The 229,940-nt window shown below is 39.1% G+C and overlaps 1 protein-coding gene and 1 long non-coding RNA gene across 6 annotated transcripts; one reads left to right on the top strand and one right to left on the bottom strand.

Annotated features, from left to right (window-relative positions):
- Positions 1-88,312: 88,312 nt before the first annotated feature.
- Positions 88,313-126,405, bottom strand: LOC123636863. Of its 3 annotated transcripts, none has more exons than XR_006734688.1 (8): positions 126,185-126,405; positions 116,148-116,276; positions 99,705-99,789; positions 97,320-97,397; positions 97,082-97,191; positions 89,371-89,511; positions 88,869-89,039; positions 88,313-88,353 (listed from the first exon to the last, which is right to left on the bottom strand). It is a non-coding gene; the product is annotated as an uncharacterized LOC123636863 (long non-coding RNA). The 3 variants fall into 3 exon arrangements; XR_006734687.1 differs by having other exon boundaries at positions 126,275-126,405; XR_006734689.1 differs by lacking the exons at positions 88,313-88,353; positions 88,869-89,039; positions 89,371-89,511 and adding an exon at positions 90,239-90,334 and having other exon boundaries at positions 126,275-126,405.
- A 306-nt stretch (positions 126,406-126,711) lies between these two features.
- Positions 126,712-229,627, top strand: LRPPRC (leucine rich pentatricopeptide repeat containing). Of its 3 annotated transcripts, none has more exons than XM_045549502.1 (39): positions 126,717-126,908; positions 140,122-140,321; positions 141,829-141,951; positions 145,617-145,738; positions 145,848-145,906; positions 146,633-146,719; positions 147,302-147,428; positions 147,768-147,912; positions 148,221-148,366; positions 148,979-149,084; positions 149,167-149,274; positions 156,871-156,989; positions 159,326-159,419; positions 162,162-162,228; positions 165,682-165,709; positions 167,429-167,486; positions 168,566-168,672; positions 168,883-168,960; positions 169,304-169,348; positions 169,703-169,816; positions 170,827-170,957; positions 171,645-171,730; positions 173,142-173,349; positions 181,630-181,754; positions 182,223-182,329; positions 192,355-192,423; positions 193,243-193,333; positions 199,201-199,343; positions 199,479-199,590; positions 204,263-204,389; positions 210,851-210,939; positions 215,061-215,265; positions 217,015-217,154; positions 217,290-217,405; positions 219,867-219,941; positions 221,929-222,013; positions 226,927-227,069; positions 227,821-227,882; positions 228,847-229,627. In XM_045549502.1, the coding sequence occupies exons 1-38, from the start codon at positions 126,763-126,765 to the stop codon at positions 227,875-227,877; spliced, it is 4,188 nt and encodes a 1,395-aa protein (XP_045405458.1). In that variant the 5' UTR covers positions 126,717-126,762; the 3' UTR covers positions 227,878-227,882; positions 228,847-229,627. The 3 variants fall into 3 exon arrangements, with proteins under 3 accessions (XP_045405457.1, XP_045405458.1, XP_045405459.1); XM_045549503.1 differs by lacking the exon at positions 228,847-229,627 and adding an exon at positions 228,130-228,140; XM_045549501.1 differs by lacking the exon at positions 228,847-229,627 and having other exon boundaries at positions 126,712-126,908; positions 227,821-227,990.
- Positions 229,628-229,940: the final 313 nt, after the last annotated feature.

The raw sequence follows: 229,940 nt of genomic DNA, 5'->3' as shown, positions 1-229,940 counted from the left end.
AGAAAAGGGGAAGGGAGGAGAGATGAGGGGTAAAATCCTACCCATTGGGTACAATGAACACTATTTGGGTGATGGGCACACTAAATGCCCCAACTTAAGCATTATAAAAGATATCCCTCTAACAAAAACCTTTTTACCCCCTTAATATTTTAGGAAAATAAAAATCAAGAGGAAACTCTACTACTTGGTATCATCCAAGCTTAATTGACCAGACAGGCATTTGTTCTTAGTCACCATTTTCTATGCTTGCTTTCCTATCCACTCATTCTCATTTTATAGAAGGAAAAAATGCTGATGATAGCAATGAAGTATCACTCTATGGGCAAATTTGGGGAGATTATGTATGCATCTGTTTTTGCAATTCTAGTGTAGCTCATTTATATTTGAACAATGTGTACATATTCTAAAGTCTAAATATTGGAAAATTCCATGCTAAAACACTCTTGATGCAAATATATACCACTGCATGTTGTAAGTTAAAACCCCAGAGCAAACTGATAATGATGAAGCTTCGTTGAGCGTAGAAAGTACACATAGAAACTTTGGAAAATGACAATCAACCTAAAACAATATTGATGAAATGCTGATAATAGCACTGTCCTTGAAAATTGTGGGAACTTCTACCAACCATATATGCACATATACCATGTCCTTGGCGTGCATCCAGTCTTCTCAGAGGAACCCTTAATTATTCCTCGCTAAACTCTAACAATTTGCTAATTTTAGTGTGCGAATGTCAGAATCTCATAACCTTTAATAACTCAGTAGGCTTCAAGTAGGTTTTAGTTTTATGTGAAAATTAATGTCATTGGAATTGGCTGAGAGAACTGGGACCACACTATTGAGAATGACTTCAAAGAGGTCATGGCCTGCCTAGATTGGTACAATGTGCACAGTGATCATATGTTCATCTCCCTTATATGTTGGGGCCTGTTGAGGAAGGACCCGGATTAGCTTTTACACGAAGCCTATTTTACTAGTTGCCACTAATTACTATATACCACATTAGTCCAGACCATCATCTCCTCACACCTAAAGAACCTAATACCTACTAACAATAAAAGTTACCAGCCCCTAAATCAGTAACTACGAGCTTAAGATCTCCATACTGCCAATGGTGCTCAAAAATGGAAAAAGGGAAGATGACAGCTATTTTCAATATTTCAAAAAACCTAAAGGAAATCATGCATTTACTTATAATACAGTTGCATTGGTCACATTTCTTACTTTCAGTCTGTAATCAAATCAACTCAGGAACAAATACAGGTTATCCCTAGTGATCTGAAGTTTGGAATAACAGATTTGTGGCTTTGATTTATAAAATATGCTACATTTATTCTCACTTCCACATCTTCACTCATTTTGATCCATTCTAATGTAATTTTTTTCTTCCTATTCAAGTCCTTCCCATTTTTTTTTTTTTTATTTCAGCTCATCATGGGGGTACATAAGTTCAGGTCATATACATTGTCCATGTCCCACCCATCCCCCCGAGTCAGAGTCCCAAGCGCGTCCATTCTCATTCTCCAGACAGTGCGCCTGGCACTCATCATGTAGTCATACCTCCATCCCCTCCCCCCCCCCACCTCCCCGGGTCTGCACCTTCAAGCATGACCATTCCCCAGAGGGTGTGCAATGCACTCATCATGTAGGCATACTCCCATCCCCTCCCCCCACCCCCCATCCCTGTCTGATATCCAATTGGTATCCTTCCCCGATGTACATTTAGGCGATGATCAGGGAAACCAGTTTTCTGGTGAGTACATGTGATGCTTGTTTTTCCATTCTTTGGATACTTCACTTAATATAATGGGTTCCAGCTCTCTCCAGGAGAACCAAAGAGATGTCGTATCATCGTTATTTCTTATAGCTGAGTAGTACTCCATGGTATACATATGCCACAGTTTACTAATCCATTCATGGATTGATGGGCACTTGGGTTGTTTCCACATCTTTGAGATTGTGAATTGTGCTGCTATAAACATTCGGGTACAGGTGTCTTTGTTAAAGAATGACTTTTGTTCTTCTGGGTATATGCCCAATAATGGGATTGCTGGATCAAATGGTAGGTCTACTTGAATCTGTTTAAGGTATCTCCATATTGCTTTCCATAGGGGTTGCACTAGTTTGCATTCCCACCAGCAGTCTATGAGTGTTCCTGTCTCTCCGCATCCACGCCAACATGTGTTGTTTTGGGATTTTTTGATAAAGGCCATTCTCACCGGAGTTAAGTGGTATCTCATTGTGGTTTTGATTTGCATTTCCCTGATGATTAGGGATGTTGAGCATTTTTTCATACGTTTTTTAGCCATTCTTATGTCTTCTTTTGAAAAATTTCTATTCATGTCATTTGCCCATTTTTTGATAGGATTGTTTGATTTTTTCTTGCTGATTTTCCTGAGTTCTAAATAGATTCTTGTTATCAGTCTTTTATCTGATGTGTAGTATGCGAAAATTTTTCCCATTCTGTAGGCTGTCTGTTTATTTTCGTGACTGTTTCTTTGGCTGTGCAGAAGCTTTTTAATTTAATCAGGTCCCATTCGTTTATTTTTGTTGTTGCTGCGATTGCCTTAGGGGTTTTCTTCATAAATTCTTTGCCTAGACCAATGTCTGTAAGAGTCTTTCCTACATTTTTTTCTAGAATTCTAATCGTTTCCCATTTAAGGTTTAAATCTGTTATCCACCGTGATTTGATTTTTGTGAGAGGTGAAATCTGTGGGTCCTGTTTCAGTCTTCTACATGTGGCTATCCAGTTTTCCCAGCACCATTTATTGAATAGGGACTCTTGTCCCCAGAGTATGTTTTTGTCTATTTTGTCAAAGATTAGATGGTTATATGAGGATGGTTTTATATTTGGGTTTTCTGTTCTGTTCCACTGGTCTGTGTCCCTGCCCTTGTGCCAATACCAAGCAGTTTTAAGAACCACAGCTTTGTAGTATAGTTTGAAGTCTGGCAACTCAATACCTCCCATTTTGTTTTTATTGCTTAAGATTGCTTTTGCTATACGGGGCCTTCTCTGATTCCATACAAAGTGTATAATTATTTTTTCTAAATCTGTGAAAAATGATGTTGGTAATTTAATAGGAATTGGCTAACCAAGAGCAGAAAAGAAAAATCTTTAATAACTTCCATCAGGAACATGAAAGGAGAAATCACAACCGAAGCCACAGAGATACATGACATTATCTATGAATATTACAAAAATCTTTATGCATACAAATTGGAAAATGAGGAGGAAATGGACAAATTTTTAGAAACACACAGCCTTCCCAAGCTCAATCAGGAAGAAATAGAATTCCTGAATAGACCAATATCAAGAACTGAAATTGAAACAGCAATAAAAAACCTTCCCAAAAAGAAAAGCCCTGGTCCAGATGGGTTCACACCTGAATTTTACCATACATACAAAGATGAACTGGTGCCCATCCTACATAAACTATTCTTCAATATTGAGAAGGATGGAATTCTCCCCAACACATTCTACCAAGCCAATATAACATTGATACCAAAACCAGGAAAGGATGCAACAAAAAAAGAAAACTACAGACCAATTTCTCTCATGAACGTAGATGCAAAAATTCTCAATAAAATCCTAGCAAATCGTATCCAAGTGCTTATTAAAAAAATAATTCATCACGACCAAGTAGGCTTCATCCCAGAGATGCAGGGGTGGTTCCACATACAAAAATCTATAAATGTAATTAACCACATAAATAGAAGCAAAAATAAAGACCATATGATCCTCTCAATAGATGCAGAAAAAGCATTTGACAAAATTCAACACCCTTTTATGATAAAAACACTTAACAACATAGGCATAAATGGGACCTACCTAAAAATGATACAAGCCATATATGACAAACCCACAGCCAACATCATACTGAATGGGGAAAAATTGAAAGCATTCCCACTCAGAACTGGAACCAGGCAAGGCTGCCCACTGTCCCCATTACTTTTCAACATAGTATTGGAAGTCCTTGCGAGAGCTATCAGACAAGACAGCAGAATCAAGGGTGTCCAAATGGGGACAGAAGAGATCAAACTCTCACTCTTCGCTCATGACATGATGTTGTATCTGGAAAACCCCAAGGACTCAACCAAGAGACTCCTGGAATTAATTAACGAATTCAGTAAAGTCTCAGGTTACAAAGTCAATACACACAAATCAGAGGCATTCATATATGCCAATACCATTCAGTCAGAGAACCAAATTAAGGACTCAATACCTTTCAAAATAGCAACAAAGAAAATAAAATCTCTAGGAATATATTTAACTAAAGAGGTAAAGGACCTCTATAAAGAGAACTATGAAACGCTAAGGAAGGAAATTGCAGAACACGTAAATAAGTGGAAATCCATACCATGCTCATGGATTGGAAGAATTAACATTGTTAAAATGTCTATACTACCCAAAGTCCTTCCCATTTTTAAAGGTTAAGTTCAAGATCCCAATACTACAGCACTCAGGGATCTCCCATTTCTCTTAAATTCCCCAGCACTTGTTGATTCTGTTATTATCCTAATTTCTTAACATGTGCTAATCAAATCCCAAATGGATCCTTAAATTCAACCTCAATTTAAACTCAGCATTGCACAAATACAATGCTTTCAATTTGGTAAATACTCAACAAATGAATGAAACTCACTTTTTGAATGAAGCTGTATTCCTAGGACAGTTGATGAAGCTCCTCTGTCTAATTTACATAATTTAATGTTTTTAAAAAAAACCAAAGTTAAGCAGAAACTTACAGACTAGGTTTTTACCTCCCCAAACTTTTTATTATGAACATTTTAATATGCAGAGAGAAATTCTGTATATTCTCCAGCCAAATCCAACAACTGTCATTATTTTGCCATATTGATTTCATTGCCTTCCAATTACCTATCTACATATATTTTATATTGCTGTAAAACCATTTAAAAATAATAGCAGAAATCATAACACTTCACCCTTAAATACCTAAGCATGCATCTCTAACAATAATGAACTTTTCCTATACAATTATAATGCCATTAGCATACCTAATAAAATTAATAATAGTTCAACAATGTCTTCTACTATCCAGTTATTATTCAACTTCCCCCAATTGTCTCAACAATGTCTCTTGCATTTGCCCTTTTGTCCCCCAACCAGTATTCAATAAAGTTTTATGCATTACTTTTGGTTGCCCTATCTCCTTACACACTTTGAATCTAAAATAGTCCTCCTTCTTTTCTTTATGACATTGACTTTTTAAAGAAATAGGCAGTTACAGAAACAGAGTTTTAATGATGTTAATTAACTCTTTAGGAAAGACATTTTTCAGTTTCCCTTTTTTACAAAAAAAGTTCCTGTTCTGAGATTCTATGAGATTTTTAAGATTAACTTAATCATCAGTTGATATGGTTCCAAATAAAATAGACATTGAAGGGTAAAGAGAAAAGTGTGAATTTAAAGTATAACAAATAGTCTAGCAATGACTAGCTACAACTCTTGAGCAAGTTATTTAGTGGCTATGAGGTTAATTTTCTGTTAGATAAGAAAACCATATCCATTTTGTAGAGTAAGGATTGCTGTGAAACAATTATGTGAATGCCTAGCATAAAGTAGAAGCTTAATAAATGCTGATCTCTCTCCTTTAAGTTCCAATTTTTTTGTGTGGTTTTTTTTTTTTTGTTGTTCGTTTGTTTGTTTTTTGAAACAGGGTCTTGCTCTGTTGCTCAGGATGGAGTGCAATGGCGCAATCATAGCTCACTGCAACATTGTGAACTCTTGGGCTCAAGTGATCCATCCTACTCAGCCCCCTAAGTAGCTAGAACTACAGGCAAGTACCACCATACCAGTCCATTTTTTTTTTTTTTGCAGGGACAGGGGTCTTACTGTGTTGCCCAAGCTGGTCTCCAATTCCTGAGCTCAAGGAGTCCTCCTGCCTCAGCCTCCCAAAGTGCTGGGATTACAGGTGTGAGCCACTGTGCCCAGCCTAAGTCGCAATTTTTTTAACTAAGGATGTGCTACTTTCCAGATTGGTAAACTTCCCAAGTTTCATTCTTTCTTTGAATATTTTGTTGCCAAGACAATTATAAAACATTTTAAACTCCAAACTACAGTTTTGCATTACATTTTACCTTGCTTTGTTTTGGGGTTTTGTCTTGAAAGTAGTATCTGTGCACTTTCATTTTGTTTATTATGTAAAATGATTTCTAAAAAGCACTTCTAAAAATAATTTAAGACAAAATCATTACTATTTTAAGTTAACAACTTAATTGAAATATGTTTTCAGTTTTACTGAAATTATGTTTTTTCCAGTATTATATCTTTAAAATATGACTTTTAAAAATAACAAAAATGCAATTTCAAATTACTTGCCCGAAGGTATGGACACAGTTCTAATAGAACTACTTTTAAAAATTATCCAACCTGAGCAACATAGCAAGACCCCGTCTCTACAAAAAATAGAAAAACATTAGCCGGGCATGGTGGCCCATGCCTGTATTTCCAGCTACTGGGGAGGCTGAAGCATGAAGATCGCTTGAGCCCAGGAGTTTGAGGCTGCAGTGAGCTCTGATGATGCCACTGCACTCTAGTCCAGGCAACAGAGTAAGACCCTGTCTTAAAAACAAAAAATTAAAGAGATATGCTTTGGACAACGTTTACCATCTTGCTGGTTCTCTCATTAATGAATTAAATCTTTGAAATATGTTCATTCTTTAAAAATACTAAACATACATAATACATAAAATTCTAATTTTCTGAAAAAATAATTAAAATAAAAGCTAACCTATTATCTTTGAAGTAGAAAGATCAAACAAGACACTAAAGATTAAAAGAAAAGAAGAATAATGGAGGATTCATCCATTTTAAAAAGGATGCAAAATGGATAGAATAGGTGTGAAAATTCTCTACTTAGATTTCTCTTATATTCATCACTATACTTTTAGGTTAAATTTGACACTGTAAATAGCTATGGGGCAGGGGAAAGAGCCATCTTTTAAAGAAAAGTTTTCATAGTACTATTTTGGATTGCAATTGGCTATCAATAATAAATTGTCAAACTATATCTCAGTCATCATTTATCCAACCATTTTGATGGTTTTGTTAACACTAAATTCATACACTCTATGGCAAGGTAACAGCAAATAAAAGTCATGTTCATAATTACATAGGTCAATTCTAGAACTGCAATAATAATTTCATAATAAGAAGTCATAAAATAATGTATGTATATTTTCATTACTCTTTCATGGTTACTTTTTTTTGTGTACGTTAGATTATATACACAACTGAAATGATTTTCTTTTACTGTAACTTCATAGCCACTACTTTTATTTACTTACCGTGGGGTGATTGTATCATAAAGTTTTAAGTACTTTTGTCAATTTCAATTGCTACATGAATATGAACATGTTTGTTCATATTTGGGCAACTGTATTATGGTTTATTTGCTATCAATCACCATCATGCAGGAAAACATAGAATAACCAACATGAGGTATTAGACGTGATTGTTAATGTTTGTTGCAAAATACTTCATCATCAAGGACAAGTAGCTGATTGGCCCCAGGAAATCTAATGTCCTTATATCAAGCTGCAGTGAGTGAAAGTAGACTGCATAGAAAATGCTATAACATTATAGAGAAAAACAACTTCAATTAAAGCAGTGTGCTTTTATAATTTCCCAACATTACAACACAACTCAACACCAACTAGAAGCTAGTAATCAGAAATAAAAGAACTATTTTTAAGCAAATTTTCTATCAATTAGCATCCTGAACCTTCCTCTCCAGTCCTGCAGGTTTGCTCATTATGGAATCCCTCCCCCTCCTCTCTCATCTCTGCCCATGACAGCCTCAAGGATCTCTCTCTCTCTCTCTCTCTCTCTCTCTCTCTCTCTCTCTCTCTCTCGCTTTCCTCAACTACAGTAGCAATTTAATACTGAATTAGATACTGTTTTGTGCCAGTCTCTAATTGTAGTAGGTATGTTATGTACTCTTTTCCCAGCTAGTCTGTAGTCCCAGAGGCTAGGACTACATCTTACACTTCTGCTATGGCTTTCTATACTAAACACGGTAGGCGTACTCAGTCATGACTTATTGATTATTTATAGGAAAATCCAAAGAGCAATTGGTTTTGTACAACTGCAGCCAGAGCTCAAAGCAAATGACTTCATGTCTGTGTGGGATAGAAAGGACTCTTACTAAGCACTGATGTTTTCAAATTCATTCAGATCCTCTGGTTACAGTGAACGTAAATCTACTTAAGTCAGTTTAGCTAGATAGGCAGCTGTAATAAGCAGACAGGAGGATTTCATGGAACCCAACTGCAGGTTGGTGATTAAGACTGCACAGCTCTGAAACTGGGAATTGGAAGGTCAGAAACCAGCCATGGTCTCTTTTTCTAAAAGCTGGGGTGGTCTCTCTTCCCTCCATTTTTCTATCTAGCTGCTTCTGTCTCACTGTGTAAATGTAGGCCAATTTCTCCCATCTGTACATGTTAGCATGGCTACTCCAGCATCTACTTTCCATGATCTAACAGGTCCAGGACCCATGGGCAACCTATCCAGACTTCACATCCCATTTCCAAATTTCTGGCAGAAATAATATAATCGGACTGTAATGGATTAGATATTAATCCCTGGCTCAATCAGCTGTCACCTGGATCGCAAGGGCCATGTGGTTTGATTCCATTCTCGACAAGGTTGAGGGAATAACTCTCACAGAAGAGAAAAGACACAGAAGGCAGGCCACTTGATTGACGCAAGTATGACAATTAAAATCTATAGGAAATCACAGTAAAAGCTTTTATGGGTGTCTTCCCAGATCATAATCCCCTTCCTCTGAGAATTTTACCCTTTGCCCAGTGGGATGGGCTTCCAACAAGCGCACTGGTACTAAATCACATGGTACCTCTGGTCATTGGACCAGACCAGGATGGTCACTCTTGCCAACCTAGGCCAAATTGTTTCTTTCCTGGGAAATTTGATTTGAGGCCAAGAAAATGCCCATCAGTCTAGGCTGTTCTTTTGAGAGGAAAGGCTGTCAACTCAGAGCTGTTCACTCTTTCCCCATTCTGTGCCCCGGGAAGGAGAGAGACCCCGTCTTTTTGTAAGAGAATGAAGCAGACAGCTTAAAGAAACAGGGCTGAAAGAAGTTAGCCAGCTCTGCCTGGATTCTTTAAGGCTGAGTAGTTTCTGATTCCAGAAGCCTAGCTACTTTACTGTCCTTGAGTTCTGTCAGACATCTCCGCATTCTTTTTTGCTTAAATTAGGTTGAGTTGGTTTCTGTTATTTGCAACCAAAATAGTTATAACTGAGACATCCAGATTAAAAGTAAGAAAGAGCCTTTCCTACACTTGTCCATTGAGACAAGTCAGCCATACTAAGATGCCAATATTTCATTGCCATGAAAAGCTTCTAAATTTATCTGTAGACTCACATATCTGTGTGGCTATACAGTACATCTGTTAGTGACTCATGAGGATTACACAGTATGGGAGGCCTCCATTACCTGATTCCCAGTTGATGATCTCCCATAATAAAAACCCACTCCCATTACAATGGCATGAATCCATTCACAAGAGTAGACCCCTCAGGACCTAACCTCTTCCTGAAGATCCCACCTCCCAACACTGTTACAATGGCAATTAAATTTCAACATGAACTTGAAGGGGATATTCAAACCACAGCACCTGGGTTCATCTGGAAAGGAAATCTTGCCTCCTCACCCATCAAGAGGGGGGGCGGTGTCAAAGAACCACCACAAGCTCAGGTTGAGGGAGTCATCAAAAGCCAACAGCCGGAGAAGTGTTGTCCACATCAGGGAGCTACAGTTAGGGTAGGTGGAGGGAGAGAGGTGACTTCTGAGAAAACACTCTGAGAGAAAGAGTCAGCTTTGGACATTCTCCATACCCTGAGGGCACTGATGCCCGATGACACAGTACCAGACATACAAGACTGTTTGCCTTTTCCTCTAATTCCAGCCCCACCCCTGGCACAGAGTGGGGAGGTCAGAAACAGCAGTGAGCAAGTTGGGGAGGCGGCGTGGAGGAGACGTGTGGCTGACAAGGCCGCCTCCCCCACCTCTGGCTCTGACTCCTGAAGGAAGCAGCCCCGAGCCGGGGAAGCACAGAAGATTTAGCTTTGAACACATTTGGAATTTTGAAATCTCTCTCAATGTGACTGGAGTTATGTGATTATAAGCCTGGACTGGACTCGTCTACAAATTCTCTCCTCAGCTGTTTCTATTCTGAGGCTTAATCCATCTATTGAGTTTTCAACTTCAATGATTAAAATTTCCATCTCTAGAAATTCTGTTTGGCTCTCATATCTGCTTAATCGTTTTGCTAGTTTTTTGTTTCTTGCTCAGATTTTCAAGCACTTTTTATTTCTTTAAGCATTTTAAACACGGTAATTGTATGCTGGGTCTGACGTTTGCAATATCTGAGGTCTTTGCAGATCTGATTCTGCTGTTTTGTTTCTGCTAGTTCCTGCTTTGATGGCCTTATTTTCTTGCGTTGTTAGATTTTTACTGTGAGCTGAATCACTGGCCTTGGCATTTTATTGGTGGGATTTCTTTGAGGTCCCTGTTGAAATTGCAATCCTCTTGCCTGTTGCTTGGAGGAACTACCAAGCTGGGACCACTTCAAGTTATATGATTATTTGAGGTTTTCAAACCTCACAAGGAGCATGCATGCTTTTGGACTGAAAATCCACTTGGAGGCCAGCTTGTGGTAAAAATTCTCAGGGGAGATTTTTCTATCTTATTCTCCTTTCCCAGGGTCAAGTTAAAGATAGGCAAGATTTCTTGCTGTCATCTGAGTGAGAAGATTATTTCTCTTTGGGATTTTTGGGAGTCCCAGGTTTATTGGGAACCTCTAGTAAATTCTCTACTTGGGTATTCCCTAGGTATTATCTCCTGTCCCCCAAACTCTGTTTAGCCACCAAAATGAAAGTAAAAGGTCACCAGAGTTTTTCAGAAACCTTTGGACTAAGACGTCTTTGGCACTCACTTTACCCCTTAGGATTCCTGCTTGCACTTTATTTTGGACCTCAGTAGGTTTCCCATAACATGGCAGTTGGCAAGACCTTTTAAATACTGTTTTTATTCCAGGCCAGGAATAGGGGCTCATGTCTGTAATCCTAGCACTTCGGGAGGCCAAGGGGAGAGGATTGCTTGAGGCCAGGAGTTCGACACCAGCCTGAGCAAGAATGAGACCCTGTCTCTACAAAATATAGAAAAATTAGCCAGGCATGGTGGTGCATGCCTGTAGTCCCAGCTACTTGGGAGGCTTGAGCCCAGGCATTTGGGGTTGCAGTAAGCTGTGATGATGCCACTGCACTCCAGCCTGGGTGACAGAGTGAAACCCTGTCTCAAAAAAAAAAAAAAAAATTTATTCCAGGTCAAACCCTATAGTGGGGATTTACCAAGCCTTTTATAGCCCTTTAGCTGCTCAGCACACCTGTGTCACTGTCCTCTTAGGCACACATACTTTTGGAAATCTGGACTAGATCCCTTCATGTCTGAAAGAGATCAGAGGACTTTTTGTTATCTGGGAGTAACTGGATATAATGTCTGAGTTTTCGCATGGATAGGGACGTTTAAATGAAACTGGTGATGATGCATAGGGCGACTTTCATACTTGCTCATTGCTAAGCTCAACTTCTAAAAACTGATCACACGAGCTTCACAAGGAGGTGAATACCTATAGATGCCTTTGACATTTCTAAAGAAACATTACACAAGTAGGAGTAATGGTTCTAAGTCATTGAAGTAATCCTGCAAAGGAGTGAGTGTGAGGCCACAGTGAGATGTAGCATTCATCAACGTACATTCAATACCAGGAAATGTGTGCAGCAGTGAGGCCGAAGCAGCCAAAGACAGTGGAGAACGTCAGGCTGGGGCGCTGCATGACTGTGACTTCCCTAACATTACAGAATTGCAAGTAGCCCCAGGTGGGGATTTACCAAACCTCTTACAGCCTCTTACAGTGGGAGAGAATGATAGGCTGCTCACCAAAGCCATGTCACTTTGCTCCCAGACCTTATTTTCCAGCCTTCCTTACAGGTGGGGGTAGTTTGGCCAGTGGAATGTAGGCAAAAGGGACAGACAGCACTTTCAGCCTGGCCCATGAGAACCTGGTGAGCTACAGCCATTGGTGAGGTGTACTCACTCCTGCTTCTCTCCAACAGAGCAGTGTGTGTCAGCTTTTTCCATCTCCTGAGCCCCTTTGCTCAACTACAACAGCAGGGAAAGCTGATGTGGTAGAGAGATACAGAACATATGAACACAGAATAGCACAGAATTTGGATGGTTTGCAATTTGGTGACTTGCACCTTAAGAATGGTAACCTACTCTATTCTCTTCCCCCTTTCTTCTTGTTATGTGTTTAACATAGATTTGATAAGGCATGTAATTTGAAAAACAAAAACAAAACCTAGAAAATTCTACATGATCTTTCCCTTCTGTCATTGGAGGCAAAGGATTCCAAGCTTCTAGAATACAGAGATGTTAGAAAGAAACCTGGGAACCTGAATTAACACATGGAAGGCCATTCACCAAATACCAACTGGAATTTGACTGAAAGAAAAGTTAAACTTCTATTATATTAAGCCATGAACATTTTAGAGTTTTTCTATTACTGCAGGTATTACATTAACAAATACCCAAGTGTCTAAGCCCATTCCTGCTGCTACAACAAAATACCTTAGTTTATAAACAACAGAAATGTATTGCTCACAGTTCTGGAGGTTAGGAAGTCCAAGATCAAGGCACTAGCAGATACAATGTCTGATAAGGGCTGCTCTCTGCTTTAAGGATGGTGCCTTCCTCCTACCTCCTCACTTGGTGAAAGGGAGGGACAAGCTCCCTTGGGCTTCCTTTATAAGAGCACTAATCCCATTTGTCAGGATGGAGCACTCATGATCTAATCACCTCCTCCTGAAGGCCTCATCTCTTAATACCATCACATTGGTGATTAAGTTCCAACATATGAATTTTGGGGGGACACCAACATTCAGACCATAGCACTAAGTCATCCTGAAAATTCCTTAATTCGACTGTGAAACCCGCCTCAATTAAAGCAAGCCAAGTTACCTGGATCTAGCAATTAGGATTTGGATGTTTTACACTGTCGCTCATTTCATCTTGCTATACTGTCCATACTGTCCGCAGGGTTATGATAATGACTAAGCATCACAAATGTGTAGTCTGTCTCATTGTACCTAGGTAACAATGACCATTCTGTGGGCATTCATAATCATTTATCTATGAGGCCTAGGATGGAGCCGAGCAAGCCTGGCTACAGTAGAGCCCACCAGTTACACATACTGATTAAAAAAAAAATTTATGTGTAATCAGAATAAATCTGGAAGTCTCAAATGGATGGGCCTTTGCACACTATGCCATAGTCACAAAAAAACAGCATTTTGACCCCAGAAATCCTGAAGATAATGCTGATTTTACCTTAGTTTTCCCTAAAGCAGTGAGGTAGGAATGCTTTCTTGAATTGTAAGTGTCAGGGTGGAAAATAACAGAAGCCAATTCTGGCTAACTTAAATTGCTAGAAGAATATAGCATAGGTTACATACTAAAAAAAAATGCTGGTAAACCCTACTCAGTAAACTAACAAGAACTATAGAAGGCTAGGCTAGATGAGAATTCTAAGACCACAACCTAGGCTAAATACATGGTCTTAAAATATGACCTCATGGATTACATTCCCCCCCAGCTTACTGAAGTATAATTGACAAAGGCATGGGTTACTTATTAACTAAAAAGGAAAAAAAGCTACTTTTACAAAGGAGAGGACTGGCAGACACCGCAATAACTAAGTGATCAAACTTAGTATCACTTAGTAATGGGACAAATTGATATTATGTGCCTCCTGAAGTGATGCAGAAGTGTAGTATATTTGTCAAAGTATTTAACCTGAAACTAAGCAGAAGGGAACAACTGGGCAAATCCAGATTGTGGGACATTCTACAAGAAAATGTACTTGTAATCTTCAGAAATATTAGTTTCATGTGGCCAGGCCCAGTTTCAGGCCTGTAATGCCAGTGCTTTAGGAGGCCAAGGTGGGAGGATCCTTGAGGCCAGGAGTTCAAGACCAGCCTGGGCAGTATAGCAAGATCCCATCTCTAAGAAAAATAGAAAAATTAGCTGGATGTGGTGGTACGTGCCTGTATTCCAGCTACTGGGGAAGCTGAGGAAGGAGGATCACTGGAGCCCAGGAATTTGAGGTTATAGTAACCTCAAATCCAGCCACTGCAATCTGGTCTGGGTGACCAAGTGAGATCCTGTTTCTAAAAAATAATCATCATAATAAAAATTTCATTTAAAAATGCAAAAGACTTTTCTAAATTAAAAGAAATTAGAAAGACATATACCTCAATTAAATCCTAAGTTGGGAGAAAAACTGACTTAAAAGGTATTTGGGGAACAATTTTAAAAATTTGAATACGTATTAAATAATACTACTGTATCAAAGTTAATTTTTTATGTAAGATTACAATATTGTGGTTATATAGCAGAATGTCCTTGTTTTTAGGAGATACATACTAAGTATTTAGGGGTAAAGTTTCATGATCTCTATAACTTACTTTCAAGTGATTTAGCAAAAAAAAAAAAAAAAAAACAAACAAACAAAAAAAGCAGATAGGTAGGTAGATAGAGGCAGACAGATAGAACATGCAAATGTTATAAAACTTAATGGTAGGCCGCCCGGTGGCTCACACCTGTAATCCTAACACTTTGGGAGGCTGAGGCATGAGGATTGCTTGAGGCCAGGCATTTGAGACTAGCCTGGGCAATAGTGAGACACAGTCTCTACAAAAAATAAAAAATTAGCTGGGCGTGGTGGCATGTGCCTGTAGTCCCAGCTATTTGGGAGGCCGAGGAAGGAGGATCTCCTGGAGCCCAGGAGTTTGAGCTTGCTGTGAGCTATGATGATGCCACTGCACTCCAGCCCGGGCAATAGAAGACACTTAGTCTCAAAAAGCACAAACAAAGTTAATAATAGGTGGGTGAGTCTAGGTGAAGGGTATATGAGTACTCATTGTACTATTTTTTTTCCAACTTTTTGAAGGTTTGACATTTTTCAAAATCAAAACTTTGGAAATTAAAAAAAAATCTGTAGTGCTTCTGAATTGTGCCTCAGAGTTTATACTGAAGACACAGGTAATAAATTGCAAAGTGATGGGTCTATGGGCGACCACCATTCTAAATGTTTATGTCAGTCTCTGACAAAACTCAGGTAGTTTTTTTGTAGGTGTGGTACAATTCAATATCACAGTTTTTAAAAAGGGAGAGAGAGAAAGAAAATCCTCCAAATTCACATCACTTACTAGTGGCAGAGATGAGATATAAACCCTCATGCTCACACTCTTTCCCTCTGTGGAGAGGAAAAGAGCCTCGGGCCTGCTATGCTCTGAAATCAAATAACCTACTTCCCAATTTTGCAAAGGGTTGACCTTAAAAGTAAATTCTAAATAATTCTCAAATGCTAAAGATAGTCACCGAATAAAAGGAAAAGAATGCTTTAAAAACACTGCCCTATTGAGCCAAACTTGAGAATATGTTTGGGATTTATAAGAGGATTTGAGGATTTAATAAAACGGTGATTTAAAAACAAGAGAACAAGAGGCTCTTTGACATGGATTTAACAGGAGTTTAGGAAGAGTTAGGAAAGACTCACTTCCAGGTAGTCTAATTAATATGATAGATTCATGGGGGGAAATTAATTGCTAACGTGAAGAAATATTCTGAAAAACAATATGATTTTATAAAAGTCACTGCCTTACACTGACTTACTGACCTCTGCATTTCTCTCTCAGTCTTTCAAAATTCTTCTCTCAGACCTCTTCTCCCCTTGCTCTTTCTCAGCCTCTCATCTGTTCCTCTTTCTTTATCCAATAACTCAATGCCAATGTCATTGTCTCCTAAAATCTATATCTCTGGTTTTAGCCTCTTGCTAGGCTCCGCAAGTATTAATACATTTTCAGCTGCCTCTGGAACTGCACTAAGGTGCATACAGTTAACACCTTAACCTCAAAATAAATTCCTCATTCCCTCTTAAGATTTGGTTCCCCTTTTGACTTCTCTGTTCCTGTTCCTGATGCCATCATCCCCTCAGTTAACTGCTATAAACCTTGGAATGTCTTTTTTTTTTCAATCCCGCCTTCTCCTCTGCCCTATATGTTTTCAAAATTCTGTATTCTACTTCCACGGTGCCACTCAGATTTGCTCCATTCTTTCCCTTCTTCTTATTTATTTTAATTACCTCTAACCCAGGGTGTCTCAAGCAGGACACTATAGACATTTAGGATGGGATAATTCTTTGTTGTGAGGGGCTGTCCCATGCATTACAAGATGTTTAACATCTCTGGGCTCTACTCACTGGTTAGTTCCACTGTCTCAGTTGTGAATATCAAATACATCTCCAGATGTTGCCAAATGTCCTCTGAAGGACAAAAATCACCCCCTTACCAAAATCCCTCAAGCTCCCTCCTAAACAACAGGGCCTTTGCACATGCTGGTTTCACTGGCTGGAACACTCTCTCCCTTTCATTTTTCTAATTAACATTTACGTTATCTTTTAGAACTCAGCTTAGGCATCACTTCATCAGAGAAGCCTCCCTCCATTAAAGCTTTCCTTTGACTAAATACAATCCACAATTCTTACTATGGCCTATGAATTAATTGGGATTTATTTTGCAGATAACTGAAGGCACTTTGCTAGTAAGTGAGAGTAAATGACTAGTAAATAGAGTGGGACATAATAAAAGGAATCAAATGCTTGCAAAAATATTGGCAGAGCTGTTGTGCAGATTCTAGGCTGTGCCTTCAGGAAGGTGTCCGCTATGGTCTGAACGTTAGTGTCCAACCAGAACTAATATATTGGAACCTAATACCCAATGCTATAGTATTAAGAGGTGAGGCCTTTGGGAAGTGATTAAGTCAAGAGGGTTCCAACTCCCATGAATGGGATTCGTGTCCTTATAAATGAGGCTCAAGCAAGCGTCCTTGACTCTTCTATCCTCCTGCCATGGGAGCACACAGTGTTCATCCCTTCAGCCATGTAGGGACACTGAAACAAGGTGCCATCTTTGAAGCACATCAAGAAAAGGAAGCCACATGCACAAAGGTATAGATGTAAGAAATCTCTCTGTTTACCATGTCCCTTGTCTCCTCTTCTCTACCTTCTTTTAATTTCACTCTTTTCCTCTTCTTCACCAGTCTCAGTGAGAAGAATTCAAGGGTCATATCAAGAGTGGAAATTCCTAAGGGGTGCCCCAAATAGGTCCAAGAGGGAAGAGTCAGGAAACCAGAGCTGAGGGTGAGGCAGAATGGGAACCAGAAGCAAAGTCATGGGGATGAGAACAGATCCAGTATCAGATGAGAAAAAGATTCCATAAATAGAGCTAAAGGACAGAAAAACATGAATGCTATTCTCTATAAGGAATCCTACAAATCAGTAAGAAATAGACAAATCATAGGAGAGGTAAAAGCAGAGGATATGAATAAGCATTTCACAGAATAAATACAAATGACCAAAAAAATACTAAAAAATTCTAAATCATGAAGAATCAAAGAATTGCAAACTTAAAAAATTAGGAGAGACTATTGGTTTTCCAATTGGCAACAATTAAACAATATTGAGCACTGGCAATGTTATAAGGGAAACTACCCTGCTCATACACTGTTTGTAGGTTTGCAAATTTGGCAGATGTTTGCAAATGTTCCTCCTTGGAAACTAAAATAAGGAAATGCTCCTCTAATAGCATACAGCACCATGGTTTAAAATAGTTAAAGACTGGAAATAATCTTAATATTTGTCAGTAGGGAATGGTTAAATAAATCAAGGTACATTTGTCTTACTGGATACCATATAGCCATAAAGAAAGAAATTGATCTCTATCATCTGACACAGAAATATATCAATGATATATTGTTAGGTCTTAAAAGTAATTGCTAATAGTATGTATAATATGATCCTGGGGGGAAAACTGAACTTTTATGTCTAGAAGGATACACATCAAACCGTTAATAGTTACCCCTACTACCTGAGGCTAAGAAAAAGATCACTCTGGTTGCTGTTTTAAGAATTAACTACAAATGGGGGAGGACTAAAACATTTGTTTTTATTTCTAATTGGGTCTATGTGGGAGAATTTTTTCTTAGATGAAAGATTACTCCTTTTATGACACTAGTGCTCAGTGTTAAAAATTTAAATTTTAAAAGAATAAATGAAAGTTTAAACACTTTCCTTAGAATAAAAATGTCCTTTTGAGAATAATCTAGTTATATTTCAATTAATATGGATTCTTCTGTCAGACTTTAAATAATAAAATAATAACTAACATGTATTTTTGAGTGTGGTTACTGTGTGTCAGGCACTCTAGCAAACATACATTCACTTTTTACAACAAACCTACACAGTGAGTACTTTTCGTAATTCACCATTTTAGGGATGAGGAAACTGAGACTTAGAAAAGTTGATGAGGAAACTTAGACAGGGGAAAGTTCAATGTCATTTCTAATTGACTGGCACAAGGTTACATTATTGGTGAGTCACAGCCAGGGTTTGAAGGCAACGGTTTTAACTCTAGAGTCCACATTCGTTACTATCATGCTGCACTGATTCTCTATTACTTAAAGAAAACAGAGAGGATTAATGTCATGATTGAAAACTACATGGCATCAATATCACAGCTGCCAGAAAAGATCAGCCCATGTTTGCCCTGAGAAAATATAATTAAAATGAAAATATCCTCCCAACCCAGAAAACCTCCCCACAAAGGTAGAAGAGAAAGAAAACAATTTTATTATTGAATAAGCATTAAACCAGGATGTGATGCACAACACAGGCAACCTGCTAAAGGGTTTGCAAAGACAGAAAGGAATCTGACTCTTTATTTAGCTAAGTGGATACAACCTGTCCTAGTCTGTTTTCTGCTGCTCTAACAGACTACCAGAGAGTGGGTAATTTATAAAGAAAAGAAATTTATTTTTCACAGTTCTAGAGGCTGGGAAGTCCAAGACATGGTGCCTGCATCTCACAAGGTCCTTTATTTTTTATTTTTATTTATTTATTTATTTATTTATTTATTTATTTATTTTTGGGACAGAGTCTCACTCTGCTGCCCGGGCTAGAGTGCTGTGGCATCAGCTAGCTCACAGCAACCTCAAACTCCTGGGCTCAAGCCATCCTCCTGCCTCAGCCTCCCAAGTAGCTGGGACTACAGGCATGTGCCACCATGCCTGGCTAATATTTTCTATATATATTTTCAGTTGTCCATATAATTTCTTTCTATTTTTAGTAGAGACAGGGTCTCGCTCTTGCTCAGGCTGGTCTCGAACTCCTGAGCTCAAACGATCCACCCCCCTCAGCCTTCCAGAGTGCTAGGATTACAGGCGTGAGCCACCACGCCTGGCCACAAGGTCCTTTATGTTGCATCATCCTGTGGTGGAAGATCAAAGATAAGCAAACATGTGCCACAGAGAGGGAATGGGGGCCATACTTCATCCTTTATCAGGAACCCTCTCCTGCAATAACCCCATCAATTCATTTATGAGGCTGGAGCCCTCTTGACCAAACCACCTATTAAAGGTCTCACCTCTTAACGAAATTACAATGGTGATTAAACTTCAACATATGTTTTGAAGGAAATACTCAAACCATAGTACAACTCACACAAAATGTTAGGTAGCTAGGGGTGCAGGGAAACTTGCCCTTTCCCCTGAAAGTTCGCTGAAAGATCAACTTACAATTAAGGCAGAGTAGTAAGAGAAAGGTTTATTTACCATGCCCATAGGGAGAAATCACAGTGTGATTACCCAATATCCCAATGAAGTTCAGATATTTTTATACATGCCTTTAAGAGGGGACTGAGAAGTGAGGAGTTTAGGTAGATAAGGGGTTGCTAGGGAGGATGAATGGATGGGAAACAGATTGACTTGTAAATTAACCTAAGAGACAGGTATTATGTTTTAAATTATTTCGGGCCCAGTCTGTTTGCATTTTTGATCTTCTTTCCTGCAATATATTGAGATAACTGGGAAAGGAAAGGAAGTCAATTGTCCCCTTTGATCTTTCCATCAGGTCAGTCCAGTTATGAAGATAGAGGAAAAGCCTCTTCCAAGGGCCTGTTCATCTCTAAGAGACTTTAATTCAAAATATCCTTTATACCAAAGAGGCATATTTTGGGGTAAAATTTCCAAAGCTCCTTCAGTAGGTTTTGCAATTTGCAGTCAGGTGACAAAGTAGGCAGGCTCATCATCTCCCAGAACACTGGGAGATGGGATAGGATGGATGGAGAGTTACCTTCTTTGATGATTACAATTCAAACAATGGCTCCCAAGTCCTCAAGGAAACATTTGCCGAATTGTGAGAGGCTTGTGTAACCATTAAAAAGATTTACATACTTTTGAAAAGGACAGAGAAGGAAATTCTAAAAGAAAAGGAAGAAGTTTAGGGGGAAGCCTGGGAGGGAGTCTCTTCCCTTATTTTTCAACAGGGAAAAAATGTGTATTTGCCCTTATACTTGATCTAGCGTTAAAGATCAGTCAATATTCTCAGGCTTACTTCATACACTATTTTTTCCCTCTATTTATTTATATTTAATTTTTTTGTTGCTTTGTAAATTTTTGTAAGTCATTTTCTTGGACTGATATAAATTTTCTTTGTATAAACTCATAATTCCTTTGCCAAGAAGAGGGACTCAGAAAATCTTGTGAAATAATTACAGCTTTCAGCTCCAAGAACTTGGGAGCAACTGTGAGGTTTCTAAGGTTCAGTGCATTGACAGCCAGACCAGAGTCAGGCAAGAGCCAGGCTCAGGGGCCCAAAGACAATACCTGAGTCTGCTGAGAACTGAACTCTGACTTTTTTTTTTTTTTTTTTGCCTAAATTCCTTTCCAAGAGGCCTGGTGAGTCAAGCCTACAAATGATAAAATCTCACTTAAGGGCTGGGAGGCCAAAGCAGGAGGATTGCTTGAGATCAGGAGTTTGAGATCACCCTGAGCAAGAGCAAGACCCCATCTCTATCAAAAAATAGAAAAAAAGAAAACTAGCTGGGTGTGCTAGTGCAGGCCTATATTCCCAGCTACTCAGGAGGCTGAGGCAGGAGGATGGCTTGAGGCCAGGAGTTGGAGGTTGTAGTGAGCTATGATGAGGCCACTGCACTCTAGCCCCAACAACAGGGTGAGACACTGTCTCCAGAAAAAAAAAAAAATCTCACTAAATGGATTTTATTAATCTGATTTACTGATTCAGGTTTACTTCCCAACCTGATTCCAGTACGGTGTGAACTAAAATAAAATTTTAAGGTTCACCCCCCCACTGGCTGACTGAATGGACCCCCTCCTGGCCAAAAGGAATATCCTAAAAACTAAATTGCCTGCCAGGAAGAAGGAGGTCAGACATATCTTATCATGTCCCCTCCCGTCTTGGGGACATCCTTTGTAACCAATTAACAGGCCTAAGGGTATGCAAGACAAACCTACAGGTCCTCAATTTACACAACAAATATATGTCTGGGAGGCTTATCTCTGATAAACAGCAACTATGTTAAAACATTCCAAGCCTTTAGACAAAACTTCATGTCTTTAGCCAATTACAAGCCAAAGAATCTTTAAACCCACTTATAACCTGTAAGAACCCCCTCCTCCAGATGGCCCACCTTTTTGGGCCAAACCAATGTATGCCTCCCACCTATTGATTTATGACTTTACCTGTAACCCCTTTCTCCCTGAAATGTATAAAACCAAACTGTAACCCAGCCACAGTGAGTCCACTTGCTCAAGGCTTCTTGGGTGTGGCTCCGGGTCATGATCCTCAAATTTGGCTCAGAGTAAATCTCTTTAAAATTATTTTACAGAGTCTGGCTTTTTTTTTTCATTGACAACAGCATCACAAGAGTGATATAAGACCTCTTTATCTTAACTCAAGCATTCCTTTCCATGACTCCAGGTCTTCAGACAAAGCTTAACTCTTTCATCCAATTGCCAACCAAAGGCCAGGCGGGGTGGCTCATGCCTGTAATCCTAGCACTCTGGGAGGCCGAGGCGGGCAGATTGTTTGAGCTCAGGAGTTTGAGACCAGCCTGAGCAAGAGCAAGACCCCATCTCTACTAAAAATAGAAAGAAATTATATGGACAGCTAAAGACATATATAGAAAAATTAGCCAGGCATGGTGGCGCATGCCTGTAGTCCCAGCTACTCAGGAGGCTGAGGCAGAAGGATTGATTGGCTGAGCTCAGGAGTTTGAGGTTGCTGTGAGCTAGGCTGATGTCAGGGCACTCTAGCCTGGGCAACAGAGTGAGACTCTGTCTCAAAAAAACAAACAAACAAAAAAAACAAAATAAAACCAAACAATTGCCTACCAAAGAATCTCTAAAACCCATGGATGACTTGTAAGCTCCTGCTTGAAGATGTCCCGCCTTTTTGGCCCAAACCAATGTATACCTTCCATATATTGATTTTTGATTTAACCTGTAATCCTTTCCTAGTAAATGTATAAAACCAAACTATAATCTGTCCCCTCAGGCATATTTTCTCAAGATCCCTTGAGAACTTGTCCCCCCAGCCACAGTCACACACATTTGGCTCAGAATAAACCTATTTAAATTATTTTAGAGTTTGAATTTATCCCCTCAACACTGCTCTCTTGGAGGTTATGAACAATCTTGTCCCAAAGGAATATATGAGCAGAGAATATATTCAAGTTAACCTTTTTTTTTTTTTAATTTGAGACAGAGTCTCACTCTGTTGCCCTGAGTAGAGCGCCGTGGCGTCATCATAGCTCATAGCAACCTCAAACTCCTGGGCTCAGGGGATCCTCCTGCCTCAGCCTCCCCAGCAGCTGGGACTACAGGCATGCACCATCACACCCAGCTAATTTTGTCTATTTTTAGTAGAGACTGGGTCTTGTTCTTGCTCAGGCTGGTCTCGAACTCCTGAGTTCAAGCTATCCACCCGCCTCAGCCTCCCAGAGTGCTAGGATTACAGGCATGAGCCACCTCACCAGGCCTCAAATTTACTTTAATACTGGCTCCCAAGCTAGATAGATAAACCTTTAAATAATGCTTAGAAAGTTATCTATTCACCTAATTTTTTTACACTGTGCTCATGGGGCTCAGGACACACCACCTTAAAATGTGATTGTAAGAGACCAGAATATACCACCCCCAAATACTTCTCTTTAGCATGTTAATTATTTTGAACTGGTTATTTTGAGAAACTATACACAGAAATACCTCTGAAAAGTTACCCATTTGTAAGAAAAATTTGCATCTATAAAGGAAATCTCCATTTGTAAGAGTGTCTCCTTCTTTGCAACTTGTAAAGAAGGATGACTAAATTATGAGAGACTCTTGAACAATGCTAAGGCTGGGACTTAAATTTGTATAACAAACTGTACCTTTGTTTAAGGTACTTTTCCTGGTCATCACATCTTAAGTGGGCCTTTTTCCATAGCCTTCTTTCTTTGTTTCAGAAAACAATGATGATATTTAAACCTGAAGTCTAAACTCTTTCTTTGAGTATACTTTAGAGATTTACTCATTTCTCTGGGTATTCTCTCATGTATATATAAGGTTTACTAATTAATAAACTTCTGTTTGTTTTTCTCTTGTTAATCTGTCTTTTGTTACAGAGAGTCTTAGTTAATAATTATCCAGAATAGAGAGAAAATTATCTTTCCTCCTCTACACAGCTCTACTTTTAGGGGAAGTATGAATTCCTTTTTGAAAATGATCTAATTTGAATTAATAATTGACCCAAAAAAATAGTATTCACTCTGAACAAATGAATGAAAAGTCATTTACAAGAGTAACTGCCACACAAGAAAAGAAGTAAAATTAGGGAGAGTGTATATTCAGAGAAACTTGAATCTATGTTCCCAGGAAATAAAAAAAAAATAAAGTAAAATTAGGAGGCCTACGACAGAGAGTTGAGATAATAAGGGTAACCTTATAAGTTAAACTTAGAGGTTTTATTTATTTATTTATTTAGAGACAGGATCTCATTCTGTTGCCCAGGCTAGAATACAGTGGCACCATCATGGTTCACTGTAACCTCAAACTACTGGGCCCAAATGATCCTCCTGTCTCAGCCTTTGGAATAGCTAGGACTACAGGTGCACACCTCCATACCAGGCTAATTTTTTTTTGAGGCAGGAGGATATCTTGAGCTCAGGAGTTGGAAGTGTCAGTGAGCTATGATGGGCACTGCACTTCAGCCTAGGTGACAGAGTGAGACCCTATCTCAAAAACAAACAAACAAAAGAGATAGAGTCTTGCTAGGTTGCCAAGACTGGTCTGGAATTCCCGGGCTCCAGTGATTCTCCTGCTGTGGCCTCCCAAAGTGCTGGAATTATAGGTGTGAGCCATCTCAACCGACTACAGCTTGGTTTTAGATTACAGTTTTAGGGGTCTCACTTGAACAATCTTAAGAGATTGTTGAACACAGTCTCCTGTATTAAAATGCAAATATTTCTAACAGGGAGCTCACTTTAAATCCTTATGGAAAGGTCCCCACCTGACAGGAAGTGGGAGGAGATTGTGGGAAATCCTGCGATTCTTGAGGAAAATAGCCACCCTAGAGGAAAACAGGTTGCCTGTCACAGACGAATTTCACCTACCTCTGTTTTCTTGAAGACCAAACATAAGAGAGGAATGAACTAAACCAGACAGTGTTTCCAAGTTTAGCTCTAGGCCAAATTTTTATGAGAATGAAGTTCCTTTTCTGCCCCTCTCAGGGCCCCTGCATTGATTTTTCCCTTCCTTCAAAGCCTCTAGAGCCCTCAGGCTGCTCCTGGTCCCAGGCCTGCTCACCTGCTGATTCAAGCCGACTCTCCATTGCAAAGCCTTACAAGACCTACATTCTTCCACCTTCCCACTGATAGGGAAGACCCCCATCTATTGCTTGGCACAGCAGCCACCTGGGACCCCCGCCCCTCACGGAGGACCCACATTGGCATGTTACTAACCTAACACCTGGCACGTTAGCATATCATTAACCTAACATCTAGACATCAGCATAACACTAACCTAGCACATCAGCATAACACTAAACCTAATTACCTGGTGCAAAACACTAACCTAACCTGTTGCCTGGCGGGCTTTAGTCACCTGAGACCCCTCCCCTTGGATCACCCCAACTTAATAAAAATTGGAAAAACTGGGTAGACGGGGCTCAGAATTTGGTGGCGAGACCCCTCTGAGCCCGCCGGCGAATAAACCTTGATTCTCCGACTCTCCGTGTGCAGCTGGGTTTGTCCTCAGCACCACTCGCTGTAACACTTGCCGTAAGACCACTTCCCTACTCTTCTTTTCCCTCACATCACAACTTACCTATTTATTTACTCAGGGATCTGATAAATCAGTGGTTAAATGAATCTCTTCAAAGGTCAAGCCCTAATTTTATTTGTCTTTGTATCTTTAGCAGCTAACATCTTATCAATGGAAAAAAAGCCAAACTCAGTAAAATAATTTTTTTTTTTTTCTTTTGAGACAGAGTTTCACTTTGTTGCCCTGGCTAGAGTGCTGTGGCAGCAAGCTCACAGCAACCTCAAACTCCTGGGCTCAAGTGATCCTCCTGCCTCAGCCTCCTGAGTAGCTGGGACTACAGGCATGCGCCACCATGCCCGGCTAATTTTTTCTGTATATATTTTTAGTTGTCTAGATAATTTCTTTCTATTTTTTAGTAGAGACGGGGTCTCGATCTTGCTCAGGCTGGTCTTGAACTCCTGACCTTGAGTGATCCTCCTGCCTCAGCCTCCCAGAGTGTTAGGATTACAGGCATGAGCCACTGCGCCCGGCCTGTAAAATAATTTTAAAGAGATTTACTCTGAGCCAAATTTGAGAACCATGACCCAGAGCCACACCCAAGAAGCCTTGCAAGTAGACTCACTGTGGCTGGGTTACAGTTTGGTTTTATACATTTCAGGGAGACAGGGGTTACAGGTAAAGTCATAAATCAATATGTGGGAGGCATACATTGGTTTGGCCCGAAAAGGTGGGCCATCTCAAAGGGGGGTGGGGCTTCAGGTTATAGGTGGGTTTGAAGATTCTTTGGCTTGTAATTGGTTGAAGACATGAAGCTTTGTCTAAAGGCTTGCAATGTATCAACATAAGGAGCTATTTATCAGATATAAGCCACCTGACATATATTTGTTGTGTAAATTGAGGATCTGCACATTTGTCTTGTATACCCTTGGGTCTGTTAATGGGTTACAAAGGATGTCCTAAGAAGGGAGGGGTACATGATAAGGCATGTCTGACCTCCTTCCTCCTGGCAGGCAATTTAGTTTTAGGATATTCCTTTGGCCATGAGGGGGTCCATTCAGTCAGCCGGTGGCGGAGCTGAGCCTTAAAATTTTTAGTTCACAATATGGTTTCTGTACAAGGTTGATTTTTTAAATGTGTGCTGGTATACTAAGATATTATTGAAAGACACTGGCTTAAAGTGTTTCCCTATTGATAGCCAATAATTTGGAGGGAGTTTTTGGAGGGAGGGCTATTCTTCATGTCTCCTTTCAGGAGAATGACCACCTCCATCTGTGTGTAAGACTATCCCTCATTGTCTAGGGCTCCAGATGACTTTTCTTGGTCACTGCCTGCATGTGGACATAGGGGAGGAAAAACTTCCTCTGTGCTCTAAATTCTTTACTTGGAATAGACAAATTAAACTTATAAGAGCAGATTTAACAGGAGAAAAAACATACAAATTTTATTCTATGTGCAAAGGGATTCACAGGAAAGGAGTGAAAACCCAAAGAGGTGATTAGACATAGGGGCTTATATCCATTTTAACAAAGGGCAATAAATTGTGGAAAACTGACTAGACACAGGAAAGGGATTTGGGCTTTAGGGAAGTAAACTATGAGAAAGTGACTAGGAAATCTACCATGATAACAGTTGCTTAGTAAGGTTTGTTATGCAGACTCAAGTTGTCTCTGTTTCTAAGAGTTGTCTCTGCAGTCATTCTTCTCTTCCTTATATGGGAGAGTGGGGCACTTTTACAAATGAAGAGTTATGCCCTGCTTTTAGCTAGATGGGGGAGGGCAAAAACCTCCTCCTGTTTCTCAGTTGAGTTGATTTCAAAATAATCCTTATACCAAAGTGGTATATTTTGGGGTTGAATATTCTGATCACTGTCATTGGTTTTAAAAAAGAGAGATATATTAAAGCCCCTTTCCCCACTGAGGTTTCCCACATAGCAGGGGAAGTCAGGTAGGAGGCTCGTGAACTAATAAAGCAGGTATTGCTCCAGAAATCAGAGCACAGTCAAGTATTCTCTGTAACCTGATTCCACCATTTACTTGTAATTTAGCCATAATATTACTGTAAATTTATTAAAAGAAACTTAAATCATTATTTTGAATATGTGCTTGCTTATACTTAACCAGAATTTGACCTATAATACTCCCAGTAAAAGGAACTTAAACGGAGATATTGAATATATGCTTACGTCTACTTAATTAAAACTTGACCCATAATACTCTCAGTGTCATTGTATCTCACAGAATGTCCTAGATATCCTGTGATCTTATTTCTAATAGCTAAATAAGCTAATCCCCATAAAGCCACATGAGTACTCCACTGTGATGTAGTACAAGGAAGAATTAGGATGTTCTCAGTAGGCAACTGCAATAAGCTACCTGCTGAGTCACTGAGCTGATCTATTTTTAATCCAATGAGCAAAACTTCTATTTGATGTGACCTTATCTGAATGAAATCTTCTGCAGAGCTTATAAAAACTATACTACTCCAAAAAAATGAGAAAATGTTCATTTCCATTACTCTCTGACAAAATAATTATGCTGCTTATTCAGTTAGACATAAATCTTTTATTTTAACTAGAAAGCAAATAAGTACTACCTTAATAAAGGCAGACAGGGAGCCAAGTTGTAAAAACAAAACAAAATGAAAAAAAAACCTTAGTAAAATTAAATTTCTATTTTCTTTAAGAATTTCTCTTTATAGTAATACTGGAAATGTATTACTCATGGTGAAAATTATATTTTTGTTTTATATATAGTTCCATATCACTACAGTGAAATGAAACAGGCTAAGGTCACTACATGATACTTCTTTTTATAGTGTTAGATTAAATGAACAAATGGCTTTGGTATTGACAGAAATGTCCCAGGAAAATTGTAAGACTCCTGCTGGCTTAACCAGAAAAAAAGAACCAGTAGTGTTTGTAAAACCACAATTAAATAGGAAACAAATCTCATCATTGGGTACTATTTGTTCATGATTTCCTTTTTAATTTCCACAAGAAAAGAAATAATTTGATGATAATTGTTTAAAGAGTTGAGAGAAGTGCTGATGTCCAGTATTTAGTTCATTGTCTCTGGATAAGAAAATCATGCACATAATATTTTTTGATTAGGGACAAAGCCTCATTTAAAATTTTGTAGGATAAAAGGACTTAGTTTTATTAGGTCTGAGTGTTTCTGGCTATGGACATGAGATTCACTAATTGATATTTCAGATTAATTTCCTTTTAAGATTTCAGCACATTAACCTAGTCATGCATCCTCTAGCCAAGACACCCATTTTCCTGTCAATTGTCTTTGGGGTATGGTTCTAGAGACCCCATTTCCAATTTTGGGTCATACCTACTAGTAAAATTTATAGTTTTCCCCACAGATTTCCTAGGGTGAAGGCTATCCTTAGCACTATAGGCAATAATTTCTCAGGAAGTTAGTGGGCCCTAAGGTAGTTAAGACTAACAATGGGAAATTCTATCTTTGGAGTTTCTTTCACCTTCCAAATTCACAGTATGTATTTCTGTAGTCAATACAAAATTCAAAATTGGACATGGAAAATGACAGTCACCTTTTATTACAGATATTGCAAGTTGCCTACCCCATGTGTACTCTACTCTTCTTCCTTTCTAATGGAAACCAAATTTGTTCAGAGTGGCAGTCTTCCTTCTTAGAAAATGCAATCCAGATATAGCTTTGAATGACTTGGTATTTGTTCTACCAGCAGTTGGCTCTTGAAACTTAATAGCATTAGCAAACAGAATTCAAATCTGTTTGTCCATATGATTCCCCAAATGAGAGCATGAAGATTTAAGGCAGTAATCTGAACATCAGAAAGCTACATAGGTGAAACATAAGTAAATTAGTAAATTCAAAGGAACATATTATTCTTGTAATAACTGATACATTTCTTGATTTACTTATTCTTTTACTGTACTTATAATACCAAATGACTCAAATTGTTGAAGTCAAATTGACTAATTCAATTGAATTATTGACTACTGCATTTATCACTATGCATAAAAAAGTTTGAAGCATAAAGAAGTAGAAAATAGTATAGTTTCTGCCCTCAAAGAGTTACAATCTTATTTATTTATTTGTTTGTTTGTTTATTATTTAAGACAGGGTCTCACTCTGTTGCCCAGGCTAGAGTACAGTGGCATCATCATAGCTCACTGCAGGCTCAGACTCCTGGGCTCAAGTGATCCTCCTACCTCAGCTTTCCAGATAGCTGGGACTACAAGGACGGTACCACCATGTCTGGCTAATTTTTTTTTTTTTAGAGACAGGGGTCTTGCTATGTTGCCCACACTGGTCTTAAATTCCGGGCCTCAAACAATCCTCCTGCCTCAGCCTCCCAAAGTGCTGGGATTATAGGCATGAGCCACTACACCCAGCTGAGTTACAATCTTTTGAAAGAGAGAAAACTTCCACAAGTCAAATACTTAAAGATGAATTATAGAAAAGAATAATATAAAAAGATAAATTATAGTTAAAGTGGAATATAAAGAAATACCAAAATATATGCATAGAATTGACTGTTAGGACAGGAAAGGTTTATTGGAGAAGATTTCATAGAGGATGTAAAATTTGTGATGGGTCTTGAGATTTGCCTGATTTATGTCTGTGATATCTATGAAGCATCTCTGATTTAGGGTCAAGACTCCACTTCGTTAACTCTAGGGGAGGCCTACAACTCATAATGAATACCATGAGGATTGCATCATCTTATGTGAATGGTGTGACCCAGAGTTGTGGAAGGGACAGCCCTGTCAATCATTCTCTAGCATACCAGGGCTTGGAGGTGCAGGGTCTGATCTGTCTAAAAGCAGTTTATGGAAATGCAATAAATATAAAGCGGCAATAAACCTGTCATTTCCCTGAGTATCCCAGCTGCACATTCTGTTACTTTGTTCTCTAGTTTTAAATAGTTTCCAAAATTTTATATGCCAGCCACAGGTTTAAGTTCTCTCTGTAGCTATTTATGTCACACTGCTTATGTAAAATAAGCCTCTCATTCATAAAATGAGGATGGTAATAATACCTCGTCCTACTTACCTAAAAATAGTTTCCTATCTGCAAAATGGGGCTAATAATACCTGCCCTATTGATTTCACAAGGCTGTTTTGAGCATCTGATGTGATACTATGGAAAAGCAAGTTGAAACTCAAAGTGTGACACAAATCAGGGGTATTACCATAGTCCTGGCTAGCATCTACTAGCGCTGGAACCAAAGCATTTGTGAGAAAAGCACCATGCTGTCCATTACAATATGTTCGACCATGAATGGGTATGACACATACTAGCTCAGTGGACCTACCAAAATATTTGTACCCTATTTTGTTTACTATTTTTATGAATAGCTATTTTAGAAGGAGTTGGCAAAAGCCTATGCAACTGGTGTGACAACATTTATAAGCCCTCCCATAAATGGGTTAGTGTTTAAAGCAAGAAGGTGAATTCTATTTCTCTACTCTTATTCTGCTCAGCTTTTCTGCAGTTTCTCATTTCTTTCTACAAAGGGAGACATTGTTCAGAGCAGAATTGTAGATAGAGTACTTTTCTTGTAGATACTTTATTTTCACCTCTTAGGCTGACTGCAGTTTGAATGCATTTGGTATGGTCATTGGAATTTTCTCCCCAGAAGTGAAAGGGCCATTGTATTACTGTTCTGGGGGATGAAATACACTCTACTGCAGGAACTAGAAACCTTGGTTCTTGTCCCAGCTTTTTTGTGACTTTAAGTCAGTCCCTTTATCTCTCTGGAGCTCAGTCTCCCCATCTATAAAATGATTTCTCTAAGAAAAATTTTTTGGAGTTAATTTTTTTCTATAATCTAATTGATTTTAACAGCTTTATTGAGATATAATTTACATACCATACAATTCACCCATTTAAAATGTATACTTCCATGTTTTTTATATATTCACAGATATGTGCAACCATCACCACAGTCAATTTTAGAACGTCTTAATCCCCTCAAGAAGAAAACTCTTATCCTTTAGCTATCACATTCCCCCACATTCTCCCATACCACCCCAGCCCCAGCCCTAAGTAAACACTTACCTGCTTTGTGTCTCTATAGATTTCCCTGTTCTGGGCTTTCATAGGAATGGAATCATATATGTGATCTTTTGTGATTGGGTTCTCTCAGGTAGCACAATGTTTTCAAGTTTTACCCCTGTTGTGGCATATATTAGTACCTCATTCCTCTTTGTGGTTCAATAATATAGTCCATTGAATGGATATGCCAAATTTTGTTCATCCATTTGTCTATTGATGGGCATCCAGGTTGTTTTTTTACATTTTGTCTATTACGAATAATGCCACTATAAACATTTATAAACAAGTTTCTGTGTGGACATGTGTTTTCCTTTCTTTTGAGTGTATACCTAGGCGTGGAATTGCTGGATCATATGGTAACTTCATGTTTAGTTGTTTGAGGAACTGCCAGACTGTTTTCCAAAGTAGCTGAACCATTATGCATCCCCACCTGCAGTGCGTGAGGGTTCCAATTTCTCACATCCTCACCAATACTTGTTGCCTTCTGACTTTATGATTTCTAGCCATCCCAGTGGGAGAGAAGTGGTATTTTATTGTGGTTTTGATTTGCATTTCCCTGATGATTAGTGGTGGTGAGCATCTTTTTGTATGCTTATTAGCTATTCATATATCCTTTTTGGAGAAATATCTATTCAGATCCTTTCTCATTAATATTTTTTAGAGAATAAGTAACGAGAGAGAAAGAAAGCAAGCCATCTCACTCATAGATCTTCTAATGCTAAAAACAAAGATAGAAGTAACTAATCTTAAAGTGTTTAAACTTTTGGACCTAAGTTTGTTTTTTAAGCATATTTATTACAAATGCTAAATTAGCTCTAAATCCTTTTGTTTTCTCACATCTGTGATTTTGTAGTAGTTATCCTGGCAAAAGGGCATATATTATAATCAGTGATTTACCCCAGCATTCTATTTCAGATATCAAAGAGTCTTTGTGAGGAAATATGGTTATTTTCTACTAATATGATGGTAGTTCTCAAAGTATAGTCTGCATCTTGCTGGGGGGGTCACCAAAATACTTTCAGGAAATCCATGAAGTCAGAGGTATTCTTGTAATAATACTAAGACATTATTTGCCTTTTCCATTGTGTTGACATTAACACTAACAGTACCAAAGCGATGGTGGGTAAAACTGCTGGTGTCTTAGCACAAATGAAGGCAGTTGTACCAAATTGTAATAATAATCATTACATTATTCACTGCCAAGCACAAGTAGCAAATAAATAAAATTAATTAATTAAATTTAAAATGCCAGTTTCACTTAAAACTGTCCTTGGGGAAGCAGTAAAAATTCTTAGTTTTGTTAAATTTTAATCCTTGAGTACATGTCCTGTTAATATTCTGTGTGACAAAATGGGAAGCACACATCAAGCCCTGGTGCTGCATACTGCAATAGGGGCTTATCTTGAGGAAAAGCACCTGTGGTCTGAGTTGCAAGGTGAGCTAACTATTTTATTCATGGAATACCATTTTGTTTTTTTAAATTCTTATTTTTTGTAGAGGCAGGATCTTGCTATGTTGCCCAGGCTGGTCTTGAACTCCTGGCTTCAAGAGATCCTCCTGCCTTGGCCTCCCAAAGTGCTGGGATTACACATATGAGCCACACCTGGCCTAGAACACCATTTTGACTTAAAACAATGGCTGATAGACAAATTACAGTTATTTATACTTGAGTATTTGGCAGATACTGTCTCAAAAATGAAGAAAGTTGGCCTGTCATTTCAAAGAAAACAGTTGACAGTATTTGTTGCCAGTGATAAAATTTGAGCTAAGTGAAAATCAGAATTTTATAAAACTTGTGTCTGGCCACTGTGAACTTGACAGCTTCCCAGTACTTAAAGACCTTTCCAATGAGATAAGTGGTGATACTAATGAATGTGATTTTTTGGAGTTTTATACAATGAAATGTGTCAACATTGGGAAGATCTGCATAACTCAGTAAACCAATATTTCCTGAATGAACAATGCATGATATTATAAAAGCATGCATGGGTAAAATATTCATTCAAAGCATAAGATAGACAGATTAATTTTAATATAACAGAGTACATAAAGGTCAGATCTCAGATTGCAACTAACCTTTGGGAAACTACAACTTGTCAAGTTTGGTGTAATATCAAAGAAGAATATCCATGATTATCCGAAATGACTACTAAAATCCTCCTTTTCCAACTACCTGTGTGAAGCCAGATTTTCATCATGTATTTCAACTAAACATATCACAACACATTGAATGTAGGAGCAGACAGGAAAGTCCACCTGTCTTCTATTAAGCATAACATTACGACGATTAGCCAAAAACAAAAAAAAAAAGAAGAAGAAGAAAACCAAAGCCACTCTTCTCATCAAATTTTTCTTTTTCAGATTTTTTTTTTTTTTTTTTTAGACAGAGTCTCACTCTGTCACCTGAGCTAGAGTGTCATCGTATCAGCCTAACTCACAGCAACCTCAAACTCCTGGGCTCAAGCAATCCTCCTGCCTCAGTCTCCAGAAGCGCTGGGACTGCAGGCGCATGCAACCATGCCTGGGCTACATTTTCCTATTTTTAGTAGAGACGGGATCTTGCTCTTGCTCAGGGCTCAGGCTGGTCTTGAACTCCTGAGCTCAAGACATCCTCCCATCTTGGCCTCCTAGAGTGCTAGGATTACAGGCATGAACCACCGCACTCAGCCTGGAAATAATTATTTTTCATAAAATATATTATTATTATCATTATCATGTGATGGGTTTATTAATATTTTAAATGTGTGAATATTATTAAATTGTCAGTTTTAATTTCTAAATTCCTCCTTAATAGCTTAGGCTGGGCCCGGTGGCTCATGCCTGTTATCCCAGCTACTGGGGAAGCTGAGGCAGGAGGATTGCCTTGAGGCCAGGAATTCAAGATCAGCTTGGGTCTCACATAGTGAGACCTCCATCTCTAAAAAAATTTTTTAAAGCCAGGTGCAGTGGCTCACGCCTATAATTCCAGCACTTTGGGACACTAAGGCGAGAGGATTGCTTGAGACCAGGAGTTCAAGACCAGCCCGGGCAACATACCAAGACACCCATTTCTACAAAAATTTTAAACATTAGCTGGGTGTGGTGACAAACACCTGTAGTCCCAGCTACTGGGGAAGCTGAGGCAGGAGGATCGCTTGAGCCCAGGAGTTCAAGGCTGTAGTGAGCTATGATCACACCACTGTACTCCAGCCTGGGCAACAGAACAAGACTGTCTGTAAAAACCACCATGGTACTAATCTCTTTTTCTTCACTAATATTCCTGAGGAAAATACCATAAACCCCTCAGTAGTGGTGGCTTGGTGCTATGAGACAAGGAATAGCATCTCTATTATATCCACAGCATACAACAGACAACCTGGCATATAGTAGTTACTCAACAAATACTTAGCTGAATTGAATTGGTTAGAATTAAAGCATTAATCTTCAGCTCATAATGTGTTTACTCATGTTTTGGAATACACCATTTCTCAAGGCAAGAATTTTAACTGGTTTCCAAACCAAAACAGTCATTTTTTCAAAGGCATCAACAAAAACATGACTCAACTATGGCATGCTAGACATAAGGAGAAAAAAGCAAATCACAAAATCCAATCATGCAATTTATAGATTAGAAACATTTTTGCTTGAAATTAGCAAAGGCTATAAGGGCTAACTGCAGAAAGGCTAAAGTCGGGCTGCCTGGGTTCAAATTCTGGCTTTACCATTTGCCATCTGTGTAATCTTGAGCAAGTCTCTAATTCACCTGTGCCTTAGTGTCCTCATCTGTAAAATGGATAATAATAGTACCCAATTTGTGGGGTTATTTTGAGGACATAATGTGTTAGTACATTTATAGTTTTATGTACTATATTAGAACAATGTATTAATATTTATAACAGTGCTTGGCACTGAATTGAGTTCTCAATAAATTTTCTCTGTAGTCCATAAAATGAAGGAAATTCATAAAATAAATACATATTGGCATAATAAAAAGTATTCATAGTGAGTAAAGGTCTTTTTAATCTTTTATAAACCATTGCATGCATAGAAAATAATATCTGTATAGCACAACCAGTAAATAGAAGAGATTGCTCATGACCTGGGTTGAACAGTCCAGAGGCTTCCACTGTCCAGGACCTACTGAGCTCTTCTCAGGATTGGGGGACAATATCATGTCATCTTGTAACTCATTCACAGGTTGTGACATTCTGGTATATATCTTTTTTTTTTTTTGAGACAGAGTCTCACTCTGTTGCCCAGGCTAGAGTGCCGTGGCATCAGCCTGGCCCAGAGCAACCTCAAACTCCTGGGCTCAAGCAATCCTCCTGCCTCAGCCTCCCGAGTAGCTGGGACTACAGGCATGCGCCACCATGCCCAGCTAATTTTTTCTATATATTTTTAGCTGTCCAGCTAATTTCTTTCTATTTTTAGTAGAGATAGGGCCTCGCTCTTGCTCAGGCTGGTCTCAAACTCCTGATCTCGAGCGATCCTCCTGCCTCGGCCTCCCTGAGTGCTAGGATTACAGGCGTGAGCCACCACACTCGGCCATTCTGGTATGTCTCTTTTCCATACACACACACACACAATTCATATATTTAAAACACATCTTGATTCCTATTCGCAGGAAAACTGCATTGGTCAGAATAAGCTATGTCATGCTATGATGACAAAATAAATCCCAAAATCTCAGTGATTGTTACGGACTTAATTGTGTCCTCCCCAAATTTATATGTTGAGGTTTCAATCTCCAGTACCTCAGAATGTAACTACATTTGGAGATAAGGTCTTTAAAAAGGTAAGTTAAAATGAGGCCATTAGCCCCTAATCCAGTATGACTGGTGTCTCTACAAAAAGAGGAAGGGACTCCAGAGATGCACGCGCACCGAGAAAAGGCCATGTGAAAACACAAGGTGGCCATCTGCAAGCCTGAGAGAGGCCTTAAAGAAAACTACACCAGCTGGACACCTTAATCTTGGAATTCTAGCCTAGTAAGAAAATAAATTTCTGTTGTTTAAGCCAACTAGTCTGTGGTATTTTGTTATAGCAGCCTTTGCAAACTAATGCAGTGACTTAACACAACAAAAGTTTATTTCTTAATCACTCAAAGTCCATAGAAGGTTGGCAAAGTTCTCTTTCATTTACTGATTCAAGAATGTAGGCTCCATCTCTGGTGACGTCACCATCTCAGTGTGTAGTCCTGGCACTCAATCTCAGACAAGACGGGGCACACATATCTCACTTCTGCTCCCAGTCCCTTGGCCAGGACTTGTCACATAGCCCTCGCCTGGCAGGAAGCTAGAAAGTACAGGGAGGCATATGGAATATGGGGTGAACATTACTAATTTATTTTAGGATCTGGTTAAAACAAGTAAGTATAGTTCTCCAATTATCCAGATTGCCTCTTAATGAGAATAGTAACAGATTTATTTATCCCTTTGTGGGAAGCAGGATTTTATTAGTATTTAATTAAAAATGAATGGGAATTCTTTCCATTGTTTAAAAGAATACATGCTGATTTCTTCCTTGTGTTACTTTTAGCCCTCTTGAGATTTCTTTTATGGTTTTGCTTTCATCATTGAGCATGTGTTACTTTACGCTTCTGTTAATATAATTTCCAATGAAAATAAACTCTTGACCACCCTGAGGGGAACATTAGAAAAAAGTAAAAAACTTACTGATTGAATTCATATTTATTCCAGAACATTTTTTTGTATTTAATCCCAACTCTTCAGACTACCCCTCCAGACCCTCCCTCACTAATCGTCCCACCCTTCTCAACACACACGCGCGCGCGCGCACACACACACACACACACACACACACACACATACACACACACACATACACGCACTTCTCCAGCTATTATCTTCTCTGAAAATAGAGAGGTTTTTTGTTCCACTGAAACTATTTTTGATTTAAAACAAATTAATAAATATTTATTGGAACACTATGCCATTTGTTTGTAACCACTTGCTAAATTATTAGCAATAATATTATTCCAGATTTTCTGAAACAGTCCTGATTTCCTTATCATCAGATCATAGATTGTCACTTTAGTCACCTTAGCTGTTATTCATGACCCTCTGGCCTGGAAGAGCCTCTTCTCTTGGATAATTAGAGTTTATCTCATCTACTAATAAAAAATTGAAAACAACATCCATTTCTAGTAGTAAGGGAATAGCTAAGCAAGCCATAAAATACTCACTTTATGTAGCTACTGAAAATGCCAGCAAGTGGATGCTATCAACACAGAAATATTAATAGACATAATAACAATATTATGCAGGATCTATTGATTGCTTACTATGTGCATGATGCTAAGTGCTTTTTATATCCATTACCTTATTTAATTCAGGCCATAATCCTATGAAATAGGTAAAATTATTATGCCCGATTTGCAGATGAAGAAACGGGGGCCCAGAGAAGTAACTTGCCTAAATTCAAACAGGCAGAAAGCAGTATTGAACCCGGGACTGGCTGAGTCAAGAGTCATGCTCTTAATCACATTGCTATTGTCTCCTACAGATATAGGAAATGATGCAAAGTTTGTACAACTACATGACTAAAAAAACACTAGATGTGTACAGTGGTTATTACTAATGGAGCTGAAATGTATATCTACTCAAAAAGATTGAAAATACAAATTTTTAACTAAAAAATTGGGGAGAAACAGAGAAATATGAAACTAGAAAAAAATCTACCAATTATTCTATTATCCTAAACCAACAGGTTAATACTCTGGTGTATTTCCTTTCTATGTATCTTTTATGTATTTTTGCATTTACAATGTTGTCTCCTGCATTGTTTTCACTTATCATTATGACATAAGCATTTCTCCATTAAAAACTCAAAGACAATTGAAGTTTTGTAAGTTAGTATGACTTTGTATTAGTTGGGATTATGTTCAGCTGTGAATGATAGCAAGCCCCAAACAACAGTGGATTAAAATTTACTTGTCTCTCAAATAAACACAGGCACTTTATGGCTGACATGATGGCATCGTGGGACCATCAGGGACTAAAGCTCCTTGAGTTTTGCTGCTTACCCATCCTCAGCACATAGCTTCTACACTGTGGCTCCAAATGACTTCCCTAATTCCAATTATCACATCCACAGTCTATCAGCAGAAGGAAGAAAATGGAAGGAGAAGAGCACCCTCTCTTTAAGGACGCTTTCTGGAATTTTCTCACATTATATTCATATTGCATTAGCCAGAGCTAAGACATATAGTCACATGTAACTGTGAGGAAGGCTGGGAAATGTAATCTTTATTCCAGATAGCCATGTACTTGGCTTAAAATTAGGGGTTCCACTACTGTAGAATAAGGAGAGAATGGATTCTGGAGGTCAACTAGCAGTCTCCTTGTAGTTGAGTTCTGTTTTCTACAAAAGTTGATAAAATTAGTTTATTCGTTTGTTTATAATGCCCAATACCTTGTAAGCTCTTTCAAAACACTATCTCTTGAATTAGAAAGTATATATTCTCTCTCACTCTAAATATATATTTGTATATATATACACATGTGTGTTTTTATATATATATATATGTTACATTCCTCTTCCATCATCAATATCCAATAAAATACTTGACATACAACAGAAATTCAGTTCCTTTCTTACTATAAAGGAAAGACAATAAGAATTTTTTCACTACCTGCTATTGTCTTACACAAAATCTATTTTATTACATACCATTTTCCCTCTGTGAGTGCATATATATTTTTTATTGAGATGAGGTCTCACTCTGTTGCCCAGGCTAGAGTGCAGTGACTATTCACAGGTGCAAACATAGTGCCCAGTGGCCTCAAACTCCTGGACTCAAGTGATCTTCCCACCTCAGCCTCCTGAGTAGCTGTGACTACAGGCGTGTGACACCATGCCTGATTATGAGTGCTTATTATTCACTTTGTGCATGTGCAGAAAGTCCTTTCTGACTCACATAATGAGGAAACAGACTCAGAGAAATTTACAAACTTCCTCAAAGTCACACCACTAGTACTTGGCAGAGCTGAGATTTGAACCTAGGACAGTACAACTTCCAGATCATCTGTTTTTCCTGTAGCACAGTACATCAAAACTCAGTTCATCCTCAGGAAGAAATGAGAAGGTCAGAGAAATAGGCATTTTTATCCATAAAACTACAATCTACCAGTGATAGCTACTGGAATCATTGATGCTATGAGTTGCAACCAATGACTCTCTACTAGAGAAAAGCAAAATTCCCTGAATTTAAGAACCCCTTTTAATTTTTTTCCTTTAGTATCAGATTATGTTTTCCTACAAAGATCTGGAAATTGTACATTTTTCATTCACATATTCATACATACTTATTAGGGATCACTACATTCACAGTAGTACTCTGTCAAGCTCTAGGAACAGAGATGAAAGACAGTCTCCATTTGTAAGCATCTTGCCTGGTGGTGCAACAGATAAGTAAACAGCAGCAACAATAACAAGTAGCAATACTCCACAATAAGGGCCATGCAAAGGCTAGTTTTTTAGCCAGCATAGGGGAGTCAGGAAAGACTTGCCATAGGTGACTCTTAGGAAGAATTTAGACTATTCCAGAAGCACAGTCCAAACTTAGCCAGCCAAAGAAGTGAGTGTGTATGTGTGTGTGTGGGGGGGTGTGTGCAAGGCACACAGCGCAAAGAAAGGTATAAGGGGAAAAGTGATATATACATATTTTTTGAGATAAGGTCTTGCTCTGTCATCTAAGCTGGAGTGAAGTTGCATGATCATAAGCTCACTGCAACCTTAAACTCACGGGCTCAAGCGATCCTCCCACCTCAGCCTCCTGAGTAGCTGGGACTACAGCTCATGCCACCATGCCTGGCTAATTTTTTTTTTTGCTTTTCTAGCGATGGAATCTCACTATATTGCACAGGCTGGTCTCAAACTCTTGGCCTCCAGTGATCCTTCTACCCTGGCCTCCCAAATTGTTGGGATTACAGATGTGACCAAGAAGTGATGTCTTTTCCTCACCCACGACAAAGTTCATATCTGAGACCCCTAAAACAAGACAGATTAACAAGAGAAAAGCATACAAACTTATTCAATGTAAGTCTTATGTGACACAGGAGCCTTCGGCAATGAAGACCCAAAGAAACAGGAAAAATTGTGCATTTGTATAGACAGTTGTGCAGAAGTATGATCACAGGACAGAAGGGTATGATCTAATGGTAATACCCTGGGAGGGGGGACTAAGCAAGACCTATTTGTTCAGATTCTTCTTGGCATCTCTGTGTCTTCAAGCATAAGGTCAGATGTTCTATTCCTCTGGGTACAGGGAGGACCCCTCTGGAATGAGGTCTTACAAGCTACTTTCAGGGAAGGTCAGCTGGGTTTTATGGCCCACTTCAGGGGAGAAGGGGCAAGGGGAATTCTTCCTAGTTCCTATGGCCTGCTTCTGCTGTTTCCTCAAATGCCAAGGTGCCCTACTTTGGGGTAGCATATCCTGAGACCCATCAAGGGCAGGGAGAAGAGAGAAGGTGAGACATTGAGGAAGTAGTTCGGATAGGCTCCTGGCAGCTATCAAACTCTGATGTTGCCTGAGAATCATCCCAGACCTTGTTGATGATGCAGATTTCTGGCTCCCACCCCCATGGTTTCTGATTCTGTGGACCTCAGACAGGGACCAAGAATCTGTAATATTAATGGGTGGACTCTCTTGGGGACAGTCCAAGGCCTATACTTTGAGAAAAGCTGAGAAATAAAAGAAGTGGGAGAAAGCAGGAGATAAGTTGGTGAAGTAGGCAAAGGCGCAGCCAGTCTGGCTCAGTACACCCTGATGGCAATGATATGGAAGATTTTAAGCAAGACAGTGAATGACATGACTAGGTTGATGTTTTAGAAGAATCATTTCAGCTCTAGTTTGCAGGGAAGAAATGCCGGGAGATTGGAGACCTTAAGTACGGCAGTGGGGTAAAGATGGAGACATGAGAATGGTTTTGAAAGATATTTTGGAGGTGGAACATCCTGGATCTGTTCAATATGCATTTGAATATGGTGGTTGTAGAGGGGGCTGAGCAGGAGTTGAGGATACTTTCTGAACTGCTGCAAAACTGGAAAAGGAGTGAATAGATTGGTCTAAAAATAAAAGGACAATGAATTGTAGCATATCTGAGGCTGAGGAAATCCAATAAAAATATTGCTAGTAAATTTTTAAAATCTTTTTTAACTGATAAAAATAAAAATTAAAAAAAAAACAACACCACTTTTGATTTTGTGTCTGAAAATGACTAAGTTCAGTCATCACTGCATGACAGTTTCCTAAAACCAGGCATTCTAACCTTGGGTTAAACTTTGGTCCCAAGCAAAACTCTTCTGTTTCAGGGATTATCTGGTTGCTCCTTCTAGCACTGCAGGGGGCCTCCAAAGAGGAGAATTCTTCTGGGAGTAGGCCCTCAGACTCCTTCCAGAACTATGTGAGCACATTGCCAACACTTTATAGAATCAGTCTACAGGTTTATAACATGTACCAGATACTTATAAAAATTTAAGTGATTTGCATTAGTGGCTCATGCATAAAGGTAAATGGATACAATCCACTCATTAGAAACACAGGTGCATTGAAGAGTTTACGCACAATATAGAAGGAATATGGCATCTGGAGGCTGGTAAGACTGTTTTCACATGATCACCTAAGAAAAGAACATTGGAATTCATAAGCCAGGCTTTAATGCCCTGCCATGGTCACAGCCTCAGCAGCACACAGGGACAGGGTGAAACCAGGCTTATGGAGTAATAACTGGCACTAAGAATAAAACAGACTCATACTGGAAGGGTCTCAATTACACCTTTATGAGTCAGACTAGTCATTCTGGTTTGCCCATTATGCAGTGATAGCACCCTGGTCAGGCTGGACTCACAGGAGAGCTTAGCAACTGAATGTTCTCCCACGTTCTTGTTTATTGAGAGAAAATGATAGCCATTTGCTTGTCCTCAAGAACATTTCATCTGGGTTCATTGATAGAAAATTCTTGCACACCACTTCCTCCTATAATCTCACACTCTTATAAGTGAAAACTGTAAAGACTTGATTCTTGCCATCAAGGAGCTGACCATCTAGGGGGATAAAACAAGTTATGTACCCAAAGTGCCAGGCAGTACTTGATATCTGAGTACAGAATGACAAAAACTAAGTCCTATAGGAGCAGAGAGGAGATCACTCTGGGGTGATGAGAAAGGATTTCATGAAAGATTAGAACTTGGCCTTGAATTATACATTCACTGCTTAAATTGAGCTCAGATACCTGTTTGTATTAGTTTTCTATTGCTATATAACAAATCACCACACACTTAGCAGGTCTAACAACATGTATTTATCAGCTCATAGGGAGGCACAACTGGGCTCTCTGCTTAGAGTCTCACAAGGCCAAAATTAAAGTGTTGGCCAGTCTGGGCTCTTATACGGAAGATCTGAGAAAGAATCTGTATCCAACTTAATTCAGATTGTTGGTAGAATCTAGTTCTCTGTGGCTGGGGTCCTATATCTTTGTTGGCTGTCATTTGGAGGCCACTCACATTCCTTTCCACATGGTCTCCTCCCTCTTCAAAGCCAGCAATAGCCCAGTGAGTCCTTCTCACGCTTTGAATGTCTCTGACATCCTCTCTTGCTACCACCCAGAGAAAACTTATGCTTCTAAAGCACTCTTCAAGAAATAAAAAAAAAAGAAAGAAAGAAAGAAAGAAAGAAAATAAATAAGTAAAGGGCTCTCCATATCTTAAGGTCACTAACTTGGAACTGTAATTATCTCTGGAAATTGCTTCATAGCATTGCCTAGATTGTTATTTGATTGAAAAACCAGGAGACAGGAACCTTGGTGATGACCTTTAGAATTCTGCCTACCACACAGTTACTCTGTGAACCTATCTTAAGGTGTTTGTCAGTTTATTAATTAAATAACAATTATTTATTATCCATTTACGAAGTACAACATACTCGTCACAGTCATGCTAAATGGCATCTTATTTTTCATTTGAAAGATGTTTTAGTTGCTTCAAAACTTGAAGTTTACCCTAGGCTAAAAAAATTCTTTCTAAGTCAAATATTTTCAAGAAAAGATTAAAAACAACCTTTAAATTGGTATTTCAAAATGTTTCAATGAAGACACGTACCAAAACTACTTAGGGACCTTTTTAAGCTACGCACACAACTTTTTGTCTCATCCCCACCTAGAGAACAGGTTAACTCCCATTCCCACCACACGGAGTCACTGCTATTCATTGCTTTTTCTTCCCTCTGTCCCTCATGTATGCTTTGTTCTCCTCTGCTTCTGGAAATTTCATACATGTAATGCCTTCCCATCCACTGTGCCTATCAACATTTCACCCATAGTTCAGGACTGCTCAAATCCTCCTTTCTCCACGCCTTCTGACATACCCACATCTTTTCTGTACAATCCATTTGGCAATCAATAGTATCACTGGGTTATCTCACTTCTATTTCAGCCATAAGTGTGTGTGTGTCTGTGTGTCTGTGTGTGTATATCACAGGGTCTTTTATTATATTACCTCAAGGTATTTAGGATAGGAAAGTCATTGAAAAATATTTGTTTATATGATTAAATTGCTCTGATTGGAAAAATCTGATAGTTTCCCATGATTTTTCTGCTGTTAATACTATCTCATTGTTAGATTCCTTAATTAAAAAACTAATCAAGGTTTTAACTAGCAAGCAATATGTAATCACCTGGTTGTGGTACATTTATGGATAGGCTTCTAGCTGAAGCTTTTAAGACGGGTATGGATATTACCAAGCAAATAAGTATGAAATGTTCTGGAGCTGAGAGGCACTTTTTTTTTTTTTTTTTGCCATTCAGGAAGAAGCACTGAAGATGCATTAGTTACTTCTTAGATTTTCTGTGACAATCCATTTTTTCCATTTTCTTTTCTTTTTTCTTTCTTTCCTCTTTTTTTTTTTTTTTTTTTTTTGGAGACAGGGTCACTGCTGACATCCAGGCTGGGGTGCAGTAGTGTTACCATAGCTCACTGAAACCTCAAACTCCCAGGCTCAAGCCATCATCCCTCCTCAACCTCAGTTTACCATTCAAGAAACAGAGTGAGGCCGGGCGCGGTGGCTCATGCCTGTAATCCTAGCACTCTGGGAGGCCGAGGCGGGTGGATTGCTTGAGCTCAGGAGTTCGAGACCAGCCTGAGCAAGAGCGAGACCCCGTCTCTACGAAAAATAGAAACAAATTAACTGGCCAACTAAAAAATATATATAGAAAAAATTAGCCAGGCATGGTGGCGCATGCCCGTAGTCCCAGCTACTCGGGAGGCTGAGGCAGTAGGATCACTTGAGCCCAGGAGTTTGAGGTTGCTCTGAGCTAGGCTGATGCCACGGCACTCACTCTAGCCTGGGCAACAGAGCGAGACTCTGTCTCAAAAAAAAAAAAAAAAAGAAACAAAAGAAACAGGGTGAATATTCCAGGTCAGCAGCAACTCTCTTTCACATGGAGAATCCTGGCCTCAAGCTCCTCCATCTGAGGTTCAGCTTCCCTAAGGCCTTGATGTCTCTCCATGCCCAGTTAGAGGAAGGGGGATGGGGGAAGAAGGTGTGGACACTTTCTTAAAGGGCTGTACTTGAGACAGGTGCACACCTTTCCCCCTCATATTTTGTTGGCAAAAATTAGTCAGATGGCCACAGATGGCTGCAGGGACTGTTGAGAAATTTAGTTCCAGGTTGGGCAATTGCTTCCAGTTATGACTCTATTGCTATGAATGAGGAATATTTTAATGAGCAGCTATTGTCTTCCTCGCATAAACTGAGAGAAAGAAAATGAATATAATTAGCTGGGCATGGTGGCATATGCCTATAGTCCCAGCTACTCTGGATGGAGGCTGAGGCAAGAGGATCACCTGAGACCAGGAGTTTGATGTTGCAGTGAGCTGTGATGACACTGCTGCACTGTAGTCTGGGCGACAAAGCAAGATTCTGTCTCAAAAACAAAAAACAAACAAATGGGTTTGAGCCATTGTACTTTAGAGTCCATTTGCTTTAGCAATTTGGTCTTCCATAACTAGCACGGTTCATTTTTGTATTCTTTCAAGCATCCAATAGATATGTAGCATGGCTCTGACAACATACACTTATTTAAAAGTCATCCAAAGGAAGTGAGATCTAAGTGATCACCGAGGAAAATCCTACCCACCTCTGATTCTGAGGAATAGATGTTTTCATTTCTGTGAGAAGAAATAATTGTAAGAAACTATTCACAGTAATTGAAAGCAGAAATTTGAGTTAGTAATAGCCTTGAGGCAATGTGGTTTGGGTTTGGATCCGTTGTGGCTGAAGGTCGAGGAGACTTGCTGGATGGCCTGTCTCTGCCTCATCAGAAAAAGGAGAAAGAAACTAAATTCTAGTCTACCTAAGGCCAGAACAAGACTACTCAGCTATGTCAGTCTCCTCTAGCTTTGAATTCTCTCAGGTGGTGTCTTCCAGGAAGAGTTTCCTGACCACCACCCTCTCCCCACCAATGGCTGGATGAGATGTCCCTTCTCTAAGTGCCCCAAGAATTCTTTGCAAATCTCTATCATTGTTCTCACTGCACCAACGCTCAGCCTCATGGCCAACCCCACACCTGTTTGTGTGCCGTTTGAGTGCAGGTACACTGTCTTACTCCCCCTGTGGTCCCTCTGCCCAGTATAGTCCCTGGCATACAGTTTATAAATGACGGTTGAATGAATGAATGAATTTAAGGGCTTCACAGGGTGGTGTTTCTCTGTTTAATTCCCATAGGAGAAAACTTCATAACAGTCATGGCTGCCTTCATTTCTAAGCCCCCTTGAAATCTTTTTTTTCTTATTTTTGTTTCCATGCCTCATAATTTTCTACTGGTTGAGACTTCCACTGCCTTTGCTTAGATCAGCCAGACCTACTTGCCTTCCTAAGATATTTCTTTCAAAAAGTCTTTCCTGATTATTAATTTTTAATATTATCAATTGTTTACTACATTAGACACATTATGCCAAGAAATAGGACTAAGGAGTGGAGAGATCCCTGGATCAGAAGTCAAGAAACCTTGAGTCTCTTTATCTCTTAAAGCTTCAGTAAAATCCCACACCAAAAAAGGCCACTATAAAATGATAACGTGTGAATTAGAAAAGAGTAAGCTGTAGAACCATTCTTTAGAAAACATGCTACCTAGAAATAATAATAAATCCTCAAACAGATCAAAGCAGAGCTTGGTGTGGGGCCTCTGAGAAGGAGGGTTTGAAAACCACAAGACTAGATCATCTCAAAAGTCTCTTTCACCTGTAAAAGCCTGTGGTTCTATGTAAATTAATTGCCCCACATTTTTTATCTGCAAGTGACGTGATCTTTGGTACATTCAAATCTGTCTAATGAGCCGGGTGCGGTGGCTCACGCCTGTAATCCTAGCACTCTGGGAGGCCGAGGAGGGCAGATTGTTTGAGCTCAGGAGTTCGAGACCAGCCTGAGCAAGAGCGAGACCCTGTCTCTACTAAAAATAGAAAAGAAATTATATGGACAGCTAAAAACATATATATATACATATACATATATATACATATATATATATATATATATATATATATATATATATATATAACATTAGCCGGGCATGGTGGTACATGCCTGTAGTCCCAGCTACTTGGGAGGCTGAGGCAGGAGGATTGCTCGAGCCCAGGAGTTTGAGGTTGCTGTGAGCTAGGCTGACGCCACGGCACTCTAGCCTGGGCAACAGAGTGAGACTCTGTCTCAAAAAAAAAAAAAAAAACCTGTCTGATGAATAATACTGTGTATTAGCTGTGATTCTAATAAATAAAATTCTTTTGTTGACATAGCCTTTTATAGGGTCATTTACAGAGGCAGTGTGGTATTGTGGTTACTAGCATGGACTTTGGAATAAGACACAATAGGATTCAATCCTGACCCTTCCATGAACTAGTTGTGTGACTTGAGCAAGTTCTTTAGTCTCACTTAGCATCAGTTTCTTCACTGACAGTGGGGAAGCGAATGCCTGCTGTTGGAAGGATGAAATGGGACATGGTGCATAGAGCATTCAGCATGATGTTTGCGTGTGCACATTCCCCATAGAAGTCAACTATAATGAATTTTACATTTAATATTTCACTTAATCCTGACAATATGAGACAATTGCTACTATTATCTTCAGGAAAAAAAAATTGAGACCCAAATAAGTGAAATGACTCGTGAAAGTTTAGCCAGCGAGAGCAGACCAGTGCTCTTCCTGCCACCCCACTCAGAGTTTAAGTGTGAAGGAATGAAGACATAAACTCAGGGAGGGGAGAAGGAAAGGGAAGAGTCCAGGTTGGGAGCCACCGGGGCCAAACAGGGATGACCCCCAGACAAGGTAGTAGGGGGGAAGGAGGATTCTAGAGAAAATTTTTACTGACCTATGATAGCGCGTGAGACTGAAACATTGTCTAAGCATGGCACAGGCCAGGACGTCACGGTGACCTCTCCACCCACGTCATTTCCCAGTGCACAGTGGGGATGGGGCTTCTCCTGATTCGCCAGCTCTGGCTTCTGCACACAGAAGTTTCTCAATGAATATTTGCTAAGTGACCTGGGTAGTGAAGTTTCTTCCTTTATTTTCCCTGCTCTAATAATTTCGAAGACTTCTCCTTGTCCTCAAAACCATGAGGTATAAAAAGGACTTCGCTTCTTCCTTCGTCAAAACAAAGGGAAGAATCCTTCCTAAAGATTCAATTTTTTATGAAGTCATTGATTGTACAGTTACTCCATTTATTGTACTTTAAATGGCAATTCCGGTCTCCTCTCCTCTCTCCTTTTCCTTATCCCAACACTGAAGTCATGGTGCCTAATTTAGGCCACTGTCGTAATTTCTACCCACAGCAAGCTGATACCATCGCAAGCAAGCACATCCCCAGACTCCTCTGAGACAGAGTCAGAGACTCAGGAAAGACAATTAAGGAGTATATTCATGCCTCCTCTGTTCCCCACCCAATCACTTGCTTATTGTCCTAACGTATTGTGGAGTCTGCTCTTTTACAACAATATCTGTGGTTCAGAAGCGCAATACAAATTTCACAGACTCAAATTCTCTTATTTGTACAGTGCATTTTAATATATATCTTTAAAGTACAAGAAGACATGCAGACGTTGGTCTCGTTCCCTTTAACAGATTCTTCCATGTATTAGCTGTTATCATTTAGAGAAAATCACAAAAACAAGGGACCAGAAAGGTTCAATAATCACGGAACGGCCTGTCCTCAATTACTTGTGTGAAACCCCCACTGTATCACAGGGACAGAATGTTAAATCAATAGAGACTTGAGCTGTTAATTTCCAAAAAGGAAGAGATGATTGAACTAAAATAGTCTATGTCACTTCTCTGCCCATGGGGAACGGAAGTCCCTTTAATTTTGGGTCTTTTTACAATTAGGTGAGTTTCAGGAAGATCATGAGTCACTTTATAAAATTTCCTAGTTGGGGGGTGCCGAGGGGGAATGCTTTGTTGACACAAAGCCTTAGTTTTTACGTAAAACTGTTTTTAGTGCAAGGTGGTAAGTAGAATAGGCACGTACATAGGTGTATGTAGGTGACGGGTGACAAGATGGGCACACGTTAAAAGTCAGAAACACATAGATGTCTTGCCTTCTGTTACTTTTTATTTCATATGCTTTCCTTCCCCCGGCTTTGCCTCTACACTGACAGTTTATGGGAGAAGACACCACTTGGACCTTTTTTTTTTCATTTGTATAAATTGAAGGGGTACAAATGCAGTTTTGTTCACTTGCACTTTTTACTGATTCATGGCCACCTTTTTTTATTCTCTTCCAGGCTGGGACTGAGAAAGAGGCTGCTTGAATTGCACAGATTCATGATCAATGACTTTTGATCTTGTTTGCATAATCAAACATTTGGAGCATCTAATGAGGACCAAGGTGATAAAATAAAGGACAGCTTTTACTAAAAGTCACTTCATGATGCCACTTCTTAGTGAATCTATTTCTTGTGAACTTTCCTAGTTGCCTTTTTAAAGAACAAATATACAGATTGTAGAAATCTACAGAGTAGTGAATTAGGCATTTTTAAATTAAAGGTCAGCTGATTCTAATTTTCTAATAAGTCTTCCTCCTTTCCTTTTTTTCTCATTCTTGTTTTATGACCTCTTCAAACTAAGAGTCCATTGGAGCTGGCTGGAAATTCATTTCTTATTTAAAATTTTTTTTTTAAGTTTTTAGAATGGCCTTGAGCTCTAAACTATTATCTCGGAGCTGTTCCCCAGGAGAAGTAAAAGCAGCTTCACACTGGCTTCCTGCCTCTGCCATTGGAGGGAATATTAAGGAAGGGGAGGTGTTCCTCCACCCCATCACCTCACAAAGGACCTGCCACCTCCCAAAGAGCAGCTGGTCCCCTCTGGGGAGGGCTGGAAAGGTAGGCTGGGATTTTGAGATGAGGGAGAATGTGTGTCCCTCCCAGCCTCATTTTTTCCTCCCCTGTCTTTCCTGCTTCCTACCATGTGATCTGTGGATGGGCCAGCCCTGGTGCTAACCTAGGCCTCCCCAGGGCAGGTAAGAGAGCAGCAGCCACCCTCACCATCTATCCCCTCAGTTACAATCAGCTGGAATAGTCTGGGGGCAAACCTTGTACCCACTTGGCCCATGAGGTGTGGCACTTCCTCCCCGCATCTGCACTGGGCTTCCTTCACTCTAGGGTGACAATTCTCAGCCTTCACTGTGTCAGGATTCTCTGGGGAGCCTGTAAAAATGCCCAACCCTGGGTCTACCTTACATTACTTGAAACCAAACCTCTGGAGACAGGGACCAGGCAAGACTGTTCTCCAAAGCTCCAGGGTGAGGATGAGATTGTGCTCCCTGATGCCCAATGCCAGCTTCGAGCACCTGTCAAGTCTGCCCCTTTGAGCTGGGCCACGAGCCCGCAGTCAGGGCCTGTCACAGCCAGATGCTGTCTCACGGAGGCCTCCTGCATTCACTTCCCTTCTTCCTTGTCTTGCTCAGGTCAGCCCTGGTTGCTGCCTGGCCCCTGCTCAGAGTGAGCCTTTCTTCTCTAGACAAAGAATCCAACCGCACCTCCATCCAGCTCTGCCGTCTCTCCACCTTGGTGGGCGAGGCCATGGGGACCCACGCAGGCCTCCCCCATGACTGACCACGAGCCCATGGGCCCGTTTGGAGCTTCTCTTCCCGCCCTTTCTTCATCCAACAATATTGAGCATCCACAGTGTGTCAGGCTCCATGCCGAGTGCTTGGTATTATTACCACATTTAATCCTCACAACAGCTTATGAGGAAAGGTTACTGTTTTACAGTTAATGAGACAGAGACAGAGATCCCGAGCTGATAGCCTTGCTCGGGTGTCTAATCTTGCTCAGGGTGTCTTACTCCAGGTTGGGTTTTCAAACACAGGTCTGGTTGATTCCCAAGCCCATGATCTCCCCGTTGTGGAGCTTTTCCTCAGGGGAAAAAAGCCCTGGTTTCTGCCTAAAAGTGTTCGGAGGCTAGTCAGGAAGACGGACACAGGAGATAAGTATGGGGTTAGGCGGCAGCTCAGGGGCTGTGGGAGCAAGGAGGAGGGCTACCTCCCGAGAGAAGGATTCCTGGGGAAGAAACGAATCGAATCGGATGAGTAAAAGTCACTGAGGCAAAGAGAGTGAGAACCGCAGGTACACAGCTGTGGAACCCTGTGGAGAAAGCAAGGCCTCTTCAGGGACCTGCTGGACAATGACAGGGCTGGACAGTGACGTGGAGGAAGCAGGAAGGGGCAAGAGGTGAGGATGGACAGGCAGGTGGGATAGGTCGTGAGCCTTTAAGTCACACCAATAAGTTTTGTACTTTATGCCAGGGACAATGGCACCAGGGAAGGGGGTGAAGCAAAAGAGAAACCAAATAAAAATTGCACCAAGGAGGAAGGATTGGTAAAGGACATGCATGACTAGAGGCCGGGAGAACAGTTAAGAGGTTGCAGCACAAACTCTGCTGAGAGGTAATGGTGACCGGAAGGAAGACATTGGTAGTGAAATAGCAAGGAGGGAAGAGAATTAGGAGCAATCTGGAAAGCAGATGCAGCTGGATTTGAGGAGACTAAATTTGGTGAGTGAGAAGAAGGAAGAGTCAAGAACGACTCCCTTCCTTAAGACTAAAGAATACAGGGAGGTGAGCAGGTTAGGAACATCTAGTGAGTTTTGCTGGACATGTAAGTGGAGGGGCGCAGTAGGCAGCTGGATGTGAAAGTCTGAAGTCCAGGAAAGAGGCCTACAGTGGAGATCCCAAAAAGGTAGTCATCAAGGTGGTCACTGACTTCAAAGATGTAGTAAGATGCTCAGAGAGTGTGGGCAAGATGAGGAGAGCTGCATCTGCAATGACCACTACAAGTGGCCCAACATTCCCTCCAGAGCTTGAGGTCTACTCTGACCCTCAGCTTACTTATTCAGGGCCCTGATATCCTGCCTTGTTTTTGCTAGTTTCTTTCCCTGAAAAAAAAAAATACTCCTCTCTGTGCCCTCGTCCATTTGCTCATCTACTCCACATGTGTTCAGCAGTTCCTCAACTGCATGTCTGCTGGATCTAATGCTGCCTTATTGCTGCTGCCTGGAATTTCTCCCTGCTATACACCACCACCCAATTAGGACACCCTAATACCACTATTTGTCCAGGCTTTCTTTGCCCTTTGGGTACTGTGTCTTGAATAGACCAAGCACCCCAGTGGGGCCAGCCTCTGGAATTGGGTTAGTCCCTTCCAGGCCAAATCCTATGCCCTAGGTGGGCAGGGTCCTCCCTGTCTACCCGCCCCCCCTTCCCCTTTGGCCCAGGGCTGCGGCCCGGATTCAGCAAGCCTGACTTTGCAGCCCACAGAACAGGATGGTGGGCCTCACGCAGATATAGGGGCTGAGGCAGAGGAGGATGAAACCCTGGGTGGGGGGTGGGCAGCTTCTCTTCTGTCCAGCTGCATGGAGCAGGGGAAGAGGAAACACAGCAGAGGTTGACAGAATGGAAAAGTGGAAACCAGAGTTTGCTCCCAAGGGGCACTGGCTGTGCAATACCTTAAATTAGAAGTCTTAAAAAAATCTGTTCAGGATCCCTGTTGCCTTGGTTGGCTTTGGGTGTGGTTCTTTCAAACACAGGATGATTGGTGGAGTTTTTCCAGCCCTGTAATTCTACTTGTGATGAGGTAGAATTAAAGCTGAAATGTGAGTTCATAAATTGCCTAGTTGGTGAATAATAGAGTTTAAATCTCCACAAAAAAAAAGTTAAACAAGAAATCACATTAAAATTCATAGCCATCTGCCTACAGTGATCTAATTTGAAAATTGAACACAATTAATTTTTAATCCTAGGGCAGCTTTCCCAATGCCACCTGTCCCTCTCCTCACCACCTCCCCCAGCAGACAGTCAGCGTGTGCTCAGAGAACTCGAGACCGTTTTAAATATTAACCTGGGCCACACATCGCTAGGAAGATGAATCCACACATACGCCTTCTCTTCTTCCTCCCATTATTATTAGCATAGTTGCTCATGTATTTCTAAATGTCGTCCTGGCTAAAAATAAATTCTGTAAACTAGGAATGTGGGGTGTGTCTGCCCCCACAAAAATCCCTTCGTTCTCTGTGTTGAGAAGTGAGCAGAGACATAGAAGGAGACAGCCAGGGCTATCGTTGAGGAAAAGACACCACGGCAGCGCGTCAGCAACTGCACGTGCCCCTGGCTTTCTGTTAGAAGTAGGGGACATTGAGTTTGCGGAGAGATCTGGATGCTTCAAGATTTTTAGAGGCTAGACTGTTTGACTTCCTTCTTCAACGGCTCCGTTTTGGATGGCAGGAGATTCCATAAGCAAGGGTACAGGAATAGACACAGGCTTGGCAGGCAAAGGCCAGTTATCACCAGGAAATCGACACGATCAAGCATCCTCCAAAAGCACGCAGAGCAGAGCTAAATCAGCTAAGTCAGGAAGCCGCCATCAGCACCTGGGAGGCCAGCATGCTTCGGGAGAGGAGCCCTTCTCGTGGAGACGCTCTGCTGCAGGAAGCCTTTTGCTCTGGATGAATTGAATTGTGTGTATTTTTAATGAAGTTTGCTCTTCTCAACATTGGAGCTCTCATCTTCTGTGACAGATCCACTCACACTTGGGGGTAGGAATTCCAGCTTGGGGTCCCAGGCACTGGCAATAGCATAGATCCCTGTAGAGCAGACTAGGAATAACGCAATAAATGCTGAAGATGTGACAGGCCCATGCTCAGTGAAAGCAGAAGCCAGAAGAGGGTTGCTGCTTCTTCAACACCATTCTAAACAAAGCCCTGAATTGTTCATAGTCCGGGATTATTTAGGTCCTGGATCCCAAGGGCATCTAACAACAATATAAAGCCAAAAAGGAGAAATCAGAGGTCCTAACAGTGGCCATCTCTGAAAGCTACCCACCAGAGGTTTCTAGAAGCTGCTGGATTTGTGATCACCTGTACTGGAACTAGCATTAACCCTGGACCTTCTGGAGAAACCAATGTTATCTGCTCAATAACAGGTTTAAGATGTGTTACAGGCTAAACTGTAGTGTTGAAGATTCAAGTGTTTACTTTTAAATGGCCCCCAACAAGAAGCCACAGAAGATTAGCTGGAGCTAGGTTTTTTAATGGTAATGGAAATCTCTAACTGAAGAATGATCCATTTTGGGAAAATGAAACTGATCACAGGAAATGGGCTGTGCCTCTAGGTTAAAGTTTCTTTTTAGTGGGTCACAAGGTAGATGGCATTCAGAGGCTGAAAACTCAAAAGGTCAGCTAAATTTGGCCTAGGCAAAGAGAAATTAGGTGACAGGTACGATACTTTTGACAAAAGTGACCGCAAAGGAAGAAATTGAAAGTAGTCACTGATGAAAAAACAACGCAATTATTAACTTCAGGAAAAAAGAAAAGTAACAAGAAATTTAATCATAGTATACTACAACACTCTACTTTGTTTACCTGTGTATGATAATGTAAACACCAAATATTGATTTAACCAAAAATTATAAGATAATTATATAGGGAGGACTGGGGAGGGAAAACAGAAAGAATGGCTGAAAAGAATGCTAACTTCTTAATCTACTATAATAGGAAAATAATACATCTAGATTGTTGAATCAAAAGAGAATAGTACATGAATATTATCTAAAATATGGCAATGTGTAAATGCCAGAAGAAACAAGACTGGGGAGAGTGAGAAGGAATGTGAAAAGAAACTGCTGAATTTCATTAGTCTTTTAATACTATTAACTTTTGAAAATTATGTGCGTGTATTCATTAAAGCAAATTTTAAGTGATCTTTCTCCAAAAGGACAAGACAGAAGAAAAAGTCTTTTCAGTTAAAAGTGTGTTGAAGGCCCGGTGCGGTGGCTCACGCCTGTAATCCTAGCACTCTGGGAGGCCGAGGTGGGTGGATCGCTCGAGGTCAGGAGTTCGAGACCAGCCTGAGCAAGAGCGAGACCCCGTCTCTACTAAAAATAGAAACAAATTAGCTGGCCAACTAAAATATATATAGAAAAAGTTAGCCGGGCATGGTGGCGCATGCCTGTAGTCCCAGCTACTCAGGAGGCTGAGTCAGGAGGATTGCTTGAGTCCAGGAGTTTGAGGTTGCTGTGAGCTAGGCTGACGCCACGGCACTCACTCTAGCCAGGGCAACAAAGTGACACTCTGTCTCAAAAAAAAATAAAATAAAAAATAAAAGTGTGTTGAAAGGAAAATTATTTTCAAGTTCCAAATACATTGGATAATATAGGAAGGAGTTAGAACTAAGAGGAAGGCTTAAGGATTTCTTAGTTGATTTAGGCACAGTTTGATAACCATTAAGTTTAATAACAAGAGTACTTAATTTGTATCTAGGTCTTACATTATTTTAAACCTTGTTGTTGCTTATGTAATATAATATTTATAATGGAAATTAATGAAAACTTCCTTAATAAAGAGGTAATTTGGGGACAGAAACACACTCACTGCAGCGTGTTTTCTGTGCCTACTTCTTTAATTGTCCACATGGGATGAACGCCCAACCAGTGGGCCTGTGCGTCCATAAACAGACATCATTGTTATTCATCAAGTGCCAGCTACCTGAAGAGCAGGCATATTGAGTAGGAAGAATTAATCATCTTCCATAAGACTTGAGACTATAATAGTTGTGTATTCAATCCACTTCTATATTTCTAGCTCTCTTTTAGAAATGGTAAATGCAAAGGAGTTTGCCCAAATATGTCTTTTGGTGGTGAAGGAGCTCAGGGAACTTCACCCCAAAATATGGCTCCTTGGTGTAAAAAGTATTTTGAATTAAACATCAACAGTTGTTAAAAGAGACTTTTCTCTTTTTTTTCTTTTGAGACAGAGTCTCACTCTGTTGCCCAGGCTAGAGTGCCGTGGCGTCAGCCTAGCTCACAGCAACCTCAAACTCCTGGACTCAAGCAATCCTCCTGACTCAGCCTCCTGAGTAGCTGGGATTACAGGCATGTGCCACCATGCCCGGCTAATTTTTTTCTCTCTATATATGTTTTTAGTTGTCCAGATAATTTCTTTCTATTTTTTTAGTAGAGATGGGGTCTTGATCTTGCTCAGGCTGGTCTCAAACTCCTGACCTCGAGCGATCCACCCACCTCGGCCTCCCAGAGTGCTAGGATTACAGGTGTGAGCCACCGTGCCCGGCCTAGGAGAGACTTTTCCACCTAACTACATAAAGGCCTGAGAGACCAACCAAGGAGAACAACTGTTTTCCTCCCTGCTACTCCTCCCCACCTCCCCCCACATCTCTCAGTCCTCTACCTCTCCCAAAGCACAGCCTGAAGTTCCCTTATCTGCCTAATGTTCAGATCTACCAAAGAAGAAAACCATTATCTTTGGTCCCTTTCCTGAGCTTTCATTAACTGAACCCATATTGCAAGAAAGAATACTAAAGCCTATCAATATACCTGGACCAACTTTCATCACAAGCCATTGTTCACTTGTGGGCCTGACAGACTTTGCCCCAGACCATTGTATGTTCTTCAAGCCCATTGAATTCCTCTAAAAATCATTTACTATCCCCCTAAAATCATCCACAGTTCCCCATATCCCTTTTCCCTAAGAAGTAGGATATATTATATAAGCATCTGTACCCTATTGGGATATGGGGCAATCACTCTGTGATTCTCTCGGTGTACTTGCTAGTATTAAGTCTGTACGCCTCTTCTCTTATTAATCTGCCTTTTTGTGAGTTGATTTTTAAGCAACATTTTCAAGGTTTAAAATAATGTAAGACCTAGGTACAAATTAAGTACTCTTGTTAACACCATTTAGGTAATCTGTCACCTTGAATGTATGACTAGTGTTAAGTGGAAAACCTTCACCCTTTAACACAGGGTTTCTCAATCTTGACATTATCAACACTTTGGGTCAGATAATTCTTTGTTCTGGGGGTCTACACTGTGCATTGCAGGATGTTTAGCAGCATCCCTGCCCTTTACACACTAGATGTCCCCTCCCCCCCTTGCGACAACCAAAAATGTCTTCAGACATTGACAAATGTGCCTGGGAAGGGGTGGGGGGGAAGAAACTTTCCTCCAGTTGGGAACCACTCCTTAACACGTCATTTTTCCTGGTGCCCAACTGGTGCTCAAAATGAGTGAATTCTCTCTTGAAAGAGCTGCCTTATATCTGGAGTTCACCTATTCTAGCTCATCAAAGATTTAGGCTTAGTCTATATTATTAATTCTGCAGCAAAGAACATCTAAACAGTGATTAAAATGTATTATACCACTTTGCATCTGATAAGTGAGACATGTTAAGTGAGAAGGTTCTCCCTAAAGTATAATTAGGCTATGTAAATTGCCTAGGTATTTTAAAATCTGAAATAAAATTGAAAATGAGAAGAATCCCATCATGACATCCTGACACACCGGTTAGATATTTCTCCAGGGAGGGGAATCTTGCTCCCAACATCTTTGTAATATCTGCCTCAACTGAGCTTGCTTTAGCTTATAAGAAACCTGGGGCTGAACCCATAAGGGGTTGGAGCAGACAAAAGGCACTCCAGTGAGGATCCCCAGGCCAGAGTGAGGAGGACTGGGGCTGGGACATAAATAGCTGCTTCATCATCAAAGCCTCCTGCCCAAGAGAAGGCTTTCATGAGAACTCAGCTCATTGTGTGAAAATTCAGATGACTGAACTATAATTAGCTCGATTAGTCAACGTTTTAATTCATAGGATTCTGGCTTTGATGTGTTCCTTTCTCACAGAATCAAAGCTAATAATTCTGGAATCGTAATTGGGAGCTGAGTGCCACCTTGAACATGGGGAGCTCCTCACCTCCTTGGCAAGCCCTGCTTCCAAGACTGCAGCTTCCTGGCCATAAATGCTTATGAACCTGGCCCAGGCACCTCGGCCTTGCCCTTTAGCTCTTTGCTTCAGAGAACATTTCCTGGGAACCTCCTCTCTGTGAGTCAAGATCTAGCATTTAGGTTCCAAATTTGAAGTGGTTGACATTAAGCTATGTCAGTGCTTTCAAAGCCTGAGCACATAATAGGTGTTCAATAAATGTTTTTTGGATGTGGCTAAACAAATAGAGCAGATCATTAGTTGATTATTATTTTAGTTAATTTTCTGTTGCTATCACAGAATACCACAGACGGGGTAATTTATAAAGAAAAGAGGTTTATGGCTTACGATTCTGGAGGCTAGAAAGTCCAAGATCAGGCAGCTGCATATGGTCAGCTTCTGGTGACGGTCTTATGCTGTGTCATAACATGGCAGAGAAGCAGAAGAGGAAGGAGGCACGTGCAAAAGGGGAAAAACGCAAGGGACAGCATCACTTTATAATAACCCACTCTCGGGGTAACCAATCCAGTCCCAAGAAAGCAATAACTCACTCACTCTCTCAAGATTTTACTCAGTCCTGTGAGAGTGGCATTAATCCCTCTTAATGACCTAATCACCTCTTAAAGGCCTACCTCCCAATACTGCTCCACCAGGGACCAAATTTCTAGCACCTGAATTCCGAGGGACACACACCAACCAACCACAGTAGTTGCCTATCCAATAATCATTCTCTCTGCCTCATCAATAAAACCTGATTGAAACGACCAACTGCTGTAATCCTATTTCTCTTGGTCAAACAGAAGCACATGAGATAATTCTGGTTAATGAGCTAAGATGGGAAGTCTGCTGGAGGGATTCCCAGAAGGATTTCCTTGCTTAAAAAGGTAGACATAGGAAGAGACAGCCCTCTTCTGCTCTTGGATGGTGTTGTGTTTCCACATGACTCCTTGAACTGAGCCCACCATCTTGAAATCATGAGGAGACTCCCTGGGGACAAAGCAGACAGGTTGAGGATACAGGACAGACAGAAGAATGTGTGGCCTCCATAATATTGTTAAGCTGCAGGTCAGTCAACCCTGAAGCTACCTCTGGATTTCTTACTAAATCAATAGCGCATGTTCCTCATTGTTAAGCCATTCTCAGTTGGATTTTCTGTTTCTTGCCCCTGAAAGCATGCTGATTGATAAAAGTGATTAACCAAATCATTTTTGTATAAGAGGGATTTGAATGAAAGGCCAGCCTAGTGGGAACTTTATTATAATAATTACTGCTTACTGAACACCAACCATGCACTAGGACCTTATAAACATTGGCTTTTTTTTTTTGAGACAGAGTCTCACTGTGTTGCCTGGGCTAGAGTGAGTGCTGTGGCGTCAGCCTAGCTCACAACAACCTCAAACTCCTGGGCTCGAGCAATCCTCCTGCCTCAGCCTCCCGAGTAGCTGGGACTACAGGCATGTACCACCATGCCCGGCTAATTTTTTCCATATATATATATATGTTTTCAGCTGTCCGTATAATTTATTTTCTATTTTTAGTAGAGACAGGGTCTCGCTCTTGCTCAGGCTGGTCTCGAACTCCTGAGCTCAAACAATCCGCCCGCCTCGGCCTCCCAGAGTGCTAGGATTTCAGGCGTGAGCCACCGCACCCGGCCTAAACATTGGCTTTAATCCTCACAATAACTCCACGAAGTGATATTTTTTTTTAGAGATAGGGTCTCACTATGTTGCCCAGGTTGGAGTGCAGTGTCTGCTCACAGACACAATCATAGCACGCTACAGCCTATAACTGGTCTTAAGCGATTCTCCCACCTCAGCCTCCTGAGCAGTTGGGACTTCAGGCACACGCTATTGTGCCTGGCTCCATGAGGTGATTTTTATTATTTGCATTTTACAGATGAGGAAACTGAGGCTCTGAGAGCATAAGCCACGCAGTTATTATGTAGTGCAAGTTAGATTCAAACCCAGATCTAGTCTGCCTCCACGTTTTTCTCTACCTTCTGCCTCTTGTTAGCTTTCCAAAGACACAGGGGAAGAGATGAGGACAAGCATGCCCAGGAAGACCAGTTGGTTTGATGGTATGGGATAGAAGGAATAAAGGAACAGAAAGTGAAACTGAAACAGAAATCCCATCCACTGAAACTGCCTGGATGGGTAATGAAACCACTGTCCTCAAGCCATTACCAGAGGTCATGGATGCTGCTTCTAAACAAGGAGGAGGCATGGGAAACACCCCTAGATGTTTTGATATTGGGGCTCCAGACTGGTCCCACAAACCTTGCCCTGGTATTTGGAATTTGTAAAAGCTAAAGACCAACACTGGCTTCTCTCAAGCATTCTCACTGAAGGAAATCCCATCTCTCATACTTGTAAGACAGTCACTGCAGACAAGATCAAAAAGAGCTCTGTTTCCTGTGTTTGCAGCTCCCTTCCCCATTCCCTACCCAGACACTTCCCCACCAAACACAAAAACATGACACCCAGTAAAGACAGAATAATGGTGCTATGCTCTTGAAACTGAGCTCTGGTCCCATTCTAAGCCTGGATTGCTCAAGAGAGAACTGATTCTGGAAAGGCTTGGAAGGTGTTATACACTATTGTTTTCTGGAGACTTTGTAGGACATGGGTGGGAAAGGATGGCAGTTTCTTCAGTGCCTATCAAGGCACTGCCTCGCCTTGTGTGACCTTGACCAAAGAAATTAACAAATCCCATCCTCTCCCTGCTTCCATTTTCTTCCCCTGTAAAGCAACTACGGCAGTTGACTGTAACAACCCAAAGATGAATGTCGGCATCTGACTGCCATGAGCTGCCAGGGCTGCTGGGTGAGACAGACTAGAGACTATCCCAGCACCACTGCCAGGGGCTCCTCTTGGATCCCTCCCCCTCCCTTCTCCAACTCCTATCAGCTTCATGCATCTAATGGTCACCCCAAGATGGCAGTTTCTTCACATTTCCTGAAATACTGTGAAGAACAAAAGAACTGATAAAGGAGCTAATCTCTGCACATCAAACACCCCAAGAGCTCACTAGCATGACACACTGAGAAACCTGGAACAGTGGGAGGAGATCTAGGCCTCCTGGGTCCATGAGTTCCATGGAAGTCAAAGAGGAAGATCTCACACACACACACACACACACAAACACACACACACACACACACACACAAGGAAACATCTCGACCCCTTCAAATGAGAGGTCGTCTTGATTCACCTGTCACTGATCCTATACAGATGAGAAATGCTGCCCACTAGGGAGGGAGGTCTCTGAGCTGCTGCTTCTCTGACTTCCTATTTATATCAGGCCAGACCTGGGCAGGAAACAGATGGCACACTCAAATTGGGTAATTTGAGGACAGTTGAATAAAGGGGCTATTTACAAAGATGTGGGCAGGATATAGGGAAACCACAGGGGTAGTGTAATAAGTAACAGCTACTTGACCACCCTAGGCTTGAGAGGGTGAAGGGAGGTATGGCCACCAGAACCTGCAGAGTATGTCCTGCATATTTAAGGCCACCTGACAAGAGCTGTGAACATGAGTCAGAGGATGCAGCCAGCCCAGAGGTGATCCCCACGTCTCTCTCCCCCTTCTCCCTCCCTCTGATCTCCTGCCTAGGACACCCACTGGCTAAACCCAACTAGAAGCCAAAGGGTAACTGAGCCCATTGATATAGTTTGTGGCATAGAGCAGAGTGGAGAAGGATCAAGAGTGGATCTAGAAAGACAAACAGTATCTAGCTTACTAACCAACTGACAAGGGTGGTGCGGAAGGCCGGGGCTCTGGAGCCAGGCTACCTGGGTTCCAGCACTAACTCTGCCTCTTACTTGCCATGTGACTCTGGGCAAGTTACTTAAGTTCTCTATGCATCAGCGTCTCATCTGTAAAGTGAAGATAACAATACCAACCTCAGAGCTGTAGTGAGAGTAAATGTTTCATTTATCCCATTTAGAGATAATACAGGTAAAGCACTTAGCATATAGTAGGTGCACAATAAATGTTGGATTCTTTTCTCTCTTCCTTCCCTCTTTACTTACCTTCCTCTCTTCTTTTCCTCTCTTTTTTGCTTACCTCCTTCATATAAACGTGTGGGGATAGGGTCCTACACTTTGCATGACACTATTATATGCACTTGATAAAGATTGTTTGACAGATGGTTGCAGGATCTTCCCACCTAGGAGGCCCCATAATGTCCTATAAGTGATCTACCCAGTCTTGGAGCCTGCAGCAGTGACTACGGTTTAAAAAGTTCTTTCTGGGGTTGTTTGACATGGTTCTATCTCCTTTCATGGATGGTTGCAAGGTTACTGGAATGTTTGCATTACACTTTTTAAAGCTGTATGTGTGTTTTTTACTGCCGTCTGTATTTTTTTATATTTAACAATTTCAAAGTTTTTAAAAAATATTTTTAAATTTCCTATGATCATGGAAAATAGAAGATTTTCATTGTTTGCTTTCTTTCCATTTGCTCTTCCTTGGTGGTTAGGATGGATCTGAATTATCGCCAGGTTCTCAACAAAAGGCCTTGGAAAGGTGATTTTGTTGATGATTAGTGGACCTGGAGCCACTTATTTCTTCCTAGTCACTTATTTCTTTCTATTTGCAGATGGAACAAACTCAAGCTGGTTCTAAGTGCTTTTCCTGAATGTATGCGTGGGACAGTTACAGGGAACGCTCCATTCCCCTGTACTCCCCTTGCAGGGTTCTGTGGTTCTTGCTGACTGGATCCAAATCCCTGCCCTTCAATGTACAGTTTGACCTCTGAGCAAGCGGCTTCCTCCCTCCTCTTTCAGTCTCTCTCAGCCTCCCAAGAGGTCCTGCATGCCTGTAGTGGGGGTTCCTGTTCTCTATCAAGCAGCTCTGCCATTGTTTCCAGGCTGTCCCCAAAGCCACTGTTAAGTAGGTGCCAGAACAAAGTGGCAGAATGCTTTCCCAAACCATTTACCTGGCATCCTCCCTTTCTATTTAACGTCTCTCTCAAGCCTTCTTTCAGTCTATGCTTTACTAAAGGAACACAAGAAACTCCCCATGCCTGTAAGTACAACTAGACTAGTTCTACCGTGGCAGGAATCGTGGCTTTTCATATTTTTATAAGCTACATCGCTTGTCTGAGAAGTGGACACAGAATAGGAGCTCACAAGAACGGGGTCGGGTCGTTGAATTGAACTGAATAGAATTCTCCTTCTCTTCTTCCCTGCATGAAAACCATCTATTTCTTCAGCCTAGCAGGCCCACTCCAGCGGACTGCAAACCACTTGAGGGAGAGGGATTTTGCTCTGTCTGGGAGTTGGTTTTTACATGGCAGCAGCAGCAGCAGCAGCAGCTTGTAAAGGATGAGATGGGAGGAGGACAGGGAGGAACAGGCACTTAAAAAAACTTTTGAGGCTCATTTATTTTTAACATTAAGCTATAGATTTTCTTCTCTTTAGCATAAGATGCTCCTACCCTCTTCTTGTCAAGGATTGCACAGCTGAGGAATTTTGTTTGCTTTTTTTGCTTCTTGAACAGTCTTAGACAAACTTCCAGCTTTTTCCATCCCCCACCCGCCAAAGCTGGCACTGGAAGTGCAGAAAGCCAAGTGCTTTTGATGTTTTTTCTTTTGCTAAAACTAGGCAGGGCCTGGAGAAGAGAGAGTGAGCTAGGCCGTTTAGCTTCTCCGTGCCTCCCCTTTCCTCCTCAGCAGCTGGGGAGCGTGGAAGGAACATATAAGGAATAGTGGGGGTGCTTGTTACTTTGGGGATGAAAAGTTGCAGTGCGTGAGGCGTGTGATTTATGGCTCGGAGACGTTCAGATCCAATTCCTGGGTGAGGGCGTCCAAGGCAGGGGCCTCCTGGCCCCTAAGCTTCAAGGTGCCTCTCCGCAATGAATCAGGACTAAGCTAGACCAAATCAGCTGCTTTCCTTATCCCTGCAAGTTCCAAAGTCCAAATCCTTTCCTGCTGCACAGTAGCCACTTTAGGAGGGGAAGGGGAGTGGAAGGCAAACGCCCTCCGCAGGCTCTCAGCGGGCTCTGGCGATGTCTCCCGGGCGCCGTCGTCGGATCTACGAGCCTCCCTTCTCTGCCCGGTTAACCACTCTCTCTCTCGGGCTCCAACACTCACGTGACCCAAAAAAGCCCACAGCGCGGAGCAACGCCCAGCTTTCCCATCTACAGATGAAACAAACACTCCCCGCAGCAAAAATGTCTTTGTCAAGAAGGACATCACACTTGTCCGGACGCCCACTAGGAGGGACTTTCGCTAAAACGAATGGGAAATCGTTGGCCCAATTAACATCCTGTGATCTTAGATCTAAAAATGACCCGGGGCCGGGTAAACAAGGTGACGTCAGCGCGCTGGGCAGGGGCGGCTCTCTACTGCCCCCTGGAGGAGAGTGTCCGCAACGGCGCCGCGGCTCGGCGCTGCGGGCCCGGGCACCTGGGGCCTTAGGGAAGGGGACTGGGGAAAATGTGTGGGCGCGGGGAAGACGCGGGGAAGGGAAGACACCCCGAGAGGAAAGAGGCTCCTCCGTGACCCCGGCTAGAGGAAAACCAGGTCTGAGTAATCCAGGCCACTGGACGTTATTGCGATGTCCCTGCTGGCTTCCTCCTGGGAACATTCCTTTTATAAAAGGAGTCAGACACTGTGAACTCTCGCCGGAAAAAAATTGGCTACAACTGTGTGGGGGCAGAATCCTCAAGCCTGGGCACGCTTGATGAAAACAATTCCCAGTCTCTGGAGGGAGAAGCAGTGGCACCACTAGGCTAATGGCAAAGGGGCCACCGGTTTTTCGGTTTTGCTTTGGGCTTCGCTGTGACTTCGGCGGGGGAGGGAGTGCGGGAGTGCAATAGTCCTAATTTGCTTTCCTGTCAGGCTAATGTAAGGAGGAGGCGGGGAGCTTTCTGCGTTACACAACCAGCATGCTGGGAGATGCCCCAGAAATGTGCTGGGGTAGGGGAAGGTCAGCTGCACATTATTACTTTTCTGGTAGATGATCCACGAAGGGAAAACAAAGAGTTGATTTGTAACTTGATAAAACCAAAACCAAAACAAAGCCCACTTTACTTTTGGATCAGGCAGTTTTTGCTGCGTCACAGATCACCTCAAAAATCTCAGTGGCTGAGAACAGCAAACCGATTTTTCTATCTAATAGGCCTGCAGGTCAGCCTTGGTCTGGGCTCAGCTGGGCTCAGCTGGGCTGGCTGAGTTGGGCTGGACTCCAGGTTTGGAGCCCCATTCAGATCCGTTCTGTGGTTTCATTTTTGGAGGAACTATGAAGGAACGATGGCTACCTGGGGCATGCTCTTGTCATGGCTGATTGTAGAATGTTCAAGAGGCCAAGTCAGTCCAGGCACACACATTTGAAATTTCTGTTTGTGTCGTATCAGCTACTATTCCATTGGCTAAGTAAGTCACACGGCCAAGTTCAACATCAGTTTTGGGTGGGAGGAGTGGGATAGACTCTGCCTCTCTAATAGAAGCTGTTGCAAAGTCCTACAGCAAAGAGTGTGGATGTATAATTCTATAACAGAGAGGGAGCAAAGAACCCAGAACAACTTTTATTTTTTGTTCAGATAGCAATATAACATCATGAAGGCCATTTTTAAAAAAGAACTTTATTTATAATCCCATTAGTCCAAAATTGCTTCCATTTTTAGCAAGGTGGAGGGAAGGGGCCAGAGGGTGGAAAATTACAGAGGGAAAACATCAGGGGTAAGAAGGGGTGCTGGCTAAACAGACCTGACAGGATTCTTGCTGAAGGTGGGCCAGAGTGATCAGACATCATCTGGGGGATAATGGAGGATGGGGGACCTGATCAGATATTAAGGATGATCAGATATGGGGGCAGGGGGTTCTTTGCTAAAACTGGATTTTACAAGGAAGTGCACAGACGGGCCTAGGAGAAAGTTCAGAAGCCTCACCAGACTTTGGCCGAGCACAGGATCTATGTCAGTTCCCCTGGCCAGGATTAGGTCACATGCCCACGCCCTGGTTGAAGCAAGCAGAGGAGCCAGTATGTGCCATTCACAGCCTGTCTCATGGGAGGAGGTTTCTGCCAGCAAGGAGGGAGGGAGAGGGGAATGGCCTCTTGGAGAGGCAGCCAACAGCGTCATGAGGGTTTGGGTTGATACCATCTGATATGCGTTCTGAAATTCTTCCCCTGGCTGCTGCGTTCTGCACATGCTATTGTCTCTATTGGCTATACCTGCCTCTATCCTTTTCTCCTAATTCCTACTCACCATCCCTCAGGGCTCCGGTTAAGAATCATTTCTTCCTGGAAGCCACTTCTTACTTCCTCCACACTTGGCAGACCATTTTATTTATTTATTAATTTACTTAAAGACAAGGTCTCACTCTGTTGCCTGGGCTAGAGTGCAGTGGTGTCATCATAGCTCACTGCAGCCTCAAACTCCTGGGCTCAAGCGATCCTTCTGTGTCAGCCTCCTGAGTAGCTGGGACTATAGGCACGCACCACCATGCCTGCCTAATTTTTCTATTTTTAGTAGAGATGGGGTCTTGCTCTTGCTCAGGCTGGTCTCAAACTCCTGACCTCAAGTAATCCTCCCACTTGGCCTCTCAGAGTGCTAGGATTACAGGCGTGAGCCACCGCACCTGGCCTATTTATTTATTTTTTGAGAGACAGGTCTTGCTATGTTGCCCAGGCTGGAGTGCAGCAGCTATTCTTGTGCACTATCCTAGCACACTGCAGTCCACCTCACCCTCCCAAGTAGCTGGGACTACCATCTGGCCATTCTTGTTACACGTTTCCATACCGTCCTGCATTTCCCCTATCATAGCTTGAATCATAATTTATGGTAATCACTTGTCTCAACCATAAGCTAACTAGAAGCATCAAGAGTATAAAAACCAGACCCCCACTCACCATTATCTTTTTGCATGTAGTCTAGTGCCTGGCATGTAGCATATACTGAATCAACATTTTCTGAACAAATGAACAATCAATAAAAGCAGTGTGGACATTTCAATCTCATAGGTTTCTGACACTCTTACCCTTTGTACCCAGGGCCACCGGGACAGCAGAGGGCCAGGAATCTCAGGACTCACCCTGTTGTCCTCAGCAAGGGGGTGCATTAAACCCCACGGAAGACTAGACTATTAGCCACAGTCAGTTGTCAGCTAATCCAGATTGGAATTTAACCCATGGGTCATTGTCTCCTCACTGGAGACACCTGCTTCTTGGGGGAGAATTGCAAAGTGAGGATGACACAGATCACTGTGCAGTGTGGGTGGTCTCCAGTGTGACTGCTCTGTCACCTAATACACTCTTAATTTCCTTTTCATTCACTTCCACCACTAGCTCATTCTGTGGCCTGCACCGATTATATTGTGTGTTCAAGGACACAACACCCTTGTTCATGTCTAGTCTACTTTGTGACATTCTGTTTATCTCCGAGCAGAGTTTACTCAAAACGCTCTGTGTCAGAGAGGCAGGAGTCACCTATGCAGGTACCACCTATGGAATGAAAACAACAGGGAGAGATTCTTTGAGGTACTGAGAAGAGATCTAGGCTGGACAATCAAGAAACCTAGTTTTCTAGTCTTGATTCTGTCAGTGTTTGAGTTTGGGAAGGTCAGCAGAGACCAGCAACCAAATTCCTTTAAAGTCTTCCTGAGTAGCTTGGATCTTACCCAGTGCACTGGGGCATGACAGGGTCAGATCAGAGCTTTGGAAAAACCTTTTTGGCAGTAGTGTGGAGGGTGGATTGAAGGAGAAACATTGGATTGGAAGTGAGAAGATGAGTTAGGACAAAGTCCAGCTGAAAGGTGATGGGGGCACAGGGCCAGGAGAGGGGATGAATAAAGAGCCTGCAGAAGCAGAACTGACAGGAACAGACAATTAAATATGAGGAGGAGGGGCAGGGAGAGTCCAGAGTACATCCCACAAATAGGAGTAACTGTTGTTTCACAAACTCATCTTTGTTACAGCTGCATAAATGTATGCATGTATGGGTTGGCAGGCATTATAAAATGTATTTTTTTTCAAGGCTGGTAACAAAAAAAATTCTACAAAATATGTCAATGTTTCCTAAACGTCAATCATTTGCATATCTCCTTCCTAATTGTTGCCATATTCAAATAACACCTGCACCATTAATTACTTAGTATTGTTTTTTAAATGAAGATGCTTTTTTCTTTTTATTTTTTTTTGGAGGAGTGGGGTCTCACTATGTTGCCCCAGCTGGTCTTGTCGAACTACTTGGCTCAAGTGATCCTCTCGCCTCAGCCTCCTGAGTAGCTGGGACTATAGGTGCACACCTGAAATCACTTCTTAACCTAAAAACTTAATGTAGACTCATCCTGAAAAATACCCAAATGTGTGAAATCATGACTTTGTTATGTTTTTATACATATTGAAACAAATACAAGGCCACTAAAATTTAAAATGTATCTATGTGCTATCTAAAATGATTATTTCCCATGCCCTCAGTTGTGTACAGCCCAGATTTAGGGGCCCCCTGACCTGGACAGTGGCGAAAGCCACTAGGATTATACAGATTTTGCTTTCTTTGCCTCCCTCTTGGCTTCCATTCAGATTGCATCAGTGTCCAGCCCTGGACAGCAGGCCAGGTCTTTGCATCCATGGTCAGAAAAGCCTTGCCCTACAGGTAGTGACCTTTAGCAGAGCTGGGCTGGAGGTTGTCATCCAAACAAATGGTGGCTGACCTGGAATGTCTTTTTAACTCAATGTCTGACATCCCGCCTCTGAATCTGCTACAAGAGCAGCTCACGCCAAATGAGCTCACATCTCTTGTGTTCTGCCCCAAACAGGGCCTGGGGAATCTCCATGTTCTTCTCTGGTGTTCTCCCTGGTGCCTTCCAAGGGCCAAGCGTACTGGTTTGAAATCGGAGGGCTGCAACTTGATCTTCTTTTGTTCACATTTGATGTGTAAAGATCTCTACAGTTTTCAAGGTAAAATTGAATTATTTCTGCACTAACTGGTGGTTGTGTGACAAGAGGCACATCACTAAACATCTTTTAGCCTCAGTTTCCTCCTGTGTAAAATGGGGATTAGGCTGGTGATCTCCAAACTGTTTCCAGCTCTAGCATCTTCTTGTGCTGCACATTCCAGGACTGTAGTTTGTTTTATTTTGCTTTGATTTTTGAGAAAAGTCTCACTCTGTCACTGTGGGTTGAGTGCAGTGGCATCATCATAGCTCACTGCAACCTCAAGCAATGATCCTCCCTCCTCAGCCTCCCAAAGTGCTAGGATTACAGGTGTGAGCCATTGCGCCTGCCTAAGGACTAGAGTATTGCTTCTTCTTTGAACTCCTTATTCAAGCCCCCTGCCCATTTATTTATGGGACTGTTTATTCTTACACGTAAACCTTATTATGGTCACTGTATGTAAATGTTCTATGTATATTGTATCATACTCCTTTGTCATAAATATTGCAAATATTTTCCCCAGTGTTAACACAATTTTGTTTCTTATGTCTTTTGCTGAGGAGATATTTTAACTTAAAAAAAATAATACGAGGCTGGGTGCAGTGGCTCACGCCTGTAATCCTAGCACTCTGGGAGGCTGAGGCGGAAGGATGGCTTGAGGTCAGGAGTTCGAGAGCAGCCTGAGCAAGAGCGAGACCCCGTCTCTACTAAAAACAGAAAGAAATGAGCTGGACAACTAAAGATATACAGAAAAAATTAGCCGGGCATGGTGGCACATGCCTACAGTCCCAGCTACTCCGGAGGCTGAGGCAAGAGGATTGTTTGAGCCCAGGAGTTTGAGGTTGCTGTGAGCTAGGCTGATGCCACGGTACTCTAGCCTGGGCGACAGAGTGAGACTCTGTCTCAAAAAAAAATTAAAAATAAAAAAATAAAAATTAAAAAAGCACTGTGTTATATAGTTATAGTAGTAAAAGCTGTTGACAATTAGACTAGGCACATTTTTAATGATTATACTAATGGAATTATTATTTTTATGTATTTATATTTTAAAACCATAGCAACAATATTTACTCCCAACCTCCCTACAACCATTTTAACACACTTTAAACCTTACCATAAATGGTCACTATAATGACTATCAATGTATAAAAGCTTCAGAAAGAACAGACTTCCCTTTTTTATCATGGTAATTAGTAGTGGTAATCATAGCAATTAGTAGAAGTAAAATATGAACTATATTTTAAAGGATTCAGTTTCTGGTGTTTTTTTTTCCCCCCTACTGGCAGGATCAACCAAGTAAGGAACTCAGTTTCTGTGATTTTGAGGCAAGCAGGAGCAGGATGTAGGGAGGTGATTCCTTAGGGCAGGGTCCCTGTGCAAAATTAGAAACTTAGAGACATTTTCTCCCCAGGTTGCCCTCTCCCGACTCCAAATACCTACCGTTCTCTCTCCTTCTCTCTACCTCATTTCATCTCTTAGAATCTATTCGCAGATCTTCATTCACACTGAGGTGTTGATGACTGGTTACTCTTCAACACAGCCATTCTCATTAGAATGTGAAGTATGTGGAAATTAACTTGTTACTAATAATAAAGTGCTGAAGTTTGAAATAATTTACATTTTAATAAATCTGAGTTAACTCAGTGTTGCTCCTGAAATGAATTCACCTGACTATTATTTGCATGCTTCTTCTGTGAGAGATAAAAAGGTGTGCTGGTAATTGCCTGTAACCTCTTTGTTTCCGCCTGTAGGGATGTGATGATTTAGCATTAAAGCCATGGCCATTTCAAGTTGCCATGTGGCCACTCTAAATTGCCTTGTGAGTGAGTTGTGCTTATATGGTTGCTTTTATTTTCTTTTTAATGTTGCCCAAGGATTTTTTTTTTTTTTTTTTTGAGACAGGGTCTCACTCTGTCGCCCAGGCTCGAGTGCAGTGGTGTCATCACATCTCACTGCAACCTCAAACTCCTGGGCTCAAGTGATCCTCCTGCCTTAGCTTCCAAAGTAGCCAGGACTACAGGAACATGCCACCACACCCGGCTAATTTTTGTATTTTTGGTAGAGACAGGTCTTGCCGTATTGCTCAGCCTGGTCTTGAACTTCTGAGCTCAAGTGATCCTCCTGCCTTGTCCTCCCAAAGTGCTAGGATTACAGGTGTGAACCACCATGCCCAGCCCCCAAGGATAAATTTTTGAGAAGCTCACCGAATCTATATTGCAAGTGAGGAAGAATGAGGCTGGAGATTATTTTTTAGTAAAATTACAAAAATTAGGATTAATTCAAAATTACTAAGTGTAAATTTCAAATGTTCTCACCATAAAACATGACAAGTATTTGAGGTGATAGATACGTTAATCATTTGATTTAATTATTCCACATTGTATTCATTATTTTGTACCCCACAAATATATACAATTATGAATTGTCAATTTACAATAAAATAATAAAATGATTTTTTGATGAAAGACAGATAACATGATGACCCAAATGAAATGTATACTCATATTATTTACACTGGGTACCCAATAAATATTTGTTGAATGACTGAATAAATGAATATTTAAAACTTATTAAAATCCATGTTTATGTCATTAATAAATAGTGTTTTCTGAAATATTTAATCACTTTTGATATAATCTGTGGTGTAAAAAACAGTAGTTTCAAGAATATAATACTCTTTTCAAAGTAAACTTCAAAATAAAGTTTAATATTCTTTTAAAAGTTATCTTTATTTATTTTTCATCATAAAATTATCTACTCTTAGGAGAGAACATAAGTTTTAAGAGACAAAATGAGAAACAGACAACAGAGAATAGTATTTGAAAAATATAAAAAGTGGCAACTGATCTCTAAATTTTGCATAGAAAAATTCCTGTGGCCCTCAGGAATTTTACCATGTAAAATGCTTTTATAAATATATACTGGCCTGGCACAGTGGCTCACACCTGTAATCCCAGCATTTTGGGAGGCTGAGGTGGGAGGATCTCTTGAGGCCAGGAATTCAATAACAGTCTGGGCAACATACCAAGACCTCATCTCTACAAATAAACAAAATTAGCTGGGCATGGTGGCACGCACCTGTAGTCCCAGCTACTTGGGAGACTGAGGTGGGAGGATTGCTTGAGCCCAGGAGTTTGAGGTTACAGTAGCTATGGTTGGACCACTTCACTCCAGCTTGGGTGACAGAGCAAGATTCTGTCTCTAAAAATACATACCTACATGTGTACTTTAAAACTATCTTCTGGGGGTGGGGAAATGAAAAAGAAAGAACCTATTTTCAATAGTAATTGCCTTATGCCCACTCACACCCTTGAAGCTATTTTGTTTGTTAAACAAAGTAAAACTGGATTCTCTGATTAGAGACTCTCCTATAATTGTATACCAAGTGAGAAAGAAAAAATTGAAAATTAAGACTCTAAGCTGATGTTCCCAATATCTACCTACCTACCTGCCCCCCACCCCAACACACACCCCACAAACTATTCAGAGCCTAAATCTAGAGGACGGACACTCCCAGAGTAAAATTCAGGCAATAGCCAGTAGGCAGAACTTCTGAAACCACAACTGTAGGCAACCTCCCACCTCTTGTCCACTTGGGACGTCAGCCTCACTGAGCTGCTCTGTGTTTCCGTGTCCCATGTGTCATTTCTAATTGCTGGAAGGAGAGTGGAGTTGGCATCCTTACTGGGAAGCACTGATCGGACGTGCTGCTTTTACCAGTTGAGTGGAATATAGACAATTCCTCCCTCCCCAGCCAGCTCACCCTGGTCCTCCCCCTTCCATCAAAGAAGAGGATAACTGAGGTCTCTCTGGCTTGCAGGAGACATCAAGAATTCACCTCAGGGTCCTTTCCAGGGATCTCATTGATTTGGGATTTCAGTTCCTACTCCCCAAGCACAGTTTTACCAGCAACAAAAGGTTTTCAGTCTTTTTCAATTCATCTAAGGACATACAGAGCAGTCAGGATATAAGCCATGTGAGCAACAAATAACAAAGCACTAATTGCATCTGATGGGCGTAGAGTTTCAGTGACTTCATGTTCGCTAAATATAGGCGAACACTTGGTGTGTTGTGAGCGCCAGGGAGAATCATGATGCAATTATTCCTCCCCCTTGATAGAATAGGGAGGACCAGGGTCAGGAGGCAAGAACGGGATTACCTAATAAATGGTCACTTGTAATGGTCCTTGACTACGCTCCCGTCCAAGGTTTGTGCATGCATGCACACACACAATGCACGACAAAGCAAACATTATTACACGGCTTTAGAACAACATAAATATTCAGCTTCTGATCGTGATTAAAAAGAAATTGCTTTTATTTTTTAAATTTAATTGTTTCAATTTTCTTTTTAATGTTTATTATATAAGAAATTCATATTAACCTTAGAAAGTTTAGAAATCAGAATAACTACTTAGTGACCAGTTAACACGTGCCAGGTCCTGCCTGAGATAGCAGCTTTACATTACCTGTTTTAGCTAGGTTCAATTCATTATCTCTGTTTTACAACTGAAAAAGAACAAGGGGTGGGTTAAGTAACTTGCTCAGGGTCACCTAGTTAGAAAAGTGAAGGCTAAGAGTTAAACTCCAGATTGTCTGATTTCAAATTTCATGTTTTTTTTTTTTTGAGACAGAGTTTCGCTCTGTTGCTCAGGCTAGAGTGCCATGGTGTCAAGCTCACAGCAACCTCAAACTCCTGGGCTTAAGCAATCCTCCTGCCTCAGCCTCCCAAGTAGCTGGGACTACAGACATGTGCCACCATGCCTGGCTAATTTTTTCTCTATATATTTTTAGTTGTCCATATAATTTCTTTCTATTTTTAGTAGAGACAGGGTCTCACTCTCGCTCAGGCTCGTCTCAAACAATCCACCCACCTCAGCCTCCCAGAGTAGTGCCAGGATTAGAGGCGTGAGCCACCATGCCCGGCCTGTTTCTCCCCTCTTGAGAGGGCTCCCTTCCTCCCTCCCAAGATAGTAGCTGGTATAGTAAGGACCAGGCAGAGCCTCCTGGTGCTGTGGGAAGGCCCAGTGATATACACGCCCCCTCCAGCTGAGCTTTCTCATCCTGCTTGTCTCTGGGCATTGCCCTTGGTTCTCTCTGCCTCTGCTGCTGATGCATCATGGCTGGTGTAAAGCACACGGTGTTCCCTTGGCTTGGGAAATGCACAGCCAAATTCCCCCAGGAGCACCGCCACCCCCTCCCTAGTGGTGCGGCTCCACCTCTGCTCAAACTGGTTCTGCAGAGCTTCTGAAGTCAAGCTATAACTCCCAACTGATTGATCACCAGCGTGGACTCCTCTACAGGTTATCTGTACCTCTCTCTCTGGGGTGACCCCCATAGTACACACTGTAATGCACCATCTAGATGCTCCCTTAGATCTGTCAGGAATGTTAGGTGCAGATGGCTTACAGCTGAGTTCTTCCTTAGGCATAGCCCTTGGGCGGAGGGAGTTACCTTGCCCAAGGTTATGCCCCTGGGGGGAGCAGGGATTGCATCTAAAGAGTGGTCAAAGCAGGGGTACAAGGGTCCAGCCCCCTTGCCTCAATTCAGAACAATTCTGAAGGACTATCCCAGCTTCAGAGCCCCCCACAATAATGGAGACCTTCATGGCAGCAGCATCACAGCTCAACTTCTTCTGCCCAATCCTTACTCCCCTGTAGTTACTGTTGCTGAGAACAGCCCCTAGTAACCCCTGTGGGTCAAGTTGCCACCTATAGGCCTCATGCCTCCCCCAGGGGAGTGTCTGAAGTTTCGCTGAAAATCAACTGGCAAAAGCCAGATTTGTGGGAGAAAAGACATACAAATGTATTAACGTGCATGGAGGGACATCACAGAATGGTTATCCGAAAAACCCCAGTGTGGTACAGAAGCTTCTACACTCTGTTTCATAGTGGAGGGGGGAGATGGGGAATGTAGACAATTCTTCAGAGGGACAGCAAATCAATGGGGATAATGAATGGTTGTGGTGCTGGCTCTGGGATGCTACCGACTACATTCTTTGTTGTCAGCTGCTTCCTATAGATTTTGCCAACAGAAACCACTAGCAGGAGATTGAAAGATTGGAAAAGGAAGAAAGTGCTTCCTGCTTGCTTGCTGCTCCTGTATGTCCTAGAGACGGCACTTTGCCAGCACTTGGTTCCAGCTCTCAGCTCTTCTCCACACTCGCAGAACCAGCCTCATTGTGCCTGCTCAGAGGTACAAGCCAATGCCTAGAGGCACCCTCGCCTCAAAGCTCCACAGGGCCCCTCTCTGAGCCTCTAGGTCTAAGAACCAGAACCAATTCCTGTGTTCCTCCAGCTCTAGGGGTGGCAGCTGTCACCTACAGTTACTGTCTGTGTTAACTTCAGTGCTCTGTTTGCTCATTCACTCCCCCAACACCTTGTGAACAAGTCCTCATATTAAATTCCATTTGTGGAACTACACAGTGTGACTTCTGTGTGCCGGACTACAGTCTGACTGATACAGTACTAATACATAAAGGAAATTTTGGAAATTAGAAAAATCCATTTCTTTCCCAACATAACCCGAGTTTCAAGACTATTGCCAACCAGGCAATGTGGTGCACCTGTAGTCCCAGCTACTCAGGAGGCCGAGGCAGGAGAATCCCTTGAGCCCAGTGTAAGGCTGGTGGCCGGCACCCCTCCCTTTTTTAATGAAAAAAGAGGAGGCCCCTCCTGTCCCTCGGTGCCCGCCCCAAAACTGAAACAAAGAAATTCCTTACTCCTGGCGCTGACATCTCCTGGCTGAAGAAGCTCCCATCCCCCAGTCCTAAGAACCTATATAAACCCACTCAGATTTCTGGGGGGGGCGGCTTCTCTAGTCCCACTCGTGGGGCTGTGAGGCTCCCCGAGAGAGGGGAATTGTTACCCTCACCCGGGAGCGCTCCAATAAAGCCTCTTTACTTATCCCTTTCAACTCTACTCATCTTTCTTTCTCTGGCACCACTACTTCAAAGAAACCTTACACCCAGGAGTTCAAGTCCACCCTGGGAAACATAGCAAAAAAAAAAAAAAAAAAAAGACTATTGCCTACAACAGTAGAAGTCCAAATCTGATCATAAACTCTTTGTTTTACAACATTTTAACGACTCTGTGGTTGCTTCTGACTAAACAGAGGGAAGAGTATGTGTAAGGAAATTCAGAAAAGAAATGCACTTTTACACACACACATGCACACAATGTATTTCTATTACTCTAATTACGAAGCTGTGGCAATACTTCAGATAGAACTAGGATTGGGGTAGTAGCAACGTGAATGGAGAGCAAGGGACACACTCGAGATATTTAGGAAGTGAAAGCAACGGAGATGAATGACTGACTGACAGATGTGAGCACAGCAGAGCCGCAGAGCTGTCAGCCAATGTGCCTGCCACTTGCATGTCTGTCTGCCACCTTCCAGTGTGCTATCCACAGCTCCCTGCTCGGGAAACTTCGCCCAGCTGCTCATCACCCAGAAGGGTCATGATCAGACAAGTATTGAAGATCTAAACCAAGGAAGCCCAATCACTTTCTCTCTCAAAATTATAGAATTTGGACACCGAAAGTCTGGGCCATTTAGCTGTGGGAAGTCAATCAAATAGTTATCACTTTTTAAATAAGGAGTTTAAAGAGTGCAATGTTTAATTCAAAGAGTGGGGTTTCTCTATGGATTTTTATAGGATCTTCATAAGTATTCATAAAAATACTTGTATATTGGTAAGCCTTTCCCAGAACTGTTAGGTCTTCTGCTGCTGACCAAGATGGAGCAACAGGAAACAAGTATATGTATATTTGAAACAATGGTTTTCAAGACATTGGATATCAGGTGACCTAGGACAATGATCCTTGAGAGACAGGAAACAAACACGGTTAGCCCTACGACTACCCCAGCTAACCATTAGAAATGGAGAATGGGATTGGAAAAAGAGAGCCTCACAGTTGTTGCCTTCAGGGTATGGTACCTCTAAAATTATTTGAACTTCTGTGCTGCCTGGGACTCCTGCTCTAGCGTGAATGGCTCCCTACCTCAAACTGTGCAGTGCACAGGCTGCACAACTGTACAGTAGCCCTGAACCCAATCATGTAGAAGAGTGTCTGTCTCCCTGTCATCCCACCCTGGTAGGCACCCACTTTCAAGAAGAAAAGAGAAGAAGAATAAAACTCTTCCCACTATATCAGTTTGCTATCCTAGGTTTTACCTCTCCAGTTGGACTATAAACTCCTTGAGGGCAGCCCACCGGTCTTCTTCACCCTACATGAAAACACCTGGCACACAGATGTGCATGCAGCAGGTATACAGCCAAGATTTGTGGATAAACCAATTGATTGAAACATTCAACCCAGGCTTTGTCACTGAGCCTGGTGGTCCCAACACTCCCATATCCCTCTGGAAGGGGCGTTCTCTCCATATTGACCCATGCTTTGCCCTCCAGTGCTGGCTTCAGGGCAGAGAGAGGCAGTGGGCATCGGCACTGCGCTTTGGAATGTTTGTCGTGGCCTCTCCTCTGAACTCCTATTGCACTGTGCTCATTCCCCTACTAAAACCATTATCACTCGCAGTAAATGTTACTATGTATGTGTCTGCCTTCCCTGGGAGAGTGTGAAAACTTGATAACACTAGCACATAGAAGGCAGTCAACAATTTAGGGTAAAAAACAGACATACATAAATATGTTAATGAAAGAGATGCTTTTTGGGCAGGAGGTAGAAGCTGGCAACCAGGGAAATAAAGGGAGACTGAATGGGATACTTCAGAGCAGTGTAGAGCAAGGGGGCAGCAGGGGCCGGGCCAGGGCCCATGTTTTCCTTTTCCTGCATGACAGACCCTCTCTAACACAGCCAGTGCTGGTGCAACCCGCTCCCAGTCTTCCCAGGGGAATGGGCATGTTCTGCTTTCAAATGTACTGGTAACAAACTTTGCCCCAGGAGGCAAAATAAAATTATAGTTCAGCCTGCACATCAGTGAGCCGTCTTGTAATAGAAAACATCAAACGACTCTTTTGCACTTTGGATTTTGATCCAGAATAAAACTTTCCACTAGAAATCAATACTGACTTCTCATCACCTCCAGGTCAATACACCTCAACGAATCTTGATGTAACCTCCTCTTTCTCTACTCCTTTTACTCCACACGGCCCTGCCACATACATGCACATGCATTCACAGTCAGCCCCTGGCTAGCTGATTAACAAGAGCAGTTTCTTCTTGTCCTTTGAAACACAGATAGTGGCACTCGGATGGCAGTCTGGGGGTCATGTTGTTCTTACTGTAATGTCTACTCTTGGCAAGCTATAGGGAGGGGCACTTGGCAGAAACTCTAATGTTGCTTCGGTTCCAGGTAGGTCATGTGCTTTGCTTAAGGCAGCCTCTGCCCACTGAGTGACAGGTGATGGGAAGTCTCTAGGCTTAGACCCTCCAGCCTAGAGAGGGACTGGATAAGCTGCCATGCCCTGATTTCACTCTCCCTCCTCCCACCTTATCACCTAGAAGTGTGCCAAACACTGCGTCCTTTACCTGGGCCATCTTGTCAGTTCATCTGGACAGATCTATGACATGGTACTACTACAGTAGTCCCCATCACTGACAAGAAAGTTAGCCTTGGGGAGGTTAATTGATTTACCCAAATCCACATGGTTAGTAGCTTGCTTAGTGTGACCTGAAACCAGTTCTGTCTGACCTCCAAATCCTTGCACTTAACCTCTGTGGCTTAGGGTCTGTCTACGTTGCTCCCCATGTTAGCTGGATTCTTACTCATCTTTTTTTTTTTTTGTTTTTTGAGACAGAGTCTCACTCTGTTGCCCGGGCTAGAGTGCTGTGGCGTCAGCCTCACTCACAGCAACCTCAGACTCCTGGGCTCAAGCAATCCTCCTGCCTCATCCTCCCGAGTAGCTGGGACAACAGGCATGCACCACTATGCCCAGCTAATTTTTCTATATATATTTTTAGCTGTCCATATAATTTCTTTCTATTTTTAGTAGAGACCAGGTCTCGCTCTTGCTCAGGCTGGTCTTACTCATCTTAAAGCTGAGGAAAACTGAGACTCAGAGAAGGTAACTTATCCAGGTTCATCCAGCTGATAAGAAGTGACTTTAGGGTTTATATTCTGTTCCCACTGACTGCAGGCACTCGCCATGGTTGGCTGGGATTACGTTTTCCGCCCACGCCATTGCTGATGCAGGTTCCACCCCCAACCCAACTTCCTCCTCCTTCTTCTCCCAGCTCTGGCCATCCCTGACTCGCATCTTCTCTGCCCAGGTAAATACTCTCCATCCCACCCTCCTCAAATCCTGTCTCCTCCAGGACTCTCCAGAAGACAGCTCCCAAAGCTCTGCTTGTTTCAGCCATCCATGTGTTGGGCCTCAATGCTGCCATGTGCCACTGTGTGCCACCATGTGCATGTACAGTGGAGGCATCTGCACTCCTGAGCTGGACCATGCAGTCTTTGGTCTTGTATTTCTTTGCACCACTCACCACACACTATGCCTGGCACTCAGGAAGGCCAGTGAGCCTCTGAAATGGTGTCAAGTTCAGCAAGTATTTATTTTGTGTCTACTACGCTCTGTCTGCTGTGGGAGGCCCTTTCAACATGTCCCCTCATTAAGTCATTTAAACTGCTTCCATGTGCTTGCTGGCTGCTCTCTGGACACAACGCACAAAATTATGGCTTCTTCAATCTTATGAGGCAAAAACTGGTCCACTCAATTCTCATGAACATAAGAGCAGGCAGCTACTCATAAGTTGCTGTCTGAAGAGGATTTAGGCAGAATTCCTCACTCCCTAACGTCCGTCCCACAGCCTGTCATTACCCCATTATAAGCACCATTGTCTTGGACAGAATTTTTTATTCCTCCTCTGAGGTCCTTTCTACAATGCAGGCATCCTCCACACTTCCCTGCCTTGTCAGCAGACATCATAACTGGGGATCAGGAGGAATGGGACGCAGGACACGCACATGGGGGTAGGTAGGGAATGCCATCCAACTCTGTAATGTGGCTCCCAACACCCGCCATGCTCTGGGCCCCGCCTGCCTCCCATCCCCAGCTTTATCTCGCCTCAGTAACACTTTGATCCTGTGACACCCAACAGCTTTCATACCCTTCATCACTCCCTGCTCTATTTTGCTTTCTGGCTTTTAAACATGTTGTGCCCATTCCTTTGGCTGCTTCGCTTCTATCCTTCCTTCAGACATCACTTCCTCCAGGAAGCCTTCCCTACTCTTCTCAGTCTGGGTTTGATGTTCCTGCCAGGTAGCCCCATCGCTCCTTTTACTTCCCTCATTGCAGTGCCTAGTGCACCGTGTTTATTACCTGGACCCCCCAGTTAGCTGTGAGCTCCTAGCACATGGGTTCTGCGTTTGACTGTCCCAGCACTGGACACTGCCTGGCACAGTAGTCACTCAATAAATACTGAATCAATCAGTAAACAGGGCCCAAATGGACAGGTGAGTATACTGGGGCAGACTCCACCTCCTTCACGTGTTCTTAAGGACTTGCTGTGCCCGAGCCCCACATAATTTTCCTAAGTCCAAACAAGCCCCTTCTAAAAAGTGTACTGGAGATAACAAAGGACTCCGAGAATATGAATAATTCTGTGCAGCCCATACCCAAGCCTCGATGTATAACTTGGAATACATGTTGTTTTCTTTTGATGGGTATCAAGGTGCCCACAAGGCTATGTGCCCACCTCAGAAGCTCTAGATGTCACGATAGGACGCCAACACATTGTTGGCATGAGTGAGGCTTCCAGGGTCCTGGGGAAAATTCTAAAGGCAATTTTGGAGCCAGTGATCAGATTCCCATTGTACAAGATGGGGAGACAAAGATTATCCTTTAACGTCTGAAACATGAACTTGAGAGAGGCCAAGAACTCTGAGGCAGGAGGGTAATGAGGCCAGGTGCTCTGCGTTGAACTTGACTGCACAGCATAGTCATGCTATGCTGAACGCTTCCAGGGAGAGAGGAAGAGAGGAACTTGAACAAGCAGAGCTACATTGAAAGAGTCAAAAGAGTCAGGCACATTGACGCGCACCTGTAGTCCCAGCTACTCAGGAGGCTGAGGTGGGAGGATCCCTTGAGCTCAGGAGTTGGAGTCCCGCCTGGGAAACATGGTGAGACCCGCCCCCCCCCCCCCCCCCCGTCTTTAAAAACAACAAAAATGGGTCAAAAGAGATATCATATAATCACAAGAAGCCAAGTCTTCCCAGTTTGGCTGTGAGGCTCATCAAGGAATGCTTCTTTCCTTTGGGAAGAATGGCTGTAGCTAGCCATTACTGAGAGCTTCCTGCGTGCCACCCTTGTTCTCGGTGCTTTACATAAACTAACCAAATAATCCTCACCCTGCCTCACGATGAGATAGGTCCTATTATTACCTCCATGTCACACATGAAGATACCGAGGCACAGATATGTTAGGTGACTAACCCAGGACTGCACTAGCAAATGGAGAAGAGGGGATTCGAACCCACACACTCTGGCTTCAGAGCCCACGGCTTAGTTAGCTGAGAAACTTGGCAGGAGCAGAGGGGACTGGTCATCAGGGCAGGTGGCTGGAATGCTGATGCAGGGGGGCTACGGTGGGTCGGTGGTGGTGCCCACACGTGTCCTCCTATGCAGCCTTCATTAAGTGTTTTCTGGGCTGTGTTCGATGCTGACTCAGGTAACTAGAATCTAGTCCCCAGCCCTGCGAGGCTCTCAATCTCAAGTGCAGACAGTCCTCTGGTAAGGCTGTAGTGGCTGAGATGTGACAGCCAAGCTGAGGAAGCCCTGCCCCCTGCCTGGGGAGGATGTATAGAGGCATCACCTGGGTCTGGAAGGAAGAGAGCTGTGATCAGACTTAATCTTCTTATACGTCCCTCTTTTGTCCAGAAAATATCTGAAGGCCAAGGACTATGTTTTACTCATATTTGTGTCCCCAGGGCCAGCTTGATAAATGGCACATAGCAGATGTTCAGTAAATGTGTATGGAATAAATGAATAAGTAAATGGTTTAAACAGAATTGATTGAAGGAACTCTAAATTGGGAGCAGAAGCAGGCAAAACAAACCTTTAGGAGATCCAGGGAGAAATAAAAACCAGACTGAGTGACTCAGAATAGGGAAAAAATCTCCTCTACATCAAACTCTGCTGAGACTGAGCAAGCCTGCTGAAGTCCCTGCTCTCTGTCCCTGGCCCTCTGTGCTGTCGAAGGGCTGAGGGCAGAGAGTGGCCGTTCCCTGTGGGTTCTGATGCTGCTGCCATTGAGTCTGGAACCAGGGCAGGAAGGCTGCTTCCCAGAGAAAGTCAGCAGTGCCTGCAATCAGCACTCATCACTCCAGAAAACCCTCCAGACACCGCACCCTGCACAGTGACTGGCGGTGGCTTCCTGCACCTGCAGCTTCCAGCCAGCTGTGTGGGACCCATGAGATTTTATCACCCATCCCAGGTCACCTTCAGCTCTCCTTAGATTACACTCAAGGTGGTGAGGGAATGATAAGGCCCCAGGGTCAAACTCTCTACTCTAATGTCACTTTTGTCACCAGCACCACCTCAGGGACTACGAAAGACCTCTTTCTAAAAATACCTCATGGATTATCATTATCCTCAAATTTTAAAATCCAGACTAAAAAAAAGAGAAAAACTTAAATATCTAACAAATGAAGATTAGTTAAATGAATTATGATATGCTCATGCAATGAGATATTTAGCAGCCATCATAAATGACAGTGTAGATTTTTAGTGATGTAAAAAGATATTTAAGACATATTAATAGGTGAAAAAATAAATTAGAAAATAGCTTATAGACATATATGTACATGTGGATAGATATATACACAGAAAAGAAAGGGAGGGAAAAAAGCCTGGGAAGAATATACATTAGAATGTTAAATGTTGCTTATTTCCAGGTTGTATCTTCATGGATAATTTTTATTTTTTTCCTCTCTATTCTTAATTTGCCTACAATGAGCAATCAATGAGTAATCATAAAAGGTCTGTCTGAGTGAGTCCCTTGGATGATTTGAAAAGCAAACAGCCTGCCCCTGGGGTTCCATCACCCCCTCCCCAACTTGAAAATAACCCGAAAGGCCCAAAGGTGATCTGCAATGGGTGGTACGACCATGCCAGGTCATGCGTGGCTGACTGGAAGTTGGAGTGGCAGGAAGCTGCCGAATGCAGTAAAATCTGCTGTATTTGGGAGGTTTTTGGGCAAAAAAGTATAGTTCTGATTGCAGGTATTGCTAGTTTTCTCCTTTCTGCCCTAGTTTCCAGAGTCAATGGTGGCCCCATCAGGTGATTTTACCTGGAACCAACTGCTCCGTCCTCAGTTCTTCCAAACAGCAGAGATGGTCCAGGTCAGCTCTGGTACCCCCAACCCCCAACACATGCCAGTGTCATTTCCTCTCCTTCTCAGCCAAGTCTCAACTCAATCAGGGGGAGCCTGGGCTGGGAGCAGATCACTTTACTCACTATTATTTCATCACCTGCATTTACCTCCTGCCCAAGAGTCCAGCTCACTTTTCCACTGTAAATTATTTATATTCAAAAGCTCAGAAAAAAATCCTTGATCTTCTCCTCCCAATTAATTCTTCCAGGGTCTTGTCTCCAGCGTTTTAACTCTCTCCCTCTGTTGTCTCCTGGACATCTTCTCTACCTTCAGGGCCTTCCCATGACAGCTAGAACTGGAGTCTGGGGGAAACGGAGAGCTGAGTAAAAGGTACCAGTTCCTGAGGAACCAGACCCTCAAGCTATTTAGCAAGATCAGGGCTCCTCCCTCTGGCCAGGAGTGGAGTGGCCTCCCTGCTCATGCTGCGCTGCTCCATCAAGAGGACAGGGAGCTCTTTCCACTCAGCCCTTTCCTCAGATACACCTGTGTGCACAGCCACACGCACAGGTACACAGACCGAGCAATGTGCCACACCCAGGAAGAACATGCACACAGTCATGCATGCATGCACGCTCCATGTACACGTCCTAAGACACATGTAGACACAAACCAATATGAGTTCTCTGAGACACCCACACATATAAGTATATACACATAGTTAACACACAGGCGTTCATACAGCCATTCAAACATTGTTATCAACATGCAGACACACACACACACAGACATAACTGCATTCTCACATATGCAGAGGTCAACCCTCGCACGCATATTTAATCACACAGACATGAGCACATATAAATATACTTACTACAGGCAAAGAAGACAGCTGACAGGTAATCTATCCCCAGTATAGACCACTACCACCCACCCTGATGCTGGGATTGCTTTGTTTTGTAGGAAGTTTTTGCAGAAAGTTGCCTGTGCCTTTGACAATAGTTCACCCCTCTTCTGCCTCCTGCTCCCTGGCCAGCTTTCTCCTCCCTGTCCCCTTGTCACCTCATTCTTTCATTCATAGCTGTGCCCGGCCAAGGGGAATGCTAATCACCATGACAGGAACTGTTTCCACCTGTTTACATCCCTGCTCGCTTCCCCCTGATGCCATTTTAGACGCTGCCAAGCAGCCGAGGAGGCCTGCTGCGAGGGCCGTGTGAGAGAGGGGAAGGAATGAGCGAGAGGACAGTTGGAGTGTGAAAAGGACCCGTCGCTAAGTGACTCCCCATTCCAACAGCCACACACAAGATGCACATAATTGCTTTTAGCACAGTGGGATGGATAGAGATACAAAAGGTCAAATCAAGAATCTGTCCCATAATATCTTTGCTAAGCAGCAGCGTCAGACATTGGAAAAGCATATTCATGAATTGAGTTGCGAGAGTGTGGGGCAGGCTTTTCAGAGGCGGCTGTGTGTTCCCTCTTTGAGGTGTGCCTGCCGTGGTGATTGGATTCACATGGAGCAAGTGACTTCTCAATGCTCAACAAAGCTCTGCCTGTGAATTGGACTAAATAGACTACTTGGCAGGCAGCTGAGATAACTATGCTAAGTGAATTTCAGAGTTGCTCCCACTCCCCTTATGCCCAAGCCTACTGGAAAATGCAGGATAAAGCCCAAACTCCCGACTATGGCATTCAAGGACCTCCACCATCTGACCCAAATCTATTAATATCTTTCCAGGCACTTCCCAACATGAATGTCAGATGTCCATGCCATTGGGCCTGTCACTGGTCTCTGAACACATCAGAAGACTTGCTGCCTTGGGGACCTTGCCCGTGGCATTTCCTAGCACGCACTGTTCTCCCTTGTCCACTCGACTCCCACCTGTTATTCAAGGCTTAGCTCAAGTCCTGATTCCACCAATCCTTTCCTTGTCCCCCTACCTAGAGGTGACCATGCCCCTTTTAGAAAAAGGGAAGCAGTGGGATATTAGAAAAAGAGCCCAAAGGAATCCATTTACCATCTGACTTAAATTGTAACAAGCTCACTCTAGCAGGTGTACTGAGAATAGTATTTGCGGTGTGGCTGGGGTTGGAGCAGAATGCAGTTTGGAGGCTGTTGCAATCATCTGGGGGAGGTTGTGAGAGATGTGAACCAGGGTGAGAGCAGTGGAGATGGTGAGCAAAAATTAGATTCTGGTATATTTTGAAGGTAAATCTGGAAGGTATTACTCAAGGATTGGTTGTAGAGTGTGATACTACAAGATTTTTGGCCTGAGCATTAACTGATATGCAAGATGAACAGACTTTTTTTTTTTTTTTTTGAGACAGAGTCTCACTCTGTTGCCCAGGCTAGAGTGCAGTGGCATCATCATAGCTCACTACAGCCTTGAACTCCTGGGCTCAAGCGATCTCCTGTCTCAGCCTCCTGAGTAGCTGGGACTACAGGTGTATGCCACTCAGGTAATTTTTCTAATTTTTGTGGAGATGGAGTCTCACTATGTTGCCCAGGCTGGTCTCAACCTCCTGGCCTCAAGTGATCCCCTTACCTCGGCATCCCCAAGTCCTGGGATTACAGGCATGAGCCACTGTGCCCAGCCCAATATGAACCGATTTGGGTGGTGGATATCAAGAGACTAGTCTGGGACATATTTAAGGGACCTATCAGGCATCCAAGTAGAGACGTCAAGACTAAGAAGGACAAGCAGTCAGGTAGAAGAAAGCCAGGAGAGGGGGCACCCTAGAAGAAAGTATTTCAAGGAGGAAAGCCGGATCTGTTGTGTCGAATGCAGCTAATAGGTCTCGTAAGATAAACACTAAGAACTGACCATTAAATTTCATTACATGGGGGCCTTTGGTGACCTTAGCAGGCATGGTTTTTGTGAAGTGGTAGAGGCCAAAGCTTGAATTGGAGTGTTTTCAAAAAAAGGAGTAGTAAACTTTTGAGAAGTTTTGCAATAAAGTGAAACAGATCAATGAGATAAAGTAGTGAAATCAAAAAAGAATTTTTTAATGGGGGGAAAAATACTGTCTTCAAAACACGTTTGCCCGTGCTGTCTACTCCCTTTCATTCCTCTCACCCAGAGACAGGAACTGTGTCAAGGTTGTATTAAAATAAAGTCCACTGTGGAGCTCTCGGTGGTTGAAGGATTCTCCACCCCAAGTTTGTGTGGAAACCAGGCCAGCTATTCCTTATTTTAAGGCTAGTCATGTGGCTCTGCCAACATCAACCTTTCTCCTTCTCAACATCGTGACTAATTTATCATTCTTCCTTCCAAGTTTCTCTTATTAACCTGTGAAGGAAGCGGGACTTTTTCAGGAGAACCATATATTCTCTAGCAAAGTAGTATCAGCAAATGATTTTTTCCTTATAAGTTAAAAAGGTACAACAAATAATTTTTTAAAAATTTAATTTTCTCCTCCATAGGAAAAAAAAAAATGCCTGGCATATCAACTGCAGATATGTTAAGTGCATTTTCAGTTTTCAGAAAATACATTGTGTGTTGGGTACATAATTTCATTGGCCTATTGTGTGGAGTGAGCTAATGTGAGGGGTCTGTCATGTCTCCATCATTCCCAGCCCCTAGTGGGGCTTAATCACACTCAGGGCTATTTGCAACTATGGTTTCCCATTTCAAATCACACCAGGCTAAAATTAGACCTATAACTTATACTTTGGGATGCAAACATTTTCCATCAGTGGTTAAGTTGCCTTGGAGCAATATAAAGGAAAAATAAAACAAAAATATTAAGAATGAGAACTTGAGAACAACTGATGTGATCGAAGGTTGTCTCCAATGGGGAAATAACCGGAAGGGCCAATCCTCTTTCATCAGCTGTGAGGTTGGAGTTCTGTCAGTCTCATACCAATGTTTGTGAAAAGGTCACTTGCCCCTCTCAAGGCAATGAGTCTTTCTGAATGGCAGTTTGGGGTTGGCTCCCAGGTTCCCCATGGCCCTGCCTTCAGGGAAAGCTGCCAGTTAGAGTAGCATGGGTTGTGAATAATGCTTCCTGGAGTAGTACAGTACACAACATACACAACTATATGCTGCAGCCAGGCTTCAGGGAACATAACTTACGTGGGTAAAAGAGAATAACAGTGCAAACACTTGAAATCTCTTCCCCAGCAATTGCCCTGTCTTTACTGCCACTGAGTCCCTCTCCACTCTGCTCCACTGAAAAGGGCTGAGGGCACTCACGTGCCACCCCATCAACCTGTTCAAAAATATCCTATGTGTGACACCAACTGCTGCATTTGCAACCGTGATGCACCAAGGAAACCACAATACAACTGTGGGCTCCACCAAGCAAAATGGCTCCCACGTCCCTGCACAGAGAGCACCACAACTTCATTGTACCCAGAGCACCCACATCCTGCACACCCCAGCTGAGGCTGAACCGCCAGCTCACACTGCCTAAGCGCTACCTCAAAACGCACACATTTGGTAGCCCCTTCTCTCTCCTCTCCTCCTCCACCATCTCCTTCTCCACCCTCGGCACAGAATGCTGGCTCCATTCAGTTCCTTGTGGTCTGCTAAGGTGATTTGTGGTGCCTCAGAGGGAAACATCTATAAGGTAATAGCCTTTCTCTTGTGAATGTCAGTTATATCTCACCAAAGACACTGTCTTTTCCCAAGAGGAATAAGAAAGAAAACATCTCATCCTATCACACTCTGACCTGGAAAGTTCTTTCTTCTTTGGATCTGAATCTGGCTTCTAGCAGGTTTAGGACCCAGTTTTACCCGGAGGAACAATTATCTGTGACCCCCAGCTCTCCTACCTTTGACCTTCATCTACTGAAGCTCATTATCACGGTTCTCTTCCGCATTTCTCCTGCAGGCTGAATCCCCTCATTCCTCCTCTGTGTGTGCGTATGACCCAGTTTCTGGACCCCTCACCACCACAGTCAGCCCATCGTTTATCTACCACAGTGATGTCCCACATAAAACCCAGATCCCGAGGCCTGGCATGGTGGCTCACGCCTATAATCCTATTACTCTGGGAGGCCGAGGCGGGAGGATCACTTGAGCTCTGGAGTTTGAGGTTGCAGTGAGCTGTGATGACCCCACTGCATTCTAGCTGGGCAACAGAGCAAGACTGCCTCAAAAAAACATAACAATATGAACAAAAACCACCCAGGGGTCAGAAGAAAACATTTACCCAGACATAGTTATATGGGGGCAGACTCCATCTATTTCCATGTGTCTGTTAAGATTTTATTTGACATGAAGTAGTTTATGGGGATAAAGTGCTTCTAGTACCAGCTTTTTGAAAATAGACTGGATTTGAGCTATTACTCTAGGGGACACATTTCCAAATGACCTACACGGCTTTGATATATTTGGTAAAACCTATTAGAAGATGTGATCAGTCCTGTATGACCTTCAGCAGATCCTTCCCCCATTTCGGGTCTCAACAACCTCATCAAGAAAATGAGGGTGTAGCCTAAGCAAGAGCGAGACTCTGTCTCTATAAAAAATTTAAAAATTAGCTGGGTGTGGTGGTGCACACCTGTAATGCCAGCTACTCGGGAGGGAGGCTGAGGCAGGAGAATCGCTTGAGCCCAGGAGTTTGAGGTTCCAGTGAGCTATTATATGATGACACCACTGCAGTCTAGCCCAAGAGACTGAGTGAGACCCTGTCGCAAAAACAAAAAAAAAAAAGGAAAGAAAATGAGGGTGTTAATATGATGATCTCTAAGCTTTTCATGATTTGTTCTTCTTTCTTAGGAGCACAAGTGTTAAGCCAAACAAAAGCGCAACCTCCCAGCTCTGCTACCCACAGACACATGGTTGGAGCTACAAGACCAGGTTTTCCTCCGTCTCGACCCTGAGTGAGAAACAGGTGGGGGGAGCGAGGGGGACCCAGGGAGAAGGGGGTTAATCCTCTGAGCCCAGGACCAAGAGGCCACAGGCACTGAAAGAGGCAGGACCAAGATCCATTTTTAGTTCCTCCATCGAGCCAGTCTAAGTTGGAAACGGGGGGCAGAGAAGAAACGAGTGACAAAGAGGAGATCCTAAATTGCATCCCCTTTTCCCCACTTGCCTTCTTGCACGTCTGTGCCAAGGCGGCAGACACTGCAGATGCTGGTCTCCCTTCCACATGTGCTCCTGTTGGGGAATTTCTCTGTTCTTCCTGATGGTATCTACTTACCAAGGCATTTATGGGAGCAGAGAGATGGTGTCCAGCAGTGTAAGGAAGGGGAGGGCCTGACTGTGTCCCAGAAATGTCACTGTGACCACGTGCCCGGGAGAGCTGAGTCTCTGTTTTAGCTTCCTCCCTCCGTCCGGGTCCCTCCACCTCCAGATGGCCCAGAATTTCCACCTTACGGAGAATAAATTACTTGTAGTCAGTTCTCAAAAGACCGAATCCTATCACTTAAATGTGAGTCAGGAAAGGAGAGAGATATTGCCTTGTTTTTTACAGCTTCCCCCTCGATACGATAATCTGTGACCCCGAGGTGCTGCGTGTTCACTGAGCTGATTTTTGCTTGAGTTTCAGCTTCGCTTTGTCACTCCCTTCGCCAGCCCTGTGCCCTCCCTCCTTCCATCTGGCGTCCTCAATCCCCAGGTTGTGTAGCCTTTACACAGGCTTCTCTGCTCTAATCTAATCTCCAACAAGCAGCCTCTTTCGCTGCCTTTTCTCCCTGACAAACCTGATTTATCTTGATGTGTTGACCTTTGGGCCGCTGAGGCTGCGCTGACCTCTTTGGGGAGCTTGGCTTTTGTAGTGCTCTGTGACCCCTTCTCCTGGGGGTCCTATCAACTTATTCTTCATCACATTTGAGCCTGTTTCTCTAAAAAGAAGAAGAAAAAAAAAAACCTTAGAAGAGAAGCCCACACCGTGACTAAAGCTGTAAACCCCTCTCCTTCCTTAGGAGGTCTTTCTTTCTCCCTCCTCTCCTGCGTGTCTGGCAAGAGGCGGGGGTGGAAACCTCAACTACCATCACACCAGGTAGATAACAGTCCTATAGATACTGGACATGCTGACAAAAGGGGCAAAGCATTCTGTACCATATCATGTTTATCATTTTATAATCATATATATATCATATCATATATTGTATTATATATGTATTAGTTTGCTAGGGCTGCCATAACCACATATCACAGTCTGGGTGGCTTAGACAACAGACATTTATTTGCTCACAGTTCTGGAATCTGGAAGTCCAAGATCAACGTGTCAGCAGGTTTGGTTTCTGTGGAGGCCTCTCTCTGTGGCTTGCCTATGGCCACCTTCTTGCAAATAGCTATGTCCTTACTCAGTCTTTCCTCTGTGTGCATACATTCCTGGTCTCTTTTTGTGTGTTCAAATTTCCTCTTATAAGGACTCCAGGCGGATTGGATTAGGGCCCATCTCAATGGCCTCATTTTAACTAAAGGCCCTATCTCCAAATTTAGTGACATTCTGAGATACTGGGCACACCTCTAATTTCCTATTATGAAATTTTGGGGGACACAATTCAGCCCATGACAATAATATTCCCCAATCCCATCATCAACTTACACTGAAGTCAGAGCAGAAAAGAGACCTGTCTCAAATTGCAGCGTGTGGGATCTCAGCTAGATGTAAGGCAGGATCGGGCACTCCCGAATGCAGATTGTGGGGCGGAATCTCAACTGGGGGAAGGGTAAAGAAGGGTGAAGATGGAAGCAGGCATCCTAGAAAACGTAAGACATTCCCATTCCTCCAGTACCATTTCTAGAAAGCTAAACCTAATGATTTTGGGGTCTCAACATTCATTCATTCATTCAATCACTCACTCATTTAGCAAACATGCACTGAGCCCTCCTGTGCCAGGCATGGGGAATCCAGAAGCAAACAACTGAAGGTTTTCGTCCCCCAAGGAGAACTTATATGTATTGATATCTAAGCCCTGGGTGGGATGGGAGGAGGGCAGGAACACCCAAAAAAAGAAGGGTTAAGAAGTCTATGATGCTTGAACATTAATGAAACCGCAGGCCTCAGCCCCGCGGCCAGCACAGGCTTGGGCATCTCCTTGCTGGCACTCAGCAGTGCCCACACCCAGGGCAGGACCCTCTGATAGAAGCTTGCATACAGCGTAACCTCCCCAGGTTTGGGACATCCTGAAAGACTTTGCACCTTAAGCCAGCCCAAAGGAAGCTGGAGACATTTCTAAGCCCCACACCTGGGGCACGCAGGTGGGAGGAAGGTATGGCTGGCAGCCCAGTGGAGTTACCATAGCCACAAGCCACGAGGTTTGGGATCCAGTGGACCCTGACTCTGACCCTATTGCAACTGCAGAAGACAGGCAGGCTTTCCCTGTTCCCACAGCAGACACCTCTGGGGGCCTCCCCCCAAGGCTTAGTCATACTCTCCCCCCTGGGGCAGCCCACTGGAAGCCCCTAGGAGCTGCTTGGGAGTGTGTGGCGGCTGGAAGCAGAGGCAGGGCTGCCAGTGCCAGATGCTTCCATCTAGAAGGTAAGCCTGCCATCTAGTGTTGGAGCCGGGGCTGTGCAGGGGCAAACAAGCTTCCCTCCGCTGTTGGCGGCACGCAGCCTATGGCATATTCTTTGGCTCCTCCAGACCCTCCAGCCACCCAGACTGAGCCTGACTGAGGGGTGTTGGGGGAGCAAAGGGAGCCCTCCCCAAACCAGCAATGCCAGTCCCTGTAGGTCAGACTCAGTTCCTGAGCAGCCTTGGGTTCCTTGTGTCCTGGGAAAAGGCCCTTCTGCTAACTCCTGGAGCCCCTTTTCCCTGGAGCAAAAAAAGGTAGACAGACCCCTGTCCTAGGATATTTGCTGGCTTCAAAGTTGCCTGAGTGCAAAGGGTCACCAGTTAGAATGAGCCTGGGATTTAGTCCTCACCACTTTGGGGAAGGTGGATTAATCTTTTTTAATTTGGAAGGAGGCCAGGGAAACAGGACCCTCACTTGGCCCCGAGTGCCTGGCAACTCCACTACTCCCTTTGATCAGTAAAATTCGGGAGCTGGAAGAATCCCAGCTAATAAATGCAGAAGGAATAAAAGAATTTTAAAAAATCACTAAGATGCCAAATGAAATAATGGATCTAGGTAATAATCATCAACGGATACTAAAATCATCAGGAGAAAGGTTAATGGAGAACTTAATGGGCTGACACTACCTAAACCCACTGATCCCTCTTAGCGTCATTAAAAGTGAAACAACCAGATAGTATATGGCTCCTAGTAACAATACCCTGGGAAGTATGGGTGCCTAAAAATACTGACCCCGAATCTAAATCAAGGCCCTCGATATAACTACTATTTTACAGAGAGTATGGAGGATAGAGGAATATGTTAACTAACTCCCCAGTGAAGCAACCAGACAGACATAGAACTTAAGACATTGTACAGAACAGATCATCTGGTCCCTTCTGAAATCAGTGGCAAGGGTGGACTGCTTCAGAGTAAGGGAGACTAAAGAGACAATCATATGCAGTATTTGGATTTAAAAAAAACCATAAAAAAGATATCTTTGAGAAAATCAAGTAATTTTTTTAAATTTCAGAATATTATGGGGGGTACAAATGTTTTGGTTACATGAATTACTTTTGTACAGTTTGAGACAAAGTTTTAAGTGTGTCCATCACCCAGATAGGGTGCATTGTACCTGTTAGGTGTGAATTTAACCATCCACACCTCCCCCCAAATATCAGATTATTTTGAATATGGATTGGGTTTAGATGATATTGAGGAATTGTTCATTTTGTTAGGTAAATAACGACATTGTGGAATTTAAAAAAGTGTTATCAGTAAGAGATTCAAACTGAGATGTTTCAAATGAAATGACCAAGCTATCTAATATTTGCTTTAAAATATACTAGCAGGAAAAAAGAGAAGGCAGATGAAGTAAGATTGGCAAAAGGTCGATAATGATTGAAGTGGAGTGATGGATACATGGAGATTCTTTTTATTCTAATTTGGAGTACGTTTAGAAATTTCCATAATAAACACACACACACACACACACACACACACACGCACACTCCATGTGCCCTTGACCTGCATGCAGATCACAGTTCACATCACATTATGTAAAATTCAGCCTCAGTCTGGTGTCTGGGGAGACCTGGTAGAATTATATAGAAGAGGCAAGGAATGCTCCTGGGAAAGTTTGGGAAATTCTCTTCCTTTAAACATTTTGGGAACTGAAAAAACAATTGAAGTGATCTTTAAAAAATACTCTACAGTCTCCAAAATGAACCAGAAGACTCCTATGTGAGAGGAATTGCAAAAGCTATTTCTTGGCAGTGCTGGGGACTGACTACTAACCAAGCCAAAATAACCAGCATCTCCCACAGCTACACATGCAAAGACACTTTGAGGTCACACACCGATGAGCCAGAACACAGAGGAACAAATGCACATATGTGTTGACACGCCCACAGAGGCACACGCAAAATAACACACATATAATTTGACCCTTGCACAGACCCTAGCACGGCCACCAGGACCTGTGAAAATGTCCAAATACCCACAGGGCATGAGAACACACCCACTTCCTAGATAGCGCTGAAATATAAATCCAAATAAAAACAAGTGAATTTAGTAGCACTGAATGTTAATGCCTGGCTAGAGAGAGAGAGAGAGAGAGGAAAAGGCTTTGGAAATAAAAACAAAACTCTCAAACATCATCCTAGTACTCCTAGAACAACTCTATTAATTGAGGATAAAGTTTAATGTCGAGTCTTCCAAAAAAAAAAGTGTCAAAAGAAAAAAGACAGCATGTGAATTTCTTGTCCTTAATTCTTCTCACACCACATTCTCCCTAGGAAATCTCATCTAAACTAAAGACTCACTCAGTACCTACATACTTATCACTCCCAATTCTTTCTCTCGAGCTCATACCTCTCTCCCAAGCTGCAGACTGGTATATCCAACTGCTCACTGCCTATTTCCTCTTGGATGTTTTATTGTAGTTAGGGTACAGGCTAAGCTTATTTCCCTCTTATATAACAATCCAGAGGTAGGTGGCCCAGGGCAAGTTAGATGGTTCTGTCATTTTCAACTTGTGCTTTTCATCTCTGGGCCCAAGGTGGCTGCTTCAGTTCCGATTTATCTTTCAGCCAGTGGAAAGGAGGAAAGAGTCAAGGGAGTTTGTGCCCAGTCCTTCTAAGATCAAAACATGCGTCACTTCTTCTGACATCCCATTGGCCAGAGTTTGGTCACATTGGCCACACTTTCTGCAAGGGAGGCTGGAAAGTAAAGTTTTTAGCTGAGTGGTCACGTGCCAGATAAAACTACACTTACAGAGGAAGGGCAGAAAGGTACTGAGGACACTCAGGAGTCTGCTACATCCCTCAGACACCTCAAACTCCACATAAATAAAAGTAAAATCATCTTCCTGGCCCCCTCCCACCGGCGTATCTATTCCCATCCCCAGCTTGGCCCATGTACCCACTCACTAAAGGAGGGCTGCCAGATTAAATAAGGGATTCCCAGTAAAATTTGAATTTCAGATAAAAAAGGAATAAGGTATTAGTGTCATTATGCCCCAAATATTGCATGTGTTTTCATTTGCTACAATGAAAACACATGCAAATTTGTTGTAGCAATCCTACAACCAAGCCAGGAACCTTGGAGCCATCCTAGATTCTTCCCTCTTTTCCCATTTTCAATTGCCTTCCAAGTCCTGCTGATTCCTTCACATAATATTTCTTAATTTGTCCCCTCCACTCCATTTCCATTGCCCCTTCCCTGGTTTGGGCCATCACCCTCTCTCTCAGACACTCCTGTAACTGCTTCCCTCCTGGCCTTCCTGCTCAGCTTTGCCCCCTTTAACTGACGCTACACACAGCAGGGAAACTAGTCTTTCTAAAAGGCAAATCTGACCACATCACTCCCCTGCTTTAAATCTACTGGCTTTCAGAACAAACCTCAAACTTGTTGGCCAGGTTGCTGAAGCCCTCCAGCCTTTGGCTTCTCTCTCTACCTCTCTGGTGCCATCCCCATGCCCCAGCCTCTCAAGCCTCTGGGAGCTTTGTAAGGGCACCATGCTGTATCCCCCTTTTTTTTTTGGAGATAGAGTCTCGCTCTGTCACCCCAGCTAGAATGCAGTGGCATCATCATAGCTCACTATAACCTCCAACTTCTGGGCTCAAGGGATTCTCCTGCCTCAGCCTCCCGAGTAGCTGAGACTACAAGCACATGCCACCACACCTAGCTAATTTTTCTATTTTTTGTAAAGACTGGGTCTTGCTCTTACTCAGAGCTGGTCTTGAACTCCTGAGCTCAAGCGATCGTCCTGCCTCGGCCTCTCAGAGTGCTAGGATTACAGGTGTGAGCCACTGCACCCAGCCTCTATCCCATTTGATAGTGTGTCTCCTCTATACAGCAAGAGCTTCTCATTCCTACCACCATCCCCACCTTTCTCCTTTGCCTGGCTAAATCCCACTCATTCTGAAAAACCCAGCTTAAATGCCATTTTCTCCAAGAAGCCTTCCTAACTTGCCATTTTTAGCACTTACATTTGTTCCTGCAGCCCTTGACACTGCATTAAGTTGACTTCTCTGTATGTTTTCCCAACTACATTTTAAGTTCTTTCAGGGCCAGGACTATGTCTTATTTTTCTTTATACGTTCAGCAGCAGATATAGTAATCAGCCCTAGTAAACAATTAATAAGTGTTTATTGGATGCATGATGGCTCTGTGGCTTAAAACGTTCATACTCCCAAGCTGAACATGGCCAATCCAGCACATCTCAGCTGGAAGCTTCCCTCCATTTCCAGATGCAGGCCTTTCTGCACCAGTCTTAAGCCTGCTCTATCTTTATCCTCACTGAAATTCTGGGCTCTGATTTCCACGGCTCAGTCATGATAAAAAAGCTTCTTGTCCACTCCATTACGCTCCTACATAACGGATGTTGAAATAAAGAAATGACACCTTACCAATTGAGGCCCTAGCCAGTTCCCCTCCCAAGCTGAGTTTCAGATCATGATTCCAGCTGACATTGGGCAGCTGTTAGATGAGAGTTTTTCGCCTGTATGCCCAACCCCCACGATTTGCCCCCAGCCCTCCTTCATCCTCGGGGGAATGACTTCTCTTTTTTTGTTTTGGGCCACAGCAGTGTTTAGCAGGAGCAGGCAGCCATGCCTTGTTTAAGCTGTGATCTAACACCAGCTGACAGGTGGGTTTCGGGGGCGTCTCTGGGGCCGTGGCCTGTTTAGTGGATTTACCACTCTAAACTCAATTACAGGAGACTTTCACGCTCCATAGGCAACTCCGGTCCCTTTTTGATAAAAACTCCGGTGAGTAAATAAGTCATGATGGTGATAGGGGCCTGCCATTTAATATTCATTGAAGTACACATGTTTGGAAATTGGAAGCAGAGTTTAATCCATTTTCATATTTATATCAACATGCAGCTTTAAAAAGGATCTCTCCTTTTCTCTAGCAATCTAGTCAATTTCTCGTTTGGAAAGATAAAAGTAAAAATGGGCATATATTTTTCAAAAATTAGAAATATCTGAAGTTATAATTAAGAAAGTTTGAGCTTCAGAGCTGTTCATTTTCAGTGAAGAACTAATTCTTTCATTTCATTTGAACTGGGAGAGGTAGGTAACAAGTAAATCAAAGTTATTGCTGTTTCTGGTAGCTACACCTTTTGAATTTAACTTTGCAATGGGAGCTCAGTGAAAAGGACAGGTCACAGAATATGAGGACCTCAGCCCCAAGATCTTACAATTTAGGGGAATGTTTTATAGCTGCCCAAAGTAATGCAAAAGCACTCTTTTTTGAAAAAACGTAATATTCATAATATAACAAATGTTCATGCTCACAAACAAAAGTTACAGCACTGTTCATTGAGGGAGATGAAACCTGGGTGGAAAGAGTTAACACAGTGAAGGGTTTGGGGCACTGGCTGTCTCTCCCCAACCCTCCCACCTTTTTTTTTTTTTTTTTAAATGCAGATGAATGTTTCAGTATGGTGCTATGGTTGAAGGCATCTCTTTTAATAATGCAACACACGGCTTCCTGAGGGGACAGCAGTTGATTTGGAAACAGAATATGGTGCACTCTAAATTCTCGTCCCTGTGGAAGGCTGACTAACTGATAAGTGCCATGAGCTAGCATGGGGACTCATTCTGTCAAATCAACTTGCTGGAAAGGCCCCATGCGGAATCTTCTGCAGTCTCCGGGAGCTAATGTGAGCAGACACTTGTGACATTAGACAGTACAGCAGGCCTGGCATGAAGAAAAAGTTCACCGTCCACCGACAAGGTGGTCTTTAGATGACAAGGATAAAGAAACCAGTGCAAATTTGGTAATGTAACAACTTGGAAAAGTATGCTTTAAAAAAAAAAAGCCACTCTATAGGGAGAGAGGATCAAAAGAAAAGGCAACAATAATATTATACTTGAAAGCTTTCTTGGGGTTTCTGTACCTTTTGGGCCACTGCCTTTTCTCCTGGTCTTTCTTCTAGGTGAGGGTATCTTCTGTTAAATCCATGAGGACCAAATTCGGTCATCCCACAAGTCACTACTTCACCTAAAACTGAATAAACAAAAGGAAAAAAAAGAAAAGTAAGAAAGGGAAAAGCAAAGAACAAAAAAGAAAAGAAAATTCTCATGCCTTTTGCCTTGCTGGAGAAAATATCTTTCCTATTTCAGATGGGTGATCACCTGGTGGTTTCCAGTGAGAATTCTTATCTGTCTGATCTTGATCCATTTGGCCTGGAGGAAAATCAAAGTGATCATTACCTGGGAAGAGATATGATGTTAAGAGGATGTTCCTTCTGTTTCTGATAGGAAATATAAGTAGATGTCTATAACTGGAAGAAATGAAAGTGTTTGAGAATTAAACAACACTATAGTTGTAATTACTAAGATTGGATAAATTTGATCATTTTGAGTGCCTGATTCAGAGAATTGGTTTTGCCAGGTTTTTTTGCCCTTGGTTGGGTCAATGTAATCAAATGGCAATTTGGTGTAACATATTTATTCCAGATTTAAATTAGGAGAAAACATAGCATACCTTCAAGTATGACCTAATCAGCTTTTCCAGGGAAGCTGAGAGAACACAGGCTTTGGAGAGAGACAACCTCAATGCAGGTCTGGCTCTGCCACTTACTAGTTTGTGGTCATGGGACAGTTGCTTAATATCTCATAAGATTCTGCTGCAAATTACCTGCCTCATAAGATTATTGTAATGTGAATGAATACACGTGAAGTTCTGAGAACAGTCTGGGATATAGGATATATATTAAGTGCTAAATAAATTTGGCCATGATTATTATTTAACTGAACCTAAATGGGTTCCCATAGGTTCTTAATGATTATAACTAAAAAGAAGGTTCTGTGATTGAATAAGTTGAGGAATCAAGCTTAACACAATTCGTTTTAACCATAGCACTTCTCAGAGCCTTCACTATGCAAATGTGTACTACGAATAGGCAAGGAAGAATTTACTTTCTAATGTTTTCACAATCAGTGCTGATGCCCAAGTGAAGGGACAGCAGTTTTCCCAACCTCTGGTTTGGAGGTTAAAGAAAATTTTGAGTTATGGTGTCTGAAGCACTAGGACAGTATTTTAAAACATAGTAATTGGTTACCATCTAAACCTCGTATGTCTCACTTAAAACACTCCCTTTTTAAAACAGCATTTTGGGTCAGGCACAGTGGCTCACACCTGTAATCCTGGCACTCTGGAAGGTGGAGGCAGGAGGATCACTGATGTCAGGAGTTGGAGAGCAGTGTGAGCAATAACGAGGCCCTGCCTTTACCAAAAATAGAAAAAATTAGCCGAGTGAGGTGGTGCACACCTATAGTTCCAGCTGCTCAGGAGACTGAGGCAGGAGAATCACTTGGGCCCAGGAGTTTGAGGTTGCAGTGAGTTATTATGACACCAGTGCCCTCTATCCAGAGTGGAACTCTGTCTCAAAAAAACCCCCAAAAATCAAAAACACAGCATTTTGTTAAGTACGACTGACAGGAGGTGGAATAGCATATGGTTAAAACACAGACACCGGAGTCAGACAGACCTGGGTTTGAATCTGTCAAAGCAAGTTATCTAATATCTCTAAGCCTTAGTGTCCTCAGCCATAAAATGGGGGTAATAGTGATATTTACCTCCTAGGCTTGCTGTATGAATTAAATGAGGTTCTGCCTGGTTTTGTTAGCTGTTATTGATAATGTAATCACAACAGCAGGGCTAATGTTTGTCAACAAATAATGAATTACTTATTCTGTTCTCAACCCAGAGCCTTGGTGCCTCTAAGGTTGCTGTTGAAAAAGCACTGGAATGGAAATGAGCATCTGTGGGTTTCAGAGCACACTTGTGCTCGATTGAGCAGTTAGTTGAACACACATGATGTGTTTACCAAGGATACCACATCTCTCTGTGCCCAGTTTTCCCGTTTGAAAACAAAGAACTAAAAACAACGGTAGCACACCTTTCCTACTTGTCTTGGGGTTATTGTGATCATCAGAAATGCCCTTGTACATATGATTTTCTTAAATTATAGAGGCCTATAGTTTTTCAAAAAATAATTTATTGAATGCTTACTATAGTCCAGGTGGTGTATTGGGTCTTACATGCAATGCCTCATTTTAATCCTCATTATAAGGTGGATATCATTATACCTATTTTATAGATGAGGAAACTGAGGCCCAGGGAGGCTAGGCACTGCGAATTTCCCTCAAGGTCTCTTAACTAATAAGTGGTAGAGCCAAGAATAAACTCAAGATCTGTTTGACTCCAAAGCTTTTAGAATCACTTGTGCCTTAAAAAATAATAATATTAAGCCACATTTTAAGCTTGAAATTAGTATTGGACACATAAAATTCATCTCTTTATCAGGTTCTACACACACTTTTTGATGTTAAATGAATGAAGATCAAGCATTGGGTAGAAAATAAAATGGTCCACATGGGATCCAGTGTCTTAATTGGATGATAATTTATGGATACTGGCTGGCTGATTAACTTTCCCTGTGACCTGGGTATATTTGCTACGGTTATTACTATGACTAGCATAGGTTTAACACCACCTGGAGAAAGTCTAGTCACCTGTATTAATTGATCTGCGCCCCTTGATGTTCCTAGATGGCAAATTGTACCGCAAGTGGCTTCATGGACTGAAGTAGAGCAAGGTCTGTCAGGGAGGAAAAAAAATCCATATTAATGATATGCTATAAAACACTTTTTGTTAGTTACATATATTCCTTTACTTTCATTTCCCAAGAATAGCTCAGCTGTCAAAGCATTTCCAAGATTTCCATAGATTCGGCAAATACTGTGCGATCGAATTATTGCTCTGAGAGAAGGTACAATTAAAACACATTAATCATCGTAACAAAAGATCCTTATTGAGGCTGACAAAGATGGTGAAATCTGATGAATAATTAGTCTGGTTAATCTTTTAAAAGTGAATTAAACTGCTAACAAGTTAAATCACTGTGATTTTCAAAATAAGCCTCCAGGGTGAGCAGAGATTGGGGATTATTATCATTGTTGTAAAAAGATATTTTCTTCCTCTTTCTCATCTCTGGGCTCACACTGGGGGCCCTGCGATTAGAACAGTAGGACTTTGAGGACCAGCTGTGAGAATGTGGCCAGTCAAGGTATGACAGCATGTTCTTCGCTTTTCCCCTGATGCTTGCAGAATATGTCTAAGAGAAGAGTTGTCCGGTAGCTGGAAGAGGAACTAGTTATGAACCTTAAATCTGACCCGGAACTAATGTGGCACCTGCCTACCAGCCATTCTCAGGAACCTTAAGTGGATCCATCTTGTGGGTCTGATGTTCTCCCCACTGTAAACCAATCAACTGCAACGATGGGGTCAATCTTGTACCACTGGACAATTTCCCCTTTTTTATAGTCAGATGGTTTATTCTTCCAGATAACACCTCTCCTCTTTGCACTTCAATTACAGTAGAAGATCTGTCATATTCTGAAATAAGACTAGATGAGCAAATATGAACTCATAAATCATGAGAAATGGATGGAAAGGGCTAAACAGCCATTTGCACTAAAATCTTAACTTTGGCTGAGCCTCCACAACTTTGGTGAGTTGGAGTGGATGCTGTGGTCCACCTTTAGGAATGGAGGACATATTCCCCCGGCTGCTGGGAGTATTACTGGATTTGGCCCTCAGCTGTTAGTCCCATAGGGAGATTGCCTTGAGTGGAGAATACTGCCTCTGGTAAGGTCAGACTTCCTTCCAGAGGTAGCTGGCATCAGATTATTGATTAATATGGGGGTACTAAGATCAGCCAACTTGGAACAACTCTGGGTCATCCTGGTGCCAGAAGAGTTCCCTGTAGGGTCACCTGAGGCCTCTGTTGGGATGGTATTACAACTCAACTTCTCCTTCGACCTGAATCTAATTTCTTTTACTTGCATCTGTAGGTACCGATCATGAGAATACTCCCCAATAAATCAACTGACTGCTAGACTTCATCTCAGAATCTGCTTCCTGGTGGTTTCAGTCTATGAGAGGAGAAGTCACACTTTTGAGGTGGAGGTCTCTAATAGCTACTGGTCCCACAAAAGCGGGTGGGAAAAAGCGAGTTCGCCAGGCTCTCAACTCAGCTAGTGGAGAAACTGCTGCTGTGTCCTGGCTCCAAATTGCTCCCGGAGCAAGTGTACACCTGTCAACAGATGCCAGAGGAGACATCGAGCATTATTGAAAAGAGTGAAGTGGGGTTGCGGGGGAGACTGCTATCACAGATGAAAGGCTTATAGCTTTAAAAAGTTGTCTTTGGATTATTCCTACCTTCTTATCCCTGGCATTTGAAGTCAGAGAGACTTTAACACTAGCCATGTATCCTTAAGCCACTTATTAAATTATCCATCTAATATAAAGTTTCCCATTAAAGAAAAGGAAGAAATCAGTGTTCCCCAAACTTCCCTATGGACAAAAATACCCTCAGGAACATATTAAAACACAAATTCCCAGGCCCCTCCTTAAGAAACTATAAGTGGCCGGGCGTGGTGGCTCACGCCTGTAATCCTAGCACTCTGGGAGGCCGAGGCGGGCGGATTGTTTGAGCTCAGGAGTTCGAGACCAGCCTGAGCAAGAGCGAGACCTCGTCTCTACTAAAAATAGAAAAGAAATTATACGGACAGCTGAAAACACATATATATAGAAAAAATTAGCCGGGCATGGTGGTACATGCCTATAGTCCCAGCTACTCGGGAGGCTGAGGCAGGAGGATTGCTCGAGCCCCGGAGTTTGAGGTTGCTCTGAGCTAGGCTGACGCCACGGCACTCACTCTAGCCCGGGCAACAGAGTGAGACTCTGTCTCAAAAAAAAAAAAAAAAAAAAAAGAAACTATAAGTAAGTGAGTCTGCGGTGGGACCCAGGAATACAGATATTTTTAGCAAGCACCCAGTTGATTCTTCTGCTTTGGGGAGTTTGGCAAACACTGGAATAGACCCTGCTGTGGATCTAAACAGACGGGACCACACCACTAGAGACTGGATCCTAACTTTTCTTGAGGACCTGAGAATTTACATTTCTCACAAATTCCTGGAGCCATGGAACTATTAATAAATCTCAATTTACATTTCAGACTCTCTCCTACTAATTCCCTCTATCCCTCTCTCTGCTTTTTCTATCACCATCTGATGTACTATTTGCTTGTTTATTTGTCATTAAAGAGGAATTTTGTTTTGTTCACTGCTATATTGCCATGAGGACTATGGATGGCATTAGTATAATAAATACAGAAAAAACAGTTTTCAAATTAATTAATGTTTCTCCAGTTGGGAGATCTCTTCTGAGATACTGAATTTGTTACCCTCTGCCTAGTAGATACCTCCACTTGGATGCTCATGGGGACTTTAAACTTAGCATATCCAACATTGAGCTCATCATTTCCCCACTTCAGCCCAAACCCTGTCTTCTTTCAGTGTTCCCTGGCTTACAGAATAGACTTACCAACTACCCTGCTGCTCAGGTAGGGGCCATCCTTGAGTCCCCTGCATCTATATCCTGTCAACCACTAAGGCGCATCCACTCTACCTCTCATCCAGCTCTCAAATCTGTCCTCATCTCTCCAGGCCTTAGTTCTATGCATTATTATCTCTTGTATGAATTACCCCAAAAGATTCCTCTAGTCTTAACCTGCTCCCCAATCCATTCTCCTTACATAGGGATTTTTCTAAAATACAAATCTGATAGTCTTCACTTAAAACCTTTCGATTCCACATAGTTTTAAGATGTAGTTTAATTGCCTTAATTTGACTGATGAGGCCCTTGGTGACCAACTTCTGTCATCTACTTCTCCATTTCCTTCGCCGTTTGATCCAGCAAAATGAACTACTCATTCTTCAAACTGACCAGCAGTGGTGGACCAAGAGTGGAATGTGAGAACTGTCTGCAGACTTAGCCTCACTCTAGTCTTCCCCACTATAGATCAGATGTACTGAAATACCAAATCATGGAATTTTCTCCACTTTCTAACAGCATCCAATCCAGAAGAAGTCCCTGCTTTCTTTAGACCCTCCCCCAAATTATCCAACCAAAGCCCAAAGCCAAGCCAAATAAATTCTAACATCCTATTTCTGAGACATCCCATGTATCCCCCTGGTGTGTGTTCTCCCTCAATGCAGCGAGTAATAAATCCAACTTGTTGTTGAACAAGGCGTGTCCCTGATCGTCTTTGCTGGAAAGGCTTTGATTAAAAAAAAAAAAAGAAAATCTTTCAAATGTCTAAGTTCTAAATAATTGCTGCAGTTACTGTTGAGCTTTAATAAAATATATGCAACCTTCAAATTAGTCCAATTTTATTATTTATCCCTTAATAAACATCATATTCTTTGTGAAAGTTAATTTGGAACACTCAATCAATCACGGAGTCATACTGTCCCATGCATATGCACTCAGTTCTATGCATTTCTTTCAAGAGTAAGTTTATAACAGTTTGAAATCATTCTTGCTCTCAGGTTTTCAACTCCTGCCATACCACATATTTTTGTGGATATGTAGTCCACTACATATTCCAGTGGAAGAAAAGATCATCCAAATGTACAAAGTACCAACATCCCTTGACGGTAGACTTGAAATAACAATAACACTACAATGGTTATGAAGTCTAAGAAATATGATTTTAAACACAAAAGCTCCAAATGGAAATGTTTGAAATGTCTCTAGAGTCAGTCCTGAGGGGAAAAAAGACATGAATAGTACTGTAGTTTCTGGAATTTATTATGAAATGAAATTTTTATGAATCTCCACCAAACTTATCCTTGTTTTTAAAACTTTTTCTAATTATTTGCATATTTGTTGCTTCATGTGAGAGAAACTTTTTTCAAAATTAAAATTAATAAAAATGCTCTTTGCTCAACTATGAGTGAACATGGATAAACAAATACAGCTATACTGATTGCCAAATGGGAATATGCAAAGAATAGCAGTTTTGGTAACATCAAATATGCAGAAGTTAAATCTCAAAAACAGAAACTGTAATGTTATTCATTCAGCTACAGACCAATAAGTAGGTGTCAGTATTTTCCCTTTTCGCAAAAAATACATTTATGAATTTATAATGTAATATTGTTTATTTTTCCCTTTTTGTGTTATAATATCTATTTTATTTTAATTAAATTTTTACAGGCAATGTTAAATAAAAGAAATTTTTCACTATCTGCATTTTTTTCTGGCCATTAGTTTATTTTATCTTATGATTATTACTAAATAATTTTGTTGAATAGAGAAGGGGCATTTAAAAGGTTCTGCCCTGAGTATCCAATACGCTACGTAAACCATTGCAGATCAGATTCTCTTAGCCTCAGGACTTTGACCTGGATTGTTCGTACTCCTTCTTGCCAAATAACCTATTTCTTCTGGAAAACTACCTTTAAGCTTTTCCCAGTTAGAGCTCCTTTGGACCTATGCTTCCTTTTTTGTATTGTCAATGCTTGTTCAATTGTTTATTACTATAGCTATCTTGTGAGCAGCATAAGGAAAAGATCTGTATCTATCTTGCTTGCTCAGTAAGTGTGTGTTGAGTGCATTAAATAATAAATCCCCTCCCATGACACCTGAGGAAACAGGAAATAAGTAATTGGCCTGAGCTACACTGCAAGTCTTTAGGTAGAATCCCCAAAGCAAAAAGCTTCTAAGTAGAATTTTTTCTAGAAGGAATTCCCACAGCAATCTTGTGACAATCAATAGAACCCACTTTAATTTTATCTTCTCTCTATTCTTTCAGTCCCTGCCTCTATCTTCTGATGTCACAGAGATGTCCCCGGAAAACTCAATGTAAAGATAAAGAAGGTAAAAATCCACTAAAGATGTCTAAAAACAAATTGAATGTCATAAGGGAATAGGGATTGGGATAAAAGAGAAGAGCACGTATGGGAAATGTTCTTGACCCTAAAATAGACCTATAAGAACTTCCATCAGCCAGGCATGGTGGCTCACGCCTATAATCCTAGCACTCTGGGAGGCCGAGGCGGGCAGACTGTTTGAGCTCAGGAGTTCAAGACTAGCCTGAGCAAGAACGAGACCCAGTCTCTACTAAAAATAGAAAGAAATTATATGGACAACTAAAAATATGTAGAAAAAATTAGCTGGGCATGGTGGCATGTGCCTGTAGTCCCAGCTACTTGGGAGGCTGAGGCAGAAGGATTGTTTGAGCCCAGGAGTTTGAGGTTGCTGTGAGCTAGGCTGATGCCATGGCACTCTAGCCTGGGCAACAGAGTGAGACTCTGTCTCAAAAAAAAAAAAAAAAAAGAACTTCCCTCCTTACTCTCTGACCCTGCAAAGCATAAAGTACTCAGAATTAGGAGCAGTGAAGGGACAATAACTTGGGCCTCCAAAGGTCTAGGAAAACACAGTGGAAAGAAAATGAAAGACTGACTCCTGGAGAGGCGTCTCAGAGAGCCTCCAGTTTTCCTAAGGTTTCACTGCTAGCCCAGGTCAGCAGGTAACAAAAGAAAAGAGGCCAGGCATCCTGTCCAGGAAATGTCTGGAGGTTCCCTTGTCTTTAGCACGTTAACATGAAGATTGTGGGTGAGAAACACTCACAAGTGGCTCACGTTCCTGAGAGCCCTTGGGTTGGGGTCACTTGTGTTCAGGGATGACATCCGATCCATAGGATGGCTTACAGGGGATCCTGAGCAATGCCACAGCCTCAACCACCAGAGTTGCCCCCAGAAGGAAAAATGGTATGATATAAATGTCCAGTGTGGGTAACGAGTTGGCTTCCCCTGCAGAGAAACACCGTAGTCCACATACAGAACTGCTGTACTGATTAAAATGTATGTTTTGAGGCAGAAAAAGATTCCTACACTATGGCAGGACTGAGAACTTGCATGTCAGGCTGAAGCCTGATACAAATTAAACAAATGAGTAACAAACCTTTCCAGAGAGGAGCTTATAATGGAAATACTGACGGGATATAATTATGATCTGGATTTTGATCACTACATTCTATTGAAGACACCTCGGGTATACAGTAGTTATGTAAAATACCTGTACACTGTTGTCAAGTGGCATTTTACAAAAGCATTAGGGTAAAGTTAATTTTAAGAGCCTTAAAAACCACAGTGATGATTAAATGAGGATGCCAACACTGCAGTCTCTTTGCTACAAAGGAATTCAAGAGGGGCGAAAGGAAGGGGGTGACTGGTGGCAATCCCCTCAGGTCCTGTCTGTTTTTATTGCACTTCTAAGAAGTTCTCAGCCTTCACAGTCTGTGTTGAAGGTCTAACTGAAGAACTGGTAGGCAAGCATAGCCTGATACACAAAATTTTCCTAACAGACATACAACGTAAGTCACAATTACTGCTCTCAACGACTTTACAATCTAGTGCAAGAGAGATAATCCAAATGCACAAAGTGCCAACATGCAAAGCCACGCAGTACAGGTGCCTTAAAGCCCCCTATTTAGTTGAAGGTTTAGGAAAAACCTATGAAAACAAAGGGCTTAAAAGGTGGATAAAATCTTCAGGAAGAGACAAAAGTGTGGTGTGCGTAGAGCGTGACAGCCAGAGGGGACAGCAAGAAAGAACTATGGCAGGGAGGTCCGTAAGGTCTGGTTGGCACAAAGCTCTAGATGAAAGAAGTAGAACCTTCCAGGGGGTGTGATGTCAGCTTGGAAGTAAAGACTGGAAGGAGATCCCAGGAATGCCATGCTAAAGACTCAGAACAATAATGCTGCATTATCCATTGAAGATTTATTATCAGAAAGTAGTCCAATCAGAATTGTGTTAATGTTTTCAATTATAGCAGAACTGATAATGCCCTCAGGGACAGAACTGTCCCCCTCCTTCTTTTTAAGGAGATGTGCTGCAAATACCTTTTAGAGACTGTAAATCCCTTTACACTCCTCTTTCCATCCTTTTCTTTTACACCTTTCAGCAAAGAATACTACCTGGCTCCAGCCCCTGAGATGTTATTTACTCCCAACCTCAAGCTAAGCCTGGTCAAGAAGTTTGCAAATGAGACCTAAGAAACCAAACCAAACAAACAAATGAACCCGCCCTCCAAAAACCCTCAACACGTGGGCTTAGAATTAGGCCACCTAGGCTCTGCAGTTTTTGTTGTTGTTGTTGTTGTTTTGCATCTTCAGCCTCAGCGAAGGTAAGCTAGGGGCCTCAGACCAGGGAGAACTGGCTTATCTCAGGATGCTCAACATCATAGCCAACTTAGTTTCACGTATCGGTACTTAGGGAAGACTGAGTACAAAAGGGCAAAATTGCCACTTTAAAATCTCCCTATTTTCTTCATCTAGGATCCTCAGTCTTTGTAAGAAGACTCAGTTTTCATTTTCTGAAAGTTTTGAGTTGTGTGTCTGTGTGCTCATGTATGCATATGTGTATATCTGTACACCAAGTCCCCAGAGAGAGCACATTTAGGGCTCTCCTGTCCCTGGTGGGAATACAAAAAAAAGGAAACCTTGGTAAAAGGATTAACCTTTGAAAGTCACTGCAAGATTCCACTCTATTAGTTTGATATGAAAGATCTACTACCTTACATTAAGTCTAAACTTCTCTGCCTGCAGATGTAGCATGTCACCACTGTATCGCTGTCCATGGTACTGACAAATCACTGTCTGCTAGGTAGACACGTTTGTTTCTCTTAACTCTGGGACACTGGTGATGGTGGATTGAGGGTCCTGTCGAGCACTTATGTCAAAATGGTCATAGTCATATGTCTTTTATTTTCTCTCTGAAGAGTAGCTTGTAATTTTTACTATATTGCAGAACAAAACAAAATTATGATTTACATGTCCCAATGTATGTAGAGGATTTACATACACTGAGAATTCTATCATGTTCAGTTATAATAATTGCAAAATTTTCCCCTTTAGAAGGCACATGTCCTATCCACCTTAGTCAGTTTGGGATGCTATAACAAAGCGCCATAGACTGGTTGGTTTATCAATAGCACAAATGTGTTTTTCACAGTCCTGGAGGCTGGAAGTCTGAGATTAGGCTGAAAGAATGGTTGTATTCTAGAGTTGACTGGTGAGGACCTTCTACTGGATTTCAGACTGCCAACTTCCCATAATATCCTCACATGGTGTAAAGGGGCAAATTAGCTCTCTGGCCTCTTCTTATAAGAGTACTAATCTCATTGTTTTGGGCTCCACATTGCCTCCCAAAGGCCCCACTTCCAAATGCCATCACATTGGAAATTAAATTTCAACATATGACTTTTGGGGAGGACAGAAGCATTCAGTCCATTGCACCACCTTTTCTCCAAATCTCTCTACTTACAACTCTGCCTAGCTTTGAAAGTGCTCTACAATCTGGTCCTAATACCTGCACATCCTTATCTCCTGCTTTCTGAACACACCCTTAGCAGTAGTGGGAGCAATGACCTTTTCACCCCTCACATGCTACTGTAATTCCCCTCTTCTTCTTTTCTCATTCTGGTTCCCAGCCTGTAATTCCCCTCATCCGCTAGGACTCTCCTTCCTGCTCATTCCCAGGTTTTGAGGCCCAGCCCCTATCCTACCTCCTCCATGAAACCTTCCTTGGTAATCCGAACACTTTTAGTTCCTCCTCTTCTCCAAATTCCTTCAGAATTTATCAACACCATTTGGCAAATTTGGCATTTTCTTGGAATGGAATCTCAACTTTAATTTTGTGCCAGTGTAGTATAATGAAAAGGGGGGTAGTATTAGATAGCTCTAGATTTCAATTCTAGCTCCGCCATTCCCTAGCTTGTCTAAGAGTGAGTCACTTAATCTTTCAGAGCCTCCTTTCTTCTCTGACCATGAAGAATAATATTTACTCTATATATTATGAAATTATATATGTAGCTTAAATTATTTGGCACATAATAGACTCTCAATAAATGTGTTTTGGGGCCAGGCATGGGGGCTCATGCCTGTAGCACCCTGGGAGGCTGAGGTGGGAGGATCGCTTGAAGTCAGGAGTTTGAGACCAGCTTGGGCAAAAGCAAGACAACATCTCTACTAAAAATAGAAAAAATTAGCCAGGCATGGTGGCATGCACCTGTAGTCCCACCTACTCGGGAGGCTGAGACAGGAGGATTGTGTGAGTCTAGGAGTTGGAGGTTGCAGTGAGCTATGATGATGCCACTGCATTCCAGCCCTGGCAACAGATTAAAATTCTGTCTCAAAAATTTAAAAATAACAAAATAAAAAATAAATGTGTTTTTGCTCTCTTTCTCTTCTCACTGTAGCCTTCATACCACCTAGCATAATGGTGAACACATACACAGTAAATGTGGCTTCACTAACATACATACAAAATTCAGCTTGCCTACTTCACTTTGCTGGGTGACCCATCTGCAAGGAAAACATCTCTGATCAAACACATTTAGGAAAGAAAAATGTCCACAAAGCCTAACAGCAAATATAACAGAGACCAGCTGAAGACACTGTTGAAATACTTGGCTCTCATAATGGTTTTGTTCATGGTCAAGGTCTGGTGAGTGAGAAAAATACTGTGAAGCCACTCACGGACATGGGCAGTGGCCAAGGACGGACATACACGTGGAAACCTGACTCCCGCACAATCTGTGCCCCAAACCCTCTAAAATTCCAAGTACCGTGCTGGAGGAAATTTCTACTCTTCACAGCATGCCAAATTTTGACATTTTTTCCCCGACATTTCTTATTTTCTATTATCAAAAAGGGCAGAATTTCTTCTGAAAAAGAGAAGAAAAAGAGGATACACAGAATATCGGTTTTAAATGTTATCTTTGTTCTTGAAAAGGCTTCTCATAGACTTTAAAAGAAAGCTTTTTTCCTTCAGAGATTTATTTTGATAGAATTAGCTGAGCCTTGTCAGGGAGAACAAAATTTTTGTGAGCCTCCCATACCCGTAAAATGCCAAATTATATGCTGTAAGTTTTTTGTTTTATTATATCTGGGTCCAGTCAAAAAGAGAAAAGATTTTGAATCCAGAACTATTAGCATTTGGAGACAAAAGGGAACCTTCACGGCAGCTGTTCCCGGGGCTTGTTTTCTGTAGTCCTACAGTGCCCATCACTCAGCAGAAAGATGCTGTATTTTGTTGCACACTTCTGTTCTGGACATCCAAGGAATTTATAAACAGGGTCAATTTCCTCAGCAGCCTCTTTCAAATGCATATAGGTCAGCTTTATAATGAGCACCAGGGCATAAACCCAGCCCCCCATCCTAAAAAAAAAAAAAGGAAATTTTTACTGAGAATATTAAGTCAGCACTGGGGTATCCTGGCTACAAAGAGGTAGCATAATGCAATGGAAAGAGTTGAGACTTTAAAATCACAGACATGTGGATGTGAATTCTAGTTCTACCACTGTTTAGCTTTGCTATTTTAGACAAATTACCCAACCTCTCTGAACCTCGGTTCCCTCATTTGTAAAGAGGAGACAGTAATATCTACACTGCAAGGTCATGCTTAGGATTAAAATTTATATATGTAAAGTACCTGATACACTAGGTTGCACACAATCGGAGCTCAATAAATGGTATGCTGCTACAAATGAAAACTGGGACTATGTCATCTCAGAGACAAACTCCAAGTGTTGGAGCCAGCACAGGAAGTCTACAGTGCATGGAACAGGCACCAACAAGTAGTAAGTTGATGAGACGGCCACATGAGCGGGAGCCACATCATGTAGGACCTCATGCAACCTCGGTAAGGTCTTTTTGTTCTAAGTGTGATAGAGAGGCCATAAAGAGTTTTGATCAGGGGAATAAAATGATTAGATTTATGTTTTTAAACTATGACTTTGGTTGCCATATGGAAATAGACTACAGCTGAGCAGTTAGGAGGCTATTCCAGTAGTCCAGGTCAGAGCTGACGGTGGCGGGAGGTGACGATCAGGTGGTGAGAAGTGTTGTGAAGTGGAATATCCCTTTGTGGTGGAGTTGACAGACTGATGGATTGGATGCATTATGTGGGAGAGAGGGGAGGAAAAAGACGATTTTTAGGAGCAAAACTTTGCTTGGAGCAATTGGGAGAATGGAAGAGCCCTGACGGAGACAGGGAGGACTGCAGGGGAAGCAGTTTGGGTCAGAGAGAGTAGGGATGAAGAGTTCTGCTTTGGACATATGAGACTGAAGGTACCTATTAAACATCCAAGTGGGGATTAAAGACCGAACCTCAGAGGAGAAGTAAGACAGGAATTTCAGTGTCATCATCATAAAGGTGATATATAAAGCCACAGACTAGAGGAGATTGGCAAGGGAGGAATCATAGAAAGAGAAGAAACCCAAGGACCCTAGGGCACTGCAATGTTTAGAGGTTGAAAAAAGGAGGAAATCCAGTATAATAGACTTATCATTCCTGGACTTGGCTACATGAAGGTTATTCATAAGTAGAATGGTAGAGACAAAAGCCTGATTGGAATAAGTTCAAGAGGGAATGGAAACTGATGAAGTGGAGGAGAAACCAATATAGAAAACTCTCTTCAGGACTTTCATTGTAAAGGGGGAAAATAGAGGGAGAAGTAGAGTCGAAAGAGTTTTTTGGTTTTCTTCCCACTTATTTATTTATTTATTTTCTTTAGAGATGGGTCTTGCTACAATACCCAAGCTGGAGTGCAGTGGCTATTCACAGATGTGATCATTTGCACTTCAGCCTGGAACTCTTGACCTCAAACAATGTGATGCATATGCTGCCCTGCCCAGCTAAAGAGTTGTTGGCTTTTTTTAAATAGAAAATGGGAATGCATGCTGATGGGGATCATTTAACAGGGAGGGGGAACTTAATGGTGCAGGAGAAAGAAGAGAGGATTTCAGAAGCAAAGTTAGTCCTTTAGCTGAAAGAGGAAGAGGTGAGATCTGAATGTAAATGGAGGGTTAGCCTCAGACACAATGGATTATATGAGGAAAGAAGGCCAAGTTTAGGGGCACACATGAAAGGAGCTGGTAGAATAACTGTCTTGCATATTCCAGAACAAGGGCTGGGCCAGGGCACATTACTGGAGACTACGCTATATCGGGGAGAGGGGACATTCTATTAGTGTGAGATTTTACAATACAATATAGGGAAAGTTAGTTTTATTTTTCTTCTGGTTTGTTTCCCATCAACCCCTCCTATAGGCTCTGTGGCTTTTCTAACCAGACTACAGCATGGACATTGCATGCTAATGAGACAATACTTGGTCCAATCTCAGGCACTTGTTTCTGAATAATTAATCTGGCATTTTACCAGCACCTACAAGCCCTGGTTTTTCTGATGATTAAAAAAAAAAAAGGCCAAGGCTCTTAACAATCGCCAGCCAGCTCTTCAGTTTGGTTTGGCTTCATGTCATATTAGCACACTGGGGAGTCTGGAAAGATATGATGAAAGGAGAACACCCTCCCCCCTTCTAGTCCCTCACCAACCACAGCTCAGACAGCAGGAGGTTCAGCTCAGTCATTCCAGGAAAATGGAGGAGGAGAGGACGTCCTGACAACTCCCACCCCTCACACCCATTTTCAAGTGTCACCTGGGCCCTCTGGCTTTCCTGAGTCCCTTCCAACCATTCAAGTGCCTTGTTTTTGTTTGCTTTCTCACAATCTCTGTTCTCCCTCCTCTAGTTTGTATTTCTCCCAAATGTGATCAAGATCAGTTTAAGTTCCTCAGACTGCATGACTCAAGGCCTAAATTCAAAATAAAAGAATCTCCTTTCTACTGAGAATTAAAAACAATAACACCAGAGATTTCTCTCAGCTCAAATTTTAAAATGCCAAACAAAAGCCCCACCTTTTAAACAAGCTTCGAGGCTTTTCTAAGGATGACTTTGAAAGATGGAAAAGAAAGATCTGTCAGCAACCAGTTTTTGTGAAGTCCTGCCGGCACTGCAGAACTTCCTGAATTCACAAGGGACATCAAAAGCACTGAGATGGCAGAGATTGTTGTGGCAGAAGCAACTGGAAAATGTCCTGAGACTGAAACACAGACAGATTAACATCACCCTGGTGGACACTAATGACTTGCACTTTGAAATGCCAGAGGCTCATACTGCCAGTTAAGACAAGGAAAAAACACATTTCTAGTCTCCAAAGACCTTAGATCTTTCCAAACTCTGCAGGCAAATGCAGCCGTCATGAATTTCTGCAGCGGTGTTGGGCAGCCCCTTCGTGCTGCTCGGGGAATCATTGCCAGAGTTGCTATGGGCAGCAGTCAGTAAAGCTGAATAAAACAATCACTGAAAACCTCCCAGAGGTTAAGTTAGTAATGATTCAATTTATAATTCAATGCAATCAAGCCTACAGCGGCTCCAAATACCAGGCTTATTTTAGCAGTACTAGGTAAACCACTCTTTCCTCTGAACATTCACAAGCCCAACAAATGGATTTCCAAGCAAGTTTTATGATTTACCATTGACAGATAATTAGAATGTCTTTTCAATCACTGGCATCTGGATAAAGTAATTTTGTCCCAGCATGGGCATTCCTAGGAAGCAAACAAAAGTCAAAGACGAAAGAGCTTGCTGTAAGCTTTCTCAAAAGGAAAATCTTTCAAGAACTGCTTTCCACTGCAGGAAGGGAACATTCTCACACCAATTTGACTGGCAAAATAAATGTGAATTTTGAGTGATGCAAGTCAACAAAAGGATATCTGATGTGACTGGAGGAAGGAAGTATTTAGCTAAACATCTAAAATTGCAAAAGGACAGGAACCTATCACATGTCATGTAAATCTTATGAGTTTAGTCCTAAATGAATCTAAAATTCACAAGTAATGGGTTTCTAAAGCCAATGCAGCACTTCCAAATGTGGTCGACAAATAACAGTGTACTGCACCAGGTGCTATAAGCCAGGGGAAAAGTCAAACTGGACCTGAGTTCTCAGTAAGTTCTGATACAGTTGAGAAGGCAAGACTAACAGAATAAAAAGGAAAATAATTAAATGCTAAATTGGGTGGTACTGATTTTAAGTCGAGTATAAGGAGTTTGGAAATGAGAGAAATCTGGGGTGGAAAAATTCCTCAGAGGAACAATAGCCAAAGACCCCAAAAGAACCCAAATATGTCTTCTACTGGCCCACCTACAGTTGTCATCATCATTGCTGTGCCTTTGCATTAAGGCCATTATTTCCAAGCAGTACTCAGTAGTGGTACTGGCATTTCAACCAGCCCACCTGGGTTTCAAACCTGGCTCAACCACTTAATAGCTGTACGATCTTGAGCAACTTATTCTTTTGTACCTCAGTTTCCTCATTTATAAAATACAGTTAATAATAGAATCCAGTTTATGAAATGCTTATGAATTTATGTAATATGCACAATCAATTTGTAATTTGATATGCAACGGAATCCTCTGGGGAGTGTATATAAAATATGTATGTCATGTATGTCATGAGATCTGTAGAAGTTGAAGAAACTAAGCCCTCTAGAGCACCTAATTATATTTGGGGAGACAGTGGTAGTGGCTGGTATAGAATTTAATTAAGACTTCCACGGTTTTTTTTTTTTTTTTTTTTTTAGACAGAGTCTCACTTTGTTGCTCAGGCTAGAGTGAGTGCCGTGGTGTCGGCCTAGCTCTCAGCAACCTCAATCTCCTGGGCTCAAGCAATCTTCCTGCCTCAGCCTCCCGAGTAGCTGGGACTACAGGCATGCACCACCATGCCCAGCTAATATTTTCTATATATTTTTAGGTGTCCAGCTAATTTTTTTCTATTTTTAGTAGAGACAGGGTCTGGCTCTTGCTCAGGCTGGTCTTGAACTCCTGACCTCAAGCGATCCGCCAGCCTCGGCCTCCCACAGTGCTAGGATTACAGGCGTGAGCCACTGCGCCTGGCATAAGACTTTCATCTTTGAAAGTCTTATTTCCAGGCCACTTGGTCAGCAGGCTGTTTTAACTTTGCTCTAGGGGGTTCCTCTCTCACCTCTTGCATTAGTTTGCTGTGGAATATTTTTGATATGTTAGTTTCAATTTCGATTTTTTAAAAGTTCACTTATTCTTGACTTGTTCCCTCTTTTTGAAACTTTGGAGTATAGCTTGGTTATATTTTAATCTTTCATCATTTTTAGTGCATCATTTAAAAAAAATATAATGAAGGTATAACCAACAAAATGATAAAAAAAAGATGAGAACACAGAAAAGTAATTAAAACACTTAATTAACATAAATAATAAAGAATGAACACTTATTCATGTTTAGAGGAAGCATGCTGTCAAAGAATTAAATCAAAAGCCAGGGAGAATGGTGATCCTATCCAAAACTCAACAGGTATTAAGTCAGGTCTTTTTCTAGGGCAAGCAGCAGAAACCTCTCTCAAATACTAGCTTAAGTACAAAGGTGATTTATGGGCTCATGTAACTGGGAAGTCCAGGGGTACATTTGGCTTCAAGCACAACTGGACATAGAAACCCCAGGAAAGTCATCAGGCCTCTCTCCACTCCTTGGCTCTGCTTCTCTGTGTGTTGTCCTCATTCTCCTACTACACACAGGTTTCTTTGTGGGATTGTGTGCAGTCAGGGAGAGTGGCCATCAGCAATCACTAATTCGCATTTTTATGGCATGTGACTCAAGGATCAGACATCTTTCCTCCTAGCTGTAGTTAGTAAAATCCAATGAATTATTCCAACTGGCTCCTCAAAACAATCCTCTAGCTAAAAGGATGGAATTTGCTCATAGTCTAGGACTTTGTCACATGCCGATTGCTGTGACCAGGGGCGGCGGGCGATACTGGAATCAGTATGTATGCAGGGGAAACATTGTGGAATGAGAACATGCTGAAGCCATCTACCCTTTGACTTCTAACATGCAGCCATAAACACATATTTTTCTCTCTGTAAGTAATTCAAAAGGTGCTTTAGTATAATTCAACTGAACCATACTCAAGCGAAAACATAATACTCACTCTCCAGTGAGTGACAACCCCAAGACAGACACTGTTTCTACATCCTGTTCTGTGTACCACATTTCTGGGTGATTTGCAGGCCTGGATATGGCTCATCTTGATCTAATAACCTATGGCTAACTTACAAGTTTACCTATTCTAATAGAGCCACTACATAGTGGTAGAAAGCAAGCCAGGTGATCACAATAAGAGAAAAGGGGGAAATAATCAACAGTAGTTGTAGTCAGTCCAGAGCACATACCATTTCCTGTTGGGCAGGGCTTATGAAGACTTCCCCTGGAATTGGGGTGATTTTCTTGGTCTGCAACCTGGCTGTAACAATTCTACCTGACGGAATGATTTTCTTGTTCATTATTCACCATGGCTGTATCTGAAATCAATATTAAAGAGAATGCTTATTAGTGTATTCAGAGGGCCTAGGGAGTGCCTAAGGCTTTGAGCAAATTACAGGGTCATAGTTTCTCTGATAGTACATTTCCCTTAAAACTCTAGTCAAGGCTGGGTAGTGGCTCACGCCTATAATCCTAGCACTCTGGGAGGCCGAGGCGGGAGGATCACTTGAGCTCAGGAGTTCGAGACCACACTGAGCAAGAGTGAGATCACGTCTCTACTAAAAAACAAAATAGAAAGAAATTAGCCAGACAACTAGAAATATATAGAAAAAATTAGCCGGGCATGGTGATACATGCCTGGAGTCCCAGTTACTCAGGAGGCTGAGGCAGGAGGATTGCTTGAGCCCAGAAGTTTGAGGTTGCTGTGAACTAGGCTGACACCACTGCACTCTAGTCTGGGCAACAGAGTGAGACCCTGTCTCAAAAAAAAAAAAAAAAATTCTAGTCAACTGACAATCTGATTACTAGGGTTCATAATAGGTAGCAACCAATGTCAAAATCTCATCAAGTCATGGTCCCTGTATCTGTACCCTGTCCTTGCAATTTCTATCTCTTGGTCTCACCTTAACAGCTTTAATACACTTCTCTAAGTCAAGTGACACAACAGAGTGGTGTAGTGGATGCTGTGGTTCACCACCCAGATTTCCCCCTTTAGGACTGAGATACCCATTTGCTCAGGGGCTAGGAGTGTTGGCAGTTGATGGCTCTCAGCTCAAGTTCTTCTTTGGGAACTTCCCTCAGCCTCGCCTGACCCGAGGCCATGCTTCTTCCCTAAGGACAGTCCACAGCCAATGACTGGTCAGTGAGGGGGTATAAAGGCCCAGTTGCCTCAAGTGAAGGCAGAATAAATTAGAATGGTCTTTTCAGATCCAAAGCTTTCTGTAAGATCAAGGCCTCAGTTGCAACTGCATCATGATTCAACTTCTCCCTCTGCCTAATCCTGCGTCCCTCATCCCTCACAGACATTCTTCTCTGGAGTGCCTTCCAGTAGACCTGTGCTCAAATCTGAGTCTCAAAATCTGTGTCCCCAGAACCCAACCTATGAACTGATGACATAATACGGAGCTGTCACTTGTTTCTAAGATGGGTCTTAGAGGATGGTGCTTTACAGAGAAGGAAATGATTGTTTTTATTAGGCAACGGGTACAGAAAATGAGGGGTTTGGGAACAACTTGAATCTTAAGGTTTCCCTCTGTTGTTCCTGACTCCTCTTGGATTCCAGTTATCTTCTCTTGCAATGCCCACTTCCTTGACTTTGTTCACACCAACTGCAAGCAAAGTCAGAGAACCCCGCCTTGGCAATTCTCCAATGCCTTGCTTATATGACTGTCAGTGGTCTGAGATCGAGGGCAACTAGAGAGGGGACTGCTGGACAAGTCTGGATGCCATTCTCCTGCTTTCAGATGGCTCAGCATGGAGTGAAGTTTGTTCCTTTCTTCCAGAATACTAGTGAAGGCCAAAAATAAATAAGTAAATAAATACTCTAACATCCTGACATTTTTTTCTAAGAAATTCCCTAAAACTCTAGCCTTAGTAAGCATATTGTACCACTTTATTTCTTCATGCCAATTTCTACATCAGTCAGGACTCTTTCAGGTGCAAATAACAAAAACCCTCATCAAGTTGGGTTAATGAATTAACAAGAATTTATTAACTCATTTTATTAGGGAATCCAAGAATGGAATTCAGGTCTGGCTGCATCTAGGGAATCAAAGTAGGTCATCATAATCTCTCTCTCCCTCTCTCTCACTCCCCCTTATCAGTATTCTCCTGTATGTTGACCTCATTATCTCCCATTGCAAATGGGCTCTCTACACATGGTAGAGAAGAGGCTATCTGCAGGCAGGTCTTCACATCTTTCAAGATCCAAGATCTAACAAAGCAAAACACCCTCCCTACTAGCTTCTTTAGGGAAAATTTTTGATTAGGCCAGATTGGGTCTCATTTCTGAGATTATTACAGAATCATCACTTTGACCAGGGTGATATATTTATTACTCAAGCCTAGTCATGTGTCCATCTCTGGGTTCAGGGGTCAGGATCTATTAGAAGAAGTAAAAAGAAAGCAAGATGGGCAGCAAGAACAATAGCAATATCAGTGTCTTCCAACTTAATGCTATGGAAAAATCCATACTCTATGTTAGTTCTCCCTCTCCCAATTAAACCGAAATTATCAGAAGGCAAGATGCATAAAAGTGTCTAAGGTAAATAGTTTTTAAACCCTTACAGAGACACAAGCTAAAAGAGAAATTCCACATATCTATTACTCAGAGAAAATAAAAACATTTTCTAGTTTCTTTAAAAAAAAACCATACAAAAAAATCAGTTAACCAGGAAAATTAAGAGACCTATGTCACATTTTAGAAATTCACAATAACTGTTTAATAAAGACTTCCTAAAGTGTATTTTCATCTATTATAAGGATTATAACCATTTTCTGTCTTGAAGGGACTCAGTTGTATAGTGCTTTGAAATGCCAATTATGTTTGACTACTATTCTATATTGATTTATCCAGACACTATCTGCCCTGTGGGAAACACATAAACTTTTCAGCCTTCACACATGGTAACACTGGGAAAATATCAGCAATAACCCCTTGTTGCCAACACTGGTTACTTTGTTATAGTAAATGACCCTGCATCTGTCTTCCTGGTTTGTGTGCTTATGAAAGAATCATTGTTTGACAGAAGCGTTGCTGAAGGGTGTAACAATGACAAATTGAACCTCCACTTGTAATGAGAATCTCTTGGCTATGTGCAAACAAAGGTCTGAGCAAAATATTATTTGAATAACTGGGAATTACATACATGAATAAATTTGGATATGAAAAATGTAGTCACAGATGGGAGAAGCCCTTGATTCATCAGACAAGTTGCCTTAAGAGAAAACATAATCACAGCTAATATTAAATCTTCTGCTTAAAGTACGTTAACGCTTTTGAGCAAAATGGGCTTTTAAACTCAAGGCAATCACTTGATTCTATACTGTTTTGAATGTGTTGTGTGAAACTTGGAGGAGACTCCAAAAGGCCAATAAACAATTATGAATGATCAGTTCTATTTTGATTTTCTGTGACTCATCATAAATTGTTATGAAACAGAAAAAAAGTTAATTGACCTAAGAGAAACAAGATTAATGTCAACTGCCTTGTGAATTTCTCATTCAGGGTGTTGAGTATCACACTTTTAGCTCAGCATTTTGAAAACAAACTTTTCTTTCTTTTTAAACTTCAGTCTTAAATGAAAATCCTTGCCTTACATTACAATGGCTACAATCTCAGATATTTAATATTTTATGTAAAATGATTTAGCAAGAACAGCAAGTTTTGAAGTTTGGGCAACTGTTTATTGGAGAAATCAATTAACCATGTTACCATGAACAGGTCTCCACCTCTCAGAGGTACAGCCTGGTAGATCTGTCTACTTTGCATTTCTATTGACATGATTGAATGCAGTGTTTTTTTTTTTTTTTCTTTTGAGACAGAGTCTCGCTCTGTTGCCCAGGCTAGAGTGAGTGCCGTGGTGCCAGCCTAGCTCACAGCAACCTCAAACTCCTGGGCTTAAGCGATCCTACTGCCTCAGCCTCCCGAGTAGCTGGGACTATAGGCATGCGCCACCATGCCCGGCTAATTTTTGTATATATATTTTTAGTTGGCCAGATAATTTCTTTCTATTTTTAGTAGAGACGGGGGTCTCGCTCTTGCTCAGGCTGGTCTCGAACTCCGGAGCTCCAGCGATCCACCCGCCTCGGCCTCCCAGAGTGCTAGGATTACAGGCGTGAGCCACTGCGCCCGGCCTGAATACAGTGTTTTTCAAACTCCAAGTCAGGCTGCATTAGTGAGCAGTGAAATCAAAATGCAACCAGTATTTAAATTTTTTTCTTTATGAACATTTTAAACACATACAAAGTAGAGAGAATAGTAAAATGAACTCCCATATACCCATCACCCAGATTCCACAATTATTGTCATATTTGCTTCTTCTATCCTTTTCTTTTTTCTTTTACTCTTAAGGGAAGTATTTTAAAGACAACTCCAGACATCATTAAAAAAATTTTTTTTTTCTTTTAAGCGGGAGGAGGGGGCGGGCAGTGAGGAGGGAGGTTCAATTGCCTATTTTTTTTCTTTCTTTTTTTTTTGAGACAGAGTCTCACTCTGTTGCCCTGGGTAGAGAGCCGTGGCATCAGCCTAGCTCACAGCAACCTCAAACTACTGGGCTCAAACGATCCTCCTGCCTCAGCCTCCCAAGTAGCTGGGACTACAGGCACGAGCCACCAGGCCTGGGTAATTTTTCTATTTTTAGCAGACATGGGGTCTTGCTCTTGCTCAGGGTGGTTTCAAACTCCTGAGCTTAAGCAGTCCTCCTGCATCAGCCTCCCACAGTGCTAGGAGTGCTAAAACCGAAACAGGTGTGAGCCAATGTGCCTGGCCCAGACATCATGTTAATTTACTTCTACATATGCCAGTGCCAACATATATCTCTAAAAATGTGTATTTTTTCATATAACCACAAAGCCTTTAAAAATTATAATAGCATTAATTCTTGGTATTATGCAATATACAATCCATAATAAAATTTCCTTGAGTGTCTCAAAAATGTCTTCTTATAGCTGGTTTGTTCAAATTAAGTCAACATTTAAAAAAATAAAATAGAAGAAAACAGATTAGTAAATATCCAAGGGTATCACAGGTAGTAAGGCTAATTATTGTTTCATAAAACTTCTTTTTGTAAGTATATATTTGGGTCATTTGTAAAATACATTTCTTACTATTGGTCACAGTCGCAGAGGCTTGAAAGTCACTGGTTTAGTGGTCCTCTCCTTTACTTGATAAGCTCTAGGCAGACACCTCTGGGAGTTCTGTGTCCAAAAACTTTCTGCAGTTTAATGAAGGATGTGTGGTACAGGGAGGAGAGGTCTATGTCTCTGCTCCTGCTATTCCTTCTGCCTGGAACGCCCCTTGTCACCCTCTACTGTTTTACCTCTTCCCCAGCCTCCAAGGGCTGAAATCTCATTCCCACCATGGCACCTTCTGTTTCCTACCTAGCTGTCACTTGGTTTGTCTCTTCTTTGTTGCACCCATCACACTGCTGTATGTAATGATTATCTGTGTACAATATGTGTTTTAAGCTCATTAAGTATAGTATGTATAACTCTTTGCCCTGAAATGTAATTTTCTCTGTGTTTTGCATACAAACACTTAACTGAATGCCTGAATTAGGAGTTTGAGACACTATCTGTAGGTTATTAGGCAGTGAAGATGTTGGTGTCAAAAATCAGGCCCCAAGGAGAGACTGGAGAAGAACCCAAATTCTTGAGATTTAGACTTGATCATGAAAAGCAACAACAACAGCAATAATAGCTACATTATTTTTCAGAGTTTCCTATGTGCCCGGCAATGTAAGTACTGTATGTATTTTATCTGATGTTCCAAAAATGTCCTGGGAAGAATGTGTAAGTATCACCAGTTTTATACCTAAGGGAATGAAGTACTTAAGTACTTTTGCAAAGTCTGGCTTCTAAGCTGTGCTTCCTAGTAAGATTCTATTCAGGGGCTATTCCACAGATCTCTAGTTTCTAAACAACATTTGGGTCCATTTTATACTTCAGAATAGGCTAAAGGAGAAACAAGGAAGATCAGCCTGGGCTTCTCGTCCACTATATATAGCTTCTGGAGTATGTCTAAAGAAATCCAAGGAGACTCTGGGAACTATGAACTAAAAAACAAGCAAACAAAACTTTCTTTCTCTGTCACACACTTTCTCTTACACACACACACACACACACACACACACACACACACACCACAGATACACACTGTGCATGCACTTTAATGTGTTAGCAACTATTCATCCTTCAGAGCTCAGCCTAAGGATCCCTTCCCTGAGAAGCCTTTCTCACTTCCCAGGTGAGTCATACTCTCTCATGGAAACATGTCTCTTTCCTTCAGAACCTCTATTTCTGTATATAATTCACTTAGTGTAATTATTTGATTAAAATCTACCTTGCCCTCTGGAATATGAGCTCCACAACTGTAACGACCACTGCTTTTGCCCACCATATTATTTCTAGTATTTAACTCACTGCCTGGCAGATTGTAGGTGCTCCATAAATAGTGAATAAATGAATCTCCAGGCAAATTTCACCAGTAGTTGCTCCATACTTCAAGAGGAAGCCTGAGATAGTAACAGAGAGAATGTTGGTTGGGGATTAAGGATTTCAGGGCTAGAAGTAATTAGAAGAGCACATTCATTCATTCACTACCTCTACCAGCTGTATTGCATCCATACTCAAATATCTTCCCTTCCCTTCTGTGACAATGAACAATGACTGGACTTTCTGGACTCTTAACTAAAGCCAACTCCTTCACTTTTGACCTGGATCCCATGCCCTGTTGCCCACTTAATGTATTCTTTCTCTCTCATGCATTATCAATTCTTTACTCTCTACTGCTCTGTCCATAGAATTTTCTATGATGATAGAGATGTCCTATAACTCTGCTGTTCAATGTGGTAGCTATTAGCCACTTGTGGCTATTGAGTTCTTGAAATGTAGCTAATCTAATTGAGGAACTGAATTTTAAAATATTTATCTAATTTTAACTAATCCTAATTAAATAGTCACATGTGGATAATTCCCATTAGCATCAAACTTGCTGTTATTTCTCCCACCTTACAAAAAAAAAACAAACAACAAAACCTTTCTTGACTTCACACCCCCTTCTAGATACCATCCCATTTTTCTGCTCCCTCCTTCAAATATATATGCTACAAAAGGTTTGTCTATACTCCCTGTCACCACTTCCCCTTCTTCTTAAACTCACTTCATTCACTCTTTTAACTTAACACATCATCAAAATGGCTCTGGTTAGGATCACCAGTGACCTCTGAGTTGCCAAATCCTATGGTCAGTGTTGAGTGCTCATTTTACCAAAACTGACAGCATTTTATGTGGTTGATAATTCCTTCCCTGAAGGACTTCCCTCACTCAGTTACTTGGGACCTCACTATTCTTGGTTCTCCTCCTGCCTCTCTGGCTAGTCTTTCTCAGTTTCCTTTGCTGGATTTTCATCTGCACATCTTGTAAATATTAAAATGACACAAGCCTCAGTCTTTGGAGCCCCTCTCTGTATCTGCATTTTCTTCCTAGATGCTTTCATCCATTTCTGAGGCTTCAAATATTAGGTACAGGCTGTAGATTCCTAAATGTTATCTCTAGCCCTGACTTTTCCCCTAAACTCCAGACTTGTATGTCCTATAGCCAACCTGTATTCAAACTTGACATTTGGATGTCTAAAGCTTAATATTCCAGAAGATCATTTTTTATATAACCTTTTAAATCTGCTTCTCTACTTTGGGAGGCTGAGGCAGGAGGATCACTTGAGGCCAGGAGTTCAAGACCAGCCTGGGAAATATAACAAGATCCCGTCTCTACAAAATAATAATAATAATAATACCAGGCCGGCCGCAGTGGCTCACGCCTATAATCCTAGCACTCTGGGAGGCCGAGGCGGGTGGATCGTTTGAGCTCAGGAGTTTGAAACCAGCCTGAGCAAGAGCAAGACACTGTCTCTACTAAAAATAGAAAGAAATTAACTAGCCAACTAAAAACATATAGAAAAAATTAGCCGGGTATGGTGGCACATGCCTGTGGTCCCAGCTACTCAGGAGGCTGAGGCAGGAGGATTGCTTGAGCCCAGGAGTTTGAGGTTGCTGTGAGTTAGGCTGATGCCACGGCACTCTAGCCCGGCCAACAGAGTGAGACTCCGTCTCAAAAAAGAAATTTAAGAAAAAAAAAAATAATAATACCAAAAAGTCTGCTTCTCCCTTAGTCTTCCCCATCTTTCTAGTTGTTCAGGCCAAACACTATGGAGTTATCCTTGATCCACAGCCTATCCATTAGTAAATCCTCTTGGTTCTACTATTTAGAGTGAGAACCCTGAACCTTTCTCATCATCTCACCTCCACCTCCTTGTCTAAGCCACCACCACCTCTAGTCTGGATTATTGCAAGAGCCTCCTCTCTGGTCTCTCTACTTTTATTTACCCTTATTCCTCTAAAATCTCCTCTCCAAGCAGGAGCCAGAGTGACCCTTTAAAAAGGCAAATGGGTCATGCCACAGCAGCACATCAAACTTTCCGATAGTTTCCCACCTCATTCTGAATCAAAGTCAAAGTCCTTACAGCTGCTACAACACCCTGCTTGATATGACCCCCATGACCTCTCTGACCTCCAGGCCCACTCCCCACCCTACCTCCTATCCCTTCCTCTCATCCACAAGGTCCTCCTCCTTACTGTTTTCTCAGTGGGCTACACCTGTTCTTGCCTCAGGGTTTCAGTGTTTGACGTTCTCTAAGCCTGGAGCATTGTGGGTTTTTTTGGGTTTTTTTTTGCAGAAAATCTCCCTGGTTTCCTCCCTTCCTTTTTTCAGGTCTTTGTTCAAACAATAACTCTTTAGAGATGTTTGTTTTTTTCTTTCCCCCCACCCATCCTATCTAAAATAGCAACTCACCTCTCCCTGTTGACACCGTGTCTCTTTACCCTGACTCATTTTGCATCACAGTTCTTATCTGTCTTCCCAAACTAAACTTTGGGGCACTTGCTCAGAGTCCAGACTTGGCCTGTTTTGTTCTCTGCTGTAACCCCAGAATATCAAATAGTGCTTGGCACTGAATATGTGTTCAATAAGTGTTAGATGAGGACTGGATAGGAGGTAGGGTAGGGAGTGGGCCTGGAGGTCACAGAGGTACTTGGGGGTCATATCCAGCAGCATGCTGCAGCAGCTGTAAGAACTTTGATTCAGAATGAGGTGGGAAACCATTGGAAAGTTTGATGTGCTGCTGTGGCATGAGCCATTTGCCTTTTTAAAGGGTCACTCTGGCTACTGCTTGGAGAGGAATAAGGGTAAATAAAAGTAGGGAGACCAGAGAGGAAGCTCTTGCAATAATTATATTACTAATACTCAGTAGCATAACCCAGAGGAAATCATTGAACCTATTCTAGGAGAGGTTTGGTTCCCTCATTTCTCAAAGTGAGCTAGGTAGTCTCAAAATACGTATTAATTCCACAAATATTTAATGCAATCTACTATGTGCCTGACACTGGGAAGGTGTTTCAGTTACAGTAAAGGATCACAATCCCTGATCTCAGGTAGTTTGTTGTCCCGTGGGAAATTACTGTGGGAGGGCTTCCAGAGGAAGGTGATGGATAGGGGGCAGCTAGGTAGAGGGGGAGTGGGAGCCTGTTCCTGGCTTCCCACCTGTGCACAAGGAACCTTTCCAGTCTGTGAGCCCTGCGAAGGCAGGGGCGGGTTTAACTTGCCTGTTTTCTCCCTAGATTTAGCTGCAGACTCTTACTGACATCGTTATCTTACCTGCTTACATGTGCATTTCCTGGAGAGAGAGAATGTGTTCAATTCCAGCTTTAAAACTATAGGACCTGGCCGGGCGCGGTGGCTCACGCCAGTAATCCTAGCACTCTGGGAGGCCGAGGCGGGCAGATTGTTTGAGCTCAGGAGTTCGAGACCAGCCTGAGCAAGAGCGAGACTCCCGTCTCTGCTGGAAATGGAAAGAAATTATATGGACGGCTAAAAAAATACATATGTATAGAAAAACTGGCCGGGCATGGTGGCACATGCCTGTAGTCCCAGCTACTCGGGAGGCTGAGGCAGGAGGATAGCTTGACCCCAGGAGTTTGAGGTTGCTGTGAGCTAGGCTGACGCCACAGCACTGTAGCCTGGGCAACAGAGCGAGACTCTGTCTCAAAAAAAAACAAAAAACTATAGACCTTTCTTAGACTCCAGCTACTTCATCAAGTGAGGCACTGCGTATGCACTTAGGGTTGGGCCTGCGTATTCCTTTACACTGTTCCCGGGTGCCAATAATACAGACCACATTTAACCTTGGAGGCCCACTGCACGGTGCAAAGGTCCTCAACGTTTGCTCTGGCCCACACTTTTGAGAGCTGCGGCACGTTCCTACCCGCGAGCGCCGCAACTTCCGCGCCGAGCAAGGACCGCTGAACGTCAGCGGCGACACTCGGCAAAGAGAACTGTCCCACTCTGGGATCTTCATGGTCGGCTCTTCTCGAGAGTTCTCGGGGGTTCTCACTGGTCGGCCCCCCGCAATGCCCCGCGCCAACCTGGGCGGAGTCGACCTCTGGAGACTCTACCAACTAAACAGTGCGGGGGTGGAGTGACTAAACATGCTGACATGACGTGCCTAAGACGAAAAACGAAACCACTTCGATAAGAAATGAAGAAATACTGTTGATCTAACTATCTATCTCATGGGGCTCCGTTCTTCTCACAGCAATAGGTTTTTCCATCTTCCAACCTAAAACAATTCTTGCCTCCCCCTGTCTGTGGCGCTCCCGGCCTTTGGTCTCTCCCGTGCCGGGCGACCCGGCTGTCACGTGCTCCTCCTGTCCTTCTGGCGGAACGTGCATCCCGCCGTGGGACGGCCGAGCCATGGCAGCCCTGCTGAGACCCGCCCGCTGGCTTCTCCGTGCGGGGTTTGCCCCGCGCCTCCCGCTCTCGCTTCGCCTCTTCGCGGGCGGCCCAGGCCGGCCGCTCGCCGTGCCCTGTCTGCCGGCCGCTCGCGCCGGGCCCGCAGGGTGAGTGTCCAGGCCCTTCCTCCAGCCAGGCTGCAGCGCGGGGGTCGTTGGCTCCGGTGGGGGCCGGGTGTCGCTTGCGACCTCTCCGCGCTCCTCGCTGCCCCAGGACCCAGCATCCCCAGGCTTCGGACTACGCTCCCCATTAGGGGTTTTCGGGTGACAGGGTTAAGCACCTGCCGAAGGTCATGTCATGGCTGCGGGCATGGCTTGCTTCCGGCCTGAATCCTGCCCTTGTTACCTCGGACTGCGTTCTCCTACCCTTGGGCTACCGACGACAAGGAAGCTGAGGGGGGCTTTGGAGGTTGCTGTGGGGGGTCTGGTGGTATTCTTAACGCTTGGCGGGCTTGGGTGGCGTCCCACGTGGGATCATGGGATCACTGTTGGGGGTCAGTAACCGGTCAGTATTTAGATTCTGAGAGCTTTAGGGTTGTTTTGGGAGGGGGGGCGGTTGGGAGTTTCTGGTGACCTAGGGATAGCTTAGAACTGGGCATTTGATTACGACCAGTTTGGGCTTTTGTCTGCATTTTCTTGAATGCAGTTTTCCTTTGATATTTGCTATTTACGCAGGTGTTGTATGAGTTGGGAATTGTCACAGTAGGATCTGTAAGCGTCATTGAATAACTTGGACACATGCAGGGGACTCTTGGGCTCTGGGGATGCAAAGACAAGTTAAACTCTCAGTAGGACGGTTTGCGATTTATCAGGAGGTAGATTTGTTTTTTTGTTGTTTGTTTGTTTTCTTTCGATCCATGTAACCTAGAAAGGAGATGGATTTGGTATAGATTTCTGGGGAGGGGATAAGGAAGGTTGATGAAAGTGTTAATTTGAGAAGTAGTCTGATCATTGGAGAAGAACTGATTTTGAAAGACTAATGCTTATAATTAAAGGTACTTTGGGAGCTAGCATAAGGACTAACAACCAGGGATCCGGAATAAGGTGGAACTGGACTGCGTGGTCCTCAATTTATTTGCATTATGCCATCGAACAAGTTATTTAACATCTTCAGGTCTCAGTTTCCTTGGCTATAAGATGGGAGTGGTGATAGTACTGTTAGGAGTATTGCATGAAATTATCTATATTAAGCACCCAATATAGGGTTTGATACCATAATAGTTACTATAATAGTAATAATAATAGCTATGATCATATGGACCTTCGTAGACCAGCTTGGAAACTTAATCTCTGCCAAAAGTAATGTGGAGGAAATGTTTTACAATTTCCTAACAACTTAGTTACGAATCTTTGGAATATAGCCTACTTGTAATTTGGAGCCTGCCTGTGTTTTATTAGGCCTGTTAATGTTCAGAAATCATGCCTCTGAGCACAGAACCACATCTTTTGGGTTTCAAAGAGTTTCTTTTGAGAAAGTTATGCCAATTACTCTTACTTTTCTAGTCCTTAACATCCCTGTGAAGTTAGATAGAGTAGGGTCAGTGTTATTGTTCATCTTCACTGTTGCATTTGAAGAAAACTGATTAAAGAGTGAACACAGTTTAGTAGAAAGGGTCTTGGTCTGGGTGTTAATCAGACCTGGGTTCCATTTATTTGCTGCATAATCTTAGACATATTACCTAACCTGTCTGATCCTCAGTTTCCTTAGATGTAAAGTAGAGATAACAAGGCCTTTTCCCCCTATCTTTGTAAAGCTGGTTTCTTGTCATTCAGGACTCAAATGTCTCTTGAAAGGAGCCTTATTTCACCTCAATCTGAAAAACGACATTGCCCTATTTCAGTTTTATCCATGGCATGTCTCACTTTTCTCATATTATTACTTACTTATTTTCTCCCTGTTTGTTTCCTTAGTACAGGGGTCCCCAACCTATGGTGAGTTGTATATTTGAATATATATTACAATGTAATAATAATAGAAATAAAGTGCACAATAAATGTAATGCACTTGAATCATCTTGAAACCATCTCCCCCTCCCCATCTGTGGAAAAATTGTGTCTCCCATGAAAATGGTACCTGGTGCCAGAAAGCTTACTTTCTGCTAAGGGAGCAGAAAGTAAGCTACGTGGTAGGAGGAGTTTGTCTTGTTCATCACTATATGCTCAGGTTATAGCTGGCAATAAAGAAGGAATTGTTCCCTCTTTCTCCTGAATTTTGAACACTCTCTCTGTACAGTCTCCTACCCCACAGCCTGTACGCATACCCAGATCTTTCCAACCTGAAAAACGAAACCTTTCCAAGGACTCTATATACTCTAGAATCTTTCCAGTCTTTCTTTCCTGTCCATACTCTCCTGTCTCCTTCATTTCCTCACTTTTCATTCACTCTTTTAGTCACTGTAGTCACACCACTGGCAAAGGTCATTATTGTCTTATTTATTAATTTTTTAATTGTATTTTTAAAAAATTATAAAACTCACATGCCTTGAGGAACAATTGCAAAACCAAGGGGAAAAACAATAAAAATCCCCCCTAATTCTGTCATCCAGAGAGCCTTCGATAGATATCCTTCTAATCACTTATGTATGTGTAAGATGTATGTTTATTTAATTTTTCCAAAGGACCTCTGAATTACCAAATCAACTTTTTAGGCCTTGACCTCTGGCATATTACTGTGTCTTCCATTTACCCCTTCACGAGATCCTTTTCTTGGCATTGATGGTGCTATCGTTCTAGATTGTCTTCTCTTTAGGATTTTTCTCACTCACTCCATTCCTCCTTCCTCTGTTCATCCATTAAATGCTGACGTCCTTGAGAGTTTTACCCTTGGTCCGTTTCTGTTTTCTTATTTTTTCCATTCTTTTGGGTGACCATCTTCAGGGCATTACCTACCTATCTGATGATGGTATTGTTCTCCTCCTAGATACAGACTGTATACTAGACACATCCTACCTGGTTGAACTGTAGGTACTTCAGACTCAACACTTCTGCAGTTAGACTCAAGGATCTTTCTTCCCAAATCTGTTCCTATTGTGTTCCCTGTTTAGTGAAAGTTGCTATTTCTGTCTGCTTTTCAGAAGGAACCTGGGCATCTTCATGCTTGATTTCCCATTCATATCTCACTCCTTCTACCTCCCATTTATTGATTGCACAAATCATTAGTCCTATTAAATCTGCTTCATCTGGAATGACTCCCCTTTTCCTCTGACCCTGATCATCATTCCCTAATCTCCCTGGTAATTTGGTCATGTCATTTGCCTATTTATAATTAAGCACTGTGGTTGCTCCCATTTGGTCCAGGATAAGGTCTAGACCTTTTATTTAGGACATGTGTTTTATGAGCTGGAGACGTCTCTGGAGCCTCACCTCTTAGGAGTTCCTTCCCATCGCATCCTGTATTCCTGCTATACTGAACTACTGCTTTGAAATCTTCTATAGCAGGGCTTCTCAAACTACGATGAGAATGATTCCGCGGGGTTAAAATGCAGATTGAGATTTTGTAGGCCAAGTTAGGGGACTGAGATTCTGCATTTCTAACAAGCCTTTAGATAATAAAGGTGCTGCTGGTCTGTGGATCAGCAAGGCTCTGATGGGCCAAGTTGTACATCTCCTTGCCTTTGGGTGTGATACTGACTCTTGGGATGTGTCTCCCCTCCGCCCCACTCATGTTTCCTCCTCCTCCTCTGTTAAACCTTACCTGACTGCTTCTCCCATTTGACTGCTCCTTTCCTGCTCCTCCTGTTAGACCCTGTGTCACTAAAGCACCCGTTAACACTATTACATGCAACACTCCAGAGCTCGCTGTAAGCTCCTTGCAGCAGGGACTTTGTTTTATTCTTCTTGCTTCCTCTGGTATCTAACTTTGTGGTGTTAGATGTTTGTTGAGTAAATTAACGAAAATCTTAGACATTGAGGAAGGAATATAGTGAGATGCAAAGAAGATTGAGGGGGTACTGAATGCATTCATGTAGTGCAGCGTGTCTCCACAAATTCACCCTGACCTTGATTTCCAGGAATGTCCTATCTGGGAAGCACAGATGAGTATTATTGAATGAAATTATTAGAATTTATTAATCTGTTTTCAAAGCTGAAGCACCAAAAAGTGTGCACTTTTCTTTTGGTATTCTTTAGTTGCTCTTCATTTTCTCATTTTAGCACTTTATTTTTCAAAAACCAGCTCTTACCCTAGTCTCTGTGAAGAGGTAAACACTCTTGCTGTCTCACACACTTTTCTCTCTCATTTCTGGATCAGAAGCTGCTTATATATTTTTTGTGTGAAAGTTTTTAGAATAATACTTGTATACCTCAGGAAAGATAAACTTTGAGCTAAATCTGTTTGGAAGTAGTTCTAGACTAACGATTGACCTGAAGGTGAAAATCGTACATTGCTCTTTGACAGAATGGTGTGACTTATTTCTAAAGTAGGAAGAAAAGAAAACTTCCTTTTGTTTACCTGTCATTTTAGAAAAATCTTCGGAACAAATTTATTAAGAGTCTGTTTGGGTCCTTTGAGGTTTGGACATTGCTGAGATTCAGCTTCTGACCTGCACGTATAAGTTTATCAATCACAGAGGGCCATGACAGGCACATGTGCAGCTATTACACATGCGCTGTCCATAACAGAGGAATATAACACAGTGGTATTTCAGAGAGAGTAGCAATCACATTTGTTTTGCGGTAGGGGGACATTTGAGTTTTAGAGGACACATGGTAATAGATGTTCAGAGTGTTCCAAAAGTGGAGAAGAACATGAAGAAACTTGGTGACCATGCTTTTATTCTGCGTGGCTGTGTGGGATGTGGTAGAAGTTGATACTGCAAAGTCCAATTGATTCCTTGAAGCTGCCAAAATTGGCTAGAAGGTAGGCTGGTTGGTGATTGGAAGCCATTGGAGGATTTTGAGGTAGATTTTGACAAAGTTTGCAGACCGTAGGAGAGATGGAGCCTGGGGATGGACAGACAGGAACAACATTGGTACTCTAGATTAGGAGTAACAGGGCTTCAACTAGATGGTGCAGAACTGAAGGAAAGATACTTCCATCTGGGGAGAAAGAGAAGTTTGGTGAGGGTGTTAACAGAATTAGGAACAGTAGATTTGGAGATTAAACAGTGGTCCCTTTAGTGTAGATCTTTAAGCTTCACTTCTATGTGAAATTTTCTTCATCACATACAGGTGAGAATCAACAAATTGTGTTGGTGAGACTTGTTGCCTGGAATTTGTAGTTAAATCTGGTAGAGGCCTTGGTGATATGTATTTCTTTCTCATCTCCACTGCCCACTTGGGTCTAAGCTTCAATGAGTCCCTCACCTGGTCTACTGTAACAGCTTCCTAAATGGTATCTCTGTTTTAATTCTAGCTGTTGCATTCAGCAGCTAGACTGATTTCTATCAAAGCAGAAGTAGATCGTGCCACAACTCCTGCTTATAAACGTTCAGTAGAGTTCTGATATAGTTCCGCACTTGGAATAACATATGTAGCTAGAATAAAGTCTCTACTCCTTACCTTCAAAATCCTTCGTGGTCTGGCCCAGTCTTTTCTCTCCACCCTCATCCCTGGTGGTGTTGCTCACTTGCTCGGCCTGTTCACTGTTCTGCCTCTGCTTGTTGGAATACTCACATCTGCTATCTGTATGGCTGTTCTTTTTCATCCGTAGTTGAAAAGCTTTAATGTCACCTTCCTTGAACATTTTATTTGAAGTAGAACCCTGCTCTTATTCTTTTATTATAGTCCCCTGTTTATTTTCTTCATAGTACTTACCACAATTGGTATTTTTTAAGTTTAGTTATCAGATTTACTCACTAGATAAGTAGAGATCCTAGAACAGTGCCTCATACATAGAAAGTACTCAATAATTTTTTTTTTTTTTTGAGACAGAGTCTCGCTGTGTTGCCCAGGCTAGAGTGAGTGCCGTGGCGTCAGCCTAGCTCACAGCCACCTCAAACTCCTGGGCTCAAGCAATCCTCCTGCCTCAGCCTCCCGAGTAGCTAGGACTACAGGCATGCACCACCATGCCTGGCTAATTTTTTCTATATATATTTTTAGCTGTCCAAATCATTTCTTTCTATTTTTAGTAGAGAAGGGGTCTCGCTCTTGCTCAGGCTGGTCTCAAACTCCTGACCTTGAGTGATCCTCCCACCTCGGCCCTCCAGAGTGCTAGGATTATAGGGGTGAGCCACCACGCCTGGTGAAAGTACTCAATAAATATTTTTTGAATTAATAAATGAAAGAATTTCAGTTTGTTGTTGCAAAAGTAAAGAATATCTTAAAGGGGGGAATGACACGAGGAAAGATGGTTTAGGGTATGATTGATCTGGCAGTTGCGTGAAGAGAAGCTGAAGTCTGAGAAACTAGTTAGGCATTTCTTGCAAAGCCCTTGGGTTCAACAAGGGCCTCAGAAATAAAAAGACATCTAAGGACTCAACAGATGGGATGTGAAGGGTAAGAGAGATTGAACAATAAAATAATTACCCTAAGATTTTGAGTTAGAGGGAACAATGTGGTAGCGGTATAGTTGGTAGTAATGGAGAGATTTAAAAAAAGTACCAACCACTTTTAGGAGGAGGCATTATCTTTTTGAAATTTTGACATTTTAAAACTCAAGAGATCCAGCAGAGTATATAAAGAATTACATTAGGTCATTAATCATTAGATGTCCAATTTTGAATCAAAAGTGTAGTTTATTATATCTCAAGAAGCAGTACGATTAATCAAACTATGTGCCTAAACTGTCGACAAAGTTTTGCCATCTTCACAGTAGCTTGTTTATGCCAGCAGCGAGTGCCTGGAGAGCGAGTGGCAATGAAATTGTGAAAGGTGTTTTCCACAGCTTGTTGAGAATTGAATATTTTTCCTTGCAAGAAGTGGTCCAAAGCCTGGAAGAGGTGGTAGTCAGTTAGTGCAAGGTCTGGTGAATACAATGGGTGACAGAGAGCTTTCAGAGGCAGCTTCTGTAGTTTGAACAGTGCTGTTTGTCCAACTTGTGGTCGAGCATTTTCTTGCAAGAGGATTGGCCTGTCTCTGTTGACCAATCTTGGCTGCTCAATCACAAGCATCCTCATCATTTTGTCCAATTGGTTGTAGTAGACATCTGTAATCAATTGACCAGGTTTCATGAAGCTGTAGTGGATAATACCAGCACTGGACCACCAAACAGGCACCATTAGATTTTTTGATGAATATTCAGTTTTGGACTGTATTTTGGCACTTCATCTTTATCCATTCATTGTGCCAAATGCTTGCAATTATCAAAAAGAATCCATTTTTCATCACATGTAACAATATGGTGTAGAAATGGTTCGCCTTTATGTCATGACAGTACAGAAAGGCAAGCTTTGAGACAACTTCTCTGCTGACGCTCATTTAATTCACATGGAACTCATCTATCCAGCCTCTTTACCCTGCCGATTTGTTTCAAATGGTCCAATATTGTTGGAATAGTAACATCAAAACTTGCTGCTACTTCATGTGTAGTTTGGGATGGATTCACTTCCACTACAGCTTTCAGCTCATCATTATCTACCTTGGTCTCAGGTCGTCCACGTGGCTCATTTTCAAGATTAAAATCATCAGAACTTCTCGAACCGTAGACTTACTGTGCATTCATTAGTCACATCCTTCCCAAATACTTCCTTGATATTTCGAGCTGTCTGCGCTGCATTGGTTCCACTGTGGAACTCATGTTCGAAAATAACATAAATTTTTTACTTACCTATGGTTTCATAAAAATTGCTGTAAAAAAATTTGAAAGATAATCACAAGGCAAACTGTGCGTTTGAAAGACTGAGGATGTACCTTCACAATAAAAATAAAACAAGAAGTGTCAAAGTGAAATGTCAGAGATTGTCAAATTGTTGATTGTCAAACTTAACACTTAAGGAAATCAGACATTTCTTACTTAATAACCTAATATACTGTGCACAAGTGAGGTTTATTTGAGGTGTGCAAGGCTGGTTCAACATTTGAAAATCAATCCACATGATCCACCGTATCAACAGGCTAAAAAAGCCTCAATTGGAGTAGTTAAAGTAGGGATTGGTGAAAACATAGGTAAATTTGAGATCCCCGTTACCTACAGAATAGTGCAACAAAATAAGCTGACAGAGCAGCTCTATGGCAATCAGTCTGGATTATAAGCATCTGCTATTGGAGACTTGTCATTATCTATTCTCACCCTCCCTGGTCTAGGTTTAATTTTTACCACTTTCCAGTGTGAACCTCCCATTGCAGCCAGATTAGTTTCCTTGATGCCCTTCCTCCACATTGAACTCATTTCAGAATGAAACTGTCTGAGTACAAATCTTGGCACCGTCATTCTGTCATTAACTGTCTTCTACTGTGATGACTTTGGGCAAGTTGCTTCAGTTTTCACATCTTAAAAATTGGGGTTATAGTTATAATTTTCTTGTACCTAGCATGTATTAAACACATGATAAGCATTAGCTATTAATAATACCTCCTATCTTATGTCTGTATCCCCCTTTAAACTCTGATAGCTCCAGAGTGATGCTAAACTGGCTCATAATACCAGTGAAGAAGAGAAAACATGGAGGGAAGAGTTTTAAGAACATGTATGATTAGGTTGGTGTGCATTTGAAGTTGAAGGGCATGAATAACACATTATTAAAAAGTTTACTTGAAAAAATAAATACTGAGACAATCTAAAACATATAAAAGTCCTAAAAATGATAAAACTTATGATCCAATTAAAAAGTGGGCAGAAAATCTGAGCAGATAGCTCACCAAAGAAGTACATGAAAACATACTCAACGTCTTATGTTATTAGGGGATTGTAAATTAAAACAACAATGAGATACCATAGCTCAGAATGACTAAAATCCTAAACACTGAAAACACCAAATGTTGGTGCCGATGTAGGGCAACAGGAACCTCTCATTCATTGCTGATAGGAATGCAAAATGGTATAGCTATTTTGGAAGGTCATTTGGTATTTTCTTACAAAGCTAAATATAGGCTTGCCATTAGGTATTTACCCAAACAAGTGTAAAATTTATGTCCACAGAGAAATCTGCACATAATATAGCCGATTTGTTCATAATTGCCAAAAATTGGAAACAACCAAGATGTCCTTCAGTAGGTAAATGGGTAAACAAATTATGTATATCCATATTATGGAACATTATTTAGGAATAAAAAGAAATGAGCTATCATGCCATGAAAAGATATGGCGGAACCTTAGATGTATATTGCTAGGTGAAAGAAGCCAATCTGAAAAGGCTACATACTTTATAATGCAACTATATGACATTCTGGAAAAGGCAAAACTATAGAGACAAGTAACAAAAATCAGTGGTTACCAGGGGTTCAGAAGGAGAGGGGAAGGGATGAATAAATAGGTAGAGCATAGCGCATTTTTATGGCAGTGAGATCGTTATTTTTTTCAAGACAGGGTCTCACTCTGTTGCCCAGGCTGGGGTACAGTGGCATTATCATAGCTCATTGTAACCTCGAATTCCTGGGCTCAAGTGATCTTGCCTCAGCCTCCTGAGTAGCTGGGAATACAGGCACATGCCACCATGCCTGGCTAATTTTTTAAATTTTTTGTAGGGACAGGGTCTCGCTATGTTGCCCAGACTGATCTCAAACTCCTGGGCTCAAGCAGTCCTCCCACCTGAGCCTCCCAAAGTACTGGGATTATAAACATGAGCCACCATGCCTGGGAGTGAAAGTATTCTGTACGGTACTGTAGAGGTGGATTCATGTCATATATTTGTCATAACCTATAGATATATGCACACAAAGGGTGAACACTAATGTAAATTATGGACCGTAGTTAATAACATGTTAATATTGATTCATCATTTTTAACAAATATATCACACTAGTTTAAGATGTTAGTAGGGGAAACTGTGTGGAGGGGGAAGAAAGTATATGGGAACTCTGCACACTTTTTCTGTAAACCTAAAAATAGTCTTAAAAAATAAAGTATATTAATTTTGGGCTGGGCGCAGTAGCTCATGCCTGTAATCCTAGCACTGGGAGGCTGAGGTGGGTGGATCATTTGAGCTCAGGAGTTCGAGACCAGCCTGAGCAAGAGCGAGACCTCGTCTCTACTAAAAATGGAAAGAAATTATCTGGACAGCTAAAAATATATACAGAAAAAAATTAGCCGGGCATGGTGGCACATGCCTGTAATCCCAGCTACTTGGGAGGCTGAGGCAGGAGGATTGCCTGAGCTCAGGAGTTTGAGGTTGCTCTGAGCTAGGCTGATGTCACGGCACTCTAGCCTGGGCAACAGAGTGAGACTCTGTCTCAAATAAATAAATAAAAATAAAGTACATTAATTTTTTAAAAAATAGTACAGGCTTAAAAAGGAAGTCCTATGTGAGCCTACTTATAATAATCTGGTCCTTATTTTTGTTTTTTTAAGATATGGATGCTCAACTATAAAATCGTTTTGTACTAAAGAGTAAAAGTAAAAACCACTATCACCACCATAATTTTTTTTTTTAACTGAGAAAAATAACTTTTTAAGTGCCAGATTTTACCAGAGAAAATTCATGGCTAGCCTGAATGTTAGTGGTGAGTGCCAGAATCTCGGGAGGGATGAGAGGTTTAACTCAGAAAGTGTAAAGGGTCGGGCATTGTGGCTGATGCCTGTAACCCTGGCACTTTGGGAGGCCAAGGTGGGAGGATCGCTTGAGCCCCAGGGGTTTGAGGTCAGCCTGGGCAACATACTGAGACCCTGCCTCTACAGAAAAAAAAGTTTAAAAATTAGCCAGGCTTGGTGGCACATGCCTGTAGTTTGTACTCCTAGCTATTCAGGAGATTAAGGTGGGAGGATCGCTTGAGCCCAGGAGTTTGAGGCTGCAGTGAGCTATGATTGTGTCCACCTTACACCTGGACTTGTTGTTTTCTTTCTGTCACAACAATACTCATTGCTCCAGGTTGTAAAGTTGTTTCCTTCAGGATGTATTAGAGTGAATTTAAAAAAGATAAATTCTGGGCCATATATATAATGTGGGAAAACACTGGAGAATCCGTTTGAAGAGTGAAGAATTCTTTGGTTAAATATATAATCCTTCCTCCACTCTAATTTATTTTATAGTAGATTCATGTCTCTGCTTATCTACTTAAAACAAAGCATAGTTATGTGAAGGAGACTTGGCTGCATTGAAGACTTCTTTGTAGGAAAAATTAGCTTTAGAATGTTCAGAATTAATGTGATGGTTTGTAAACATCTGCCTTCTCCCCGAATTTTGTGTTTGTCTGCTTTTAAATTTTAAAACTGTATTTTAGCAAAAGTATTTTGTACTCCCTAACAGCTTATCAGATTTGGGTTGTGTAAAAAATTTTGGCTAATATATACTTCACTACAATCTTGATATTTCTATGTTAATCAGCTTTTGTTGTTGAACAACATTATTGCACATTCACTTGAACTTGACACATTGTTCTGGATGATTTAAAATAATGTTACTTTGTGTTTGTCTGACACTAATGATAAGGGCATAATTTAGTAACAACTCACACAGTAACCAGATAAATGGATGTGGAAGCCTTTTGAAAGGGATAAATACTATGTGTATCGTCTGTGGTTTGTAGGTAATAAGCTAGTATTTAATTAATTCAGCTCATTTAACAAACTTTAGTCAGTTAACCATCTACAATATGCTGATCATTGGTTTTGTAATACAAAGGTAAGACATCATCTTATTTAGTTAGTATACTGATTTTTCCATTGTTTTCCTATCTATCTAGGTGGAACCTTTGATTGTCAGAGTGGTTGTGATTTGTCCCAGATCACAGTGGTGGAACTTCTAGTCTATTATCAATTACTGCCTCTGTGTTTTACGTACCCTTGGGGTGAAAACTCTGGTGTAGCGTCCTTTAGTACAATGTCATATAATGTAATCATTCAGTTTGTGACTGATTTCCCAGGTTAATAACAGGATAAGAAAGCAATAGTTTGATTTTTTGTTTATTTTTTTGTTTTATTTTTTGAGACAGAGTTTGGCTCTGTTGCCCACACTGGAGCACAGTGGCACAATCATAGCTCACTGCAGCATCTCAACTACTGGGCTCAAGAGATCCTCCTGCCTCAGCCTCCTGAATAGTTGGGACTACCGGCAGGGTGCTCCCACGCCTGGCTTATAGTTTTATTTTTAAACTTACCATTGTCTGTGATAAAAATGTGCACATGTCAGAAAAATGTGATTATAACACCCTGAAGATATTTCCTGGATGTATTTTTATATTATATTCAGTTATTATACACTTAGTATATAATATTTATACTTATTGGTTGCTATAATTAAGATACTTAGAATAAATATGTAAATCTCTGAGAATTAGAAATCTTATTTTTCAAAAGTGATATTTGAGCAATGAAATTATTTAAATTCAATTTAGATTTATGACAGAGTTTTCTTCACACAGAAGGGTTATTTTTTAAGTCTGATATTTATAAATCAGATATAGCCTGTATTCTTACAGCCTGGAATATCTCAGAGTTCATGTTTGTATTATTAACATATTAAATTGTTTAAAGGATGCTCTTCATAAACATATATATAAATACACATACTATTCTGACCTTACCTAATTTGTAAACATTTTTTCTTTCCCTTCTGACTTCCCTAAAATGAATGATGTTTAACACTAGAAGTCTAGTTTTATTTTTGATGATTGTAGCAGTTCAAAATAATTAGGAAAGGATACCACTAGCATTTTGATAGATGGAAAGCAGATAAGAATTGAGAGCATTATTACTATAAAATGTTTCAAATTTATTTAGATTAGAAATTATTCTGGCCTGAATGATCCTTTTTAAAAAACTGCATAGTTTTAACTTGGACATTGGTCTTCTTTTAAATTCATAATAAGCTATAAGCTTATATCCAGAACACACTTAAAGGTAGCGGTCAGAATTTTAGATATATTTTAGATCTGTTGTGTCAGTTATTGAGGTAAGAAGATCTTTGTAGCGTAAGTTGCTTCGTTTTCCTTCATTAACCTAGTTTTGGTTAAGGGAGATAAAACAACAAAAACCTAAAACATACCATCATAGCATCTTAGTTTGAAATGATTCCATGTTGGAGGTTATCAAGACACTCTCAAATTATTCAGGAGATTTATTGTGCATATAATTTATGTATGTGTTTATATGATTTTACCTAAAATAAAAGTCAAAACTTTCTTTCCTACCAGTTCATACTTCTCAATTTTTGCTGTTGCACTGTAATTTTAGGTATTTAATAACTAGTAAAAAATTTGTATAAGTTTTCTTATACTCAAAAAGATGACCTATATAGATAGCAGTTGGCTTGTTTATTAATTAGCTTATTAATTATGTTTTATTTTATAGAGGACTACTAAGCCCAGCCAGGCTATATGCTATTGCTGCTCAAAACAAGAAAGATATTCAAGAGGAGCCCACTTCTTCTCTTAGAAGGACTGCCAATCAGTTTGATTGGGCTCTAATGAGACTAGATAATTCTGTCCGAAGAACTGGCCGCATTCCAAAGACGCTTCTGCAAAAAGTCTTTGATAACACATGCCATTCAGGTATTTCAAAATTTTTTGTTCAAAAAGTTGAATGTTTAATAAGTACTTGTTTGGGGGCAAGCTCGTTACAGAGTACATTTTTTGATACTTTAAATTTTGTTTGTTATATTCTATTTATCAGAATTTATATTGTATTATTTATATTATGATTGTGATCTCTCTTTCCAACACATCTGGACAAAGTTTGGAGAAACAAACATTTTTAGATGTTTATTTCAAAATCAGCAAATAAAAATTGTCTTCTTGCTTGCCATTGTTTATAGAAAAAGGTCATTTCAATGGTCAATTATCTTGGAAGATACTAGTTTTTCTTACCTTCCATTGATCAGCTTTTCCCTAAGACAATCGCATATGACAGATTTCCATTATTTTTCTTTCATTTTCAGTTAGCTACTAAAATCTATTTGGGTCACTTATGCCCTTAATAACCTAATGGAAGCTGTAGGTCCTTCACAACCCCGCTCCACCCACAAGCCCACATGCAAACAGACGTCATTTTGTATGCAATTTAAGAGGATTCAACAGCTTCCTGAAGACCGTTCAAGGATTTCCAGCACATTAAGAAGCATAGCTATAAAATCTGATGATGAGGGCTATCAAAGAAGTATTAATTATAATTATATGCATTTAAAGACTTTGATTATTTTCTGTCTGGATTTTTTTTTTCTTTTTTTGAGACAGAGTCTCATTTTTTCACCTGGGCTAAAGTGTAGTGGTGCGATCATAGTTCACTGCAACCTCAAACTCCTGGGCTCGGGCAGCCCTCCTGTCTCAGCCTCCCGAGTAGCTGGGAATACAGGCACGTGCTCTCTGGTTTATTTGGTTATTCAACCATCACCACAGTCAAATTTTAGAACATTTTCATCACCTCAAAAAGAAAGTCCTGTACTGTCTAGCTATCAGCCTCGGAAAAATCCCTTCCAGCCCTAGACAACTACTAGTGTAATTTTTTGTCCCTGAAGATTTGCCTATTTTAGATAGTTCACATAAATGCAATCATACAATAAGTGGTTTATTTTTGTTTAAAGTCAGCTTTCAGGGACATGTTGATAAAGATTATGCATACAGGGAAAAGGAAGTTTATATTATTTTGTAAGTGATTGTAAACCTAAATTTGATATTATGGGTGTTAATTATACTGCTTTGTACTATTTTTATGAGATACTGAGAAGCTTAGACTTTGAATTGCAGCAAACTGCTTATAAATTAGATTCTTTGTATTTTTGTATTCGATAGGGTCTTGCAAATTACATAGATTTCATAACTTAATATAGATTTCATTAATAAAGAAGTCAACTTAAGAAACCAGACTAATATAAAAAATTTAACTTGTAACTTTTAGTAACTGTGCATTAGGATAGCCTTTTTCTAATTTATGGATACTGTCAATATTATCTTTGGTGAGCCAGAAGAATTTTGAATATTTCTAGATTTCAGTTCAAATTTTGATGTTAAATAATATTGGTATTATGTTAAATGTTCTCCCTTAACCTTTTTTCTTCCATAGGTATCCCAGGTGGTAACCAAGCCTTGCTTTTACTACGTAGCTGTGGCTCTCTCTTGCCCGAACTAAAGCTCACAGAGAGAACAGAATTTGCTCATAGGATATGGGACAAACTTCAGGAATTGGGTATGATTGTTTGAATATATGTTGTATATAAAAGATATAGATATTTTTTTCTTTGTAAAAAATTGTCACTTTACATAAATGCTTTACATAAAATGTAAATTTTTAGAAGGGCCACTTGATTCATAATTTTTTGGTAATATGACTTATTTGGTGAGTTACAGTGACACCTAGAGGTATTAACAGTAAAATAATTTTTCATAACAAGTATTATATACTTACAAATGTGGTAAGTTAAAAAGAAGAACAAAATAGAAAAGTTCCATGTGTTAGAATTGAGATACAGAAATACTCACATACGCAAAAGAATATTCTTCATTGTAACTTGTTTATGATAGTAAGAAATTGGAACCAGCTCAAATGTCTCTCACTAGGGGATTAGATAAATAAATTATGGAGTGCTCATAAAATAGAATGCTGTGCAACTGTTAAAAAAATGAAGGCGCTCCTCATAGGCTGATGGGGGTTGTTCTTCAAAATATAAATAAAAATTAAGGTGTAGAACAATGTGTATAGTATGCTACCATGGTGAAGAAAAGTGTTTATGTGCATGTGTATCCCATATTAAAATATTTCTGGAAGGATGATAAACACTAGATACAGTTTTTACTGTGTATGCCTTTATACTTTACCAATTTTGAGCCAAATGATCATAGTGCATATTTAAAAAGTAAGGTAATTTAAGTTCAGGTGCTGTGGCTCATACCTGTAATCCTAGCACTCTGTGAGGCCAAGGTGGGAGTACTGCTTGAGTTCGGGAGTTCAGGGCCAACCTGAACAACTGTGAAGACCCTGTCTATATTAAAAATAGAAAAATTAGCTGGGCATGGTGGTGCACCCCTGTAGTCTCGGCTACTCCAGAGGCTGAGGCAAGAGGATCACTTGAGCCCAGGAGTTTGAAGTTGCAGTGAACTACGATGATACCACTGCACTCTAGCCAGGGTGACAGGGTGAGACTCTGTCTCACAAAAACAAACAAAAAAAGTAATTTAAAAGATCATTTGATAAAAATTCAGTGTTCATTCCTGATTTTTAAAACTCTAAATAAAGAATAGAAGGATACTTTCTTAACATGTTAAAATTTAAAACCAACAACTATCAGATATAATGGAATGAAATAAGATGTGAAACAATACTAGAAATTGTTGTTTTTTAGGTGATGTGATTGTTTATCTGTAAAATCCCAGAAAATCACCTTACAGTTATTAGCTGGACATAGTAAATGTTTGTGAATCTATAACTTTTCTAGTTATAAAATAAAGTGGATAAAAGAATCCAATTGCCAGGCACGGTGGCTCATGACTGTAGTCCTAGTTACGCGGGAGGCTGAGGCAGGAGGATCGCTTGAGCCCAGGAATTTGAGGCTGCAGTGAGTTATGATGATGCCACTGCACTTTGGCCCCAGCAGCAAAGTAAGACTGTCTCAAAAATAAATAAAAAATAAATCTGTTTTTGCTCTATTGAATCTTTTGGATTTTGAACCATGTTAGTATGTTTACTATTTAATGAAGTAAAATTCAAAGAAAAAAAATTCAAGTTAAATTTGCCTCACCATTTTCTACAAATTCAACTAATACAAACAGAAGTATAAGATAAATAAAAATGGATGATAATTTGAAAAATTATAACATGAGATTGAACAAGAACATAATATCAAAACATTAAAAGTAATAGAAGAGCCAGAGTGGTGAGATATTATTACAATTAAGGACATGTGGTAAGATATACAAAGCAATACACCATGTAGCTTTTGGTTATTAAGGATGTTTGAGGTATGTCCCTTACCTTTGAGTGTTTAATTTAAATTTTAAATTGCTCTACATTTTCTTAATTCATACTAGAAAAGATGTAATTTTTACAAAAAATTTCTCTATAATCTTTTTCAAGAAATGACCTTGCAATTAACTAGACACAATAAGTAAATATAGGGATACAAATTATACTGAAGTTCACAGAAACATTTTTGTCATCCATAGAACCATGCCTTATGCCAATGTGGCAGGAAAAAAAACCTGATAGAGTTGTGTTGAACACTGATCTTGACTAAAATTGATATGAAAAGCCAGAGTAAATGTTAATTACCTGGGTTTTGAGCAGTTTCTTCAGCTTCTCTAACAAAACCGAGTGAATCCCATCAAGATTATAGAATATAATTTCTTGCAGTCTTAGAGCTATGGCCAACTATTATTACAAAGTTCAGTTTGAGCTGATGATTTTTTAAAATAAATTTTTGGACATTCTATTGTGACCTTGTTTGTTGCATCATCATGCTGCAGATCTTGACTTGGACATGGTTCCCTGTAACACCCTGTATAAAGTTTTACAATGGTTAGGAGATTGGGCTGTCAGGGCTCACCTTGGTTCAAATCTGTGGGCACTTTCAAGTTGTGTGGTCTTGAACAAGTGGAGGAGTCAGTTTTCCTTTTCTATAAAATGGGGTGATAATAGTACCTGCTTCAAAGCTGTTGTGACGATTAACTGAGCCTCTATATGTAAAGCACTCAGCATAGTGTCTGAAGCATAGTATGAAAGAAACTTGTCTGTTAAGATATAAACAAGATTTTTGTTGTCGTTTTTGTTTTTTTGAGACAGAGTCTTGCTCTCTCACCAGGGCTAGAGTGCAGTGGCATCTTCATAGTTCACTGCAACCTCAAACTCCTGGGCTCAAGCAATCCTCCTGCTTCAGCCTCTCAGCCTCCCAAATAACTGGGACTACAGGCATGCACCACCACACCTGGTTAATTTTTCTTTTTTTAATAGAGACTGGGTCTCACTAATGCTCAGGCTGATCTTGAACTCTTGGCGTCAAGTGATCCTCCCACCTTGGCCTCCCAAAGTGTTAGGATTAGAGCTACCATACCCAGCCAGGATATAAACAAGTATTAATTTAATGGAACAGGTTTCTGCTGCCTGGAATCTCATAATCTGACACCAGATACTGACCATAGGGCCATGTGGCCACAGGCATTTAAATAAAGGTATGAAATTTAATTCCTGAAAATTTACCGAAACATGTTACCACTAAATTGATATGATGACCATGATGTCATGAATGGGCAGGTAGATTAAGGCTGAATGGTAACCTTAATTGATGTGGCCCTAGGCAGTATGGACACAGATAATAAAGGGCATTGGCATATAGATAATTAATGAAAGCACACTATAAATGATGTTCCACGACTAACAATCGAATGGGTCCTTCAAACAAAGGCTTTGAATGGCCTGGTAAGTAAATAAGCAAAATTGCCAACACAGTCCTACCTGTCTAAGAGATCTATAGTCACAGTCCATCCATCACAGGGTCTGTAACATGGTGAGGACTGCTTTACATAGAAAAATCTTTCAGTCACTTTTAAATGTAAGGGTATTGTCAGCATTTTCTAATAGGAAGAGAATATTATGCTCCATAAGTAAGAGATCTTTTAATATCTGAATAGGCAGTTACAGTTGTGACTTTACAGCAATTCAGTAATTACCGTCATATATGCATGGCTTGCTCTGTCCTGACAGGATATCTATATAGATGGATCTAAGTGTTAAGGTAAATGCTGAAGTGATAATTTTACTCTTTTTTTGTTTGTCAAATTTAGTTACATATGATTTCAATTGGGGTAAAAGATATGATTTTAAATGCTTTCCTAAAAATTTGATTTAAATTTCATTTGTAGGTACTGTGTATGATGTGAGTCACTACAATGCTTTACTTAAAGTCTATCTTCAAAATGAATATAAATTCTCACCAACTGATTTCCTGGCGAAAATGGAGGAAGCAAACATTCAACCAAATCGAGTGGGTAGTTGGCTATTGTGAATATTTGTTGATTATATTTACTGTGGTTTTTTTTAAACCCAGAAAGAAATACTTTAAAAAAATATTAACTAGCCCATTTTATTGACAGGTGACATACCAGAGGTTGATTGCTGCTTATTGTAATGTAGGAGATATTGAAGGTGCCAGGTATGGATCTGTATTAATATAGGTTTAAGCAAACTAATTTATAAATTCTGTAAATTTAGAATCACTTCACTCTAGTATTTCTAAGTTTCGTCTTAATAAGGGAAATGTTTCAGAAGTATTTTAATCTAGCAAATTTCGTAATATGACTTAGATAAAATATAAAATTATTATATAAGGGGGAAAAGATAAGTAAAAATTGCTGTTTTAATTAAAAATTTGATTTATTGGAGCAAAGGTATAAAATTGTTGAGGTATAAAGCTGGCTTTACTTTTTATTTTATTAATATTTCCTATGGAAAATGTTAGCCATTTAAACTGTTCATTTATAAAAACTGGGAATATTCCCTTTATCCCACTGATTCATATAAAATCAATGGCAACATTTTGCTGCTTATGTAAAATTTATTGCCACTTTTGGGAAACAAGGGATAAAATTGAATAACTAAATTAATCATATTAAACTTTATGCTTTTAAAAGTTTAGTAGTGTAGGAAAATGAGGTTTTTAAAAATTACGTTATATTTTTAACAAGAGCACTTAAAGACTATTGATGCTTCAGGGAGTGGGATTTTGTGGGAAGGGGATAAATTTTCACTTTGTAGTTTTTAAAATAAGCATGTCTTACTACTTTATCTTAAAAACAGGCCTTATTCTATGCATGTTATAAATATAAAGTGTTTTTGGTAAATACTTCCAAAGAGTATCTTCATTTCTCTTTTATTGCAGCAAGATTCTTGGATTTATGAAAACTAAGGATCTTCCAGTCACAGAGACAGTATTCAATGGCCTTATTACAGGGCATGCAAGAGCTGGGTAATGTTAAACCTAAGGTTTTGGTTCTTAAGCAAGATTTAAATTAGATAAAATTATTGTAGAAAATTTCTAAAATATGTTTACCTTTTCAAAAAAATGTGGAGTATATGAGCTAGAACATATTAATATTTTTATAACTTGCTCTTAAATTTGTTTCATAAAACTTTTATTTGCAATTATTTAATTTAAAAAACTGAGCTTGATCTGAAGTAACCAAACTTGTCATTTATTAACTGCTCTGGAAAATATTATTTTTGAAGAATAATTTACTAAATGTTATTCTTTAAAAGTTAAATGTGAGTCATAGCTTACTTAACATACTTAATGTAAGAGGGTACATTATTTAATGTCCATGTAATCATTATGTAATTTGGTGTTTAGGGGTATCAGGTGTCTATGATCTTTTATTATTTCAGAAACATATTACCAGTTTAATATGTATTTGTCCTTTTCTGACATCATAATCCAAATGGTACTTAACATTTTTTATTTTAATAAGCATAGGTAATATAGTTTAGTTTGAATAATTATATTACATTTGGCAATAGTGTAGTAATCTGTTTTCTTTGAATTAACTTATAGAGATATGGAAAATGCAGAAAATATTCTCACGGTGATGAAAGAGGCTGGAATTGAACCTGGTCCAGACACATACCTGGCGTTATTGAATGCATATGCTGAGAAGGGTGACATTGACCATGTTAAGCAGGTATGACTTATGTCATTGTAAATAAACATACTTCGAAATTTTTATAAATTTATATTTCACATGAAGCAGAAAAGTATAGTTTATACCTGTTTGTAAAGATGTCTCCTTGTAGAGAACAGTATTTAAGGAGAATTCTTATGACAGTTTGGTATCCTGGTGCAGACATGTAGCAGTTACTGTTGAAGTGGAATATTTCCTGTTTAATAAAAGAAGTCCTAAACCTTTAGATGGCATTTTTTTCCTAATTTTTGAATCTTTGTATTTTGATTTATTTAGCTTTAATACTTAAATAAAAGCACTGGTTTCTAACTTACTCTAATTTCTGGAACTGTCTTATAGACACTGGAGAAGGTAGAGAAGTCTGAGCTTTACCTTATGGACCGTGATTTATTGCAACTTATCTTCAGCTTCAGTAAAGCTGGGTATCCTCAATATGCCTCAGAAATTTTGGAAAAAATAACATATGAAAGAAGATACATTCCAGGTAGTTTTTAAAAATTTATTTATGCGATTTTTAAAAAAGTTTTTGAATTGCTATTATATGATGGAAAGGGCATTCTCTAACAATAGGGAATTGTGGTAGGTGAACATAGGACTCTTAAAGTCAGCTTAACAAGCTAAAAAATATGAGTTAATGAATATATGGGGACATTTTGATTTGCAAGTGTTTTTTTATTGTTATTTAGGCAGACATACCCCTTTGGTGTTTTCCAATTTCTGTCTTTAGTATTGGTTGCAGGGTAAAAATATTGTCCAATTCAATAACAAAAGATGTCTTTGTTTTCTTCCCAGATGCAATGAATCTCATTTTGCTTTTAGTCACTGAAAAGTTGGAAGATACAGCATTGCAAATTTTACTAGCATGTCCTGTATCAAAGGAAGATGGTCTGAGTGACTTTGGCAGTTTCTTTTTACAACATTGTGTGACTATGAATACGGTATTCTGACCATTTTTATTTTGTCAATAGCATAATTGGCAAATAAATAAGATTCTTTAAAATATAAGAAAATTTCAAGCCAGATACGGTGGCTCACGCCTGTAACCCTAGCACTTGGCAGGCCAAGGCGGGTGGATCGTTTTAGCTCAGGAGTTCGAAACCAGCATGAGCAAGAGCAAGACCCTATCTCTACTAAAAAAAAATAGAAAGAAATTAGCTGGACAACTAAAAATATATAGAAGAAATTAGCTGGCATAGTGGCGCATGCCTGAAGTCCCAGCTACTTGGGAGGCTAAGGCAGAAGGATTGCTTGAGCCTAGGAGTTTGAGATTGCTGTGAGCTAGGCCGACGCCATGGCACTCTAGCCAGGGTGACAGAGCGGGACTCTGCCTCAAAAAAAAAATAACATAAAATAAAAATATATAAGAAAATGTCTGAGATTAGACCAGATGTAAACATTTTAAAAACCTTGTTTTTGTGCTGCAAGATTGGGGGAAGAAAGAGGATGAGAGATTTAAAGTTTTCATCCCCAAAGTGGTATATAATATTTGCAGCAGGTCAAATGGTGGGATATTTGCCAATCCAGCTGATGTTGTGACTTTTTTCCCGTAGCCTGCAGAGAAGCTGCTGGACTACTGTAGGAAGTTAAAGGAAGCCCAGATGCACTCATCTCCTTTGCAGTTCACCCTCCAGTGTGCTCTACTACAGAATAAAGCTGGTACTATATTCTTACAGTTAAAACCAACATAAGTTAACTTTTGCTGAGATAGCTTTGTGATATTTTATGGTATCTCTTTCAGATTTGGCAAAAGCTCTAATGAAGGCTATGAAGGAAGAAGGTTTTCCTGTCAGAACTCACTATTTCTGGCCATTGCTAGTTGAACATCAGAAGAAGAAAAATGTTCAAGGTTAGATTTTGCCTTTTGCCAATTTACAGTGGTTCAGAGAGCCACTGTAACGGTTTGTACACATATCTAATGGAATTCTTTGGGAAAGCACACTTATTCCTGAGTATTAGATATTGTGAGAAAATGGAATAATTTTAAGTTGTAGTAAAGTATTATGTAAGCATTTTAAAAAACAAAACATGGATTTCTTTCATCTTAATTTCATTAATTTCATTTCTTAATTCATCTCTGATCTTGATATTCAAACTTTGAGTGTAGTTTTAAACAGTTCATTATTTTTAAGTTCTTAAAAAAATTCTTTAGTTCTTGATATTACATGTAGTGTTTGAAATTAGTTTGTCTAGCCTTAATACAGATAAAGTTATATATATAATCAGATTCATGAAAACAAAGAATGTGGCCATTTTCTTTGTAGACCAATCTATTTTTTAACTGAGCTTAGTTACAATAATAGGAAAGGCAGGAAAACTTTTATTGCAAAATGAGTACTCGTGACCTGACAGCCTGCTGATTGAAGGACAGAAATGTTCAATCTTTCAGGTTCTTAAGTACGTTTAAGCATTTAGCATACTTTTCCCTTGTACACATGGGATGTCTATAGGACGTGAATAAGAATTGAACAAATATTAAATTTTAGAGTACAGTATCTAATTCTTTGGTTTGCATTATTGGTAATTCAGAAAGAGTAGTCTCATAAAAAGATGCTTTTAACAGAAGTACTTTCCCCTTGGGGAAACAAAAAATGGTCTTTTTCATTTTATCTCGCAGTATAATGTGCTTTGGAATGAGATGCAGAGTTGTTAGTATGACACTGGGTGACAAACAAAATGCACAAACAACAAAAAAAGTGCTTTTAGCAGACTTTCATATTGCAATTTTATTTTAAATATATAGCCGTCTTCTAGTTTAAAGGAAATAGTGAAACAAGTATTCCCTAATTGTTTCTGGCTATAAAAGTCTCTAAATCCTTTTTAGAAAAATCTTTGTGAAAACAATATGCTAGTCGATTAACTCTTTGTATATCTTCCAGTTCTGAAAGCTCCAAAAGGTAACCTTTAACCCAGTATTTTTGAACCACAGAAAGTTTATCATTCCATCAAACTCTTTGGGCATGGTAGTATTGTTCACCTTTACACAGGTATGCAAATACTTTTGGTACTCTGTTGAAATGTTTGTTTGTTCATCAAGTCAATTTGCTTTCCTCAACCATATCACCATAGACTTGAATTGGATTCTACTTAGTAAACATGAAAGAATTTAGGTAATTTCTTTCTGTAGTTGTAGTAGTAAAACTAACAGAAAATGGGCTTTATCTTGACCCCATCTTAGCATCTCAGAATTTCAACAAGGTACCAAAGGTACGTTACGTTAATGAAAGAACTGAGAGCTGCGGGGGAGTTTCAGTGACTGACCTTAGGTTCCACATCTAGCTGTCAGTAATACTGGGATTAGAACAGAAGATTTCTGTCCTCCTATTTAAATAATATTTTTATACCATAGCACCTTCATATTAGACTTTTGTAAATATTGCACGGTATTTATTTTATAAAAATTCTTAGCCATTGTTTAAAATTAGGTACCAATTTTTACATTAAGGACATTTCAAAAAGGTTACCACATTTTTTAATCAATGAAGGCTTTATCTGGAAAACTATAAAATTTTATGCTTTATTGAGAAAAATGACTGGAAGAGTGCAAGAGATTGTCTGTTTTACAGTTTTTAAAAACTGTTCTTTTAAAAAATGTTCTCCTTTGCCAGGAGGTCCTGAAAGATAGTAAAATATATATTCCATAATCTTTATGTAACAGGGGGGTGGTTCTATGTAGTCTGTACGGTTTCTTTAGTGTAAGGTAAGAAAGTGACATTCTTAATTCGTGCAGTTATGGTGTTCATTGTCCAGTGAAAGTCCTACATAAACCAGTGGAAATAACAGAAGAAAATAATGGCTGCAATGATGGAAGATGTACAGGAGTGTTTCATGATTAATAAATAAAACCCTACAGGACATCAGAGAAAGATACTTGAAGGTCAGATAAAACTGAACCAAAAGTTTTCAAGAGTAGGATAATCAAATTTCTATTGAATTTTTCTGGCTGCAAGTTTAGCGATCACCAACCTCTAAGAAAGATTTTTATAATGACTTCCTCATGGTTCATCTTACTAGTATTTTTCTCTGTGGCACAAGTAGAAAAGTCACCACTTAGAATAATACATTTCTAGACTCAGACTTAGTAGGGATCTATATTCCTTGGTATATTTAGAAAACCAAAAAATAAGAATGTCAAAGGAGTATAATTAATAAAGAAGGGCTGATCTGAAAGCCTAAATGCCAGTTGTGGGTGAAGTGGTTGAATAGAGGAAACATTTTTCGAAGAGTGATAAATAGCCCCCTAATAAAAGTGAGTGCCCAGGGTAGAGCAGAAAGTCATCTGGAGCAAAACAGTCATAGTTGCTGAAAGTTGTTCAAGTAAGTCATGTATCTCTCCCAATAGTTTATTTTAATTCAGATAAAACTTTTTAAGCTGAGACTTTCCTCTAGATTTATAGACTTTCTCGTGGCTACATTGAAATATTTTTATTGGATTGTTTATTTAGTCTTAGTTTTGATTTCCTAAGTTTATAGAGGTTGGGAAATCCATTTATATCTAAGATAATAATATAAGATTATTTTAATCTTTTTTATTTTAAAAAGAAATGTGAGTTGTATTTTTTATGAGAATATATGTAGGTATATGAGATCAATCACCTTTTTCCTTCTTATTGGTAAGTGCGTCCCTCCTCCCCTCTGACTGCAGTTATTGAAGTGAGTATCTTTGTATGCTTCCCTAGGATGCCTGAGGGAGTGACTCAACTTCACCTGAGCAGAAGGCTTGATCCCAGATTTTCTTAAGCCTGCTTTAGTTTCAGTTAGAAAGATAATGTTAAGATGGCCGGGCACGGTGGCTTAGGCCTGTGTAATCCTAGCACTCTGGGATGCCAAGGTGGGAGGATTGCTTGAGGTCAGGAATTTGAGACCAGCCTGAGCAAGAGCGAGACCCCATCTCTACTAAAAATAGAAAAGTCAGCTGGGTGTGGTGGTGCACACCTGTAGTCCAGCTACTCGGGAGGCTGAGGCAGAAGGATTGTTTGAGCCCAGGAATTTGAGGCTGTAGTGAGCTATGATGATGCCACTGCACTCCAGCACCAGCAACAGAGCAAGGCTTTGTCTCAAAAAAAAAAAAAAGTAAGGCAAAAATGCCAACGACACAGATCATCTAAATGAGCAGAATGCACTTCTCCCCCTGATAAAACAGTACTGGAACTATGAAGAATTAAGAGAATGAAAGGTATTTGAGGCATAGAAGATGGGGTGAAGTGTTTTGTATAGGCATAAGAACCTTCTATCTGCAATCAATTTTTTGGCCTGTTTTCAAACATTAAAAAATCTATCATCTGAAAAACTTAAAAATTACTGATTAGAGTATTTGGATACAGTTAACAAAATTGTCATTATTGCTACTGTAAACATTCATTTCGTAGTTTTAGGATTAAACACATGTTTTTCCATTTAATTTTAGTGACTGCCCTGAGAGGTAAATAAGGAGCTTTATTATCATCATTCCTATGTTACAGACAGGGAACCACTGACAGTCACCTTTTGGTGGAAGAACAAGAACTTGATCCCACTTCCTTCTGATTCCAGGAAAAAGTGTATGTTTTAGCATTTTTGTAGTGTTCCAAGCACCTGCCAGCAATTAGGGGTCTTGGTTTCTCATTCAAGTTCTGCATGTGGTCTTGGGGAAATCACTTTGCACTTTTGTTAAAATGAAGATTAATTGATTTCCCTCCTCCTTTTTTTTCTTCATTTTTTTAATTGAAAACAGTTATATATATTCAACATATACAATGTGATGCTTTGATATATGGATACGTTGTATACTGGTTATCATAGTCAAATTAACACATCCATCACCACCCATAGTTAGTTACCATTTGTGTGTGTGTGGAGGAGGGTGAGGACACTTAAAATCTGTTCTCTTCTTAAATTTCAAGTAAATAACACAGTATTTTTGTTTGTTTGCTTATTTGTTTTTGAGACAGGGTCTTGCTCTGTCACCTGGGCTAGAGTGCAGTGGTGTCATCAGAGCTCATTGCAACCTTAAACTTCCAGGCTTAAACTCGGGCAATTCTCCTGCCTCAGCCTCCTAAGTAGCTGGGACTACAGGTGTACACCATGACACCTGGCTAATTAAAAAAAATTTTTTTTGTAGAGATGGGGTCTCACTTTCTTGTCCACACCGGTCTTGAGCACCTGGCTTCAAGTAATCCTCCTACCTCGCCTCCCAAAGTGCTAGGATTACAGGCATGAGCCACACACCGGCCAACAATACAGTATTATTAAGTATAGTCACCATGCTGTACAATAGATTCCTGGAATTTAATTGGCTTATAACAGAAAGTTTGTACCTTTGACCAACATTTTGCTATTTCCCCCAGCCTCACCCTAGTTCCTGGCTGTCCTCCTTTTTGCTTCTGTGAGCTTACCTGTTTTTTAGATTCCTCATATAAGTGAGATCATACAGTATTGTCTTTCTGTGTCTGGCTTATTTCACTTGATTAATTGACTTCTAAAGGCATCTCCAGCTTTATTTACATAGAGAAGCACCCCTGCTCCCACCCTCAATAGAGTTGAAAGCCTTGTTAATATAGTTTGCTATACTGATCTAAGCTAAGTTGTAATATTGATATTCTTTGTGTTCAGAGTGTTATAGTTCTGTTACTCTGTTGTCTTCAATCTTCACCTAGGCCTAGATCACAAGAATTTCTTATGTACCTGCAGATATTTCAGTTCTTGGAACTTTGCTTCCATCCGTTCAATAGATACGAACTCAGAAAATTGTTCTGTTCCTTGAGTGCTTTGACCCATATTGCCTTGTGTAGTCTATGGATGGTAGTTAAAAAGATTAAGCCAAGCAATGTGTGTAAAGGTGTCTAGAAGACACAATTCATGGCATTTTGCCATTCCTTATATGTAAGCTAAGAAATTATGGTTCAAAAACGTGAAGTTACTTGCTCAGATTTACACTGCCATTATGTGACAGAACCAGGGAGGAAAGCTTGGTAGCCTGTTTTTTTGTCACTTAACCAGAGTACCTCACCAGAAACTTAGCTGTTTTGCTTTAAGTCATAGTCATGAAAACAATGATTACTGGTCAGAAAGGACACTGAGGACATTAGATTACCACAATAGTGTTATTAGTCATTAAAAAGCAATTTATGGCCAGGCATGGTGGCTCAGGCCTGTAATCCCAGCGCTTTGAGAGCCTGAGGCAGGAGGATCCCTTGAGCCCAAGAGTTCAAGGGTACAGTGAGTTATGATTGCACCACTGCACTCCAGTCAGGGTGACAGAGTGAGATCCTTTCTCAAAAACAAAAGAAAAAAGAAAATCCTGTCACTTGTGACAACATGGTTGAACCTGAAGGACGTTATGCTTAAGTGAAATAAGCCAGACACAGAAAGACAAATAAATACTGCATGATCTTACTTATACGTGGAATCTTAGATAAGTTGAACTCTTAGCAACAAAGAGTAGAATGGTGGTTACCCGGGACTGGGGGCTGAGGGGAAGGAGATGTTGGTCAGTGGGTGTAAACTTTCAGTTATTAGATGAATAAACTCTGAAGACTTAATGTACAGCATGGTGACCATAGCTAATAGTAATGTATACTTGAAATATGCTGAGAGAGTAGGTCTCAGGTGTTCTCACCACACGCAAAAAATAGTAACTAGCTGAGGTAATGGATATGTTAGCTTGATTGTGGTGATCATTTCATAATGTATACATATGTCAAAACACCATGTTTATCTTAAAATGTATACAATTTTTGTAATCCATGTCAATAAAGCTGGCTGAGGGAAATAATTAACCTAATCTCTTCAAACTTTAGAGGTTTAAATGTATTTTTCAAGATGCAAAAAAAATAATACAGAAAACAACAGCCCCAAAATTAAAGCAAGTTTCAGGTTTAAGTCTTCAATCCATTTTGAGTTAATTTTTGTATATGGAATAAGATAAGGGTCTAATTTCATTCTTTGCATATGGATATCTAGTTTTCCCAGCACCATTTCTTTTTTTCTTTGTTTTATTTTTTTTCAAATGGGATCTTGCTATGTTGCCCAGGCTGGACTGGAACTCCTGGGCTTAAGTGAATCTCCCACCTCAACCTCCCCAGTAGCTGGGACTATGGGTGCATGCCACCGGTAGTACCTGGTTCCAACACCATTTCTTGAAGAGACTATTCATCCCTTAATATGTATTTGCCATGCCTTTGTCAAAAATTAGTTGACTGTATGTGCATGGATTTATTTCTAAGTTCTATATTCTGTCCAATTGGTCTATGTGTCTGTTTTTAGGACAGTTTCAGGTAATTTTATATATAATGAACTTTCTAAAGTTCAAATATTATGATCCATGATCTAAATTTTATCTATTGCTCCTTGGCCTTTTGGCTAAGATCAAGTGCATAATCTAAATTTTATCTAGAAGAAATATGCAAAAATTCATAATATAGTTAGACTTACCTGTGTCTTTCTGTACTCAGTGGGAATTTATGACCAACCATTTGTGCTAGAATTCATTATATATCAAATTTATAGAAATATAATTTTTCTTTGGGGGTATCATAGGGCAGAAACAGATTTTTAGGGGGAGTTTTAATAATTTAAAGGTAATGAAGCCAAAGAAGTAAATTTTAAAAAGGAAACAATTATTTCCTTTCTTTTTATTAAACTGTGGCCTCTGTCAAGTTAGGTGACACCTGAGCAGTTTGACAGTTGGCTAGAATTAATTGGATCTGATATAAACAAATCAGTTTGTACTGTTTGAAGCTAGCGGTAGCTTTGGAAAACATGGAATGACTTAATAGTTTTTAAGAAGTTATTAAAAGATATTTTTGTGAGTAGGGGATGAGATAGAACAAACAACTTATTATATTTTTAAGTTAGTTTTAAATACATTGAGAGACTAATTCATTAGAATCAATTGTTCTCTTAATTTTTCATTCTTATAAAACATGAAGTCAGCAGTTAGTAACAGAGAATTTTTTATATAAGTTCTTGATTAAAAACACATTTTGAAACTCCTTTTGTCTTTGACAGAGCCCCTCACCCCATTCCTCCTCCAGTCCCTTCCCTTGTTAGCATTTATTCTCATCAAGTTTTATTGTGTAAGTCCATCATTGCTTTATCATAGCAGTGATGTTTATAATGTAATGTAGTATAATATAAAATAGTACTGTTCAGTTGGGGTGCCAGAAATGTTGGACACATTGCTTAATTGTGTTAAATTCCATTATGGTCAAAATTTCAAGGATGCTTTCTTGGCACTCACTACTGAATTAATAAAGGAATATGAAGAAATCTTGGAGGGATTTTTAAAAAAATTTATTATCATATCTCCCTGTTCTGTTGCTTTTCTGCTTTCACTTTTAGACAAACAGTGTGCTGAGTAATTTTCCTACATTATGATTCAGAAAGTGATTGAACTCAACTTTCTGATCTTTTGTTAATTTATTTCAGGTTCTTCATCTCTGTGCTTCTAAATTTTATCTTACAGGTATAATTGATGTCCTCAAAGGAATGCAGGAATTGGGAGTAGATCCTGATCAGGAGACATACGTAAATTACGTGTTTCCATCCTTTGAGAGTGTGAAGTCAGTCCATACTGTTTTGCAGGTGAGTAAAGTGTGGTTTTAGTTTCATAATTGAAGAGAATATCTTTCTTTCCTAAAATTTAGTGGTCACCAAAAATTCACTGAGCTGAGGACTAAAAATGGTCAAATCTGTATACAATTTTCTAAAGCTTTGTAAAAATATTAGTTGGTATAACATTTTTAGTGGTTAAGCTTTAAAATTTACAAAGGCAAAGTAACATTTTTATTTATTTATTTATTTTTTTGAGACAGTCTCACTCTGTTGCCCGGGCTAGAGTGAGTGCCGTGGCGTCAGCCTAGCTCACAGCAACCTCAAACTCTTGGGCTCAAGCAATCCTCCTGCCTCAGCCTCCCGAGTACCTGGGACTACAGGCATGCGCCACCATGCCCGGCTAATTTTTTCTATACATATATTTTTAGTTGGCCAGATAATTTCTTTCTATTTTTAGTAGAGATGGGGTCTCGCTCTTGCTCAGGCTGGTCTCGAACTCCTGAGCTCGAGCGATCCACCAGCCTCGGCCTCCCAGAGTGCTAGGATTACAGGCATGAGCCACCGCGCCCGGCCTAACGTTTTTCTTGCGTGTTGAAAAGACAGTATGCCAGTATCAGAAAAAATTAAAACAATATTCACTGTTTAATCCCACCCTAAAGTGCAACTGCAATTTTCATTTTTGCAATATTGGTTTTCACTTCCATATGAATTTTTATAAATGCACTAATAGTATATTTACTAATCTCTATTCTTCAGCTTTTTAAAATAATCTTTTATTTGACTTAAAAGCTTTATTTTCCTGTCAAATAGTTTTTGTCCCTGCAAGAATAGGCAAGATGTTGATAGAGGCATATGAAGAAGTTGATTTGGACAGTGCATTGGATCAGCGAGGGTTGTATTTTCCACTTTCAAAACACAGTGTTGTATAATTAGGAACAACATGACAGAGCACTGAATAAGGAATATTTTGTTTGAAAGATTTGTTTCCTAGGCAGTTATTCTCATAATATCTTGATTTTTCTAATAATGTTAGAGTGTTCCTTTCCTTCCTTAATATAATTACATAATTAAAACCTTTTTAAAGTTCATGTCTCAGGTATTTTTACCTCTCTCCCTAAGTTCTTAGTGCAGTATTTTATGCCTGTGCTGTACATATTTTAGTATTTAAAAAATTTTTTACGAAGTGATTTTCTCACATATTCTTATTTTCCCAAATGTTTTCTTTCTTTGCAGAAATATAGCCCAGGATTTTAATGTCTTCTTCATTACTACTTGTACTTTCTCACCAGTGACTAGGGGGAACCAGATGTAATTTGGGAACTTATCCTAACTTTGGTTACATTTATTCTCATTTCAACTATTTTTTGCCTCTATTGTTGGAATTTCAGTAGTATTAAGTATTGTTGGCTCAAAAACAATTACTCTGTTAAGTGCTTAATCAAATCCACAGTATTGATATGCTTTTTGTCTTAATCTATACAATAAAAATTACATTTTTCATCTGTTTTAAAAGACTGCATAATAGGTTGATAAAATAGAAAACACAAGTAACTCAAACTACACAACTCATCCACAGTTCCTTGAGATAGCTGTTATTGCTTGGCATGTATATTATTTCAGATGTGAGTATGTTTAAGAAATCTGTTTTAGCAAAGAGTAGATTATACGATTCTCATATTACCTGACAACCTACATTTTTTTATTTGGCACCTTTCTGTAACAGTATATAATTCCTCAAATTATTTTTTATGCTTGTATGCTATTTTATTATATTGATATGTCATAATTTATTTTTATACATTGTTTATTATTGGTTATCTGGGTGGTTTTTAATATTATGCTCTTATAAAATGATTTAGTAAATATATTTGAACTAAATAAAATTGGTTTGTATACTTAAATCATTAAAAAAATGATGTTTGGACAAGTGATGAACTACTTGAAGTTAAATTAAGTTTGATCTTTACCTCACTACATGCCCCAAAATACTGTTTTAGATCCATGCGTTGAATTTTTATTTTGTCTTGGAGAGAGAGTTGTTCTAGTGTCTTTAGTAGTAAACTCTTCTGGAAGGAAGGCCCTCTAAGGGTAACAGATTATCTGTATTTGAAGATAAGCATTTAATTTGGAATGTTGGAGCTACATCTCAAAACTTAGACTAAAATTCAGTTGTTTAGCTTATTATATGTTGTCCTAGAAAATTTTTTTTTATTTTTTATTTATTTTTATTTTTAAAATTATTTTTTTAAATGATAGCTTATTAGAGAATATGGTGATAAAAAGAAATAGGAAAGCAGAAAATTTGAGTGGTATCAAAATATTATTTAGCTGAGGCATATTATCATTGATATATGCTTTATCCCTAGGAAAATGGATGTCTTCCTAAAAGTAATACGTTTTCTCAAGCTGAATTCAGAAGTGAAGCAGTAAATGGGAACTTGGACTATATTTTATCATTTTGTAAGTATGCAACATTATCAGTAAACTCGACCGACAAGTGTTAGTTTCTGTACTATGGAGGGCATGCTGGGTACTTCATGCAGTGAATACAAGGAAGTTGTAATATGTTTTGTTAAAACCAGACTGATAAGACAGTTTATGAGTTGAACCTGTGGATAATGTGAAAGTAATTTTAAAGTTGGAAGGACTTTGGATATAATATGATGTTGGAGTGGAGGTTGGACTGGGGACCCTGAAGACTTAGGTCTCTTTATAATTCAGCCACTGATTATGTGACCTGGAACAAGTCTTTTAACCTCTCTTTGCTTCAATTTTGTTAAGTGGGTATAGTACCTATCTACCTTGTGGGGGTTGTTGTGAAATCAGATAAGATAACTGTTTCTGAAAGTATTTTCTGAAGTAACATCTAGATTATTGTGACATCCAGATTATTGTCACGTAAATCACATGAAGCCATCTCCTAGTCTTCATTAACAAAAAATACCACATATGTTTACTAAACATTTAAAACTGTTGGAGTGCTTTACAATTCTCATCACTTGGTAATTCAGTTACCTCTATTGATAGATGAAGAAAGGCATAGAGAGTTAAATGATTTGCACAAGATTAGCAACTTGAGCCAGAAGCAAGATCTTCTGACTTTATTTTTTTCACCACACCACATTTTATTTTTAATAAATACGTAAGATGTTGCCAGTTTTCAGAGCCTGTGAAAAATGCGCCATTTAAAAATATAACATGGAAACATCAGGTTTTAGCTCCCTAAAATGTTAAAAGTTAAGCTCTGGTTAATGTATAATCAAATTTTACAGGTGGAAGCTTTGTAAAAACCAGGTTATTGATATACATTACCTGTGTATATGTCATTTAAAATAGTGCATTGTAATATTGTAAGGGAAAGGCAAAGTGTCCAGTATGGAAAATGGTACTGTTACAGGTATAATTGTTTGAGTCGAAAGTTGGATATTAATGCTGGCTGCTATCTGAGTGTATTGATTTTGCCTTCCACTCTGTATAATGTGTAGATTTTCCATACTGACAAGATGAAAACAGAGAAGCATTAGCAGAGGAATCTGGGCTCGAAAGGTGCATGCATGAGAGCTGCCTTTTCCTTTTATCATACCATCCATTTCACTTCATTGTCAACCTCTTGATTTTTCAGACTTGTTTGTTGCTAAGGAAACTAGATGCTTTTTGTCAGCAGCCTTCCAGCTTACTGAGATGTTTCTGGTCACCTTTTTCATGAATAAAACCTGACAGTGTTCTGTGAAATGATATTTTTGAATAGTATAAAAATAAATTTTTAAGAGGTTGTTTATTAAATTTGAAAAAGAAAAACAATTCCAGGAACTTTAAAGAATATTTGCGCTTACTCTGTCAGTACCTTCCCCTCCCCCTTGATTTACAGGTCTGTGAAGAGCAGTTAGTTCTGTAATTGCTGGTGTTTGCTTTAGGCGGCTCTGGGGTCTGCAGTACTGTTACTATTAATACATCACAAGCCATGCCAGGTCACAGAGAAGAGAAAATGGATTACCTTGATTAAGTTTTGGGGTAGTAGGAAACATTTTCCCCTTGTGTTTGTAGGTACGGAAAATTAATTTGACCAGGCAAAACTAAAGCTGCTGAGAGGCCTGTGGTTGTGTCCACTTTGAAATTCCTGGAGTGACTAAGTGCAGGTCCTTTTTTGAATGATTTTTAGATTTTCAAAAGCTGTAAAACCACTGAGGAACTCACATTCTTTGTTCAAGGGATATAGTAGCTGATCTGAAACAATTCTTGTGTGGGTTGGTTAATTTTTTATTTATATCTAGGGGAGTTGCACAGATCTTAAAAATGACTCTGACTTCTCCTATGAGTTTTTAAAAAAATTAAACCAGGTATCTTAATCTTCATCTAAACTGTATTTATTGTCTTAAGAATTTGCCTCTATGAATTCATCTCTTATTCCACCTATCTTGTACCATTTTGAAACAGTTGCAGGGAAAAACAGATTTAGGAGATGCCTACTGTGATTCCATTGGTAGTTATGGCAAAGGTTATGTGAAGAATCAGTGTAAGGCCTGATTCTTACACTGAGGCATATCAGGTTTATAATGTCAGCATGGAAACATGCAAAGTTGTAGACTGTTAAATGCCAAAAGGAGTAGTAGAGCAAATAAATGCTCAGAAAAATGAAAGACCAATATAAGTCAATTCCATAACAGAAGTAAAGACCTATTTTGTTATGACTTTTTGTCATTCTTGTGTGACTGCTGGTCATTGATCGGAGTGGAAAATGAAATGAAAAAGTGTGAATGGTTTCAACAGAACCCAATACTTCTCTCAGAAAAGAACATTTCCCTTCATCTATTGTCTTTAAAGGACAAAAGTACTATGGGGCATTACAGTCTATGTCTTCATAGTGCCGCAGTGTCCAATAACTTACAGCCTCCGTATGTGTATCAGGCAGACTCTGAGTATGCCAGAATTTTATTAATAGTGATTACTGTTTATATGAAATAGTATTTATAAATTTATTAGTTGTATGTATTTATGAAAGTGAAGTAAGTATGCACTAAAAGGATAGCTTATATTGCAAATACATATTACTGTATTATCAAATTAATTTTCTATGAAAACATTTTCATTCTTTAAATACAATTTCCAAAATGAAAGCTAAAAGATATAAGTTGATAATGTAGGGTTTTTTGGTTTGTTTGCTTATTTGGTCTGAGATTTAATGATGGTCATTTTCTTTTGCAGTGAAATCAAATACATTGCCTTTCTCATTTAATTCTTTTAGAGGCAGCCTAATTCTAGCCTTTAGGAGGTAAGTTGATCAACTTAAATGTTTTTGCTTAAATATGGACTGATTTATCCTGTCCTTTTGACCTATTGCATGAGCAAAGATATACATATTCTTATTTTCCAATAACTTCTAGTATATCTGAAATAAGCTTACCTGTTCTATTCTTCCTTCTAAGTACTTGAATTGAGTTTAGGCAGCCTTTTGTGTCACCGTTTTCCAAGAAGTACACACAGATTTGATAAACCTGTTTCTACGATGAAAGTGCTGTTTGAGTTAGAGACAAATTTGCATGTTCAGGTTATTCTTTGAGAATTTAATTACAAGTTGCCTTTTTTTTTGAGAGAGTGTCTCACTCTGTTGCCCAGGCTAGAGTGCCATGGCGTCAGCCTAGCTCACAGCAACCTCCAATTCCTCGGCTCCACCGATTAGTGTGATAAGACTTTTTCTTTCCTCCTTGATATAGCATCAGCCGAACAAAGTTCAAATGAGAAAGAGGGCAGTATGCATTTTATATACTACTGAAAACTCCACCACTAGAAATATTGAGTCCCTTCTAAGAGACAAAGTGGCACTGAAGCTAGGTCAGAGCGGGCTGGGAGTATAACATATCTAAAAGAGAAATGTTTCAGAATTGGCTTCAAAGCATATGAGTCTTTGTAGTACATGGAAAAACAGTTCAGTGGTATAAGGAGGGATTTTCTAACCCAGTTGGAGCAGTTTGCACTTGGCAAGTAGGGGTCTGTACTGTTAAAGTGGTGCTGCTTTCCACATATTGGGGAAAAAAAACCACATTTTTAATCCTAAAACTCATAGGACCAGCCATTAGCCCTGTTGAAGTCACCAAGTTTAATGTAAGATTTTAAGGTCTTTTCAGTCAGCTAGTGAGGTTCCTTCCCACTGATGACATCCTGGCCTCTCCAGAATTGAGTGATGAAATGATGTGTTTGCTCTTAATTGCCCACTAATCATTTTTGAAAAGGAGCCAGAGGCTCAGACAAAAGAAGTAATGAGGAAGTCATTAATTACTGACTTTTATATATCTATGTCTTATGTATCCAATCGTTGTTTTCTCTTGGTCAACAGAAAGTCTCTGGCTCTGTGATTTTAATCCCATTTCTGCCCTCACATATGTAAGCTGAACTCCATGCCAGATAGCCACAGGCATGCAATGTGGTTATTTTTGTTGCCTGACATCATATTCTTTTTTTGTTGTTTATTTTAGAGATGGGGTCTTGCTGTGTTGCCCAGGCTTGTCATGAACTCCTGGGCTCAAGCAATCCGATCCAATCCTCCCCTCAGCCTTCTTAATAGCTAAGACTACAGGCACACACCACTGCTCCCAGTGCTTGACACTACATTTTTTTTTTTTTTTTTTTTTTTTTTTGAGACAGAGTCTCACTCTGTTGCCTGGGTTAGAGTGCCATGGCGTCAGCCTAGCTCACAGCAACCTCAAACTCCTGGGCTCAAGCAGTCCTCCTGCCTCAGCCTCCCGAGTAGCTGGGACTACAGGCATGCGTCAACATGCCCGGCTAATTTTTTCTGTATATTTTTAGTTGTCCATATAATTTCTTTCTATTTTTTTTAGTAGAGATGGGGTCTCGCTCTTGCGCAGGCTGGTCTCAAACTCCTGAGCTCAAACAACCCGCCTGCCTCTGCCTCCCAGAGTGCTAGGATTACAGGCGTGAGCCACTGCGCCCGGCCTGACACCACATTCCTGATGTGATTGTTTTACATTGGAGGGGAGAAAGTTGAATATGTCTTATTTAACTTTGTCTTAAATATTATGTGAAATAAAATACTTTGTGATTTTTTTTTTTTTAAACCATAGTTTCATAGGCAATGGAAGTTGAATACCTATGTGTATGAGCTCTTAGAGATAATGCAGAAATGTCACACAAAGAGAAGAAAATTTGGGGGAAGGGTTGAAAGGGACTGGGAAGAATATACATACATACATAAGGCAAGTTGAAGAATGTGTGTTAATAAAGGTTAAAATGGTTAAGACAGTAAACCTTTAGATGGAACTCATTTGAGTCGGGGTTCTACATTTTATTTGTGTTTTACATGCTGTGTGATCATGGCAAGTTAATATTTCACTGTTTCCATTTTCTAATATGTACAATGGAAGTGGCTATGATGCTTTGTCAATGCTATAATATAAAAAATGTCTTTTGGTAGCAGGCCCTATGTCTGTCTCTAAAGGAGCTTTAAAAAGTTTTGAAAGGATTATTGCAAATATTTTCATTTCCAGACTGCTCATGGGCTGTTAACATTGCTATATGAAATGTATAAGAATACTGGTTGAGTTGTCCAGGTTTTGTAGACTCTTCCATCTACAATAGGGGTAGAATGTTAATATTCCTTCATGATTTGGCAGCATTTTTCTTTCAAATTCTGTTATCCCACTAGAGTAACCTCCCTTAAAAGCTGAAAACAGCCCTCAACATAGATGGTGTTAACATTTTCTTCAAACCTGTTATTCAAACAGAAAGAAAGGTGTAAATGGCGTTAGGTGTAGAGAAAACAATTATCTTCTCAAGTCTGCTTCCTCAAAAACTTCTTTTGGTTATGGGCAGAGAAGGCGGCAAAAATTAGTTTAATTTATCCAAGGCTTGTAGCCAAACTGCCCAGGTTCAAAATGGCTCCACTGTTTTGTTAGTGGTGAGAAGTTGGAAATTTTATTTCTACTTTTTTATTGTGAACTGTATTGTATATTCAGAGGAGTATCTAAAACTTAAATGTACTATATAAAAAAGAAAACAAATACCTGTTACCTACCACTGAGATTAAGAAGTAGAAGGTCAGTGGTACCTTAAAAGGCTTTTTGTCCTTTTTAGCATTTCTCCCTCTTGTATTCAGAATCCAGATCATGAATAGACTTTGGTTGTCATTTCTCTTGAATTGTCTCTAATCTGGAATAGTTATTCAGCTTTGTCTTTTATGACATTAACATTTTTGGAGTCTACTGGCCAGTTATTTTTGAGAGTATTCTTCATGATGGCTCCCCTTGATTAGCTTCAGGTTATACACCCCAAGCTGGAATACCACATGAGTGACAGTCTGTTTTCTTAGGAAATTATATCCTAAAGGCATATTAATTTTGATCGCCCAGTCAGAGTGTTCAATTTCTCCATTACATAGTTACTATTTTTCCCATTACAAGTAACAGGCAGCCTGTGGGCAGTCACTTTGAGACCATGCTAATATCCTGTTCCATCAAATTTGAATTCCAGGACTTAGGGGTGGTTCTTTAATTATTCTTGCCCAAATTGGTTTTTATTTTGAAGATTCAAAATAGGTCAACTATTCTTAATAACCTTGTCCTGAAAATTCAGCTTGATTTTGCAAACATTTATATACTTATTTATTTTAAGACTTTGATCTGTATACATTACATAAAATAATAATGCATTTTAACTTAAAGTGTTTTGTGAATTGCTGGGTTTATTTTCAATCCTTTGCTGCCCTCTGCAGGTCTATGAATATAGATCTTTGGAGCAAGGTAAGTACTGCTAATATTGCAGATCATAAGGTGATATATAAAAAGCTAAGAGCAAAAGGTTTAATAGCTTCATACATTTATGATGTACTGTCATAAATTAATGAATTTAGAATCTTGAAATTGGTAGTTTTAAAATAGCATGAAATTTCTTATTGAAATAGTCTTTGACTTAGTCCTGAATTCTTAATAAGGTTTTCAACTTTTCCAAATGAAAACTGTTAAACTTATTACAGTGACATTTGACCATATAGATTTAATAATTTTCTTAATGTATATGTATGTGTGTATGTTTCTATATATGAATGATACAGAGATCAACTTTATACTGCTACCTTTTTAAGAAATTAACTGATGTTATGCAGGAAGTACAATTATAGTGAATTGTAAGAAACATTTTTAGCTTAATAAAATCAGAATGCATGTTATTAACTGGAATTTCCGATTTCAGTAATTTTTAAAATGTAAATTTAATTCTATTTCTTGTATTATTCGAACTGCCATTCGAACTATATAGTCAATTCTAATATGTAGTTGGGATATTTATATCTAGAAATAATTCTTTTTTGATTGGAGATTTTTCATTATTCATTAAATGTATCTTTGTTCAAAATTTGGTATTAAATATGATTGTCTTACATCTAATGCACAGCTACAATTTCTGGTAGAATTTATTGTCTTCTATGTGTGTATTTTTTAAAAAACAGTTTGTAGGTGAGTATTGGTTTTTTTGCTTTGCTTTTGAACAACTCTTTAGCTGCCTTTTGAATTACCATTAACTGAAGCATGATGTTCCTGGTGGCATATGATCAATTCTGCCTAATTTTTCATAGTAGCAAATAAATAGTAGTAGAAGTTACTGCAGTTTAAGTTGTTAACACTTACACCAGGCACTGTTTGAAGAGCAAATAAACGCAATTGTAGAATACACATAAAATAGTTCAGAATTCCTAACCCCTATCACTTTGGACAACTACCATATGTTTCTGTTCTTATTATATGCAGCCTAAGGATATACAGTCAAATAAAGTTCCAAGTCAATATTATAAGTTGTATAATAATTTTTATTATAAGATAAATACAGATTTTTAAGTTAAAATTTTGCTGATTTAACATTGAAAAATAAGTGTTGTGTATGTCTTTTAGTGTTTGTAAATTCAATTGATAATAATCCATGAGAACAAACATGTTAGGTCTTTTGACTCCTTTTGTTTTACAGCCATGTTTTACAGCCATTAAAATGAATGGAAAATTGTCATTGGGTGACTAAAAAATACGTTATTTAGTGGGTCAGGATATTTGACTTATTTCAGTAAAACTTTATTTAAAAGGAAGAAACTGGCCCAATTTCAACAAGACCAAAAACAATATGATGGGAAATAGTATTGGTTCATAATTCCTGTCAGCTATTTTCTATTTATAACAATTCATTTAAAGTGATGTTTATATATCACTTTATAAATCAGTTTAGGAGCTTTTCTTTGTGCCATTTCATGAAACATTGCAGTTTTCCTTCAACATGGGTTTGTTTTCGTTTTTAAAAGACAAACCTATTATTTAAAAACAAAACAATCTCCTTGGTGGGTGGGGGTGGTGTTGAATTACTGTGATATAGAATACCTTACTGGGGAGAGGCGTTATTATTTCAAGAATTCAATTTCAGATTGTATTTGTTCTTGTTTGCTTCTCTTGCTGCAATGCACGAATTTTCTGTCTTACCAGATAACAGAATTGCTGTATAAGGATGGACGTTATTGCCAGGAGCCTCCAGGACCAACGGGTAGCGTTTCAATTTCGATGATTGTAACTTATCCACAAATCCATTCTTCTGTGTAATGATGGTCTAGAAGGATTACAGCAGTAAACACTTTATTTTTGAAAGTGAAATTTGAAAACATTTGGTTATAAATCTTTATATTGATAACCTCAACATTTTGAGATCTGAGATATTTGGTTGTATTATTATTTTTCCAAGACAGGGTTGGGAGGCTTTTTCTTTTCAAATATTGAGGAAATGTTTCTTATAGCACCTATGGAAATAGGCTTCAAGATCAGTGATTCTTAGTATTTATGTGGTTTTAATGTTTTGGAGATGTAGTTAATTTTAAACACACCAAGAGGAAAAAGGTCTTATAGATTTTTTTCCACTTAAATATGATTTATTACCCAAAATGCTTTATTTTGACATTTGGTGATTTTCATTTTTCATATAATGAAGCTTAGAATATGTAGTTTTCTGTAAGAAGGTACCCTTCTTGAAAGTTCAAATTTCCTATCCTAGGTATTAACATGTGGTCCTATACATTTTATGCTTGAATGCATAGAAAAATTACTGTTGTTACAAAACATCTTTGTTAATCTAGGTTTTTCATTGGCTAATAGGCAGCTCTCCACAGGATTACTGTATCTGCTTATTAAAATTATTTAACTTTCTATACTCAACCTTTAAAAATCCTTTCTAACCTTATGTGCTTCCTAAATATTGTCCACAAAAAATTAGTAGAGAAATGTGTACAAGACATTTATTTATTCTTACTACTTGTGATTTGGACAGGAGAGGGGTAAGGCCTTGGGCAGGACCACTTCTGTCACAGAGTGGTAGAAAAAAATACATTGAAGTAAGATTCAGTACTGAAAAGCTGTCACTCGGTCTGAAAATAATTAATATTCCTTTCACTCACCAGTTAGATATGTGCTCCCAAACCACATAATCTCTATGCCTCAGTGATCATTGTTGCCATTTCAGAGCCTCTCATCAGGGTGACATCTCACACCAAAATGATTTCTTATAAATTAATCTTGATAACATGACAGTCTCGGTAATTTTAGTGGAATGCTTTCTCTTGTTTTTTTCCACAGAAGCTGTTGGCTATTTTCTTTATAACTTGATTGACAGCATGAGTGACTCAGAGGTACAGGCCAAGGAGGAGCGTTTGAGACAATACTTCCATCAGCTGAAGGAGATGGTACCATTTCATTTTTTGCTATATAATGCCTGTCCTGGCTGACATGTATCTATTAGATTTGAAATTGCTGCTTTTAAGTACAACCAGACCACTTCTCAATGACATGCAAGAGTTGGAGACTTAAATTATGTCTGAGATAATTTCTGTTAGACAAATTTCAGTTTAGTTGTCTAAAACTCAGGGGTCTTTCCCGCCCTTTCCTTCTCACAGAATGTGAAAATTCCTGAAAATATCTGCAAAGGCATTCGTAATCTACTGGATAGCTACCATGTTCCTGAATTAATTAAGGTGTGTGAAACAGTAATCAACTTTATAAAATGCTTAATTTATATATAAAATCATGTTAAAATTTTGTTTAAATATGATGCTTTTGGCCAAAAAAATTTTATTTCAGTGACAACCATTAAAACAAAGCTTCTCATTGATTGTTAGTAATACTATTTATCTATTGAAGAATATATTTAAAACAATAATAATGATTAATAAAGTATGAGCAAAATTTATGCAAAATTTTTGAAAGATGGAAAAGTAGCAGTAAAATGAGATGAGCCTTCCAAAATTTGCTTTTGAAATTTGCTAATATATTTTCCCATGTTTTCTAATTGTGTGCTAATTTAAATCCCAATTTTAGGATGTTTATGTGTTGGTTGACAAAGAGAAGATAGACTCTCGAAAAGTAAGTAGACTTTTGAGTGGATTCTTCATGCTAAAATAACCATATTTAATGAGAATTCTAGATTGTGTCCTTATAAAAGCAGTGGTTCCTAACATTTTTAATCATCTTTATGCTTCTAATAAGTTGGTAAAACCCATCTCAAAAAAATCAACACATCTAGCAAGTTTGCATATAATCTCAGGAGGTTCATAAACCCCTGGAGTTCACTCATGGATCCCCAACTAATATGCATGATAGCATTTGTGACATTTAGGAAAGTAGAAGGTAAAATCAGTTTAAAGGAAAGAGTGAAAAGGCATGCATTTTCTTTTTTCAGTAAACTTTTTTCTTCTTTTTTTCTTTCCATTTCTACAGACTGTGCAATTTGCGTCATCTGATTTGGAGTCTACACTTGAAAGACTAAAAGCTGAAAATCAACCTATAGGAGATATCCTAAAGCAACTCATATTAGCGCTTTGTTCAGAAGAGGTAACATTTGTTTAAATATTTTAAATATGTTATTAAGGTAAAAATTTCTTTACAGGTAACAGTAAGCAAAATCAAAGATAGTATTTATGATTTTTACAATTGATTATTTTACATCATGCTTAGAAAGAATGCAATTAAATGAAAGGTTAACTAATTTCAGCTACACCTTGAATGGCATGTTTTGGGGTTGCTGTAGTTTGTTTACGATAATCTGCAAAGTGAATGATAGTAACAACCGTGATAGGTTTATCATACATGCCAAATGTCCTTTCAAGCCATGGCTCCGGTCTCTTATATCTAGATTGTCAAGCAACTGATACATGCAGTAGTCATTTGCAAGTCAAATATTACTAGGTTGTTAATGCAGGGATTGAAATTCCATTTTCCTGCTGGAAAAAAGCTCTTTCTGAGATAAAGGGTCTCTTGCCTTTTTTCAGCAGCCGTCCAGCTGTACTTTGTGTTCATTTTAGTGTGTGTCTGCAATTTGTGGGATATCACTAGACTTTTTTTCAGTTTCTAGTTCAATATGATTTGGTCATAAGCCTGTGGTTTTAGGGAAAAAATATCGTAACTATCTTTAAGATTATAAAACATGGTACTGTTAAATTCTAAAATATTTTTTCACATTACTTGGTTGCTAAACTGAGGAACTTTTCAAAGATACATATTTCTATGTTTGGAAATTGGACTGTGAGTAGGGGTTGATTTGGGAATTAATCTGGAAGTCTTTTTTTTTTTAATAATACCACACACAAAGCTAAAACAGCAAACTTGGTATAGATAATGCTTTCTTTTATATTACGAATAACACATCTTTTAACCCCTGTGCATATATTTGATTTATCTGCATTTTAAAAGGTGAATAAAAATACCAAAGGATAGGGTCAAGTTCATAACAAGAAACCATTTATTTTAAAGGTAGTATTAACTTTTTCTGAACATTAAAAATCTGAGATTTTTACCTTTACATTGGTCACGTCTTTCTTTTTTACTTCTATCCTTTATTTTAGAATATGCAAAAAGCCCTTGAAGTAAAAGCAAAGTATGAATCAGACATGGTTGTTGGTGGCTATGCAGCTTTAATAAATTTGTGCTGTCGACATGATAATGCAGAAGAAGCATTGAATTTGAAACAAGAATTGTGAGTATCCTGCCACTGAAACAAGTCAACATTTTTTCTGATATACAGCCCTTTGGTAGATCACCTAGATTGCATATTATTCTCTTACATAATATAATTTTTAAAAATTCTTTTGTTAGTGTTTTTGAAATTTTATAGTATAAGGCTCTTTGATTAATTGTGGCTTGTTTCAGCAAGGTGTCTGTTTAAATATGATAAGACCTTCTAGTCTTTAAAGCTGAAGTTTTTTTCCATTAATTATACATCTACATATCACAACAGTGGTGATGGTAACTGTTTTATAAGGCTTCATAACATTTTCTATATTATAGTGTAAATAAAATTCTGTCCATTTCTCAGGTATCTTTGGTTTCCCATCCTGATGCATTTATCAGATAAAATTTGTCTTTTTGGGTATTTCAGTGTTAGTGATGAAGGTTAGACTCACATAAAGCCATAGAGTTTCTTCATTAGTGTCCTTTGCAGATGGAGTGGTGCAATAGATGTATAGTGTTAGATTTTTTACTTCTCTAGTCACTTTGAATATAATTACGTGTGCATTTGTATATGGCTTCAAAAAGAAATCTTAAGTGTAGAGGCCAATGTTAATAACACTCCAGACCTTCTGATGAGCTTTTGAAAAGTGATCAAATGGATGTTGCAGTTCTTTTTGCAGTTAATTGACTTTAACATAATATTAATTTTTAGTGACCGTTTATATTCATCTGCTGTCCTGGACACTGGGAAGTATGTAGGCCTTGTAAAAGTATTGGGAAAGCATGGCAAACTCCAAGGTAAGCCTCAGTACATAAAGGAATTATGTGATGCAGGTATCTTGCCACTGGAATAACATGTGAATTGATATTAATGGTATATCATGTCATGCAAAGTGCTTGAACACTTTGCATACAAATTTGCATGTGAATCCAACCAGAGCTGCATGGACAGTGCAGGCCATTAGTTTTAATGGATTGGCAAGCTTGTCATTTACATTTGCACAGCTCATTGCTTTTTGCATTTCTGCAGCTAGTTTTTATTAGCATTGCTGTTTGGATTGAGTTTGAAGATCATGACTTATGGCACAATTTGCTTATGTGCCTGCACTAATGGTTTTGTTTTTCCTTAAGAAGGTCTGAAGGCTGAACATAAAACTTATAAACATAACCTCATATTAATAGATACAAATCTGATTTTTGTGGTAGTCTTTGTCTTAATTTTTAATAACGTTAACAAAATGTATACTTTAATTAAAGTATTTAGTAGTTTATGGGAAAAGCATAGCTGATTATATAGCTGATTTTCATACTCCGATTTTCTCATTGTTGAGATAATACTAAGCCTAATATAATTAATCACACTTGATAATATATTCTTACTATTTGCTTGTTTCTTAACTTTCTGATCTGGCTGTATTTTGCAACTTTCTTTTTAGCCTTCCTCTCTTTTATTTCTAGAAAAGACTGTTTTAATTTTATTATAGGGAAAGATGTATGGAGAAAATACTTGATTTGAACATTTTATTTTTCCTAGGAAGCCTTTCTAACTCTTTATAAGGATTAGCCTGTTTTTTTAAAATCACTTTTTGTAAAGTGGTCAAAACATTTTGTCTGTGTAATAATTAAGAACAACATTATAAAAATGCACTTATTCCATATTCTAAAATGTTTGTTTCTGCCTTCCTAATGAAGCTTAATGAATCTAATGTATTAACATGCAGTCTTTTGGAAAGCTTTCATTGGCTCTGCTTGGCTAATTAGTATCGACATAGCAAACAGGCCCTATCGGTATCAGACCATTAGTCTGGCTGTATATACAGTGTAAACACATCTTTATTATCTGGCCTCCTGACAAGCCATCTGCTGAAGAAACAATGGTGTGATTTAGCAGATGTTAGCTCTGAACGATAAAAGCATCCATTTAGGAGGATCTTACAGCTATAGGGCAGACCGTACAGGGTTATGTGGTGCAGAGTGGGCACACAGTCCCTATCTATAATTTGTAGTCAAAGTTGCAGGGAAATGATAAAACCATGCTATTGTGGATTTATAATTGTAGTCTCGTTTAGAAATGCAAGTAGTAATTAACTTGAAATCGGCATTATACACTAGAATTTACATTCCTGCTGGGCTTGAAATGCTGTTTTAATAGCAGTTTGTTTTCCCTACATGAAATTACCTAAGGGTCTTTTGTGTTACTTCATTGTAGATGCTATTAACATTCTAAAGGAGATGAAAGAGAAGGATGTTCTTATCAAAGATGCAACAGTCTTGTCCTTTTTCCACATCCTAAATGGTGCAGCTTTGAGAGGTGAAATTGAAACAGTAAAACAATTGTATGAAGCCATCGTGACTCTGGGGTTAACAAAACCATCCACCAACCTAAGTTCCCCATTGGTCACTGTATACCTGGAAAAGTAAGTTAATTGAATTTTGAATTTTAAATGTTGGCATTAAAAGAATGAGTCTAATCATTTTGGGATTATACTTTGTAAATATTCTGGTGATGGGGAAGCCTTGGAGGTCATTTACCATAGAATAAAAGGTCTAATATGGACTAGGTGACCTTTAAAATCACGGGCAGCCCTTTGGTTCTGTGGCTTGTTTCTCAGTGGAATGGTCTCTGGTGCTTTTTTGTAGGAGCATGTGATAATATTACATGAAACTTAATCTAGTTTTTCCCAGTTTTGAGCCGTATGTATTAATAAATATAAGAAAGAAGGATCCTCTGGGACTTTTGATTATGTGTCGTGACTGTTATTCAGGTAACAAATGTACAAGCATCTCTTCAGTGTTCCTTTTTTCCATATTGTATTTTAATTTCATATACCAATACAGTAATTCTAGCTTTGATAAATGTTGTAGAAGACGTCTCTGTCTTGTGGGAAGAATAATTTTGTTGATAGGGCAAGATCTACTGAGTTTGAAAATTTTTCCATTTGAAATGCTCTTATTGGTACCCAATTTAAGGCATTATTTGCAATGCAAATCATAAAATCACTGCACTCTTTTGTAATGAGTGAAACCTTTTCCTAAGATGATTAAGCATCCTTTATTATCTTCTTTTCCTTTTGAATTTGTTTTTGTTTTCTGATTTGCTTTTTTAATTTCCTAGATCTTATCTCTTTGTCATCTTTTCCATGGCTTAATGCAGTTTGTAATCTGCTTATTTTGTGATTGGGATTTTCTCATTTTAGTGTGGACGTTGCCCTCTCAATGCCAGGAGAAAAAGAAAATATTAATATATATTTTAATAGATCTCATATTTCTCCCAAATATCTGGTAGTTTGCCTTTATTTACTAAGGGACATAATTAATTGGATATAATGAGTGATTTTGTATTGAATTTAAAATACATGATAAAAAATCTCTTTTAACTAGCTTTCTGTTAGGAAATATGTGTATACACATGTGTGTATACACGTGTGTGTACACACGAAATAATTCCTTTGCCCTCCAATCAAAAACAATTATCAAGTTAGATGACTGGCCAAATCTTAACCTCCACAATCTCAGCATTACATCCTTTTAAAGAAATAGTGATTCAAAGAATTACTGTGTTACTGAGTTCTCCTATTCACAGCCAAATTTATATAAAAATCCTATAATTAATATGCTTCCTATTAGAATTTTTTTGAGTGTTTAAAAGACCCATCTCTGCAAATTGCACGTGGAATTCTGCATAGGGATTTGAAGGAAATGGGCCCAGTGCCCAGATGAATTAGGCCCTCCTACACTACTGGGCAAAAATAAAATAATTAACAATGAAAATGAAGCCAGGGTAGAAAAGTATCTTACCAGTAGAAATACTTTGAAGACAGAGGAGACATGTAAGTTTTCCGAAAGAGGTCTGCAGATGGGGCTCATGAACCAAGGAGAGCATACCCAAGGGAAAATGGAAGCAGCGTGGAATTCAGATGCTAACCTGGTGCATCTCTGTGTTTCTGATTATACGGTGCGAATACCGTGCAGTCAGATATTTCCATGTCTCAGTCAAATTTGACTCTACCTGTTAATTTGGCTAAAGAGATGTAAATTAACATCTTTCTCTTTATGGTATCTTATTACGTTCAGATATGTATACCTTCTAGTTTGATTTTTTTGTTTGTTTGTTTGTTTGTTTGTTTTTTACTGTCTTTGACTTTGCAAAGGCAGTATCCATGACAAGGTCTTTCAGTTTTGTCTATCATAATAAAAAAGGTTTTGTTGACTCTTTCAGAGTTATGAGAATAATATAAAGGAGATAAAGGAAATTTCATATTTTATAAAACTGTAAAAAACAGCAGTAACATTCACAGGGGAATTGCTGGGGTAAAACACTGACTTTGGAACTTTTTTCAACAGTGTTTTCTCCAACTCATGGGAGACAGCTAACTAATTCAGAATCATGACAAGTGCTAGGATTAACTACGCTAGCGTGCTATACAAAGTCCACATGTATTTGATTTGATTAAATGTGTTTAGTCTAAAGTAATATCATGTAATTGACCTCAGCAGGTGTGAGCTCATCTGAGGAGTGAGCCTAATTTATTCAAACTTGCGATAAAATTATAAAAAATATCTGAGAATATCATAAAAAATCTTCATGCTTTCATTCAAAGAGAGCATCCTTTTGACATGTCACTGCAAAGGACTCTAAAGAGAATATCATTTTCACTTGGTAATCCTGAAACAAATCCATAAGATTGAATTCCTTGGAAAGATAATCTTTAGGATTGAGTAGATCTTAATTTTGACCTGACTTCTCCAGCATTGGATAAAATAAAGAAGAAATTAATATTGTGTCAATTTGTGTTACTTGGATAATGTAAAAAAGCTTTGTGGGTATGGAAATAATACACTTTTTGTTTTTATTCATTTACCAAGGGAAATCCAAAACAATAATAGGTTTAGAAAATTATAAAGAAGTTGGTAAACTAACCTGCTTCTACATTATCAAAATGATAATACTTGCATTGAACAGAAAAAAAATAGGCAGTTGGACAAGATTTTTGTGAGTTTCATTTACATTACATTATAGTCCATAAGCCACATATTTACATGCAGTCCAAATATTATTTAAAACACTTTTTTTTGTAACTACTTGATTTTAAAATGTACTTCTTTTATTGAAATCATGCCTATTTCGGGGGGATAACATGGATTCTCCATATTGAAAAAGAAAGAAATACTTTAAAATAGGTTAAAAGAGCTTTTGATTAGTCTTCATGCTATATTTTTAATAAGTTAATAAAATCTGGGCTATTAGATGTAAGATCATAAAAATTTAGATGATGCAATTTCAGATTCACTTGTTTTATACCTGATCCATTTTGCTTTCATTGCTTGTGACAAACAACTGAAGCTGTTTAACTGGATTATATTAGTGCAAATGATCGAAGAAGCTTTAATTTCTGCTTTCCATTAGGGATTTTTTGTGCTGATTTGTGCTATAATCTGTGTGTGCCCATATGCATTTCATTTAAGTGCATGATGGACTTTGTGTATATAATCCTCCCAGAACTCTTGCTAAATTAATCTTGAGTTCTTCATAAAGGTCAAAATTTCTTTAGGACCATATAGGTTTTGAAACTCACTGTTAACACTTTAATATGTTACATAAATGAGAAATATACTTTTTAAATGCTGATTATTCTGGCATACACACTCCTTCAGTTTTAGCATCTTCATTTGTACTGGATACTTTTATTATTTATGGGAATGCTCGCCGTCTAGAGTAAAACTCTTTATGTGCTGAAAGGAAATTAAGGAGGTTTGGCTCTTTTACTCCATTATTGCAATTAAGAATTTAGCATCATCAGTGCCAAAGGACAAAAAGTGGTTCATTTGCCCTAGGGGGACAGGACAGTGATAAGATGATTTTTCGTCAAGGATCATTGGGTCATAATTAAGTTACATTCATGGCTATTGCTTTTTGAAGGATGATTGGTAAATGACAGGCTTCATATGCTTAGTACGGACAGTGTGCAGTAGGGTTTTTTCTCTCTCTGTCAGAAAATCCTGGTGAGCCTGATAATGTAAATGTGGCATTTTATTCTGAACAAAAGAGCAGGGAAATGAGCTATCTTGTCTAATCATTCAGTTGTTTAACACCGACTTCCAGTTTAGACTCAATTGGCTGGAAAGCACTTGACATGTGAAGTTAGTGCTGTTCCGAACGCATGTTTGAGTAAATTTTAAAGTAAGTGACAGCTAAATTGTACCTAGGGAAATTACAAAGCCTTCAACACAGTTAATTTTTTGGGGGGGATTAGTTGTAATTGCAACACCAGTCTCCTTGAAGATTCCTCATTTATAGATGATGAACAGAAAAAAAACATTTAGCTCTTTCAAGGGCTGGTTCTTTTAACAGAATAATTTTTGTGAAGAAGATAGTTTCTCTTGAATTGATTTCTTCCCATACTGAACATCTCCTTAAGGTTTATAGAATAGTTTGTTTTTAGGGAGTTGAGTTTGTTTTTTGTGGGGGAGGGGTGTCTTTTTTTTTTTTTTTTTTTTTTTAACTTTTCCCCCCTCCGCAACCTCTCTTTTCCCCAGTGATTTAAGATTTGAGAGCATTTCAATCAGAAAGCCCTTTAGGTAAATTGCCACTTCACGAACGCTTTATGTATAATGTTGAAGCACTTTATTCCAATTAAAAGTCAATATTTGTCATCTTTTTGTTGTTGTTGTTTAAGTGTACTCTCTGGATTGGAAAGTTATTTACTATGAGTAAAGAGAATAGATCGTGTCACTGGCTCTTCTTGTTTTAATAATTCAAGATTATATGAAACACATTGATGACTTTTAGTTATAAGTATTGAAGAATTTATATAAATTAGGAGTACTTTGTTTCCTGGTGCGTTGAAGTAGATATTTTTATGATTAGTAGATAAGATGCCTCATGAATGTATGTCCAGCAAACTTGCATCTTACCTCGTGTTTGGTTTTCTGTCAGTGACATTATAACATTTCAGTTTCATAATGAGGACTAAAACAAGAGGGAACATCAGATTTGCCATATGAGCTTCAAGCTTGCCTTTTTGGATGTTCCTCCAGGTAATGATGAAAAATTATAGTTTGTAGTAGTTTGAGCAACAGCGAGGCTGTCTCAAAGAAATATATATCACAATGGATTTTTTGTTTAAAGAGATAGTAGGGCCACATATGGTGGCTCATGCCTGTAGTCCTAGCACTTCGCATGAGACCAGGAGTTTGAGACTGGCCTGGGCAACATAGTAAGACCCCCCAGTCCCCGACTCTACAAAATAAATATTTCAAAAATTAACTGGGCACTGTGGCGCACACCTGTAGTCCTAGCTAGTAGGGAGGCTGAGGTAGGACGATCACTTGGGCCCAGGAGTTTGAGGCTGCAGTGAGCTATATCTTGCCACTGCATTCCAGCTTGGGTGACAGAGCAAGACCCTGCCTCTTAAAAAAAAAGAAAAAAAACAGTGTGTTATAGAGTTGATTTTCTTTAGGTGTTATTTGAGGTTTGTGAAATCAGCAACGAAATTTTTATTAGGCATGAACTTTTAAAAATTTGCACATAAAGCTTTAGGAATTATGCCTATATATTAAAATAAGCATGGGTCAAAATTTGAATGCAGAATTAATGTATCAACATTAATTTCTTCAAAGCATTCCATCAAAGGATTATTGTTATTTTTGAGTAGGGTTTTAAGTCATTTCTAATTTACAGAGGAAATCACAGATCACTTTAGGTCATAGAAGCTGAAAGTATACCAGTTGATAATGTGATGTCCCACATTTTGGCTGTAAAGCAGTTGGCATCTTTCTCTTTTTGGTATTGTGCTGCTCTTACTGATTTCATCCTGCCTATTAAAAGTGGTATTTTTATGTGATGATTTTGTCTGCTGGCATGAGACATATGAGTACATGAACCTAATAAGCACATATTCATAGAACCTCACAGTGTTAGAACTGGGAAGGAACCTGAAGGCCCTTGAGTTCAGCCATTGTGATAATCTGCTTTTCGTCTCCACTTCTAGAAATGTATCACATGCTACAGCTGAGCTGCATAAGTGTTCTGATTTATCAATTGAAATGGAAATCCAAAGTCCTTTGAGTATATAGCTATCTTCATAGCCATGCAAATCTTAGATGCTTTTTTCATATTTTTCATATCCATCCCCTAAGTTTTCAAGCTTTAAAATGAAAGACTATTGATGATATAAATTATGTGAAGAATGTAAATTTTTGTCATTTTAAAATGACATGGTCCAGCCACAAGTTAGAATGTAGATAATAGAGACTGAAAAGAACTGACTAGTCATTTAGTTCATTTCTATCTCTAATACGCATTGTATGAAGTGTTTCATTATAAATTTCTGTTTCATTTTGTTGGCAACCTAAGAGCAGTAGCATTGGTACTTAAAATTACTAACAAATATATGAATTATTTCCATTTTGCTATTCTTGTCTTTTCTGTTGTTGTTCTGAACATGTATAATCTTCAGAAGCGTATATTTGGAGACCAAAGACTATTAACGTGTCGCTTTGATTGACAGAACAATTATTCATTCATTTATTGATAGCTTTGACCTAATGTAGGGGAAATACAATTGAGACAGTAGTATTCTAGTTTGGGAATTGATCTGAAAAAACAAATCTTGCTGCCTAAAAAAAATCATTATGTATTAGTTTGGCTCTTCAAAATGTTTTAGTAGTTTTTCGTTAAGCAGAATTACAGAAAGGCAATAACTGAACCTGTGTCTGAAGCAAGGGAAAATACTGATTATATAAAAGCTTTATATCATACGTGGTAGCTACTGTACCATTTCTCTTGTATGACAGTAATCTAGCCTGCAACATCTACTTGCAGTTTTGAAATTAACCTGTAATTTAGTCTTCACCCCAAATGACAAAAATTCAAATGACTCTGTGGGGTGCCAGAAGATGCACTGTAAACAGGACCTAGTAAGGGGATGAGGTAGAGTTGCGTCAGGGTAGGCTCGCTTTCACTGTGTCAGTATTCTTGCAGTGAAATTAACGCTTCTTCATTGTATTTAACTTTTTTGGTACAGCTTAAAATCTTAATCTAGATAAAATAGTAATTCACTCAATTCACTCTAGGGCAACATAACATTTGTATAATGGACAAAAATGTTAAGGCTTTAACAGAAAATGTAAAAAGACTTTCTTTTGAAAATGATTGTGTATGTGAAAGAAATTTGTATTTTCTGCAAAGATTGTCACTAATTGTACTTGGGTTCATGTCTTTAATCATGCCTCTTTTGAAATACATTTCATATTCTTTTTCCAAAAATCTTTAATTTCTTCTTCCAGATTGTACCTCTTTATTAGGTGGTTCACATAGCAGTGCTTGTACTAAAGAGTATGTGTATTTAGATGCACCTAACCGATCGGGAAGTCCAGGGACCTGCTTGCCAGTGCCTTCTTCGGTGCACCTAGTAACCTTAGGCAAATCAATCAATTTCCAGATGCCTCCATTTCCTCCTCTTTAAAAATAAAAGGGGATGGCAAGTAGAATTGGGTCATATAATCTCTATAACTCATCCAAGTTCTTACATATTTCTGATACTGTCATTTTCCTTTTAAAGGATCAAAAGTACTTTTTGAGAACTCACAGGACTATATTTCCACACCCTTGTTGAAGACACTCTGATTTGATGACAATATCTTTGTTTTTTTTTTTTGGAGACAGAGTCTCGCTTTGTTGCCGGGGCTAGAGTGAGTGCCGTGGCGTCAGCCCAGCTCACAGCAACCTCAAACTCCTGGGCTTCAGCAATCCTTCTGCCTCAGCCTCCTAGGTAGCTGGGACTACAGGCATGCGCCACCATGCCCGCCTAATTTTTTCTATATATATTTTAGCTGGCCAGATAATTTCTTTCTATTTTTTAGTAGAGATGGGGTCTCGCTCTTGCTCAGGCTGGTCTCGAACTCCTGACCTCGAGCAATCTACCCACCTTGGCCTCCCAGAGTGCTAGGATTACAGGCGTGAGCCACCGCACCTGGCCTGATGACAATATCTTTATAATTTCTCACCACATAAAAGAAGCCTTGACTTTATAATTAGAAATAATTTGTGAAAACTTACCCGCTAATGAAAAAATGTTTAGAGTTCTCCTAGAATTCACTGACCCACGGAATATCCTAGTTTTAACAATAGTAAATTCTATTGTATATATGAAACCTGAGATTATTTCCTATTTAGCTAGTGAGGTGGCTGTGATAAAGATGGAAAGTGCTTGAAAATTCTTTGATAGGTGTTTGATGGATATTTAATAAAGTTTCCCAAATCTGAAATGGTTGAGGGCCATAAAGGCACATTAAGTAGGTGGAAAAGACCATAGTCCTTGCTTTTAGAGATAATACATTCTCATGGCAACTTACTACATAAAGTCAGATTTTATTCATAACAAAGTCAGAGAATGTCTTCATCTATTTGGACTTTTTAAAAAAAAGTACCATTTAGCAAGCAAAATAATAAAAGATGGAGCAGGGTGGATAAATAGTGGACTGCTAATGATGTGTGTATTCTGAACATGTATTTTTATGTGTAAGGACTATTTCTCTCTTTTTTCCTTCCATTTGGCTTGGTGGTTTTCTATCTTAAGTTAAGCTCAGTAGTTTACATTTTGATTGGTCATTATACATCTCTCTAAAATTGTTACTAAGAGACTAAACTGAATTAGATACATTGTATTCATTGTGAAATTTTTAATGTTTCCAAGGGATGACTTACCTGCTGCTCTTGAAGCCGCCATTGACTGCTATGAAAAGTATAAAATATTACCAAGGATTCATGATGTCTTATGTAAACTGGTAGAGAAAGGCGAGACTGATCTAATTCAGAAAGGTTGGTACCTTCTAATATCTTAATGTAGTTGGATTTTGTTCCTTCTTACTTATTTAATTTTAATGTATTGTGAAGAGAAACTTCAACAGAAGACAAGTGTATCCGGAGAGACTTTGTTACACTTGTGAATAGAAAAGAAAAATAGATTTTTGATATTATAAATGTCCTTGATTTTAATAACTGTTCATCTTTAAAAATTGCCCCTCTATTATTTTTGTTTTCTATTTGGTGATCTTTTTGAAGACTTTTTAGGCTTATCCTCATTGGTTCTCTTCGAGGCTATTAGATACTTAATGTCATACGTGTATACCATTAGCTAAGGAATATAACAGAAAATTAGTATAGCTCTAATTAAGTTATTTTTAATATTTGTTTTTAAGATAAAGTTTTCTTGTTTTTTCTAGAACTTTATATGATATTGCATTTCTCTTTTTTTTTCCTTCTAATATATCTTCTTCTTTCCTGTAGCAATGGACTTTGTGAGCCACAAACAAGGTGAAATGATGATGCTCTATGATCTCTTCTTTGCCTTCCTACAAACAGGAAATTACAAAGAGGCCAAGAAGATCATTGAGGTGTGATTTTTAACTACAGTATTCTAATTGTACAGCTATTTAGACTCTTAATTAGAATACATTTAAAAATTTTAACCTTTAATTACAGTTGTTCTGATTCATGTTAATAGAATTCAGTCCCAATAATGTGGAGGGAGGGGGGAACTCGGCCAGCTTCTTTATTGTATATAATTACAGTTCAGAAAAGGCAGTCTGGTTGTATATTGAATTTGTTTCCTCACTTTGTTAAATTCACTATTATATATCAAAATGATATTTGCATATTAAATCTTGGATTGTGGAACAATTAAATTAAACTGGCATTCCTGGGTGTAAAGTTGCTAATCCTCTTTGCCGAAGAATTCTTTGTTCTTAAAAGCAGTGGAATTTAATTTGCTGCAGACCATGTTCAGATTTATTTGTAATGCTTGTCTACAAGTTAATCAGCCAAACAAGTGCTGTCTGCAACTGGTTGGCATTTAATTTAAATTTTCTTCCTCTTTTTTTTTTTTTTTTTTTTTGTACTATGGTAAGCAGCTTATGGGAAATGGTAGGTGACAAACTTGGCCTATTTAGGATTAGTATATTTTTTTCTAGGCTTTACTAAATTTTCCTTACTGAAATAGATAAGTCAAAGGCCAAGTATAAAGTCTGTCCAAATTTCATTAATTTCACTATTAAATAATTCTGTGTCCCCTAAGAAAACAAAACATTCCACAGAAGATGGATCCATTGCCTTAAGAAAAGTTGTTTCATGTGATTAAAACTGTTAACTTGTATCAGTAATCATGTTTCTCTCAGATCCATATTTTGCTTTTATTCCGTGTCTTTTCCAAAAATATCTGCAATGGGTAGGATGCAAAGGTGATGTTTGGCGTTATTTGTATATTGATGACTGCTTATCATGAAATTGAAAGTATGGGCACATAACCCAGAAAATTATTATTGTTTCTCCTGATGTTTTTGAAAGATAAAGTCTAGTATAAGAAAGGAGGACTGTAAAATTAATATAGAACTTTATTCTTTCTGTCTTATGACTCAATCTACTCACCTGTCAGAAGACAGTGGCACGTGCTATCTTGGGCAGATGCTTCTGTAGTTTAAGTAGTTCATTTGTATTTTCTAGAAAATGATATAAGTTTTTCCATTGAAAGTGCACAGTGACTCTGAAAATGAGAGGCACTGTCTGCCTATTGAGTTCTGCTGCTCTGTATGCACAGTATCAGTATTATCAGGTCACGAATCAGAGGGGAAATGAAGCTCAGGTTTTCTGATAACAGCAATGAGTGGCTCTACAGTAGGAAAGCATATGCCTCTCTTTATGTAGTAAGAAAGATACAATAGAAAGAGCCAAAGGCATAAAGGTGAATTCTCGTTTTGTCATCTTCTTGCTTGTGTGATAATGGGCAAGGTACTAAACCTTTCTAAACTTCCTCCTCTAAAAGGGAATATAATATCTGTCTTTAAGATTCAATCACATAATGTATGTAAAGCATTTTGCATGCTTCCTAGATTATAGTAAGTGATTAATAATATTAATTCTCTTTGTCTCTTAAAGGTAGGGATTGTGTTTTTTTTTTTACCTCACATAATTCACAACGTGATGCTTAGCATCAGGTACATGCATGTCACGCGAATAGGCAAGAGAAGACTGCCTCTTAATTACTTTAGAGCTTTGCTGGTATACAAAATCATTTAGGAATGGCTGTCTGTTGATGACAGAATTTTCATAGTAGATGTGTACAAAATTTTTAAAGGGTAAAGAACAACTTTACAGAACCACTGCAGGTACTGGGTAGGACAATAAGGTGTGTAATATGCGAGACTATACTGAAGTACATTTTTAGGTGTTTGGGGTTTTTTTTTTATGGTTAATTGGGGAATGAATTAAAGTGGGAACCTGCTTTTTTTACCATTAAAATTCAATACCTATAGTTTTTAAGGATTATTGAAAATATAAAAAGTAATGAAAATTAATAAACTAGGATCATATGAGCATCTGAAAGTATACTATAAGTCTTGAACAATATTTTTGTCATTCCCCAAAAAGGAATAGTGTTTTATCAACGGGTAGGTTCACCACAGTTGAATTTCCAAAGTTTCCTTGTATTCAAAGTAACAAGATAAACCAGTCATAATGCTCACATAAAAAGAAGAAGGATACAGGCAAGATTCAATGTATAAATATGACCTGTTTTGTTTTAGAAATGTGTTGGTATACATATATATATTATACATTATATATTTAACATAATCTTATATTTTATTTCTATACGTGGATTATTGCAGGAGGGTAGAATAATAGTATTTTTTAAAAAATATTCTTCGGTAGTTTTTGAGTTTTCTATAATGAGCATATGTATTTTTATACTCAGAAAAAGTATTCTTGTATTCTGAAAGAGAACAAAGTGAATCAGACTAAGATCAGCTCTCAAGGAGCTAATATGAAGCCCTTTGAAAATGAAATTAATATATGAAGATACATAAACCCCACTATAAGAAAGGTATTAGTAGTTTGGAGAGTTCAAGAGTTGAACTTATTCCCAGTGTAGGAAATTAGGAAAGACTTTCTGGAGGAAATAGGGTATGGATGGCTGTGGTAGCACTTTAGCATTTGGGAGGTTGATAGGGTTGGAAAGTGTATTAGAGGTAGAGCAAAGAAGCAGAAAAGGGAAATCTCTACATAGTTCATGCATCCTGGGGTATAACGTTTGTGAGAAATATTTTAAAGGGGTAGATTGTTCCCAGAATTTAAAGACCCTCAGTATCAGAATAAGGAAATTGGAGTTAATTCAGAAGACAATGAACTGTAAACAGGGTTAAAAAGAAATTTATACAAGCAGAAGGTTGCAGGATAGATTAAAGAGGGTTTGAGGCGGTAAGATAAAGATCCGACTCAGGACAGGGGTTGTGGGGATTTTTAAGACACTTTACTCAGTCACATCAAATGATACATGGTTGAAACTTACAGACCTTAGTTAACAGAAGGTAGGATTAATTAACAGAGGCATGAGAGTTAGATCTGATACAGCATCTCCTATCCTGAACTCTTAAGGGTTATCACTGGCAGATTCTTCATCTGAAACTTCTAGAATGAAGTTTTTAAAGCTAAAGTTGTTAATAGCATTTGTGTGACTTTCCACTTTGACCAGTTTCCCCTCCTTTCTTCCTTCCTTCCCTCTGTTCCTTTCTTCCTTCCTCCCTCATCTCTCCCTCCCCTCCTTCCTTTAGCAAACAATTGTCTATCACATCTTAGAGTCTAGTTGAAGACATAGACCTTAAAAAAATAACCTGTAAAATGCAGTAATTTTTGTAAGACAAAACATTGTACACAGGACCTATTTCAGACTAGGTCTTTCTGAGGTAGTGATATGTGGGATCAGCACTAAAAGATGAATTGGGAGCCAGCCAGCCCTATATAGAGTGGAGACAACATTCCAGCCAGAGGGAACTGCCTGTGCAAAGGCCCTGAGGCAAGGAGGTGCTTCTACCCTTTATCCTTATTCTGCTTCTTAGGACTCTTGTTAGATAACACTAGTAAGATGATATCTAGAGTGTCTGGTACATTATTAAACACTTAATAAATATTACTTTGATTCCCCTCCTTCTGTGTGACATTCTTTCCTGTGTTGAAGTCAACCCTTTTGTGTCTCCTGCAGACATATCCTCTGTAGGCTAACTATCTCTAGTTTCTTCTTCTGTTCTTATGGCATGTTCTGGAATGAAACATGTCATTGAGGAAACGTTCACAAATTAGTTTTATAAACTTACATGATTATATCAGGTAAATACAGTGTGTGAAATATATTCTGTGTTTTGCCAGTAAAGATGATCTATCTGATTTTTTCCCCTGTGTATAGACTCTACTAAAATTTAGCACATTTTCTCACTTAAAATATACAGAGTATAAAGACTCACTATTCTTCATGGTTTTTCTGACGTTTTATTCAATGTATATTTCTTTTGCATGTAATTGCAATGAATTGAATCGTCTAACTTATTTAGTGCTTTCTTCACCCTTCTTCACTGCCTCTTCATTTCCTTGCATATAATTAAGAACTCTTCTAAGCATTATTTTTAATGGCCATATAATTCCATTTTACAAATGAACCAAAGTTAATTTGTCCCTTTCTCCTTTGAGAAAAATTTTCACTATTATAAGAATAATAATAATAATTCACATCTTTACTTACAGGCATATCTGGCTTTCAGATTATTCACTTAGGATCATTTCTTAGAAATGGGTCAAATGCCATTAGCATTTTTTTTTTTTTTAAGAGAAAGTTTTGCTCTGTCGCCCAGGCTGGTGTGCAGTGGCAGTTACAGCTCACTATAACCTCAAACTCCTGAGCTCAAGCAATCCTGCCTCAGCCTCCTAAGTAGCTAGGATTACAGGAATGCACCACCATGCCAAGCTAATTTTTTAAAACTATTTTGTAGAGACAGAGTCTTGCTATGTTGCCCAGGCTGATCTTGAACTCCTGGCCTCAAGAGACCCTCCTACTTTGGCCTCCCGAAGTGCTGTGATTATAGGTGTGAGCTACTGCGCCCAGCCTCATTACCATTTTTAAGTCCCCTGATACATAAAGACAGTAATGTTATGTCTTTATGGATGAGACCTCTAACTTTATGGTTCATAGTAGCAGAGACTGAACTAAAACCTGACCTCCTGAGTTCTATTCCAACACTTCTAAAGCTAGATATGATGGTAAAATAAGATGATATTTCTCTGTAAACAAACAAACAATAAATGACTTATTTCTTCTGGTCTATTATCTTTTAACATAGCTATCTCCCAAGAAGAGAGTGTTGCCAAATCATTTAAATAAAGTAAAACTTTGTGCATTACTCATTCTGTGTTTCAAGACCAGATATTAAATCCAGGGAGAGACTATATACACAAATATAAAAAGTTAAATAATGGTATGAAATGTTAAATAACCATATTAAAAGTTTCTATAAGGAAATATTTAATTTTATCCTTAACCCTTTGAGCAGTTTAGTAATCACTTTCGGAATGCCTGCCATGTCTCAGCCACTGCTAGGTTGTCCATGCAAACACAAAGATAAGTAAGATATACTGCTTTAAACTTAGTGTATCTTATTCCAACCTCTTCCCCTGGGGTTCAAACCTAGATTACCAGTTAAACAATATGACTGATAACAGTCATGTACATCTTCATATGAGCCTCACAAAACAACTTTGAGATGTAATTCGGGTAAAGAAACTTAAGTTCAGAGTATGGGATGTGAAGCTTGTTTATTAGTTAGTGTAGGTTGAGTATTCCTAATCTGGAAATTTGAAATCTGAAATTCTCCAGAATCTAAAACTTTTTGGGTGCCAACATAACACTCAAAGGAAATGCTCATTGGAGCACTTTGGATTTTGAATTTTCAAATTTGGAATGGTCAACTGGTAAATACAATGTAAATATTCCAAAATAAAAAAAAAGCTGACATCCAAAACACTTCCGGTCTCAAGTATTTTGGATAAGGGAGACTCAACCTATAATAGCCATGGAATCTGAAATCAGGCGCTGATTTCCAGTTTTCTGCTGGTTCCTTTGTACCTACCATCCCTACCTCCACAATCTCCTGACCCCTCAATATCTGAACTATCAAAACAATTTACCCTTTCTCTGAAATTACTTTCTTGACTTTTCCCTCTCTTCTTATCTGCTGTTTTCCCTTCCATCATATTGCAGCCAGAGTAAATTTGATGTCTTCTCAGAGGGAGACAAACTCTCTTGATGGCTTCTGGTTTAAGACCAAAAGTTTAGATTCCAGTGGTCTCCCAATCTTTGTTATTCTTCCTTTTGTTATTTACTAGATCAAATTCAGGGTTTTATTTCAATTTGCCTTCCTTAATAAGCCACAATGGATCCTATATATACAAAGTGGATTTTAGAGCTAGATTTTTTTCCTTGACCTCCACAATTTCAAAATATGTCAGTTCTCATGCTAATTTTTACCCCCCCATGAGGTAGTTCATTTAATATCTCCTGTAACACCTGGTCAAATGGATCATGTGTAGTTTATGATAGTTAGATTGTTAATTTGATTTGCCTGGCCTGTTTTCCTCCTTATGAGACATGATTTTTAAGTCTGTCTCTGAGGATTTTAGAGAAAAGGACAAATGCTAAAATGTTTAATATGTGCCATGATACCCTTTTTCTTCTCTTGCTCTGTGCTAGCTATGCGGATAAACTGAATTGACCCTTGAACAATATAGGTTTGAATTGCATAGGTCCACTTACATGCAGATTTTTTTCCAGGAAATACATTGGAAAAGGTTTTGGAGATTTGAAAAAATGCACAAATGAACAGTGTAGCCTAGAAATAATGAAAAAATTAAGAAAAAGATATGTCACAAATGGATAAAATATGTAGATACTAGTCTATTTTATCATTTATTACCATAAAATATACACAAATCTATTATAAAAAGTTAAAATTTATCAAAACTTATGCACACAGAGACTGTACATGAAAGAAATGTAAAAAACATAAAGATGCAGTATTATAACTGTATAAAATTCACTATGGTAATACTGTACTACTGTAATAATTTCGTAGCTACCTCTTATTGCTGTTGTGGTTAGTTTAAGTGTTCCCAGTATCTGCTTAAAATACTCTGTGACACTAATCATCTCCTGTGAGCAGTTCATCTCCCCACTAAACTGCATTTCACGGTAAAAAGTCAACTCTTGCTTATTTTTCATCCATAAACCTTGGATAACACCAGGGGACCCATATGCAGTGCCGCTAGTGATGCTGGAGGTGTTCCCAAGAAGCAGAGAAAAGTGATGATATTACAAGAGAAACTTGAATTGCTTGTATGTACTGTAGATTGAGGTCTGCAGCTGCAGCTGCAGTTGCCTACCATTTCAGATAGACAGAAATTCATCTTGTAAATAGATGATGTAAACTTAGGGTATCGATAAAAACAGTACTGTAAACGTCTTCTCTTTTATGATATTAATATTTTCTTTTCTCTAACTTACTTTATTGTAAGAATCCAGTATATAATACCTGAAATATACTTGTGTTAATTGACTGTGTATGTTATCTTTAAGGCTTCTATTCAACAGTGGGCTATTAGTAGTTAAGTCTTTAGGAAGTCAAAAGTTAGGCACGGATTTTCAACTGCAGGGGTGAGGGGCAGTGCCCCTAACCTCTGTGTTGTTTGAGGGTCAGCTGTACTTGGGTTGGGGTTTTGGTTTTGTTTTTTTGTTTTGTTCTGTTTTGTTTAAGAGACAGGGTCTCACTCTTGTTGCCTAGGCTTTAGAGGTCAGTGGCTATTCACAGGTGCAATCATAGTACACCACAGCCTCAAACTCATGGCCTTAAGTTAGGGATCCTCCTGCCTCAGCTTCTCGAGTAGCTGGGACTACAGCGTTACAGCGTGTACCACTGTGCCGGCAGGTTTTTGGTTTTGTTTGTCCCCTCTTTGAAGCCCTTGTGCACATGACTTTTCCTTCTACTATTCTAACTACATGACATGAGGTTAGGGTGGGGTTTTGTTGTTTTCTCCATTTTACATTTTGAGCAATAGTGGCAAGAAAAAAACAGTTGAAATTTTCTGTTTGAGTCAATTTTTTTTTAGATTGAAATAAACTATACAAAATTTATTTTCTTCACCAAAAATAACAGCAATATTTTTCATATTATTTCTAGGTAAACCACAAAACACTTATTTTTGTAGCTTTTCCAGGTTTTGCTTATAAATCAAGACGAGGCAGTAAAGTCATCCAAAAAGACAGAAGAAAAGACAAGTCAGTTGTCAGTATCCATGGCCTGATTTTGTGTTTGAGTCAAATTTAAGATAATCTTCCTTGAGATAGAAATTGAAACGCAGTAGAAAATAGTTTATTTCTTTTCACTTGAAAGGTGATAATTATTTGATATTCTATTTTTACTAGTATACATAGAAGCTTATTATGATACTAGCAAATTTACATCCGAGTAATGTAGTAAAATTAGAGTAATGACAATTATTTTTGATTTGGGATCACTTTTTTCCCCCTGTACAAATGAACCTAGTCCTGAATTGTAACTGCAGAAAGTTGTGGTTTTTGAAGCATAGTAACCCAGGTGGAAACAAACATGCCAGTTTTTCTACTAAAATAATTATTTTATCCTCACTATCCATTAAATAGATTGTATGTAGCAAAAACAGAAAGAACTGGAGGTAAGTTCATTGTTTTAATTAACATTAACTGGTTTTTGATGTTATACTTAACATCCTAATTAGAATTCTGTTCTCCGTGTTTTTATTACATTTTCTATTTCTGCTTTCAACTTGTAGTGTTTAAAATTCAATAAGATGTTAAGAGATAAGCCAGAAATGTTGACTATTACAGCAGCCTAGGAGATTTAGTTAATCTGACCTAGATGTTCTTTTGATGATTGAGATTTATATGTGAAAACAGCTCTCAATTTCAAAATGAAACATAGGAAGATCTGCGGTATAAATAAGCTGTCCTGCCAGTGACAGGCAGATTAATCAGTCACAAACAGAAAGAGTTTGCTATAAAAGTTGTGCTGTTTGGATCGTTAGCATTTGTATCAACAGTAATATTGAAAGTTGTAAGAGAACGTAGCCCTTGTATTTCGCCATGTTCTAAAGAGGATTATTTGCTAGTTTTCCAAGGGCTTTTTGTATACATTGATGTTGGTTTCATTTGCCATGTAATGCATGTGAAACAAAACAAATGACGTAAGAAAATTCTTGAGTAGAAATTATGTCTAAATGAAGATATTAATGGCATTTGAGAATATATTTCAATAATTTATTCATTTATTTCTTATATCCCAAAATGTGGATACTTATATGGTTAGAATAAGAGCACTTGTCCAACTTCTGTTATACCATTTTTTCTGTCATTCCACCAAACCTGCAAGATGTTAGTTTCTGCCTCAGTTCTTAATTTAACATTGTACAGTGTTATTTTTTAAAATTAAAAATAATGGGGACTTATAAATAAGAGATTAGATTCAAGGGATACCTGGTTTCATCAACAGAGCTAAGTGGAGAAAGCAGTAAAGTTACCTCCTCTAGAGTGGAGCAGCCAGGGCTAATGAATATGTAGTTTTCTTATCATAATGCTGTGATTGAAATGTAGTATTTAATGGTGAAGCCCCCTTACAGATGATGAAAATACTATAGTTAGAGTGACAAATCCTTGGAATTATGTTGAAATGGTTTGTCTGTTATTCCAGCATCCAAAATTGTAAAATGAGTGCTTTGAACCCAGACTTAATGACTAAACCATAGTAATTTCTAACTGAAGATATATGTCTCAATTGTTGAAATAAATGAAGATTATGAACAAATTTTAAGTACTTAGCTAGTTTTACTCTTTTAAGTATTTAGTTTTAGATGCTTAGGCAAACATTTGTAGTAGTCTTTAGAATACCTTTATCACTGTAAATTTTGGAAAGCATGTTTCTTTTCAAAGTAAAGCCATTGGTTTATTATTATGACAATTGTTAATAATTCTGTGTAGCATATTAATAGTTTTTGTCTCCTGAATCTATTGGGATATCTGAAGTGATTTTTGTGTGTGTGTACGAGAGAGTGAGAAAGAGCACACATGTGAGTGTTCATGCCCACAAATGTGTTTTATTTGACATATTTCAGAGTTTAGTTTATTACTGTTTTAGACTAAAGAAAGCATAACCATTTTATTAATTAAAGGTTTAAGGAATGAACACTGACCTGCAAAGCAGTATTTTGAAATAACCTGCATCTTCTAGATATACGTTAAACAAAGGTTGTGTCTTATGCTCTGTTCTAATCTCACTTGAAGGTGTTTGATAACTGTGGGATTAAGTTATAGCTTATTAGCAGTTATGGTATAAATTTAGTATATATTAGTATGTTATATACTACTGTATATAGTATAGTTATAATTTAGTTTAGTATAAGTTTAGCATGTATTTGGCAGCAAATTCATTAGAAGGAAAACCATTTGTCTTTAAGGAAAAATTAATATTTAGCTAAAGACTTACTTGGGGTACTGTATGATTATTTTATTTTATAGACTCCAGGCATCAGAGCTCGACCTGCAAGACTTAAGTGGTTTTGTGACAGATGTATTACAAACAATCAGGTTTGTGTTTGATATCTGACATCTCAATCACCTAAAACTGTGAGTAGAAGGCTAGTGTCCTTCATGTCATAGGAACATTTGGGGATTTCAAGAGATAAAGTATTGTGGAAGCAGTGATTGCTTTTCAAATAAGCAAGAGCTTATTTCGTGTTTCTGAGGTACGATAGGAACCCTAAAAATGTTAACCTGGGCCTTGAAGATTTTGGCTTGGTTTATCCCAGTTGTTGGTTGTAGCAGGCTGACCTTGTGTCCTTGGCAACTTAAGCCTGCATCAGTCCTCAGTGGCTGGAGGACTTGCTTGGTGGAGCCCAGTGGAATTTCTGCTTTCCCTCCTCCAGGGCAGGGATCTGTTCACATCATGCCAAGTAAAAGCCACAGGGCAGGGAAAGTGTAACGTTTAGGTGGGGGAGTATTTTTATTAATGTAAGATACACTCATTGAGTTCTCCCCACCGTGTTCTCTGCTCCACATATCTTTGAATTCTCCACAATGTGTATTTGTGGAGGTGGCCTCAACCAGATATTCATGTTGTGTTCTTGACTCCAAAAGGTCCTTCAGCCTTTGAACGTTAAAAAAAATTTTTTTAATTATGGTAAAATATACATAACATAAAATTTATCATTTTAGCCATTTTAAGTGTACAGTTCAGTGGCATAAAGTACATTCATATTGTGCTCAGTCCTTTAACTTTTGAAGTAAAGATAATTTGCCCTTTGGATAAAGCAAATTTGGAGGATTATTCATCTGCTATTTGTCAGCAATAAAATATTAATACGTCCTTCATACAATGTAGATTCATCTGTTAATCTTATTTTTAAGGTTGAAACTCTGGAAAAATTAGTGGAGCTGACACAGAAGCTATTTGAATGTGATAGAGACGAGATGTACTACAATCTGCTAAAACTATATAGTAAGTGATTTAACTATTCCTCACGTTTTATTTATCTAGTCTGTCAAAGGCAGTGACAGGAAAAGAGTATTAAGCTTTGAAAGAATGTCAAATGCAGAATCTTCAACAGAGGCTCAGGTAGAGAATAGATTGAACTTGATCACACAATGTTACATTTGATCGCTAGACACTATACAATCTCCATAATTTTTGACATTTTTACTGCAATAATGAGAAGGTAAGAAAACTTCAGAACCACAGAATTTACTAGGACTTTTGAGGAAAGACTGTTCTTTTTCTTCTTTTTGTTTAAATTCTCAAGTAGATTTATCAGTCACTTTTATAAATAGGTAACCATCAACACATTCTTATGTGTAGATCTTTTTGCATATGTATATTGAAACTCATCGCTAAACAGTTTTTATGTGACCATATTATATTTTTGACTCAGTTATATATTACAAACATTTTTTATAAATAGTCACCTACAGATGACTAATATACTGAATGGATATACTTGAATTTACTGGACCAGTCTCCTGTTACTGGGCATGTGAATAGATTTCAGTTTTCCATGTTATAAAACAATACTACATTATTCATTTTTGTACCTTAATCTTTGTTCACACCTGTAATTGTTTCCTTAGGCTGAAATCCTAGTTATTTGTATTTGACATTTCTGAAATTTTTGACCTCTATTATCAAACCATGTTCTAATATGTGTATAGCAGTGGACCCTTTGGAAAGATTTACAGTCTCTTTTAGCATATTTGGGTAGAGGGGAACACACTTAGAACAGTCTGAGTTTTCCCTTTTTACTTCATAGATATTTGATCTAGATTTATTGTTCTCTTTTTGTCATGGCAAATTTTCCTTCACCAAACATAGACCGCAATGAGTAAGTTGATTTGTTTGTCTTTTTGAACTTGTATTTATTCTCATTGGAAGCCTTTTATTGCATCTTGATGGTGTAAGTAAAATAAAACTTGCCTGAAAATTCTAATTTTTGGTTGTACTAAAGTTCTCAGTTCACTGTGTAATTCTTAAAATTTTGGCTTGAATGATGATCAAATTCTCATACACAATGCTGAGGTTGGTGTTGAATGTATAGAATTAAAAGCTTTATGTTTTAGGCATTTAGTCCTTAAATTGTGGTTTATGACCTGTATTTGAGTGCTAACTGCCTACTCCACCCACTTTTTCTTCTTTTTACAGAACTATTTCATGCTTAAATTCTAATTGTATTCAAACTTCAAAAAAATAACAATCCCCTTTTTTAACTACCTGTCATGACCCAGAAATACTGACTTTATAAATCCAAATGTGTCTTAGCATTTAAAGTAGCCCTCATAGAAGACTAGATAAACTTTCATTTAGACAACAATATCCGTGGAGCCCTTACTGTGTTAGATATTATGGTAGGCACTGCAGATACAAAGGTAGCACTCTGCTGAGAATCACCCCCATAACCAGGACTTATCATGCAGGGTGTTAAGAACAACTGTAAGAATGTATGAAGTGCAGTGGCAGTCCAGGGAGGCTTGAGAGGTGGCCGGCCACACAAACTTCTTTTTCCTATGCAGATGAACTTATACTGTTGTTTTTTAAAAATGAAACAAAGAAAAGAGAAAACTTTTAGGTTCTAGTCTCTGGGTTTAATACCATTTTCTTCTCCTTAATCCCCTCTATCTGTTCTGTTAGACACCTGCCTCCAATTTCTTCTTGCTCTGTATTTGAGCCAATAGTCTGAGGAGCTCAGAGGGTGTAGATGGCCTCTTCTGAGGCTGGAAGCTAGTGGAGTCCTTACAGGGAAGTACACTTTCTAATCCCATTTGTATATTTCCCACCTTCTTTAGTGCTGTAAGTAGATGATCTGGTTGTAATGGCCCTGATCCTTTGCTTTCTGAAGAAAAAGCAAGCTATTCCTCCTGCAATCCCTCTCTCCATTAGGCCCCTAGACTTGGATCACTACTTAAATATTGTTACAGGGACTCAATTTATTTGAAAGAGAGCAGCATATGGTATGGAATGATACTTGAAATGTGGTCCTATTATACTTGAAAAATCCATATTTTAGATGGTGGATTTCTGAAAAAGTAGATTTTTAGATTGTGGAATTCTTTTTCATGATGTGATTTTTAGTACTTGAAAGGGGGTGGATTAGTTATTTGGGGTGTCTGTTGAAAAGCAACTTTATTTTAAAACAGTGTCTCTCACACACCCGTACACACTAAATTTTGTTGTGAATTACATTCTACAGAAAGATGCACTAAACAAAGATACAGGCAAAGATACAGACCCATGGGACTATATAAGTCTTATACTTTTAAATACTAGCTATTTTAGTACTGCGTTCATTTTTTGCTGATTCGATATAGTATGATGTTCATACATGGTCTGTTACAAGGATCTGTCATGATTCAAACTTTAATTCTATCCATTCCAATGCATTTTGACCTTTCATTGTTACAGTCTTGCAAAATAAGGTCCTGGAATTACAACAAAAATTACATGAATGAAATAACTCCCATACCTGCTTACGGAATATCCTTTTATTTCTAAGTGACAATATTGTCACCTTCTTACGAAACATTTTCTTATGTTCTAAACACTTCAATTTCTTCTTTACATATGCAAAATAAAGGTTAGTTTATTCTTTGTATACATAAAGTACTCTATCCAAAAATAAAGTTGCCTTACATTTGTAATTCTGCAATAAAAATTCTTTGACTCTATTTAAAATATTTACAACCTCAGCATTTATTCTCACTCGAGTTATTTTTATGTTATTTCTTCAAGTATGTATAGCCATTGACATTTCTTTTCACACTGTGTGGCCTTTTCCCTCTCCATTATTAGCACAAGTAAAATGAATGTATTCTAATTGCCAAAGGTTCAAATAATAGTGTACTAGCTGAATGTGAAAATGTCATTGTGTCCACCTTCACCCCCAAGCTCCCTGACACAGAGATGACTTTGTCACTTGGCCATCCTTTGAACTTCTTCTCTCTACATTTATGTCCATATATATTTTACAAATGCACCTATTACTTTATATTCTATTTTGATTGTTTTATACTCTACATGTTTCATGCTCTACATTATATTCTGTGGCTTCCTTTTTTCAACTTAAGGATATGAAATAAATTCACAGGAAGAGATAAATACTTGATTTTTCTTCCTTTAATTACCAATCTTAAGTACTGATGTCCTTGACACCTCCAAAGTTGAGTGATTTTTTTATTTTTAATGATTCATTTTTAAAAAATATATTTGTATATTAATTTATTTTAGTCATTTTTTTTAATGTTCAAATTATCCCATCTTTGGCCAGTGGGAATATCGGCTCCTGTGTTGTCTGTCACACCCTATTAGTCTTTGATAGCCCCTTTTTTTCAGGCATAACTAGACAACCCAGGCTGATATTATATAATTCTTGTCCCAGACGTGGAATCCTTATTTTAGAGGGGAATGATACTTAGGTACCATAATCAGATGACTGACAATGGGGAATTTGGAAATTGCCCCATCATATCAGTAATGTGTGCAAACTATCAGCTTTATGATTAAAACCCTGAACTAGAAATCCTCATCTCTTAGTTCAATACCATAGAGCATATATGTAAAGTGCCAACAGTTACACTCTAGTCATATAGCTATAAAACATACCCTACAACTATATCTGTTCTTGTAAAATTCACTAATAGTGTCAAAAATCTTTGTTTTATAGCTTAGGAGTTTTCAGAGGTCATTTAGAACAGTGTGTCCTCTTGTTTTTTTAAAGAGGAAACTGTGAGTACCAGGAAAGTAATGTGATGATTATAGAGGTAGAGTGTCCATTCCCTGGTCCCAGCCCAGGTTTGTGGCTGCCTGATTATTTGAATAAGAAGTATGATCATTATTGTGTCAGTAGAAGGATTTTAAACCCACAAGGAATAATATAAATCTGCAGATTTTGACCATTGATTGGTTAAATTACCTCAAATTTTTGTTTTGTATTTTGTGATCCAGGTACATTTCTAGGAAACTTTTTCTCTTTAAAAAATGTATACTGAGTTGTTTCATGCATATTACACCAAATCTAATCTGTATTTTGAAATATTTTCTTTTTGTAAGTTGCTAGTCCATTTTTACAGGTGCATCTCTCTAATGTCTGTCCTCCCAAAGTAGAAGCTTTTTATATCATTTTGTACCTTTTTTAAAAAAAGAAAGTTATCTTCCCAGATTTCTAACAGTCTGTAGGCACAGGATTGTAGATCATCCAGCCTCCCTTTCTTCATTGTTTGAAATAGTGTTGTTAGCTTAAAAATCAATCCCGTTTATAAAAGCACCTTACCAGCTCTTGGAAACCTTCGTAACTGTCTTCCTCACAGTCCACAGTTACCCTTTGGCATTGAACAGAAGTGCTCCACTTTTTCCGTTCTATGGAATAAAGATTCCCAGGCTTGGATTTTTTTTTTAATCAAATAAGTTTTATGGTTTCACATACTTGAATGCTTGAATTTTATATTACATAAGAACATTTTAATGAGCGAAATCATAATTAGCTCATGTGAGTCTTGTTTTGAAAACCAGTTATCAATGTAAGGGTTTTATAATAGTTTGACTGATTTTATTATCAAAGTATGTATGAAATCACTCTAAACTTTAGGTTAATTTCTACTATTTGGGCCTCTTTTCAGTATAGTCTATGTCAAAGTTTACTTACAGTCTATGTGTGACCCAGGGGAATTTTCCTACTTGTTTTTTACCTTTTTCTTTATTGCTGATTTCTGATGGAATATGAATGTTTTGGGTTTTGTTCTCTGATTTTTTTCCTTTCAGGAGTTATTTAAAAACTTACTTTTTGTTTAAAGGGGGAGAAATCTAGGAAAATCTCACTTGTTTTAGCATTTTGATATTTTTCCTCTAAAATGCTGAGGAACAAATTTATTTGTGTTTTCTGGAACATTCATGCTCTAAAACAAACCCCCCTTCCTAGAGCTAGATATTTCTTACACATATTTGCAAATTTTTAAAAAGACATCTGAAACAGGTTTTCTTTGCATTTAATAATTGTGTTGAACTTAATGTCATATGACATTTTTCATATCTTGTTCTAGTTTTCACAAGCAGAAATCAATTTACTAAATTAAATGAGCCTTTCTTCTTTTCAACCATGAAGTCTTGATTCCTAACTCTTGTTGTTTATAAAGACTGGATTACCACATAGAAGGAACTGGGTTTTTTTCAACATGAAGGAATCTGCCTCTTTTCAATAGACTTCCTGTTTTCGTGTAATACTTAATCTGATAGGATTATCTCTTAAGATAAGAAATCTAATACCTATCACAGAATGTCATAGAAAATTCTTCAACAGAAGAGACACAAACAATTCCCTCTACTCAACTAAGTGAAAAGGGTTTGTAGACTTGTCAATTTTAAAGAGAATCATATATGTGAATACTTTCAATCATGTTAGACCCGCAGCTGTATCCTATACAGTGTACGTGCATCTATGATCTTTGCAAAGACTAAAGGGCATAGCTGAATTGTTGCGTGTTTCTGATTCTGATTTTGGCAATGGGCAATTTCTCAGTTGCTTTAGAAAGGACAAACTTTTTATCAGCTTGATTCAAAGTGTTCAATAATGTGTGTGGGGGGTGTTTTGTTGTTATTGCTTTTTCAGAGGTACAGTATCTTTAGTTTATAATTCAAAGAATACAGAAAGGTATCAGAAAAAAAGTCTCCTTCTCACCTTTGGGTCACAATCACTTTTGGTTCCTTTCCCTGAAGGCAGCATTTGGAATAATGCTTTCTTTAACGTCAAGTAAGAAAAAGAAAAAATTCATATTTTCATGAATTCTGTTTAGTATATTCATTATATTCTGCTTAATCAAATTCTACAGAAATAAATGGTGACTGGCAAAGAGCTGATGCTGTCTGGAATAAAATGCAAGAAGAAAATGTTATTCCTCGTGAGAAGACATTAAGATTATTAGCAGAAATCCTAAGAAATAGTAACCAGGAAGTTCCATTTGATGTACCTGAGGTAATTTGGTTTTAGCATAATTATAAACGTATTTTGTTGTCAGTATAATTAGGTCATAGATTAGCCCACATTTATACTGAAAAGATCACTTTATTTTACCAGCTTTTGGTTAACTGACTAATTTTTGTGTTAAAGTTATGGTATGAAGATGAAAAAGATTCCCAGAATTCTTCATCATCAGCTTCCCCTGTAGAAAGTGATCTCCAGAAAGATGTGTTGAAAGCCTGCCGAGGGAAGAGCTCCACAGGTAAACACGTTCACGGGGGTCTTTCTAATCTAAGCCCAACAAAGTAGAAGTGTTCCAGGATAGAGATTGGACTTAAATTTGATATATCAATTATTTTCTTTAATACTGTAAATTAACAAAGACATTTTGGGGCAATTGGAAAAACTTGATATCAACTGAGTGGTAGGTAATGTTAAGGTGTGGGGAGTTGGCTACGCTCCCAGCAAAAAATCAGATCCCTTAGGCAGGAGTCGTTGTAAAAGATAAGGAAAGTAATAAAAAATAATAGAATATAGAAATAAAAGAATACACAGAGATGAAAGTACAGTTTTGTAAGGAATAGACTTTATAGGTGGAGGCTCGGGAGACCCCACAGTATCCCAGTGAACTGTGAGGCCACGAGTGAAGTTTCACATCAGTGTTTATGGGTACAGTGATCGGTTGCCAGGGGTAACAAATTTACATAATAATAGTAGTTCATTTTAGGTTAAAAGTCTCCCAAAGGCTTTTGTAGATCCCTTAATTAACTCTATCTACGTGAGCAAATGGTTACAAAATCTTTCAAAGACAAACTACTAAGTTCTAAGATAAAGCTATCATTTAACGGAAGGGTTAAACAGAGATATAGGGGCTCCCTATTTCTTTATCTAGTTATTGTGGGTGGAGACAGGTAGTCAGGAGTCAAGCAGAAACTGTCCCTTGGGCTAATTGTTTTTAGCCGCAGGTGTCTGTCTGTGGGGCGGGCACTCTTTGATGGGCTCTGATCCGTGGCTCCATGCAAACAAAACAGGCAAACACCACAGGTTTGAGACTGTAGCCTCACCTTGGAAAGCAGCTGCCACTGACCTTTGAGACGCCCTCCTGAGGCGAGGCAGCTTTTGATATGCGAACGAACACGTTCACATATTCCTTCAGGGCAAAGCCCTGCAAAACTCCTGAAATCATTCCCGTGTCTATATTATCGGGGGCATCTCTATAAAGCAATATTTCTATGGAGCAACATTAAAAAATTACTCTTACTTTTATTATTAATAGAATGGTATTATGATTTATAGGAAAATATTCTTAAATTTTGCTATCCATATGAATTGAGGAATGAAAAAGTCAAAATATCTGTAATTTAAAATACTTAAGCCATAAAAAATAAAGGAAGCAAATCTGGCAAAATATTAACTGTTAAATATAGGTGATGGATATATGAGGTTTAGTTCATTATACTGTTCTTTGTACTTTTCTGTACATTAGTAATTTTTCATTATAAAAGCTATAGTACATATTTTATATATTTTTTTTTAAATTATACTTTGAAAAAATAATTTTTTAGGCAAATATAACTTATTTGAAAGTAAAAACAATTATGGCATTAACTGTCATACTAATGTGTGATCAGCAATATCTCAAAATTGGAGGCCTTCTACTTCTATTATGTCTTTTTTTTTTTTTTTCCTTTGAGACAGGGTCTTGCTCTGCACCCTTGCTAGAGTGCAGCAGTGTGGTCATAGCTCACTGCAACCACAAACTCCTAGGCTCAAGTGATCCTCCTGCCTCAGCCTCCCAGGTAGCTGGGACTACAGCATGCGCCACCACATCCAGCTAATTTTTCTGTGTTTTGTAGAGACATTGTCTTACTCTTGCTCAGGCTGGTCTAAAACTCCTGGCCTTAAGCAACCTCTCACCTTGGCCTCTCAGAGTGCTAGGATTACAGGCATAAGCCGCTATACCCTGCCTATTATGATTAATTTAAAATTTTTATGATCATCTTTAATCCTCAGATATGAGCTTGCAAATTAAATTCTGTATTTTCATTGAGACTTCTCCCCCTCTACCCTGCTTTTGAGACAAGGTCTTGCTCTGTTCCCCGAGCTAGAATCTAGTGGTGTCATCATAGCTCACTGCAACCTCAAACTCCTGGCCTCAAATGATCCTCCTACCTCAGCCTCCCAAGTAGCTGGGACTACAGGCACGCCCCACCACACCCAGCTAATTTTTCTATGTTTTGTGGAGAAGGGGAGCAGGGAGGGAGTCTCGCTATGTTGCTCAGACTGGTCTGCAACTCCTAGGCTCAAGTGATCCTCCTGCCTTGGACTCACAAAGTGCTAGGATTACAGGCATGAGCCATCGCATCCAGCCCATTTATACTTCTCATACTCTCCCCAAATCATGTATTACTCTTATTTCCTTTGTTTTGTTAATTTCTTTCCATAGAATGATTTAATTCCTTCAGTTTCAGGGTAGATTTCAAGTGTGCTTTATCATTATAGTTTAACTATTAAGGAAATAAATACAGTGGCAGTTTTTTTTTTTAATTTTAGTATTGACACTTTTGAGCTTTATTCAGTAGAAAGCAATCGATTTAGAAATTCATGGAACTTAATTTCCTAATTTAGAAATTTTGTGACACTGATATAAAATGTATGAAGTAAGAATAAGCTAAGTTCTTATGCTTTCTCAATGACCCAGAGTATGACTTCTTATTCCTTCTGAGTCATATTCCTTTGCTGCATATTCAGTCTACATATTCTTGAGTCTTTCACCATGAATCTGTTAAAGCTAAATATAAAATTTATTGTGGTCAATACTATGTAAATATTCTGGTGAAATTTTGATTTGGCTTAAAGGAATAGAGGGTTAGTGTATAGTTTAAGTGAAAACATTTAACTAGTTAACCAAATAATTAGTATAAATGTAGAGCTATGCCTCTATTCTTGTTTTGATATGTAATTTTCATTTATCTAATTGGTTGTATCCTGTTAATTCGTTAGAGTTTTTAGGTTTGTTTTTGTATATCTTAGGATTCAAATGTTTAGTAAAATATGAATGCTTTGAAAATTGAAAGCTTGCATTACCACTTTCCTGATAGTTCAGCTTACTTGAAGATGTATTGTGATTGTCACACCAGGAACTAACTGTGGTAAATGGGCCTGGTATATTACAATGCTAACTTAAAAAAATAATAATAATAAACACAACCCCATCAATTTAATGTGAAGACCACAATTTTAGAAAACAACTAGTAATATTTTCTACATTTATTTTGTTGGTTTTAAATATTCATAGTATTTATTGTACATCCTCATCCAACAAACTAGTGAACTATTACATGATTGTTAGGAAGTAGATAATAATTGCATTACATCTTAGCCCTGTAAAAAAGAAAATATATTCAGTGTGTATGGATTGGCAGATTCTGTTGCAGTCATGTTATTGTGTGTCATGTAAAATATTTTATTTAGCAAAGCTATTATTTGACTTCGGTTGCAAATAAAACTGTGTTCTTAAATTTGCGACAAGTTGATACCAGTACTCAAATGAAGATATGACTTCATTTGCTCACATTTCAGAAAAGTAAAATTTTACTGAATACACTAGGTGTTTGATGGAGTAATCTGTAAATAATAGTGGAATTTCTCCCTGCTCATTTGTATGTTTTTATTTTTGGCTTTTTGCCAATGCCCTGGAACATACAGGTGTTCACAAAGATAGAAATCTGGTTCAAGGCACATGGCAGTTTAATGACTAATAGGGAATGTTTTTTGAAAGACCTATTTAAAATGTCAGCTTGTGCCACAGTTACTTTCACTTGCCCAAACTCTTCTCCTTCGTTAAGATGCATATATCAATGTTGTCATAACTTTTCTCTTTTTTTCTCTGAATTTAGCTTGAAAGGATAAATAAGTCTTGACATTGCCACTTCAGTTTGAGGGGCTAATGCTAACCTCCCCTAAAAGCATAACAGTTTTTGCTTGTTGAGAAACTTCTAAAGTAGCTCCGAATGTTCTTCTGAACATTAATGTCATGTTCATTCCTGGTTACATGTTCCATATTTCCTTATATTGAGCCTTATTTTCATAGAAGGCCGTACGTGGTAGTTCAGTTATGCCCCATCTTTATTGTGATTTGTTTATGCACACAAGAGAGTAGATTGTAGTTTCAGTTGGCTGTTTATAGCCCCGCAATTTTATTTCAGAAAAGTAAGTGACTGAAAAGTGTAGCTACTTCTCTTTTGGTAACATCTTTTCATTCACTGACAGTTATTGTGAACAAGTGAAATAAAACTGTTAATCAGTCAAACAAATGTTGCTTAGTTTACTTGTTAGATATCTGTATATTCGAAAATTGTATGTTTTTGTATAAGTCCTGTCGTAGCCAAATAATGTGATCTCCTAATTTTAGAATTATAGGCTATATTCACTTTAATGCTGTTGTGCTGAAATGATAACCATTGTAACCACCCACTTATAGATTAAAGATTGCTTCGAAATGAGTCTTTTGCTCCCCTCAGTCTAAATTATACCTCTGGTTTCTTTGGACTTTAACACACATTTTGCAATTTATTTTGAAACTGGTATCATCTTTTCATAAATTCAGAAGAGCTGTTTCTTATTTTTATTGGCATGAAAATAATTTGCTGACCTAAGAAAGCAAGTATGAAAAATAATTTTAAAAGGAAACCCTTTCAGGTACTATCCATTTGGATTAAGTAGTAGTTTCAAATACTGTAACTGTGTCCTTCAAAGATTTGAAGAATGACATCATCTACTTACTGGGTCACTGTGTATCTCTATAGACTGGTAACAGTGTGGGTATTAATAAACAAAAATATCTGGGTTTAGGACTTTTTTAAAAGATTTTTTTCACTCCTTTTTGACATTTCAGAATAATGTCATCTCACTTTTTGTTTTTTCTCTTATAGATGCATATAATATTTTCCTGAAAGCACAAGAGCAAAACATTGTGTTTAACTCTAAAACTTACGACCTTCTCATAAAATTACTCTTGTCGAAGGAGAGTTTAGCACAAGCAATACATGTGAAAGATTTGTAAGTATTAGTCCAGTTGTTAAACTTCTTACTTTTAAAAAATATTGGCTACTTATTAGGATCTTTCTAATAATATGCTGTGTAGTGGCAGTTGATTAGCCTCAACTACCCATAAAAATCATATGAAATTGTTAACTACTTTTATGGGGCTCTTTTAACCTTAAGGAAAAAAAACCCTTTACTAGCCATGCAAAGTATACTACATTTTATTTACTTTATATAGCCTCACAACTCATTTAAGATATCCATGTATACAGAAGTAATTTTTATTATATTCTGTTGTATTTTGTGTTCAGCAACTAAATCCATGTACCTTATGTGATGGGAGCAGCTTGACACAATGAAGACACCAAGAGCTTTGAACTTAGACTGGAGTTTGAATCTTACTTGAAAGTTCTATGACCTTGTGAAAATTACCTCTCATCTCTGATCCTCAGTTTTCATTCTATATGATGAATGCATGATATTATTTATATTAAAATTTTCTGCTAGGTATTGAAGGAGGTAGAGTGAGGCAGAGCAAACATAGGTATTCACATTTTATATGCTTTTTTTCTTTCAGCTTTTGTGTTGTTTGTTTTGGTTTTTAAAAAAATTATCTGTGTCGTGGTACCGCTGGAGGTGGTAGTGGTTTTGTCTCTGGCTAGTCGTCTAGAATAAAATACTTTGCTGATCAAAACGGGAATAAAGGTTTCTTACTTAGTGTGTTAGTTATCTGACTCTGTGGCCTTATCCCCAAGCTGCTGTCTTGAAAACTTGAGTTATTAGGCCGGGCATGGTGGCTCATGCCTGTAATCCTAGCACTCTGGGAGGCTGAGGTGGGTGGATCGTTTGAGCTCAGGAGTTTGAGACCAGCTTGAGCAAGAGTGAGACCTCGTCTCTACTAAAAATAGAAAGAAATTATATGGACATCTGAAAAAATATATATAGAAAAATTAGCCGGGCATGGTGGCGCATGCCTGTAGTCCCAGCTACTCGGGAGGCTGAAAAAGGAGGATCGCTTGAGCCCAGGAATTGGAGGTTGCTGTGAGCTGGGCTGATGCCTCGGCACTCTAGCCTGGGCAACAGAGTGAGTGAGACTCTGTCTCAAACAAACAAACAAAAAAGAAAAAACCAAAAAAAAAAAAAAAAAACCTTGAGTTATTAATCATAAAGGACCTAAAAAGGAGTAGATCAGGGTTACGTGCTTTGAAACATATACATGTCCTGTTGTTGGGTTAATAGTTTTATTTTCAATAGGAAAGGTTAACCTTTTCCTAAAATATTTTAGTTCTGAAATAATATATCTTGCTTAATTTTTGGCCTGCAAAATTTTTAAGTCACAGCAATTTTAGAGTATTAGAATCTTGAATAGAAAATGGATACTCATCACTCAACACTGGCATTGGTACCAGTGTTGTTACAGGTATGCGTCACAGGGCATGCTGTTTGTGTTCTAGTATGTTTTGGAAAATGTGTTCTGTATGACTGTACTTCTCTATGTGGAATCATCATTTGTATGTCTTAATTTGGGACATCACACTAAGACTGTTCAGGTTTTTAATGTTCTTATGTCTCATTTGTGTGTTAACTCAACAACTAATTAAGTTATGTATCTTTAGAATACTCAGTATACTCTCAAATAGTGATTTGGAAAATTTGCCATTGAATAATATCCAGTCATCTGTAACCAGTGACTCAAGAGAATAAGTCATCTTCCAAAATTACTTTTCTCAGGAAATTATTATGAAACTCTCCCAACACTGTCCATGATAATCAAAGGTGTTCTGAAGCAACAGTGATTTGGGAAGAAGGGAGGCATACAAAAAGAGAGGAGCATTTTGTGTTCAGAATTAGGTATGATTAAGTTAGGAGATAGAATTAAAGAGGAAAAACTTATTTAAAACCCCCAAAAATGTTTAAACCTAGTTGGTCACAAAGTCCTCTGAAGTACTTCTCAAAAGTACCGATTATGCTGTTTTCATTTTAATTGGGCTTATTCTAGAACAGTGAGTCTCACTCTGGTAACATAAAAAGATTCCCCACAGCCCACCACAAAGGTTCTGATGGGGCCAATCTGGTACGGGGCCCAGCTCTGTGCATTGTACTGAGCATCCCAGGTGATTCCGGAATCACATCCTGAACATTGTGATCACATGCCTTTAATAGTGAATTCTACTAATGTGTCACATGTAAGCATATTATAAAACATATTCAAAAAATAGAAAATATTCAGGAGAGTTTAAAAAGAGGTTTAAACATTTCCTTGCCTCGCCCTAGTGTATTCCTGTAGCGTGCATGCCTCGCATGAAAGACCACTGATCAGGGTAGTTTCCAAACTGCAGCTGTAACCAATTAGCAGGTCAGGGATATATTTAGTAAGACAGAACCAGCATTTAAAAAAAAGAAATAGAAAATATTAGAGTACTTCATTTAGTAAAGAGATTGTTTTGTGAAACATTGATTTCAGTTATGTGTGCATGTATATATTTTGGCACTGGGCTGTAGCCTGAAAACATCATTTCTTACTATAATTTTATTGTGAATCTTGATCTAACAAGGTTGAAAGCTTCTGACCTAGAAGATAGTTATAAGCATGGCCCTTCTCTTTCCCTTTATATTCACAACCTGTAAAATGTAGGTTTATCTTCCCTTCCTCTCTAGATCTTCATGAAGCCTTTCTGAGGTATAACTGACATATAAAAAGATGGGTGGGTGCAGTGGCTCACACCTATAATCCTAGCACTCCGGGAGGCTGAGGTGGGAGGATTGCTTGAGCTCAGGAGTTCGAGACCAGCCTGAGCAAGACGAAGACCCTGTCTCTACTAAAAATAGAAAAATTAGCCAGGTGTCATGGCACACACCTGTAGTCCCAGCTACCCAGGAGGCTGAGGCAGAGGATGGCTTGAGCCCAGAAGTTTGAGATTGCAGTGACCTATGCACTCTAGCTCAGGTAACAGAGTGAGATGTTTAATGTATATATCTCAGTGAGTTTGGGGGCTAAGTATACACCCATGGAACCATCACCACCATCAAGGCCATAAACATAACCATCATCTCCCACTCTCTGTATCATTATTATAATTTGGGTGGTTTTTTGTGTGTAAAAACACTTAAGATCTACCCTCTTAGTGATTTTAAGTATACAGTTCAGTATTGTTAGCTGTAGGCACTGTATTGTATAGGGCTCCAGAAGTTGTATAACTGAAACTTTGTACACTTTAACCATTTCCCCTCCTCCCAACCCCTGGCAACCACCATTCTTCCCACTCTGAGTTTGACTATTCAGATTCCACATATAACTAAGACTTTCTGTATGCCTGAGGACACTTTTATTTTAGCTGTGTTATCCCACCGGCCTTATTCTGTGCTTGTCTTGCCTGTGTAGTTAGGTGGGCCCAAGAGAATCCTAGATCCAAAGCCTTAAGTCATTCTGGGCATTGGATGTATGTCCTTTCCATTGAACCATAAAATGTTATATCTAACTATGTAGAATTGTTTCTTGGGTTAAATTGAAAATAACCCTGGACTGGAAATTCAGAAGTAGAAGTTTGAATTCTAGTTGTCCAACTAAGTATGTTACTTGAGTTATGTCAAGAGGTACTCTCGCTGGATTCATTTCCTAGTTTACTGCCAACACTAGACACGGTCATCTCTTTCCGTTTCAGCTCTGTATCTGTGGTCAGAGTGAAAAAGAAGTGTTGCTTTTTTTATAGACAACTTTTATTGTAAGATAGTGACTGAATGAGCCGCCGTCTCAAGTGGCAGTACCTCCGGGTATTATTCTGGCAGTCTTACTCTCCATCCATAAATAGCAACCTGTTGTTACAATTACCCATATAATGTCATTTGTTCAATGTAACGAGCCATAGTTTTCCTGTAAACTAAAAAATGGCATTTTTGTTTTTATTGTACTTTTGCTGTCCTTTTATGGATGCACTTGATCTCTAATGAGATTTCTTCAATTTTATTATTTAAACTTCCTAACAAGTCATTGAACCTCAAAAGTAACAGTAACAGCCGCCTTTTAAAAATTTTTAAGAAACTAACTTTCTTTCATTTTTAGTTTTTTCCTGTTTCAAAATAATTTTCCTATAGTGAATTCTTTAAAGGGAACAAAACTGCCTATTCAAAGAGCAGTAAGAGGTGAAAATTGTTATTTTAAACCTCTGATAATGCTAAACTGTATTCTTAGGGAATTTGGGAATCATATAACAACAGCCCTGCTTTATCTTTTTTTTTTTTTGTCTCTACTAGCTTTCTATTTCATTCTGTCTAAAAATAATGCTAAACTTGTCACTGCTGATGTCACTGAATTGGCCAGTTTTTGTTATCCAAAATAATATAATTTATAATCACCAACTAATGTCCTATGTGCTTGTCATGTACGCATAATCCATAGACTATTCATTGCTCTGAAATGTCTCATGTAGAACTTTTGCTATAATACAATCTTCTTTGGTTAAGATAGTTTAATTTTGCAGTTGATCATAAGTTCAAAGATTGATACTCTTTCCCCCTGTAATTTTTTCCCTTTATTTTGGCAGTTCTACAAATATAAAGAAAATGTCTAGAATTCTTCTCTGTCCGGTTCAGTAGCCCCTAGCCATATGTGACGGTTTAAATTAGTTAAGATTGAATATAATTAAGATTTCTGTTCCCTCATCAGAGTAGCCATGTGGCTAGCGACTAGCCCTGTTAGACAGCACAGATAAAGAATATTCCCATTGTCACACGATGTTTGATTTGACAGCTCTGTACTAGATTTTCTCCCAAAAGGAAAGATCAAAATTAGTAGGAGTCAAAAATAAATTTATTTTATTCTACTATATCAATGATTCCAATGCAAAGGTCTCTACCAGTAACTTTTGTAATTTTTCTCCTTTTGTCAGTTTGGAATATATTTTGGTTGTGATTTGTCAGTTTCTGCGTATGTGATGATATATCATTATATAACAGACCTGGGAGTTTTTTTCTTCCTGGTTTTTATCTCCATGTTCACGTTAGTAATGAATAGGCGGCTTCCTGAGATAGGAAAAGATTATTGAAGGATAATGTAAATGTGTTTTGAGTTTTTCAAAAGGTTTGTAGTTCACAACTTGCTGTCAGTTAAAAGAGTAGTTTTGTTACCTTGTGCGTTTAATTGATTTTAGGTAATATTTTTAAGTAAGTATGGTATAATACATGTAATAATATTGGCATGAGAAGGAAGCTTTTAATAGTGTCTAATTTTTATTTAATCATGCTACAGATTGAGAAAGTAAATCCTTTATTTCATGCAATTTAGAGTCTCATGCATGTGTTGTTGACTTAAGAGCTTTGACAGATGGGACAAAGGAAAAAAGTCAAACTGAGCAATGGGTGCTTTGGTGGGATTAAGAGGATTGGTCGGGGAAATAAGAAAATCCTGTGTCCAGGGACTGCAGGGGTGAACCTTAGAGGCTGAAAGTGACTGAGAGGATGGGCATTTCATGGTGTCACTGGAGGATTTTCTTGGGATTGATGAGAATAATTTAGCAGTGACCCTGCTTTCCTTGCAATCTGCTCAGCTTCTGTGTACGTGTTGGCAGGCCATGAGGTTGCTGGCAGCAAAGTCATCACTGAGCTCCATAAGGCAAATGGCAGCAATTCCTTTTGCTCCTTTTGACCTGTTTAGATTTCCCAGTCGGGGAGATGAATCCTGGGGCATTAAGGATGCTGAAATTTCATCACAGGAGATATGCAAACAGTGTAGCACACACACCAGCTAGGTTTGGGGGTTTTTAGTTTGTTTTTTTGTTTGGTTTTGCTTTATAAAATCCTGTAGGTTTTAGTAATAAGTAAAGCGATTTTTTGGTCTTGAGTTTTGAAAAGTTGGGGGTTTTGTTTCAAATTTAAGGCTGGGACAAGATTTTCGTGTGAAATTTTTAATTTTAAAGTAACAGCGGTTTTAGTTCTGCAGTATATTCAGCTTTAAAATCTGTATGTATCTAGATGACAGAAATTTGAAAATTAATCAACCAAATGATATGGTGTTAGTTAGTAATATGCTTTAGTTTATATTTAAAATATACAGTGCTGAAAATAAATGTTCATTTTTGTTGCTGGAAGAATAGTTTTACATTTTATAATTATGGTGAATGTAGAAAAAAGAGGAAAAAGTATCCAGCTTAGGATACAGCAGAACAATGCAGGGCATGCAGTTATTTTAGTCATCTAATATGTCAGCATTCAAGAATCTGAACCGATTGTTTAAAAAAAATCTTGTACTTTGTTTCTTTTGTTGCTCATTTCCAACTTTGTCATCTGTCAGAATGCAAAAAAAAATTATCCTTCTATAACCATTGACAGGATAACACAAAAGCTGTCTCCAGGTCGATATTTTGCAGCAATATTTTTAACATACGAACAGTAGTTTTTATAATTTCACCTTGGCGCTCAACCATTTATTATCGTATCAGAAGCATGTCAGTAATTCCTTTCTAAATGTCTGCTTCTTTTAGCGCTGAGACCCACATCAAGGGCTTCACACTGAACGATGCTGCCAACAGCCTCCTCATCATAACGCAAGTTAGGCGGGATTATTTGAAAGGTATGTCACAATGCTTGACCTTTACGTCACATTAATGCCTCTGCAGATTTTTCTTGTAACGCCCTTCGAATACTTGGATAAAGGAGTCCATTTAGCAAATTACCTGCTTATCAAGAGCCTTTTGTGGTAGCTGAGAGACGTAAATTACTGTACATGCATTTATAATACAGCTTGAATATGAATGTACTTGTCATTTGACCACTTAGTCCAGTTTCCATTCCATTTAACACAAGATGGGTTTTCTTAAGATGAATCACAGCTCTTCAGACATGCAAAATTTGTGTTCCAGAACGAGAGAAAGTACAGGCTTTCAAGTGCGTTAAAATTCACAGCACAAGTCATTTTGCTTTGGAAATTAACATACTTTAGAGCATCTGAAACAATTCCCAGCAGTTGTTTCTTGCATATTGTGTTGGTTGTGTGTGAGATAGGAAATGAGTTAAATTGAGTGTTAAATGTGTGGGATTGTGCACCAAATGATTATAATATTGATTTTTAAAACTTAATCTAATACTTTTTTAATAGTTCATAATACCAACAGCAGTAAGATACAGTGTTTGTTTGAAGTTTAGAGTTTTAAAATTAATGTTAAGAGGATAACACCAGAACGATGTAGAGATGACTTTGGGAAGGATTGGGATGAGGGCTGTTGGTTTGTTTGAGGCTATTTATGGGTTTGCAGTGGAGTGGGTTTGGATCTGGAGGTCTTTTCAATGAGCTCCCTCCCAAGGGGAAAATGATGAATGTTTTAAATTTTGGTAAGTAGCTTTTCATGTTAAGTTTTACATTTGAGTTTCAGTCAATAAAATAACACTACAGTTTTGCCAGTAGGACAAAACCCACTTAGGAGATTTTTTAAGCAAGGTTGAAAAAGCTCTCTTAACTATTAAATATGTTACCTTGTTGCTTCCTCAGTCTGTAATAACGATGTTATTCCTCACTTGCATGTTTATGAAATAAATTCACATCCCTGAGAGGAGGCTTCTGTCTAATTGTGCAGCTTCAGTATTGCCTGTAATATCTAAATGCAGTGATCTTTAGCGGTCTTCCTAGTTGATTGGGACTGAATATGTAAGTGGTGACTTCTCTCTTCGCAAAATTTCCACCTCAGCATTGCACAGGCAGGGCCCATGCATCTAGACAGTCGTTTTGGACAGCCTTCAGTCATAATTGAGTGGTGTATGGCTTGTTATTAAAACTGTAAAAGGTTTCATTTTATTTCCAATAGAAGAGACTTTTTGTCAAGTTGCTATTTTATACAATAAAATGATCAATTTTAAAACAATGAAAAATTAAACTTGCTCCCTGTATAAATAAGCTCGTTGTCATAAATAGTTTATATTTCTGTAGACATGGATATAAGAACAAAACATTTTCTAAATTATAGGGCATTCGCTTTTGAGCTGAATTTAACTTGACTTGCTACCTTTTACTTGTACATTAGGTACCCCGTGAAAAAACTACAAGAAAGTAAGTGATGTAATTTTTCGTCCAGTCTTCTGAGCTATTCAGCTGAACTGCAGGTTGCCTGAGCACAAGAGCCACGAACCCACTAATCCCCACTAGCTCCTCCGCCCCCAGCCCCACCCCCAGCATCGCTGTGGACAGACATATATATTGTTGGAGTTTGGAATACGGCGGTCCTCAGCGAGGGTGGGAATGGTGTTGGTCCTGTTCCCATCTCCGTATTTTGCTCCGTGGCTCACGAGAGCTCCTGATGTTTAAAGTCCCCTTTTGTTCTTCTGCACTTCTCTCTTTCAGGTTTCTTTTTCTTGACCTCATCTAAAGCAGGAAGAAAAAGCCAATTAAATCTTAATGTAATTTTATAAACTCATACTGTTGTAGAATATTAATAGCTGATACACCACACCTGTGCAACATAATCAGTATCATTAGTGAGTAATTGAGTAAACGTTGGAATTGAGTGACAGTGGGAAAGGACTTGTGGGGGAGGGATGTGGCTAAGTAACATTTCTGGTGTCTTTTATGTCATTACTGTACAGAAGGCGGCTTAAGCCCTATGTGGGAATGTGATTTAGGCCACAAGGTCCCATGCTACCTTTGGATAGATAGAAAATGATCTGTTCTCACTCCTCTGCTTTCACATGCACATATGCGCCCATGGATGGTTAGACTCGGGTTCTTGTCTAACAATGTCACCTTGACCTTGGACAAATTATTTAAACTCTGTGCCTAAGTGTCTCATCTGTATAATTGGAACATACCTCAGAAGAGCAGTTGTGAGTGTAGTTGCTTGGTACTGTGCCTGATATGTAGTAAATGCTCAGCAAATGCCATAAACCCTCAATAAGTGTGAGCTACCATTGTCGCCATCATTAATCTTATTTTTGTTTTTATTTTGATCCACTGGTGGGAAGATCCTCCCTGGCTGACATATTCTTAGTTAATAAGAATATTCTGAAGTTAATTATTTGTATATGACCACCAGTTAAGATGTTATCAAGCTTATTTTCTGTAGATTATTTTTTAAAAATAGTATACATTTTTATTTCTGATATGTGCGTGTATATTTATAAAATTTTATTGATTCAGCCTTTTATTTTTATTTATTTATTTATTTATTTATTTATTTTTTTTTGAGACAAAGTCTCACTCTGTTGCCCAGGCTAGAGTGCCGTGGCATCTGCCTAGCTCACAGCAACCTCAAACTCCTGGGCTCAATCAATCTTCCTGCCTCAACCTCCCGAGTAGCTGGGACTACAGGCATGTGCCACCATGCCTAGCTAATTTTTTCTATATATATTTTTAGTTGTCCATATCATTTCTTTCTATTTTTTTTAGTAGAGACAGGGTCTCACTGTTGCTCAAGGTGGTCTCGAACTCGTGAGCTCAAACGATCCGCCCTCCTCGGCCTCCCAGAGTGCTAGGATTACAGGTGTGAGCCACCGAGCCCGGCCTGATTCAGCTTTTTAAACTACCTGTTTTTCCTTTTCCCTGATTGAGAATCACTGGCTTTAGATTATTTGTAAACTTGGAGTAATTATAAATTATTTATTCAGTAATGAACACTAAATTCATCATGTCTTTTACTGCATGGTTTTTAGTAGACTGTTTAATTATTACACTTTTCCCATTCTTCTGTGAAAGATAGGCTGTTCTGAGAGTCTTAATTTTGTCTAGGCTACATTGCTTTGATTGCTACAAAGCCATGAAATTTTCTTTAGTAATGGTAGTAGTGATGATTGTTAAATGCTGAGTATTACATTTCCCCCCCAATCTACCACTTTATTTAATATAATAATTTTGCTACAATTGCACATTAGTAAATTGGAAGGATATTTCATAGTTATTCATAATCAAGTATTTGTAAGTACAATACTTTAAAAATACAAATAAAACTCCATTGGTTATATAGATGCTTCTCCACTTACGATGGGCTGCATCCCAGTGAACTCAGTGTAAATTGAAAAGTGTATTTACTGCCCATTTAAACTCATTGTAGAGTTGAAAAATCATTCAAGTTGGGGGCCATCTGTGTTCATTGGAATTAATCGGCTTTTTTTTCCTTTGAAAAATGAATGTAAGAAAATAACTACAAGGCATCTAATCATGTAAAATTAGTTAGTGTGAAAGTTGAATCTTTCAGTGTGGCTGTTCCTGTGTGGATGATTCTCTTTGGACTAGAGAGAGAGTTTGTGTTCAAGGAAGAATCACTGATAGTATTAGAAGTTTTTGATCATTGTATAATCTTTGACTTAATAAAATCCAGGCAAGTATGAATGTGGGTAGAAGTTACATATTTTTAGAAACTTTAATTTTTAAAAGTCTTCCTTATATGTATTTCTCTGAGCTTGTCAGGTTTCTGAAATTAATCAATAAATGTTATATCCCTGTATGGAACTCATTTTGTCAGTAACATCTATATTTTCTCCATGATTTAAGAATTTTTCTCTGGTCTCTAGTATCTTATAGATAGTCAAATGAATCATTTTTTTAGATTTCTCATAAAGTATTAATATTTTCTATAATCTAGAATTAATTATTCATAACATCTTGTATATAGCCATTTGGTGCTCATATTTAAAAGCTGGTTTTCAGAATCCATTAAAGTCAACACAGATCATAGAAGAAAAACCCTGTCTTCTGCTCTTCTATTTTAGACGCTCTAACAACTTTAAAAACAGCCTTGGATCTGAAGCAGATTCCTTCTAGGTTAGCCGTGACCCGCCTTATCCAGGCATTTGCCTCGAATGGTGATGTAGAAGGCATAGAAGAAATTCAGAAGATGGTAAATGGACTTGAAGACTCAATTGGACTTTCAAATATGGTTTTCATCAATAACATTGCTTTGGCACAAATAAAGAAGTGAGTATATTTCTGAGCTTTCTTTTCCTCTGTTGGCCACTGGAGTGAGCATTACCTCAAATCCCACCTTTTAAAAACTTTTAGGCATTTGGAAACCATGTCATCTACAGAGGAAATTTTGATACTGTAGTTGCTGATAATTACCTATTAGGGAAGAATTATACATTGGAAAACTGTGTTTTATCTTTAGATTAAATCTCACAATAAACAACACTTACCAAATTCATAAATCTTGCTCTGCAGTTGCTAACTTTTCTCATTCATACATATATATGCCAGGCCTCTTGCTGAAACACATTGTTACAGAAGTGAAAAATGATCATTTGTTTGTCAGCAATATTTGAGAATAACACTCTACTAGAATATTGTGCAACAGAGGGTCCTGAAAGCGTGTTAATAGTACACATTTCCATACTCCTTACTCTTTCACCCATCCACCCCATCGATACATGGCATTTAGAGTTGATTTTCTTCCCACCATTGCTAGATTGCTTGTGAGAATCACCACCAGAGAAGTAAATCAGGACTTGATTTTCACTAACCTCATTAGCAAAGTACTTTGCTCAAGTTAAAGATGCATGGGAATAATTATGGAATTTGACTCTCCTAATACCTGTAGAAAGAAAAAAACACTCTTTAGTGGTTAACCTTATATACATTTACTTAGTGGGACATAATATTAAAATACAATGTTTTTGCAGGGTTTTTTATTTGTTCCTGTTTCTTTGAGCAGAGAAACAGTTTATTTTTTTGTTTTTACCTTTTAAAACTATTTACCCAAATACAACTTCCCTTTAATAAGAAAATGTGATTGTTTTAAATTAGAAGATCAAGGAAACTTTTCAGGTAAGAGCTGGATGAATTTTAAAATGTCACCATATAAACAGTTTTATATGATGTGGAGAACATATCACTGTGAAATAATTCTCTAACTACACTCGTAAAAATTTACAATTTTTAAATTTACAAGAAAAATTTATTGTAACAGGGTATTCATTTTTAGTTACAGAATTCTTGTGTTTAATGTAATAATTTCAACATAATATTGATTAATTGGATTTAGTATGCCATATTATAACTCTAAAGTATCAAGTATAGATTGTTGTAACCAAAAAGATAGTCATAAAGATCATATTTATCACAACTTGTTAAATAAGGCCATATAATTGATTTTTTTCAAAGTAAAGTATAAAGATACTTTTCTGAGAATTTTAGCATAAATGGAGTATAATAAGTGACAAAAAGAAATTGATGTGAGTGTGGGTTAGAAACATGCAAATATACCTTTAAGAATCCTGAGATGTTATATATTCTCTTTACTTTATGCAGTAGTGACTAGTGGATCATAGAGCCATAATTATAGCATTTAAACAAGTTTCATTTTACATCTAAAGAGCTGCAAAATTAAATAAAATATTTAAGATATTTTTTGGTATTTTCATTAATTCTATATAGTTGTTTGATCATGTCTCTAGAGCAGTGTTTTAAAATAAGCAACTGTTTCAACTGCTGTGAAATAAAATAAGCAACCACTGTGGCATCAACCACCCAGTGATTGTTTTTACTACCTAAATGTGATTGGTTCAAGTTACATAGTGTTTTTTTATCTGGTTAATTGTAAACGTATTTCCTTTTTTCCCTAGAGTATTTGCCTGGGTGGATCTCTCATAAGCTCTTATACTAAAACTGCCTCTAATATTAATATAAAAGCAACTATTTCTTTATACTTTATTTTGCTTTATTTTACAGCAATAATATAGATGTTGCGATAGAAAACCTTGAAAATATGCTTACTTCAGAGAATCAAACTGTGAGCCCCCAGTATTTTGGCTTGGCATACTTATTCAGAAAAGTGATAGCGGAGCAGTTGGAACCAGCGGTTGAAAAGAGTAAGTCAGTCGTTAATGCTAAAGAACACAGAAGCACATTTGCTCTCTAGTGAGACCGGACCACATTTCTTGGGTGGGCGAGTTATACTATACACTGTTTTAAAGAAAGATTTTTCTTACCTGTCATTTTTCCAGTAAGCATCATGGCAGAGAGACTGGCCAATCAGTTTGCAGTTTACAAACCTGTCACCGACCTTTTCCTTCAGTTTGTGGAAGCGGGCAAGGTGGACGATGCCAGAGCTCTCCTACAGGTAATGGTCTACTCGTGGAGCAGTGGGACTAGCGGCTTGTGAGAAGTCGATGGAGAAATTTCTAGACGTAGATGTGGAATACTGGTAATGACGTGTGGTACTGCTAGCACATTTAAATTCAGTGTGAATCAAGGTTGTATGACAAGGACTGGATTGTAGGTTGTAGGTCACTGGTTTTACAGATGACAAATCAGACAAGAAATGTCTTTAGCACTGGGGTTGAGGGGCAGTGGGTTTTGCTGAAATGATTTAAAGACAAGTGTTTCCTTGCAGATAGGTAACATAAAACAATTCCTTTGATTTCCTACTTTAATTTCTCAAATGCTCTAAGTGCGGTGTATCGCCATGGCAACACAGTTTGCAAACAAAAAGTAGGAAATATTTGCTTTTCAAGTACAGCTTCTCACTTGAATACTCAAACATTCTCGGTGCCTTATTCAAGGCTTATTAAGAAAAAAGAGTTGAATTTGCTTTCTATTCACTTGTGTGTCACAGACACATTAAATGACAAATGCAGGTCTCTGTGGCCCACACTCTCAGTTAAATTAGCAATCTTCAGGGAGGGAGACAACTGCATTCATGCCATTTTAACAGCACTAAATATAAAGCTACGCCAAGTGCCGACAGAACGGTGGGTGATCTGAGCTGCCACTGGCAATGTACACAAACAGGCACCGCTGGGGAGCCCCATCCCAGCAGGTGGCAGTCAAACAGTCACCGTGATCCCGCCAACGGCTGTGTTTGTGTAGACTCCCTGTGTCAAATTGAGGCCTGGGACCAATTTCTGATAGTAAATAGTATTATATTCAGTTACATTTTTACCAGCTGCGCAATACCTTAAGTAGTAGAGAGGGAAGGTACAACTGTACCCCTTTGCTTGAGCTCCAGTTTTGATCCTGAAAGTTAATCTAATTTGAAAGTAGAATCCAAGCCATTTTTAAAAGGAATTCCTAAAAATTTTTCTCTATGTTAATAGTTTTCTAAAATTATAAATTGGCACTGCTTCTATAGCCTTTTACTTTTGTTCCTGGATAGAGAGAAATTACAGTTAATTGGGAATTTTCTTGTTTGTTTTGTTTTGTTTACTTTTCTTTCTGTCTCTTTTTTTTTTCTTTTTAAGGAAAAGGCATTTATGATAGGGATTTCAGAAATCTTTTCATTGTTTATTTTGCTGCCTTTAGTATTAAAAGTTCTGTCTTGAATATACTCTTATACTTTACCTTCATGTATACCTACTAGGGGTATGAGCATATAAATATCTAATTATATAATACATGTGATGGTATTAGTTCCATTTTAACACATCCTTTTGATAGTTCTTCAGAGAGTGGCAGTTGCTACTTCGTCTGCCAGCTTGTTCTGAGCTGTAATCGTCAAGGCTCTTCTTAGAGCTCACAATTGACAGCATCCTGGGCAGGAGACAGCAGGAATGGTGCCTGCTGCCCTGAGAGCTGCATTTTCCCACAGTGGCCTCACCAAGGTGGCTCTCGGTGGCAGCTGAGTGTTGATGCAACAGCAGCAGTCTTGTCATTTACCATCCCGTCAACAGACTGGGGTTTCAGAGGATAAACCCTTCACCCATCCTTTACCTGCTTGTCAAACAATAAAAGTAATTCTTGCTGCAGTGAAGAGTACTTTATTCACAGGTGTCGAAAACATCAGTTTATAATGTAAATGTTCTGTGTGTCCCCAATTCTTTTTATACTATTCGCTTTAGCATTGACAGTGTTTTAAGCTTTGAAAGAGCAATGTGCTTTTAGAAACTTAAGAGAATGACATTTATGATGAGTGTAAACTAAAATATTGTCTTGCCATATTTGATTTTACTATAGCATCTAAGATTGGATAGACACTTGATTTATCTGGTCTGTCATATAAACTTTTTTTTTTGAGTTTAACTTTTGTCTCTTTCTCAAGCACTGGCTGTCTGTTGCAATGAAAGCCTTTTATAAAATAGAGAGATTGAAATCAGTCCTTTTGTATGCATAAGTGTAGGTAATTATACTTTAAAGAGAACTTGCTTTGTACATTTTAATTTTTATAAAGAAACGAGCAGTTATCTCCCTGACACCTTATTAAATGTATAATTAACCTTATGATCCCTAGCTCACTTGTGAATGCTTGGCAGTATAATTGGAGAGGAATAGTGTTTCTTTTTTTCCTCTTTCTTTGCAGTCCTAAACCTTATTCTGTGGTTGCTGAAGCATTAGTTTAATTTTTCCCTTTTCTTTTTAAACAAACTTTGTACTTGTAATGCCAAGGACAGCATTCACTGGAGCTTGGCATAGCTTGTACATGTTTTGTTTTTTCTTGCCTTGAAAAATAATGGTCAACTATTAGACCTTCCAATTGGTAATAATACACTACTGCATCATTGTGAACTTTCTTAATTGGAAATATTCACCTTGAACTGCTTATTTATCAAAAACCTTCACTTACTGAATAATGTTTTAATTTTTAGAGATGTGGTGCAATTGCTGAACAAACCTCAATTTTCATGGTGTTCTTTGTGAGGAATTCTCGGAAACCAGGAAAGGTACTGTGCTTTACTTGTTAACAAATCCTCGATGGTTTTGAGTTTAACGTAAGAGCTTGTTAGTTCAGAACCTTATCTGAAAATGCTATAGATGTGGAACACTTTGCTTGTCTATACTTGTTTACTTTTTCATAATGCTGATACAAAGTTGGTTTGGGCTCCTTAATTGTACTAGAAATGCAAAACAAGTTCCTGCAGTGAAGAGTTATGCACTTACAGCCCCAGGAAAAGGGCCATTAGAAATGGAAGATAAAAATCATGTTGCTTAGGTGACCTTGCTACATTTAGTGGTGTGGAAGCACCAGGGAGACTTAACACCGCAGAGTGTCTCCCGTCGGGTGGCTACTTCTGACCATTTATCAGGCATAAACCATCAGGCAGATGAGCCACTTGGCTTTAAAATTGGCGAAGTACCACAAATTAATGTTCTTATTTGTACAGTTATGTTTATTTATTTATACTTACTTATTATACTTATTTATACTATAAAAGGGTGGGTTGTTTCTCAGCCTTTTGGCTAAGATCAAGTGTATAAAAGGGAGGTGGGTGTTTAACAAACCCAAAATCTATTTTGGATATTTAACAAAAAGAGTAAAAGCGTATTTCAAAGAAAAAATTTTTTTTAGGTTTGATTTTACCTGTTGAGCACCAGAAACTGTATTCGTAGTTTATTTGAGTACCTTATTATGTTTCAAACCAAGTACCAACTGTAAGGCTTGTTTGATTTGAAACATTTAAGTTGTTTCCAGTCTGGGAGGTCTAGTTTTGCTTAATTTCCATACACTTACCTTACATATACACACACTTTATTTTTATTTTTGATTTTTTAAGAAGCAGCATCTAGCGCTGTCATCCAGGCTGGAGTGCGGTGGCCTAATCATAGCTCACTATAACCTTGAACTCCTGGGCTCAAGTGATCCTCCTGCCTCAGCCTCCCAGAGTGCTGGGATTACAGGCGTGAGCCACCATGTCTGGCATACACACTTATAAAAAATTTATTAAATTGTACTTTTTATCTCTGACTTGGGTATTTATTTACTACAATCAATGTTTAGAAAATATTTAGTTACCTTTTTTCTTTCAGTGAGGATTTTTTTTAAAAAAATTATAATTAAAAAGTATAAGAAATCTAAAAAGCACTTGTCAGTCACATGTGGGACTGTGCCAAGTTCCTACTGCCTTGCTCAGGAGATGGGACGGGAAATGTGTGGTAACATGTCTCCTTACAACATTTTTCATAGGAGACTTTTAAATGCAAGAAGTTCTAGAAGAATGCAGGTATAGGTGTGGATTGACTGAATAAACTTGCTAAAAAGGGAGTTAGGTTGTAAAAAATGCCAGTTCTGTTGTTTGACAGTAGAATAGTTAAGTCAGACTTAGTTTGTCTGAGTGAATTGGCAAGAGGGTATAAATGTATATAAATGCATCATTGACTTATCCCACAATACCGGGGTGGGTCTGGAAGTATTCAGTGGATAGTCACTAGGGTATAGCAGTTTTGTATTCACTGTAGAAAATAAAACCATAGCTGGGTCCGCATATCCCTGGGAGCAATCAAGTAAAAATTCCAGTGAGCTCCTGGAAATGCTCTATTTATACATAAAGTGGGGAAAACTTGAGAATGTTTCACCAAATTCTTCATATTTCATCAATACATTTTGGCACCTAAAGATACAGCTGTTATCTTGTCTACTCTCAGGATCTCATGACTTCTTGGTATGGTTACCCATTGACAAAAGAGTTGATCTTTATCATGTACTAGAAAAATATTCATAAAAATGTAAAGGAATTGCATTAACTTGTGAAAATGCTGGTTTGTTTTGGCTTTAAATTATTGAGTCAATTGAAGGGAACATAGTCCATTAAATTGAATAGGCAGTTCTGTTGTAATTATTTTCAGGATTTTTCTATATAATGTTATATATCAGTGTTCTATTTTACTGTTGTTTTGAGTTTTTGGTAATGTGTCCTCTATTTCGTTTCCTAGGCACCAATTCTGCAATCTTTGTTAGGATTGATTCCTGAATTGGCTGAAAAGGAAGAAGTATATTCCTCCCTCATGAAAAGCTATGGTAATAAGTTTAATATGACTATATTAAGTGATTTAAATATTTATAGTCAACTAAGTCTTAGACTGTAGCTCAAGGCAATAATCCTAAATATCAGATAATTACTTATGATATAAATAATTCACTTAGTTCTAGAATATATTTTAAAACTTTATATAAGAAAAGTATGGGCCAGGCACCATGGCCTATGCCTATAACCCCAATACTTTGGAAGGCCAAGGCCAGGAGGACTGCTTGAGGCTAGAAGTTTGAGACCAGCCTGAGCAACATAGTGAGACCCTGTCTCTACAAACAATAAAAAAGTGGCTGGGTATAGTGGCACTGCCTGAGCAGTCCCAGCTGCTCAGGAGGCTGAGGTGGGAGGATTGCTCAGGCCCAGGAGTTTGAGGCTGCAGTGGGCTATGATCACACCGCCACCACTGCACTGTAACCTAGGTGACAGAGCAAGACCCTGTCTCTTACAAAAAGAAAAATATGAAAGGATTCATATAATTTTAACATTAAAAAGTATCACTGAGTATCTTCAAAGCAATCCAGGTATATTGAGTCTGATCTCAGGCTCCTGGAAAGACTGGGAAGTTCTCCCATGGTACTTACTTATTAGAAACCAATTCAGTCTCCCCAGGGGCCTGCGCCTGAAATGTGGCATGAAATAGGTACATATTTGAGACCGTCACTTGACTTGCCTTCTTGCTCCTTGAGTACCCTCTCTGTCCACCTACTCCTTTGAAATGATAGACCTCTTGATTAGAAAGTAACCCAAAGTTTTGCCTTAAGTCCGGGTTGGAATTCTAGTCTTTTAACCAGTTTGTTCCCTGACCGTCAGTCATATATGAAAGGAACTCAGTCTAAAGTGTCCTCAGTAATCAAGATAAATGTTAGCATTTCTAAGTCATGATCATCTATCCACCTGCCACCTACTGCTTGCCTACTGCAGGAATGGGGTAAATAAGGAATTGCTTCACTGATTTTATTTTTGGCAGGACAACAGACTCAGGAATCAGAATTAGTAAGTTGGTTCTCTATTTTCCCACTCTTATAAGGGCAACAGGGCTGTATTTCAGAATACAGCTATAATCACAGAACTTCTCAAATTTCCAATAACTAACTACAGGCATACCTTGGAGGTATTGCATGTTTGAAATATAACGAGTAAAGTGAGTCACATGAATTTTTTTGGCTTTGAGTTCATGTGTAACTTGTGTTTACACTATACTGTAGTCTATTAAGTGTGCAATAGCATTTGAAACATGTACACACCTTAATTTAAAAATAATTTACTGCTTAAAAATGTCAACAATCATCTGAGCCTTCAGCAAGCCATAATCTTTTTGCTGGTAGAGGTTATTGCCTGGATGTTGATGGCTGCTGACTGATCAGGGTGGTTGCTAAAAGTTGGGGTGACTGTGGCAATTTCTTAAAATAAGACAACAATGAAGTTTGCTGCATTGATGAACTCTTCCTTTCATGAAAGATTTCTCTGTAGCATGCGGTGCTGTTTGACAGCATTTTGCCCACAGAACTTCTTTGAAAATTGGACTCAATCCTCTGAAATCCTGCCACTGCTTTATCAGCTAAGTTTATGTAATATTGTAAATCCTTTGTTACCATCTCAACAATGTTCACAGCATCCTCACCAAGAGTACATTTTATCTCAAGAAACCACTTTCTTTACTCACCCATGAAAAGCAATTCCTCATCTGTTAAAGTTTTGTCATGAGATTGCAGCAATTCAGTCACATCTTCAGGCTCCACTTGTAATTTTAGTTCTCTTGCTACTTCCACCACTTTCCCTCCTCCACTGAAGTCTTGCACTCCTCTGACTCATCCGTGAGGGTTGGAATCAATTTCTTCCGAACTCCTATTAGTGTTGACATTTTGACCTCCTCCCATGAATCACAAATGTTCTTAAAGGAATCTAGAATGATGAATCCTTTCCAGAAAGTTTTCAATTTACTGTGCCCAGATCCATCAGACACATCACTATCTGTGGCATCTTTAGCCTTATGAAATGTATTTCTTCAATAATAAGGCTTGAAAGGCAAAATTACTCCTTGATCCGTGGGCTGCAGAATAGATGTTATGTTAGCAGGCGTGAAAACCACATTCATCTCCTTGTACATCTGCATCAGAGCTCTTGGGTGACCAAGAGCAACTGTCAATGAGCAATAATATTTTGAAAGGAATCCTTTTTCCTGAACAGTAGGTCTCAACAGTGGGTTTAAAATATTTAGTAAACCATGCTTTAAACAGATGTGATGTCATCTACGATTTGTTGTTCCATTAATAGAGCATAGGCTGAATAAATTTAGCATAATTCCTAAGGGCCATAGGATTTTCAGAATGGTAAATGAGTGTTTGGCTTCAGTTTAAAGTCACCAGCTGCATTAGCCCCTAACAAGAGAATCAGCCTGTCTTTGAATCTTTGAAGCCAGGCATTGACTTCTCTGTAGCTATGAAAGTCCTAGATGGTATCTTCTTCCAATAGAAGGCTGTTTCTTCTACATTGAAAATCTGTTGTTTAGTGTAGCCACCTTCATTAGTGATCTCAGCTAGATCTTCTGGATAGCTTGCTGCAACTCCCACATCAGCACTTGCTACTTCACCTTGCACTTTCATGTTACGGAGACAGCTTTTCTTAAACCTCACGAACCAACCTCTGCTAGGTGACTTCTGCAGCTTCCTCACCTCTCTCAGCCTTCATAGAATTGAAGAGAGTTAGAGCCTTGCTCTGGATTAGGCTTAGGTGTAAGAGAACATTGTGGCTGGTTTAATCTTCTGTTCAGACACTAAAACTTTCTCCACATCAGCAATAAGGCTGTTTCGCTTTCTTATTGTTTGTGTGTTTGCTGGAGTAGCACTTTTAATTTCCTTCAAGAACTTTTCCTCTGCATTCACAGCTTGGCTGACAGTTTGACGTAAGAGGCCTCGCTCTCGGCCTGTCTCGGCTTTGCCTTCCTCACTGAGTGTCATCATTTCTAGCTTTTGATTTCAAGTGAGAGACTTGTGACTTCCATTCACTGGAACACTTAGAGGCCCTTGTAGGGTTATTAATTAGCGTAATTTCAATATTGTTGTCTCAAAGAATAGGGAGGCCCAAGGAAAGGAAGAGACGAGAACAGCCCGTCAGTGGAGCAGTCGGAACACACACGTTTCTCAGTTACGTTTGCCATCTTTTATGGGCATGGGTCATGGTGCCCCAACAATTACATTAGTAACATAAAGATTACTGGCCACAAATGACCATAACAGATATCATAATGATGAAAAAGTTTGAAATATGGTAAGAATTATCAAAATGTGACACAGAGACACAAAGTGAGCACATTGTTGGGAAAATGGCACCGATAGACTTGTTCCACACAGGGTTGCCACAAACCTTTAATTTGTAAAAAATGCAATATCTGCGAAGTACAATAAAGCTGAGGTGTTCGTGTCACATGAAATAGTGTCAAACGCATAAAACTATACGTGTTACTACTAAATTGGGTAATCCAACTTGGGGGAGGGGAGTGGGAGATCAGGAAGTAAAGAAAGGTAAGTGCTAGAGTTTTCTGAGTAGCTTCCTTAGAAGAAGGTAGAGCTGGGGCCCTTGACAGTCATAGGGAAAGGGTCCAGGCTCTTAGTTAGGGCCGCAAAGGATTTACTCAGAAATGGACTTCACCCAAACAGTGACGTGGAGTTCCAGCTCCACTGAACACTGGTGTGTCATTCACCTTCCTTCCCTTTTGGAAGAGCCTTTAATTGATCACTAAACATCTCACGTCTGTCCTAGGTGTTCATCATGCTGCTGCTGGTGTTGGGATTGGTTAACCAGTGTTGGTATAGGGTAGGGGTTTATTTGGTGCTTAGATGTTAACAATCTGATGCAAAATTAAAGAGTTGATTTACCAACAGTAGTTGTTAGCAGAGCCCTTATGGTTACAGTAAACTTAAAAATTTCTGCAAATCAGCTGCACGCGGAGAGCCAGCTAAACTTAGCTCCTAGGGTGCTTCATCATTCGTTTAAGTGAAATATTAATGTAACTTGTTAGTATCTCCTTATAGTTTTTTGGGTTTTTTTTTTTTTTTTCTCTCTCTCTCTTCTTTTTTGAGGCAGGGTCCCACTCTGTCACCCAGGCTAGAGTGCAGCGGCACAGTCATAGCTCACTGTGATCTTGAACTCCTGGGCTCAAGCGATCCTCCCACCTCAGCCTACTGAGTAGCTGGGACTACAGGCACACACCACCACACCAGGCTAATTTTTTAATTTTTTTGTAGAGATGGGATCTCGCTATGTTGCCCAGGCTGGGCCTCAAGGGATCCTCCTGCCTTAGGCTCCTTAGAGATTTTTTCTTTTTCTTTTTCTTTTTTTTTTGGTCATTATGGCTAACTATATTCTCCATATTTGCTTATTTTGCAATAAAAAATGTAATAAAGGTTTTTTGGTGTTGTTTAGCTGCTGATCTTGATATTGATGTGGATTTCCACATAATTTACATGCGCCTTACGAGACAGTCCCTGGATTATTAGCTTGATTTCAGAGTGTGGTTTTAAGCAAAAGAGGGTTGAGTGTTGTGTGTGTATTGTTTTATGATTGAGGACTTCAGTTTGTGATCATATTATGATACATCTTCAAAATAATGTAATAACCTAAGTGCATGACATCATTAATATTATCTTAAAGGCCTTTACATGTAGTCATATGTGTCATTTTCCTTCTCCTTCAAAGTGAATGAGGCTGGATGAGGGGCGTGGAGCAGGGGCAGGGGAGTTTGTAGATCTGCCGTGGCTTCTCACTGAAGGTGGTTACGTGTTCATTTGCCGTGGGATAAAGGGATCCAGGAGTCCCTGAGTGGCCAAGTGTTTGGGGGAAAAGAGGAAGATAGGTTGTCTTTCTCTATGATTAATACTTTTTTCTTCTTTAACTTTGTCAGTCTTGGACAAAGATGTCACATCTGCTAAAGCACTATATGAACAATTGACTGCAAATAATGTAAAATTGAATGATCTATTGCTAAAGCGTTATGCATTTTTGCTGAAGAATGCTGGAGAGCCTGTCCCTTTCCTTGAGCCTCCTGTGAGTATTTCTTAATTAAGGGGAAAAATACCTCTACAGATTTATGTATGCTTCATAACAATGTTTTTTAAACAGTGTTTAAAAAAATAAGTTGGAGACTTAATTACTTGAGGATTAGGTCTCTGTGCAGACCCCCCGGGGGAGGGCTGGAGGGACTGAGCAGCCTTGGCTGTGGCTATGGGAGAACATAGCTCTCTGGGGCTGAAGTCTAAACTACAAAGTCTGTCTCAGATCTTCAGCTACAGGTATAAATTCATCAAATGTCCTTGGGGTAGTTCTCTCATCATTTCAACTTGAAACGGGCCTGTATTGCAATAACTGAGCGTATTATGTCACTGTTAATTACTTGTTCATTTTAAGTAAATTGTTTTTTGTTTTCTTCATGGAGGAAATTTTGTTTTATTATAAGAAATCACATATGCAAAGTTACTTTTTATTTTGTCATTCACTGTACCATGTTTATTTGAAACATCTCAACCTTCCACACCAGGTGCATACCTGTGTGCATGTGTACACACACGCACGTGCACACAGCAGAGGCTCCTGCCGCTGGCTTTAACTCTGCACCAGGAGCCACTGAACTTGTGATTTCATGAAACAAGAGTACTGAGGTTTGAAGGGGCGGTGTCTGACATGGGCCCAGCAGTCGTAGCTACCATTTTGTAGTCTTTTATGATTTTTAAGTTTTGTACCATCACCTCTTGCTGATAACATTATCTGTAACTTGCCTCCCTCTTTTTCTCCTTAACAGGAAAGCTTTGAATTTTATGCAAAGCAGCTAAAAGAATCAAAGGAAAACTCTTTGTGAAATAAGTAAGCACTACTGTGTTTTGTGTTTATTTGTGATTCTTTGTCTATATGTTATTTTTAAATGTATTTGAGAGGAAAAATAAATAAATGAAAAATTCCTTTGTTTATGTACTTTTATTTGTAATATGTGTTCAACATCTTATTGACAATAACTGCGTATACTTGGTTACTGGACTTTTTTGGTTTTTTCTATGACATAAATCTGTAGCATTTTCTTTTCTTTCTTTCTTTCTTTTTTTTTTTTTTTAAGACACGGGATCTTGCTGTGTTGCCCAGGCTGGTCTCCAACTCCTGGCCTCAAGCAATCCTCCCACCTCAGCCTCCCAAAGTACTGGGACTATAGACATGTGCTATTGCACCCAGCCTATAGCATTTTCTTTAATGCTTATGATGTATGAGGCTATAATTTTTCAGGGTTCTTCTCCCAATTACTCTTCAGTTTCTCTGCTCTGTTTCATTTATTATTTTCATTAAAATGTGATTCTTTTATTTAAGACTTGCTTGTTAGTATTGGTCTGAAAAATTTTGGAGCTAGATAAATGATGCTCAGTGAGCTTTCTAGTGCTTAATGTTCTGTGATGTAACAATCCCTTACGTCTGTGAAGTCCTGCATAATTTTCTAATTTTGTAAAATGTTGGCACTAAGAGTCATCCAATCCAGTCATTGTTTTCCAGTAAGAAACAGAGACCCAAAGAGACTGTGGCTTGCGCTTGGTCAGGGTGCTGTTTGCCAGTGTCTGGAGGCTCCTTGGCGGGCTTCCCTTTTCCCTTCTGCCTTGCCTGCGTCCGGGTGCCTCTGTTCATGACTTAGGAAGTAAGGGGATGCATTTATCCTCCTGTCTTGCGGGCCCAGCCTTCCTGCATCTAGCACCTGCCTGCAGATGGCGTGAGAGGGAGGGTGATGGAGGGAAACCAAGAAGTGAAAGCTGTCACGTGAGCCATGCTTTACTTTCCCTCTGTTTTGTAGAGTTAGACTTCAAGAGCAGGAGGTTTGGCCAGTGCTGCATCCCAGCCTCGAAGATACAGTGAAGCTTTCTTTTGTGCACTGTCCAGGTGCAGGACTTGTACATATTACAGTTTTGCTGTTGTCTGATTTGCCAGGAACCTCACCCTTGTGCACCTGTCTTTACAGATTCCACTGAAGTAGGCCTTATTTTTTGCAGTCATGCTAACCACAAGTTAAGTGAGCTAAGTTTTATTGACATTGATTAAAATAGGTCAATGGGATAACCTTGGGACATAATCTGGACTTCAGAATCATCTGGGGAAACTGAAAGTCCAGCCTCATTTGCACAAAGTGACTCCAAGCAGGCCCTGTATATGGACTCATAAAACGCCGGTATGGTACAGAGGAAATAGGTTAAAGCCCCTCATTTAGCATTCTAAACAGCAGGCAGGGGCCATTGAAATATGTGTTAACAAAGGACTTTGGTCAAATACCTTTAGCACTGTATTGGTTCCCCTTACGAATGTAAATATTTAAAGTGTAATAATTGTATATTCTAGGTGAGCTTATGAATGCTTTCTCAATGTCTAAGAGCTAAATTGAAATAAATAGAAATACAGAGCAAATGAAATTATAGCAGCTCTCTGTGATACATTTAGACTCATAAGCAAACAGCTAATTCTGAAAAGAAAACGTGTCATTGTAAACTTTGGGAAAGAATATTTTATATAATTAATGTTTATGTATTTGAGCCTAATGTAATTTTAAGGTGAAATACTTTGAATAAAGTGTACTGCAGATATCTGTGGGCTTTTTCATTTTCATCTTATCAAATGTTTGCCAGAGCACTTTAAACCATTTCAAAGGACTTCAGTCTTAAAATTTTAAATTAAAAGTGTGTGATAACCTCTGTTGTGGCCAGAATTTCCTTGTTAAATGGCTTATGGTTTGTGTGGAGAACCAACTAAGTCACTGCTTATCTGTATTAAGGACAAGCAGGTATTTGAGAATTGGGAAGATGGAGTTTGGGTGTGTGTTAAATCGACACTCAAAATGAAGGGGGTCTTACCTTGCGTTAGGTGTCAGGGCGCATTTTACATCTCTGTGGATGGCTG

This window comes from Lemur catta, chromosome 4, assembly GCF_020740605.2.
Source record: "Lemur catta isolate mLemCat1 chromosome 4, mLemCat1.pri, whole genome shotgun sequence".
NCBI lineage: Eukaryota > Metazoa > Chordata > Mammalia > Primates > Lemuridae > Lemur > Lemur catta.
Note: the sequence above shows the minus strand (reverse complement) of the source record. Positions and strands in the feature narration are given on the sequence as shown.

Coding starts and splice junctions, on each gene's coding strand:
- LRPPRC (XM_045549502.1), top strand. CDS start 126,763: ATGGCAGCCCTGCTGAGACCCGCCCGCTGGCTTCTCCGTGCGGGGTTT. Junction 199,344..199,478: donor TTCCATTTGATGTACCTGAG/GTAATTTGGTTT, acceptor TTTGTGTTAAAG/TTATGGTATGAAGATGAAAA. Junction 222,014..226,926: donor CTCCCTCATGAAAAGCTATG/GTAATAAGTTTA, acceptor TAACTTTGTCAG/TCTTGGACAAAGATGTCACA.